This window comes from Sinohyriopsis cumingii, chromosome 4 (genome assembly GCF_028554795.1).
Source record: "Sinohyriopsis cumingii isolate HCF-2022 chromosome 4, ASM2855479v2, whole genome shotgun sequence".
NCBI classification, from domain to species: domain Eukaryota; kingdom Metazoa; phylum Mollusca; class Bivalvia; order Unionida; family Unionidae; genus Sinohyriopsis; species Sinohyriopsis cumingii.
This window is the reverse complement of record NC_142964.1, coordinates 63364949-63653306: the sequence shown is the minus strand read 5'-3', so window position 1 is coordinate 63653306 and position 288358 is coordinate 63364949. Positions and strand designations below refer to the sequence as shown.

Genomic DNA, 288358 nt, shown 5'->3' with positions numbered 1-288358 from the left:
TTCTTCTCTCTCTCTCTCTAACCATGGGCAAAGACATTTCTTAACTTATGAGTAATCCCTTCTCATAGCAAGAGACGAGAAGAAGGTTATGATACAAATCTATATCATAAAAATGCTACTAAAATTAGTATCAGTAGTAAAGATAGACGGCATTGTAATTCCAGCAATTTGTCATGTCTGTGAAGAATCATTTTGGGTCTGATATAGATAATTACAACAAAAGAGATCAAGGTCAATTAACAGGAAAATACAGAAGTTGTGCACATCTACAGTTTAATTTAAATTAAGAATAGCCAAAGTATATTCCCCCATTTATTTATATTTTCGGTAAGAAAGAATCCTGATCAACAAAACAAAAATATGAAACAAATGTATATTTCTTTTACGAAAGATTTTTTCAGTCGATAGACTCAAGAAAAACTAGAAAGAGAATTAATATAGTGAACAATAAAGTTTTGGATAGAGGTTTATGGGTCAGTCATTGGTTCAACTTCCTATAACTCTAAAATAAGAAAAATTTACAGAACCAGTGAAACATTACATGGAAATAGAAACAAGGACTTTAGTGAAAATATATTTATCCATACGAATATATACTGATTCATTTTAAAGGGTTCATGAAACCGAACTAACAGAAATCGAAAAAAATATACGGAAAATTAGCTAAATCAGGAATTAGCGAAGCTGATTTCCCCCTGTATAAATGATACGAAACATTTCTAAATTCATTTCTCTTGGAGATCTCTGCCACTACATAAAGAAAAATAATTTCATGCTTTGTCATATTTATGAGCATTTGCTACACCGAAACAATTTTTTCAGTACCCAGACAATCCCACAATGCTAGTTTGAAAATATGTAAAGTGCAATTAGAATTGCTAACCGATTATGATATTGCTCTCTTTAATTTACCCGGATTTTACATGCTTACTGTTATTTTGGTGCCAAGAACCATTATCAACATTTTGACTCACGGAAAAAGGCACAAATGAATAAAGCTAGGCAAAATTACACAGGTAAAGCAGCAAAAGAAGGCGTATTAACTCAAGTGGCTAAGATTAAAACTTTAAAATGGTTTCAGTGTTCTATAAATACCTTCTTACCTTTATTTTATCTTATACGGATCCTACCACGTCCCCTTCAAGCTCAAACAAAAATTAATTCCTCTCACAGGTCTCTGAAATAAGCATCATATGTCACATTTATGATTTGAGCGTAAAGGAGGATTTGTTCTGTTCTCTTTAGATTTACATTAACTTTTTCAAACATAAATTTGACCAGGTAATTTTTGGTCCACGGTGAGGTCGAATTTCTTTTGCCTTGGGGTTACAGCCTGGTATCGTGCATATAACGTCTCTCTGTTTCTGGCTGTCACGCACGCACACACACACACACACACACACACACACACACTGAGTTTGTTCTCGACTGGGATAAGCACGACTGCTAGATGGATTTATTCGTAGCAGCTGACGCCTAAAATGCAAGCTTTTGTGTCACAGGAACATATCTATAACCAAAATGTGTACTATTTGATGAGGAATTTGTATGAAATACATTGTTAATCATGAAACCATACAGTAGCAATAGAAGCAGCACTCGGATGAATGATGCAAGTACTGACTAATCAGTTATGCCCTTGTTGGTTCTTTACAGTCATGTTTAATGTCTGCGTACATACAGGTTCTTTAAAATATTTGGAAAGGTGCAGATAATATATTTATTAAAGTCTGGTACTCAGATATATTCTCGACTTTATTCAAAAGTGCAAAAATGACGGAAAAAAGACAACGTGAATATTAAGATACTATAATCCCATTGAAAGTAGTTTATTTCATTTTTAGCTTAAAGCCATCGATATATTGTGAAAAGTGATTATCTTACTCATGTTTTAAAACTATGATCGCTTCCGCTTTGGATATAAAGATTTTCGCAAGGTATAACATGGGTAGCCTAAGAAATTTAGCAAACTGAAAATTTGATGTGAAGATCAAACTTACATGCTCACTACATACTCTAATTTTTTAACCAATAAACATTAGAAATAGACTTCTACAGTATGGGCTTCTTACATGATCAGAACTTTTACGTATCACATAAACGAATTGTGCATTTAGTGTTACAAGTGATTTCTGCCGAAGAAAAATAATAAATACAAAATTAAATTTGTAAAAAGTACATAATCGGTTCACATGACATCTAATTTATTTATGCAAAGAGTTTGTTTGCTTTTATATGTGGAATGGGAAACAGATCATTAACATGTGATAACGCATGCTTTCACTGTCCCTGAATTACATGTTCGGAAAAGCACATAAATATGTTTATATTATTGTGATACCATTAATTCGTTTTGGCCTTGCTTATAACACAGAGAAAAGGTAGCCTCTTCTTTCCACATCATAAATCCTGCCAAATATAAGTTTTGCTTTCATAAAGTCAGTATAGAAAGATAACATGGAAGGTTAGAGAAAAAACACTTTTATGCTTTCCCCTGTGAGCGACATATTTGAAATTACTCGCATCGTGGATATATCTTAATTGGGTCAGGCTTATTGTAAAGTGTAAGAATAATATTCCAGGCGGTATGCTATGCAGGGACCAGTATAGGAGTCCAACCAAATAGGTAGTGGTACTGTCCAAATGAAATATAAATGAATTAGTCACTATGATGTGTCGCATTTGTCACAAGACTCAGATCAGAAGAATGGATAGAATAGAACCATTGAAATGAGATAAAGAAATGAGGAAACGATGGTATCTAAAGTAGTGTTTCGGTCATAGCAAAGTGTATGGACAAAATGTGAGAGAAGGGTAATAGAAGAATGATGCTTGACATTCCGTAATCCACAGAGATCAATCTATAAAAATAGTCTTTGACTTACTTTCAGTTCAGAATATTCACGGAAAATGGCAACTTACCGATTCACGTTGATACCAAGCATGTGGTGCGAATTGGTCCTTGCAGCACTTGATGTGAAATCAGCACCAAATGACTTAAAAGTTAAAGACGGTGTATATTGAGATCCTCAGTATATTAGTTAAGACGGCATAGAGCGCATTAACCAGGGCAAGCAAGCAGGCAACCTAAAGTAATATGTGTCTAAATGATTTTGCCAAGTGAAACTAAGCCACGTAGCCAAATATGAACGAAGAAGTTAGGTACGGGTCGTCTTGAAGGGTCCATAATTGGATGTGCCAGGCCGATCTTGATGGGTATCAAAGTTCCCAGAAGAAATGAACATAAAGACAACATAGAGGAGACATGCGAACGAAAGCAGAGAACTACGCAGATCTCATGGCAGCGAATGAAGATCATGGATAGAAAACGCGTCTCACTTAGGTATGCTGACATAGTTTTGTTGACGCGCTTCTAGAACACATTTCATTAAAAGATCGGAGTTTCAGGAAGACAATGAGACATGAATGTTCCAAGGGTTTTTGATAGGCAGAGAGAGACAGATCAGGTTCTGCCAGAACATGATGGCAGAAAAGAGGTTGTCTACAGAATACGTCACCAGACAGACTAGAGCTGGCGCGCCGTACTCACGACCATAATCTTAAGATCGGACCAGCCTGGCTAAGCTACCGTGGTGTGTCCATTGGCAAGGCACTTTACTCCAACAATGTGTCACTTAATAACCTACTTGTGTTACTGTGCCGTAAAGCGTCAAACCAACCAAAACCAGACTTGAGTGTTACAAGGGGCTAGTCCCCAAACAAGGAATGATACACGGATTAACTAACCGATCGTGTTTAGAAGGTTTTCATGTAATGTCTTCGCAGAACTTGCAGGCATCTAACTTAAGTTTATATAAGTATAATTATTATAAATAACTTTCCAAAGCACGAATATCATTTCACTCTTCGTTATACACATGGAAAGAAATCTATTTCTCCAGAGACCTTCAACTCTAAAAGTTGAAAGGTTGTGTGTTTTATTTCTGAAAGTTTCATTTACTTGTTCTAGACAATCAAATTACAGTAAGCGATCACCACTTTGTAGTAATATGAATTATCCCCCAATTAGACGAAGCAATAACGAATATTGTCTTCCGAGGCAAGACCAGATGTAACCTGTGGCAACGCTAGAAAACAGTCGGGTATTCACGACCCAGTCTATCGAATCTGCTACTTACTCTTTTCTTTACACGTAGTTAAATATTTTTAAAGATGAGACGATCTCGATGATGAATATTGGGCATAATTCGAGGAAGATACTTTCACTCATTCACTTGAAAATAAGTATTTGTGAAGTCATAATAAATGTAGTCCAACGACTCTTACATATTTTTTTCACAGAAAACATAAACGTTATAATCTAAAGTATTTGAGGAGCACAACATTAGAGGCAAAACAACCCATAAATAATAATTCATCTTTCTTTTTCGTTCAGTTCTGAATACTGAATTTGACAGCTATGCACTGTGATCTATTCTAAACAATGTGAACAAATAATGTGTCATCACCTAGCAAACCTCACTAAATACTAGTCAGTGCTAATACAGCATTCTTTGCATGTACAGTACATGCCTGTTCAGAAACTCAAACTCAAATGAATTTCAAACGATAGTAATACACAATATTAACCCCAAACCCACCAATAAAACCCAAGGATACTCTCAAATTAATCATATGGTGCTATGGCGCTTTATTTTACAAAACTAAAAAGGAAAATAAATAATTTGAAAAATATGTCCCATATGCTACGGCATAATCAAGTAAAACCAAAATACCTGAATGTTTTCCATTACGTCCGCGCGATATAGGCTTTCAATCCCTGATTTATAACAAAACCGTGTGCCACGGCACATTCAAATAAAACTTAAAAATAAGATGGGATGTTTTCCATCACGTCCGCGTGATGGAAGATTTCAATCCAATCTAAACAACAAAAGAGTATCCTAAATCCTAATATGCCAAGGCATATATATAATTATACAGACTCATAACATATACTCATAAACAATTAAACTACATTAGACATTTATTATTCTTGGGATTTTAATAAGAAAAGGAATGAAACTCTAGAATCTGATCTAGACAGGTTGTCCGAAAATATTACATACACAACAATACGAAACATTATACAAACAAACAAACAAACAAACAGACATATGACTCTAGCAAAGTCACTTTAAATAAACTAATAAGCAAGGGAGAGGGAAGGAAATTAGCCCAAGGCCGTAAATAGCCTCTGGGGTAATAGTACAACCCTAAATCCGAAATTCATGGTGGAAATCAAGTCCACTGTCAGCCCGGACAAAGGGAAGAAAGTACACCATACTAACTTCATGGGATAATAAAACTCAAATATTTGATGGATAAAACATAGAAAAACCCTGCTAAACTCTTGTATACTGCATTATTGTTTCTAAGCACAATAACACTTACATACCTAAATGGAGACAGGAGAAACCCACACAAACATACATGTTTTGAAAAACAGGGTGTCATTTCTAAGTTCTAACCAGCTATATCTGCTGGGATGTCAACAAATACAATACATGCCACCTTCCTATGTCGTCAAGAGATTTCAGCATTCAATAACATGTAATGGTGTTTCTAGACACATCCATTTTCGTAACTTAATCAAACCTTGATACATTTCATAACGTAATTAGATAACAAGGAATAATGACCCAACTCTCCCAACAAGCAGCCTCTACAGATCGCTTGTTCTCTCTAAGGACGTATTTGCCAAAACTTATTTGAGTTATTTTCATTGCGATTAACATATGTATATCCTCATATTTCTGTTGCATCTAAAATGTTGGTTAGACTATATGATCAAACAGAAACAACGACTTTCTACCATCCACAGCCTGAAAGTTTGCAGCCCCTCTTCCAAAAATCTTTAATGAACACTGGAATACCAGCAAACTTGAAAGCTGTCCTATTATGTTACATTTTTAGGAATATGTGAGTACCTTAAAAGAGTATGTGGCTTCTGTGAGGGACTAAATCACATTTCTTAAAGAAATTTAGCTTGTTTTAGAGATTTAAAAGGCAAATTAGTAGTGCGGGGGCTAAAATTACCACGATGGAGTGACTTTCCATCTTTAATATGCAAATTATATGACTCTTAACACGCGTAAAGGACAGTTGATTGTGTTTGTATAATCTATTGTATATTATCCGAGTCTGATAAGAAGTTGTATTTGCAATGGGAAATATATAAAACTAAGCAAAACCTTAAATAAATAAAACTGGTTTAAGTGTATTTAGCTGATAAAAGCTATATAATATTTAATATATAAGCTATATAATATTTAATGGGGTTAACCAAATACATGGTCAGACAAATTGAATCTAACAAAAACGTAAATTAAACGAATTACGAAAGTAAAAGACCAATGCCTTAGTGTAGAAATAAACTTGCCACGTACACATTTAAAATAACAAGGTGGATTCCTTTCTGTGTTAACTCTACTCTCGGGAACGGCAAATTATATTCTACCAGGTCCTTTGCAAAATCTTGTTGGAAAATGATTAGCATTGCCAGGAACAAGAGGAAAAGGTTTTTTTCCTTTATCGAGAACATCCTTCACGAAAAGTGATGAAACCTCATAGTAATAATCAAACTTAAAAAAATACAGAAAAGAAAAACATCAAAATCTTTAGAGGTTCTTGTAGTAAGATATGCTTCCAAATAAAATAAGACGAAATGAAAATAGTATCGTTAATTTAGAAGACTTTTTTCAACTGTATTGGGACATATTGGGTGGCAATTCATAATGATCTCAAAAACACAGAAATTTAATGGTTAGATTCATTGCCGCTACCTCCATCCGATATTATTACAGAACATAAGAATGGACAAGTTATGTACAACTCTTCTCAAGAACAATATATGGATAGTATCTCGTGCGGTTATGATTGTGTGTATTACATTATATTCAAACACTTAGATGAAAATGAAATAAATATCATGTTATATTGTAAACCAGGTCACTTCACCCTGCTAAGTGCAATATCACATAATCATTAAATTACATGAAATTACATTGTCTAAAGAGCAAAAACAAACTGATACAAAAGATGAGGTTATTAGAACAATAAAAGACTTATGAAAGATATATTTTTGCACATGCAAAATGGCAGGGTATGGACCAGAATTCAATACATGGATACCCTTGAAAGATATCTAAAAATTTAACCAAATGAAGAAAATTTAGATTTATTATACCTTATGTTATGTATATTAATATATATATATATATATATATATATATATATATATATATATATATATATATATATATATATATATATATATATATATATATATATATATATATATATATATATATACACATAATGTGTACACATATTAATATTATTTTTTTACTTTAGCCACATTAAAATATTAGCCATGGCAAAGTAAAATTCCTGATATTATTAAAAAAGCAACAGAATAAATAAAAAGCAATGATGCGCTTCATGTTGCCGGTAAAGTAAAAGATATTGAATTTTTCGTTAGTGCTTGTAAAGTTAATTCAAAATTTAGATACTCATCAAATTTAAAAATTCTTTTAAATAGTATAGTCTTATAACAAGTTTAAAAGACGGTATTAGCTTGAATTGTACCAAAGTAAGCAGAATCATATGAATATACAATATTATTTGTTTTTGCTATTCAGACCGATAGATTAAAGCTTTTAAAAGATACGCTAGTTGCTATGGTAAACAAATACTTAGTTATGTTAATAGTATACTTGATAGTGGTTCTGATATTGTGGACGATAATGAATTTGAATAACACATTTTTATAAACGTTTTAAAAATACAAGACTTGACAGAAAAAAATGTATATGAAAAAGAAAAGTGTCAAACATTAAATCTATTAAAACTAAAAAGACTGAATTACTGTCATTAAATCACAGCAACGGAAACGCTTGCAAAATTCGAAACAATTTCTAATGACAGAACAATTAACTAGGAAACTTGCAAGTTAATTACGTAATTCTTGCATCATAAATAAATATCGAAAAACAGAAGGGAGCCACTAAGAAACCAACTAGTGTTTAAAATTTAATTTAATAAATAGAATGGTGATTACATTTAGACTCATATGTCTAGCCTAATTAGTATTATTTTGGATGATTGCCAGAATGATATTGCATTGTTTCCAGTGATCACGCACCATCGATAACGGTCTTGGGAGAAGGAAACAGAAACAACGCTGTCAGATGAATATGTTAAAGGAGTATACTGATAGAGATAGCATTGTTACTCATTCAGTCAATTTAGCTGTACCTGTCCCACACATTAAGGAATTTTAATTATTGCATGCAATCGGACTGACGTGACTTTGTTGTAACCAATCTTCGGAGCTCAGAAATATTAAACCAAAAATGTTCACATGTATCCACAAGAAAAGAGTGAACTTAAACGGCTATTATGTGAATATGAGTACTTGTTTCCAGATGTTCCAATACGAACAAATAAAATGTAACATGATGTTGAAATTGTGGACGCTACATCTGTGAAACACCATCCCTACAGGATGAATATTCTGAAGCCGGAATCTTTGAAAAATGAATTCATGTTTTGAAAGAAAATGTCCCTATTGAACAATATTAAAGTTCACCATATATTAGTGTGCCTAAACCAGATAATATTTACTGTATGTGTACTGACTATAGAAAATTGAACAGTCTCACCAAAACAGATACATTTCTAGCACCAAGAATCGATGTCTGCGTTGACAAAATTGGAAATGCAAAATATGTCACAAGGTTTGACCTTTTGAAAGGATTCTGGCAAATTCGACTCACAGAAGGAGGAAAGGAAATTTCTGTATTTATAACTCCAGATGGACGTTATCAATATAAAGTGTTGTCATTTGGTATGAAAGGTTCGCCTTCAACTTTCCAGCGTTTAATGATCATGATAGGATCTGGTCTAGATAACTATGATGCGTACATCAATGATGTCATTATCTACAACGACACCCAGAAAGATCACTTGGAAACCATTCGGAAATTCTTTGATCGAATTAGTTATGCAAATTTGACAATTAATTAAAGTAAAAGTGAGTTTTTTCTTGGTTGTTTTACATTTTCAGGACATAGTGTGAGACACAGTTAAGTTAAACCTATACAAGTTAAGGTCAATGATATCTCTGAATTCCTAGTGCCAATCGCTAAAAAGCAACAGATGCGATATTTGGGTATGGTTGGATATTAGCGAAAATTGTACTACTATCTTTTCATAATTGCTGAACCATTGACGAATTTGCTTAGTAAGAAAGCCAAGTTTCATTGGTCTGAAAATGTCAAGAGACTTTTGATAAATTAAAGGCAATACTTTCAACTCCAGATTTCAAGAATTTAAAATGTCCGTTGATGCAAGCGATGCTGGGGCTAGTGCAGTATTAATTCAATAATACAAAAATAGCGTGGATCATCCAGTGTGCTATATTTCTAAAAATTAAACAAGCACTAGAGAAAATATTCCGCAATCGAGATGGAATATTTGGCCTTAATTTTAAAAGCTACATATTGCTTTATTTTGTATATATCTTGTATCACTCGTAAGACATATTCTTATTTAATTTTATTCATATTTTTATTTGCTTAATGTTTGTAAAAAGAAACTTTATTGTATAAATCCTTCTTTTTTCTTTACGAGAGATGGTATTATGCATATTTAAACTTTGTCCATAATTAATGTTAAGAATTTGGATATACCTGGCTAATGTGATGTTTTTTAATATGTTTATTTAGGTCTGGGTTCAAAACGTTGGATTTTCCCTTAGAAATGCATGGTCTACATGATCTTTGCAATATTATTTACTAAAATTTCAGTAGAAGACCTGACATGGTTTGCAACTTAGAATGTTCTTGAAATAAACATTGGACTTTCATCCTGGGCCTCTTATTGTGTCATAGGTTATTATATTAATTATTTATTCCTATCTTAATATTTGTAGTGGTATCAGTAGTTTAGTTGTGTCCAATCATAATTTGAGTAGGTTTATTTCGAGTATTCATTTCAAGTACAAAGTGATCACTGACTTAAGGACTAAACCCCCATTTTGGAATTCTTGCAAATTAATTCAAGGACATTTTGGATTATATCGTTGTGATACATCTAGACTGTTAGGACAGCATCACAGTTAAGACTATTGACACAGCAACGCATTCGGTACACCACTGGAATATATTCGGAACACTTTTTTATTTTGGTCTCGTGATATGACTTTTAGGACTATTTGGGATTTAATTGACAATATATTGAGTTCCTTTTAAACTTTCCTTTTTTATTCTTGGAAAATAAATTATTCGTTGAATTTTACTAAGCTTCTTGGTTACTTAGTTTGAGACCATATAGTCGTAACATTTATGCACGTGATAAATTAGTTTGGGATAAATTTGTCTAAAAATCTAGAAGATTATCACGATTTATATTTGAAAACTGAGGTATCCATTGTTGCTGATATTTTCCAATAGTTCAGAGACCATAACCTTGATCCGTGTTATTATAAAAGTAGTGCATCTTCATCGCCTGATTAATTATTGACATATAATACTCGATCAAATATTGAACTACTTGCTAACAAGCATTTTTTTGTGTTGAAAAATCATTCATAGGGTGCATATCAATGGTTGGAGGAAAAATATATGCAAAAGAAGATAATAAATATATGCAACATTATGATAAAACAAAAACAGCTTCATATATATTAGACCTTGATACAACTGCAGTATATTCCTGGTCAATTACACAGTCTCTTCCATATAAAACATCAAAAATGAAATAAATAGATAAATAAATAAATAAACGAAATATTAAATAATGCTGATGATACTTTTCAAACATTGATCTAAAATGTCAACAAACAGAATTACAATATGCACATAGTGACTATCTATTAGCATTGTAAAATTATCACTGAATATATAGGATTAACAGCAAAAATGTACTCAATTCCACTTTTAAGCAACACTACTGCTCTGCTGCTACTACTACTACTGCTACTAGTACGACTACTTCTAAGAGCGAAATGTGTAACTTATAGTGCTGAAAAATCAAATTTAACACATGAGTTGTATAAAAATGTTTTATTTGATTTTAAAAATAGTCAAATCCATTAAATAAGACACAGAAATATAAGTTGGGTGTTTATGAAGTAAATACAACTAGTTTAAGGTTCTATTAATAATAAATCAATGCTGTTTGTCGAATTAGACAAAATCAAAACTTGAGAGAAACACGTACCTGTATATCTAAAACATATCGCGTATATTTTGTTGTTTGTTAAGTTTTATTTGGGTTTGTTGTTGTTGTTGTTGTTGATGATGATGTTGTTTTTTCTCTCACTTCTTTAAGGGCATGTTTTAGTCAATCACTCGTATCATTCCCTGAATGAAGACATGAGATCTCTTCTGTGCAGTGTTTTCCGTTTGAGCGGCAAGCGCGCACGCGTTACAGATAATGGAACGTCGCCTCTTAGTCAATTATCGTATCGATGAGGAATATAAATGTTCTATCCGGGAGACGTATTCCCATATTGTCGATCAACAATTCATAGCTTATTGCTACCGTTTATAACACATGTGTCACCTATTCATTTTGTAATAGGATAAACAAAAGCTGCGCACGCAATGTATGTGCAAATATGTGCTGCAAGATAAATGAACTGCTATTAAGGCCAACTTCTGCATTTATACCTATCATCATTACCGACATTAACCTTGCACACTATACTATATGATACACATATAGAATACTATCAATTCACTTTTACCTATGGTCCGCCAAGTCTTATGTGTTTCATTTTTGCTAAGATAAAAAGAAAGACGAATTTAAATGCACAAAGTTAGATTTATTTTCCATTAGTGCCATTTCTTCCAAAGACATAATCACCAATACTGTAGTAACATGAAAACTGAAATATAACGTTTTGCAATACATGAAGTCACATTGATGTGGGTTGTTTTTACCGCTAGCACCAGCTGTCTGTTGAGGCATGTTGTCAGAATGATGCATAATTTCCACAAGAAAAATGATATGTGATATGAGTGCGCGATCGGTGTTTATAACAGAACACCAAAATCTATCTAAGGTTAAGAATGTTCCACAATAAAAAGGAACACATTTTGTAAACTTGTGATGAAAAGCATACAACCTTTGGAAACACAAGCTTCAACCCTGCCTTTCAGTTGCTTTCGAACTATGGACCACAAACTCGTGAAGCCTATGTAAGAACATGCTGGTAGCTGGTCATCCTCAGATTCTCTGATAAGGATATGATAAAAGAGGTTATCAAATGTCATTTCAAGATACATTTTGAATCATCGGTCTTCGTCTCGTATGCTTACGAAGATATATACATTTGTAGCACCACTACGATACACACCTCCGTAGCACTACCAAGGTACATATCTTGGTAGCATTACAACGATACATATCTTTGTAGCACCACCACAATACATATATTTCTAGCACCACCATGATACATATCTTTTATAGCACCATCACGATACATATCTATGTAGCAGCGCCACAATACACATGTTGTAGCACCACTTTGATACATAATCTTCTATAGCACTACCAACATATTTTTTATAGCACCAGTAAGGGACATATCTTTGAAGTACCATCACAATACATATATATGCAGCACCAACATGAATACATATATTTTGTAGCACAACCACGATACGTATCTTTGCAGCACCACCACAACAGATGCACATGTTTGTAGCACCATCACGATAATATTTGCTTTGCACCATTAATATACATCTCTTTGTAGTACCACCACAATACAAATATTTGTAGCACCATTATGATACATACCTTGGTAGCACCACCACGGTATATATCTTTGTAGCACCACGAAGGTGCATATCTTATTAGCACCACCACCGTATATATCTTTGTGGCACCACGAAGGTACATATCTTTGTAGCACCACCACAATACATACATATTTTTGTAGCACCATCACGATATTTTCTTTGCACCATTACGATATATCTCTTTGTAGCATCACCACAATACAAATATTTGTAGCACCATCATGATACATATCTTGGTAGCACCATCACCGTATATATTTGTAGCACCACGAAGGTACATATCTTTATAGCACCATCACGATACCTATCTTCTTTTCACGATTACAATACATAACTTTGTTGCTCCACCAGAATACATATATTTGTAGCATCACCTTGAATACACATCTGATTGAAAAACGGTACAAAACTGATACTGAATGATAGAGAAATTTTAGTTACTGTTAAAGTCTCTGCAGAAGAACCATGATTCGAACGAATAGAATCTCAAGATTAATAAATAAGACAGTTGTGGTCAGTTTCTAAAGTATTCCTCTCTCATTTTGGAGGTTTTATAATAGCTTTTTTAAGTTCTTTATCTATGATGATGAAATGTAACTGAACGTAAATTTCGTAGAAATCCTTATATATTTATATCATCGCAAATATTCCTTTAAAATATTTTAGTATAATTTTGGAGTGGATCCATTCTACTGAAGCAAATTTCTGTACTTTGACTGCTTCTGAAAACGCTGGTGCTTATTTAATATCGATTATATGAGGATTTTCTCAAATTTTGGGGACTGTTTCAATATTTTTTTAGAATATCTACACCACTATGTCGAGGATTATTATTAAAGCAATATGGCATAGGGTCGCAGTTTACGGTTAATTTAAGGAACTTTAAATAACATAAAGTGTGTTGTTGTCCTTAAATTCTTCGACGTGGCATATCGTACCATCATCAGCTGTATCTATCAGGGAAACACATAAACTTGTGTTTTCAGACAAGTTCCACTCAAACATCATCACATTCCAAGGATCTATGACCAATATGGGGATAATTACGTATTTAAATTCTTGGCGATGATACTGTTAGATTTCCTAAGGGAAATCCTATGTCATTTTCGGCATGGAATTGTAATTGCGGTCTGTATTTGTGCTAATAGGTTTTAAAATATTAATAGAGATGGTTATGATGCACACTGAGAAAGAGTGAAGATAGCCATGAACTTCACATAAATTGAACTCTAGCGATGTTTATGTGATCTTGGGAGATGGGTGCAAGACTAATAATTATTATCTTTGCGAGACAGTTATAAATAGAGTTATGATCCGACTCGATTCATCAATATCCTCAACCCCTGCACACTCTCCAACACACATTCTGAGTATTTGTATTCCATCGTACTTGTTTTACGTTTCATTAACTACTGGCCATATTCAACAAGATCATTCAGCCTAATAAAGTACAACATTCAATATCGTGTATGTAAATCTGTTTCTGAGGGTGAGTGTTCACTCAAGCTGAGGAGTTTGGTGAACACGGGTACTAAACGTTATAGTTTCGGCTCATCGTTGATTTCTATAATAAAATGCGACCAACCAAATGCATGAGGTTAGGAGATATAATTGTAAAGCGTTGGAGAAAGACACTCAATGAAACGTTTTGTGACTGTCCTGGAGAATTCAGTGCCAGTAACGAGAAGGTAATGGATTCTCTCCGAAAAGGGATTTTTGTTTCACATCCTAGTAAAGATCTAGCCATTTTTCTCCGAGGTGGAAAATGAGATTAGTTCGCAAAGAGCCATACAAAAATTTTTTTTTTAACCTCATATGAATGGCAGTCGTTAAGAAAAAAAAACTCCGCTAGAAGGAAAATGTGTTCAATAAGCCAGCAGAACAATGGTGTTGCGTTGTTGTCATGAATACGTCTGATTGCATTTCCAGACGAGAAGTTTTACAAGAAACTTAGTCATAACTCAAGACCAGAATACTCTGAAACTGTGTGCCAGACAATGAAAGACATGCACTCCTAACAACACATTGGTGACAAAATACTGACGTGATATCTGGCAGGTGATAAATTTTATGTACCCTATAAACTACATTAAAAAAGGAAACATAGAGAGGTCGATTATTTCCAGAAACAACCATTCCACTGAAAGTAAATTCTGATTTCCTTGATTTTTAACTTCGGCCTTTCTTGAAAATACTGATTTCATACATCGAAGGTATTACTGACTACCTCAACAAAACATTGGAAAATCAACTTCCTAGACAATAATCGTCTCCTCACAATGGATGCATGTTCTTATATACCAACATCCCACACGAGGAAGGTATCACAGCCTGCAAGAATGCATTGTGTGGTCTACCTGATCTTCACCCTACTACGGACTGTTTAGTTAACAATTTTGTATTCAACAACAAAAACTTCTTCTAAAATGTAATGGAACTTACATGGCACCTTCAAATGCCAATATTTTCACTGGAAGACTGGAGCAAACACTGCTCAATGAGATACCCCATAGACCTCTAAGTTGGTCCAGATTCATTGGCGACATAGAATAAAAATGGCTCGAAGCGGGCGACAATATCATTTGTTTTTTTTAATTCCTCAGTGACGTTCTACGATTAAATTTAAGTCAGAGTAAAACATGTCCAAGGTCTTCTTGGATACTCAATGTACCCTTCATGAGGGGAACGTAGAAAGTGACATGTACTTCAGTCCTACTGACTCTTACCAGCATCTTCACCCGACAAGCTGAAAGCCATAGCAGGTAATCAAAATAAAGTCTTCCTTACAGCCTGTGCTTTCAGAAAACTCAGCTGCTCAAAGCTGGCTACCTTTGAATAGAGACTTTGAGAGCTCAAAGTGCACTTTCGAACAAGGAGATAAAGAAGGGAATACATTGATGATACTATTAACAAAACAATCAGCAAAATTAACAAGCACATCCTCTTCTTCAAGGTCAAATAAACAAGCACATCCTCTTCTTCAAGGTTACTTTCTACCCCAATGTCACAAACTTCAAACAGCTCATTCAAAAGTATTGGCATCATATCTGTCCTTCCAAATGTACGAAGGGCATATTTCAAAACGTTCCTGATTAAGTACCAGAGACCAGAGACCCTACAAACCTGAAATACCATCTGGTACATGCCTTGGTAACTTCAAATAATACAACAGATTCAGGCACATATGGCTACAAACAAAACAAAAATGAAGAAAAAAAGCGCTGCCTAATCTGCAAAATGTGCTCGAGATCTAATCGTTCCGACGTTCGACGACAAGAATTACCTTTCCTATCAATCAGAAGTCTGGATGTTGAACCCAAAATCTAATATATCTCCTGACATGAAAAAAAAAATCTCAGTATTCTAGCGGTGCATTGTATTTCAGAAAACTAATGAATACCTACACAAGCCACAGTCGCAACAAAATCAAGGCGAAACTTTCCAACCACTACAACTCAACTGGACATTCGGTATAATCCCTTATTATGCTACCAACAGAATCTAACCCGGGGTGGACTGATATAGACTGCACAAGCGAGGAACGATACCTTAAACTGCATCTGAAAACTCACGATGCACTTGGCTGAAATAAGTAAATTTAATCTTCCCAATGCAGTCTTTAAAAATTTCCAGTCAGGCATCAGTTTTATCAACCGTACTCAATTCTTTACATGAATTATTATAGTTGTTGTTGTTGTTGTTGTTGTTGTTGTTGTTATTATTATTATCTCTTGTTCGACAATTCTTTACATGAGTTTATTATTATTATTATTATTATTATTATTATTATATCTCTTGTTCGGTAACCTGTTTCAACATTCATTCTCGAGACAGTTTCCTTAACTGCCACTTGCGTGCATAACGTCACCAGGATATAACATTTTTAGCAGATATAATGCTATCTCGTCTAAAATGGAGTTAAGTTTCGCTTCGCATTGTTTTCGTCATTAGTCCCTACCTTGGTAGTAGGGCAAACCAGTCTAGTTCTCTGTTCGATAAATACGATCACCCAATCTTTATTTTTTAAAAGCTATAATAATCTGATAGCAATACAGAAACAAAAAAAGACATATAGGTTACAAATTTTAAGACCGTTACAAATATTATATTTTCCCATCTATTATTTAACTCTTGGGTAGATTCCACTCTGTCATTCAGTCCTATAATGTACTAGGTTTTCTCTTTGCATTTTTTGGGGTTTAATGTTTGTTTTGCGAATGAAAGCTGTTTCTTCACGTGATGAAGAACTTGATTAATTCAAAACGCACAATTTATATACAGTATGACTAGACTGTTCTTTGTGGTTCATTGCTTACCACCAAAATCCATCCACAGCTCCAAGTGTGTGTGTGTGTGTGTGTGTGTGTGTGTGTTGGATTTTTGACGTAGCTTTAACAATTTTTCAGTCATATCGCTACGATGTCTGCAGTGTGGCAGTTTCTAGTGATGTCTAGCACTGGGGCATCATACCGCAGACATGTAGCATGATGTCCCACCCAGTCACGTTATCCTGACAGCAGGCTGACCAGTCCTAACAATAACCTCCTAATGCTGAGCGCCAAGCGAGGCAACTGTTAGTACCATTTTTGTAAGTCTTTGGTATGACTCGGTCGGGGATAAAACCCTTGACCTCCCGCTTCCGAGGCGGCCAAGTTTGTCTTAGTTTTTGTGTTTTGATGAATGTTTTAGTTTCTGATTGTGCTTGTTATGATTTTAATACAGACGGCACGTATCACGGTAAGATGCTCCCTCCACCCCCATTCGCATTTTCCTATTTTGTTTCCACACAATAACTTGAGTTACCCACCATTTACCATTACCAAACCTGGTGAGGAACAAAGGTGTTTTAGTCTATCCGGCATGGAAATACAAATTTACATTTTTATTTCTTCAACAAACAAATTATTCATTATAGCTTACCGTTTTGAGCAATACAGAATAAACGTTGCATTAGGTAGATTTTCGGTGACAAGAAATGTGTTTTCCAATCAAATTTAATATGTGAATGACTCACATTTAATTCTTAATGTCATAATGTTTGTTGATACCAATTTATATTTATGTACTATTGGTACATATTGGTATATGGAAATAATCATGTAAAATGGAGTTCAGTCGTGCAAAATGATATCTTCGGCTCCTGGATTCAACCCAAAAGGACCGTACTTTACAATGGACAGGAAGAAAATCCTTAAAATCATAGATAGGCTTTAAAAAACAAATCAAATCAGTGTGGTGTGAAAAATTCTTCGCCGTCATTTTAAATTCTTTACATGAGAAATGAAGGACTGAACGTCAGACGTCTATCAAATATGAACCATACAAACTTTCCAAAGCGTTTACATGTATATATCACCCTTCTCTTTATTAAGTACGATCTAAAAGAATTATTTGTGTGTGTGTGTGTGTGTGTGTGTGTGTGTGTGTTTTGAGCATGTTCTGTCATCATGTTTCTCGTTTTGTCCCGGAATATCTTCTTCATGTTCCAGACTTGACATACGCCGCATTAGTACGTGCATAACTAATCTAAACTTACAACGGTGTCGATCTGGAATTGTACTGAAATTAAAATTAGTCTGCGCTGTTCGTTCTGTAAATTCAAACTAATAACTTAAATATTGCAGCGGAAGATTGCACTGCCTGGTATGTTTTATAAACATATAAATATGGTAAGAAGGAAGGAGAAGAGATCTCAGCAAGAATATATTGGTTTTTAATTGGTAGTAAGGAGAGAAAGGTCGGTGGATTTATCCAATCAACAACACAATGAAAGCACAGTACACTAACTTGGGTAATCGAGTTATCGTTGTAAATTAGATCACGCACGCTGATGATCAATCCCCACTGAGCCGATTTTCTTATCCTTAACTACTGCGTGGTTTACAGAAAAGCGAAACATTTAAATGAAATTACCAATTTCCGATTTGTTCAGCCTCCTCAAATGTAATTATAATGTCTCATACCATTCATACCAACAGTGATACCAACTTCCTAGTCACACACTAAACTTACATACTACGAGTTTGGTATGTCAGTCAAAGACCGCTCCGGTGGCCTAGTGGTTAGAGCGTCCGCTTCGGATGCGGGAGGTCGCAGGTTCGAACCGAGTCATACCATAGACGTATTAAAATGATACTAACAGCTGCCTCGTTTGGCGCCCATCATTAAGAGGTAGTGTTTGGACTGGTCAGCCTGGTGTCAGGATAATATGACTGGGTGGGACATGATGCTTCAAATCTGCGACTTGATGCCCCAGTGCTAGACATCACTATAAACTTTCACTGCGGACATCGTTGCGATATGACTGAAAATTTGTTTAAGGCTACGTTAAAAATCCAAATCAAACACACATACACACTATGTCATCTAAATATATGGATATAGCATACAAGCCAAGACTATGACTTCAAAGCGTGCCTCCAGAAAATGCACGTATTTTCTTGCACGGTAGTAGTTTCCTGGTCAATGTGTGTGTGTGATTTGGATTTTTAACGTAGCTTTAAAAATATTTCAGTCATATAGCTACGATGTATACAGTGTGACAGTTTATAGTGATGTCTAGCACTGGGGCATCATGCCGCATACCCAGTCACATTATCCTGACACCAGGCCGACCCGTCTTAACACTAACCTCTTAATGCTGAGCGCCAAACGAGGCAGCTGTTAGTACCATTTTTGTAAGTCTTTGGTATGACTCGGCCGGGGATAGAACCCACGAGCTCCCGCTTCCGAGGCGGACGCTCTAACCACTAGGCCACCGGAGCGGTGTTTCTTGATCAAAACAGTTCAGACAACTAATGCAAGATTTCTAACAGGTATATTTGCAATTGATTGCAATGTCTAATCTGGTCCATTTGTATCCGTGTTGTGTTCGCAGATTATCAATCACCATGAATACCAATTAACTGATTGATATTTACGAACCCATTGTGATTCTATTATTTGCTTTTGGTGAAAGTCTGCTCCACGTCGAGCTATTATTATTATTATTATTATTATTATTATTATTATTACTTTAAGATGGTTACAAAAAGAGATTTGAGTCCGTTTTGATTGCTCGACAAGTATATGCCAAATACATGGGCTTCGGATAGTTCCAGTTGAATAGTTGTGACATTATCAGTCAAAACTAACTGACAAAATGCAAGCTTAGCGTGCTTTTCCTGTGGTACTAAAACGCCGTTAAGTTTATTTATTTGGCTAATCATCCATTTTGAGTTGTCGTCTGCACGCGACGAGACACGCAGACAATATTCTCTTTTGACAAGCTAACTAGACGAATTTGTCACCTTAAGGCCCTATTGTCAAGCTAACTAGACGAATTTGTCACCTTAAGGCCCTATTGTCAAGCTAACTAGACGAATTTGTCACCTTAAGGCCCTATTGTCAAGCTAACTAGACGAATTTGTCACCTTAAGGCCCTATTGTCAAGCTAACTAGACGAATTTGTCACCTTAAGACCCTATTGTCAGAATAGTCTTCTATTCATAAGTCTGTCTTCGCTTGTTCCGTTGATAACAGTTATTTTGAACATTCAAACTAGATTTGACACGAAAACATGCGTCGCACGTGCATTGCATAACCCTACAGTCCTTGTCTGTCTGGACATGAATCAAATTAAGACGAATAATTTTGAAAGATCTTTCTTTCATAAACATCTTGGTGTATATGCAAAGGTACACACCTACCTGGGGTATGTGCTGTACATATTTACGTATCTGTTTATACCTTTGTTAGATTTTAGCAATTATATTTTTAAGGGGAGTCAGTATTTGAAAGATATTTCTCAAACCTAGTAATTAGCCAATTACTGTGAGCAGACGTCGTGATGAAATAAAGTATTCACGAGATTTTATGGTAGCACAGATTAGTTTCGTGAAAAGAATCATCCCTATTTTCCTAAAATGAGGAATTCTCGCGATATTTTCACGTAAAAGTGTTATGTAATTTGAGATAGAAATACCTTTTTGTATTTGGTGTTTGAGTAATGTTTGTTTTGTGTCGAATAAAATACAGATCTTCCGCTTAGAAAAGTGCATTGATAAATCATACGAACGTAAATCAAGAAGAACAACGCAAGTGTGAAATTTGAGTCTCGTGAATATTTGGTTGTTAGTTGATTAAGAATAAAATAATTTGTGTTGCGATCATGTTTAAGAATGATTATTGTCTTTAAGTTCTTGAAAATGGGAAAGATTTACTTTCAGCCGTGTTGTTTGATTCGCTCGGTAGTGTGACGTTGAAAGGCTTCTGGAGTATTACAATTTCTACTCATGTCATTACCTATATACATACAGGAGTAGCAATAACAAGATTTTCAAGATGGCCACTGTGTGGTGACATATTGGATGTCAGATTAACACTATTTTCATTTAAGAACAACTGGACATCAAACGTCTTCTAGTGACAACCCCACGTCAAAATGATTTTCTGTTGCGATGGAGTTGTGATAAGATTTATAAGATGGCTGCCATAGCTGCTACCACACTGTATATTAGATTGACACCGTTTTAAATAAGGACCAAACTATACATCTGCGAACGTCTTGTAGTGATAATCCCAAAAGGACATGACCGCGCATTCAGGAGGTGTACCAATAACAAGATTTTCAAGATGGCTGCCATAATGGATGTCACAATGGCACTTAGTTTATTGAAAACCAACTAGACATGACAAGTCTTTCAGTGAAAATCTCAACCGTAGTAATAATGAGAGCTTAAAGATGGCTGCCATGGTGGCCATATTGGATGTCTGATCATCACCATTTTATAGATCACTGACATCTCACCCCTACCCACATGGGTTCTAGTCTCTGGCTTGGCTAAATTTGTTTGGTGAGAAAGTTTCCCGGTGTCTTCCTGTGGGTCTTTCCAGGGATTTCCCTTCACCCAATATACTAGGTGTAGCGATAAAAGGATTTTCAAGATGGCTGCTGTGTGTGTCACATCGGACATCATATCAGCACCATTTTTTATCCAAGACCTAATAGACATCCATAAGAATTTTGGTGTAAACTCCATGTTAATATGAACATCCATTCAGGAGTTATTGTGATAACAAGACGACTGTCAGTCAGTGAAATATTCAGCTGAAATGCAAGTGTTTAAATTTTCTTGCATAATTATGTGGTCACTTTTGTGTCTAATTTGCAGAAAAGAGGCTTCTGAAGCTCAATTTCTATCTGCATCCAGACGAAATCTCTCAGATTAAGTATCTGGTCAAAGAATTTGCAGTTAAGACTTACAAGTTCATCTGCAAATAAAGAAGCCATAGTCCAGTTCAGATTTTACTTAAGTCACTTATAACTGGAATAAGACCTTCTGGTCAGTTCCATAATTTGTGTTGCCTTGACTTGTATTTAATCCAGGGCTTTGTCATTTGATTACTGCCATCTCACCTCTGTCGAGTTTTGGGCCTGGTCAATGTGAGAAAGCTCCCAGTAGCTTCTCAAGGGTTGGTTGTTGTTGTTCTAGGGTTTAACGCCATTTTTCAGCACAGGATAGGCTATACATGGCGGCCAATATAACTGGTGGAGGAAGAACCGTTGAAAACCCAGGGAAGAACCACCGACCCACGAGAAGCTACTGACAGGCTTTCCCACGTAGCCACGCTAGCCGATCCTTGGACTAGACCCCACGCAGACAGAGGTGAGATAGCAGTGATCCGGAATGGTGAGCGCTTTAGACCACTCAGGGCCCTATCAAGGGTTGGTGGTTCTTACTGGGATTTACCGGGTTCTTCCTCCACCAATTATACTAGCCGCCATACATAGCCTATCTTGTGCTGAGAAACGGTGTTAAAAACCAAAACAACCAGCCAATAAGCCTTTGCCACTTTGGTTATGTAATATGCAGAAGGAAAGTTAATTCTTGGGAAAAACTAAGCCCTAAAACTTTGGTCTCAATGACAACAGGAATAACATAAATGTCAAGATTGACTTTTGGATTATCATGAATTCTGTGTAATTGGCAGTGGTAGGTACATACAACAGTTTCAGTCTCATCAACATCTGTGGTACATGATTCAAGAAATGTGTCAGTCACAAGAAGAATCTGTCTTTGTTCCCCATTTTTTGTATTGAAAATGAATGCATCAATCAAGTTTTATAAATTTACAGGACAAGGTTTATTTAAGAAGAATGTAGGTTACCGGGTAATTAAGAAAAATAAATAAAAAAAATCTTAAGCTGATGTCTGTCAGGTAGTGACCACAAATATGATGTCTTAGATAAGAGTCACACACTTCATCTCGTGTTTACTTTGCAAAGCAAGCTGACAAAACTCTCCTGTGCTTGGTATAACAGTGCATGGGACCTTTATGGCAAATAAAGAATCAAATAACATAACAGTTCTATATAAAAATTTATTAAGTTTACTGGCACAAAATGGTTCATGCATCTATGTGACAGTGGACATGAAATACTGCTCTCAATCAATGAAATGATTCCATACTAACTGATGTTAGTTTGACAAAAGTTTGATTAATGTGAAAATGAAAGCCAAATCGATAATATATAATTCAGGAAGAAGCTATCAAAATCATGTAGCGACAGGTACAAAAATATAAATTTTGTCCAAGCAGCTGAATAAATGTACAGAATACTCCATTTAATAAGAACAAAGATTAGATAAATTTCTACTTACAATGTACAAATTTACAAATCACCACCAGTGATCCACTTGATACAGATGTGGTTAACATAAACATTCAATTAATGTGACCACAATATTTATCCACATGGTCCCAATTATAATGATTCTTGATACCTTTAACAAGAACCACAATTATGAGAACAACTTCCTTACAAAATAAAATTGTACACATACACAACACTGGAGCAGTATTTATGACTATAAGACTCCAGTCCAAATTTAAGTTATCAATATTATTAACTGTAAACTTACTTTACGTTATTTCATGTTTTGTTAAAAGAAAATAAAAAGAGATGCAAATGAATGTATAGTAAATTATTAATCATGGTTCACAACTGTCATTTTATTCATTACAGAAAGTGAACAATTTTGGGTGCCAATTAAAGTCTACGATGCTATGTCGGAACTGAGATTAGGCATGGTATCCATGTCAAGCACAAATCCAACATAAAACCAAAAATAAAAATACTGTTGATATAAGTCCTAACTACCTAAAAATTAAAGACTATGAAGAATACTTTACACTCAATAATAATAATAATAATAATAATAATAATAATATTAATAATAATGATAATAATAATAACAATAATAATAATAATAATAATAATAGTAATAATAACAATAATAATAATAACAATTATTTATTTATCGAGGGTGACTTGATACTAAATAACCTTATCTAATTCTTGTCCACATGCTCAGTTTGTCTTGCTACAAAACTCGGAAAACACAAAATACTATCCTCATGAGTTTTATTAATCAGAGTAGGCTGCATACAGACTGGCACAACATGGAAAAATGATTTTTATTTGCAAATAATTCATGAGGAATGCATAAAAGTGCTAATGATGTTTTTAAAAAAACTGGACATAAAGCACTGCATTATTATGCAAGATCTACCACATCTATTTCACCAACGAAATACCACATATACTCTTTTTATAATTTTCATTCAATTTCAAAGAACATAAACCCCGATGTGCCATTTCTAGATCAGGGTCTATATTGTTTTTCAATCTGGACCTGACTTTTAAGTGAGCATACATGATATTATTCGTATAGAAGAAACTGAAAACAAAAATCTCTCAGTCCCACCTTCAGTTCTGTCCAATTAAATAGACAAATAAAATTTGATGGCTTATAAACTTAATTATGAGTTGGATCCAAATACAAACTGCATCAAACCAGATCTGCCATTGCATAACATGCTGGCATATCTAGGTCTGTGTAGTTTGTTAGAATAAATATGTAGAACAAACAACAGAGACCCTGATCTGCAGGCATATTATGTAACAGCAGATCAGGGTCTATGTTGCTTGCAGTCTGACCCAACTTATATGCAAGTATATACAATATTTTCATCACTAGGGACCTGTATACCATCTTTACTCGCTCATGAATACAACTGCAAAAAATGCAAAGAACAGACCCAGATCTGTCTTTGCATAATGTACTGGTAGATCTGGGTCTGTGCAGTTTGATAGGAGTAATCAGTAGAACAAACAACACAGACCCTGATCTGCAGGCGTATTATGCTATGGCAGAACAGGATGTTTGTTGTTTGTAGTTTGATTTGACTTATAAGTGAATACACACAGTCCTTGAGGCAGCACAAATATGCCAGCAGATCAAACCCTGAGCTGTGAATTAAAAATGTCAAAAATATTTCAGAGCATCACATTAAATTTTTGGATACGTTACAGTTTTCTTTACCCCCAAAGTGCTGTAAAACCATATTTATAATATCAAAATGCCCTGAAAATGTAAAACTTTATGGAATTTTTTTAAAAGTATATTGTTGCAAAATATGTTTAATCTGGACACAAACCTTTACAGTGTCTATTACACTATATCAACTATTATTTTAATTTACAACACTGTTGGTGAATTTTAGGTGCATACAAAACTTACTTGTCCTGAATTTGTTTTTTTATTCATGCAGGAATTACCACTCTATGTATCTCATACCGGCAAAACACATTTCTACTCACCTTCATAATACCTTTTTTAACAAATGCACAACAAACCCACTTATGATAAAGAAAATGGAATCATTCATAAATTCAATTTAAGAAAAAAAAAATATAACTTTAGCTCTTTATATAATATATAACCTCATATGAAAATAGTAACTTTTATAAAAATAATTCTTAACTTACAATTCAGCACAATTTTGTTTAGATCCAACATGAAAATATCTACTTTTGATATAACCTATAGGATCCCCTTGTCAATGGTACATGACTGCACATAAATGCTTTTCCTATGGAATATGGAGACACAGAACATTTAGACAAAATATAATGCAGTTGTGATACTTGCAAGTTATTGTGAAATAAAGAAAGGATAGTATATTACTCAAAAATTCTTATTATATAAAAAAACCCTGAATTTCATTTAAATTAACAAATTAACAATCAAGTCAAAATATCTCATGCTGCTGTAATAATGGACAGTTGCAGCTGGTCAGATATCAAAGCTATATTCTCAAAAGGCACAACCAGCTTGCATCATGACAACCGGGTCATTGATTACAAAACTGTATATCGCAAATAGTACAATATATATTGACCAACGTTGACTAGTACTAGGTAACAGGTCCCGTACATGCTTGCTTTCAAGATGAGTCCAACTACAAACTGTAATGACCCAGATCTGCGTTTGTATAATCTGCTGGCAGATGGGTTTATGTAGTTTGTGATGAGTATTCAAATATAGGCCCTGATCTGCTGGCATATTATGCCATGGCAGATCAGGATCTTTATTTGCAGTTTGACTCCACTAATAAACGAGTACGTAGGTAGGTAATACCTGTACTATTTCATTTATTCATCATTTACACTTTCAACCTAAAAGACGTGCCATATGAACCAGTGTATGTGTCATATCCAACTGCACATTGCACAGATCCAGATCTGCAGTCCTGTGATACACTAATCTATCTGTCTCTATATTAGATGTAATCAACAGAACAAACAACACAGGCACTCATCTGCCAGCACACTATGTGATGGACATCATGGTCTATGCCAGGGGTCTCAAACACGTGGCCTGCAGGCCGCATGTGGCCCGCAAGGGCATATTGTGTGGCCCGCGACGCATTTTGGGATTTTCAAAAAATTGACCATTCATTTATTTCTTTTTCTCTTGACGCCTTTTGAACTTTAACGTTAGCGTCATTTTAACCATAAGAAACTCTGACTTACTTATTTATTCGTAATCTTTCTATTAATTGTCGCCCTTAATGCGGACTTCCGGTTCCAGTTTTTTAGTAAAGTGATCGAGTTGATGCTGAATTATAAAGTTGATTTTGCTGCATTTTTATAAACATAAAAGCCCGTATAAATGTCTTCTGTTCTGAAAAAAAAGAAAACTCGCAGACGAAAAGAGTTTTTCAAGTCAAATGGGAGGATTTATATTTTGTCACTGAGGTCAGCAATAAAATTCAATGTCTCGTTTGTCAACAAACGATAGCTGTTCCAAAGGAGTATAACAAGCGTCGGCACTATGAAACAGTGCACCGTGAGAAATATGATGCTTACGCAGGCAAAATTAGAGAGGATAAAGTTATGCAACTTAAATCAGCATTATGCAAACAAAGAAGTTTCTTTACCAATGTTAGTCAGTGCAACGAAGATTCAGTAAGAGCAAGTTTCGCTATAAGACTGTAGAGTAGGGATCTCAAACACGCGGCCCGCCAGGCCATATCCTGTGGCCTGCAAAACGATTGGCGTCACAGGTGTCATGAGAGATAACAAAGGTGGTGCGGCCCTTGGGCCATCACCTCATGCGGCCCTCAGGGTGGTTTGAGTTTGAGACCCCTGGTCTATGCTGTTTACAGCTGGACTCAAAAGTTAACATATGCAGCAAAAATAGTAATCTCTGTCCAAAATACACATTTGCATGCTTTTTGTCAAATTTGTTTTAAAATTTCCTAACAGAAGTTGTTAGTGACAAAATTTGTTAATTATACCACCATCAACTTCAAAATAAGAATCCCACAGAATACTGTGTCTTGCCAGCTCTGCCATGGCATAATCCAAAACCCTTGCATTGTCATTATAGAAGAAACTTAGATCATTGTGACCTTAATGGTAGGTCACTGAGGTGATTAATGTTTCTAATATAGTAGATACACCAGTCCAATTTCATGACTGTAAACAGTGTTTAAAGAAATGAATGAAATGCAAACAACTAATTTAAAATATAATGCTTTTTTACCACTGTTTAGAGCAATTGTGCCTGACTGCTGGATGGTGACTACATTGATTAAGCACTGGGTAGTTTTGATTTAAAACCTATTGTAAACTTAGTGAAAGTCTTCATAAGTGAACTTACTCGCGAGTTGCAGTAGTGGGCCATTGATGGTGTATAAAAATTAGGTCTACTTTTGGCGAGTACCCTCCAGGAATTATACATCTGACAAGTTTCATCACTGTACATACAATTTTTCACCCTTACTCTAGTTGAATTTTAAAGACATATTTGGGCATGTACATTTTACAAATTCTAATTTGCAAGTTTGCAAATTTTGTTTTCTTTTATCATCATTTTCATATCTGTTTAATACAATGGTAGTTAATATGACAGAGACAGTAAATAACAGATTACCCAGTCTATTAATAAACACCAGATGCTTTCAGTGGGTGAATAGATGAAGTGGCTATTGCTAACACTACAGTTCCAAGTGTATCATGACAGATCATGACATATCACGACATGTTAACCTTGGATGGCATACAATCATACCTGGTCTATTTGCTGTTAAATTTAGAGGAAACACTTGTGTGGTAATTGCCTGTAAAATGCTGGCTCGTGAACTTCAAAAGTATAGAGCACAAATCTGACCAACACTTTTAAAAAAATTACTAAAAAATATCCAAGAATAAGTTTTTAAAAACACAACAGGGGCAATAATTCTTAAGCTGATCCAAATTTAATGTGAATTTTGTGGCCTATCAAGGGATAGTAAATGGATTATAATGACTAGCCAGAGGATTTTTTGGTTATGAAATGTTCTTGCACTCAGTGTTATCACAGCTGGTGTAATCTAATAGAAAATAATATTTTCTATCATTCTATCCCATGTGATGTAGGTAAAGGGCATGGGTTATGGACTTCGTTTTGGTTGAAAAACTGTCAAAATATTAATTTCATAAGTGATTTTTTTGGTAGAAAAAGACGAGTCAATTTTGAGAAAGTTGACCATAGTCATCCTGAATAAATGTTGTAACTGATGAGCTATTAACGAAATTATCACTGGAAAATGTGATAAAACATATTTAGACAAAGTTTTGTACAGAATGAATGTTATTGCTTGTTTTCCAATTATAAATATATATATATATATTTGGTTAGTGGAGTGAATACACCCAAGACAGGGGCCCTCAGTAGCCTAGTGGTCTAAAGTGCTCACCGTTATGGATCACTGCCATCTTAGAGCTTCTAAAGATCAGGCGCTATACAAAGTCCTCATTATTATTATTATTATCTCACTTCTGTCTGCATGGGTTCGAGTGTCGGGTTTTGCCAATGTGGGTATGTAAGAAAGCTTGCCAGCAGCTTCTTATGGGTCAGTGATTCTTTCCAGGGTTTTCCTGGGTTCTTCCTCCATTAATTCTGGCTGCCATGCATAGCTTATCTCGTGCTGAAAAATGGCATTAAACCCTATAACAACAACAACAACACCCCAAGATAACCTAGCATGTAATTTTAAAGAGAAACAGAATCCTCTTGAGATTAAATATCACACAGAAAAATCTGGAATGGAAGGGCAAGTCACACTCTCCCTTTCCCATTTATGGATCGGCTCCTTATTCTTAAAAGTCCACAACCTGCGTGCAAAATCAAATTGAAAGTATGACCATTTAGATTACACCATGTTTCCTTTGATTTCATAAAATTATGAATATTCTTTAATGGAATAAATCTTAAGTTTTAAATCTTTTTATTTAAAAGTTTAATAACAAATGTACAAATCAAAATTCTGCAAATTTTTTATAAGTGTATATGCTAATTTTGAAATGAATGAAGGTTATATTGGATCACAATACAAATGTTTGTAAAATTTGGCTATTTAAGCTTATTGACCACAACATGTACTAAATGAATGATGAAGCAAATAAAGAGAGAAGCAAAAACAAAAGCTCATACAAGCAGATCAATATTCATGCCAATCACTCAATTAGGGCAGTACGATTGTCAGCAAGTTTTATATTTTAGCTTTTGATTTTCTTTTTACGCTCATTTCTGGATAACCCATATGTACTTTTTCATATGTACCTATTTTCACATATGGACTTATTATTTGGATTCTACAGAGCATACAATTAATTATTTCCCTCCCCCTCTCAGCATTAAAAAAACCCAAAACAAACAAAACAAAAATCAAGAATAATCAGAGCTGATTGTTTCACATCCAATGTGAAAATAAATCATCTGCAAAGAAAAAGCTGAGAAAACTAATACAAAGGCATACAGTCATGTATGTTACAAAAAAGTGAAATTTGTACAACCGATTTTTAAATTGTGAATTTACAGAAATCTTTTGCAGAATTCACATTAACAATTAGGGCATTTATTTTAAACTACAAGGAAATGATAACAACAGTAACTTCAGTTTCTAAAAAATCAAAATAATGGAAGATACAAACACATGCGTGGTATACTGGTGATGGCTGGAATAAAAGGCAATACTATCAATTTCATGCAGAAATCAATCTGTTTTTACCTTTTACGGTCTTTGATGATATTTCATTACAAAAAAGGAAAAATTATGAGACTGAATACAATTAAATTTATCACATATTTTGCTAAAGTGCAATGAACACTTCAAAACAATATTCAAGTACAGAAAATATGAAGGATTTTCTAAAATAAATTCTGATTCTAGCTGTTATTTTGGTCAAATCTGCTAATAAATTTTACATCCAGTTATAAATTTTCAGTTTTATCATAGATTCAAATAAAACTGCTGTATTGAACAGATACCACCATGTATCTCAATAAGCATACACACCCTTTTTGTGGTCACAACTTATGAACAAATTCCCTTACAAAACACGTTTCTTGATCCAAGTTTGCTTTGTAGGACAGAATTGGCCATTAAAACCTATCAGAACATTATAATTTTCTTGGAACTTACCACTAAACATGTCTTATGTTTTTTTATGAGACTGACCAAACTGGGAGAGACCATACACTCACAAATTCGATAATTCCAATGGGCAATGGGAGATAACTCTTCTAGCACGTGGTGGGACACTGTTATGATATATGTGTGCACTTATTGTGATAAGCTTAAAACTCCAGAAATTTACCAAAATAATAATTTATTAAGTGCACAACATAGGTATTTGTTCAATATAGCAATTAAAATCTAAAGCAGTGGTTCCCAACATGTGTGCCGTGGACCATGACTGACTAAATATTATGTCCCACATGTATGCTACTATTTTTCAAATATGTGGATTTGTTATTGTGATGAAAACAATACAAATTCATTTCTAATGGTTACTGAGTTCATAGTAGTTTTTGGTCATTATGTATTCTGTCAATTAATGGAGCCTAAGAGTACAACTATTAGCAATTCAGAGTCCGCAAAATCTTTTTAAGTTAAGAATTGTTCCTTATACTCGAAAAGGGTAGGGAACCACTGATTAAAAGGATGTTCAACCACTGCTTTTATCTTCAATCACGTTATCTGAGAGTTTAGCAGCATGTGATACTAGCAGCACACTTGAAATTTACTGTCAGAGGTCCTTATTCAAATACTCATTTAATCAGCTGTAAGTTTTTGTTGCATTCCAGCTGCACTGTAAACATTATCTCCCACCTTGCTAAATAAGGACTGCAATCAAACAGACAGATAATACAATATGATACAATGAGCTGTCTTCCTTTTTCTTTAAAATTTTTTTTGTTGCTGGTAGGGTCTTGCCCTAAAACATTGATTTTATACTGTAGTTGACTGAAGCTTGTGCAATTTTCCTAAAACAGCTTCAAATGTTGGGCGCTCATCAGGTTTCATTTTCCAAGTATCCATCATAATGGCATAGATTTCTTTAGGACATGCCTCTGGAGCTTCCATTCGATAGCCTCTCTCCACATGCACTCTCACATCTTTTAAGGGCTGAAACATGATGAGAAAACACTCAATATCTCATAACATAAAGAAATAAATAGATCGAGGACATGAGGAAAGATCTGGAACACAAACATGCAGCCCGACAGTTCAATTTCTTTCCCTAGTGTTGCTGTAAACTTTTCGATTCTCCAAACCAATGTTATTCTTAAACAGTCAATCATCTTATCAAACCTAATTTTATAAAAGATCCCAAAACTAAATTGTCCAAAAAAACACTCAAAAAACTAAGTTTGCTTATACTGTTACATTGAAAATATTGCATAAAGAGTATTCCTTCATTATAATTCATATTATCCCTCATTATAATGAGCTTGATGGGAACTAAGGAATAAACCATGTTATAGTGAGATCACCTTACATACATATACTTTTACTATTACATAATAAAACGGCATCCATGACCATACCTGTATTATTACAGGAAATGTGTTATAATGAAGACTGCTGTAGCGCAGGAGCATTGTATATACATGTAGTTAGATGTTAATTAACTATATACAGTATATGTTAATTAACTATATACAGTATATCATTAGATGTTAATTAACTATATACTGGGGGGCCCCGAGTGGCCGAGTGGTCTAAAGCGCTCTCCGTTACGGATCACTGCCATCTCACCTCTGTCTGCGTGGGTTCGAGTCTTGGATTCGGCTAATGTGGGTATGTGAGAAAGCTTGCCAGTAGCTTCTCGAGGGTCAGTGGTTCTTTCCGGGATTTCCCCGGTTCTTCCTCCACCATTAATACTGGCCGCCATGTATAGCCTATCGAGTGCTGAAAAATGGCGTTAAACCCTACAACAACAACAACAACAATTATATACTGTATATAGTTAGATGTTAATTAGCTATATACTGTATACAGTTAGATGTTAATTAACCTGTTGAAGGTAACCAATACCACACATATTTCACCTGCTTAGTACACTAGGATGAATACAGCATGGAAGAATATATGTGGTCATAAACATAAATACCTAACTCATATCAGAAGAGTCACCTTCTTCGGTTACAGATGCATCCCATTATCAACATTCAAGACTGCAACATAAACAGTACCCAACAAAATGTACTTCAAACTCAAAATTTCAACAAGAATATCTGAAGCATGAAATATAGGTTACAGAAACCTGTTTTACTTATCAAGATGCATCCAGACACCAATTGTCATTATTCATAGTATGCATATATACCAACGGATATCATCAATTTCACAGTACTAGCATGAACAGTACATCAGAAATAAATATCAACACAAAATTAACACAAAAAAATTTGGCATAAAATATGGGTCATAATGACCTACTATCAAGAAGTATTCATTAATATGCATTCCCTCCCTAATTTTTATGATTTAGAAATATAATGTGAAATGTAAATCACAGTGACAGTTTTTGTCACTAAGACTGATGATACAATCTTAACCAGACATTGGAATCCAATCATTTTGTTTAATGATTCATGCATAAGCTGTAAAACAATGTTTAACCAAAGTCAGTGAAGCATCAAATATAGGTGACAGTGAGATTCAGGCATACTCATCAAGATGCATCTGTAATAAAGTTTATTGGTTCCAGGTGTAACAATATGACACAGAAGGTAAATAAAACCTATGTAGTGATGAGCTAAACACAAGAAATATAACATAAACCAGTATATTGTGAAATGTATGTCATACTGACCTTTTTGTTTGAAAGGGAATGGTACCAGCAATGTTAACTATAATCATCTAGTTTGAGGATGAACCAAAGTTAGTAAAGCATGAAATATGAATTACAATGACTACTTTTTTAAATGAGAGTGTAGTGCTCATCCAGATACATGCCCTCACCAAGTTTCACGATTCTAGGTGTAGCATTATGTATACACGATGCCCAAAACCAATTTATTTATGAACCAATCATAAAATCATAAGTCAGTAAAATATGAAATGCAGGTGACAGTGACCTTGTTGTTGTACGGGTATGGTACTGAGATGCATAAAATCATTTAGCCTGATGATTCTAGCATGAAGATAGTTTGAGAAATAAACTTAAAACACAAAATGTAACAAAAGTCACTTAAGTGTAAAATATGGGTCACAATGACCAACTTTTGTTATAAAGGTGTAGTAATTGTCAAGATGAACTCTCTCATCAAGAAAATTTCACGAATCTATTTATAATGGAATCTATGTATAGTGCACACAAAAAAAAAACTATCTGGTTGTGAACAAAATGCAAACACTTAACCAAAGCCTGTCAAATGTGAATATGTCACAATGACTTTCCTTCATTTTAAGAGTGTGGTATGAATAAAGATGCATATAAGAATCTAGTTTTGATCATACTAGCATGAACTGAGCCTGAAAAATGAAGTTAAAGCACACATTTTGCAAAGTCACTAAGTGTGGAATGTGGATGACAGAGGCCTACATTTTGGCAAGCTTGTAGTACTCAAGATGATTCCATTCATCAATTTTCATGATTCCATGTGTAACAGTATTTACACAGTGTGCAAAAGCTGAACAAACTTAATCAAGAATGCATAACTAATGTACATAGTCAGCCCCCTCCCTGGGGTGCAGATGCTATGAAACCCACTCCAAACTACTGCCAAGAATCTCAAAAGAAACAATGACTGAGATGAAGTGAGTTGCACATATCTATATTTTTACATGTGTTGATGCCAATGCCAATGTTAGGGCTAGCACAACAGCTTTCACTTACTTTGCAGAAGTGAGCTAAAAATGTAATTCCTAAAGAACATTTATATTAATTATGCAGATTAAAGATATGCACTTTTCAATTTACACTAATCAAGTTTTCAGGCTTCAGAAATGAATATCCATGTGTTTTATAAGTCCAGATTTCATAATGGCTCATCAAAAAGAAATGGGGTACCTGGCTTTTTTAATACTTTTGTCCATGTGCATTCCTAGTTTTTCATAGGTGGGTGAAAGTCCTATATGGCTGATATTCACTCAGCAGCAAAATCAGGTACATGTATTTTAAAACTGATAATTCATGGTGGAAATTCACCCCTCCATTTTCACAAAAGTTTCTTGAAGGAATGGACACTGATGGATAAAATGAATATTCAGGAATTCAAGATAAAATTTAAACTGCTGGGTGTTGAAGCCATTTCTGATTTTCTTAATAAATTTCAACATATCAAAATTGGTTGTTGTTGTTCTTGTTGTTGTTGTTGTAGGGTTTAACACCATTTTTCAGCACACAATAGGCTGTACATGGCGGCCAGTATTAATGGTGGAGGAAGAACCCGGGAAAACCCCGAAAAGAACCACTGACCCACGAGAAGCTACTAGCAAGCTTTCTCACATACCCATATTAGCTGAATCTGAGACTCAAACCCACACAGACAGAGGTGAGATGGCAGTGATCCCTAACAGAGAGCGCTTTAGACCACTTGGCCACTCGGGACCCCACCAAAATTGGTAAGAATAACATTCTCAGGATACCTGTAAGTGCAGGACAAATTTCTCTGTCATGACCATTGACCTTGACCGTTACATCATAGATGGAAAATTATTGGACACGTCTCAGACAATGTCTGGATATATCCACATGCTAAATATGGCTAAATTTACAATTAAATATTATTTTAAAGAAAAATAAAATGTATTTAATTGGCATCATTAAAAGGTATTCATCGGATATATCTACAAACTGATTTAATAAAAATCCACTCATACCTGTTTGTGTTATCATGCTCATGAGCAAGTACAGCTAAAACCTTGAGTCTAGATCACTGACCTTAAAATCAGTGCTGATTCTCAGATTGTTCAATAGGATCCAACTAAATACCAAGTCAGGTAAAAATTCACTTACATATGTACAAGTTTCCAAGTTCATTGGCTCAATAAATTAAAAATTTTCAAGCAATATCATTTGACTTGACACCAAGGTCAACTAAGTCTGGTTCTCAAAATCCTTCACAAAACTGCAGATATGTTGGTAGTCAGATGTGCACCATTGTCAATCAATACCAATTACATACTTCAAAAAGTGTTTAATAAAAACAATTTATACCAATTACTGCAGATATGTTGGTAGTCAGATGTGCACCATTTAATAAAAACAATTTATACCAAATACTGCAGATATGTTGGTAGTCAGATGTGCACCATTGTCAATTTATACCAATTACATACTTCAAAAAGTGTCTAATAAAAACCAAGAGGTCAGATGTGCACCATTGTCAATCAATACCAATTACATACTTCAAAAAGTGTTTAATAAAAACCAAGAGGTCAGATGTGCACCATTGTCAATCAATACCAATTACATACTTCAAAAAGTGTTTAATAAAAACCAAGAGGTCAGATGTGCACTACTGTCAATCTATCTATACCAATTATATACTTCAAAAAGTGTTTAATAAAAACCAAGAGGTCAGATGTGCATCATTGTCAATCAATACAAATTATATACTTCAAAAAGTGTTTAATAAAAACCAAGAAGTCAGATGTGCACTACTGTCAATCTATCTATACCAATTATATACTTCAAAAAGTGTTTAATAAAAACCAAGAGGACAGATGTGCATCATTGTCAATCAATACAAATTATATACTTCAAAAAGTGTTTAATAAAACCAAGAGGTTAGATGTGCACCATTGTCAATCAATACCAATTACATAATTCAAAAAGTGTTTAATAAAAACCAAGAGGTCAGATGAACACCAATTTCATTCAAAATAGCTATACACTGCAAAAGGCCAACTAGACATTATAACAAACCTGGCGGTGAAAATCCCATGTTGATATGGCTTTCAGGAGAACAAATATCAATATATTTCAAGATGGCTACCATGTGGCCATTTTACAGTGGATGTTATAATGGTACCTTTTTTGTCTAAGACCACTTAGATATCAGACAAAGTCTTGTAATGAAACCAATGTCAAGATGATCATTTGTTGAGAAGGAGTAATGATAAGAATTTCAAGATGACCTATTGGATGTCCGTGGACATGACTGATAGGAACCATTTTTAGGACCAACTAGATATCATAAGCAGTCTTTTGTGAAACCTGAATGTCATTATATGACCATCCATTCAGGAGAATTGGTGACTACAAGATGAGATGGTCACTGTGATGGCCAAACTGGACATCTGAGGGAATATCCATTTTAATCTGGGCCGATCAGAGATCATAAGGAGTTTTTCAGTGAAAACCCTATGTCAAAATGTCAAGATGGATGCAATGGCAGCTATATTTGATGTACATGTAGTGTGTTACTATGAACAGCATATAGGTTGAGGCAAATAATGTGGTAATTATATATAAAGATTGTTTACTGGTGATCTATATGTTGGGTTCAAAGTGTGACAATGTTTTATTGCTATATATTTGAGGGTTACGATCACTAGTCCTTTTAGACAAATTAAATTATATGCCATCCCAAGTTTAAGTCTCTTTTGTAGGCACTAGCAGTACATTATATGCCACCCCAAGTTTAAGTCCCTTTCGTAGGCACCAGCAGTACATTATATGCCACCCCAAGTTTAAGTCTCTTTTGTAGGCACCAGCAGTACATTATGTGCCACCCCAAGTTTAAGTCTCTTTTGTAGGCACCAGCAGTACATTATATGCCACCCCAAGTTTAAGTCCCTTTTGTAGGCACCAGCAGTACATTATATGCCACCCCAAGTTTAAGTCCCTTTTGTAGGCACCAGCAGTACATTATATGCCACCCCAAGTTTAAGTCCCTTTTGTAGGCGCCAGAAGTACATTATATGCCACCCCAAGTTTAAGTCCCTTTTGTAGGCACCAGCAGTACATTATATGCCACCCCAAGTTTAAGTCCCTTTTGTAGGCACCAGCAGTACATTATATGCCACCCCAAGTTTAAGTCCCTTTTGTAGGCACCAGCAGTACATTATATGCCACCCCAAGTTTAAGTCCCTTTTGTAGGCACCAGCAGTACATTATATGCCACCCCAAGTTTAAGTCCCTTTTGTAGGCACTAGCAGTACATTATATGCCACCCCAAGTTTAAGTCCCTTTTGTAGGCACCAGCAGTACATTATATGCCACCCCAAGTTTAAGTCCCTTTTGTAGGCACCAGCAGTACATTATATGCCACCCCAAGTTTAAGTCCCTTTTGTACGCACCAGAAGTACATTATATGCCACCCCAAGTTTAAGTCCCTTTTGTAGGCACCAGCAGTACATTATATGCCACCCCAAGTTTAAGTCCCTTTTGTAGGCACTAGCAGTACATTATGTGCCACCCAAGTTTAAGTCCCTTTTGTAGGCACCAGCAGTACATTATATGCCACCCCAAATTTAAGTCCCTTTTGTAGGCACCAGCAGTACATTATATGCCACCCCAAGTTTAAGTCCCTTTTGTAGGCACTAGCAGTACATTATATGCCACCCCAAGTTTAAGTCCCTTTTGTAGGCTCCAGCAGTACATTATATGCCACCCCAAGTTTAAGTCCCTTTTGTAGGCACCAGCAGTACATTATATGCCACCCCAAGTTTAAGTCCCTTTTGTAGGCGCCAGAAGTACATTATATGCCACCCCAAGTTTAAGTCCCTTTTGTAGGCACCAGCAGTACATTATATGCCACCCCAAGTTTAAGTCCCTTTTGTAGGCACTAGCAGTACATTATGTGCCACCCAAGTTTAAGTCCCTTTTGTAGGCACCAGCAGTACATTATATGCCACCCCAAGTTTAAGTCTCTTTTGTAGGCACCAGCAGTACATTATATGCCACCCCAAGTTTAAGTCCCTTTTGTAGGCACTAGCAGTACATTATATGCCACCCAAGTTTAAGTCCCTTTTGTAGGCACCAGCAGTACATTATATGCCACCCCAAGTTTAAGTCCCTTTTGTAGGCACCAGCAGTACATTATATGCCACCCCAAGTTTAAGTCCCTTTTGTAGGCACCAGCAGTACATTATATGCCACCCCAAGTTTAAGTCCCTTTTGTAGGCACTAGCAGTACATTATATGCCACCCAAGTTTAAGTCCCTTTTGTAGGCACCAGCAGTACATTATGTGCCACCCCAAGTTTAAGTCCCTTTTGTAGGCACCAGCAGTACATTATATGCCACCCCAAGTTTAAGTCCCTTTTGTAGGCACCAGCAGTACATTATATGACACCCCAAGTTTAAGTCCCTTTTGTAGGCACCAGCAGTACATTATATGACACCCCAAGTTTAAGTCCCTTTTGTAGGTACTAGCAGGGTATGGCTGACTCTGGAGATTAAAGATCTATGGGTCTCAATGACCTTCACCTCTGTATAAGATACACAGACTTGAACCAAACCCACTGTGCAAAAAACATTATTTTCTTCGCAGACTTACCATGACTTTGACCTCTGACCTTTAGACCTCTGAATCCATAGCTTTTGATACCACCCTAAGTGCATGTCATCCACAAAATTCTGTCAAAGAACTTACTCCTGAATAAAAAGTATTCTGCAAAACTCATTTTTCTTGACTTTGACCTTTTCATGCCAAAATCAATAGGACTCTTCAATAACTTAAGTGTAAGCCTCCACAAACTTTGTTTGAGATACACGGTCTAAACCAAACTTATTATCCCAGAAACATCTTTCTTCATTATGTCACATTTACCATGACTGTTGACCCCAAATTCAATAGACTTCTTTCTTTACCCGATATGCAGTCATAAACAAACTCAACTGGTGGTACACAGCTATGTACTGGAATATTTGTGCAGAAATAACTTTTCTTCTTTCAATAAATGACCCTGACCATTCACTGTTTGCCCCTGATGATGCCATGTGAAAGTCATCGTTCATGTTTGGTCCAGGTCTGTGATGTAGCACTAATGTGAATATCTGGGAGCCAATGTTTTCCTTCCAGCCACAGTGACCTTGACATTTGAGTCATCCACAAACTCTGGTGGAGGTAGATAGCTGAGAACGTATATTTGTGCACAGAAAAAAAAATGTCTTCTTTCAGTCAGTGATCTTGACCATTCACCTTTTGCCCCTGAAATCAATAGGCTTCTTTCTTACCACAAGTGCAAGCAATACTTTGTTGTTGTTGTTGTTGTTGTGGGGTTTAACGCCACTTTTCAGCACACGATAGGCTATGCATGGCGGCCAGTATTAATGGTGGAGGAAGAACCCGGGAAAAACCCCGGGAAGAACTACCGACCCACGAGAAGTTACTGGCAAGCTTTCTCACATACCCACATTGGCCTAATCCTGGACTCCAACCCACGCAGATAGAGGTGAGATGGCAGTGATCCGTAACGGAGAGCGCTTTAGACCACTCGGCCACTCGGGGCCCCCGTAAGCAATACTTTAAGTCTGGCCTAAGTATGTGATTTATTACTAAGGTTACTGTGTGGAAATTTCTTTTCCCTTTCAGTCAGTGACCTTGACCTTTGATATTCTGAGCCCAAAACTGATAGGCTTCTTCCTTAACCCAACTGCAGGCCAGCCACAGTGTTTGCTTACTGTAGATGGTGGAGAACTTGACTTGTGCAGAAACCAGATTGGTAACGGATGGATGGAGGGATGGACTACATCATAACATAATATGTTCTGCCTTACTGCAGGCATATAAACACTAACCACATGGTACTGCATGTACAGCTGATAAAGAAAAAGTTTCATTCAATATATTTCTTTAGTAAATTTTTGAATTATCTGATATTATAAAATGTTCCCATTTTCACAAATTGTGCCAGATTCCTTAGTGAAATACTTTACAAGTATAGAAGACTTTCTATACTCAAGTCATGTTGGAATCTTGATATTTTGTGCATATTCATAGCGTCTCAAACTCACATGGACTGAGGTGATAAGTGCACATGTGATCTGTAAAGGCAAGTGTCTTAGCCCACTTGACCACCTGCCCCCCCACCAAAGTGACCTGTTTCTGACAAAGGAAGCATTATACTGATCAACAGATCATCCATGTATCATAAAAACATGCATACCAAACTGTATTTGTCTACTTAAAGTGGTTTTTGCATAATTGTGCTAAAAATATTTCCATTTAAAAAAGGAAAAAGTCAACAAATGTGTGTGTGTGTGATTTGGATTTTTAACATAGCTTTAACAATTTTTCAGTCATATCACTACGATGTCTGCAGTGTTGCAGTTTATAGTGATGTCTAGCAATGAGGCATCATACCGCAGACATGTAGCATGATGTCCCACCCAGTCACATTATCCTGACACCAGGCTGACCAGTCCTAACACTAACCTCTTAGAGCTGAGCGCCAAGCGAGGAAGCTGTTAATACCATTTTTGTAAGTCTTTGGTATGACTCGGCTGGGGATCGAAACCCATGACCTCCCGCATCCGAGGTGGATGCTCTAACCGCCAGGCCACCGGAGTGGTTTGACAAATGTAATAAAATGTGTAAAAGATTAATACAGTGTGGAAATTACCTGAAAATAATTGGGTCAGAAACACATAATACAAATATGCCAACCAAATTTCTTTTGTCATTCTGGATTTACCTAATCATGCTAAAAAAGTTTTTACCCCAAAAGACTAAACCCAATTTAAAAAAAAAAAAAACAAATGAAATATTTCCATAATGGCCTGAAAATATGATAAGGTCATCCACGTCTGTATGCAAATGTAAGCAAGCTTCATTCATCCATGTCAAGTGGTTTATGTGTACTTTTGCTAACAAGAGTTCATAGATGGGAGAATGGACAGGATCAAATCATGCTACCTCTGCTGCAAGCATTGGAAATATAAAAATTAAAAAGAAAATATTTTACTATGGAAACATACAAATTAAATACAAAACATGTTAATAAGTAAACATGCAAATTAAACACAAAACATGTTACTATGGAAACATACAGATTAAATATAAAACATATTACACTTACAATCCTTGGATAAGGTACTCTCCCAAATGAATAGATTTCCCATAGTAATATGCCAAAGCTCCACATGTCAGACTTGCTTGTAAATATCTGGAAATAAAACAAAAAAAGTGTGCATGCCTCTTACTAAAATGTTTGTATCTATGGATACATGATTGTAAGGCACATATAAACACAAAATATAAAATTAAGTTCTGGGCATGTGCAGTTAAAGTGCACGTCAACAAATTCATTCTGGATAATCAGTAATTCTAATGATTCATCCCAGGGTAATTACAACTGTAGACTGTTTTATTGTTCTATTTAATATTCATATGAGAATACAGAACCATGTATGATTACAGTTCGGTCTATAACACAGGTTCTATGGTTCCCAAATACCGTGTTATAGCGGGGTCACACTGTATATAGGTACAGTAACTTGATATAAAAAAGACATGATAAATCTATATCCCGATACTGGCAACTCAACATTATAGCAATCAATATCAACTATCTGTAGTGATAACCTGGCTTTTTGGAAAAGGTGACAGCCTGAACAATTTGCTCCCCTCACCCCAAATAAAATATTTGGTATCTGAACATTTTTTCATAGTGAAAATGCTTTGTTTTCCACCATTCTGCCACCTATCCAAGGTCTGAATAAAAACCAATGATTATATATATGTATTCGGAACAACCAGACGTCAGTAAAATATCACTATAGCAAACTGTCTTTGATTTGTTTATTCATTAAACTGTTAGATAAATACCTTAATGAAGCAAAATTTAAAAATCACAAAAGTCTAGTTTACAGATTATTTCTTTGTTGGAAAATCTCTCACCAACTAAACACCCTAACCCTAAACACCGTTTCTTTTTCAGGCAATCAGTAGAGGTATCACAAATTAAGCTTGATAGAGCTAAGCTGCCTGAAAGGCTATACCGCTTACAGTTAGCTGGTTAAATGAGGGTAGAGAAGGGCAACTTAGTCCTTTACTCAACAAAGTGCAGTAAATTTCAAAGATTGGGTTCACAGTAAAGATATCTGTTTGACATTCTAAAGGTTTTTTTAAAACTAGTAGGCTTATATATACCAAGATGATACAATAATAAGTATCAGTCATCATTTTACTGCTTCAGAGAGCACAACTCATCATTTCATAGCATAATAACCATGAAAACTTGCCCAGCAATTGCTGACAAGAAATTTGCCATACATTATCATGCAGCAACATGTTGATGGATTTTTTACAAACTGGAAGCCATGTGCTTCAGATATACACCCCATGTTCGGCTCCTCTGCAATGAGTTTCTTACACCCACGCTTGAAAGTGATCACTTCAAACGGCTAAAACTGAAGTTTTCATCATGATATAACAACGTTCTAGTCAAAGCAGTGCATTGTTTATGGATTATTCATGACCATTAAATTTTTTCATGCATTCAATGTGTTCTTACAAATGTTAGTGACATGTCACATCTACATTATGATCAAGTGGACACTTCTGATTGCTCATTTGAGTCAGCCAAGAGAGAACAGTGACACAGTCACACATCTTCATTATGATCAACTGGACACTTCTGATTGCTCATTTGAGTCAACCAAGAGAGAACACTGACACAGTCATCATCAGCGCCAATGAAGTAACAAGTGGGGGATTCTCAATTATGTTGTGTAAAACAATTATTGAAGACTGTCAGCAGCCAAATTACTGACAAAACTAGTTCCAATGAATGCACAGTACCTGAATGTGAATTGTTCAAATATAAATTTTTCAGGTACTTCCAGTGTCGAGCATGGGGTGAAAGCTGGGATTTTTGCACCCAAATTCATCAAAACAATGCTGCAGTGCAGACTGAGTGTTGACATTCTTGATGACCTTATGAGAATAAATCTTTGCTGGTGTTGATGTAAAAGACTTTGACCAAATGCAAGCATTCAAGCAGTGGAAGAGAAATCAAAAAAGACATCTGTATCAACAAAAGAAAGAACATTGTCATCAAATGGATTAATTTTAAGAAAGTGGATCGACCATAATGCAGACGTGACAATGTTATGAACAGTGACAGGAATACTATGTGAAGACATCTAGCTATTTAAAAATAATCCATTAAAAATTCATAGGAATAAACTTATGGTTTGCTGCTATCATCTAATGAGACCTATGATGGGGCTGAAACATTTTTAATGAATATATATATTAAAAACAGCTGATTCTGTTTGTACGTGTATGTGAAGTCCATCAAAATGTCTGGAATATTTAAGGATCCCTGATTATATATATATATATATATATATATATATATATATATATATATATATATATATATAGTCCCCCTCTTGAACAGGGTCAGCATAGGCTAAAAAGAGATTTTGTGCAATAACACTCACAGAGAGAAATTAACCATGACTTTGAACAAAACAAGGGTACCAGACAAAGACCAAAAAATCACGTGACAACAAATTTATCACTTGCTTTCTGAAGAAGGCATTTCATCCACTTGACAAAAGTTTCGTCTGCATAATTAAATTGCACACAGTTAGCAACATCTGAATAAATCATTACCAAACATTAACATGTCATCACATAAACAGAGACATATTATTTTAGAAGAAGTTGGTTATTCTACTCAATGACATCGGGTGAGGTGGGGAGGGGGGACCTGCCGAACAATTTTATGCAGAAAAGACTTGAATAAAACAATTTTATGTTGAATAGACTCGAAATAAACAATGTCATAACCAATAAGGAGGATATTCATCAGCAGTGGGAAAATGGAGCAAATGGAAAATGAACTCTGTATGTACCAAGATTTAAATGATGTTTTTGAATGGTTTTGCAATGTACATGACAACAATACCCGCCTGCTTATCACGCTTATGCCAGGAATAAGAACTATTAATGAAATAAGTCTATTATAATAACAGGAAGAACCTTTTAATAATTAATGTTACTTTTAAACGAAGATATTAAATGCTTTGAAGTATGAAGCTTTCTTACTATGTGCATTACATATACTTCTCACAAAAAATTTAGTCCCCCTTGGGAAAGGCCACCCGTCTAATAAGGCCACTTTCTTGGTGCAGAAGGGGTGGCTGTACAAGAGAGGGACCACTGTATATCACATTGTTATGAGTCTGTGCTCTTAAAATAAGTAACAGAAAAGAGGAAGTCAACAAGCTTTATAAAATTTAACAAATAATTTATTTCCCTAGACTACAAATAGCAACAGGGGACGCCGCTAGAGGGCACTGGCGATCAAGATTAATGTTTTCTCAAAATGTCAACCTCATTACACCCGGTACTTTCTCCGCTTAAATATGTAAAAAGCCGACATTATTACATCCGAATGTATTCATGGTTGAAAGGTCAAGTGTCTATATTTAGCGTATATGACACTGGGCCATTTCTACAGCTTATTCAGCGGAAAAAAATGAAAACCGAATTTTTCAAAATGCTGAAAAACTAAATGAACGGACATATACGCTCACCTATGCCTACTTTTTAAATACTTTGGAGTTCTTTTTACGAGAATAATGGTAAAATGTGTGCGAATATTTGCGGAAAACCCACGAATTACATCTTTTTCAAAGGTCACCCATGCCAGCAAGAACAGTACGACATAATTTGGGTTCAAAAACACACGAAAACTTGACTGTATGAAAAGGCAAAAGTTTATACCAAGGAATCCAATTATACACACGTACTGTCATTCATTATACCAAACATATTACAAAATATTTGTACAACTTTTGTTGTGTAATATATTTTCGAGGTTAGAGACTCGATGGGAGTATCACTCACCGACTCAGTGATACTAGACGTATTGATAATATGTATGTGATTGTGATCACTGAGATATTATCAATGTCAGGTCATCTGTTCTATGTACAATTCTTATCTAGAGACACTGGCATTAAAATTAAAATGTTCATGTTTAGTAGGGATGGAAAAGAGGTAAAAGTTAATTATTTTTCAGAATTTTGAAGAATGAAAAGAAATTCATTTAAAATTGTCATGCCACATTTTGTGAATATCAATATGAATATTGTCATCATAAGCCAAGGAACAGAGAATCAATCTGTAGTATTTCTCCATTTAAACAAATACATAATGATAAATGTTTCCTGAGAACCAACTCAGTGCCAGTTTCTTCTCTATCTCTGATACCACAATTGTCTCTACTTTATGAACTATGTAATATTTATCAAAACAATGGTCAGAATTATTATGAAAATATCACAAATTTAGGACATCCAAAATTTAAAGTTGCACCATCTTAAGTTGACACTAAAGAAATCCTGACTTACTGTAATGAAAACTTAGTGGAAAAAGTGGAAAACCTTTTGTCATTGATTTTATTTTATAGATATGAAAACTGACCAAATATATCTTATGATTTACTAAATTGTGATTTCAGATAAATGTATATATGTACAAGAACACTGTAATGAATATGCACTGTCTATTGGTTTTAAGAGTAACATACAATTTCAACTTTGTATGACTCATGATTATGCTTTTTGTTGTTGTTGTTGTGGTGGTGTTTAACGTCATTTTTAAGCACACGATAGGCTATACATGGCAGCCAGTATTAATGGTGGAGGAAGAATCCGGGAAAACTTTGGAAAGAACCACCAACCTACGAGAAGCTACTGGCAAGCTTTCTCATATACCAACATTGGCTGAATCCAAGACTCGAACCCACGTAGACAGAGGTGAGATGGCAGTGATCCGTAACGCAGAGCGCTTTAGACCACTCTGCCACTCTGGGCCCCCATGATTATGCTATTTCATGCAAAAATGTTAGGGGGCGTGTGATAAAAAGGCACAAAATGTCTTCAGAAGTACCTGGAACATAGAAAAAGTAAATTTATTCTTAAAGCTGAATGTTCACAACACATTTATATATAACCACATGTAAAAAATATGAAGTAACATGAGGTCAAGAATTTTCAAAAAGTGACCAAAGACCAATATTAAAAATGGTGGATGGTACATGTGTTTGAATGCTTCCTGTGAATTTATTTGAAAAGATATCATAAAGATGGGCTCATTTTTTAAATCTGCACACTCTAATTAAGCAGAAAATATTCCATTTTAAAAGCAACATATAATTTCAACTTGTGTATGATTCAAAAATATAGTATTTCATGCAAAAAAGTTTGTGGGGGGGTGATAAAAGGCACTGTGGGGCTTCTGAATTACCTGGAACATATAAAAAGTCAATTTATTCTTAAAGCTGAATGTTCACAAAACATTTCTATATAAAATATATGTAAGAAATATGCAAATTTCAGCTTGAAATAACATGAGGTCAAGAATTTTCAAAAATTGCCAAAAACCAATATTAAAAATGGTGGATGGTACATGTGTTTGAATGCTTCCTGTGAATTTATTTGAAAAGATATCATAAAGATGTGTTCATTTTTGAAATCTGCACACTCAAATCATGCAGAAAACATTCCATTTTTATATATTCTATAATTATGAAAAAATCATCCCCTTTTGCAACTACAAAGTAAAAACAATAAGAAAAAAGAACTTACAGTATTGTGAATGAAATTCAAATTGTAATTTAAGAATTCAAACACAAGTCATATGAATGAAAAGTTCTAAGTGAATCACAGTTCAAATCCCAATGAAAATCCAAAACGGAAGGCAATGACGTATGCAATAGTCAGCATTGTACTGATGTGTTAACAGTCTCTTGTTGAATCGCAGAAAATATTATTCCAGTTTTTGAATTCCATATAAATTTCAGTAAACGTCTTTGTCCAAGAATTATCAGAGCACATTAGTATTTCCAGGGAAAACAATCACTTGAAATTCAATAATCTGAAGAAAATAACAATTCAGCCCCAAAATGGACATAACATAAAACAACTTGATGTCTCAAGTGTTAAAGCATGATTGATAAAATTCTTATCATAACATCAGTTGTAAGACTAACTAAAAAACAAAACAGATTCCTGGATGGGGGTCAAGAGTTCATCCTTCTGAAAAAATAGAAGTTTGTTTATCAATTGACACATGCTTTATATCACGTAGTCCAGGTATGACCCTGACTCAACTTACTGATTCTTAGTCTGAGACAGATAAAAAATAAAAATTAAAAAAAGTTTACCAAAACTGTCCCTGCTTTTTAAGATTAGCAACTAATTACAATGTTTCAATTCTGGACAATGTCAAATCCAGTAAACAATGTTACATGACAATAGTATGTAATGGAATTAAAAAAATTTGTTGTTGTTGTTGTTGTTGGGTTTAATGCCATTTTTCAGCACAGGATAGGCTATACATGGCGGCCAGTATAAACGGTGGAGGAAGAACCGGGGAAAACCCCAGAAAGAACCACTTACCCGTAAGAAGCTACTGGCAAGCTTTCTCACATACCCACATTGGCGAATCTGAGACTCAAACCCAAGCAGACAGAGGTAAGATGGCAGTGATCTGTAACTGTGAGCGCTTTAGACCACTCGGGGCCCCTAAAAAATTTTAAATCTAGCAAACAAACAATTAAATATACAATGAAGGCTGCAAAGACCCAGATGACATTTGCTTTTTATTTTGGGGTCAATGTATGTTTTTGAATACTAATACATATTTGCCAAAATATTTTCATCCCTTCTAATTTTTCTCTTTTACAATATACAAATTTCATTTATGCACTAATGTTTTTGGATACAAATGTATTTCTCCAATGATAGATGAATAGACTAATATCACTTTTGAAAAGGAAAGGAATGTCGTGCATCTCATGGGAAATTGACCCAACAAGTCAAGAGTCAAATTTGTGAAAATAAGAAGTTAAACGCCTACATTGTGTAGATTACATAAACCTATACCCAGTTATTTATTAGTCAAATATCTTAGTTTAGTGGGGAAATGTTATAATTTTAATTGGGGATAAGTCATTTAATCTAGCACAAAACAGACACTAATTTCATGTTTTTAATTGTTATGAATTTACAAGCATTAGAATGTAATTAATTGTGTGATATATCTTGTATACCATTTGGTGCTGGACTACATAAACTGGGATAATTTCCTAAGTTTTAAAGACAGTAATTTACAGACACTTCTTTATTGTTTTAACTATGCAAAAAGATATATAACCCATCAGGATCCATCCTACTTTGTCTACTGTCTTTCAATTTTTAATCAATGACAAGCTGAGGACATCTCAGCAACATTTGTGCGGATTTTTATAAATGGTAGGTGATGGTAGGAAAATAATGGCAGATTTTCCCTTAACATGTTAAGTCACACATGCTGCCAATATCGGAGGTGGAACTCTTCTCTTTGCGATAGAATATTGATGGTATTTACTGACCTTTTCTTTTAGAGCTTCAGGAGCTGTCCACTTGATGGGTATCTTGTCACTTTCCTGGCTGTAGTCTTCATGCCTCGCTAAACCAAAATCTGACACCTGTTAGAAAAAAACAACAACAGAGGTTTAAATGTCTTCACCATAATCATTATCCAGAAATTATATCTGTTGTACTTCCTGTGATCACAAGACTGAATTTGTGTAAGCAGGGCAAGCAAATGAAGCTGTTAATTTCAACCTTTGATTTTATCGACAGGGTTGGCTGGCTTGATTGTTTAAAGTTGGTCTGGGTGGATTATATTATGTGAGAGCAGAAGTGATTCTGAACAGATTAAAGATGTTAACTGATTATGGATGGTTTACCAAAGAGCTCGTATCAGCATAAAACAATAAATATTAAATTCTTTCTGCAAGGTTTGTTCCGCTTTGTTGCTTAAAGTTGTTCAGATGGATTAGCATTTATACTACGTATGCGCAAAAGTAACTGGACAAGATCATCTTCCAATGCCAAAACAAAAAAATCTAAATCAACCAAAATACTGCACAAAATCTGATGACAGATGGAAACAGGAATTTCAGTTGCAATCAAATTCAAACAGACATGAATATGAATTCATGTAATGCTGATTTTAAAATATGTTATGGTGGCAAGAATGATATTACACATCATGCAGAAATCTCATCTTATGAAAGCATATTAATCACAATAAATATGGAATTACTGAAATCCATGTTTGAAGAATCTGCATCAAAAAATATGCTGAGACAATATTTGCCCACTTTGCAGCCGAACCTAATCTCCCATTTCCAGAAGCAGATCACTTTTCAGATCTAGTCAAAATAATGTTCCTAGACTCAGAAATTGCACACAAGTTCTCATGCAAATGGGCAAAATCTACTTTTATAGTGACTACTTTATTGTTCATAAGAAGTCATAATCTTAATTGTATAATAATAATAATAATAAATTATTAAACTCAGTGTTGTGAGTGATCAACCTGCAGAATGCAACCAGTGACAATGAATTTTAGGCAAAATATGGATTCTACACCACGAATGAATACATCATAAAAATGACCTTGATTTAATCCTTTGTAAACATGAATGTATACCAGACTAATATACATGTTACTAACTGCCACTGAAATCTGAAATGCCTGGGATGAATAAGGTTTTTGTTAATAATCCTAGCAAATGATACTGGTTTTGTGCATTTGATGGTCATTATTCAAGAGTGGTGATATTGATGATAATGACAACAAAGGTGTCTGCAAATTCGGCATTAAGTTACAAAAGGGTGTGATGATATAATGTATGAATTTGTGCTTCATGTGAAGAATCTTACTGACATTAAAACAACATTAGACCCAGACAGTACCAATCTTGAGCAGTTCTGGCAGGCATTCAGCAATATGAATCTACCCACAGGCAGGAAACAATTTAAACTTCTTGTTGGGCTTAGTAGAGTTGTACAAAGATTGTCCAATTCAACTGCAGACTCTGAAAGGACATTTTCCATTCTCAGGAAAATTCAGGCTGACTCCACTGGAAAACTTGATCCCATAACAGAACAAGATCTCCTAAGTATTAAGCTCAACAATGATGAGGTCTGTCAGCAATATTATCCAGGCAATGATCTCCTAAGAAATGCTACAAATGCTTGCTGTACATATAAGGCGGTTACGAATGGCAACAAGTTACCGTGAAAGGACCAATTTGCTGAGATGATATGCATATTTTAATTATATAAAAAATTGTATATTTGTTTCTTAGTTGTAACTTTTGTCCATCTGCATCCTAAAACTGAGGTCGATGAAAATCCTCCCCATTTTGCAGTTGTTGTTGTTGTTATAGGATTTAACGCCATTTTATCAGCACAAGATAGGCTATACATGGTGGCCAGTATAAATGGTGGAGGAAGAACCCAGGAAAACCCTGGGAATAACCAATGACCCACAAGAAGCTACTGGCAAGCTTTTTCATGTACCCACACTGGCCGAACCCGAGACTCGAACCCATGCAGACAGAGGTGAAATGGCAGTGATCCGTAATGGTGAATGCTTTAGACCACTAAGTCCCCACCCCCATTTTGAGGTTAAAACTCTAGACAAAATTTTGGAAATCCCCTGATCTCTCCTGACCTGACCTGTCTTTCTGTTACATATACATTAGGTACATGTTCATATGCTAACAAACATGCCTGCAAAGTATTATTTCTCTACATGAAATGGGTTTTGCATAATCATGCTAACAAGGTTTTCATTTACAAAAATCATGTCCCCAAAAAGAGCCCCCAAAGCTGATAAAATATGATTAATCAGATATGCATGCAAACATTTTCATTGTATTTTATATGTGTACATCAGGTGGTTTTTCCACAAGAATGCTAACAAGGATTTCACCCAAAAGTTTTAAAATTTGTTCAAAAAGAAAAAGGGCAAAACTGCCCTTGCTGCTAATAGTGGGCTCATAAAAATTGTAGATAGGCATGTAGTACACTGATCTGAATCTCAGCTAGAAATGTGTTGACTGATGTTTAGTCCAAAATCTCAACTAGAAATGTGTTTACTGATGTTTAGTCCAAAATCTCAACTAGAAATGTGTTCACTGATGTTTAGTCCAAAATCTCAACTAGAAATGTGTTGACTGATGTATAGCCCAAAATCTCAACTAGAAATGTGTTGACTGATGTATAGTCCAAAATCTCAACTAGAAATGTGTTGACTGATGTATAGCCCAAAATCTCAACTAGAAATGTGTGACTGATGTATAGTCCAAAATCTCAACTAGAAATGTGTTCACTGATGTAAAGTCCAAAACTCTCAACTAGAGATGTGTTGACTGATGTATAGTCCAAAATCTCAACTAGAAATGTGTGACTGATGTATAGTCCAAAATCTCAACTAGAAATGTGTTCACTGATGTATAGTCCAAAAATCTCAACTAGAGATGTGTTCACTGATGCATAGTCCAAAATCTCAACTAGAAATGTGTTGACTGATGTATAGTCCACAATCTCAACTAGAAATGTGTTGACTGATGTATAGTCCAAAATCTCAACTAGAAATGTGTTGACTGATGTATAGTCCAAAATCTCAGCTAGAAATGTGTGACTGATGTATAGTCCAAAATCTCAACTAGAAATGTGTTGACTGATGTATAGCCCAAAATCTCAACTAGAAATGTGTTGACTGATGTATAGTCCAAAATCTCAACTAGAAATGTGTTGACTGATGTATAGCCCAAAATCTCAACTAGAAATGTGTGACTGATGTATAGTCCAAAATCTCAACTAGAAATGTGTTCACTGATGTAAAGTCCAAAACTCTCAACTAGAGATGTGTTGACTGATGTATAGTCCAAAATCTCAACTAGAAATGTGTGACTGATGTATAGTCCAAAATCTCAACTAGAAATGTGTTCACTGATGTATAGTCCAAAAATCTCAACTAGAGATGTGTTCACTGATGCATAGTCCAAAATCTCAACTAGAAATGTGTTGACTGATGTATAGTCCAAAATCTCAACTAGAAATGTGTTGACTGATGTATAGTCCAAAATCTCAACTAGAAATGTGTTGACTGATGTATAGTCCAAAATCTCAGCTAGAAATGTGTGACTGATGTATAGTCCAAAATCTCAACTAGAAATGTGTTGACTGATGTATAGTCCAAAATCTCAACTAGAAATGTGTTGACTGATGTATAGCCCAAAATCTCAACTAGAAATGTGTGACTGATGTATAGTCCAAAATCTCAACTAGAAATGTGTTCACTCATGTATAGTCCAAAAATCTCAACTAGAGATGTGTTGACTGATGTATAGTCCAAAATCTCAACTAGAAATGTGTGACTGATGTATAGTCCAAAATCTCAACTAGAGATGTGTTCACTGATGTATAGTCCAAAATCTCAACTAGAAATGTGTTGATTGATGTATAGTGCAAAATCTCAACGAGAAATGTGTTGACTGATGATTAGTCCAAATTCTCAACTAGAAATGTGTTGACTGATGTACAGTCCAAAATCTCAACTAGAAATGTGCTGACTGATGTATAGTCCAAAAGCTCAACTAGAAATGTGTACACTCATGTAAAGCCCATAATCTCAACTAGAAATGTTTTCACTGATGTAAAACCCACGATCTCAACAAGAAATGTGTATAACAATGTAATGCCCCTGATCTCAATTAGAAATTAATATACTGATGTAAATCCCCTGATCTCAACTGGAAATGTGTACACTGATGTAAAGTCCCTGATCTCAACTAGAAATGTGCACAATGATGTACAGCTCCTGATCTCAACAATAAATGTGTACACTGAAGAAATGCCCCTGATCTAAACAAGAAATGTGTACAATATGTAAAGCCCTGATCTGAACTAGAAATGTGTATAATGATGTAAAGCCACTAATCTCAATTAGAAATGTATATTATGATGTAAAGCCATTAATCTCACTTAGGAATGTGTATTATGTTGTAAAGTCCTAATCTCAATTACAAATGTGTATAATGATGTAAAGCCCCTGATCTCAACTAGAAATGTGTATACTGACGTAAAGCCCCTGATCTGAACTAGAAATGTGTATTATGATGTAAAGCCCCGATCTGAACTAGAAATGTGGATAATGCTGTAAAGCCACTAATCTCAATTAGAAATGTGTATAATGATGTAAAGCCACTAATCTCAATTAGAAAAGTGTATAATGATGTAAAGCCCCTGATCTCAATTAGAAATGTGTATAATGATGTAAAGCCACTAATCTCAATTAGAAATGTGTATAATGATGTAAAGCCTCTGATCTCAACTAGAAATGTGTATAATGATGTAAAGCCCCTGATCTCAACTAGAAATGTGGTTAATGATGTAAAGCCCCTGATCTCAACTAGAAATGTGTATAATGATGTAAAGCCCCTGATCTGAACTAGAAATGTGTATAATGATATAAAGCCCCCAATCTCAACTAGAAATGTGCATAATGATGTAAAGCCCCTAATCTCAATTAGAAATGTGTATAATGATGTAAAGCCACTAACCTCAATTAGAAATGTGTATAATGATGTAAAGCCACTAATCTCAATTAGAAATGTATATAATGATGTAAAGCCCCTGATCTCAATTAGAAATGTGTATAATGATGTAAAGCCCCTGATCTGAACTAGAAATGTGTATAATGATGTAAAGCCCCTGATCTCAACTAGAAATGTGGATAATGATGTAAAGCCACTAATCTCAATTAGAAATGTATATAATGATGTAAAGCCCCTGATCTCAGTTAGAAATGTGTATAATGATGTAAAGCCACTGATCTGAACTATAAATGTGTATAATGATGTAAAGCCGATAATCTCAACTAGAAATGTGGATAATGATGTAAAGCCACTAATCACAATTAGAAATGTGTATTATGATGTAAAGCCCCTGATCTCAATTAGAAATGTGTATAATGATGTAAAGCCACTGATCTGAACTAGAAATGTGTATAATGATGTAAAGCCCCTGATCTCAACTAGAAATGTGGATAATGATGTAAAGCCACTAATCTCAATTAGAAATGTATATAATGATGTAAAACCCCTGATCTCAGTTAGAAATGTGTATAATGATGTAAAGCCACTGATCTGAACTAGAAATGTGTATAATGATGTAAAGCCCCTGATCTCAACTAGAAATGTGGATAATGATGTAAAGCCACTAATCTCAATTAGAAATGTGTATTATGATGTAAAGCCCCTGATCTCAATTAGAAATGTGTATAATGATGTAAAGCCCCTGATCTCAATTAGAAATGTGTATAATGATGTAAAGCCCCTGATCTCAATTAGAAATGTGTATGATGATGTAAAACCCCTGATCTGAACTAGAAATGTGTATAATGATGTAAAGCCCCCAATCTCAACTAGAAATGTGCATAATGATGTAAAGCCCCTAATCTCAATGAGAAATGTGTATAATGATGTAAAGCCCCTAATCTCAATGAGAAATGTTTACAATGACGTAAAGCCCCTAATCTCAACAACAGATGTGTAAACTGAGGCAATTAAGCACCATGAAACATTTTGACATCATGAGGACACTTCCTACAAAGGAGGTTCTCCCAGGAATGAAAAGTAGCAATTATGGCCTTCATTTGCAGGTGTATCTCCCCTCCAGCTCACAAAGCTGCTGGTCATATTGAAGCAAGGCAAAAGGTTGGCACCTCAATTACGCATAAAGGCTGATTCAAGATGTGTCTTAACTTGGTCAAAATCAGTACATGCTGAGTTTTTGGAAAACAAAGCCACCTTGGAGATAGACTCAAGAATCCAACAATTCATACAATTTGTTTGTCAGGAAGGCAAACTAAACTAGAAACTCAAAACAAACAAAAAAAGGTGTGGGCAAATTGAACTGCCTGCTTCACCACATACTCTATATCGCCTCAAAACAGCAGTAAAGAACCAAACTGTAGGACCTCTGAGTGTTTGGGCTTGAGTGAAAATGAGTGAAAAAAGTATTGCCGTCTTCTCAAATCTATGTTTCTTAAGGTGGTCATGGCATCTGCCACAGTGTGGTGAGCTGCCCTGTTAACAACTTGCACAATAATGTATGTAGATTCCCAAGCATTAACATAGTCTACTTTCTCTTCAAATCGAAAAAGTCAAGCAAATATGAGGTAGCTATTACATTTCTCAACAATTCCAATGTTGCCTGGAACACTCAAAGGTCAGTTTTATAGAAAAGTGAGCAAACATGTTCACTGCTGTTATATCTTTGTATAGACTTGGTATATTTACATGTCATGTGCCTGAGTGTATTCTATACCAGTGTGTGGGTGTGTGTGATTTGGATTTTTAACGAAGCTTTTAACAATTTTTCAGTCATATCACTACGATGTCTGCAGTGTGGCAGTTTATAGTGATGTCTAGCACTGGGGCATCATGCCACAGACATGTGGCATGATGTCCCACCCAGTCACATTATCCTGACACCTGGCCGACCAGTCCTAACACTAACCTCTTAATGCTGAGCGCCAAGCAAGGCAGCTGTTAGTACCTTTTTTGTAAGTCTTTGGTATGACTTGGCCGGGGATCGAACATACGACCTCCCGCATCCGAGGCGGATGCTCTAACCACTAGGCCACCAGAGCGGTTACCAGTGTGTGGAACAAGTTGCTGGAAACTGGCTTTTGGAGAAGAAAGATTTGGAGTTATCAGGGTCTCAAATCTTGTCAGAGAGATGACCAGTAATGTCTTTGATCTTTGGAGATTGTGGAAGCAGATGGAAGGCAAAGTGGTAGTTCTTATCATCCATGTCCACAGAGACCATGACCCAGTGCACCTGGTTCAATGATGCTGGTGGCAACCACTTGGTCATTTACAAAATTCGTAAGGTCTCCTTGACTGCATCTTTAGAGCTATCTTTTGCACTGTAGGATCAAGGTTTATAACATAAGTTAACTTATTCCTGCATACAATTTATAGGGTTTCCTCATCCAGGAAGCATTTCAAATCTTCAACCCCATATGGGCATAGGGATATAAAATTGGCCAGATGTGCTTTCCTGTACTTCATAAGAGGTGACTAATGGAGGTAAGAGTCACAGTGGCTCAGTGGTTACCATCACTGACTCACAAATGAGTGGTATGGGGTAGAATCCTACCATCAGATTAGCCTGGGTCAGTTACCATAGTGTGTTCTTGGACAAGGTACTTTACTCCAATTGCCCTGGCAAATTCTGGCAAGGCTGGTAGAAAAGCCCATGTGCCAAGACTTAGGCCTTGCTTTGGTATGCAAGAGGATTTATGCCCAATGGGCTGCTAAAAAGCGTGATCAATATCTTCAGTCACCTCCAAGTCAGTAGGTGGGGTGACAGGCAAGAAAGAAAAATGTCTGAAGCCAACATCTCCCAACTGGTCTCTTGGATCAATCTCATCTGAAAGTTGTGCAGCCAATGAGAAAATGGCAAAATGACTGAATCAATAATATCCATCTATTCTTCCTGCTGTCCAGCAGTTACAGTTGCATACAGCAATTTCTGAGCAATCTTGTGAAGGGAGTGGCTACAATAGCACTATACTGGTAACTGACTGTGCTGGGATGAAGGCTCAGGAATTAGACATCTATAGACTTCAACCTTGAGTGCTTTCCCCTGCCAATCATTTGATTTTATGGAACAGAGGAACAAGTTCTGACCAGTATGTGTAGCCACTCTGGGAATATTTGTACTTACCCTGGGTATATTTGTACTAACCCTGGGTATATTTGTACTAACCATGGGTATATTTGTACTTACCCTAGGTATATTTGTACTTACCCTGGGTATATTTGTACTTACCCTGCATATATTTGTACTTATTCTGGGTATATTTGTACTAACCCTGGGTATATTTGTACTTACACTGGGTATATTTGTACTTACCCTGGGTATAGTTGTACTTACCCTGGGTATATTTGTACTTACGCTGGGTATATTTGTACTTACCCTGGGTATAGCTGTACTTACCCTGGGTTTAGCTGAAGTACATTTAGTACACATGAAATAATCTCATGAGTATCCTCTGAGATCTTGAACTTGACACATGATGCATCTAATCACCAATGTGTACCTATATCACTGGTGCAAAACAACTAAATCAAATAATGAACCACAAAATGATGCAAATTGTACTCTAATTAATGCACTCAAGATGTAATATATGCTATATAACAACACTGTTATGGCATACAAACATCAAAAATTTAAACACAGCATGGTGAGAGAATAAGTATAGAATATTGAAAGAATGTGCAAAATATTGTGATGAAAATGAAGAAAAAAAACAACATTACCAATGCATTAAGCACAGATAAAAGAAGCAAAACAATACCAAACATTGCAGACAGATGGCTGAAAATTCCAAAAGATTTTGGGAGGTAGACCAGTACGATGTGTCCTGTACCAAGTTAAAGTTTAAACTGAAAAACATCTGCTATACAATTGAAAGAGTTACTTCCATATAAACTATTTTTAGCAATGAGAAATAAGCATTCTTCACCTTGCTGGAGTTCTGGATTTAGGAAATTTCAGAAGTTCCTGTCATAAATGTAACATTAGGAATGAACATCTACTACCTCCTAACATAAATTAGATTGGTAAATGTATTTGATTTCTGCATTATTATATTCATAACATCTCAGATATCCTTCACTACATTTCTACACTATATTCATGACATCTCAGATATCCTTCACAACATTTTTTGCACTACATTCAAGACCATTCAGATATCACCTCATTTCTACACTACATTCATGACAGTTCAGATATCTATCACCACATTTCTGCACTACATTCATGACATCTCAGGTATACTTTGCCACATTTCTACACTATATTCATGACATCTCAGATATCCTTCACCTCATTTCTACACTATATTCATGACATCTCAGATATCCTTCACAACATTTTCTGCACTACATTTAAGACCATTCAGATATCCTTCACCTCATTTCTACACTACATTCATGACAGTTCAGATATTTATCACCACATTTCTGCACTATATTCATGACATCTCAGATATCCTTCACCTCATTTCTACACTATATTCATGACATCTCAGATATCCTTCACAACATTTTTTGCACTACATTCAAGACCATTCAGATATCCTTCACCTCATTTCTACACTACATTCATGACATCTCAGATATCCTTCACCTCATTTCTACACTATATTCATGACATCTCAGATATCCTTCACAACATTTTTTGCACTACATTCAAGACCATTCAGATATCACCTCATTTCTACACTACATTCATGACAGTTCAGATATCTATCACCACATTTCTGCACTACATTCATGACATCTCAGATATCCTTCACCTCATTTCTACACTATATTCATGACATCTCAGATATCCTTCACAACATTTTCTGCACTACATTTAAGACCATTCAGATATCCTTCACCTCATTTCTACACTACATTCATGACAGTTCAGATATTTATCACCACATTTCTGCACTATATTCATGACATCTCAGATATCCTTCACCTCATTTCTACACTATATTCATGACATCTCAGATATCCTTCACAACATTTTTTGCACTACATTCAAAACCATTCAGATATCCTTCACCTCATTTCTACACTACATTCATGACATCTCAGATATCCTTCACCTCATTTCTACACTATATTCATGACATCTCAGATATCCTTCACAACATTTTTTGCACTACATTCAAGACCATTCAGATATCCTTCACCTCATTTCTACACTACATTCATGACAGTTCAGATATCCATCACCACATTTCTACACTACATTCATGACATCTCAGGTATACTTTGCCACATTTCTGCACTATATTCATGACATCTCAGGTATACTTTGCCACATTTCTGCACTATATTCATGACATCTCAGATATCCTTCACAACATTTCTTCACTTTATTCATGACATCTCAGATATCCTTTATGTCATTTCTGTATTATATTCATGATTTATCCTTCACTTTATTTCTGCATTATTTTCATCACATCTCAGATATTCTTCATGTCATTTATGTATTATTATATTCATGATATCTCTGATATCCTTTACCTAATTACTGCATTATTAAGTGGGATGATTAAGGTTACACAACACTGATACCGTAAAAGACATCATGCTGATATCATAGAGCCTACTCGTAAAAATAGGAAGTGTTGATAATACAGCCTACACATTTCTAGCTACACTACAGATATGATAGGCAAGGAAACTTTTGAGTATGAAGCCAGCACCCAGGCAAGCCATTTATCAGAGAAAGCCAGTAAATATAAAACACTTACTCAACAAATGAAAAAATACTTTGTGGACTTTAGAAATTACAAAACATTCACATAGAAGCAAGCACACTCCTGAAAATTGTAGGATGATTCACAGGAATACATATACTTAACATATTGACATATGCTACTAAATAACTTAAACACAACATGTGTTTTTTTTAAAAAGTTTTTTAATTTTTAATCCGAACATTTTTTAAAAAGTTGGATATGGCTCAAATATGTTTCACAACATGCCATTTGGCCACTGCTTTATTATATGTGACAGGTTTCAAACATGTGCTTTAAAGATCAAAAAATAATTATATTTGTAATACTCACCATTAATTTGTGACAGAAACAACTGTTTTGTAAAAAAAAAAAAAAAGATAACGTTTTGATCTGTTTTGTCACAAATAATAAAAATAGTGTTGATATCTTCAAAGTCTTATTTTGCTTCCAATGGAATTTCTGCATATTCCTTACTGATGGAAACTACTGACGTACCATTACAGTTAAAAAAGTACTGTGGTATGTACCACTAGAAAGAGACAATGCAGTAAACCGGTACACTAGCAATACAGTACACCCCTAGTATTCAATATAAAGCTTGCATGACATTTTAAAGATATTAGGGGCCCCTAGTGGCCGAGTGGTCTAAAGCACTATCCATCACGGATCACTGCCATCTCACCTCTATCTGCGTAGGTTCGAGTCTTGGTCTCGGCCAATGTGGATAAGTGAGAAAGCTTGCCGGTAGTTTCTCGTGGGTTGGTGGTTCTTTCCGGGGTTTTCCCAGGTTCTTCCTCCACCATTAATACTGGCCACCATGTATAGCCTATCTTGTGCTGAAAAATGGCGTTAAACCCTACAACAATAACAATAACAAAAAATAAAGATATTAAATAATGCAATACATAAAAATATACCCCTAACATAATATACATGACATCTTCCCTATTAAAGACATTATTTTATCAAGTTTAATGTTTAAAATATATGTGTATTAAATGAGTCATTAAAAGTGAAATTCTTACTTTCCAAAAACAATAACAAAAATTACACTATATCAATAGGAACATGGATTTATGTGTAGATAAATGACACAACACATGAGTATCATTCCAACCAATTAATTATTTGCAGGGAATACAGAAAAGACAATTACTAATAAATGGATTACAATTAAAAACAAATGAATAGTAAAACATAATAAATGTGACATAAAACAAAAGCAAATTAGTAAGACTGTTATGTCGATAAAAACACCAGATATTTCATAGTGGCTAACAGAGATCATTCTAGGGGGTTATCACATGTTTGGTGTTTAAATGAACCAACTATGCACTTTTGTCATGTGATGAACACCATCTTGCATTTGTTTTAAATGCATATGATATTTAAGAAACTCTAAGAGAATTTTCAGTGTTTAACTGGTTGCTTGCCAAGGACTGAAAGATTGAAAACTTGTTCAAATCATTTCATTAATTTGGAAGAAATATCCATCCATGACAGGATTCTTAGATAGTGATTTCAAAGGTGTAGGAAATGCAATCATACTGTTTGTCAAAAGCAAAGTGTTATTTTCAATACAATCTGTTATGCACATAACACATTTTTATAATAGGGGTAAAATGTTACAGTTTTAAGAAATTATTGTATATATAAATGGGCACTAACTTGGATACAAATCTTGATAATGCAACAAGTATATGATGTTATCATATGAGAAGAATGGCTTGAACCTGGTGATTTATGAAAGAGTAAGTAAACTTATGAACTTCAGTGGACACAAGACTGACAATTTTGTAATGTATAACTCACCTTGGCTGTTCCCTGGTCATTTACAAGAACATTCCTAGCTGCTAGGTCTCTGTGAACTACATTTTTTCCCTCTAAGTAGGCCATGCCAGAGCACGTATCGCTGAAAATTTAAAACAAAATGGTGGTTTCATTTCCTTTCATGAGTCTTAATTTATCATTATTTTGTATTTTAAAAAATTCTTAAATTTGTTTATTTGCTTCTTAAAGTTTGCATATCTGTTGCTATTTCATTTCAAGAACTAACATCTACAGGTACCCAAAATAAAGAATATAAAAGAACAAAACTATGGCAACAACAAACAGCATTCACTCAACTGATCACACTATGTTTTCATCCAAGTGCTTCATTTTCAGTAATACTAGTTTCTAAACACTTCACACTTTATGCTCTGTTCCATATTTTTCTATCCTTACTTATCTCACAATATATCGATTTAAGGCTGTTAGTGGAAATTACAGCTACCAGATACTGTAAAACTATACAAAATGATTTGTAATTCTTTAATCTTAAAAGGTTAACATAAAAAATAAACACAGGTAGAAGCTAATATTTGATTACCGGAATGCAGTAATAAAAATGATTTATTAAACAGTCTCAATGATCTCTAGAAATCTTTTAATAAGAAAATGGGACAGTTCAACAAAAATTAGTGAAATTACTGTAATCTAATGCATCAGTAGTACTCTCAAGCTACCATATTTACCTGATTATAGACCCATCCTTAATGATAAGCCCACCCCACTGTTTACAAGAACTTCTCTCCATTATGTTAATCTGTCTATCATTGCATAAATAGATACAAAAGTAGAAGAAAATATAATGACAACATAACAGCAAAGGGATGCTACTCCATTTGATAACTACCAGTATTTGCATCTTGAAATCAACAAAATTTTTATCAAATTTTACTTTTAGATTGTGAAAAGATGTAACTAGAATTTGGAAAATAAAAACTGCTACAATTTATTCAATGTAAACATTTTGCATTTCCACATATAAACTGTAGGAAATTTTAGCTAAATTCAAGGAGTTTTTCAAACAATTTGTGGACTTTCCAAGGAAAAATCAAACACTGTACCATGTAGACACAGATCTACAATTACATAATGAATTATAAAATCATGGTCTTCACTTTGTTTTGACTATGATTACAGTGTGTGTGTGTGTGTGTGTGTGTGTGTGTGTGTGTGTGTGTGTGTAGGGTTTAACTACACAGAGCCAATTAAAAGTTAAGATTTAAAAAATATAATGGGTTACAACAACAAAATCTTCCGACAAACTCTTCCCAAAAAACATAAACAAATATTACTATAAGTAAGGTAAAGATGTTAAAATTCTGTAAAACGTGTAATAAATAAAATACAATAAGATAATAAAAAAAACATAAAATCCCATCCCCACAAAATGTCCATCATTCACTCAGCACTACTGCTGCTAAGTAATGCACTTCCATCATCTGGCAATCTGCTGATTTTGAATATTATGACTATGCTGACCAGCTCAGTGGACACCTGAATATTTGTTAAAAGTCTAACAAAACTGTTCCATACACATGTCCCCATTATATTTGTTGTGATGACTTATTCAGATCATACTAATATATGTTTTGGTTGTAATTTTAACTAGGTAAAATTCTTGGTAACAAGAGTCCTTTGATGGCACTGATGCTCTAGAGACCAAAAAGAATCTGCAAGAATTCATTGTAAGACCATTTAAGCTTCTTTTTAACTGCTGAGTGTTGAAACCACTTTTGATATTCTTGAGTGGTATGGTTTTCAAATTAGCCCATGTGGCAGCCATACTGGATTAAAAACTAGTACCATTTTCATTTAGGACCAACTAGATATCATCAATTATCTTCTTGTGAAGGTCCATGTCGATGTGACTTTCCATTTAGGAGTAGTAGCAATAACAACATGACTGGATACACAGGATTCGATGAATTAGATTATAGTTTGGTAGTAGAATGAAGAAACAATTGCATTCATCTCAGATAAAACTTCGGTCCATTTGCCTCAACACAGAGATTTCTTTGAAAAAGTTCTTAATGCTTCTATATCTCTGATTTCAGTGTATTATCATGTCGGACATATTCATAAGTGTTTGAAGTATGGGGCTTCTGAGAGGTTTCCATGGCACAGTATCAGGGCTTCCTTCAGTTGCCATACTTTCTTAACTTCCAAATTGAAGATCTTGAAAGAATTGTCACATCTGTTTGAAAGTCTAGCAGATTAATTCATTCTGTTAGTCTTGTAGATTCATTCATTTTGTAAGTCTTGTAAGTTCATTCATTCATTTTGTAAGTCTTGTAAGTTCATTCATTCATTTGGAAGAAGGTAGATTCATTCATTTGGAAGTCTAGTAGATTCATTCATTTTGTAAGTCTAGTTGATTCATTCATTTGGAAGTCTAGTAGATTCATTCATTTGGAAGTCTAGTAGATTCATTCATTTTGTAAGTCTAGTTGATTCATTCATTTGGAAGTCTAGTAGATTCATTCATTTGGAAGTCTAGTAGATTCATTCATTTTGTACATCTAGTAGATTCATTTATTTGGAAGTCTTGTAGATTCATTCATTTATTTGGAAGTCTAGTGGATTCATTCATTTGGAAGTCTAGTAGATTCATTCATCTGGAACTCTAGTAGATTCATTCATTTGGAAGTCAAATAGATTCATTCAATTTCTCTTTGTTCAGACTTGTGCAGACATTATCAGTGGAGCCAGTGGTTAGATGCTCTTTTTGTGAGCCAGATCAAGCCAGTTTTTCACTAGTAGTGTTAGGTTTCTTATTTGTCACACTGTTGTACTGACTGCTGCAGGCAGCAGTTCCTTTTCTCCAAATCCAACCAGTTTTCCATCAGTAGTCACACTTTCACATTGATAAATTGCTTCATCTGTTTTATTCTCAGTTTGTGTGGCTGCTCTCACAGATTTGGGAAACATCAAGACTAAATTTGGTCTTGTACTGTGACCAAGTAATGTCTTTCTAGGTTATATAGAAAGATTCTTCTCCATTCCAGCTGTGTTCATCTTGGATTTGCAGGCAGTGATGAGTGGAGCTGTGACTTCAACAAACATCCAGGCCTCAGTGAAGCTCAAAAACTTTCTCATGTTTTACCAGTTGCATTTCCTTTTTCAATTCAAAGTAGTCTGTGGCATAAGCTCTGTCAATTCACTCATAAGATTAATTTAATTGTATGGATCTAACAATTCACTCACCAGACTAATCTAACTGCATGAAACTAACTGCATGGTGATCCATAATTACCCAAAAACTCACATCTGGCGCAAATTGGATTTATCTTGCAGTCATCTTTGTTTTGACCACAAATCTAGCAGTGAAAGCACTATATTGGATTATTATGCAATGGTCTAATGGAATCTGGCAGTGAAGGCACTATATTGGATTATTATGACATGGTCTACTGGAACCTGGCAGTGAAGGCACTATATTGGATTATTATGAAATGGTCTAATGGAATCTGGCAGTGAAGGCACTATATTGGATTATTATGAAATGGTCTAATGGAATCTGGCAGTGAAGGCACTATATTGGATTATTATGAAATGGTCTAATGAAATCTGGCAGTGAAGGCACTATATTGGATTATTATGAAATGGTCTAATGGAATCTGGCAGTGAAGGCACTATATTGGATTATTATGAAATGGTCTAATGAAATCTAACAGTGAAGGCACTATATTGGATTATTATGAAATGGTCTAATGGAATCTGGCAGTGAAGGCACTATATTGGATTATTATGAAATGGTCTAATGGAATCTGGCAGTGAAGGCACTATATTGGATTATTATGAAATGGTCTAATGGAATCTGGCAGTGAAGGCACTACATTGGATTATTATGAAATGGTCTAATGGAATCTGGCAGTGAAGGCACTATATTGGATTATCATGAAATGGTCTAATGGAATGATTAAGAACCTAACTTTGACTGATGCAGACAAAATGGTACAGTTGAACATCAATATGTAAGTGTCGCTGGGAGAAAAAAAAATTGCCATTTCATCAAATACTGTTTCATTTCACCTGATACATATTCTTAGATCAACGATTTTTCAGTATCTTTGACTCACAGCAGCCAAAACAATCCACAGATTACACAACATCTCCACATCAATATAAAGGTCCATGTGCAAATAACTTCATGGGTACCTAAACAATCCTTACTCAACTGACACTTGCCACTGCCCTTAAAAGCATCATCATTTGCAATGTTTCCAAGCATAACAGCATAAATTTCCTTAATCACAATGGTGGCCTAATCAACCTGGCCACATTCTGACCACCTGTCAACCTAAAACATAACATAACAAACTGACTAATTAGACTGGCCACATTCTGACCACCTATCAACCTGAAACATGTCATGACTAGATGACTAATCAGACTGGCCACACTCTGACCACCTGTCAACCTGAAACATGGCATGACTAGCTGACTAATCAGACTGGCCACATTCTGACCACCTGTCAACCTGAAACACGTCATGACTAGATGACTAATCAGACTGGCCACATTCTGACCACCTGTCAACCTGAAATATGGCATGACTAGCTGACTAATCTGACTGGCCACACTGACCACCTGTCAACCTGAAACATGTCATGACTAGATGACTAATCAGACTGGCCACATTCTGACCACCTGTCAACCTAAAACACGTCATGACTAGATGACTAATCAGACTGGCCACACTCTGACCACCTGTCAACCTGAAACACGTCATGACTAGATGACTAATCAGACTGGCCACATTCTGACCTGTCAACCTGAAATATGGCATGACTAGCTGACTCTGACTGGCCACACTGACCACCTGTCAACCTGAAACATGTCATGACTAGATGACTAATCAGACTGGCCACATTCTGACCACCTGTCAACCTGAAATATGGCACGACTAGCTGACTAATCAGACTGGCCACACTCTGACCACCTGTCAACCTGAAACACGTCATGACTAGATGACTAATCAGACTGGCCACATTCTGACCACCTGTCAACCTGAAATATGGCATGACTAGCTGACTAATCTGACTGGCCACACTGACCACCTGTCAACCTGAAACATGTCATGACTAGATGACTAATCAGACTGACCACATTCTGACCACCTGTTACATGCTCGGTGATTACTGAAAAGAAGCAGAGGAAATCTGAACATACAGTTTATGTTACATCTGTCACAGGGGCCCCGAGTGGCCGAGTGGTCTAAAGCGCTCTCCGTTACGGATCACTGTCATCTCACCTCTGCCTGCGTGGGATCGAGTCCAGGATTCGGCCAATGTGGGTATGTGAGAAAGCTTGCCAGTAGCTTCTCGTGGGTCGGTGGTTCTTCTCGGGGTTTTCCTGGGTTCTTCCTCCACCATTAATACTGGCCACCATGCATAGCCTATTGTGTGCTGAAAAATGGCGTTAAACCCAACAACAACAACAACAACATCTGTTACATAACCTTTTCCCAACTAATGACCTTGACCCTTGAGCTCAGGACTTGACTACTGCATGGCAAGGTGCAAACCTGGGTGAAGTTTCATCAAAATAACTTTATAAAGCAATAGCCTGGAAAAAGTCAGCAGTCCACCCATTTTGTAACCACATTTTTTTGCCCCTGAGACAGCAAGTATGACTGAATATACTGAACACTGTCAAATCAAGATAGAATGAGGTTTCATAAAAAAATATCTGTATTAGTCCAAAAGTTAAAACCATACAAAAATAATCACTGATTTATAGATTTCCTAGCTATGCCCGTAACCTTGAGGATAGGAGAATGACTATGGTGTGTGACACATTGTCCAGTCAAGATATATTACTGGTTAAAGTTTCATTACAATATCTTCAGTGGCTCAAACGCTATACAACAAATAAGGAAAAAAGTCAAAATTAAATTTGTCTTTACTATAACCTTGACACTAAAGAAGGGGGCATGGCTAGGATATGTAACACACCATCTTGTCATGGTTTTTACCTGGGCAAAATTTCAGTAAAATATCTTCAGCCATTCAATATGTTTACAGCTGACAAGGATGCATACAGATCACAGACATTATCTCTTGCTGTGACCTTGCTCCTGTTGAAGGAGGTGAGGATATAGACTGTTACATGCCATCTAGTCATGATAATTAATTAGACAAAGTTTTGTTCAAATATCTTCAATCATTCAAAGATTTACAGCAGATAAGTCACACAATTACATTTTCACTGTGACCATGACCTTGAGCAGCGGTAAAATGTGACACATCATCTAGTCCTAATTACAAGAAAATCTCTCGATAATTACAAACTTGTAAGCTATAAAAGCAAATATTAACAACACCACCACACTATGCCCTACTTAAGATGGATGTATAAAGGAACTAAAAATTAAGGAGCTTTATTACACGATTTTATGAAAGTGTCATTATTACAGTGAGGTATTTGTCAATTCCTTCAGTTCTTTTGGACAAACATCACTTGAAATTCATAAGTGAGGATGGACTCAACACAAAATATTCAAATAAGTAAATATTTACAGCAGAGATAGCCATCAGACAACTTACGTGGCATAATTGATTTGATCTGTTTTAGTTACATGATTTCTTCCTCTAGATCTAAGGTAGTCAACAAGATTGCCTTTGCCCATGTATTCTGTCACCAGGTGTATTGTGTCTCCCAGTACCACACCAATTAAAGAGACAAGGTTGGGATGTCGCAAGGACCTAAACAAGGATAAAATATTAGTTAAATCTTTCTCATTTCAGTATATACATAGCAAAATGATTTTTGTAAAGAAAGAAAATAACACTGTCAACAATAAATTAAACTAGAGGAATTGTGAGCAATTTGTTCACGCAAGCATGCCCACATCTTTGCATAACTCTTATGAAATTAATGCAACTGGACAAAATGCATGTCTTCTGATGATAACCATCATATATACTAAATTTCATGGCAACCTACTGACAACTTCAGGACTTGATGCAAGATTTCTGTCACATATTGCAAGTATAAAAAGAGCATTAACTCTTACAGAAAATAGGACAGCAAGATTTCTCAATATGATTTCTTAAGATGATGACGAGAAGTTTCAATGAGAAATATCTGACTTACACTGCACATTGCTGTAGGATACATGGGCAATAATTATATAATGAATTGCTTTATTCAAGAAACGTGTTGCTAACATATTCTATTGATTCCCACTAACATTCATTCAATGCACTCCATTGTAATTTATTAATAAAGCAAATAATGTTGAAACAACAGTTTACTGGTCATAATTTAATTGGCTCTTGAGAAAACCATCTTTCAATTCTTTCAGCCAAACAGCAATCTTCCCTTTTATAAGTATCCTTCATTCTTCACCATTGCTGCTGTGTGTGTGTGTGTGTGTGATTTGGATTTTTAACATAGCTTTAATAATTTTTCAGTCATATCACTACAATGTCTGCAGTGTGGCAGCTTATAGTGATGTCTGGCAATGGGGCGTCATGCTGCCGACATGCAGCATGATGTCCAACGAGTCACATTACTTGTCTAGAAATGGCTGTCTGACTAAAATGGATTAATGAGTACAAAAGTTGGTGGAAATTGTGGACATGCTTCAAATTTTTTATTCAGATGTAAAATATGTGACCTGGACCAACATAACATTGTCTGACCTGTCGAAAAATCACAGAATTTTTCATTCTTCAGTTTTCACAGGTCTAACTTGTAAAGATGTGTAATGCTTCCTTGAAAGAAACATTTCTCCAAATTAAATGGTACCTAGATTACTGAAAAGTGTCACTATCAATGCCAATACCATTAAGAAATTGAGGGCTAGGCGTGAAACTGCAACGTGTTGAGTTATGAACCTTGGCTCTTATCATATCTTTATCCAAGGGACCATGTCTTTGCACCGAACATATTTTCAGAACTGTGAGCCATATTACTGTCCAGCTGTAGTTGGGGTAACTGGTTATTTTCACACAAATGTAAGGAGAAGTGTACGTGTTGAGTAAAGTGAGGATACGGATGAGTAACTGCTGTTGTGACTCATTCATCCAAGAGTTTCTCCAAGCCTGGTTGATTTTTACAGTTTGCTTGTAATATCAACCGTGATCACAACCTTTTGGCAGATCATTTATTTCTCTTTTCTAGTGACAACATTATTATATTTTTAAGTCTTTGATGATAAAGTTTAGCTTGCAGTTTCTGAAGTGCTCACAAAGAAGCAAGCTTTGGCATTAAATGTCTTTTCACTCAATATTTCTGTGTATAAAAAGGAATATTTAAGGCATTGATATGAAGACTAGGGGGTCAAAAATTCACACACATGCACACACACACATACACATACACACACTATAAAGTTATAAAGACAAACAAGTCAGCTGTAGAAAATGGTGCATATCCCCTCAAAAAAATGAGCATGGAAATATAAGAGGTCAATACAATGGACTCCATTGATGCAGCTTTCAGCTTGTTCCATATTAAACAAGAAGTACTTAAAACAATTATTACATATTTAATATTCATTTTTATGTATACAAAATCTGTGACATACGCATAAATAGTTGAGTACCTGTACTCACCAGCTGAATCTGTTTTATCCAAAATAGTTATTCAATCAAAAATGTACATAAATAAACATAATTTCTGTAATACAAATATTTGCAATGTCCATTCCAATCTTAATTTCTTCCAAATACATTCAAACAAACTTTTTAAAGAGGTGTTTTTTCCCCGCAACATTTGTATTTGCTGGATGTGTCCAAAGGACCTGAAAATGCACAATTCAGACATTGAGAATTTCAAAAAAGATACCTGCATTCAGACTTGAAAAGCACATGTACTTGATCTCAGCTTTCATAGAAAGTCAAAGGGATGCTCATGTGATGAGAATTCAACAGGTATGTGTACATGAAAACTGTCTCAACCCAGTTTACTAGTAAACCATTTCACTGTGTGGGTTCAGAGCAAGTGCCTTAAAAAATGTAGTCATTCTCTATATGACAGAAGAAAACATAAATAAATAAATAAACCTGGTACTCCTTGACACGTTTGTTTTATAACTATGACTTTGCTTCACTGCAGAGCAAAAAGCAGGGACTAGAATGTTTGATTATATTAGCCAATTTCTTCACACCTATAACTTAAATGATTTTGTTCCAATCAGTGTTAACACTGGAAGGACAGTTTCCTTGGTATACATGAATGATCTGAAGATAGAAAATAAAAAGGATTATGATTATATGGTGTGGGGGTTGTTTTACATGCATGACAGTTTGGTCCATAGTAGGTATTGATGATGGTTGATTAAACAGGTAATGATAATCTATTTTGTTTTCACTTAAAATGGTAGCAGGGTTCCTGCAGACTCAAAAAAAAAACAAAAAACAAATTCCATGACTTTTCCAAGACTTTTCAAGGGCTATTTCACAAAATTCAAGGATAATATTTTTTGCATTGTCAAGTAAAATTAATCATCATGTTCAAAACAAGGTTTTTGAATATTTGCTTGGTGATCTATTGGCAGTAATAAATTTTTTTAAAAATTACATTGTCAAAAATTCCAAGACTTTTCCAAAACTTTTTAAGCTTTTGAGAAATTCCATGACTTTTCAAGGCCCTTGAAATTTATTGTTTTAATTCCAAAACTTTTCCAGGATTCCAGGACATGCCTGTGGCAGGTAAATTAATTGATTTATAAATTTAATTAGGAGGCTTTTTTCGACCACCACCTTGCTTGCATGACTCGTGAACACTAAATCTTGAAGCTAATTTTATTTTTTAAACTCTGGACTTAATCCTGTCTGGGACTTCAAGCTTCTCTTGTCAAGTAGCAGCTTTATTTTTCTATATCCTCTTATCCATTGTAAATACCCACTAATTAACACTCTGACCCCTGTATGTCTGAATGACTATCAGAAGAAGAATTGTTGTGGAGTAACGGGGTTCTTTTTTTATAGGAAATGCAGAATAGTATTTGCTGGTCAACTGTGTAACAATTCAAAACACCACAAAGCCATGTGGTTGCAAGTTTCTCATTTTTTTCTTCTTTTTAAAAATAAATAATTATCCCATAATTTGAACAACCTTTAGTAGTGAGATTATATGTAATTACATACGTCATTAATGAAGCTTCCTCCAGAAACTGCTGTGCTGCTTTGTTCTTGTCCCTAAGTGATTTAATTGCTACAGGAATGTCTTTGTAAACTCCCTTACAGACCACTGCAACATAAAACAGAAAAGAATTAGCCTAATATTCAATACATATGAGGTTCAAGGGATAAACCTAAAACAATCCTATTGCATGTTTATCATTGTACCTTTACACAATTCAAATGCAAGAGTATACATGCATACTAGATTTCATTCAAGACTTTAAATTATTAGGACCTGAGTCTGCAATACTAGGATTATTTGGGATTTAATTTGTAATACCATAAGCTCCTATTTATTACATTTTCACTTTGCATTTGAGGGAAATAAATTATTTGTTGAATTTTACAAAGCACGATATTTTTTACACTTTTTCTTACTTATTTTAGGAGCATAGACACATAACAACATACAGATATATACTCACTTTATTTAATTGTTTTAGTAACAATTTAACAAGAATAAGTCACAAGGCAATTTTGAGTCTGAATGCACACCTTACGGAAGGGAAGCATAAGGTATAAGGGAAAACTGAGGGACTAGAATCAACGTAGGTAGATAGGTAGGTAGGCAGGCAAGCAGGCAGGCAGGTGGGTAGGTAGGTAGGTAGCATTTTACTGCACTTTAGCACTTAAGTGGTTATATGCTCTTACTAAAGGTAAATTAAATTTTATGCATAGAACATAAGTTTAACAAAGTTATGCTAATATCGGCTACTTTGACCTATTACTAAAGAAATGATTTCAACTACTCAAACAGATCAAATAAAAGGAGCTCCATGATTGTTAGTCAAAATAGTTTTTCAGTTTGCTTTTCCTTCTTACTGTGACTGCTTTTCCTTAGTATGTCATGACATCTTGGGCCATTTTTAATTGTTTCCTTATTGGAATAGCTAATTTGGAAAATGAAAAACTCAGCACTGGGTCAAATCTAGTGTGTGTCTGTGCCCTTTGTGCAGTAAAATAAACAATGGCCCCACAAAAAACACCAGCTACATCAGGAGGCACATATAAATTTCAAGTGACAATGCTCTTGATTTTCACTTGAATGCATCACGACTTAACTTTTTTCTGAACAGTACAGTTCCTCAAAGCTAAAGCGTATACAAATCAGACACCATTCAAAATACCATGCAAATGAAGTGTGGCAATATGAGTCAAGCTAGCTGCCTAGTTACCATGCTCTTGTTCAAAGACACTGCATCACTTTCATTCACTTTTATATGCCATATGGACCAATAATATACCAATCTTACCATCTCACATCACTGGCATTTGGATCTCTTCAGGTATTTCTGCATTAGCTTTGAATCTCAGACAACTGAGGTTCTGTTCCAGGGTTCTAGAGCACTGCTGAGTATGGGGAAGGCACAACCCCTTCAGCCAATTCTTGTGATTGCCACTGTCATATTCTGCATATTACTCTAACACATGGAGGTGAGATTGATATATAAAGGCTCTGTAATCCAACATGAAGAGAAGGAAACTGTGCATCAGTGATTATTTCAGACCTAACTTAGTAAGATAATCTAGTAATCTGCCTGAATATGCTACTGATAAAACAGCTGATTTTGAACATATTGATGAGAGTGATCATGAATCGATTTGTGTTTAAACTGCTAAACATCATTCCTAAGCTTATAAGAACCAGATGGGACTGTTTCTACTAACCAAAACAAATTTTCCAGGAACTGAAGTCTGTTTCTTCCTCTTAACTGCTGAGAATTGAAACCATCTCAGTCTGATACTCTTCAGCAATAACAAGATTTTCAAATCAGCTCCTGTGGTGGATGTCCTTGAAGTCAGACTGGCATCATTTTCATTTATGACCAACAAAACACCTTTTAGGACCAATATATTAAGTCTTCTTGTGGAAACATCATGTTGATATGGCATTCTGCATTGGTAACAGTAACAAGATTTTCAGATGATTGCCATGGTGGCCATATAGGACATTAGATTGGCACCATTTCCATTCTGGACTGACTAAACATGACAAGAACTCTTTGCTATAGTGGCCATATTGGACATTAGACTGGCACCATTCCAATTCTGGACTGACTGAACATGACAAGAACACCTTGATGAAAGCACAATATCATTATCGCCAGCCCTCTCTGAAAAACAAGACCAACTAGACACCACAAGAAGTATTTTGTGTCAATAAACACCAAGGCAGTGGCAATAAGAATATTTTTAAGATGTCTAATGTGAGTGCCATTTTGGAATCAGATTGGTACCTTTTCCATTTAGGACTAACTAGACATCATAAAATACCTTTTAGTGAAAATCAGATGTAGTTATTACTATCCATTCAAGAGGAGTAACAATAACAGTATTTCAGGATGGCTCCTGTGGTGGCCATGTTGGTTATCAGATCAGCACTATTTTCATCTAGGACCAAATAGACCTTAAGATGAATGTGTGTGTGGAGTTTCATGCTATTTTTGACTTGGGAACATGCATATGAAAAGTTCAAAAGCATGACCTGATGCAGCAAAGGCAACAGTATGTTCATTTAAAAAGTTTATAATGTACACTTAGATCTTAATATCTGCAGTTCAGTTTCAAACATGCAGTTCCAAACACTAACGAGGTTAATGGCTTCTTGCAAGATCTCTTAACATAATCTTTTTTTTAATTTCGCATGGTGGCAGCAACAATCTCTCCCACGGTAAGCAATACCAAAATCAACTTAAAATGTAACTGTTGCCTTTCCTGCTTGATTATATAGGCATTCTGCATGAAAAACATGGGCAGATTATTGCATCTGAGCTTCTCTTGTAAGGTTAGCCCGAATACCTGACCAACTCCATTATATCTAACATGAAAACCTGGATCCAGAGAAAAGACAGAGAAGCTGACAACTCCATAATTTAAGGGTCATTTCAAATAAAACTCAAATCATTAGGGTTGGCAGGTCTGATATCTAAGTAGTGCAAAATTATTTCAGTTTCAATAATAAAAAATCTGATCCTGGATAATCATGCAAAAGGTCTTTAAATCCTGGAAACTTAGCAGCATCCTGGAATACTGGCAAAAAGATTTTCCAATCCATTCATGAAATGCATGTTTTTCACTTCATTTTGATTTATTGTTCATCTTTATGCATTTTGCATTTGCATTTTCTGCTTTCTTCCTATTGCTTTCGTCACTTGTGCTCAATCTGCATTTTGTCCACATTTGTTTTCGATTCCATTTTCATTTCACTGGTAACAATAGCCATTTCTGGGTATATAACAAGATTTTTATCAAAAGTCCACAAATGTTAAACAAGGTACAGAAGTACTGTAAAAGCCAGAAAATTTAATAAGTTCATCTACATATGAAGATAAATACACCTTTAAAATTTAATTTCTCTACCAAATGTGTCTTTTGCTTTATCTTGTGCATGAGGTTTATGTTAAAAATGTCTTAGTCCAAACAGTTTTAAAAAATGTGTAAAAAATGAAAACCTATTAATGGCCTGAAAATCTAATGAGATCATCAGTATGTGCCTACAAATATGGTAGCCAAATTTATTTGTCATTCAGTGCTTTGTGCAATCTTGTTAACAAGCTTCTTGGTATGGATGGACAAATGTGTAGACCGACATAACCAAATCATTATGCCCCTGCTGCAAGCAGTGTGAGCATATTTTTACCTCCAAATTCTCCCTCTCCAATCAGCTCCCCCATAAGCAAATCTTTAAGTTGGATTTCCCAACCACAGCTTTTGAACTGCATGTTGGCATCTTGAAATTCTTTTTTCTTGTTTTGAAGAGGCTTCAACAGTCTGGTACACAAACCGTCAGCATCATTCTGGTAATGCTGTAAATGAAATTAAGAAATGTTACAAATGATTGTTGTACCTATTAATACTTATTTTATTTTTTATTGTCAGAGTTGTACATTTTAAATTAAATTTTAAATTAAAGAGAAATCAATGCTCTGCTGGTAAAGAAAATGTGCTCCAGATACAATAGCTGAAAAAGTGAATAAAATCAGATATACTTGTATCTCATCTATTTTGATCATGTATAGCAAGACATCTTTAGAACCAGTCTATTATCATTAATATCCTCATAATCACTGTTGCATATACTGTTTATCACACTGACAAACCTGCCCTTACAGTCATCTTTATTGAGCGTTCACCTTATCTCAACAGCCATTCCCATTTCAACCCATGACCTTTCCTCTACAAACATCAGATATTAAATTGTCACAATGTCAGCAGTCAATGGCTAGGTGTTTCCTAACACAACAGTGGTTTCTTACACTTTAAAGCGGTCACTCAACTGTGTTGACCATACAAATGAAGTGTTTATTTTCCCAAGAAAGGCACTGGTCACATGAATTGATGTGCAAACATGCTTTATCTGGCTTATACTAACCCTACACCAATTACTGTCAGTGTAACATTTAAATCTCTCCATTGTTATTTTTAAAAGTTTAATAAAGCTACAATAATGCTTTGATTTTTTTTGCTGGGGGAAATACTCAAGGTAAATTCTTTTTTATAGCACCCTCCCCATTCTGAGGGAAGAGGGTGCGTGCTGATGACCATAGTGTATGTGTGTGTGTGTGTGTGTATATATATATATATATATATATATATATATATATATATATATATATATATATATATATATACACACACACATCATAAAAGCTTTTTCACTTTTGTTTTCGTTGGTTGTAAAAGAATTTTGAACACATTACTGGTTTTATTATACAAAGCGACTGGATCTGATGGTAAGTGCCTTACACAGAATAGCTGACCAGTGCTCACTGATTATTTTAAAGAAAAACAAAAAGTCAAACAAGCTAAACAGAATTAAAACTGTAGCAATACTTTTGCTGATTTCTTTGCCTTTTTTTAACTTCAATGATTACAATCCACTTTGCCTACAGAAATGAGTAGTGTTTGAAAAGATGAATAATTTTTTACATTATGAACAATCTGTATGAAAATCTTACCATGAGGTTGATACCCTAATGAAAATGTTACCATGAGGATACCCTAATAAAAATCTTACCATGAGGTTGATACCCTAATAAAAATCTTACCATGAGGTTGATACCCTAATGAAAATGTTACCATGAGGATACGCTAATAAAAATCTTACCATGAGGTTGATACCCTAATGAAAATTTTACCATGAGGTTGATACCCTAATGAAAACACAGCTGAAGAAGAATAATAGTATGAAAATGTCAGCATAAAGCTGTCTATACACTGATTTCAATGAGAATGTTTACAAGGTTTCCACCTAAAGTGTTTAAATGCCACTACAATGAATGCAGTATCACATATGGCAGAAATAGTTGCATTCCTGCTTTTGGATATTTATGTGAAGGCATGATTAATGAATGCAGAAACTGTACTAAAACTGTAGACTAAAAACGTTGCTCAATGTAGTATTCACATAATGGCGACTATGTTTCAATCCCAATGACATCAAAAGTCTTTGAACAAAGGTGACAAATCAGTCGTTTGGTTGACACATTCAAGATCTGATTTAGGTGGGGTTTTTTTATAGGTCACCTAGGTCTGTTACTTCTGAGACAACCGATTCCAGCAGCAATAAACAAACAGCTCAGAGATTATTTGGTTTTTTTTTTTAAATGAAGATGTGAAGTGGGGATTGGGGGTCCTCCCTCAGTGGGCTCTCACCTCAGGGAATCAAGGGGGCCATGGGCATTTTAGACTCTGAAAGCATACAAAACTGCCCCTGGTGGTCTTTATTATAATGTTTTGCAAAGTTTTTACTTCATTCCATTTAAACTATTTATCTGAAAGAATAACAAACTTACCCGATTTTAAACAAAACCTGAAGAATTTCACAATGTTCACTGTCACATCTACTTGTTCACCAATACTACTAGTGGTGAAGTCATTGCATGTTCATGTCAGTGTTCACACAATAATTCAGTCACAATAATGTTAATTTTTGCAGCAAATATTAACTCACACTTTTCATTTTGTCATAATAAAACAATTATACAAATACAATATATTCATCCTAGTGAGCCATCAATGGCACAAGCGCACATTCCTGACAGTGAAAAAAAAAAAAAAACTAGTGACAACACTTACTCCACTTCTATAAACACAAGGTAAATAATATTGCAAAAACAGCTCCCCTCCCTAAATGAGTCTGTGATGTTTTTTCTATCCCAATGGCACATTTAGCCAGTGATAACATCTGATATCAATAGCATCATAAAGGAGACAATCCAACCTTACTCACCTTAGATGATTTAATTACTTTTACTGTTCATTTAATAGCCACTTTTGATTAAAGTTTCTATGTTGCGTCATATCTGGTCAACTTGGATTGATATTGGATGCCTATACTGCTGTTGTGTCATGCAGTGAAATATGCTACTTTCAATTTTGATTCGTGATTATTGTTTGTAATGCCCTGGGTAAATGATAACAACCAATCAGAAATTCATGTTGCTTATATCACTGCAAGACACGCCAAAGTACTGGCATCCAAACTAAATATAAGTCAACACAAAGCAACAAAGAAACCTATTTGAAGACGGGAAGTCTCCTTTACACTGAAATATGTTATCAGTGACTGAATGTGTCAATGGGATTTTTAAAAATTAAAACAAAATCAGCACTTGGGGAAGATTTCAAACCATGCAAGCTAGCAGTCACCTTGTCTAATCTGTATAAAGGGTGTGGGTGTTGAAAATATATAATTTTCCTGTTTTACTGATTGAAACAAGTTCCTGTAGCTGCAGCAGAAGTTTTGCATCTGAAGGAAGTACAGTGTGATGAATATGGCTGTTAGTATCTCCACTCCTACGCCCAGCCATGTTCTAGGTAAGATTTTCCTTACACAAGGAAACTGCACTATTCCTTGTTTTTAAGATAACACCATAATGCCTTCAAAATTTAAGTGAAGATATAAAGTTGGTAATAAGGCATGTTTTTAAAGTATTCATGCAATCAATGCAAAACAATGAGTGTGGTCACCAATCTAAGACCAGCAGGCTATCAAACAGAGCAACATGAAATGGCAAAAAAAGTTAAAAAAGAATAACTGATGAAAAATAGGAGTCTGTTTGTAAGTTTTTGTTATCTTGTTAAGGATAAGAATGGCATAAGAACATATGAAGTCTAGGTCTGTCTGTAATCTGCATATGGGAAATGCAACCAACATGGCAACATATCTAACAACGCCTTACTAATGACAATCCTTCGAAAGATATGTGCACTAATAATGTATCATATCATAGTTTCTTTACTGCAATATTTATTGATACAAACTTCTGTATTGTTTCACCTCTACTCTGTGTGTGTGTGTAATGAACATGAAAAATAAACACAGAAAAAGCTTAATGATATCTACAACACTCTTTTTGAAACTTAGGATGGATAAATTTATAAAGTGTATTGATATAATAATAATAATAATAATAATAATACATAATTTGGTCCATTCCCATTCGTGGATGCTTAAGACCAGTTTGACTGCTGTTTCAATATCTATCAGTTATAAAATGAATGCATATGTCCAATCAAATATGAAGTTACATGACAGGTCATAAGACTGGCATGTCAAAAAAATGTGTTTGAATGTGTTTGTATTCCGTAAAAGTATCAATAATTTTTTATGTAAACACAATAACTTTTAATGGAATCATACAGATGCAAAATGGATAATGCAAGTTATATGACTGGGAAAGACAAAAACTAGATGGAACAAAAATACAAAATGTTGAAAGTTGACATTTCAAAACAATTTTACTATATTACCATGAATCAGCCAGTGCAGCATCAAACAATAAATTCTTCAGCAAAAATTTATTTCCATGGAAAACGATTTTTATCATCTTAAAAAATGTCAAATGTGTCATAAAATACAAGATAGTGGATATTCGCATCAACACAAAATCTAGCACTTTTGTTTCAAAAAAGTTAATTTTAATTTTAAGCATGTTATATTTTAGCAATTACTGGTCTTGACAGGCTACACTATTTAAGGTGGTCAATTCTGATTTATTTTTTGTGATCTAATTCCTGCTGTATGATACTGTGTAGCCAAGCCACTACTAAAAATTCCTGCTGTATGATACTGTGTAGTCAAGCCACTACTAAAAATTCCTGCTGTATGAAAGTGTGTAGACAAGCCACTACTGAAAATTCCTGCTGTATGATACTGTGTAGACAAGCCACTACTAACAATTCCTGCCGTATGAGTGTGTAGACAAGCCACTACTAAAAATTCCTGCTGTATGATACTGTGTAGACAAGCCACTACTAACAATTCCTGCCGTATGATAGTGTGTAGACAAGCCACTACTGAAAATTCCTGCTGTATGATACTGCATAGACAAGCCACTACTAAAAATTCCTGCTGTATGATACTGTGTAGACAAGCCACTACTAAAATTCCTGCTGTATGATAGTGTGTAGACAAGCCACTACTGAAAATTCCTGCTGTATGATAGTGTGTAGACAAGCCACTACTAACAATTCCTGCTGTATGGTACTGTGTAGACAGAGTACTGTCTCTTTTTTAACAAAACAAATTTTCTGAATAGTGTAAGCCGACATAGTAATACCAAATTGTATATTTTTTCAAATGGAATTTTACCTCCACAAGTTTAATAAGGTTATCAAAATACCCCTCCTCATCAATGGTGAACTGATTATTCCTATAAATGATTCGGTAATGTTCAACTTTGTTTTCATGGCAGACACCAAGCGTGTAGTCTCCAGGGAAATTTACACTCTCTCTGATAAGGAAAAGGCCATCCTGTCTTGGACGAAGCAATTCTTCTGATTTCTGTCGCTCAATTTTTCCATGGAACCACCTAGAAAAAAAAAGAAAAGCAACATGCAAACTTAAAACAAGCTTTGATAATACTTCCAACAGGCAATAGATGTCTAAGAAACTTTACTGGCAAATGTTTTGATTTTTGCATTTGAAAGCATATGTCTCTCATTTTAATAAACTGAATATGTATAGGCAATGTGTGAAACTGTGCTCTTTCCAATTTTGTCTCACACAATATTAATTACCCAGGCAATAGGCACTTAAGAAGCATTTCTTGCACGTTTCAATTTTTAAAGTTGAAGGTACTGCCTTACACATGGCTTTTGATAGGTACTTTACAAGCTTCAAACCCACCTGTACTAAGTTTTTGTTTCAAAGGTGTCTATAAAACTGGAGTAAAAAAACTTAAACAAATTTTGTTTACATTGTTTTGTCTTGGTTGTACTGTACTGAAACCAGTTACCAAGAATGTTCACATGACAGAATGACACAATACAGTTTACAAGTACACATGGTGCAATGGACTGATATAATACAGATATATTACAGGCCCTGAGGCAGTTGCTCAAGCAAAGGGTTTGTGTTAAGTCCTGGAGACAAGATTTCATACCTATTTTGTCTTATGAATATAAAGTAGGCAACCAATTGGGAAAACATAATGATCAGTTGGCGACACCTCAACTGAATATCTAATAAAGAAACAATGTGTAAACTAGACATCACCTCAGTTTACACCTTTATTGATGGTTTGACAAAGACACAACTGGTAAGCAAGACCTAGTTCATTAAGGTGTTTATTTGGCTTGTTCAGTAAAAAGTGATTCAAGGCTCCCATATATATATATATATATATATATATATATATATATATATATATATATATATATATATATGAAAGGAACTAGATCCCTAGGGTCAGGATATACTCACATAAATTCATGTTTTCATTCCAAACAATTACATGTTTAATAAATGGGTGGGGAAACACTCCAGGGTTTATGTTGGTAAGACCAATGTATTCATCTTTTCATTTCCTGCAACCAAATATATCACTGTAGGGCAGTGAGCTCATTAGTTTAAAAGTCATTTTCCTGGGACTAAATCCATAACATTTTGGACCCTGTTGTACTCAAGTTGGCTACTCAAAAGTATTTACAAGGGAAAATATTATAAATATAAATGTATTGGGGGGGGGTATAAATATATTAGAATATCACTTTATTTATTTATAATTTGCCATTATAAATATCAGAGAGCACTTGTAAATAAAAAGAATATTCTGGTATAATGAATGCAGCAGAAATCTGAGTTAAAATGGAATGAGTATCACTGTATTCAGCAATGTAAATACTAATTATGTTTAAATTTTGTGGCCTGATGCAAGCTCTCTCTCTCTCTCTCTCTCCAATGGTTTTGTAAAAGAACAAAGTTTCAATTAGGAATATACAAGAATTAGGAATATACAAGAATAATATCATATACCTACCTGAAGAAAAAGTTAATCTGACTTATTAGAATGAAATTAAAAAAATTAGAAATAACATGTGCACATAAATATTATGCAAATTTTTTAATCTATTAAACCAAGATATTCAAATGATTTTCAGTATTAAACAATAATAATAATTTTTTAGTCCCAATATATATGGTAAATATGGAAAACTAAACAGTATAATATTTTATGCATACTCATATCGTATCCTCTTTTTAGTGGCTGTTATTCTTTTTCTCCTGGGACAACAGTTAGAAAAACACAACTTTTTACTACAAATAATGACTTTCTCTTATGTCCTGCTTATCAACTGAAGTCAACTTGCAAATAATAAGCATAATGTATATAATATAAAACTTAAGAAATCTTGATTAACTTAAGAAATATTGAGTTTTAGACATCTTTCCACAAGATACTTCCATCAAACTATAGTTCATAATCTTACAAAAATTATTTCACTTTCATTGCTCAATCACCTGGCACAGTATTAAATTACATTACCTTCCTGTTTTTTTTTTAATGAAAACTGTCACTAATCTTACTTAATGTGTCCTAAAATTAATTACCAAAGTTTCTAAATGTGTACATGGTTTACAATAACTGAAATGATGCAATGATGTCAGCTCTACAATGACTAAGAAAAACTATGCAATGACTTACAAAGCTTGAAACACTGTTTCTTAACATTAAAATGTTGTACTAAGGTTGTGCTAATAAACTGTCAGTAAATCAACCTTATGTGTAATGTGCATTAGTACTGTCAGTAAGTCAACCTGATGTGTAATGCTGTGTAATGTGTATCAGTATTGTTAGTAAATCAACCTGATGTGTAATGTTGTGTAATGTGTATCAGTATTGTCAGTAAATCAACCTGATGTGTAATGCTGTGTAATGTGTATCAGTATTGTCAGTATATCAACCTGATGTGTAATGTTCTGTAATGTGTATCAGTACTGTCAGTAAATCAACCTGATGTGTGATGTTGTGTAATGTGTATCAGTATTGTCAGTAAATCAACCTGATGTGTAATGTTCTGTAATGTGTATCAGTATTGTCAGTATATCAACCTGATGTGTAATGTTCTGTAATGTTTATCAGTATTGTCAGTATATCAACCTGACGTGTAATGTTCTGTAATGTGTATCAGTATTGTCAGTATATCAACCTGATGTGTAATGTTCTGTAATGTGTGTCAGTATTGTCAGTATATCAACCTGATGTGTAATGTTCTGTAATGTGTATCAGTATTGTCAGTAAATCAACCTGATATACAATGTTGTGTAATGTGTATCAGTATTGTCAGTAAATCAACTTGATGTGTAATGTTGTGTAATGTGTATCAGTATTGTAAGTAAATCAACCTGATGTGTAATATTGTGTAATGTGTATCAGCATTGTCAGTAAATCAACCTGATATACAATGTTTTGTAATGTGTATCAGTTTTGTCAGTAAATCAACCTGATGTGTGATGTTGTGTAATGTGTATCAGTACTGTCAGTAAATCAACCTTATGTGTAATGTGCATTAGTACTGTCAGTAAGTCAACCTGATGTGTAATGCTGTGTAATGTGTATCAGTATTGTTAGTAAATCAACCTGATGTGTAATGTTGTGTAATGTGTATCAGTATTGTCAGTAAATCAACCTGATATACAATGTTTTGTAATGTGTATCAGTATTGTCAGTATATCAACCTGATGTGTAATGTTCTGCAATGTGTATCAGTACTGTCAGTAAATCAACCTGATGTGTGATGTTGTGTAATGTGAATCAGTATTGTCAGTAAATCAACCTGATGTGTAATGTTCTGTAATGTGCATCAGTATTGTCAGTATATCAACCTGATGTGTAATGTTCTGTAATGTTTATCAGTATTGTCAGTATATCAACCTGACGTGTAATGTTCTGTAATGTGTATCAGTATTGTCAGTATATCAACCTGATGTGTAATGTTCTGTAATGTGTATCAGTATTGTCAGTATATCAACCTGTGTAATGTTCTGTAATGTGTATCAGTATTGTCAGTAAATCAACCTGATATACAATGTTGTGTAATGTGTATCAGTATTGTCAGTAAATCAACCTGATGTGTAATGTTGTGTAATGTGTATTAGTATTGTCAGTAAATCAACCTGATGTGTGATGTTGTGTAATGTGTATCAGTATTGTCAGTAAATCAACTTGATGTGTAATGTTGTGTAATGTGTATCAGTATTGTAAGTAAATCAACCTGATGTGTGATGTTGTGTAATGTGTATCAGTATTGTCAGTAAATCAACCTGATATACAATGTTTTGTAATGTGTATCAGTTTTGTCAGTAAATCAACCTGATGTGTGATGTTGTGTAATGTGTATCAGTACTGTCAGTAAATCAACCTGATATACAATGTTGTGTAATGTGTATCAGTATTGTCAGTATATCAACCTGACGTGTAATGTTGTGTAATGTGTATCAGTACTGTCACTAAATCAACCTGATATACAATGTTGTGTAATGTGTATCAGTATTGTCAGTAAATCAACCTGATATACAATGTTTTGTAATGTGTATCAGTATTGTCAGTAAATCAACCTGATATACAATGTTGTATAATGTGTATCAGTATTGTCAGTAAATCAACCTGATGTGTAATGTTCTGTAATGTGTATCAGTATTGTCAGTAAATCAACCTGTTGTGTAATGTTGTGTAATGTGTATCAGTATTGTCAGTAAATCAACCTGATGTGTAATGCTGTGTAATGTGTATCAGTATTGTCAGTAAATCAACCTGATATACAATGTTGTGTAATGTGTATTAGTATTGTCAGTAAATCAACCTGATGTGTAATGTTGTGTAATGTGTATCAGTATTGTCAGTATATCAACCTGATGTGTAATGCTGTGTAATGTGTATCAGTATTGTCAGTAAATCAACCTGATATACAATGTTGTGTAATGTGTATCAGTATTGTCAGTAAATCAACCTGATGTGTAATGTTGTGTAATGTGTATCAGTATTGTCAGTATATCAACCTGGTGTAATGTTGTGTAATGTGTATCAGTATTGTCAGTAAATCAACCTGATGTGTGATGTTGTGTAATGTGTATCAGTATTGTCAGTATATCAACCTGATGTGTAATGTTGTGTAATGTGTATCAGTATTGTCAGTAAATCAACCTGATATACAATGTTGTGTAATGTGTATCAGTATTGTCAGTAAATCAACCTGATGTGTAATGTTGTGTAATGTGTATTAGTATTGTCAGTAAATCAACCTGAAGTGTGATGTTGTGTAATGTGTATCAGTATTGTCAGTAAATCAACCTGATGTGTAATGTTCTGTAATGTGTATCAGTATTGTCAGTAAATCAACTTGATGTGTAATGTTGTGTAATGTGTATCAGTATTCTCAGTATATCAACCTGATGTGTAATGTTGTGTAATGTGTATCAGTATTGTCAGTAAATCAACCTGATGTGTGATGTTGTGTAATGTGTATCAGTATTGTCAGTAAATCAACCTGATGTGTGATGTTGTGTAATGTGTATCAGTATTGTCAGTAAATCAACCTGATGTGTGATGTTGTGTAATGTGTATCAGTATTGTCAGTAAATCAACTTGATGTGTAATGTTGTGTAATGTGTATCAGTATTGTCAGTAAATCAACCTGATGTGTGATGTTGTGTAATGTGTATCAGTATTGTCAGTAAATCAACCTGATGTGTAATGTTGTGTAATGTGTGCTACAACCAATTCTGGTCAACTTCTGCTTTTCCTAGGGATGCTACATTTGATGTGAAAATTATACATAATTCAAGAAAAGAATTCACAGAAAAATCCTACTTAACAGTCCTCATTAACAGATATAATTTAACTGTGAATAGTTCCTGCATTGCTTACAGGAAAATCTAAGTTTGTTTACATGATTAATGATTTTTAAACATTCATATTCAGTAAAACTAAACTCTGCCATTTACATGTGTAATTGTTACAACCTAAATCAAAATCTGGGTCAAAATTGAAATTACTGACCACAAATGTCAGAAACCTTACAGTTAAGTAAAAAATTGTTCAAACAAAAAATTAAGGGTGTCCAAAAACGTTGGGCAAAGACAAACATCTCCTATTTGAAATTTCTCTATATGTTAATTACTAACACATATATAATTTAGAATAAACCCCTATATGTTAATTACTAACACATATATAATTTAGAATAAACTTGCTTTTATTCATTTCATACTCAAGCCCATACATATGCCCCATTTGCTGCAAATTAAAATTAGTACCTGACAGAGTGAACTCAACCTTATCAACATCAAAAGCTTCATGCTAACTCTTTCTACTATCATCTTTCTACCTTTGCATATCATTAGATGAACAGTTGTTTATATCATACATAATAAATGTATTTGAAATGCCCTGTCACTAGTTCACTGAAGCCTGTCATACTATCCAAATCAAAGTCTATCAAAGGATCTTAAGATTGTTGCTAACATGGGTTGACTGTGAAGTCTTTTGGGCCTGATACAGGCCAGGGGAAAATGCTGTTGGGCCTGATGACCTATAAAGGCCAGGACAAAATGCTGTTGGGCCTGATGACCTATACAGGCCAGGGGAAAATGCTGTTGGGCCTGATGACCTATACAGGCCAGGACAAAATGCTGTTGGGCAAGATGACCTATGCAGACCAGTGTAAAATGCTGTTGACATTATGAATCTTGTACACTTACGGCATGGATTCCAAAGAAACCTCTTTTTTCTTCTGTACATTGGTTGCTGCATTCATATCTTCTCTTCTGTGAATATTTCAACCTGTATACTATTTGCTATTCCTGAAATGGAAATCATATTATTACTTAGTAAAACAGAGTAATCTAAATCTTTTAAATGGTGAAATGCTGCAGTGTTGCCTCTTTCTCTAAACCTCTTGCCTGAAGAGACCAGCAACTTTAAAAAGACTCTAGTACTCCAAAACATTTACTTGATTTGATTTTTGTAATATTCTGAGCTGGCCACAAGGACCAGAGATTTCAATTTATTTTTATTAGATCAGAAAATTAATGATGTCAGACTGGCATGTAGGCACTACATTTGGTTGTTTTAATGAAGACAGCCGTGGCCTACTTGTAAAGTCTTTGAAGTCATAGTCTAGTTACATTTTATTTTACACTCACTGTACAAGTATATGCAGTGCTCAAAGAAAATTAGTGTCCAATAAGTCGCTTTAAAACAGATGCCCTGACTCAAATTTCATCTACCCCATAGGGCTATATTTTTTAGCTATTATTTGACATAGCATTAAAATTGTTATGCTTTAAAAGAAAAAAGAATACACAGGGGACCCGATGTAGTTTAGTTTTCTGAGTGCTGCGTAAATCTTCACATGCTGCTCAATTGAAGTTGAATGCAAATTATCGTGACTCCTTATTTCAATCTGTAAAGACAATGACTGCAAGTTTAATAATTAGTTGATTTCACAGTGCACCGAGTGGATGCATCCTAATTATAGAAAACACTCACTCTGTATATCAACAGACTCAACAGTTACTAACTCTGTGAACAAATGAGTTAAAACTACAATGCAATTATGTTTCTTTAAGGTGAAAAACACTGTTTTGTTTTTTAAGCTGCTAATGCTTAAACTTAAATTGATTGTTAAGCAACTGGACATGTACTGTTTGATATATTTAATTGTGATGCATTACCACATAAGTGTGAGCAAGTGATAGCTCATTATTCAAGAAGCTCAAGTAAATAATCATAGGTAACCAAATAAATATGGAGAAGAAAAATGGTACTGCTCCCCATACAAAGGCTACATTCTACACATGTTCAGTTATTTTTAGTAGGTAAATGAATGCCAATTTCCATTAGAAGTATCCCTAATGGCAGATGATGATTGATTGATACAGAAATTCCCATACAAACTGGGCATTTCTGATAGTCATTGTGGGTCATTTTTGCAAGGTAACATGGGTATGAGCGGTATTAGGTTCTCCTTTGCAAAAATGTTCATTGCTAATTATCCAGTAAAAAGTATAACAATTTACCAGTTTTATCTGCAATGCATTTGTGGAGTATATTTTCAGAAAACTGAAGGGTAAACCTATCCAACCATGTTGAAATGAACTTTAGAAAGTGCAGGGCTCTCAACACACATTCCAGTGTATTTGATACTGAATTAACTGACCATCTGAAAATAGGTGTCAGTTATGTGTAAAATTCAAATAACAATATGTAATTTTTTCCAAGTTATAGCAATAAACTTACAAAACTTATTAGGATAAGTTATCTGATAATGGAACTGTTACATGCCAATCACCGCTCTGACGGCCTAGTGGTTAGAGCGTCCGCCTCGGATGCAGGAGGTCGTGGGTTCGATCTCCGGCCAAGTCATACCAACGACTTACAAAAATGGTACTAACAGCTGCCTCGCTTGGCGCTCAGCATTAAGAAGTTAGTGTTAGGACTGGTCGGGCTGGTGTCAGGATAATGTGACTGGGTGGGACATCATGCTACATGTCTGTGGCATGATGCCCCAGTGCTAGACATCACTATAAACTGCCACACTGCAGACATCGTAGCGATAATGCTGAAAAATTGTTAAAGCTACATTAAAAATCCTAATCACACACACACACATGCCAATCAATCTGATAATGAAACTGTTACATGCCAATCAATTTGATAATGGAACTGTTACATGCCAATCAATCTGATAATGGAACTGTCACATGCCAATCAATTTGATAATGGAACTGTTACATGCCAATCAATCTGATCAACAGTTGTCTTAACACTGATAATCTGACAAATTTAATTCTGTGGGAAAAATGAAATTTAATTCCATGGGACAAAGTGAATAATTTCAGTCTGATGTAAAAATTCATCATTCATGCACATATCAGGTTCCATAAATCTTCCTCAAAAATACTTTTGCACAGATGGGAAGAACTAATTTTTTTACTGTAATTGCCTTTGCAATGGTCAGCATGTCCCACTTTAAACAGGGGAGATCATCTGCTGTGGCTCTTCTCAAGAACAATTCGCATTTCACTTCATCCTCAGGATGCCATATCTCCAACTGGAAAGAAAAGCAATTCACATGTACAGATACCGCTTAATTTCACCACGTGCATGCTTTCATCACTGCCTGAAAATAGCTGTGGTCCGAGGTCTGGGACCTGCAGTTTCCCCTGGTAGACCCAAGAGGTAAATTTTCAGAGGTCTATCAGACTTTCCACTTTTCCAAAAAATGGAAATTAAAAGTATTCCTCTTAAGTCCCTGAATTGTTTCTTAAGCAAAATGTAAATATGGATCAATATATATACAAAACTAAGCACAAGCAATATTACTTGAAGCCTGGGGGCCCCGAGTGGCCAAGTGGTCTAAAGCACTCTCCGTTACAGATCACTGCCATCTCACCTCTGTCTGCGCCGGTTCGAGTCTCGGGTTCAGCCAGTGTGGGTATGTGAGAAAGCTTGCAGGTAGCTTCTCATGGGTCAGTGGTTCTTTCCAGGGTTTTCCCAGGTTCTTCCTCCACCATTAATACTGGCTGCCATGTATAGTCTATCGTGTGCTGAAAAATGGCATTAAACCCAACAACAACAACAAGTTGAAGCCTGCAAACAATTTTGCTGTGAACATGATAGACTAGAACAACATGAATAGAAAAGTGTGTGAACCAGTGCTATTTTACTTTTAAATTCAAGAACACATTTTTGCTGTATTCATATGATGGGGATATAGAAAAAATGTTGTGTTGAACTTGTTTAATGTTCCTTGATTTTGCCTACAGGTCCAGCCACTACAACATGGTACAATAAACTTAAAGGTTCACCCTATTCAGATACATGCAGAAAAAGCAAAGAACATTTGGCATGTGCAAGATAACAACTGGTACAATCTAGTGATAAAGAATGTAATTTTGGTCTGGCTTATGTTCCAGTTATCAAAGCTAAACTGAACAAAGAGCAGCAAGTTCATATGTCATACCTTTTCAATAATACCCATTGTGTTGCAAAAGCAGGAAAACCATTTCCTGATTCTGAACATTTTCTGAACATTTTTGTATTGTGCAGAAAAAGAATGAGTCAATTTAGTAAAAAACTTATGTCAATTCTGACTTCACTGCAGACTCCTATAAGGATCCAATTAAACTAAAAATTCAGGATTTTAAGTGACGGATCAAGACACACTGCCACTGTGGAACAATAAATTGTATATGTACATTATATGTCATGATCTTAGAAAATACTCCTTACAAGGTAAGTTGGGACTTTGGGACTGAGATCAGTATAAACAACATTATTTAAAAATAATACTAATTTACTCATTTTTTAAAGCTGATACATATAGCTATGCTTTGTACTGAATCTGATTCTCCTCAAAACAGCTCAAGCATCTTGGGCGTCTATATGCATGACCGGGCTCACTCAGAGGGTGACAGGTCCTAGACCTGCACCCATCAATGCAATTTTCAAGCCCTCTTTCACAGTCAAACAAAGAGAAGTACAGAAACAAATATGCATGTACCTGCACAGCAAGCACACAGTGAAACACTACTGTAAATTGTGTGACCTTGACCCAAAGGTCACAAGGCTGAGTGAGCATGACACAGGATGACTTGCCTTAGCTTCATAATGAGTGATGCCACGAGAATATATCAGGGGGTTCAATGAACATATGGAAATTAATAACTTTATCCTGTTAATCAAATTTTGCATTTGATGATGCCACCAGAAAAATGACTGTAACTTCACACATTCAAACTATTAATGTGTACCCGACATTTTCCTTACCATCCACATCACTGCTGGTTTTGGAAGTTGTCTTCTAAGGTGTAGACATTAAACAAATGTATTTGAACATGAGGAAAACCCACAGACTTCTATTTTTTTCATGTTTTGTTTCCAAATAACTGTCAAAAACAAATGAAAACAACAGATACATTCATTATTGTGCTTTTCTACAATTTCTGTTTTAAATTAAAACATAAATATGACTTGAATTTACCCACACAAATTTCACCCTCCATTGTGATTATTTATTTCCTTATGTATGACTGAAGTCGGTTTCTTTTCAGCTAAAAGATATTAAATCTCTACCCACATGTGAAACATGATTTCAAAGTTTAATAATGGAAAAGCAGGTTTGTAAAGGAAATTAGGAGTGCATGGAATGGAAGAATATGTTTTATTATTGTATAACCACTTACAGAAGCAGTAATGTGATTTACAAAAAGTCACTACAGATTGATCAACAGAATAGTTTGTAAACTTTCCACAACTCCACTGTATCCTCTCTCTTTCAAAACATCCTACATAAAGGGTTCACTTGAAGTACACCAGGGTAAAGACAGGTCAGACACGGAACTTCAGTCACACTTACCCATAGGCAATATAACAGGCAATGATGAAACCCATCTGACATGATTTGTAATGCACTGAATATGTTGGATGGGCTTTTTGGATCAAAGTAGAATGCATTTTGTTGGAGCTGTGGAAGGTTGGTCATGATAATGCTGCTTCCAGCCTGTTCCAAATCTAAAGCCATGAGGTTGTATTTATTGCTTGATTAAAGTCATATTTCAAGGTATTCCATGACTTTTAATAATATTTGTTTGTCATTTTATTGCATATATATATATATATATATATATATATATATATATATATATATATATATATATATAAGATGGATGCTGGTGTTTAGCATTTAGAACTACTGATTCAACCTGATGGTATGAATGTCAACTGGTGTAAATTCAGTTACTCATTTAGTGTGGGTGTAGCATCAATTATAAAATGCTTTTCCATGACTTTTAATAATATTTGTTTGTCATTTTATTGCATATATATATATATATATATAAGATGGATGCTGGTGTTTAGCATTTAGAACTACTGATTCAACCTGACGGTATGAATGTCAACTGGTGTAAATTCAGTTACTCATTTAGTGTGGGTGTGGCATCAATTATAAAATGCTTTTACATAATGTGTGCAGTGTATAAGCACAAACAAATATGTGTGTTTCCGGTTGGCCCACCATCCCTGTTTTTCGTTTCCAACACTAGCACCACCAACAGCCCGGTAAAAAGATTTTTCAAAACAAAAACGAAATCCTGAAATTACTTTGTAGATCTAATTGTGCTGGTTGAGCCCAGTACTTGAAGTGTTTAGTATATATATATATATATATATATATATATATATATATATATATATATATATATATAAAATGTTAAAAAAATCCCAAAATTGATATTTGCATTTAACTGAGCTGGTTTTGTCCAGTACTAATATAACAATATAGCGTTTATTTGTAATATAGGCCACTAGCCCATGATACCTATCCATACATTGTGCAGTACAAAAAGATGTTATAGTGCATAACAAAAGAACATCGTACCTATTGGAAGTGTTATACATGAAAGAAATCATTACTGCATTTTTTTAACTGGATGAGATACAAGTATATACTTCACAGTAATCAAACAAACTTGAAGTGTTTAGTAATTAAATATTCTAATCTTTTAAAAGATGGTAGTAGTAGAAAAAAATTCTGAAGATCCTGGTATTTACAAAATTTGTAACTGGAAAACTGAACTTGCCCTTCAGAAAAGTTGAGCTAGCCCTTTGCATCATATCCCAACATAATGTAAAACAATCAGAAAATATGGCAAATTTTAAGGAAATCATGTTATATTTATTCACTTTATATTTATTGAATCTTATGTTTTCTTTCTATCTGTTGGCACCTTACAACCATATGCCAATATTTAACGTTATCTATAAGTATATAAATAATACACATAGATACAGTATGTATATAAGAAAGACTTAAACTGCAGTTAAAGCAAAAGCAGACATGTACATGTACATAGATAAAGGGTTAGATAGAGAAGATTTTGGAAATAGCTATATTTTTAAGTTAGAGTGAAAATCAAAGCAAGAATGTTTATAATGATTTAATTATACTCAAAACTACAGGATCTGTGATCAAATTGTTTTATCCATTTACTTAACATTTATCATATAGTCACCTTCAAAATGGCAACATGCATTAAAATATCTGAGAATCCAACTTCTGAGAATGATATAAGAATACATACCTTTGTTGATCTAATTGTTTTCCAAGCAGTATTTATCAGGATTCCAGTTTTTATTACATACACAATAAGTCATAAAGCTGCCTGTGGTTGCTAAATTTTCCTAACATAATCATGCTTTGAATGAAATCCTCCTGTTAGTTCATCAATTAGAGACAAGTGCTTTTTATTTCCAAACAAGCACATGTCAAAGAAATCTCATGAGTTGAACTTTAAGCAATTAACACCTAATCACCATAAATTCTGCGACATGCATCAAAACAATCTTTGAAAAGCTGATTGTTTAGAGTCAGGAATCTCACAAATTGCCTGAAACTAACTTAGTATCTAAAAGTCTGCAAACCTCTGATACATTACATACAAATATATCAACTGCAATCTAACGAATAAGTAATAATATAAATATGTCTTCTTTTTTTTGTCCAAACTTGTTTTAAATAGTAAATATTCTTATTATCATGTCTGTGTGACAAAATGCAAAACTTACCTTGACATTAACTACAAGATGGAATGAGATACAATAAAAGAAACTGTAGCTAGATATGCAGAAGACTGCTATATATAACTGCTCAATAAAAGTATTGATACATATACTGTGGTGAGGCTGCTAAATAAAAGTGTTGATACATATATTACGGTGAGACTGCATGGTATAAAACTTGCAGAACATAAAGCATTAGGAACTGAACACAACCCCCTTAAATAAATTAGTTCGCACAGTTACAATATTTTACTCAGATCATCGACATTCATAAAATTACTTGTATCTTGTATCCCTCTCTCAACTGTGTGGACTTGTGTGCCAGCTATTGCCTTACAAATTTTAGCTTGCCCAAATCAAGTTTGAGCTTAAATCCGTAAAGATTATATTCTGTAATTTTTAAACCTTTGAAACATTTTAAAAATGTTTCACAAAAGGGAATCCAAAGAAAAGATAAGCCATCGTCACTAGCCAAGGTTCTGATAAGTTAACCCTATCTACACCTTGGTGGGTTGATCAGATATTTCGGTGCTTTGTCCTAACAACATTTATTGGATTTCAGTTGCTTCCCTTAGTATGCAATGCCAACCAACCAAAAGCGCGTAACAGTGGTGCCTTGCAAGTTGGCTGAAAATGGTGTAAGCAACTGACTTCAAAAGCATATTTTGTAAGTTTAACATAGAAAGTATGACCATGTACCAGACAGAAGCCATTACAGGTATATCTGAGGGAAAGGAAGATCTATTTGTACAAGCATGGACCAGCAATGGAAAACTGCTTGTTTCTGAGTCCATTCCAACTGTATGCTCAACTTCTCTCGATTAGGTAGGAACAGTGTTCAAATTTGAACAACTTGATTTTGGTTGGATGTGTTGGATTCACAGACCTGAAGCAATGAAATAGCTCATTGAACCGCCAAGGTGTAGATAGGGTTAACATACTGAAGCCTTGGCTAGTGAAGAATGAGATAAGCTGGTGACCAAAAGTCAATAGCAGAAGGGATCATAATATACTTTAACACCCTGTTCATCGCAATTCTTGGCAACTGTAGACAATCTTTGTAGAATGTGACTATAGCTTTCAGTGAGTCTGACGGTGTTGATTTTTCCGAAAACAGTGTCAAATGAAGATTAAAGATTTTTAGGATTCTGGAGATACAGTGTAAGGAAGCAAACTATGATTTCTCAGCAGAATAGTGAATTACATATTGTATGGTTTAAATAGAGACATAACTGGACTACTAAAAGTTAGGATGTCTGTGTTTGAATGATTTTTCAGTCATATCACTATGACATCTGCAGTGTGGCAGTCATCTCTAGCACTGGGGCATCATGTCGCAGACATGTAGCATCATGTACAATTTTTATGTCTCTGGTATGATTCAGCCAGGGTTAAAAACCATGACCTCCTACATCAAAGGCGGACACTCTAACTACTTAGGCCACCAAAGTGGTTGAAAGTTAAGAGTAATTGCATTACCTGCAACGGTGTTGGAAATTTTACCCCAGATGATTGTGTCAAGTGTATACAAATTCTTGAATGAAAACTTAAGATTCTGTAACAAGTTTATAAAAACAGAATGTACATTTTAGGAGGATAAAATATTGTCTGCTCCATATAGATAGATCTCAAATTACTTCATCACTTTATATGGTCTTTGGAAGATAATGTCACAAAACAAACATACATAAACAGAATGAAAATCAGGCTTTGCGTTAGTATCTATATAATTGTAATTTCTAAGTTGATTTTGCCCAGTGTACCTTGTTCAAAATGGTCAATATTGACGGTCGCATATAGGTTTACTGTCATGATGCCCATCCTCCAGTTAAAATGGACATAATATCGTCTACTAGTGACCTTATCTATGCAAGATGGGTAAAAACTGGAAAGTTAATCCTTGCACTGGCCACTATTAAAGACTGTGGACATTAATAATATTAAGAATATGTAGGAAACAACTAAATCCAAGTTTGAAAAATGACATTCTTAAGATGTGACACTCTTTCAATCAGTCTTAACCAGAGGACTGTCTAGTCTGTATCTAATCCATTACAAGAACCACGATATCGATTGTTATCAAATATTATATGTGTATTATTTAAAGTATTGTTATCAGGTGAGTTTTAAGAAATAACATTGACGTTAGTTTACCTACTATGATGTCAACATATGTGGTTACTTACTTCTGACCCTTTACTGTTCTCCAGTCGACGGTTTTCGATTTTAAATCCTTTAGGAAAATAAAAATAATAATAACTTTGAGATCCGTGTATTTTGTATCCTCGTAAAAACTTAATGATCTATCAGACCAGTTCCATAATCTCACAAAAATTTGCACTTCCGCGTTACCTGCTAAAACACTGTTCCGTTCAATAATACTAAGACGAGGAAGCAATTTAATCATTTAACTCGAGATGCGTTTACTTCGTCAGGTTGATATAGATATTGGGCGACAACTGGAATAAGTGATTTCTGGAGAAATTGCGCGCAACAAATTGGAATTCCAAATTGTTGCGCTCTATCTGGAGAAATTGCTTGGTCTGTTTTTTTTTGGTTTTTTTTTTTGGTTTTTTTTCAACGGGATTTAATGGTGTGTGCGTGCGTGCGCGTGTTCCTGTATATATATTCACTAAAATCAAAAATTAAATCAAATATTCAAAACTAGTCCACTTATAAACTGTCGGGAATGATTTATTGCTATACATTTTAAACTATTTCAAAAAAAATGTCAACACACGTTGGTAATTTTAATATTAGGTGAAAATGACACTTTTGCTGCTGAGGATAATGGGGGAGTATCATAAGTAGCGACGGGGACTCTGTGTGTATGTCACGGTATCTAACGCCGAGAAATTAGAGTTGGTTGAGACTAACAACGCCACTGTTGTGGACAAAATGTTTGTCAGTGAGTTCTCATATGAAGCTGGTATTTCCAACTGACACAAAACAGTATAGAGAAGGAGAGACCAAGTGCTCTGCCGCTGAAACAGTGTATTGTAAGTTTAAAAAATCCACAAGATTATAGGCATGGTTAGAAATGCCTCCATGTACGGAGAAAACTTTACCTCCTGTTTAATTAAACACTTTAATTTATTATAATTGATTACTTTAATGAAAACAGATGGTTTGTACCTCGAACCTTAATAGTTACAACACAGTTATAGACGAATATTTAAGAGACAGTGATTACGAATACAGCACTTGATATTGCCACAAAGTGCTGAATTCTGGGCGCAACGACTTTAAACAAAAAGGTTTAGGAAATCGGAGATGAAGATAATAAATAAAATTAAAAAAACACTTTTGATTCATGCACACGTTCCCAGTTGCAGTACTGATGACACAGAGAAGAGACATTCCACGATATAAATCGTCTAAAAGCCAGAACCACCCAAAAATCTTCTCCGCTTCAGAGTTTAAAAACTTTGGTCAACGGATTTTTTTTATTTTTTTATTTTTGAAGGAGCAAGTTTATGTGCATCTTTGCTAGCCAAGGTTTCGTTGTGATAACCCTATCTACATCTTGTCGTATCGAGCAGATATTTATGTGCTTCGGGTCTGTGAATTTCAATGAATGCAGCGGCAAGCCACCTCATCCAATCAAAATTACGTTGTTCAAATTTGAATACTGTTCCCACACAACTTGAATGGACTGATAAATAAGCAAGTTTCAAGTGCCGGTCCGTGTTTGCACAAATACCTTTCACACAAATACACATGTAATGGCTTCCCTCTGGTACACTGTCATACTTTCAATGTTAAACTTCCAACGTATCCTTTTCAGGTCAATTCACCCTGCCATTTTCGGCCTATGTACAATGCACCACGCTGTTGGTTAGTTGGTATTATTGTACATACTAATGGAAGCAACTCATGAAATCCATTAGATTTGTCGCTAGGACAAAGCACCAATATATCTGCTCGATCCGCAAAGGTGTAGATAGGATTACCACATCGAAACCTTGGCTAGGGAAGATGGTTTAAGTGTAGGAGCTCTCGATTTTTCTTTTAATATTACTGTGGAATCGAAATTTGTTTAGTAAATTGTAAAATAAACTGGCAAACATTTGCAACATAAAGGTTGACGTATCACAGAGTATGACGAAAAGATAGAAGAATTACATCTTGATAAACTATTGTTGTTGAGACTTTTTCTTTGCTGGGACACATGCTGGGAATTGTAGGTTTGTTACATTTTAAATTCTTGCTTCTGTTTAAATAGAAAATAAAGAGAAGAAAACGAACAATATTGTGTAGAATTTTCTTTTTAAAAATATCAAATGATTCTTGAAAATTTAGTCCGCATTTGTTAGAAAGAGACTGAATCTTCGTTTTGTTTAAATATATGTTTAAATTGTTACCTTTTTAGTTTAATGCATCAATAATTTCTTGTAACGAAAATATTGAAATAGACAGTTTGAAAGTATTGTAAATTAATGAGTTTTCTTAATAAAATTTAATGCTTTTAGATACTGTTATTCCGTACAATTTGCTATGAAAATTGCTTGAAAGTATAGTGTGTGTATTCCGTAAGTATGGTTTATGAGGAAAGGGCCACTTACTGGTCCAAGGTCTATGATGTATTAGAGCTGTAACGAAGAGGAAAAATCCACTTAGCTATGACTGCAGTTTAAATCAATTCAAATATCCCATTAAACATTTTTAAACATTCAAAGCAAAAGACTAAATCACCAGATCAACAATGCAGACAGACTGAGCACATAATTGAGCAGTATATATCTAGGCCTAGTCCAGGTTACGTACGTCACATGAGGGATTTTTCCGTGGATGTACAATATTTTTTATAAAACGCCAAATGCATATTTCATATTTTTAAATTATACAGTACAAAATTTTTAATAAGCGTGTGACTGAAAAAATGTATGCAATTAATACAAAACCACATAAGTGTTTTGTTCCGATCGGGGAAAGAACTCGTTTGATACTGCGTAGGAACATTTGATGGCCTCGACATATTCATACGCCACGTCAGACTCATTCTTTCTGCCAACTGGAACAACAAACATACGTAGTTTTGTCTATATAATTATGCTTTTTTAATTGCATGCTTGACACGTGCCACGTATACCAACGCAGTAGCCAAATGAAATGTTGTGAAACATATTCGAGCCAAATGCAACTTTCGCAAAAATTTCCGATTAAAAATACATCAACATAAAAAAACGCCATGTTTTAGTTTTCTCTAGCGTATGTGAATGTGTTAAGTATCTGTATTCCTTTGTAAGGTGGCTAATCATCCTGCGATTTTCAGGAGCGCACGTATTTCCTGTCTGAACTTAACGTAAATATCTAAAGTCCTCTAAATATTTTCTCGTTTTTGAGTAATTGTGTTTCATGTTTGCTGTATTGTCACTACCTAACCAATAGTGTAGCTAGTAAATTGTTGGCTTCAGTATCAACACTTTCTATTTTTATCAACATGCTCTCGATTGTGAGTACGATGTCTTTAACAGCTATGGTGTAAGCTTAATCATACCACTTTAGTTACAGATTTTAGATTGCAACTTCCACAACAGTTACACTTATCAAATCCATGTCCTTAAGGTGCTTTACAGATTTTAGATTGCAACTTACACAACAGTTGGACATAGTACACAATTAATTTTACTATATGTTCTCTACATTTGTTTCTCAGTACTGACCTTTCCACTGTGTGACAATCAATGCAAATCATATGTTAATCTAAAATACCTTCAAAGATGACTTCACGGTGAAGTTCTTGTCAAAGGTTGACCTGCTCTTTTTTTAGATTATTGACTGTCAACATAACAGCATGTAACCAGAACACGAATTTCACTTCCGGATCATCACCAAGGCCTTATTACTCACTGTGCACTGTCGCCAAAATACATACAGACAACAACACCCTGAGCTCATATTATCAAGAATAAACAGTTACCTTTAAATCCCTACCAAAAATGCATAAATAAAACTCTTCTATCACCACCAAAATGAGAGAGGAAAAAATGTTCTAAAAATAGACTAGAACTACATTCGTGGGTACTGAACTGGAAGTATTAATTGTGATGTAATTCCTGACAGGCTACATGTTTTACGCCAATTTTAGTCAAACTTTTATATTTGCATGCTATACCTATTTCAACTTTATACATGAAGTCTTTTTGAATTTCCTTGCAAGGAAAACATGTGACACCTGTCAGAAAGTATGTAGTGCTGGTGTTCCACAGGGTGCAAGTTCTGGTCCAAGTGCTCCTGAGAAACCAAAACTAAATTTGCTATATCTTCCTTAATTATAGGAATTTTTCAATGCAGTAAAAACCTAATTGTGATACAAGATAAGCCCTGTCTGAAAATATGTTTGAAAATTACAAATGTTGATAAATTCAGTTTTAATGGCAAATTAAATTAACATTTAAATTTTAAAAACTAAATTTTATTGAAAACTTAAATTTTCATACAAGTTTTAAAACACAGTTTGACAAATTTTAGACAGAAAAGTTGACTAATGAATGATATTTAAAACAAATGGTAGTTTGGGTCTGTATAACTGATAACATTTTCCCCAGGGGTAGTGAAGCATCATAGCTCATAGTGATTTTGGCAGCAAACCGCAATATGCCTGTCCAGATGCATATAGGTGTACACACTAAAGAAACACTGACAGGTGCTATGTTCCACATTTATTGTGTCAGGTACTTAGGCAGTTGTTTCCATAACTAATAGCACATTCAGATTTAAAGTTCTAATGGGACCACTACCATGTTTTATAGCAAAAATGCATTCCATTTCAATGTCGATAACAACAAAAGGTGGCAATGGGACAGGAAAATAGTTTCTAGGGAGGTTCTACCTTACTGAAAAATGGTGCTGATCTCTCTCATGAAAACCTAAGCCATGTCTTTGAGGTGCCATATATCAGTGTGGTGATATGAACTAATCTTGGTCACTTATGGCAGTACACTGCACATGCCCTTATGAAACCATGCTATTACCACCAGACTACTCAGGAGAGCTTCCAAGCTAATCCAACTCTAACACTTTGTTCCAGATACCAGGCTAGACCTGAAAAGATCCAATATGTTTCACTTAATTCTAGAAAACAGTAAGATCTATGTAAATGAAGTTAAACTGTGTTAGATATGGTGATTTCAAATTAACATTAAGGTTGCAAGCATGGGGGAAAATATTAAACTTGACAGAGTGACACTCAGAAATGTGAAGCAATGGCCATGTATTAAAGTGTTAAATTCATCCTAAAAGTATATGAGGTTTCTAGAAGCACATTTAGCCATTTACAAGTTAAAAAACTAATCAGGTAGACTATGTATCATAAAGTTTAAGGCAATGTTGGGGCGGTGAGGTTTGATCATTGGTGTAAACATTATTACATACCAGTATACAGGAAAGTCAGGTGACAATGTACTAAATTAGAATGTGTTACTATAAGCATTCTTATTCATGAGGGAAATACAAATTTTGGATATTGCAAGTGAATACAGCCAAATGTGGTCATACAAATCAACTATAAGTACCAATAAATCCTATATCATCAGCTAAATGTGAAATTCTCATCCCCAAAACTTGTAAACAAGGATGGAAATTTGCATATGTGGGACATATACAATGTACTTGTTAAGATCAAATGTGCAAACATAATTCAAATTATCTATTTGAACATTTATATGGTATTTTGAAGAGTGTTGGTTACCAATTATTAAGCTCATTGATTGAATGGAATCAGATATCAGCTGATGTTTCAATACCGCACTCTGTCAAAGTACTAAATTGAAATATGTTACCATACATAGGCATATTCATGATGAAAATAACATTTTGGGATCTTTTCAGTGCACATAGCCATAAATGTGCTTTACAGGTTCACTATAGGTACAATGTCAGCCTATATGATGTACTGAATGTGAACTTTTGATCCCAAACATTCTAAAATGGATGGATATTTGTACATGTGGGATATGTAACCATGTACAAAGTTAAATTCAAATAATTTGTTTGAATGCTTCTTATGTAATCTTTAGAGTGTCAGTTAACAAATAGTATTAGTAATTAATAATGCATAAAGCAAGATGGATCATTAGAATTCCCATAACATCATATAGGCCACAATGCCGCACTACACCAATCAATATCTTAACCTAACTGAACAATAAAATGGAATGCATTTTGTATTCAACTTACATCATTTTGCTTTTTTCTTACATCCAAGGGTAAATATACCTGGGGGAAGCATATTTTATCCCTTTGACCTGTATTTCATTCTCAGACAGTTTAAAATGATTTAGTAGAGAACTTGAGTAGGTTCTAGTATAAAGTTTTCATCGCTGTCCTCTCACTAAATACCTTATAACTATGTTTATAAACAATTACTGAAGGCTATACAAGCAGAAGTTTGTTACTCAGGAAGTGACCCCATCATAAACACATAAATTAACTGATTGGACCCCTAATAAATAGTCTGAATGGCCAATACAAATTATAATTTTGTCTTCATGTATTTTTAATGAAGGTCTCATTTTGACTATAAAGATATTTTCTCTGACAAAATGTGACAAAAATCCAACATTGGAGCTTTTATATGGTGTAGGAATATATACATGCTGATAACATTTAATATGATTCCCAAAAATATTATATATGTGCATTTTAGGGGTTTTTTAATTATTTTTTTTAATTTTTTTAAAATTTTATTAAAATTTTTAAAATAAAAATTAATTTTTTACTTTTAATTTCATTCTTATATTTTAAAAGTCAATATACATGACATATTAAAATTTCATGTGTCTATCTTTAATAATAAAGATTTTATACCAATTTAAACTTTGCTCCAATACTGCCCTTACAGGACATAGTACACAATTAATTTTACTATATGTTCTCTACATTTGTTTCTCAGTACTGACCTTTCCACTGTGTGACAATCAATGCAAATCATATGTTAATCTAAAATACCTTCAAAGATGACTTCACGGTGAAGTTCTTGTCAAAGGTTGACCTGCTCTTTTTTTAGATTATTGACTGTCAACATAACAGCATGTAACCAGAACACGAATTTCACTTCCGGATCATCACCAAGGCCTTATTACTCACTGTGCACTGTCGCCAAAATACATACAGACAACAACACCCTGAGCTCATATTATCAAGAATAAACAGTTACCTTTAAATCCCTACCAAAAATGCATAAATAAAACTCTTCTATCACCACCAAAATGAGAGAGGAAAAAATGTTCTAAAAATAGACTAGAACTACATTCGTGGGTACTGAACTGGAAGTATTAATTGTGATGTAATTCCAGTTACACTTATCAAATCCATGTCCTTAAGGTGCTGGCCGTTTAATATTCGGAGTCGGCGTAGGACCGCGATTTTCTTTAAAGCTGAAATATTTTATTTCCTTATTTTAAGATAATATATTTTTCCCAATAATATCATGGATATAATATGGCGTTAGTTTGCTATAGATCAGAGCAAAAATATATGTTCAACTATTGACAGACAGAAATGAAACAAAAAAGTGTCAGGCCCCTGCCCCAGTATATTGAATAGTTGGTCCCTAATAATTACGGTATACCGTGGAACGTACGAATTTATTTTCGTATATGTACAACTTTATACATAACAAACGAAGAGAAAATATACATACTGTACTAGAAACTAATTTTTTTGTTTGTTTGCAACTGCCCTGAATGATGACTCACTCCAGCCTCAAGGTGGGAGATGCCTCTATAATATACTTACAGGTGTATCAGTACCTTGAGGCGGACGAAGAAATAACAAGCTGATTTAAATTATTTTATAAAACTTGAGAAAGTGATTCATGTACTTAATTCAATATACATCAATACACATTTTATAAAATTTGAGAAAGTGATTCATGTACTTAATTCAATATACATCAATACACATTTTATAAAACTTGAGAAAGTGATTAATGTATTTAATTCAATATACATCAATATACATTTTATAAAACTTGAGAAAGTGATTCATGTACTTAATTCAATATACATCAATACACATTTTATAAAACTTGAGAAAGTGATTAATGTATTTAATTCAATATACATCAATATACATTATATAAAACTTGAGAAAGTGATTCATGTACTTAATTCAATATACATCAATACACAGACCCTCTCAATAGTAACACGTGCTACTTAAATAGCGTCAACTAATAACGTTATCAGAACATCGCCCAATATAAGAATATACAGGCTAGTTGAACAATCTTATCAGAATATCCCTAAATACAACACTCCCTCGCTTATAACATGCTAATTGTTTGTCACCTAAGAACAGCATTATAAAGATTTAACTTCACAACTTATCTTAAAAGTTCCATGAAACTGTGATGATAGTGACAAACAACAAATAATACATACCTTGAGATTTAATTTTCACAGCTTCACTATGGGATTGCTAAAGAAACATGACAGGTTATCTGGTTTCTCATCAAGAATACAAATACACTGCTCATATAAGAGTTGTTGATTTATTATTTATTTTACTGTTAACCTATTTGTCTCTGTAAAATGATTTAAAAGATATCCCAGTCAACTTCCTCCATTAAAACTCGCTCATGGAACAGATGCAAAACTAGGCACTCAGTGGTTTGATATCGCTTCGCACGGTCACTCAATTTCTCAAGAAAGAGCGCAATACTTTGGATTACACGTTGTGGCGTTATTCCAAGTTGTCGCCTAACATAGATTTAAGAAAGAACAAAGTTTATCTGGTGAATTTTCATCCAACCAATGACCTATTGCAGAAAAATGAGAATAATTTTATACTGAAGATACAAATAAAAACAAACTAATGATTTTTATAGAAAGCATGCATGTGAGATTTTGACTGCGGCAATCGGGTTAATTCCTTATACAACTCGCGGCTTTTATTTTGAACGAACACCTCCTTTTACATTCATTTTTGACAGCAAAGAGCTATTTTGAATATTTACCTGTGACAAGGCAGCTAAAAGAATCAGTATGTGCCTTATGCATGAATAAAGTTCACTAGAACTATAATAAATTAGCATATTTTTCATCACCCCAAAACCATTTCGAATTTTAAATATTTACCTCTGTAGCAGACATACGTAAATACGTAAGCCAAGTTGACTGTTCATTTGCAGCCCGAGTTACGCATTTGATCTCCCGTGCTAGTGTGCTAGTTTAACTGTGACAGGCAGTCACCAAACAAGCCAGCCCGTGTTCCTGCCAAACCGTATCATGTGACCCGCAAAATGATTGGCGTCACAAGGTATCATGAGAAAATAACGAAGGTGGTGCGGTCTTTGGATCATCGAAAACGCACTCATGGGTCCCTCGGGGTGTTTTGAATTTGAGACCCTTCACTAGACCAACAAGTAGATCTCCGCTTTTTTTTTCTGACATTTCTACCAGAAAAAAAAGGGGATAACTTCTTGTTGGTCTAGGAGCAGTAACGGCCTTAGCAAACGCGGGGCGCGATTTGGATTATTTTGTCGGAGTCCCTTGGATTTACGCACGGGGCCACCTGTGAGCACGGAAATGGAAGTAAACTTTTAAACAAGTTTTCTATGATACTGAACATAAAATTTTATTCCATCGCTTTAAAATTGCATTCTTTTGTATTTTTTTTTAAATTACTAACGCGCGGGGCCCGATTGGGCCAAGTGGGGTCAACTGGTCTAAGGCCAGCCGTGTCTAGGAGTGGCCTATACATTTAGGACCTTGACATCGTTAGTGCATGATTTATGCATGCATTACGTTTGATTGGAATATTGCCCCCCCCCCCCCCCGGGCAGGGGTTGTTTGATGTGTTGCTACAACACTGGTATGGAAGCTGTATATCGTGTGTGTGTGTGTGTGTGTGACCATTCTGATATATATTTATCCTGCATCTCGCCGGAGATGATCTTCTTTGGTAGTTGCTCTTATGACATTCTAGTGACATGGCCTGCCCATCTCAGCTGTGATTTCATTAGCAGAGTGTGGACGCATGGAATGTCTGCCATTGTGAGAACCTCAGTGCCTGTGACCCTGTCCAGACATCTTATCCTCATCATTTGCCACAAGCAGACCACGTGAAAATGTTCAATTTCTTGGCTTGGCATATGTACACCATCAAGGTTTAGCAAGCATACAATAAGGCTGGCGACACAATGACTCTGTTGACTTTGAGTTTTGTTTGAAGACGGATGCCTCTACACTCCCATACGTTTGGACATATTCTGCCAAAAGGTCACACTTGCTTTAGTGGCAATGCGTTGCCGAGATTGGTAAACCTGTCCAGTGCCACATGGGTTTGGCCATTTATTGTGCTGGTAGGCTCTGTGTAAGGCTTTCCTGATACAGGTCGGTGCATCAGCTGTGTCTTTCTGATACTGATTGTGATATCTAACTAGGCGCAGGCTGAAGAGAAACGGTCAATACTGCACTCAGATTCAAATTTGGATTACAGGAAACAGTCGTCAGCAAATAGGAGATCAACATACAGTCACTCTCTTTTCTGCAGTCTCATCAGATTGTCAAACTTTCTGTGAGTCCAGAATCTGATGCCGACCTCAGTTATCACAGTCACAGAAGGCACCAGTAAGTATGGCGGGGAAAGTCATACTGAAGAGGGTCGGGACCAACACAAAGCCTCGCTTTGCTATATATGTGACTGAGAATGGTTTAGATGACTCGCTGTCATCCACAACACGAACGGACTTGCCAAGATGGAATTGCCGAACCATCACGACGAGTTTCTTTTGGCAACCAAAGTTTAACATGATCGTCCAAAGGCCGCGACGGCTGATTGTGTCAATATGCTTTTTTGAGGTAGATGGTTGTCGGGCACAGCTTGGAGTGACTGGCATTTCTCACGGAGTTGACGATCTGTAAACACCGTACTTGTAGTCCTGCCCCACCACTCATTTCCTGAAGCCACAATGACTCTCTGGCAGAAGCGCATGATGATGTGATGTAAAAGATGATTCAGCAGAATTGTGGCATGGAATTTGTCGGCTACTGACAACCAAGGTGCAGATAGGGTTATCACGTTAGAACCTTGGCTAGCGAAGATGGGGATATTCTTCTCTCCGGTCTATGCTGATGTACTGTCCATTAGTAAGCATACGTTCCAGCCACAGATGGTGAGTTGTATCACCTTTGTCTTCTTGTTAGATTTTCGACAGCTAATGTAGGATCCGCATCAACTGCATTATCCTGACTAGGGTTAAGGTAAAGCAGGCAATGGTTATGGCGCCTTCTCTATCCCCCTTCTCGTGCCATGGGGATAAAATCCTAAAAGACCTGCTCTGACGAGTTTCACTGCTGCTTCGCTTAGGTGAAAAGCTTCCCATTTCCCCGAGCCATCTGACTTGAAAATATCTGGTGGGTGAATGGGAATAATGTCATGAATTGCGCGTGAGTTGGATTAAAGTGTGAGAAAGTTGCGCAGAATTGCCCTCACTCTCTCATCCAGGCCTGCCTGAATCCAGTGGCATGTCAGTCTGGAGACCATTCCGCAGGTAGAGGACTGCTACCAGTTCCCACTGCACTTGGGCTGATTCTCTACACTGTGTAAACATCTCTTGACATCTACCTTCATTCTGCTTGACTGCCTGATTCACCAGAAAGGACTTTTCAGTGGAGCCAGATGTAGCTGTCCATTCTTGTTACTTATAGTAGCAGGTGATGCCTAACCTGATCTATTTGTTTTGTGACTTACTTGGATTTATTGTACGTATTTGTACTATTTGTATTATATGTTGCTCGTATTTAAAATAATAATAATAATAATAATAATAATAATAATAATAACTTTTATTATTATTATTATTATTATTATTATTATTAATTGCAAATTTCATTTGGATGTCATCAGCAACAAAGCATTACTTTCCGCACCATATTCAATATCAGATCATCCAGAAACAGCAGTGACTGATCTTTGTGCAGTTTTTCTTGCTTTTGTTTCTGCCTTATGCAGTTTGGGTGCCCTTTAAAGGGTAATAAACGTGACCGCAAACAGCAACGGTGCGAATGAGTCCCTTATCAAGATATCTTGCTTTTAATCTTGATATTCTTAGTATATTGCCTTGAAACACGAGTTGCATTTCAAAACCACCATGCTGCTTGTGGTGACTTGTTATGTTTCTGGCAATGCCAATCAGCTGAAGATACTCTACGATCCAGAGGTCAATTATTATTTTCATAAGCTTTTTTGTAGTTGATGAAAGTCAGGCAAATACTATTTTTCCGCCACTTGTAATTCCAAAGAACCTTTTATCTATTAAGCAGCTGATCCTTGGTCCAGCTTGGTTGTTCTCTAGTTCTTTTGCTTATCCAGTATTCCTTTTCCTACTAAATGGCTTTATAGTCATATCTGCAATGATTCTAATGTGTAATGTTCATGTCATTTCTGAGCAGGTTGTTTTCATATAGTTTCTAACTGATGGACCTTTTTCTTTACTTTTCAACACTGAGACAGTGCAACCTTTTGCTATCTATGTTGGAAAACTGAATATGTGTATATAGTCATGCCGTTCAGCTGCAAAGCTTTCTTCGATGCTTGTGAATCTCCTTACGTAGAGTCTCTGATTCTCGTCTAGGCTGGGGTTTTCCTTGAGCTCATTTCTAACCTTTTCCAAACACTTTGCATCACCGTTTTGTTCGGTTAGTGTTGTTTCCTGTTTATTCGACAAGGTGTTACATTCATGTGTATCTTCACCACTGAGCCATTTGTTCTCGCCTTATATTGCTTTTTGTGCTGTTTACCGTTATCTTTTGTATCTGTACCTTGTGATTTTCATTAATATTTGTATTTTATTATTTCTTACATTTCAACTAGTTTCTTCGCTATCTTACATAGAACATCTTTTTGGATATAATACTGTACAGTGAGCTTGATTTTTGTTTCTTCTCTTATCGATTTCGAACCTGATTCTATCAATTCTTTACCCATCTTGTTTCCATTGCAACATGTGCTTTCGTGGAACTGCTTTTATCTTATATTTTGATGCATGGTTTATAACCTAATGTCTGGCATATTGTTACTTCGCATGCATACATCAAGTTGTTCGTTTTTGTTTCTTTCTTTCTTCTTCTATGTTGTAAGTATTATCTGATTATAGTACTTAAAATAACATACTTCTGCCATGCCTCCCTGGTGTTTTAACTCTCTTACGGAGTCTCTTTGGTTTAATTGGTTGATAGTTCTGCGACTATTTTCTTCTTTATTTATGTCATCCACAACTCAGTGCATTTGTATTGATATTAGATTGTGTCCCAGTTATTATTACCAGGTTCCTTTTCTTCGTCATTTGCACTGTGGCAAATCAATTTGTCAAGTTAGTCGTTTTGTTTTGATGCAACATTTTTTGTAATCTGTGGTATCTGAGCTTCTTAAAGCCAATTATTCCTGGATATACATTACACCATGTCAGACATCTGTATTCCGATACTAATGATATGTCTATTTCCAATTACGGTGGTGCATTATTTCCTAATTACGGTATTGTATTCTTTTCCAATTACGGTGGTGAATTTTTTCAATTACAGTGGTGCATTCTTTTCCAATTGTGGTGGTGCATTCTTTTCCACTTACGGTGATGTAGACGCTTTCTTTTGGCTTATTTCTAAATTAGCACCTTGTCAATATTTATTTTCCTTTACTCTCCTGCTTTTGCTGCATGTTAGAAGCTGTGGCGTGACGACTGATAAGCGCCTGCTCAACTACCACGTGAATTTGTCAAACCAGAGATTTCCATTACTCGGAGATATGGTGGGTAGGTCGGTCGTGATGGAATAAATCTACTGTACGCCTTTAAGCTGCTAGACTGCTGTTTGATGCATTACTGTTTGCAAAACTTAGCATGAGTATATACTGATAAGTAAAATTTTATTCCCAAAGTGCTTAGGTTAATATCCTATGCATTTGAGTGCGGATTATTTTGTGACTCTGTCACAAACCCCCTCCTTAGATCCTAAGGTAATACACGATTCTAACAGTGCATGGAGAGTGAAATATATCTACATTGTCTTCGACGTAAGGGTACTAGCAGAAATCGAACCTCACAATAAATGTCGTATGTTACTTAAAACCATTATATCACACCGGCACAAGATGTTCTATTGGCAAAGACCGGAACATGCTTTAAGCAAAAGATGTCATATGTGTCATGGTATCAGAAACAAGGAAAGGGAAAAGACTCCGTGAAACAAGGCATCATGGTCCATGGCCTTATAATCATAGATATTGAAATGAGACAGGATAGGACCGGTCTGATGGCCTAAGTGGTAAGAGCGTCCGCTTCGGATGCGAGAGGTCACGTGTTTGCACCCTGGCCGATTCATACCAAAGATTTATACAAATGACACTAGCAGATGCTTTGCTTGGCACACAGCATTAGGAGGTTAGTTTGGACTAGTGAAAACGTTTCAGCGTTGCCGAAATCGACGATTCACTGGTCCTGCAAGACTTACGCTTTACTCTCAAAAGTTCAGCATACTTCGGGATGAGACGAAAATGTTTACCAGTGCTTTCAACACGACCAAGAAAGAAACTGGAGAGAAGGGTTATGACTATCCTCTTTATATGAAAGCACGTAAAAAGGAAAGGATCTCTTAGCAAACCTGGACTGCTATTGAAGAAAGAAAAAGATTAAGAAACGGCTTTAGAGACACAATCAGCTATATTGAAAGACGGTATATCGAAGAGTTCTCTGACATGGACAGAAACATGATAAACAGCTCAAGAAGTGGTAAGTGGCATTTCACTGAACAGTTCATTGCGGAAGTAGAACAAATGAAAGAGGGATAAGACATACATACTTGCACAAAATTACAAAAATAAATACCTATAATGCAGCTGAACACATCCTCTACGGTGAAAATGAGAAAAAACGCATGGCAGAACACTTTCAAAAGGTACTGTACATATCAGACCAACCTGTTCCAGTCATGATTCCGGCGCTGAAGAGGTCCATAACATCACGGTGTTACGAAACACCCAAATCCATCCAAAGCCACTCAAAGCCACCCAAAGCCACCGGAAATGCAGCATTTGATTTTTCATTATAATACTAATATCTGCAATAAGTTCTAGGAACTTGTTTCTGTCCCAGTTAACGGTAACCTTTAACTTTTGATTGATGGACTCGTTGTTGTTGTGTGTCCCTGGTGCATTGACTAATCTGTCGCGTAATGGATGGTAAACGAAATTGCTGATTTTTTTCCAACACAAACCTCTGCCAATATTCTTTGAATACTTCAAATTGTTGGAAATAAGATTCCGATATCTGACATCTAGAAACAAATTCCATGTCATCTATGGAATATAATCCATCATTTTTTCCAAAAATGATTCTGAGCATTCTATTACGGGCCTGTACACATACCCCATTTTCTTGAAGATGTCGTTATATATTGACATGAATGTGTTTTGTACATTACAAAAAATTTGCATGCGGAAATTTGGCTTTCAGGATGTTCCACACAAAGACCAGTCCAGACACACAAACTATATAGCAGACACAACATTATAGCATATACATAGCAAACATGTACAGTAGGCAGATCGTTGGGCACGATCACTAGAAATAGGGATTATCTTATGTAATTATCCGCAGACAAATATGTCAATGGGTGATAGTACAAAACATATAAACAAGTTATTAATTTTATAGAAGAAAGCTATCAAGTATTGGGAGAGGAGGAAATAAGGGGTCTGTATATACAGAAGCCTCAGAGAACGGTGAACCCAAGAAAGTAGCAAATTCAGAGAAACCACCGCAACAAAAACGATCATATAAATACATTTTGTTTCAAACTTCTTTTTGATCATTTACGTGAAAAAAACCCAAATAAATATCAGAGGGTGGGAACACGAACACACAAAAGTCTTTTAATGTTTCGAACAAAGAACCATGGGGGGGGGGGGGCACTAAGGATGAAGATTATGGACATATACATGTATGTCGTCTCGGACTCTATCGATAATTTCCGAGCTAACGGTAATTGGAGATGTTCGTTACATTATGTACAAAGAATTTCTAATTGCTTTAGTAATTTAACGTATTTCATTTTGACCCAGAACTTAAATTTTGCAATGAATTTAAGCATTTCTTTATTAGTAAACGCATCACGTACTTGTTTCTGGGTAGTATTTGAGAGTATTTGGGCAGTATTTGGGTAGTATTTGGGCCATATTTGGGTGTATTTGGGTAAATCGTGCCACCCATCTGCAGCATCCATATCACACACTGCATTAGTATCAAAACAGGCTGCATTTCTGCATTTTTCCTGTGTAATTGTCAGGCTGATGAAAGACATAACTGTAGACAGCGAAAGAGGAACAAGGTGGACCTCACATCATCCCTTGAAGACCTTCTTCCAAGTCGACATATGCAGGAAAATAAACAACAGATAGACTAAGTTGGGCAAACAAAGCAAAGACTGAAAGTAAACAGAAAGAAAACCAAATTAATAGGAAAAACCATTCCATAATAATGAACCATTTGAAAATGTTGGGGAATTCATATACTAGTGAAATAAAATAGATACAGACACTAACAGAGAAAGAGAGAGAGAGAGAGAGAGAGAGAGAGAGAGAGCACCAACAACAGGCAACTCGGACTCAAGTTCTCAAGTTCAGGTTGAGGCTTTAGCAAATCAATATTCTTGGAGTCCTGTTGCATGGCTTGGAATGCTGGAAGTTAACATCACTGATGGCGAAAAAGCTTTAAACCTTCCAAAATATGTGCTCGAGAATGATTATCATCTTCTGACCTATTTAGATACAAAATGAAGATCTTCATAAAAAGACCGAATCAATTGCAAGGAAAAGAAGATGGTGATGACTGGGAGATATGATGAATGTTTGTCACTAGATGCAAATCCCAGGACAGCCCTCAACTAAACCACCCACTGGAGATGAAAGCTGGGTTATCCCAAAGAGACACAGAGGAGAACTGTGGACAAGAGATGAAGGAGCATGGTCTGAATTAGAAAACCATCACCCACAGGGCTGCATGCCGTCAGCATTGAAGTCTTATGTGCCACCTTGAGGTATGACGAGGAATGTGCGTGTGTGATTTAGATTTTTAATGTAGCTTTAACAATTTTTCAGTCATATCGCTACGATGTCTGCAATGTGACAGTTTATAGTGATGTCTAGCGCTGGGGCGTCATACCGCAGACATGTAGCATGATGTCCCACCCAGTCACATTATCCTGACACCAGGCCGACCAGTCCTAACACTAACCTCTTAATACTGAGTGCCAAGCGAGCCAGCTGTTAAGTGCCATTTTTGTAAGTCTTTGGTATGACTCGGCCGGGGTTCGAACCCACGACCTCTATGACATGGAATGAGTGTGAGTGACATAATCATGGATTCATACACAAATTTGTGGGAAGAGACAATGACATGTAAAACAAAGTAAAATTAAATATGGCCTAATGACAATAATTGTAGGAAAGATACCGGGACATGCTAAAGAGGATAGAATGGCCTATTGTCTCACTGACAACATTGTGCAAAAAAGACTAGGACACATTAAATGAGATGATTTACACTCTCATAAACCCACGTGTTTAAGGCATGTTTTATGTTGTGTAATGAACTATGTTTTCGTTGCTTATGTTCAGAAAGAGACAAAGGTGTTGTAAACATGAAAACATATATTATAATTAACTGTTTTGTAGGTAAAATCTAGGACATGAAAACTGGGTTAGAATGGTGGTTGGTGTAATGATTTAAGGTGCAGGAGATCTTGATCATGTATAACGATCCATGCCCTTATCACCCTTATATGTATTATAAAAATATTCGGATATATACACATTGGTTGAGTGACCTATGCTTGATAACCAGGAAACATAAATATGAAATAGAATAGCCGATTTTGTAGTGGTCTTAACTTTATTCTATGATGCAACCAGGAAATGTAAAACAATGTAAAAATGACCCATGGTCTGGTATTTGGTCACCATGTGCGTTTATGTGAACTGGGGTAAGAAACACGATGATACCATGATAGAAAATGTAGGACGTTTGGGGGATTTTGCAGTTTACATACAAAAGTAGTAAGGTGGGATACATTAGCGACAATGGGAATTAGCATTACAGAGACCCCTGGGTCAGATTAGCGACAATGGAAATTTAACATGGCGAAAAATCGTGGGTCAGATTAGCGACAATGGGAATTTAACATGGGGAATAGATCGTGGGACTGTCTAGGGACAATGGGAAATTTAACATGGGGAATAGATCGTGGGACTGTCTAGGGACAATGGGAAATTTAACATTACGGAAACCCCTGGGGGATATAGCCTCAAGGGAATTTAACATATGGAAATTGAACATGGTGGATCTATATAGCGTCAAGGGGAATTGAACATGGTGGGACTATCTAGGGACAATGATGGTAGAGGGTCAAACACAACAGAGACAGAAACATACATACACTAGTACACGCGTGGGATTTATATATAAAGCATTACGAAGACCTGAAATCTTGCTGGGGTGTTCAAAAATTTGCATAATTGTAATGATGCTATAAATAGCTATAATCAAGGAAATGCTCAACGACAAAATGGATGTGACTAAAAGTAACGTTAAAATGACGAAATTGTCCCAGAATTTAAAGGAAAATAAACATATCCCCGAAAATTAAGTTACAATGGTTTAGACTAAAATGGATAAAATTAGTAACTACTTACAATACCAACTTCTGTGACGATCGTGGATAAATACCTATGTATCTATAATCAGCTGAAATTCCTATGAAATCCCACTATCTATTTATAGCTCCAACTTGTGGGTTTTTCCTTTGGAAAATCCCACTATCTTTTTATAGCCTCAGCTTGAGTGACGTTCCTGTTTATGAATTCTAGTATATATGTATAGCTACAAAATGTGGAAATCCCCAAGTCGATATTTATAGTCCCAAAATTTCCAGCGTCAGTGACGTCACTGTACTGAACACTAGGGGATAAATGGCAACAGTGTTGCAAGTGACTGACCTGAATACGCGCTACTGTAGGTAGGTAGGTAGAGTGTATCTGATAGGGATAAAGTGAGTTTTATAGGGACAAACAGAGACCAATACACACACACACACACACACACACACACACAGAGGGAAGAGGAAAAAACAAACCCCAAATATACTATCAACACAGAGGAGAGATAATACAAACCCCAAATAAACTATCCACACAAACGTACGCGAACGCATACAAACCCCAAATATACTATCCACACAAGGTCGCTAACGCATACAAACCCCAAATATACTATCCACACTCGGGAGGAAGAAAAAAAACAACCAAATATACCATCTACACAACGTACGCTAACACACACACACACACACACACACACGCACACCACAGAGGGAAGAAGAAAACCATTATACACTATCCACACGGAGTGAAGAAATAACCCTTTATATATATACTATCAACAGAGAGTGAAGAAAATAACCCATTATATTCCATCAACACAGAGTGAAGAAGAAAAAGTTTTTTGAAAGCACCTAAGCCCTCACCTGCAATGACCAACTCTGCCAAACACCTACACTCCACCCCCACCCCCACTCCCAACACTACAAAACCCATTTAACCCGTTATTTTATGACATCAGTGTGTGCTTTAGGAAACATCAAGACACAAAATGATGGATGAATAGACTGACTATTGTTTGCGTGAAGGAAAACATCCTTCCATTTCAATTCTAACTAAAACATGATCCAGAGGGATAGAGAGAAGTGAAAGAGCACAATTTCATAAAGTGTGAGTAAAAACAAAACACGCCATCCTTATTATACAATGTCAAGACCAAGAGACACTTACGTTTTCTTTCTGGTCTATTCTCTTTTAGAAGGTAGTATGAAATTTCACATCAGGGCCAACGCATCCGCTCACATTGTCAATTTTTCCATTTCCATGTCTTTACTGGCACAAGTTCTTCATCATCTTCAATTTCTTCTTCTTCTTCTTCTGAATCCCTCTTCTCTGTTTCGTCTTGTTTCTGTTTCTTCTCTTTTCTCGTAGGGCACTCTGAATTCCAGTGTCCTTTCTCCTGACAACGATATTAGGTATCTTGACTTTTGTCTCTCTTTCTTAGACGAAGCAGGTATTTTGGAGACAAATACCCATTTACCTTTGCAGATATAGCAAACTTCATTAGCACACACTTTCGTATGACTCTCATCAAATCAACGACCAAAAGAGTAAGTTTTGTTGCCACTTTCGCCTGTGAATTATGCTTTCGTATGACTTTTAGCAAATATTTGACCAGCAGGTCGATCTCTGCTGACTCTTCCATCTTCTTGATCGTTTGAGAGTGGAATGAATACTCTGACGCTAAGACACTCTCCTTATATACAGGGACCTGCTGCGTATGAAACCTAGTCAAATCTAATTTTGCAATAAGATGAAACGATTTCATTGAGGAAGTAAAAGGCAATGATGTACCGTATCGCCTCACACAGAACCTGAAGTGTTAGCTCAGATCCGTGTCAGCGATTTCGAAGACGACATAACTGAGCTTTCATCAATGCTCTCCATTCATGCCACAAAACCACGAGTCCTGATTCACGCCAAAAGAAATTTCGTTCGGTCCATAAAAAAGAGTGTTACATCTGAGAAACGCAAAAACGAACTTCCAGGAAACTGAGAACGACGGCTTACACCTACAACGTGAAATGTATGAGTTCAAGTAGTGCGTAAAACTTAGTCAAATTAAATTTTTATAGTCTAGACGAAACGATCTCTTTTCGAAGAAGAAAGCAGTCACCAAGCGACAATGGCGATCCGTGTCACACAACACTTTTCAAAATGTATATGATCAGAGGTTTGTTCTAGCGATCTGCACGGTTAAATTAAATGTTGATGTATTTTGTAATAAGACGGACACAATTTCCATGGGATCGCCCATGGAACCATTGTTCGTGCATTAGTTTAATTTTTTAAAATATTTTTTTTATATAAATCGCCTATAGGATAGACCCAGTAAAGCATGGCCATTCTCGTCTCTGTGTGAATAGCTACTCAAGTCAATTCGAAGTGAACGCGGTAAGAAAATAAGTATAGCCAATGAAATGGCTTACAACGGGTGATGCATTGTTTTGTTCTAGGACTGTGTGGCATAATAATCCCTATGTTCTTGCGTTGTTACCATTACAGTGCAGACAGACTGAAATGTGAACTTACAAGCCCTCTTTGTGTGTGTTGTACCATTTCTTCTTACCACATCAAAATACTGAGCGTCACAGTATTGGTTCGCGTTTTCAAGCTGACCATTTTTTTTATATCTCACTTAAACATTTTAACATAAACACTCACACTCACATCGGTAAAGTCAGAACAGATGTGTTACAGTATTGAGGGGCATGTTATCTTTTTTTTTTCAAACTAATAAATTTGGGGTTTGTATGAAGTAAAGAACCGAAAGTACAGTGAAACTCAAGGATGATGACCCAATCTGTCTGTCTATTGATGCGTGTATTTACTTAAGAAGAAATATGACCTCTAAAACATAAAGAGATACGGCAAGCATAATTAGAATGAACATAACGATGTTTTCCTTCACGCCCGTGTAATTTAGAGCTTCAATCCTCTTTGAAGACAAACTTGGTCTCCTTTTATAGGGCTTGAAATAATAAAAAACCTGAAAAAATCTTAAGCACTTTGCTATAGATAATTTCATCAACAGACTAAACAACATAAATACCGTTACAACACTAGAAAGCCTTAAATCTTCTATCAAAAAGAAATGCATAAAAAATTAAAGATTAACGATAACTAACCAATGAAACCGAATTTAACAAAGGCAGTGACATGTGAAGAAATGGCTCTCACTTTGGAAAGGTAGGCGAACGTACTCTGTCATGCACCATCAACTTGAAAAAAAATTATAAACAGAGAGAAACCTGAATTCAAAATTCAGTTGTTTTTTCTTCAAAATTGTTTCGTTTCTTTTTTCTTTTTTTTTTTGGAACAAATCTAAGCACTAATATAGAGTGGAAAAGGGAAAATGCACATACAAGCTTTGATATTTCTGAAAAAAATGAGGAGATATTCCTAACGTTCATAATCACCTATATATGCTTGGACTTGTCTGTGACTTATCCACAAAACAAGATGTACATATTTCTGGTCAAGCTGCAAGTGTGTGCGTGTTTTTGAAAATGGTAAAAATGGGATATACAATTTTCTCGTGACACTTATAAAGTGAAGAGTCTGTGCAAGTGTCAAAAGCCAAAGTCATATAAGTTTTGTATTTTGTACGGCTTGTAAAGATTTCCACTTTAGAAAATGTGAAGTATCACAAGTTATTATCACAAACAGAAGTGGAACATAGGGGTTTGCAAGAAAGAAAATAACCCAGACAGTTGGTGTCATCAAGAGTGCTAGAGACGGTAAACGAACTTGATTGCTTGCTTACTTGAATTAAAGTGATTTTCGCTCTAATGGAGCATATATCACTGGTTTAATAACGCACAGCGTGATTTTTAATTACTCCTGGGGAAGGAAAGAGAGCCTCATCCCCAGGCTTTTATGTACTCACAGACTACTTTTAAATTTAGCCACTCAGGTGTAGGACTAACTAGTCCTTAACAACCTGACTGAAAGGCTTTAAACATGAGTGGGAATAGTCTCACCACACACTCATTTTTCTGTCCGAGCGTGGTAAAGGAGGAAAAAAGGTGCTCAAAAAGACAGCCATGGGTGTTAAGTACTCAACAGAACGCTAGCCCGTACTTATTTCAAATCAAGTCCCGTTTTTGCTAATAGACAGTAAAAAGTACCAATAATGTGTTAACCACTTGTGCAATTAGTTCAAATCTAACGAGTCTGTTAAATTTCCTACTTCCTAACATATGTATCTAATATTAGTACTTAGTGTAGTGTACATAAAAATAGCCATACTGATCTTATTTTAATTATTATGTCTAAGAGACATATACCAGTTTGGTCACTGTTAGGTTTAAAAAGTTAAGTTTGTTGCGGTGTTCCAATGGGTCAAGTTTGTTTCGAGAATAGTTTAGTCAAGGAGGGATACCAAGCCAAATATGGTTCCCTAGTTAATAAAAAGCAATCTTTTGGAGCCCTAAAAAAGGTTGTTTTTTCTATTAGAAAGTAACACGTCTCTCTTTTGCTTTCACGTTCGTTCCTGCACTCCTAGTCTCATGATTCTTGATATCAGGAAATGCGTAGCCATGATGGGCGGCAATGTAAGCAGCGGCTTCTACCAGTTGACTGAGGGGGTATCCAGCGTAGGTTTGTTTGTAGAATTGGGGAAGAACTCTGACCCCTAATCCCCATTGAGAAGGTCTTGGTTTAAAGGTGTCTAGAGATTTGTAGGCAACGTATTGTATGACTCTAATAAACTACCCTGCTTTGTTGACGTCATACAATGCTTGATCTAGTCCCATTTCGGTGTACTTCTCAACGAGTGTCAGCGTCCCCCTCCTCCTCCTCAACCGCCTCAATTTCCTCTTCTGGTTCTGATACTAATTCTTTAGTTGAGGTAGATAGTTTCAAGTCCGCTGCTATGGTGTCTGTCGCTGTTATTGTTGTTGTGGTTGTTCTTTCAGCTGAGACTGCCTGCAGTATCGGAGTGAGAAAAGAACGTTGTTGTTGTTGTAGTGTTTAACGCCATTTTTCAGCACGCGATAGGCTATACATGGCGGCCGATATTAATGGTGGAGGAAGAACCCGGGAAAAACCCGGTCATATTTCTTCTTAAGTAAATACACGCATCAATAGACAGACAGATTGGGTCATCATCCTTGAGTTTCACTGTACTTTCGGTTCTTTACTTCATACAAACCCCAAATTTATTAGTTTGAAAAAAAAAAGATAACATGCCCCTCAATACTGTAACACATCTGTTCTGACTTTACCGATGTGAGTGTGAGTGTTTATGTTAAAATGTTTAAGTGAGATATAAAAAAAATGGTCAGCTTGAAAACGCGAACCAATACTGTGACGCTCAGTATTTTGATGTGGTAAGAAGAAATGGTACAACACACATAAAGAGGGCTTGTAAGTTCACATTTCAGTCTGTCTGCACTGTAATGGTAACAACGCAAGAACATAGGGATTATTATGCCACACAGTCCTAGAACAAAACAATGCATCACCCGTTGTAAGCCATTTCATTGGCTATACTTATTTTCTTACCGCGTTCACTTCGAATTGACTTGAGTAGCTATTCACACAGAGACGAGAATGGCCATGCTTTACTGGGTCTATCCTATAGGCGATTTATATAAAAAAAATATTTTAAAAAATTAAACTAATGCACGAACAATGGTTCCATGGGCGATCCCATGGAAATTGTGTCCGTCTTATTACAAAATACATCAACATTTAATTTAACCGTGCAGATCGCTAGAACAAACCTCTGATCATATACATTTTGAAAAGTGTTGTGTGACACGGATCGCCATTGTCGCTTGGTGACTGCTTTCTTCTTCGAAAAGAGATCGTTTCGTCTAGACTATAAAAATTTAATTTGACTAAGTTTTACGCACTACTTGAACTCATACATTTCACGTTGTAGGTGTAAGCCGTCGTTCTCAGTTTCCTGGAAGTTCGTTTTTGCGTTTCTCAGATGTAACACTCTTTTTTATGGACCGAACGAAATTTCTTTTGGCGTGAATCAGGACTCGTGGTTTTGTGGCATGAATGGAGAGCATTGATGAAAGCTCAGTTATGTCGTCTTCGAAATCGCTGACACGGATCTGAGCTAACACTTCAGGTTCTGTGTGAGGCGATACGGTACATCATTGCCTTTTACTTCCTCAATGAAATCGTTTCATCTTATTGCAAAATTAGATTTGACTAGGTTTCATACGCAGCAGGTCCCTGTATATAAGGAGAGTGTCTTAGCGTCAGAGTATTCATTCCACTCTCAAACGATCAAGAAGATGGAAGAGTCAGCAGAGATCGACCTGCTGGTCAAATATTTGCTAAAAGTCATACGAAAGCATAATTCACAGGCGAAAGTGGCAACAAAACTTACTCTTTTGGTCGTTGATTTGATGAGAGTCATACGAAAGTGTGTGCTAATGAAGTTTGCTATATCTGCAAAGGTAAATGGGTATTTGTCTCCAAAATACCTGCTTCGTCTAAGAAAGAGAGACAAAAGTCAAGATACCTAATATCGTTGTCAGGAGAAAGGACACTGGAATTCAGAGTGCCCTACGAGAAAAGAGAAGAAACAGAAACAAGACGAAACAGAGAAGAGGGATTCAGAAGAAGAAGAAGAAGAAATTGAAGATGATGAAGAACTTGTGCCAGTAAAGACATGGAAATGGAAAAATTGACAATGTGAGCGGATGCGTTGGCCCTGATGTGAAATTTCATACTACCTTCTAAAAGAGAATAGACCAGAAAGAAAACGTAAGTGTCTCTTGGTCTTGACATTGTATAATAAGGATGGCGTGTTTTGTTTTTACTCACACTTTATGAAATTGTGCTCTTTCACTTCTCTCTATCCCTCTGGATCATGTTTTAGTTAGAATTGAAATGGAAGGATGTTTTCCTTCACGCAAACAATAGTCAGTCTATTCATCCATCATTTTGTGTCTTGATGTTTCCTAAAGCATACACTGATGTCATAAAATAACGGGTTAAATGGGTTTTGTAGTGTTGGGAGTGGGGGTGGGGTGGAGTGTAGGTGTTTGGCAGAGTTGGTCATTGCAGGTGAGGGCTTAGGTGCTTTCAAAAAACTTTTTCTTCTTCACTCTGTGTTGATGGAATATAATGGGTTATTTTCTTCACTCTCTGTTGATAGTATATATATAAAGGGTTATTTCTTCACTCCGTGTGGATAGTGTATAATGGTTTTCTTCTTCCCTCTGTGGTGTGCTTGTGTGTGTGTGTGTGTGTGTGTGTGTGTGTTAGCGTACGTTGTGTAGATGGTATATTTGGTTGTTTTTTTTTCTTCCTCCCGAGTGTGGATAGTATATTTGGGGTTTGTATGCGTTAGCGACCTTGTGTGGATAGTATATTTGGGGTTTGTATGCGTTCGCGTACGTTTGTGTGGATAGTTTATTTGGGGTTTGTATTATCTCCCCTCTGTGTTGATAGTATATTTGGGGTTTGTTTTTTCCTCTTTCCTCTGTGTGTGTGTGTGTGTGTGTGTGTATTGGTCTCTGTTTGTCCCTATAAAACTCACTTTATCCCTATCAGATACACTCTACCTACCTACCTACAGTAGCGCGTATTCAGGTCAGTCACTTGCAACACTGTTGCCATTTATCCCCTAGTGTTCAGTACAGTGACGTCACTGACGCTGGAAATTTTGGGACTATAAATATCGACTTGGGGATTTCCACATTTTGTAGCTATACATATATACTAGAATTCATAAACAGGAACGTCACTCAAGCTGAGGCTATAAAAAGATAGTGGGATTTTCCAAAGGAAAAACCCACAAGTTGGAGCTATAAATAGATAGTGGGATTTCATAGGAATTTCAGCTGATTATAGATACATAGGTATTTATCCACGATCGTCACAGAAGTTGGTATTGTAAGTAGTTACTAATTTTATCCATTTTAGTCTAAACCATTGTAACTTAATTTTCGGGGATATGTTTATTTTCCTTTAAATTCTGGGACAATTTCGTCATTTTAACGTTACTTTTAGTCACATCCATTTTGTCGTTGAGCATTTCCTTGATTATAGCTATTTATAGCATCATTACAATTATGCAAATTTTTGAACACCCCAGCAAGATTTCAGGTCTTCGTAATGCTTTATATATAAATCCCACGCGTGTACTAGTGTATGTATGTTTCTGTCTCTGTTGTGTTTGACCCTCTACCATCATTGTCCCTAGATAGTCCCACCATGTTCAATTCCCCTTGACGCTATATAGATCCACCATGTTCAATTTCCATATGTTAAATTCCCTTGAGGCTATATCCCCCAGGGGTTTCCGTAATGTTAAATTTCCCATTGTCCCTAGACAGTCCCACGATCTATTCCCCATGTTAAATTTCCCATTGTCCCTAGACAGTCCCACGATCTATTCCCCATGTTAAATTCCCATTGTCGCTAATCTGACCCACGATTTTTCGCCATGTTAAATTTCCATTGTCGCTAATCTGACCCAGGGGTCTCTGTAATGCTAATTCCCATTGTCGCTAATGTATCCCTCCTTACTACTTACAGTCTTGACCCTATATTTTATGGATTTTATATATTTTTGCACCTTTATCTTTTATTTTATATACCTTTTAATGAAATTTACAATTGTTCCATTTTATATTGTAGTACTGTATGTTGATTTCTGTTTCTGAAGGGTGTATATCAGTAAAAAAAATGTCTTCAGTCACTGGTCATAGACTAGAAGTGCTTATGTGAGAGCCTTTTGTATGTCGTCCATTTGTCAGGCAACAGTTACCACACGTTTGTTATCACTACTCCAAAAACTACTGAGAGAACTGCCGTGAAACTTTGCAAACACATTTATCCCATGCTCAGGTTGGTCCAAACAATAGTGACCCTCCGACATCCAATATGGCCACCATAATAAAAGCCGTGTTATCGCTACTATTTCTGAATGGATTGTTGTATCGACATGGAGTTTTCACTAAATACCTGCGGGGGGGGGGGGAGGGGGGAGAACAAATTCTAATGTTTCCACACAAAATGTTAAGTAACAAAGAGTTTTGTTATTTATTGTGGGACTAGTCTTCCCATTTAATTGACTATTCGACAATCCAACACTTTGTTCAATTAGTCCAAGTTATTTATCTTTGTTGCAGTAGGCCAGATGAACTCTTGTATAGAAAGACTTCTGATCTTGGTAGACTAATCTAGGGTACTAAGCACCAATGGGACTTGAGGAATAGATGTTGTCTAGCCTACCATCACTAAACATGTTCAGGCTTTAAGCGCAATACTGATCCTTCCTAAGATGTGATATGAGTTACAAAGGATAGAATGATATACACTGTCAGACTGGAAAACGGTCAATGTGATACGAGTTACAAAGGATGAAATGACACACACTGTCAGACTGGAAAACGGTCAATGTGATACGAGTTACAAAGGATGGAATGACATACACTGTCAGACTGGAAAACGGTCAATGTGATACGAGTTACAAAGGATGGAATGACATACACTGTCAGACTGGAAAACGGTCAATGTGATATGAGTTACAAAGGATGGAATGACACACACTGTCAGACTGGAAAACGGTCAATGTGATATGAGTTACAAAGGATGGAATGACATACACTGTCAGACTGGAAAACGGTCAATGTGATATGAGTTACAAAGGATGGAATGACACACACTGTCAGACTGGAAAACGGTCAATGTGATACGAGTTACAAAGGATGGAATGACATACACTGTCAGACTGGAAAACGGTCAATGTGATACGAGTTACAAAGGATGGAATGACATACACTGTCAGACTGGAAAACGGTCAATGTGATACGAGTTACAAAGGATGGAATGACACACAGTCAGACTGGAAAACGGTCAATGTGATACGAGTTACAAAGGATGGAATGACACACTGTCAGACTGGAAAACGGTCAATGTGATACGAGTTACAAAGGATGGAATGACACACACTGTCAGACTGGAAAACGGTCAAATTGATATGAGTTACAAAGGATGGAATGACACACACTGTCAGACTGGAAAACGGTCAATGTGATATGAGTTACAAAGGATGGAATGACACACACTGTCAGACTGGAAAACGGTCAATGTGATATGAGTTACAAAGGATGGAATGGCATACACTGTCAGACTGGAAAACGGTCAATGTGATACGAGTTACAAAGGATGGAATGACACACACTGTCAGACTGGAAAACGGTCAATGTGATAAGAGTTACAAAGGATGGAATGGCATACACTGTCAGACTGGAAAACGGTCAGATGGACGAACTGGTTGACTGGGACGACACAAATGTTTCAAACATTAAAGCATCAGAAAAAAATACAAAACTAAAATTGCATAATCCATACAAGATTTATTAAGTTACCAGTATAAAATTTGATTCAGGACTCTAACGAAAGTAGACATTTAAGCATGGGAATAATAATTATAATTCAACTAATTTATTAAACTGAAGAGCTATTCAAGTAACATACAATGTGCAATTTGCATTTCTAAATGAAAACAGACAATGAAGTATATGTACTGCCATCTGAGTTGAGTATATACTTTGAAATGCTTCCTTACTAAATGGAGTATTGTGACTTACCAGTGATAAAATTCCACTAGAACAGACCATGCAATTGGAAATTACAATTTAAATTTACAGGCATGGATTTATCCAAGCAATGGAAAATGGAGACAGATATGCATATTTAACAGCATTACAGGTCTTTATTTACTATAAATTTTCATGTGACCTTGAGCTGAAACTCTTTTGTAGTTTGCTAACCATTAAAATGGTTTTTTGAAAAGACTTTTTAAGTAGTAAGAATACTGATTTACCTGATGGTCATAAATAGTGGGAGTCATGTACCTGCTACCTCCAAATTTATCCCATGTGTTTAGCTAAAGTACATAACCTATCTTTCTGATATCAGGGGTTTAAAAATGTATAAAATATTGCTTATTGTTCTGATTTGTTTTTCAACACCTCTTGTGCTGACTCTTTTTACAAAGTTTGGTATTGGCACAAAAATCTGTATGGTTGCCTTTGTTCAGGTATGGGCATCCTGGATAGCCAAGTGGTCCAAGGTGCTTGCCTTTATTGATCACTCATATCTCACCTCTGTCTGTGTGGGTTAAAGTTTCGACTCTGCCAATATGTAAAGAAAACTTGCCAGTAGCTTCCAATGGGATGGTAGTTCTTCCTAGATGCTTCTTGGGTTCTTCCTGCACTGAATATATGGGCCACTATGTATAGCCTATCATGTGCTAAAAATCACGTTAAACCCACAAAATCACAAATCACTGTTCAGATTTACATTTTTAGGGACATGGCAGCAAACAACTGCAATTATTTAAAATAATATGAAATTTTATTATCTCTCTGAAAGGAGATGCTTTTGCACAGTGGTATTTATGCCAGACTAGTAACTAAAAGGTGCAGATTCAAATCCTACCATCAGATCAGCCCAGGTCAGCTAGTGTGGTGTGCCCTTGTTTGAGGCATTTTATTCCAATTGCTTCAGCACTAAGTAACCTGCTGTTCTGCAAAGTACTAAATAAAAACACCCCATCTCCTTAAAACAACTGAACCTTTTACATATAAATCAGAAGATTGTTGATAAACAGTATTTTGAAAGAAAACCCATTCAGAAAACAGAAAGTGGTCTCTTGTGGCACCTCATTTCTCTTTTGAGGTTGTCACATTCTATGCAACAGTTGATAAGAGACTGAAAAGACTGGTCTTAAATGACTGGTGGTCTTCTTTCAAAGCAAACTTTACCAAAATAAAGGACTTGGTCCGTTAGTCATAATAAAGTCATGATCTCACAGTCTAGATCTTTCTTCTATAGTACACTGAGATATATTTAAATTCAATAAGATTATTTTCTGGGGATAAATGACTATGAATTAAATGAAAGCAATCAATTCAATTCCAAAATATTTGATTAATGTAGCCTAGATAATCAAAATTGTATTTCTGTGCTCAATATCCAAACATTCAAGTTTTGTATCACTTTTACCAAAAAGAAATGCAAACGGCATAACACTCCTTAGGATTATATTCATTACAGATTACAAAATGTCTATTACAAATATTATAGCATATATGTTTCAACATTTAACTTTTAAAGACTGTAATTGATATCAAATTTTTAAAGTTCCATTAAAATTTCATTCAGAGTACAATACAACTCATAAATTACATACTACATGCATACACACTTTCAATTTATAGCAGACTAATACACAATGACATCGCTTATAATTAAAGGAAGACTATTACGGATGTTCTTGATATTCAATAGTTAAGGCTGTTCTTGATATTCAATAGTTAAGGCTGTTCTTGATATTCAATAGTTGAGGATGTTCTTGATATTCAATAGTTGAGGATGTTCTTGATATTCAATAGTTAAGGATGTTCTTGATATTCAATAGTTAAGGATGTTCTTGATATTCAATAGTTGAGGATGTTCTTGATATTCAATAGTTAAGGATGTTCTTGATATTCAATAGTTAAGGATGTTCTTGATATTCAATAGTTAAGGAAGTTCTTGATATTTAATAGTTAAGGATGTTCTTGATATTCAATAGTTAAGGATGTTCTTGATATTCAATAGTTAAGGCTGTTCTTGATATTCAATATTAATTTTATGATATAAAAGTCTGTAGCACAGATTGCAATTTTACCCATGTCTTTGCTCACTTAAACAAGAAAATTATGAAGACTTGAATCATGAAATGGGCACATAACTCTATTTGCTTCATGAAAAAGAAAAATATGCTAAAGATAATCAGAATTTGTGATTTGAAGCAATATAGATTTTCATGAAAAAAGCAACATGAGACCATCATGGAAGAAGAAATGCTGTCTCTTCTTTGTTAGTTTTATGCATGAATTGCCAACTACACAGTCCTCTTATCGAAAGAGAAATGGTTAAATATCAATTACTTCCCTTTGATATTAATCCTTGGCCTTTATAATCCAGGAAACAATCACATGGCTATTCAAGATAAAAGAATGTTATGTTTTGGAAAAAAAAGATGCATTTCTTTCTTAATCTTAAGAAATAGACAAAATTGAAAAATTTCACAAAGGGAACAGAGAAGTCAATACTATAATGTACACTAAATGCAACATACCACCTGCTACTATAAAATAAAATGAAGATGAAACATGAGGGACCAAGTTCTCTCAATCATAAAAATATCCTTTAATCAACTGTTTTTATTGCTTGCCTCTGTTTACATGCAAAGCATTTCACAAATATACAGTCTGAATAAACATTAATTGTATTTCTGCAGTAAGACATCAACATGAGAAAATGTATAAACAAAACTATTATTACAAGTGTTATTTGTATTAGTAATAGCAGTAGTTGAAACCTGTTATTTAAATATCTCAGTGAATTTTTAAATTCTTTATCTAAAAAATGTTGAGTTGTATGAAAGTTTTAATTATTATTTTGATTCCACATGCATATGTTCCTCTTATTTTTGTACTACTACTACTACTACTGTACTAATACTACTACTCCTACTAATAATAAGACTGTAGTAATACTAATACTACTACTACTAATAATACTGTACTAATACTACTACTAATAATAATACTGTATTAATACTACTAATATTAATACTGTACTAATACTACTACTACTACTAATAATAATACTGTAGCAATACTAATACTACTACTACTAATAATACTGTACTAATACTACTAATAATAATAATACTGTATGACTACTACAAATAATACTGTACTACTACTACAATAATAATAATAATAGTATTATGGGCAGTTCCATGTAAACATGTATGGGTCTGAGGGAGGCAAGTTTAAAATAGATGTATGCCTGAATTGTCTGGTTACTCATCGAGCTCACATGAAAATGATTCAATTCTCAAAACTGCATCTATGTGTGACTACTCCTGGGTCCCAAGTATGAATTTTTTGGAACAACCCCAATAACAATAAATTGCTTATTTTGTAAATGTTCAACGAAATGCTTATATCGTAAATACTACCAAAATATGTGTACAAAATAATCAAGTAAGCGATTTTTATTCAGCCTGCATAATTGTGTAAAGCGTGTACTTATAAGTCAAACTACAATCAAACAAGGTCCTGATATGTCATAGGATAATGCTCCTGCAGAGCAAGATCTATGTTGTTTGTTCTGCTGATTACTCCTAACAAATTGCACAGACCCAGATCTACAGGAACATTATACAACAGTAGATCTGGGTCTGTGCAATTTGCAGTTGGCCTCTTCTTTTAAGCAAGTAAATACTGTAATAAAATTGAATAAAGTTCCAAACTCCACTTACAGGACATTTTTTTTTACGATTCAGATAATTTCCTTCACCATGGTTTTGTCTACTTTAGATGTAGCTGTTGTTACAGTGGTATCTTGCAAGTTGTATATATATATGTATATATATATATATATTAGACACACACACACTTCTTTCTTACCTACGAGTGTCCATTGTTTATGCCAACGGACCTGACTATGCACATCATGCTCCTCTATGTCCCAAAATTAGCATGGATTTAACATTACAACAACAACTGATGACATATCAGCAAATTGCTAAGGTTTGCATAGATGATGGAAGGTATGGTTTGAAATGTGTAAAGTATGAAGAAATTTAATAATTCTGAGCTAGACTGCAAGGTAATTACTTTCTGATAATGAAAGTGGGGGACAGTTAACAATGGTTTAGATCCCGACTATAGTAAAAGTCACATGGGTCATGTAAGCTCATTTACTGATATAAATTTTAAAACTATTTTTAGTTTTAAAATTTAATCATCATACAGTTATAACAAAGTTAATTGATTCAAGGTTTTGAGTGATCTGCACATTAATGGTCATAACAAAATTTCCTGACAAAACTTATTGATTGCTATGGACTTTTACAATGGAAGTTTGGCATTAGACTGGGTCAAGAAAGTTGATATTGGATTGAACTATTACAAGAGCAAGGGGAATCAAGTATGATTGTGTGACCTAGAAGTCAAGTGTATTTTCATTCATCTCCTGTATGGATGTTCAACTATGAATGGGATAGAGAAGTAACATACAATAAATCTTATTCTTAACTTGGACATATGATATTTCTTCAAATTGATAATTTAGCATGATGAAACTAAAATCTGAAATGACAGCCATGTTTGTACCATCTTTTAGGTATATAAAGGCACATATATGTATGGGAAAAATAGGTATTATGTACCAATTGAAACAAAAGACATGACATACCATATAAAAGATATATACAAAGTTACATAATTGACTTGTGTGTTTTTTCTTTTTCCCTACCAGTGTTTTCCCAGGGTTTGGTTATAAAAGAAAACATTTTCATTTATGTTTGTAGCATAACTTCTTCCCAACCGCAGAAGCGTTCCCTCTTACATCATAGTGCATGACAAAATTCTGTTTAAATGGAATCACCATGCTTGCTTGACTATGCCTAAAAATGTCAAAGTAAATTATCAATGAATTTGCCATTAAGAATTTTTTCAGGGAAATTAAACAATAATCTTCAATGGAATTTTGATGGACAAGGTGCAAAATAAAGTGAATAAACACCATCTAAAGGTATGTGTAATCAAATTCTCCAAAATGACATAGCTGCAAAAAGTGCCCCTGAGCATGTACATGAGCTTTGTGAGTTGTAGTACACAGTTGTGAGTTGTAGTATACAGTGTCTCAATCCCTGTTGTTCCCCATATTGTAACATTTCAAACCTAACATAAAACACTTCTTTTTAATGAATGCTCTTTTTGTGTACTAATACAAGTTCCTTCTAGCACTAAAAGATTTAAAGTCTGCCTTTCTCTTATGTGGTGCTTGTTTCCATCAATCAAGGTCAAATGATACACACACATACCACAACCCTAATTATCCCAACCTCAGTTATACACATTTTGGGGAACCACAGCAGCTCAGTGGTTAAGGCACTGGACTCTTGACCAGAAGGACTGGACTCATGACCAGAAAGACTGGACTCATGACCAGAAAGACTGGACTCTTGACCAGAAGGGCGCAGTTTTGATTTCACCATCAGATCAGCTTCCTCAGGCAAGGTGCTTTACTAGTTTTAAACTTCAAAGTGTTGCTGTGCCATAAAAACCTCCAGCAACAATATTTTCATTTAGCTAAACCAACACCATATACATTATTATGATAAGATTCCTTTGAGAGATAGATGTTTCTGGATAGGATGAAATAACATCATGAGATCTGGGATTAAAATATGTTATTACAATGGTTTATTCTTTTGGTGGCATCACACAAATGAAATGGCACTTTTACTATTCAAAAACAAGTTTGATGTCAAAAAATTTCTCTAAGCCATTTAGTAAAACAATTATATACCCGTTTCAGTGATCTTGAGGCTTTATGATCCAGCAAACTCATCAGACTTAACTCCCCTTTGTGTTGGATAACACAAGGTTTACATGTTCATAAAATTCATATACATCTATTCAAAGATTTTATAAAACAATATATATATATATATATATATATATATATATATATATATATATATATATATATATATATATATATATATACACACACACACACACATATACACACACTTTATTGTTTATTTTTTTATTATTATATGCTCATTTTTTTCCCCCGTTAACTTTACATTGTCAGAATCATGCAGTATTACCTGATATTGAACCCGCGTGACAATACACTTATAGCATTCACGTGCATAAAGGAACTATATTCTATTGTAAACAAATAATGGATGCAGACGCCAGCACTATTTATTTCTACACAAATTATGTACACTCGCGTAAGATGCTCTTTACATTGTGGTTGGTTAAATTTGTTTCTGAATGAACTAAAACAGATGTTTCGTGGACTGCCACATACCAGCTGCTTTGGCACATTCCGCGTTGATACAATGTTTCGGATTTAGGCTAGCAACAGTATATAACAGACGCAAGATAAGGTCCTTACAAATAACATACAAGTGACAAGTCATATACTCTCTTCTTTAGTTGGTGATAAGAATGGCAAAATAAAAATATACTTACAGTTTTACATCCTGAATTTCCTCAAAATGTATTTTCTTAATTCTGCAAATCCAAATTACATGAGCCATGTCATAGGTTCTCAATCTGGATTACACATTTCGAAATTGTACTGTAATTTCGATGATAAGTGCAGTTACATCCTCCTTACTGCACTCAAAATGAAATAAGCATTAAATTCCATCTTTTTGATAGCGTCTTTTTGATAACTGCAATTGAAAGACTTCATATTTTTCCCACATTATGATTTCAAACATTCAATGAAAGAAACAGAAACACATTTGCAGATGTCAACACGCTTCTCCCTAGCTTCTTCAATCTCATGTATTTCATGTGGAATTGTCACATACAGATCCTGTCCATAATCACGAAATTTCCTAGAATCGAGAAAAATACCAAAATCTATTCATTCCAGATCAAATGGAAAAGTTGTTGCAATGCACATTCATTCACAATATGACTCCAAATTTCAATTTTAACAAGACACACCATTTTCTTTCGAAAGTTATGCCGAGCGTGCGACTAAGTTCAAATTTATCTGGGCAGAGTTATGTGTGCAGTAATAATGTTGATTTGTGTAATGATCAATATGCGCTGGTGTATTTAGTTTGGCATGTGGCATACATTTACGTGTTTATTGTAGTGTATTTTGTTTATATAATTAACCCTTAGGTAGAATAAAAAATGAGCATATAATAAAAATGTTACTGCATTTTGTATGGGAAAATATGAACTCGGTTAGTCGGAAGGATATACTGCACTCCCAAGGTCGTGCAGTATTCCATCCAAAAAACTCGTTCATATTTTCCCATACAAATGCAGCAACCTATAATTTATATTATTATTATTTATTATTAAATTTCCAAACCATTCTCATTTTCCTTAACAAGTTCTGATAACTGAGGCTCTGGTGAATTAAGCTCTACACACTAAAGTACTATTAAATTGTAAATTCGAACATCTACTAATCTAATTATTTTTCTGATTGATCAAACATGAAAAAGTGGAAAATCCACAATAGTCAGATGTCAGCAATTCCAATGTCACAACATTTTCATTAATATCTGGTGCTATAGACAATGCACTGTCAGCCTTTTTTTTGGACAAAAATACTGAAAGTCTGTTCAAACAGAGATAACTATATGGTATTTTCAGATTAATATTGGTATCTATAATGTCAAAAATGTATAAAAAAATTATCAGATGCTCAAACATATCACAATTAAAACTAAACTTGTGACAGTATAGCCATTTATATATGTCAACAGTTATAAGTGTACATGACATGTTTAGGTTTTGAAATTTGAGGTTACCCTGCACTCAAATCATATCATTTATGAAATTTTTAGATACCAATAAGGACTTGTTTGTGTCCGTAAAATTATAAATGGTGCTGCAGTAACTTGCTCAATACATTCTTCATGTAATGTATTACTTACTGTATAGATAAATGCATACATTTTTCTACCTTGATGAGACCTTTGTTCTTTAGCCAGCTATTGGGCATCAAAAATGAGAATAACACAAATTTTTAAACTTTTGTGAAATTGTAAAATAATATAAATTCATTCTTTAATAAAGTTTTAGAAGAATAAAAATTAAGACAAATACTGCAGAAAGTCTACTAATTTGTAGATTGTTTCTTTATTTCTGAAAATCTTGAAGAAAACCCATACTGACAAGTATGGTAGTTATTATGAATTCACTGACAATTACTATCCTGAACAACTCAATTAAAATCAAGCAAGACTTGGAAATAGTTATAAACGTTACAGCTGTCTCATAATACCAAAATTGTCACCTCTCCATTTATTGAAGAATGTAATAACATTGTTACAAAAACGGTACATTAACAAAAATTCAATGAGATTGCCAGAAAAGGCAACCAGAAAAGGCAACAAAACTTTAAAAAAATGACAGTGCTGACTATCAACATGGTCTTTGGAATGCAATACTAAGTCTGGTCAAAATTCAATTGTATAAGTAAAATTCACTCTGTTGGTATGCTTAAAGAAGTATATAAAAAAAACCAATTACTTTTGACTTTATGCCTAAGTCAATAATGGTCTGGTTTTCAAACCTACTTCACAAAAGTACAAGTATGTTGGTTGTCAGACCAGCTTCATTTTTATTCAGTACCAATTAAATACTGCAAGAAGTGTTTTAGTGAAATTCCCATGTCAATGCCACCACTCAAGCAAAAGGAGTAGAGATAATAAGACTTTTAGTATGGCAAACAGTGTGCCATGGTGGAAGTCAAATGAACACAAATTTCATTCAGAACCAGCTATATACTGTTACTATAAAAGAAGTCCTACTAGATGTCCACAGAAGAACATTTTAAGTTAGGATCAATTAAACATCATAAGAGATCTTTCAGCAAAAACTTCCTGTCAATACAGTGGTCCCCCTCTTAAAAGGCCACTCATTTTGCAGCGGTAAAGTGGTCTTTCAAGAGGGTAATCATATGTGAGTCACAATGACTAATTACACATAAAGTATGAAAGGCATAACTAAGTTTTAAATATTGAATATTTTCATTTAAAAATCACAGGAATATTATAGAATCAATGTAATATAACTTTTATTAATGCTAAATAAAATAATTATGAATAATCATCAATCACAGTGCAAAACCACCTTGTCCAAAAAATCTGGGTACAAACATCTGGCCATAGTGATCACTGTCTGTTGATTCCATTTTCCTACTACTGTAACAGTAGACTGTATTACCGACAATGTTTAATTTAATCTTTCTGGCATCAAAGTTCACAGTGGTGATCAAAAGACTCTCTCTCTCTCTCTCTCTTTGTTAAGTCTAATTACTTTCCCTTTACCTTTTTAAACTGAGAATGTTGGATGACGTTTAACACTTCTTGCAACAACTTCTCCCTTCATTGTTAATTTTTACTTAAAACTAGATTACAAGTGTCTAAGAAGCTAGTGAGATTGTCATGTGATCATCTGGTTTTTAGTATGGTATTCTTTAAAGGCTAGCATATCATTTTTACTTGCTGGCAACTGGACCAAACTTCATAAATTTCTGTGTTTTTTAAAACTGCTTAGCCTTAATGTCGCAGAGTGGCAACAGGATGTTCTGCCTGAGCTTAAGAATGGTGTGATTCTCAGCGGTTAGCTTTCATCCTCTTCATAATTATCAGTGGTAACAATAATCAGTAATTATCTAATTGACAAAATCTATCGTCTACAGATCATGCAGCAGTAAGAATAATCCGGTTACCTCTTTGTATGGATTAAAGTTACTTTATTGAAAAGTTGGAACAAATTTCAATGTGTTGAATTTAGAAATCAACAAATATTCTTCAGTCTTCTATCCATGTGGCTCTCAGAGGAGTAATTTTGACAGTTTTTGCACTAATATGATGGGTGGTGGTCAAGTTAGAGAATTGGCTGTCCTAGAAGGGTACTTTTGAAAACAAAATAATTTGTGCCATGGGATTCTGGCTGCATAAAGTGGGTGGCTGCTGGTTAGAGGGACTGGTCAAGAGGAACACTGTATGACTATCCTTTTAGGAGAAGTGATAAGAGGAGTTTCAAGGTAGCCACTGGATGTCAGACAGGTACCATTTTTGTCATGCAGGACAAAATAGACATCATAATAAGTCTTTTAGTGAAAATCCAATGATGGCATTACTATCCACACTGGACGATTTTTAAGATGGCACCATGGTTGCAATATTGGATGTCAGATTAGTACCATTTTTATATAGACATATTAAACATCACAAGTCACTGAAAACCTTATGTTGATATGCCCATCCAGTCAGGTGCAGCAATATCAAGATTTTCAAGATGGTCACTGTGTTGACCTTATTGTAAATCAAATTGGCACTATTTTTATGTAGGACCAACTATATGTTTTCAAAAATCTTTTAGTAAAAGAATAACCAATGACAATACTACATTCCATTCAAGTTCAAGATTTTCGTTTTTCTTAAACTTAGTTCTGGACACTATTGCCATACTGGCCGTCTTAATGGCAATATTTTAATTTAGGAGGCATTATACCCTGGGATGAATGTATGTGTATAGTTTTCACGCCAGTCCCCCAAGTAGCTTAGGTGGATAATTCCTAATAAATTTTGTCTAACAGATGAATAATGGATTTACAACAGCTGGATGATGGACACAGAACAGACAATCACATAAGCACCTCTGGACTATGACCAGTAAAAGTAAATAGGACATTTAATGTATTTGCAAAAATTAGGTCAATGTGACCTAGACTTAATCTTATAAAGACAATATAAACATTTTTTAAATACTATATCTGAAAACCTGAGCTCTATGGAAGAGCTTATGAACATAAATAATCAAGGCTAAAGCATTTACATGGCATCATCTCGCATTTGCTTTCCCATGATTCTGTGTCATTTTGGAACTGGTCCTCTTTGGACATCAAAACTGCCCTCTCTTCTCCAATCCTGATCATATTCCACTACATGAAATCACCAACTGAATGTGTATGCATCATACGTACATCCATTAAAACATGCAAACAAGCAAGAATGTACAAGAAGATTTATTAATTTTGAAATATACAGGAGAAATAACCAAAACTTTGATCACTGCTATTAGTATGGAACATGTTTATTGCTATTTAGAATCAATATAAATGAACAGTTCAACAATATGTGATACTAGCCCAGACTTGAAGCTAATTCTCCCACAAGTCCTCATTCAAAAATTTTCTCTATTCAACTTTTTGTATATACAAAGTTTCTACTGCATTCTAGCTGCAAGAAAAATATAAAAAAAGCCTAAACAAAGCATAAAAACCAAATAATACCATCATCCCTGCTTGGTCAATAGGAACTTTATGTGATAAGTATTACTATGATAGAGTTCATAGTCAGATAATACAGTGAACATCCTCAACAGAGTTGTCTTCCTTGATTACCACATAGGGTCCTGCCCTAAAACACTCCATGTGTTATACTGTTATGGACTGAAGATTGTGCAATTTTTCTAGAACAGATGAAAATGTAGGGCGCTCTTCAGTGTTCAACTTCCATGCATCTGTCATAATAGCATATATTTCCCTAGGACACCCCTCTGGTGCCTCCATTCGATAACCTCTCTCTACATGCACTACCACATCTGACAGGGGCTGAAAAATTAAGAAAGGTCAGTGTACATGTATATCTCACAACATTGTATAACAAAGATCAGTACCAAAGTTATGACAATAGCAAAATACCAGAAATGTACAAAAGATATACTTACAGTGAATTCAATTTTTAATGGATCCCCTATATGATCAATTCAAATATAACATTTGTTTCACTCCTGAGGCAACATTAAGGGTTGCTCTGACTATGAAATGTTCATGATGGGCCATTCTTTGTCCTAAGTTTGCACTGTTTTATTTAGACACTTGTCACCTCCAATCAGCGTGCTAGTTTTTTTTTCCCCCAAGGATATTGTTGTAGCTTTAAAAAATACTAAAAATGCAGAAATCTTTGCATGAATTACCTTTGAACATTTCAAAAATTAAGGAAAATCACAAATACAGTTAAACCTGTATAGATAAAATATTGTTACGGTGATCACCAGTCATTTACGACCAGATGATTAATGCATGGGTCAGTTTTGCTCTATAAAGTGCACCCCTTCTGATGAACTGATAAATTCTGGCTGGGTAACTGAAATGGCCACAGAGGAGAGAGAGAAATGAAATATTTTGAGATAGTGCAGGAAAAATCTGACCCTGTATAGATATGAGAGGTTGCTGTTAAAGACATGTGAACGATTTGGATAGCTGAACTTAATTTTATCAAACCTGCTAATTTAATGCTCTTTGTGACATGCTAACAGTCAAGATTTCTGGTAATTCAATATATAATGTATCATGTAAACTCACAAATCCAACTGCAAATAACAGACCCTGATCTGCCATCGGATAATGCACTGATAAATCAGGGTCTATATTGTTTGCTCTGCTGATTACTCCTAACAAACTGCATAGACCCAGACCCACTGACACATGCACTGGCAGATCTTTGTGCAGCTGGATTTGACTAATAAGCCAGTAAATATGGTACCATGAGAAACTTGGACATACTGTGATGCAATCTTTTGCCCTAAAAAGAAGGATTACAAACAATTTCGTTTTTATTTTTATTTTTATTTTTTTTAAATTAGGAGCAATTTTGCTATGTTTCCATATTTGCTGACATATATTGGTAAGTATACTATCACAAATGTTTAGACTATTAAACTTAACATCATACTAACTATTGACATGTGTCAACAAATATGAAAACATGGTACAATTAACCCCTGAATGTGACATCCTCCATCAAGGGACCATATGTCATGAATGGCTATTAGTTTTCGTATAAAAATTTGGTGGTCCTTCAAAACAAGTTTTATCCTATGAAACAACACAATCATGGAATTACTTTTATTTATGTCCAAGGCAAATATGTTTTGAGTGAATAAATAAAGAAATAAATAAATAAATAAATAAATAAATAAATAAATAAATAATTAAATAAATTAATAAATAAATAAATAAATGTAATAGCTCAATTATCCAAACTCAGAGATACTTAAAAATGATGTTGATAAACAGGAGTTGAGTCAATGTATATTAGAAATATTTGGAAGAAGGCTTTGTGTAAACCCAAACCGATAAATACAAATAATGAACTGAAAATGGAAGCCATAGAAATAAAACAACTTTTTTTTCTTATGCTACTTACTCCACCCCCATCCCTACCCGTTTAGCTGCAACTGATGTAAATGAAGTTCCGGGTTACTTAGGAAAATATGATCTTTGACTCCATCTGTCCCTAGGGACTCAATGCAGGATTTGAAACCTTTCTTGTCATCTACTCAACCTCCCAAAACACCATTACCTATTATGATCAATCTCCTCCAGACAGTGTATATGGAGTTCAGATTACAAGGAGAACAGTGTCAGATGGATGGTTGGATAGACAGAAGCACTTATGGACAGACAGAGAAACATGACCTATGACAATATATCCATAAAAATTCATAATATATCCATAAAAGGGCAGATTAAGTACACAGTTGCAAAAATGTTTTGTTTAGGGTACCTCCCAATCAAACAAATTAATGCCCTTTTAGAACTGTAATGGAGCAATTCAGAAGTTGAATGAAGATTGAATTTCATACATCAGAATTCATTTGCTGGTATACCTATTTTTAACTAGGGTAATTAAAAAAGGCAAGGCATATGGTAACCAAGTGATGAGAAGGCTTGTTTATAAGTGAAAAACAAGCAAAGAAGAAAAGAAAAGCATTTCAGTGACACTTTAGGTTTTATTTGATCAATTGTACCTGGTTAGCATTACTTGATATTTCTCTAGTTTTCAGATTAGTTGAAATAAACATAATACTTAAGTAAATTAGGTGAGCAATTTGAAAATGTCAAGCCCACAAAATGACATAATACAAAAAAAATTTAAATAGTCTTGCTGACATCGCATTGATACTTGTTCTGCACATTTAATGACCATGTTATACACATTAACTTACATGATAATGGTACCTGTCATGTACAATAGCTGACATGAAAATCATATTAGTTATGCACGTAATATCTGGGTAATGCATTAAATCAAATCTGCCTAAAGCAGCCTCTTCTAGAAAGTGTGCATGATTTGGATTTTTAACACAGCTTTAACAATTTTTCAGTCATATCACTAACATGTCTGCAGTGTGGCAGTCTATAGTGATGTCTAGCACTGGGGCATCATGCCGCAGACATGTAGCATGATGCCCACCCAGTCACATTATCCTGACACCAGGCCGACCCGTCCTAACACTAAACTTTTAATGTTAAGCGCCATGCGAGGCAGCTGTCAGTACCATTTTTAAAAGTCTTTGGCATGACTCAGCCGGGGATTGAACCCACAACCTCCCACATCCGAGGCAGATGCTCTAACCACTAGGCCACCAGAGCGGTCTTCTAGAAAGTGAGAAAACTGACTCCTGAAGACAGAATAGTTGCTCAATAGAATTTTATTTATACAATAATCTGGCATAAGAAACTGTGTGATTTGGATGTTTAAGACGTGTGATTGCTTAAACAAGTAAACTTAAAGGTAGTAGTGACTGGTCTGCATGTAGAGATGTTTTCATGTCAAATGAATTTTCAAACATTTTCTGATATTTTGCAAATCTTAAGAGATTCACCATTTTCATGACTACATTAAAAAAAAATCACAATGAAAGCATATTTACGTGGATTAGAGTATTTTTTAAAAATTTTCTAAACTTTCCGTGCTTCACCGGACATCAACATCTGAATTCTGGACAAGAAGACTATTTTGAAAGTTGTTCAGTCCAATCAAACAAGTCCTTCCAAATGATAGTTACCACATGAACTTCCTTACAAGTTGAATGCAAACAGCACACAACGAGCCTGATCGTTGTAAATGTGCCAGAAGATCTTGGTCTAAGTAGTCTGTTAGGAAAAATCAGCAGAACAAACACTGATCTGCTCACACATAATATATGATGGTAGATCAGGGTCTATGTTGCCTGCAGCTGGACTTGACTTGTAAGAAAATTTAAATGGTACTATAAAGATGCTAGTCATGTCTATGGCATTGTGGGTACAGCATGAAGTATTTTACTGTAAATATCATTTAAAATTAAATATTTCTATGACCTGCATGTTGACAAGAAAAATGCAATAATAGGACAAATGCCTGACTTCAGCATAAAAGGTCTAATACGATTTCTAATATCAACAATGACTTTGGGGATACAGAATAAGGTATCTTAAGTGCAGGTGAACTAATAAAATGTATATTAGAATGCATACAACATCTACTTACAATTCTTGGATAAGGTACTCTCCCAAATGAATAAATTTCCCATAGTAATATGCCAAAGCTCCACATGTCAGACTTGCTTGTAAATTTCTGCAGAAGAAACAAAATATTGTTTACAAAACAAAAACGGAGTTAAATTTATGTACCAACATTTCATTTTGTTGAAATACAAATATCAAACTAAATGATGGTCTTGTTTAAATGCATTTTTAAAGCACAATGAATGTCTCATGTACCTATAAAACCTATTAAGAGTATACAATACAGTATGGATCAAAAATAGTGTAAATCTGCTAGCATGATGTAGTAAACGTTCCTGCTGGACTATCAGCTTTCAAAATTTCAGTAGTCTGGTGGCTAGTTAAGTTTCAGTTGTGACCAGCCTGCATTTGTTTGTTTGCTGTTGTTGTTGTGGGGTTAAACGCCATTTTACAGCACAAGATAGGCTATACATGACGGCCAGTATTAATGGTGGAGGAAGAACCCGGGAAAACCCAAGAAATAACTATCGACCCAGGAGAAGCTACTGGAAAGCTTTCTCATATGCCCACATAGGCCGAACCCGAGACTCGAACCCAGCATTTGTTTATGCTAGTGCAGATAATTTTAAAAAATGTGACTGGGTGACGTCAGGTTCTCTTGGAGCTATTTGCATCAATCCTCCAAATTCAATTGCCCCCTAGTGGGTTAGAAGTGGATTCAACTTTGTGTATTTTAGATTAAGGCTCTATTGATAGGCATCTCTCATTGTTTTGTAGGATGGACTAGTGAAGATTCAGCAGACTAGTGAATTTCTCAATCTACTAGTTCTTCTGGCTACAAAGAACCTATCATAAATTCAAGGCCTGAACAGTGCACTTTTTGTCAATGGGAACCTTATAAACTGTTCATCATTATTAACCTGCCCCTCCTTACTCTGTGTGTTTGTGTGTGTGTGCATGCACATGTGTATGTGTCTGTCATGACATTCTATACTGAGATGACAAAGCGCACTGAAAATGCAAGGTGATAGCAATCCTCCTTAAATTTCAAGCACATGTGATCTAAGATTTATTTGGAAAGTATGTTCCAACAGAACCACTTCCAAGCTATGATGCCCTTCCTTATAAATGCCTCTGGATACAACATAGTCATGTCATGGGCTCCATTACATTTTTTAAAAATAAACATATTTCTTCTTTCCAATATTTATTAATGTAAAGATCAACAAAACCATATTTTGTTTCTCAGTTTGGCAGCTTCAAAACTTGTTTCTACAAAATGCATTTTTCTATAATTAGCCACTATTGTATTTAACCAGTGTCTGCTGTTGTATTCCCTTCTAGGTAAAGGACACTTAAAAACTGCTGTTGAAACAATGGTGCCAAATTGGCACACTGGCTAAAAGGGCTGTGTTCCTTAACATGCAAATTAAATCAGTATTTCTGAGCATGCATTAGTTAATACTCCATGTGATATGAAGCTCCCCATGTGGTAAATAAATAAAAAAGCCGGTCAAAACTTCTTTTAAATGTCAAGTGATCAAAACCTGAATTTTTTGTTTAGTTATCCGACTGTAATTGACAGTCATCTGCTCATCTGTATCATGTACCCCCAAAATAAAGTTCATCAGCCATTCAGGGTCCAAATCCATTATGCACATTCTACGTGAAGATTGGCAGGATATTTACAGCTGCATGTAGATTACCAGTGCATGTGCACCTATACTGATTGCCAGCACATGTGACTAATACACAACAAATGCCACCAGTAATGTTGGTCTGCCACTGCTATTAATTATGAGAGAGGTCAGTTCTATCACAATAGCGTATTGATTGGAAGCCAAACAAATGCAGGTAGTGAAAGTGAAGTCAAAATTCTCTTTTGATTATATAAAAAATACCAATCTGCTGCTATTGTCTTGGTATAATATAAACATGAGTCCCTCAATGCTCTACTGGCCAAAAACTATTTCTCAGAATTCAAGTAAGACTATTTCTTCCTTTAACTGTCAAGTGTTAAAACCAGCTCTCTACAGCAATAATAAGATTTTCAAATTAGCTGCTGTGGTACACATATTGGCTGCCAGCTTGGCATCATTTTCATTTAGGACAAAGCAGACATCATCAGAAGTCTTCTAGTAAAACCCCCATGTTGATATGACCATCCAATCAGAAGGAGTAGTAACAAGATTTCCAAAACAGTCACAAACAAACAATGCAAATTAAATTTATGTAACACTATGACTCTGTATGTTTTCTAGAGTTTCTTCCTGCTGATGTAATATCATTGGGATGTCACAACAGAACTTGAAATATTAAAGGTATTTCAACAAAATATATCCAACAATCAATTTATACATTTCAAATCAACAGAATGGAGGCAGCCATCTTCTTTACAGTTAGGCTGTTGTCACTAATGCTGTTCATACATCCTGTGGGATTTTCATGCACCTTGTCCAACATTCTGTACACTAAGTGAGAACTGCCAATACCATATCCTACACACTGTGATTAAGATTTTTAACACAGCTTTCACAATTTTAGTCATACTGCTACAGTGTCTGCAGTATGGCAGTTTACAGTGATGTCTAGTACTGAGGCATCATGCCAAAGATATTTAGCATCATGTCCCACCCAGTCATATTATCCTGACACCAGGATGACCAGTGCTAACACTAACCTCTTAATGCTGAGTGTCAAGAGAAGCAGCTGATAGTACTATTTTTTATAAATCTTTGGTATGATTCAGCTGGGGTTCAAACCTGCAATCTCCTGCAGCTCAGGCAGATGCTCTAACCACTTAGGTCATCGAAGCAGCCTCCTATGCACTGGCTACTGACTATCCAAATACCCCGAAATATTTTAAGGGGTAATAATACACAGGTACTGGCAAAGTCTTAACCGAAAGTCCGACCATCCTGTGTTTATCTAATGGATCTTTTCTTTAAATATCTTTTTCTGTAAAAGTATGTTTTACTAACCTTGTCTTTGAGAGCTTCAGGCGCTGTCCACTTGATAGGAAACTTTTCCCCTTCCACACTGTAGTCTTCATGCTTTGCCAAACCAAAATCTGACACCTGGATAAGAATGCTTCTACTAAATGCTATGTACCATATTTACTCACTTATAAGACAAGTCCATCACATAATGCACCAGCAGATCTGGGTCTGTGCAGTTTATTAGGAGTAACCAGTAGAACCAACAACACAGACCCTGATATGCAGGTGCATTATGTTACAGCAAATCAGGATCTGTGTTGTTTGCAAGTTTACTGGAATTATAAGTGAGTACATATGGTATATAAATTTATTAGTGAAAATACAACCTCTTCAAAGAATTATGTCATTTTAACTTTGCTTAATCTCTAAACCGAAAAAAACAAAGGGAGTCAAAGTACTATGACTCCATCTGATGGTCATGTTGTGTAGTGATCTTGTCTACATTTAGATTCCTGGACACTTATATGTTCCATTAACAGCAAAACAAGGGTATACTCAGTTACCCTGGAACTCATTCTGGAGCCTGAAAAACACTTTAAGTCAAAATCAGTTTTTCACTAAACTGACCATTAATTTGTACTGGTTAGGGTTCTTGCTATCTGACCATGCCATTATCAACTGGATTAGATACAAACTAAGAGGATGTGAGGCAAATCCTAATTACTTCTTACCTAAAACAAGGAGTGCATGTGGGCCTGACATTGCTCACATAAATTAATGGGTGACCATTTTACTAAGCAAGTTTATGTATAATTGTCAGAACACACCCGATGTAAACTATTTCACAAACTTTATACCATGTTGACCAGAACTATTTTACTACATCCTGATAATCATTCTAAGATAAAGGCATAATTAACACACAGTTTCTTGGCATAATTACCATAGTCTCTATCTCACAATCAAAGTCATCCAAGATGATGCAAATCCATTCACGATAGTTTAAATAATTTAGATGACAAATAGTCTCTAGATCTTTAGAGATAACAAGATGAGCCAATCAGATGCAAGATATCTCTTTAATATGCACATAACCTGTTTATGACAATGACAATATTAGCTATAGAATCCTTAAGAGTAGAAACGAGTTTAGCCAATTAGATGTGTAATTACCTTATTAATATTCATAAATCCTTCCTTTTAATCAAAATTCATATGACATTCTGATAATATAGTAAGTCTGATCAAAAATACTGTTGATCAGTGTTGATTAACTCTGCCAATATGCAAGGTCACATCATTTATTTTTGTAAATTTCACTATTTATCATATTCAACCAAAATCTTGATCATACAGGCCTATTTACCAGGTTGGATCAAAATCCTATCAAACATACAGTCCAGAGAAAGAAACAACAACAGCCAATTAAATGCATTTATTCATATATATATTAGACAGACAGACAGACTGACAGACAGAAACAGAGATGTCACTCATAATAACGTCATGCAGCAAGTTCATGACGTTAGTCTATTTACCAAATGTAATTGAAACTGGGTCAGAAATACATTTTCCCAAGTGGTATGATGCTCAGCCAATCAATTACAAGAACACCCATTAATATGTGCAGATCTTGCTCATAATAAAACACATTATATATCTTGATGATATAAGCCTTTATAGCAAGATTAATTCAAAAATATGATCAAAACTAGTCACTAAAGTGTTGACAAGCTCAATAAATTTGATGCAAAATCACCTCATTTTAATATATGAATGAATCTTACAACTGTAATCACCCAAGATCTTGATGATGTAACCCTCTTGACAAAGTTTGATAAAAATGGTCACAAGAGTGTTTAAAAGAACTGCCGAACACATGCAATATCACCTCTTGCATAGACTCAGTGTATTATCAAACTCACATGAGATCGGATAATATAGGCTTATGTGTAGATTTTGACCAAGAACTAAAATATGGCTTTTAGAGTGGTAACATGAAAGATAACCTCATTATTATGCAATCATCTTACTCATGATCAAACTCATCCATAATCTTGAATATAATGGACCATATTTGTTAAGTTTGATCAAGAGTGGATTAGAAATACGGTTTTCAGAGTGGTAATAATTGCACTCAATCATGTTGCAACTTCACTTCACAACAGGTGGATATATCGCTCAATATTTAAACTGTCCAAAAATGCATCAGAAGAATGACTTCAGTGTGGAAACTCGCTCAGCCAATTACATGCATTATCATCCTATCAATATGTGTGCGTTTTGATGATCATTAAACTATTTTAAGATCTTGATGAATGTCTGAGTGGCACTATTTTCATTTAGGACCAACTGGACTATGGGATGAATGTGTGTGTAAATGTTCATGGTAGTCCTCCAAATAGTCCACAAGGAGTTGCAGCAAGCTCTTCTGGTCTATGACCTGCAATGCTAAAAACAGTTATTCCATGGGACCGATGCTCTCAAGTACCTCCAAATGACATGTGTTGAAACCCTATCTAATCTTCTGAAACAATAACAAGATATTCAAATCTGCCATTGTAAGACTGGCATTTAGGACCAACTAGACATGATCTTAAGTCTTTTTGTGAAACCCCATGTGAATATGACCATACATTTAACAGGATTAGTGATAACAAGATTTTTTAAGATGGCAATCTAGGTGTTGATGTCAGATTAGCATCATTTTCAATTAGACCCAACTACACAACCTGATGTCAACATGACTTACCATTCAGGAGATGTGATAAGATTTCAAGATAGCTACCATGGCAGCCACACTGGATGTCAGAACAGCACCATTTTCATCTAAGACCAACTTCACAAGAAGTCCTTTTGTTGAAAAGTGATGGTAGCAAAGGAATATCAAAATAAGTTAACTTGTGTTACATTTCTTTAACAAAATGAATATAATGGATCACATTTGGCCAAATGTAATTAACCATTTCATTAAAGAAAATTAAACCTCAGTTTGCCAACTTCAGCATTCCTTGGCTACTACTCATCTGCAACCAGATGATGAAATGGTGGCCACAGTTTGCAAAACTTGACCACACAAATGTGCAAAAAGCATCTAAGTATAGTACAGTTAAACTTGTATCTGTGCATCAGTGTCAATATGGGCTGCCAACTATGTCAGATATTCTTGAAAATTTGACCTCTAGTTCAATGTCAACCTCCTCACCATCAGGGATGACACATAACATTGCAGGACTAATCTAGGTCTAAAACTGTGGTTCTTAACCTTTTTGGGATGTGACCCAGAAAAAGTTTGTGAAGTCAGCCGTGCCACCCATCAAATGCTAAAAAACCACTTGGGTAGGAATTTTCAAATTATTAAGGCTGATCTCAATGACCCACTCAAAACAGCTAGGCAACCAAATTTTGGGACACGACTCATGGATTAAGAACCACTGCTTTAAAAGACAATGGTTGCACCAAATTTGATTCAGATACATTGAACGCTTCTTGGAGTTATGCTGATTGCAAGCAACATTCCAAGTTTCCATGTTAAGACAAGAATATGCTTGCTAATAAAGGTGATTCTGTTCACAAACAGAATGTGTAAAATGATATGTATACCAAATTTTATTAGAATTTGTTGAATGGTTCCCATGCTACGTCTTTAACAAGCAACATATGAAGTTAATCATCAAGGCTAATAACCATATCCAAAATGAAGTTGAGAAGACAACCCATGAAAGGTATGTCTCAGTCTATAAGGCATGAAAGGTACATCTTGGTCTATTAGACAATGTTCATTCAAAATTGCATCAGAATATCTTGAATTTTGGTTTAGTTTTACCAGTTACTGGCAAAATCAAATGAAAAGATATTAATTTAATTGTCAAGGGTAAAAAATCTAAAGCAAACAAGCGGCCCAAGTGGATCTGATATTGCTAACTTGGGTAGTTACCACTTGTCACATTCTGATCAGAAATGATGTCTATAGAATTTTCACAAGCAAGTGTTGATGGAAAGGGATGATGGATGACAAACAATGTACAAAGGAAGGCAGACAAAATACCATACCATAAGCACACATGGCCTTTGGACTTTGACCTTAAAACAAATTTAATGAGACAACACCCAAAAAGGCCATATCTAGGTCTATGAGACACTGTTTATACAAAATTGCATCAGAATATACGGAATGATTTTTGAGAAGTGCTAATTACAAGCAATATTCCATGTGAATATATGAATTCAGGGTTCCTGCCACAAAATTTAGGAAAAAATTTAACACCTTTTCCAGACCAAAAAATATAAATATCCAAACCTAATAATGTGACAAGTTTATTGACCTGCATAGCCGACATGATACTTTATTCTTAAGTTTGGAAGGCCATATCCAGGCTTTGAAGTCATCAGCTTGCTCCCACAAGGGTTATAAACACAATGTCCAGGCATTCTTTAAATATCAGGTCCATACAGGCACACAAAAAGATTAGTCCAAGAATGTTGAATGTCAAATCAAATAAAATCCAATGAAATTAAAATAAAAACTCACTAGTACAACACAAAACTAAATTAAATAATCCATGAAACAGGGTTAATACAGATCAGGAGAGCTGAAATTCAATGACTTTTCAATAACCAGTTTTAAGTTTTCAATGACTACTCAAGGTATAAAGTGCTTCAGCTACTAATTTAAATACAAGAAACAAATACAGAACCAATACAGAAATAAATAAATGTAATACGAAAGGGAAATTATATTTAAAAAGAAAGTCATTGTAACCCAGATGTTAGCCATTGCCCTTTGGCTTCTATGCTTTCTTCTCTAGCTGCAACTCCATTGCTTTCACTTCAGAGATGCTGCCAGGATTTTATCTAATGGGGGGTACCCACTTGTTATGAAAATAAGGGAGACATGAGTAGAACAAAAAGGAGGGAGAGGCCATAGTTCACTATATACATAACACTACAATATTCATCTCTCTTTCTTCCAGCTACACTGTTAGAATCCTAATTAAATCAAAATCTTTAAAAGATGTTACATCTAGTTGTATACACAATAATCTGTTGATTTTTCTGAGCTTAATCTGTTCCTCACCAGCGTAAGAATGTTGTTCTATGCTGAGACGCCCCTGCTGATGGGGCATATACATTGCTAGTTTAGCCAGCTGGAACAAGTTTGGAAACTGTTCTATATGTTTATTATGTACATTTTTTCACTGCTCATGGGTCATGTCTTTTCTATAGTTCAGCTCCAAAATAAGATTTGTCACTAACATAAGCTCTGCTTACGTTTCACTTTCTTAAATCACTTGTTCTAGTAATGGTATTTTGATCTAATAAATATATTTACTTCATAATTGTATTTTTAGATTATTTATTAAACTGATCTGAACCCTTATAAGGCTATATGAAGCTATGCTCACGGTATTATGAATGATGTATTTTTAAGGAGAAATGTTAACTTTTTGGGATTTACCCTCATTATAACATATTTATGTCATTTTCTTTTTCCACTAATAAACCTTAAGATATGCCAAAAGCTGATTAAAAACTGAAATGACAATTTTACTGAATTTGGGAATTTGCAAACAAGCTTTTTTATAGTATACTAAATTAAATAAATTTGTGATATCCCTACACTTCTTCAAGTTAATTCAGAAGACAGTGAAAGCATATATCCCCGTCTTATTCCAATCTAGGATAATCTGGTGATAAATTGTCCCCGACTGTACATTAGAATTCACCTTGCATTGATTTACTCTGAGAAAAAAATATAATCCTTGTGAATCAAAGAATATAAATCCATCAAAGAATATAAATCTATCCATTGTTTAAATTGCACTCCTTCTTCTACTGTAAGCTGAGTAGTAAATAAAATATCCAGGCAATACAATAAAACATGAGTTAATCCATTTTTATAAATTGTTATGTATATTTAATTTAATTGATTGTTAGTTTTTAAAAAAATTATATTCAATTACATGCTACTGTAATGTAACATTGTTTACTGGAATTGACACTGTCCAGAACAGAGTTAAGTTCTGTTTGACCTGACTGACTTTTAATTTTTTTTTATTTCAATGATGACCTTGTTCCAAAATCAAATTGTAGTTCCAATATCATATAGACCAGAAATTCTAAGTCTGGCCCATGAAACTCCTTTGGCTGGTCATTTAGGAATTAATAAGACTTATCACAAGATCTTGAATCACATCTATTGGCCAAAAATTAAAAGTGATGTTTGTAAATACTGCAGATCTTGTCATACTTATCAAATGGTAGGAAAACCCAATCAGAAGATACCTAAGGCTCATCTGCAACCTATTCCTGCATTTGATGAACCATTTAACAGAATAATGATAAATTGTGTTGGTCCCTTACCTAAGACCAAGTCATGTAACCAATACTTGTTGACCATAATGTGTGCATCAACAAGATTCCTAGAGGCAATTCCTTTGAGGAATATTAAAACTAAAACAATAGTTGTCGTTGTTGTTGTATGATTTAACGCCATTTTTCAGCACACGATAGGCTATACATGGCGGCCAGTAATAATGGTGGAGGAAGAACCCGGAAAACCCCCGGAAAGAACCACCGACCCATGAGAAGCTACTGGCAAGCTTTCTCACATACCCAAATTTGCCGAATCCGAGACTCTAACCCACAAAGACAGAGGTGAGATGGCAGTGATCCATAACGGAGAGCGCTTTAGACCACTTGGCCACTCGGGGCCCCTAACACAATAGTAAAAGCTTTGATAAAGTTTTGTTTACTCAATCTGGCCTTCCCAAACCCGTCCAATCTGATCAAGGGTCAAATTTTATGTCTGGAATTTTCTAGCAAGTTATGTACAAATTAGGCATCCAACAATTCAAATTTTGTGCCTATCACCCTGAAAGCCAGGGGCTTTAGAAACATTTCATCAAACTTTGAAAAATATGATTCGGTCATATTGTTTTGATATGGGCAAAGATTGAGATGAAGGCATTCATTTACTATTCTTTGCTGTTAGGGAATCAGTTCAAGAATCTTTAGGATTCAGTACCTTTGAACTAGTGTTTGGAAATAATGTGCATGGACCATTGAATCTGTTACAAGAGAAACTTCTTTCTAATGAAGATACCGAAATCAATCTTCTCGATTATGTTTCCAATATTAAGTGTAAGTTGTCAAAGGCTTGTGAGGTTGCAAGGGTTAATCTGCACTCTACTCAGTCAAAAATGAATCTAAGATATGATAAAAATACAAATAAAACGAGTTCTCATCCTGGTGATAGAGTTCTGGCTCTCTTGCCCATCCTACTAAGTCCTCTTCAGCCCAAGTATTATGGTCCTTACACAGTTAAAAAAAAGTAAATGATTTAAATTATACCATAAATACTCCTAGGAGGTGAAAACAAAAACAACTTTGCCACATAAACATGTTACAGAAGTATGAGAGAGACAGCCAGGTTAATCATTAAGTTAATTTAGTTGTACCTGTCCCAATCAGTGAGGATTTATGCAAAAGAATGCAATCTGACTCTACTGATTTTGGAGTAACAAATCTTTGGAATTCAGAAATTATGAATAACCTGGACCAGAAGCTTTCACATTGCAACAACAAGAAAGGAATGAACTTAAACAGTTATTACTTGAAAATGAGCACTTATTTCCAGATGTTCCTACAAGAACAAACAAAATCTACCATGACATTGAAATTGTAAATTCCGTACCTGTGAAACAATACCCATACAGGACGAACCCTCTCAAACAGGAATATTTGAAAAAAGAAATTCAGTATTTGCTGGAAAATGATTTCATAGAGCCAAGTAAAAGTGACTGGATTTCACCATGCATACTTGTTCCCAAACCAGATAATACTTTTCACATGTGCACTGATTATAGAAAGGTGAACAGTGTGACTAAAACAGATTCATTTCTGTTACCATGAATTGATGACTGCATTGATAAAATTGGAAATGCAAAGTATGTCACCAAATTTTTACCTTCTTAAAGGAAATTTTGGCATTCGAGACTCCAGATGAACTTATCAATATAAACTGAGGCTATTTGGGATGAAATGTTCGCCAATACTTTTCAACATTTAATGAACAGGATTACATCTGGTCTAGATAATTATGATGCTTACCTCATCTACAATGATCACTGGAAAGACAATTCAGAAATTCTCTGACAGACTCACTGATGCAAGTTTGACAATTTATCCAAGAGTGAGTTTTGCCGTTTTTGTGTAACATTTCTAGGACACATCGTGGGACATGGACAAGTTAAACCTATAGATGCTAAGGTCAAGGCTATCTCTGAATTCCCTGTGCCTATCATTAAAAAGCAACTGATGCAATTTTTGGGTATGGCTGGATACTATCGGAAATTTTGTTCCAATTTTCCATAATTGCTGAATCCTTGACAAATTTATTAAGCAAGAAAACCACGTTTCATTGGACTGAAAAATGTCAGGAGGCTTTTGATAAATTAAAGGCATACTTAAGAATCCACCAGTTCTTACAGCTACAAATTTCAGCCAATCATTTGAACTGTTGATGAAAGTGATTCTGGGGTTGGAGCAGTATTGATTCAAGAAGACGAAGACAAAAATGGTGTTGATCATCCAGTGTGCTATTCTTCTAAGAAATTAAATAACCACCACAGAAATTATTCTACAATCGAGAAGGTTGTTGTTGTTGTTGTAGGGTTTAACGCCATTTTTCAGCACACGATAGGCTATACATGGCGGCCAGTATTAATGGTGGAGGAAGAACCCGGGAAAACACGGGAAAGAACCACCAACCCACGAGAAGCTACTGGCAAGCTTTCTCACATACCCAAATTGGCTGAATCTGAGACTTGAACCCCTGCAGACAGAGGTGAGATGGTAGTGATCCGTAATGGAGAGCGTGTTAGACCACTCGGCCACTCGGGGTCCCTCAATCGAGAAGGAATGTTTGGCTTTGATATTGGCATTACAACATTTTGAACTTTACCTAAGTTCAGCTCATTCTTCGATTATTGTATTAAGTGACCACAACCCCCTTACTTTCATCGGCAAGATGAAAAACAAAAATTAGAGGTCATTAAGGTGGAATTTGTTATTGCAGGAATATAATATTGACATCAGCACATCAAAGGAAAAGTATACATGAAATAAAAAAGATTTCTTCTTATATTTTTATATATAAACCACATGTATAATTGACCTATGGTAAAAATAAAGTTTCATTATATAAATCTTTCTTTTTCTTTTAATGGGGGTAAGTTATATTTAATTTAATTGTTTGTCTCTTAATCTTTTTTTATTCCATTACATGCTATTGTAATGTGACATTGTTTACTGGAATTGACATTGTCCAGACTTGAGTTCAGTTCTGTTTGACCTGATTGATCTTTTTTATTTTTTTTTATTTCATTGATGTAAACAACTAATAATATAAATATTGTATGTAGTTGCTGACCTTGTTCCAAAATCAGTGACAGTTTTGGTAAACAACTTTAGTTTTATTTTTTAAAATCTTTCTCAGAATAAGAATCATTGAGTCAAGGTCATACCCGGACTACATGACAAGTATCATGTGGCAAATAGTAACAAACTTCTATTTTCTCCAGAAAAGTGAAGTTTTGACCCTCATCCGGGAATCTGTATTGCATCTTATTATTTGTATAATTAATTTTTTGATAAAAGCTAGTCAGTTGGGCTTAAAAAGTATGACACATTATGTTTTATTATGATATCACAAGTCGGGGCTGAATTTTATTTTTCTTCAAATTATTGAATTCAAAAAGTGCTCTGTTAATTCTTGGACAAAGACATTCACTAGAATTTATACTGAATTCAAACCTGGAATAATATTTCTGTGATTCAACAAGAGACTGTTGACACAGCTACACTTTGTAGGTTATTACAGATATCACTGCCTTCCATCCTGAATTTCATCAGGATTTGAACTAAGATTCACTTAGAACGTTTTATTACTATGACTTTTTGTTAAATTCTCTGATCATTTTTAGATTTTTTGGATTTAATTTGCAATACCACAAAATCTTTTTTCTCATTTTTCACTTTGTATCCTAGAGAAATAAATTATTTGTTAAATTTTACAAAGCCTGTTGTCTTCACTCTTTTCTGTTACTTATTTTAAGGGCATAGACTCGTAACAAAGTCCAGAGATTTTTGCTAACAATTGCTAAATGAATAGCCCAGAAGTTTACAACTCTTATGTTGGTGATCAGATGTATTAAAATTACATATCTAGTGTTTGAAAAGTTATGAATTTGTTATATGGCATGCCGATTTTGGTCAAAAAGTTAACATACGTTTGCAGTGTATGTAATATATTTTCGAGCTTTCAAAATGACATCAGTTCTGCTTCTGATTACAAGCATCCTCTCAGTTCAAAGCTCAATTTCAGTAAAGCTGCATCAGCTAAAATCCTCACTTTAACACCGGTCTAGCTCCAATAATTTGATGAAAGTCATAGCTTTAAAATAAACTGGCATCACTATCATTTAGGTGTATTTGCCGAAATGAATCATCTAATATGAACCATGCTAGGATTCAGCCTTTAGGATTGTCTAGGTAGCACATATTTTAGACATGCATTTGTAAAACTTCCTCGAAGCACGGTTCGAACTACAATAGAATGTGACAATTAAACTTAGTGAAGGGAAAGAGTGTCAAAGACATCATGTGAAAGGGAACAACAAAAATAATTTCCAGACATTTTAGTCATTTAAAATTTTTTCCAGACCTTTTCAAGGCCTGGAATAGCAATTTTCAAATTTAAGACTTTTCCCAAAATTGCAGACCTGCACAAGAACCGTGTGAATTGGCAAGGCCCATAACTCACTCCGAACTGGTTGTTGTTGTTGTTGTTGTAGGGTTTAACGCCATTTTTCAGAACATGATAGGCCATACATGGCGGCCAGTATTAATGGTGGAGGAAGAACCCAGAAAAACCCCAGAAAGAACCACCGACCCACGAGAAGCTACTGGTAAGCTTTCTCACATACCCACATTGGCTGAATCCGAGACTCAAACCCACGCAGACAGAGGTGAGATGGCAGTGATCCATAACGGAGAGCGCTTTAGACCACTCGGCCACTCGGGGCCCCCCTCCAAACTAGTAAGGATGAGACAAAATCCATAAACAGCACATATAGGTCTAAGACAATGCTCATACCAAATTTTATCAGAAAAAGATTAACAGTTCATGAACTGTGCCAGTTACAAGTAACATCCCATGTGAAGAAGTTAATTGTCAACGGTCATAGCTTTATTCAAATTAGTATGAAAAAGACAAAACCCATAATGGCACATCTAAGCCTATGCGTCAATGTTCATATCAAACGGCACCTGAATATGTGAAATGTTTCTTGTGCTGCTTCATATGTTAAGATGTAAAGTTTATCAGTCATTTTGTTTTTAGTAAGGTGCAAATATTATGCCCATCTCATAGACCTCAACCATCCTGCCATACTAAAGTTTATCTGTAATTTGAAGACATTAAGACCATAAAAGGAGGTAACAGTGTCACATCTAACATAAATGACTCAAAACAAATTGCAAACCAAGTGACCAGTGGCATAGTTTACCCAATTAAAGATCATGAGTAACAGTGATTTCAAAGTTATTAAAGAAATTAGACCAGATTTAATTTTTTTTTTTAAATGCCCACAATTCACACACACAGGCTCGACTTTCGAAAGAATCTGTTAAAAACATGAAAGATAAGTTTTTAATATCCTGATTACAGATTACACTGCGAAAAGGTTACTTATTTCAAACAAATGTTTTATGAAACCTGGTTTCTCACTTGTGTCCATGCATGTGACTTGTAAGAACACAAATGTTGACAATTATACCATAGCCTTTGGAAAAGTGACACCCACATCTCACCATGCTAACACAGGTGAGAAAAAAATAGTGTAACAAATAACTGATATGTACATATATGTACATATATAGATGAAAATCGATTTTTACACTAGATGTTTTTAATAATCTGAAGTTTAATGAACTTTGTGATCACAGATTTCATAACTTTTTTATGTTTAACTAACCTTGGCTGTCCCCTGGTCATTTACAAGAACATTCCTTGCTGCTAGATCTCTGTGAACAAGGTTTTTTCCTTCAAGGTATTCCATGGCAGAACATGTGTCTCTGTAAAATCAAAACAAAATTTGTTGTATCTATATCAGACTACTCTACACACAGACATGGATAACAAAGTGATAAGAAAAATGAATTTATCTAATGCTTATAACTGCCAACCTTTATAGTGGTATAAGTGTAATTGAAGTGGCCAGTGCAATCTGAGCAAAAAAAAGTGTAATATGTATACTACGTGTCAAAATTACAATAAATTGTAAGAAAAATGTACAGTTAATTTTTAGCACTAACCTGGATCTACAGCAGGTTCAAGTTCATGTCATAAAATGAGCAAAAGCCATGTTGATTGGTACCAAACACAAAACATACAAATTGTATATTCAATACACACTTCACCTAGTCTACATGTCTAACTTTACACTGAGTAATTATAAAGCCAATTCCACAAATCCTGCAACAAGCATGATGATGTACTTAACATGAGTGCTGTATTATATCAGTCTTATATTCTTGCATTAAAATCATTAAAAGACTAGTGATTTCTCGTTTCTCTGATATGACAGGTTTCAAAGTTTAAAAAGATCCATCTCCTTTTACATTTTTCAGTCCCTTAACAGCTATGTGTCACACTGATAAAGCCTTCTTTGCTTAACATCTAGCACCATCATTTACAGTATGGACTGGTCCTCTAACCAATTCTCTTCATTAATATAATGAATCTTTAAGTGTTTTACATAAATTATGTTTCTCTAAGAATACGTACCCAATCACATTGATGTCTGGGATATAAGCCTACCAAAATCCAGTCCTACAAAACAGACAACAATTTGTCTTTTCTATCTCTCATAGACAAATGGCAATAATTTTTGCCCATTACTTCCCATTCCCGCCACAAGGTATTGCTAGTTTTTAAACTGTGATATACCAATGAGGAAGCTCGCATGGTAGGGACGGTTTTTTAGGAATGTGATCAGCTAAGTATTCTAGAAGAAAATGATTGTTTTGGGGTTTAATGCCATTTCTAAGTGCAAAATAGGCTATATATGGCAGCCAGTATAAATAGTGGAGGATGAACCAAGGAAAATGCCAGGAAGCACCACCAAACCACAGGAAGCTACTGGCAACTTTCTCACATACCCACATCGACCAAGCCCGAGACTCAAACCAAGATGGACAGAGGTGAAATGGCTTTGATTGGTAAAGGCAAGTACTTAAGACCACTTGCCGCCCAGAGAAACATAATTAACTTTAATAAAAAAAATTCTCATTTAAATATGCTTCCCAATCACATGAACTTTAGGAGAATAGGTAATATAGTAGGAGGAAATACTATCTCTATCTTAACTGACATTTTTTCTGCCATGTTGCCTGAATATGTCTGATAACATGAAGATGTAGCCTTTGACAGTAACTGGTGCCAACTTTTTCTTCTCACAGAGCCAGAGAAAAAAGTCAGCAGTTTGCGGGACCAAGTTGCTCCAAGGGACTATCCTACTGACTTGACTCTGGTCCCTGAAAACATGCCCCTTCCTCTCATAAGCATTCAGAGTGGAGGGCCTACTTGCTCTTGGAATTCTCTCCACAATTGAAGGTCTAAATTGTTTCTCTTGCAAGGCTGTCCTGAAAAGAAACCTAAAGAGAAGACAGTCCAGGCTGGACTGAACATCATCTACCGTGGTTATTCAAAGAGATTTAGTTTGGCTATAATATGTTTAGGACTATGGATGTCTATGGACCATCAAAAGCCTGCAGTATCCTGCTAATCTCTTCTGACAGGACGAATCTGCTCAAGGACAAAGAGTATCACCAAAAGGTGGAAGGAACATTTCTCCAACCTACTAAACATGCCCTCCACCGTAGACTCTGCAATGTTAGGCGCAACTGTCCCAAAGCCAACTCTCTCGGACCTTAACTTGCCCCTTACCATGAAAGAAGTCGAGCAAGCCAACAACATGATCAGCTCTGGCAAGGCACCAGGTGCAGATGGAATTCCTGTTGAACACTTCAAAGCAGCTGGCCCTAAGGCACTTCACATTATCCTGATCAGCATTTGGGAGGAGGAGTCCATGCCACAGGAGTTCAAAGACGCATTGATTGTCACCTTATACAAAATAAAGGGAACAAAGCTGACTGTGGCAACTATCGAGGCATATCACTCCTGTTGATTGCAGGCAAGATTATGGCATGTGTCATTCTCAACCGTCTGGTTAGTAATGTCTCAGAAGCCATACTGCCAGAGGCCCAATTTGGATTCAGACCAGATCGGAGCATGATCGACATGATCACAGTGAGACAAATACAGGAAAAGTGCAATGAACAAAACATGAACTTCTGCAGTGCCTTCATAGACCTCACAAAGGCCTTCAATACGGTCAACAAAGATGCACTATGGGTCATCTTAGCATGACTCGGTTGCCCTAGGAAGTTTATTAAGATGATCTGACTTTTCCATGACGACATGATGGGACTTGTTCTCTACAACGGGGATGTCTCTGAGCCACTCAATGTTTCTAACGGCGTGAAGCAGGGTTGCATTCTCGCATCAGTATTATTCAACCTTTTCTTCACATGTGTCCTGAACCATGATACATGTGATCTCCAGAAAGAAGTGTTCATAAAGTACAGACTGGATGGCTCTCTCTTCGACCTTCGTCAACTGAATGCCCAGTCCAAAACAATGGAGAAACTTATTCTTGAAGCACATTTTACAGATGGCTGTGCTCTCATGGCACACAAGGAAGCAGATCTCCAGATCATTGTTACTCACTTCGCGGAAGGCTCAAGACTCATTGGACTTAATATCAGTCTAAGCAAGACAGAGGTATTTCACCAACCTTTCCCAGGCACCATAGCTTGCCCCCTGATTATGTCTATCGAAGACACCCAGCTGAAAACTGTTGATCACTTCAAATCATATCTTCTGATGGATCATTAGTCAAAGAGACAACAGCATGCTTCAGCAGCACCAGTCAATCACTAGCACATCTCTGCTCTCGCGTGTTGAGTCACAGGAATATCAAACTGTCTACCAAGATAAAGGTGTATAAAGCAGTTGTGCTAACAAGCCTCCTATATGGATGTGAGACCTGGACAACATAAAAGAAGCACATTAAGCAGCTTGAGCACTTCCACACGAGAGCCCTGTGCTGAATTATGGGTATCAGATGACAAACCTAGAAATGCTGGATAGAGCAGGCTTAACCAGTACTGAAGCGATGGTCATGAAAGCCCAACTCCTGTGGATGGGTCATGTCATCCGTATGGAGGAGTCTCGAATGCCACGTCAGATTTTGTATGGAGCTCTATTTAGTGGACACAGAAAAATAGGTCACCAGAAGAACAGATTCAAAAACTCCATCAAGGACAGCCTGAGATGCTGCTCAATATCTGTGACAGACCTCAAGTCCTGTGCCAAGGATAGATCTGGCTGGTGTGCATCTGTTCATAATAGGTGCAAAACCATCGAGGATGTCCACAGAATGAAAGCCGCCGATGCCAGGGAATGCAGGAAGGCCTCAATGTCAAGAACCAACCCATGCCTCCAGTGCACACACTGCTCCAGGACATGCACATCTCACATCAGACTCATCAACAACATGAAGACCCATCAGCAAAGAGCAGTACAGGACTGACTTCATCGAGCCCCAATGGTCAACCAACAATATTCCTATGTAGGTCTATCACTAGATTGGAAGAATTATTTGCAACCAACATATAACATAGCTAACTTTTGTCCATGATTGTAGTTTATACTTTAAGATAATAACCATTTGTAAACAACATGTTTACTTGTATTTAAGCTGAGGACCTTATGTTAATTTTTAATACTGACGATCATGTAATTGTTTAAAATACTCAATGTGGGATCCTATATTTTTTCAGACATGATCTCGTCCCCAAAATGAAATTTTTTTACACATTATTTTTTGTACTCTCAGAGAATTATTTTCCATAAGAAAAATACGATAAAGCATTTCGGATGACATAATCCATATATGTCGATTTGGAGTATAAGACAAAGCTAAGATTTTCTGGTTAAAAAAGCATCGTCTTATAGGCCGGCAAATATTGAACACATTTCTGTGATTAAGTTAAATATGGCATGTCAATGATAAATTGCTTTGACAGCCATAAGAAAACTTACGTGGCAAAATTGATTTGATCCTTTTTAGTTATGACATTCCTCCCCCTGGATCTAAGATACTCAACGAGATTTCCTTTGCCCATATACTCTGTCACTAGATACACAGTTTCTCCCAGTACCACTCCAATTAAAGACACAAGGTTAGGATGCCGCAAGGACCTAAGAAAAAATTAAAATAATTCTTAAATCTGTTTCAGACCAGCAAGGGTAGTGAATTGATTGCTGCAAATTGCTTAAACGTAAATGGTTGAAAAGCATTTAAATTTCAGACTTTGGCCACTAAAATGCTTGGCAATGTTTTTATTTATGATCTCCAACAAAATCTCTTCTTATTCTTACTGCCATCATCACCATTGTTATCATCCTTATCCTCATCATAGTTATAATTACTGTCATCAAATCTTTCAACACATTCATAAACAATTTAAGTTCCCCTAACTTGTGGATGGTTTATCATCAAATTTCAAATGTATTCCGTTATTCTGATGGAACTGGAGCAATACTATTTCTACAAGATGTACCTTCATATAGTTCAAAATCATTACTATATGTGAATAATCATCAAAACTCTATGATAGAACATAAATTTGCAGGTGAAAATAATGATGGTACTAATATAAATACAACAAAACTATTCTGACAGACTTTAAAAACACTACAATTTAATGTTTTCTGATGATTCTGTTATTTTAGTAAATCTCGAAATACCCAACTTCCTCTTTGAAAACTAATTACTTTTAAATTTACTAAAAGTTACTTCATATCAATTTATAACTGGACAAACATGTCAATAAAGCATGAGAACATTCCAACCACAGTATATAAATAGTTTTCATGCATCTTTAGCAATTGTTGCATTTTTAAAGTCGGTCTATTTACATACGTCATAAAAGAAGCTTCCTTGAGAAACTGCTGTGCTGCCCTGTTCTTGTCCTTAAGTGATTTAATTGCAACAGGAATGTCTTGGTAAACTCCTTTATATACCTCTGTAAAATAAAACACAATGGCAAACATTAAACATGAGACCCAAGTTTGACGAGGTATTGTTCACTTAGGTACATGGTTCCCCCACTTTTCTAAATATAAATTTCCACGTCTTTTCCAGGTTTTTTCCAAGATGAAATTAATTTTTTCAAGGTTAACATATGACCATTAGTGAATTGACTTAAAGAACATTTTAGATTATAAAACATACATTTTCCAAATCTGAAGATGTTTCTCTTTCAAGACTCTCCAAAACATATATGTCAGAAAAGATGATCATGTACAAAATAACAAAATGAGTCACACAAAACAAATCTGACTATATTCCTATAAATTGGCATTTAAGCCATTTCAATGTACAGAATACAAATCCTAACTTGACTTTGCTGGCCTGCATTATGTTGCTACGTGGAAACAACATAATGAGCATAAATTATTTTGTTGCCTTTCAAACCTTTAATTCCAAAGAATTCTAGCGCAAAATGTGTGCAGGTTGTACAAAGTAAACATTTCCTATCACAGTATGAAAAACCCCAATAAATGCAAAGTTTTCTAATCTTATCTTGTTACGAAAAAAGTTTAACCCTGAAATTATGCTTGCCAACATAATCTCAAACAAGATTTTTCAACCAACCTAACTCCTTAAGATGATTTGGTTAAAAAAATTGCATCATTTAAAGACATTTACAAAAGGGTTGATTTAAATTTTGACAAAAGACCTTCAAAATAATATACTGTTGCATAAACATGGACAAAATTTTCTATAAATCAACTTGTCTTCTTGTAGTTCAATAAACCAGTCCCCAAACCTGTATTGATACATGGGCTCTTACAGTTTCTTAATATATAATAAAGGGATGACAATTTCCCATTTCTTCTGGGGTCCATTTAAGATCTGAAACCAATGCTTCAAGCTATATGTCACTTTGTAATAGTTTCACACCAAAGTTCAGCTCAGAGATTCCATATTTTTCTAATCCAGGTTTCCGCCGAATATTCCAACCCCATTTTTCACATTTGGACATTCTGGATGGAGTTTGGGTTCAGAGCAATTACACATCACAAATTTGGAATCTGCCGCCACCGTAAGATAGCTTACCAGCGGGCCTAGCAATTTAAACTAGGTTATATCGACTTATACCTGCATGAAATCGGTAGGAAAATTGTTTATTTTCTCAAAAATGGCAAGTATTATAATCGTTGTGTCTTTAATCCACTGAAAGACTAGACAAAATTCAGCATGGATGAAACCTGACCCGATACTCGCCATTTGCGTTAATAGTCACATTACTTCACAAATCTCAACCAACGACATCGGGAAGTCCAACAGTCATGTGATATCAACAGCAAACTTCTTTTTAATGCTGTTGTACAAAATTTCAATTATATTAAATGAAAGTCTAATACCTTTTGTAAAAACCAGAAAGAACATAATTCTCAACATATTTATTTTCAGAACAACTACAAGAAACTTGGCCAGTCTGATTCATCAAGCAGAGTAGTCTGGTTCCCTGCTTCCTATGCTCCCTACGTGAGAGAGCACATGTCAACGTGGTAGTCACGTGATACAACAAAACTATGAATTTGGTCTCGAAATAAATAGAGAATTTTGTGCTCATTCATTTTTGTATTTTTATTACAACCAGTATATGACTCTCATTTAATATTTTTTTTGACGATAATTGAAAATGACGGTTGTGAGATTCTGTGTGTTCATGCGACATGCTATCGAAATCACTAGTACCAGCTCAAATTTCATCAACACATTAGTTTCTTCATCTTTCAGCAGATTAAAGACATAACGATTTTAATACTCTTGCAATTTCTGAGAAAATAAATAATTTTCATATTGATTTCATGCAGGTATAACTCGATTTAACAACGTTTAAGTTTGCTAGCCCACCCGCTAAGCGGCTATGCTTTAATGCCACCATGCTGGCTTCTTGTGATGCTAGACTAGTTTTCATACCTTCCATAAAAAAAATACGGATATCGAGCAGTCTGTGAAACAAAATTATACTAGATGAATCTAATCCACTGAGTGTTTGGATTGTCTCAACAAATGTATTTATAGCAAGCACCCAAATGATCCATACTGCAACCTCCTAATATTCTGGTGAGAACTCTATAAATGAAATTCACGATCAGTTCAGTTACGACTCAATTACGTAATTGTTTCGGCGTCACGTTGTGAAGGAAATTTCCTGGGTGTTTTCCAACTTTCGTCAATATTTGCAAAATTCAAGGACTTATAAAAAAATTATCATTTTTCCCGGCTTTTTCCCCGATAGCATGGGAACCCTGTAGGTAGTTGACATATGTCAGCCTGTGAATGCAAATTCACAAACGTACTGCAACTGTCGAAAAGAAAAAGAAGCTTGGGGCACTTAGCTGCTGCACTAATAATTAATGTTGTTGTCATTTATCTTCTTTCCTATTAAACAATATATACTGGATCACTTTCTCTGCATAAAATAGATACTGGATCACTTTCTCTGCATAAAATAGACAATTCATATACACAACCAGCATTGTCTCCTGGTTCTATCCTGGCCCCCTGCAAGCAGACTAGACCTTGAATTTATAACTTTGAAGCTGCTCATAGCTCCACCCAAGTTAATACACTTATTCTAACATTAAAATGGTAATTAATCTATCGTTATGTCTAGTTCTTGAATAGTTCTGATTACTGCAGTTTTAGGCACAACTGCTGTAATGTACTGGGCAACAATAATAATTTTAGACAATCAGTTTGTCAAAACTGGCTGCAGGGGGACAACCATGGATTTTCAAATTTGTTCTATCCCTAAAGCAAACTTATTCTAATGAATATTACAAATTTAGCTATTTTCATCCCTTAATCTCAAAAACCTTGTTAATTACAGAGCAGGAATTGAAGTGTGATTGACAGATGGGAACACAGATACCATGTCCGCTACTATTCACTAAAGGTAAGGATTTAATCTGTGTGTTTGCTTGCATTAGGTGCTAATGCTCTGTAGTGTACATGTACAAAAACAAACCCTATAGAAAAAGAGCACTTTTCTTAAATGAAACTGAAACTAAGCTGTTTTATTTTTAAAAGCATTTTTCCGTTTTAACAAAGCAGACTAAATATATTTTTTAAAATAAAGAATATATAAGAAGTTCCGCAAAATAGAATAAAAATATGGGAATCCCTGACTTTAAAGGAATTTATATGGATTTGAACCATCTAAGTTTGACAGCAGGATCTGATGATGTTACTGGTGGTTTGACTATTCCAAATACTTTTTCAATGACTATTTGCAAAAACATTTAAGCAGATAAACTAGTAAATAGTTACCCAACTGATATTGCTCTACTTCAAAATTATTATAATGCCAAGACACATTTGGTTCCCACACTTCATCAAGGGATTTATCGCTGTTAATTTCAACAACGTTATTTTTATTATTATTATAACTGGAACTGCTCTGGTGGCCAAGTGGTTAGAGCATCTGCCTCGGATATGGGAGTTCATGGGTTCAAAAGTGGGCTGAGTCATACCAAAGACTGATATAAAAGAAATGGTATTAGCAGTGGCCTCGCTAGGAGCTCAGCATTAAGAGGTTAGCATCAGGACTGGTCAGCCTGGTGTCAGGATAATGTGACTGGGTGGGATATCATGCTACATGTCTGCAGCATGATGCTCCAGCACTAGACATCACTATAAACTGCCACACCACTGCAGATCTGACTGAAATTTTTTTAAAGCTACATTAAAAATCCAAACACACATTATTATAACTGCACATTAAACTGCAAGCAGTGTAAAATAGGATTTGAACCAATATTCGCAAAACAATCTGCACAAGAAATTCAAACTCAATTTTAAAATCCCCAAATCAGATATGATATTTACAGTGCATATACATTATGGAACTTTTGTAGTCTTTCGAAGGGACCCAAAGCTTGCTTTTAAGTCAAGTTTAACTGCAAAATGAATATACCCATATCCGCCATCACATAATGCACCAGCATATTTGGGTCTATGCAGTTTGCTAGGAATAACCCGTTTAATAAACAACACAGACCCTGAACTGCTAGAACATTATGTGACATTAGATCAAAGACTATGATGTTTGCAATTGGATTCCACTTAAAAGCAAGTACATACTGTATGACAGCAATTGAAAACCTTACCTCCAAACTCTCCCTTTCCTATTCGTTCACCTATTTGTAAATCATTTGGTTTTATCTCCCAGCCACTGCTTTTAAACTCATGCATATTGACTACAGCAAAAGCTGTTCCCTTCTTCTGAAGAGGCTGTATAAGTCTGGTACACAAACCATCGGCATCCTTGCTGTAATGCTGAAAAATTCCATATGAGAAAATATATCAAGCCATAAATGTAAAAATGTAAATTTTCACTCATTTATAAAATATAAATGTCACTAAGTTCCCACATATCCAACTGTGTCCATAAAACATATGCCATTATATTGTATAAAAGTGACAACATTATTGCTATCTTTTTCATTTTGATGGTGTAAAGCGAGAAAATTCCATACAAAACTAATATTTTTGTTGTTTACAATGTCATAAAAATCTTATGAATCAAAGATCTACAATCAGTCAAGAAGTAAAACACATGTCACATAAAAAGTCTAACCATTGTTTATTAAATATTATTTATCACACATATTTTAACCTACAAAATATACTTGATTGCAACTGCAAACTGCAGACCCTCATCTGTGTCACATGATGCGCTGGTAGATCTTGCTCTATGCAGTTTGTTAGGCGTAATTAGTAGAAGAAACAACTCATACCCTATTATGCCCTTGAATCATGTGGCTGCAGATCAGGGTCTATGGTACTTGCAGATGGACAAATCTTATAAGTGAATATAATGATAGGCAATTTCACAGATACTGAAGAAGAATGTCACTCCATCCCCCCCCCCCCATCCTCTAGAAAGCACTGATATACTGGGAAAACACCAGATGAGACCCCAAAACAAACAAATTAATAAAGACAATACATATGTATCCCAAACAAATTTTTTCAAGCATATCATCACTCACTGATCATGCATCATCCAGTTTACATTGGCAAGCAGGAAGTTATAAATTCATCAGCACAACAAAATATTTCCATGGAAAAATAATGATCACGTTATGATTTGCAATCTGTCAAACAATCTCAAATTTGCTATTAAATACTGTTTTGCTAATTAACAGGTTCTCTTCTGAGCAAATGTTTTTTTTCTATTTGAGAAAGCCCATACTTTTAACATGGCACATGTAGGTGAAGTATTTTGACAGAGAGATCTGTCACACAGATTCTTAAATTATTTTAAAAGTTTTATTTTTTCAATTATAAGAAAAAGAATATTTTTATCTAAGAATTAAACAATCATCACATCAAAATAAAGACACTGTAATTACAGAAGATGATTGCATACTATGAAGTATTTTATGTATATTTGTCCCACACTACAAAGCACCGTGGAATAACACAGTGTATAATATGGAATGGATCCCATTATCCTGGTTGATTTTTATTTTCATATACTCTGCCTCAGTGTAAAGAGACCTCACCTACAAAACTGTGAACTTATATGGCTGCTCTAAACACTGCTGTACAGAAAACAGAGTTTTTCTCTACTAGAAATGAACTTTGTTTCTGCATTTAAAAATTTAATCAAAAGCAAAATGTGTTTTCATAAGTAATACTCTTGTTTTGTACCTTTCTTTTCATTTCTTTGTTTGTATTCATATGTGTAAACCATGCACCCAATTGTGTAGGACCAGATCACTCACTAAATACACTTTACTCCTCCACATGTTCCTTGTACGTAGTAGAGAAATATGCCTACTTAAACTGATTTCAAGCTAATGAATAATGGGTATTTAAGCAATATAAAATAATGACCAATTTTATTCCTGTTTCTCTATTTCATTGTTTTTCCCCATTTATTCCAATAAATTAAATCAGTTCCATAGGTGGAGTCCCTTAAAGTGACTGATGCTCTATGAGCAAACAGAATTTCCCTGAATTTAAGATAATGACCATTTCTTCTTTTTAACCTCAATAATCCAGGGTAGTAGCAACAATATAATTTTTAAGACAGATGTTGTGACAGCCATACTCGATGTATGATTGGTACCATTCTCGTTTTGGACCAACTATGTATCAATGGAAGTCTACTGGAGAAGACCCAATGCTGATATAACCATTCATTTGGGAGTAGATATAACAATTTTTTCAACTAGACACTGTAAAAAGACTTCTGATGAAAACCTGATGTCAACATAACTTTCCATTTAAGATATTATAAGGAGTCTACTGGTGGAAATCCCATGCTGATATGACCTTCTATTATGAAGGAGTAACAATAACAAGATTTTCCAGATAGCTGCTATGATGGTCATATTGGATTTCCGACATGCACCATTTCCATTTGGCACAAACTAGGCATCATAAGAAGTCTTTTAGTGAAAGCACAATCTTGATATGATCCAGCCATCAAGAAGATGTAACAAGAGTAAGGTTTACCAGATGGCTATTTTGGGGCCATTTTGAGGTCAGTTTGGCATGAGTTCAATTTATAATCAACTAGACATTATAAGAGATTTTCAGTGAAAACCCTATATTAACATGATCATTCATATAGGTGAATTAGTGATAACATGATTTTCAAGATGGCCACTGTGGTATAATAATTACAGATTTTCAAGATGGTTGCCATGGTAGCCATATTGGATGTAGTAAGATACAATTTGCATTTAGGACCAATTTTTAGACATCATAAAAACTCTTTTATTGAAAATCCCATATTGGTATCACCATCCATTCAGGAGGAATAGAAATAACAAGATTTTCAAGATGGGTGCTGTAGCAACCATATTAGGAATCAGTTCAGCACCCTTTTCATTTAGAATCAACTGAACCAACATTACTTCATCACAAGTATTTCTGAAAATGTCCAATGTTGATATGAATATTTATTCAGGAGGAGTAGCAACAATAAGATTTTAAAGGTGGCTGCTGTGGCAGGCGAATTGGAGAATCCCAGTGCCACCACTTTCATACAGGACCAAATAGACCATGGGATAAATGTGTGTAAAGTTTCAAGGCAATCCCCCAAATAGCTTAGGAGGCGTAGGAGGACAATAAGCTTGTGTGACCATCCTATAAGCTCTTCTGGACCATGACCAGTTTAATATAAAATGCAGTATGCATAAAATTTACATAATGTCAATCAGTAACTGCAATATTTTTGTTTTAGTCAATGTGCTGAATTAATTAAATCTGCAAAACTTAAATGATGCTCAATGTAATTTTATGGTACAAACATGAATAATCTACAAAATATCATTGTCTTGTTCCCTCTAAATAACATAAATAATCTACAAAATATCATTGTCTTGTTCCCTTTAAATAACATGAATAATCTTCAAAATATCATTGTCTTGTTCCCTCTAAATAACATGAATAATCTACAAAATATTATTGTCTTGTTCCCTCTAAATAACAAAATATGACCATTTATACTGAAACATCAGACTGCTGATGATACATGTACGATGCTAAAAATAGAAAAGATCATTAAATTTTTTTAGTACCTCCACAAGTAGTGTTAGGTTGTCAAAAAAGCTCTCTTCATCAATGGTCAGTTTATTATTGCTATAAAGGATTCGGTAATGTTCAACTTTGTTTGCAAAGCAGACACTTAGACTGTAATCTCCAGGAAAATGAGCGCTCTCTCTGACAAGATAAAGGCCATCTTGTCGTGGCTGAAGCAACTCTTCGGCCTTCTGTCTGTCAATTTTTCCATGGAACCATCTACAATATTAGAGCAAGCAACATGCAAACCTAGAATGAAATAACTAGTAGAATGATTAAATAATTTTGTGTTTTATGAAATCATTTAATCACTAAAGAAATAGAAAAGAGGAGTACAAATCAAATACCTCCACAAGTTTAGTTAGGTTGTCAAAATACCCCTCCTCATCAATGGTCAGTTTATTATTTCTATAAATGATTCGGTAATGTTCAACTCTGTTTCCAAGGCAAACACTAAGTGTGTAATCTCCAGGGAAATTGACACTCTCTCTGACAAGAAAAAGGCCATCATGCCTAGGCTGAAGTAATTCTTCTGCAGTCTGGCGCTCAATTTTTCCATGGAACCATCTACAAGAACAGAACAAGCAACATGCAAACTTAAAACAACAAATAATACCATGTGTTGCTAAAATGCTTTGAGAATACTACCAGCAGGTAACAGGTGTCCAAGAAGCTTTTCGGGCACATCTCTGGTATTTATACCTGAAAGCATTTGTCTCTTAATTTTAGTGAACTGACCCCCATCACCACCACCCAAAAAGCTAAATGTATGTAAAGGCAATGTGCAAAAATATGCCCTTTCAAAACAAAAACATTTGCCCTTACTTGAAACTGTCAGGTGAACAAACCTAAAATTCCAACTCTGCTCGAAGAATAAATCAAAGGCATGCAGGGTTAGGTAGGAAGCTTTGTTGGGTGAGGGCTTCTGATAATGAACTTTTACAAGTACTAAAAAAATTAGAAACTCAAAATGGTTTTCGTCAAGAACATTTACAAAAATAAAATTTTAAGGCCATGACTATTTCTAGAATGTATGCAAAGGATGTGAAATTTCAATTCAAACACAATAAAACAACATTTAAAAACAAAAATATACAAAATTCCTATGTCTGAATTTCAGCACACTCACATGCAACACACAGTGTGAAATATATTGTAAAATCTAGCCTAATTAGAGAAATAAATATTGTGAAGCCTTGTTAATACAAACTTCAATCATCTTAATGTGTAGTTTTCTGTATGACAATTACTAAGAAATTTATTGCATCATTATTCAGCTGATTTTGTTAATCTGGAATCATTGTTAATTGAAACAAAGTGTGTCCAAATTTACATGGTTTCAATGTTATTGCAATTAATTAATTAATCAATAAATCAATTAATGTATTAGGTTCTTTCTTTAAATTTCAACATACTGATTCTTAATATTTGCCTTAACAACACACACAATGCAAAACCATGGGGTAGGGGAACATGGTGTGTACACATCTTGTATTTTTGCTGTTAAAGCATCAAGCTCCAAATTCATGTTTTGTGTGTTCTATACCCACCCTGGCATGCATGAGTTGGCTGTCTTAGTTTGTTCTTCAGAAAGACAATTATGATTTCCTTGGCCAAAATAAAAGAGCTGAAAGTGATGTCTAAAAACAACAAACTAGCCCACATTCCTTGGGTCTTGGGAGAGAGAGCCAGGCTATAGGCTGACACACTATGTAAGTACTACACAAAGCCCTGATGACTTCCTCTGGTCCTATGGAATCGTACCAGTAACTATCAATAATTTCCCTGGAATTGTGAGCATAAATTCTGAGTAGTAATTTCATTTCCTTATAATCAGGGTCATATGAATTGTGATCATTGATAAACTTATTATCTGTTTGGATTGTATCCACTTTAACAGTTGTATATGTGAAAACCAATCTTTTTTTCTCTTATCCACTCAACAATAAATTATTCCAAAATAACTTTAGCATTGAGAAAGGCAGCAAACATAAGCAGGAAGTTAATAAAACATGATACTATTCACCACAGCTTTAATTTCCTCTTGACTGCTATCATGTTCAAAAAGACTGTACAGTGGGTCCAAAAATATCCCTATGATTTAAATACGACAATCTTTTTTTTATCTTTTATATTCTATTCCATCTAAATTACAAATTCTATCAATGGACACGGGTATCTGTACTAAACATGGTCATATAATCACAAAAATGATCCATAACAGTCTTCAGAATTAAAACTATTTCTAGTCAGAGCAAGGTAGTTTCATTCAAATGCTCCAATGTTCATATAGCCGGAGAAGACAACCGTACCTCTTAATCTGTATGATAAAATATTGGAGTTTTAGTTTGTCAATTTTATATTTTGATATTTGAAGCCACACTTGTCTATAACTTTTACACCTGTATTTCTTACTATTTATCATGTGACCATTCCATACCTTTTAAACAAATATTCAATATGGAAACTTGCATAAATTTCCACCATTATCATTCATTCAACTCAGCATCACAAATTACATCGGCATTTGTAGCTCAATGAATTGTCATGTGAGCATTTCTAAATGCAGATAAAATTATCAAATTCATTTTGCACATAATGATTTTAACATCATTTGCATACAGAGCGATACCACTCATTCGATACATGCTGAAAAAGAGTGGTCTGTGTACTTGTAAAATGCTATGTTGGTCATGGAATTATGGAAGAATCAATATTTGAAGCAGTATTAAGTTGTTATGGAAACGGACACTGAGAAACAAACACTGTCTGCATCATCTGGTTTTCATTAAACTATTTAATACGTCTATTAAATGTCTGTTTAGAAAATAATATGTCTTATGAATATATGTATGTTTACCTGTGGCACGCAATGGTTCACATAACTGCAGAGTCCTGTATCAGAAATGGACTCTTCCATAATTCCAGTACCAACAATGAAGATTACAAGTACAATGACCACTCTTTTTCTGCATGTATCAAATGAGTGGTGTTGATGTGCACATCAATATAAATACTGCTGAAAACAATGGATGCACATTCAGTAAATTTTAGGTATATTTGAAATGCTCACATGAAAATTCAATGAGCTACAGATGTGGATATCATCTGCAATGCTTAGTTCAATAACAGCTACCAAATGAAACATATGTGCATTTTCATATGAACAAATAAAATATTAAATATTCCCAGACATCTATCTATACAAAGACTATTACAGCATAAACATATTTCTACCATTAACAAGAATATAACAGAAAAATATGCATGCTATAATAATCATGTTAAACTAAATCAGCACTGAATCAATCACAACCAACATGCTTATAACACACTGCAACTCCTAAACAATGTTTCACTACTCTAATGCTTGCAGAGGAAGATTGCCATGCTTAGGGTAGTACTACAATGGTCAGCTGGCAGTCATGTGACTCCTACCTCTACCAAATGGAAAAGATTATGAAATGAACAATCTCCACCATCTATTTCTAACATGTAGTTGGAAGTCAAAATGCGATAATGGTCCACTCTCCCCTCACAGCAAACAGATAAGGTGTAATCTCCTTGAAAGTGTACGCTATCACGGATCAAAAACACCCCGTCTTTGTGGCCTGCTAACAAGGCTTCTGCCTGATCTCTAGTAATTTGCCCATGATACCATCTATAAAAAGATATTAACCCTGTTCTATAAATTTTATATTTCACAGTACATGCATCAGAGCTATGACGAAAGAAACAACCTTGGCTAATAACACGATAAATTAAAAGCACCAGCATCCTTTGACAAGCAAATGTAGCCATGAATCAAACTGATCTGATTGAGCTGTCCTATTTTACTCTCAAACAGAACTCTGACATCTCTTAACAGTGAACTTTTAATCTCATTTTTAATAAATTCAAAATACACTTAACAGCTATCACATAAGACACTGAGAGGGATGATACTCTTCTGACAAAAATTAATATGTAGGAATCCACAAAATTTCATTTTTTCCCACTTTTATTTCTAAATGGCTGAGTACTGGAATCATCCCCCAATATTCTAGTGAAACCCCAAAATATCAAATTTAATAACAAAGATATTTTCTTATATGCTGGAGTTAAAAAGTTCCCAAGGTTCATCAATCAAACTTTCCCTGGTTGTTAAGGACTCATGCTGAATGATTATTACTATCTCTGATTGACTGAATTCTTGAGGATTGTTGTTGTTATGGGTTTAATGCCATTTTTTCAGCATATGAAACACAAGATGCCAGTATATCTGGTGGAGGAAGAACCTGCAAAAACACAGGGAAGAACCAAGAACCCACAGGATGCTACTGGTAAGCTTTGTCACATAACCATGTTGGTCGAGCATCTACTCAAAACCAATGTGGACAGCAGTGAGATGTCAGTGACCTGTAAAGGTGAGTGTCTTAGACCACTTGGCCACCCAGGGCTCCATTTTGAAGGAGTAGCCTGCATGTGTGATTTGGTTTCTTAATGTAGCTTTCACAATTTTTGTCATATCATTATGATGTATGCAGTGTGGCAGTTTATAGTGATGTCTAGCTCTGGGGTGTCATGATGCAGACGTGTAGCATCATGTCCCACCCAGTCACATTATCCTGACACCAGGACACCCAGTCCTAACACTAACCTCCTAATGCTGAGCACCAAGCGAGGCAGCTACTAGTACCAATTTTGTTGTTGTTGTTGTTGTTGTTTTAGGGTTTAACGCCATTTTTCAGCACACGATAGGCTATACATGGCGGCCAGTATTAATGGTGGAGGAAGAACCCGGGAAAACCCCGGAAAGAACCACCGACCCACGAGAAGTTACTGGCAAGCTTTCTCACATACCCACATAGGCTGAATCCAAGACTCGAACCCACGCAGACAGGTGAAATGGCAGTGATCTGTAACGGAGAGCGCTTTAGACCACTCGGCCACTCGGGGCCCCACCAATTTTGTAAACAACTGCTAATGGATGGACCAACATACAGATAATAGATGCAGGCCTATCTCATAAACTCTTCTGGTCTTCTACAAGTTCAGTTAATAAACTGATGTTGTTGTTGTTCTAGGGTTTAACGCCATTTTTCAGCACAAGATAGGCTATACATGGCGGCCAGTATTAATGGTGGAGGAAGAACCCTGGAAAACCCAGGGAAGAACCACCTACCAACGAGAAGCTACTGGCAGGCTTTCCCACGTACCCACGCTAGCCGAGCCTTGGACTCGAACCCACGCAGACAGAGGTGAGATGGCAGTGATCTGTTACGGTGAGTGCTTTAGACCACTCGGCCACTCAGGGCCCCGTTAATAAACTGATGAATCATATAAAGAAATTACCACAAAATCTAACATAAAGCTTTGCAATAGAACAAGAATGTTGCTGTAAAGGTCCTTTATACACAGCCACACATTACCATAATTTTGGCCAGCTATGTCCATACTGATTTTTGTCATTGCATATATGTACTTTACTCCCTGCATCTGGAGTTGTGGCTTATGTACTGGATGCATAATTGACACTATTTTCATTTAGGACCAACTAGGTATCATAAAGAAGTCTATTGGTGAAAACCCATTTTCATATGACCATCCATTTGGATAACAATATTTTCAAGATGGCCTTCATAGTGGACTTATTGAGGGTCAATGTGCATAATTTTCATGAAGAACCAACCAGAGACTATAAAAACTCTTCTGAGGAAAACCCAATGTCAAAATGACTTTCTATATAGAGTTGCACTATTTTTCATCAAGGACCAGCTGACATCATATGAAGTCTTCTGGTGAAACCCCTATTGAATATATGACTTTTTTTTCATCAGGAGTGGTGATAAGATTTTCAAGATGGCTGATTGTTGTTGTTGTTGTTGTAGGGTTTAAAGCCATTTTTCAGCACACAATAGGCTATACATGGTGGCCAGTATTAATGGTAGAGGAAGAACCCGGGAAAAATCCGGAAAATACCACCAACCCATGAGAAGCTACTGGGAAGCTTTCTCACATACCCACATTAGCCAAATCCGAGACTCGAACCCACACAGACAGAGGTGAGATGGCAGTGATCTGCAACGGAGAGTGGTTTAGACCACTCAGCCATTTGTGGCCCCCAAGATGGCTGATGCTGTACCTGAATGGAACATCAGGTTGGCACCATTTTCATTTATAAACTGGGCTACATATAATAAGAATTCTTTTTGTGTAAACCTCATGCTGATATGACCATCCATTCAGCAGGAGTAGCAATAATAAGATTTTTAAGAATGGCTGCTGTGACAGTTGTGCTGGATTTCTGAATGGCACTATTCGTTTAGGACCAAATATACCATGGGATAAATGTGTATGTAAAATTTCAAGGCAATCTTTGAAGATGTTTAGAAGGAGTGGCAACAGCAAACTTGTGCCTCTGGACAGACAGACAACAGATGAAATACAACCCAAAAGCTCTTCATGTCTGTGACAAGTGGAGTTAATAAAAAAGATAAATTTGCCATTTATGAAACTTTCATTTTGAACTGTGCTTCAAAAGCCTGAAAGTCAAAAGGAATATTTATGTAAACTTTGTATGTGATTATGTACAATTTACTCTTCATTAAATACTCAACCATGACTATTTAATCTTTGTAATTCCAATTTTGCTCTTTTATATTGTCAAATCAGCATATTCCATCAACAACACATTTTATTCTAGGTGATACATCCAGTCCATTCATTTCCTTCTTCACAATGCACCAGAATAAGAAGGCTCAGCTTCATTAGTCAATAGTGGTCTATCCACATTGTTTGTCATCAATGTAGAAATAAGTATCAATCTTTGGCTAACAAAAATTACCTAACCTGCATGAAATCACCACATGAGCTGATGCGGGTCACCATAATATTTTATTGTGCAAATATAATTTAAGTGTTTAACATTCACTAGAGCTCAATTTACGAATGCTTTTAGATTATGTAAGGAGGAAGAATTAAAATGTAGAGAAGACATGCATGCAAATAAATTTTAAAATTTAAACCAACTTGAATTCTGGAAGCAAGTTAAACAAAATGCTATGACAGCTTCCAATAGGCTTGCAATTTGCACTGATGGGACCCTTGACCAGAATAACATATCCAATATGTGGAAAAATCATTTTGAGGCCTTAATCAATAGTGTTAGAAACTATCTGAATAAGAAGTATGTTCTTTCAGCATTCAAGGCCCCTTCTAGTAATAATGAACTAATTACATTATCTGAGTTCCAACATGCCATAGCTGAACAAAAAAGCGGGTAAATTTCCTGGATCAGAACTTTTATATGTGGAACATTTTAAATTTCAAAAAAGTAGACTTCATGTCCTTTCGATGATTTTATTTTATCATTGTTTGTACATAACTTTGTTCCAGGTCATTTCACAAATGATGTTACAATTATCCCACTTCTGAAAAGTAAAATTGGTAACCTGATGGACAAAACTAATTATAGACCTATCGCTCTTTTGACAATTTTATTTAAAAAGTAATTAAAAGTGTTATACTAAAGTCACAATCTCTGTTAATTAGTTTGGTTTTAAAAAGCAACATTCAACAGACCTATGCCTCTATGCATTTAAGGAAACTGTCAACTTTTATGTAAAACACAACCACCCTGTTTGAATGTTTTTTAGACGCTAGTAGGACAATGAAATGGTCCATCACTGGATGCTCTTTAAAAAAGTTACTTGATATTCAAATACACATCTACACAGTTAATATTTTAGTTAATTGTTATGGCGAACAATTGTTCTATGTGCATCGGGGAAGTGTAGTATCCTGCTCCTCCCATGTAACCAATGGGGTGAAGCAGAGGGGGTGTTCTTTCACCTTTGTTATTTAACATATATATATATATATATATATATATATATATATATATATATATATATATATATATATATATGAGTTAAATCGTAAACTGGGTCATTGTCACATGGAGCTACACTTGACACCAAATGTGTAATTTCTTAACAATTTCAGTTTTGCTGACTGATGATATCTCACTGAAAATGTCCTTCTATCAGAGGAAATTATTAAAGATATGTGAACAGTGCACATTTAAGAATGATATCATCTATAATGTACAAAAATCAGCATGCATGGTCTTTCATTCAACTTCTTTCAAATTACCATCTTCTCTCTTCTGCACATCTTAATTGTCATGTTTTTACATATGTCAACAGTTATATGTATTTGAGTCATATTTTAAAATCCAAATGGTCAGGTGATGAAGACAAGATGAGACATTACAGATTTCTGTTTACTCTAATAAACATCTTTCTACATAAATTTAGAAATTGTTCTTAAATATCAAACTCAGATTATTCAAATCTTATTGCTGCACAATGTATTGTATTCCTCTGTGGGCAAACTTTAGTGAATGTATGAAAAGAAACCAAGTTATTGTTTATAATAATAGTCTTCCTTTACTGTTAAGCCTTCCATGAAGGAACAGTGCCTCTAACATGTTTGCAAACTATAACGCATTCAATACTGAAGAAGTAACAAGAAATCTATGATATTTCTTATATTTTTAAAATACTTTTATGTTTATATTTTAGTTTTGGTGTATGGATATGCAGTCTGAAATAAAGAATTCTTATCTCATCTTGTCACCTTTCTTCTTGACACATTCTGCTCTTTCCCCCAATCCATCCATCCAAAATATCATGTCCATTATCAGCAAGATCTATTGCATCACATGACTTAAATATCAACTGAATGAAACGCAATGTTGAAGCAAGCATGCAACAATTTAACTTTTGAACTCCACCTCCCCACTCCCACCCCTCCAACCCCATGACAAATATCACTCTCATAGTTGGTTACCAAATAAGCAAGATAACTACCAAGCCTAATGAATCTGCACCGAGCTGGTCTTTTGTTTTTTAGAAGGATTTACAGATGGATGGATGAACTGATGGAGAGTGTCACAAAATATCTGCAATGTAAATTCTAGGACCTAAACTTTATGTTGGTGGAGGAATTCACCCTTACATGTGAAATAAATGGGAGATTTTCTAAATGATGGTGGAATTTATAAAACAAAGGTAGAATAACCAATATTATCCGCAATTTTCATGCATTTTTTTATTTCATTTTTGGTGCCTTGCTTTAGAAATTAGTGTGAATCTGACAATCACATCTCCAAGCATTGGCCCTGCAACCAATGCTAAACATGGTGACAATAATATAATCCCCCAGTTTTTATGTCATAGACTTACGGCATAGCTTGCAAGGAGACCTCTTTTCTTTTCTGCACATATGTTGCTGGAATCATCCCTTCTTTTCCATGAATATTTCTAGCCCTATACCAATTTATGTCCTGCAAAGGAAGATAAAATACCTGATATATATTTTTCAGGAGTAAAAGTCAACAGCTATCGCAGCATTTTAACTAAGTCAATATTTGTTCAAATATTGCCAAATGATAAAGAGTCCTCAGAACACCATCAGTATTGTCCCTAGCCTATTTTAGGAAGGTACTTCAACCTGCCTTTCCTAAGTGGAACCTGCCTACCCGAGGGTACACACCAGCCTACTTGAGGGCTATTCTGTTCTATATCTCCAGAGGTTTATGTCTGTTGGATGGTAACATTCAACATGTTAATTTGGGACTTCAATTTGGCATCCATAACCAACATTTTTCACTTGCATTGGGACCATCCTAGTCTACAACAAAAGGGAAAACATGCTTCTTCCTCTGGCCTGAACAGGGAAAAGTGAAATATCATTATGGAGACCAGATACATTTGATCAAAACACCAAAGTGATAGAGTTTGTAGTTTTTAATAATAATAATAATAATAATAATAGTAATAAAATTATATTAGTAGTTGTTGTTGTTTTGTTGTTTTTGTAACTACTGATGTACTACTACTGGCATGTAAATTTACTTGTATACATAGTTTTCTTTCATTTATGTAAATTGTATGACCTAAAAAGATAAGCACATCAGTTGTCATGTCTAAATACATGTACTTGACTCCTCCATAACATTTACATAAATCATCCAATCCAATTTGAAATTATCTTATACTTAAAATAATTTAATAAAAAAATAACAAAGCTAAAAAATAATACTGGAGACAATGGGATTTCAATTGCCACTTTTTTGCATGACATACAAACATGTTACCCACTATACAAAATTAATAATTTCATCCGATGCATAGTATAGCCCTTCTTCTTGACTTTTCTGTCTGTCAAGTTTGCAATAAAGTTTTGATAAAAATTTTAATGAATATTAAAGCTGTCAAACATCTTAATTTTTATTGGTAGTGCTGGAATTAAACAAAAGAGGATAGATAAGTACTGTATATACCTGCTTTCTAGAGGAGTCCAACTTAAAAATGCACAAACCTAGATCTGCTGTCACATAATGTGCCAGCAGATCTGGGTCTGTGCAGTTTGTTAGGAGTAATCAATAGAACAAGAAAGATAGACTCTGATCTGTAGGCACTGTGTGCTATGGCAGATCAGGATCTTTGCTGTTTGCAGTTTGACTCCAATTATAGTCAAGTATATATACAGTATGTAAAAATACAATTTGTCATTAGATATCATTTTATACTCGTCTTCTTTCACATTAGGCAACTTCATCCATGATCTCAATCCATCCTAAGTACAGCAGAAAGTCACACCTGGTGCATTTTTATTTAACTCTTCTGCAATGCAAATAATCCATCATGGAGGAGAAGTTGATCTCATTTATGCTGATTTACAAAAAAAAGACAAATGTGCATATTGTGTTTGCAGTTTATGAACATGTTTCTCATTTCAAGTGGACTTTGTAAATCAATTCTTTTCTTCACTACTGTATGTTTAATTCTGCGGAGAAGAAATGATCAGTAATTGAATACTTCATTAAAGCTTGATCAAGGCCTTTGACTGGAGTTTACAGGGAAAATCTTTGTATCCATTTATAAACTCTAATTATATTATTACTCATGGCCAGTGACAAGCACCACATGGCTGGAGCTTTCTTAGAATCACTAGCATATTCAAGGTGCAAAAACAACACTATGGTTTCTTCAATTCAATGACAAGTGAGTAAATTATCACAATGAGTACTGTAAATGGCACATTATACACCTTCCTTTCTTTCAAATAGTCTCCAATGTAGGCACTTTACATAAAATTTATTTTGCGGAAACCATTACTGTTTTATCAGACTGAACATGACCATGACCAGTGACCTTTTCTTCCCAAAATCTATAACCATTTTTTATTACCCCAAATGCAAGCCATCCTCAAAGTACAATTACTCAGCTCTTCGAACCAACGCCCTCCCCACAAAAAATAGGCCTCTTCCATGCGTTCATTACAAGCACCACAAAAGCTATGGTCAAGGTACATTCCTAGAAGTAAAGTTATCATGCAAACAAACATGTCCTCATTCGGTCAGTGACCTTCGCCTTTGACCTTTATGACCCAAAGTGGATAGACTTCTTCCATACCCATTGTGCAAGACATCAACAAAGTTTGGTCCAAAGATGTTTTGTAAATAATGTTATCATGCAGAAACCATTTTTGTTCTTTCCAGTCCCTGTGATATTGACATTTGAACTGAAGAGGGAGGACAACACGAGCTACTGTGTGGAAACCAAACTGGTAATAGAGCGCTGGATGGGCAGAAGGACAACATAACAATATGCTCTGCCTTGAGGCTGGCATATAAAAACTTTGAGACAACAAGCAGCAATACAAAGTGACAACTAAAACTTCTCTCTTAACACATTAACCCCTAGCGACGACTTTACAGGGCAGGAGGTAGTAGCCTACTGCCGAGCTCTGTAGCATCATGGTCATGCATGATACACTAAAATGGGTGGTATTATAGAAAGGCAGACAGATGTAGCTCTACAATGATACCAAATAATCTGGAATATCTAGTTGCACTACAAAATACAGATAGAAAAACCTCATTTTTTGGACCCGATTTTTTTTAAACCCAAAATTTGCCCGTGGTCGGAATCTGATTTTGTGACTTTTTGGTCTCAGATCTAAGGCAAACCAGTATGAACTGCAAACAGACAGATGAGCCTTTGCAAAAAGTAGGATAAGATGGGCATTTGGAATAAAGAGTGGTCTCCATACAAAAATAATGGCTCCATTTTATTTAATAAAATAAAAAATAAAAAATTACCCTTCCGCTCATGTGCGAGTCAAATAGCCAATGAAAAACAACTAGGCAGTATGTTATTGAAAGATGACCGGGGATTTGGTGTTTTCGAGTTTATTCAGAAATAGCTTTCAAAATGTGTTTCCTACTCGATTTTCAGGCAAAAATTACAAAAAGCTCCAGGGGTTAATGTTTTAACTGTAAGTGAAGCTAGATTCAATATTATTTCCCCTTAGTCACCCCCTAGGATGGTTTCTGCTTGCATTGCAAATATTAAATGCATCAGCAGTGGGGTGCATAGAAATGCCCCCACATTATGAGGATGCCCTCAAAGGAGACTTCATCATGCTTTAAATGCCCTGACAGGGTAAATTCACTTATTTCCTTGGGTATCAATCATAGTTTTGCAAACAAGTCGCAGTTCACTGGAACTTATATTCAGGATTTGGGAAGGCAGGGCTTAGAAAAATATTTCTTAAGCACTCATCCCTGGGATGAGTGAGCTGCACAAGTTTTTCATCCCTGTCCTCATTGTACTCAACACAATGAACTTCTCCACTACACTACTTACACTGTACTAAGGAACCATAGGCATATGATGCAAGCCTGATACTAAACTGGGTCAAAGCCATCAAAATATTATGTTCTAATACATGGCTCCTTAGAAAAAAACATAGAATAAAAGAGATAAAGTTTATAACTTGAAAAATGGCAGTTGCACAAACATCACTTGAATAATTAGTGGTATTTACATGTACAGTGAAATGTTTAAGTAATCTAGGTGTCATAATTTGCCTTTACAGTGAGCTAGCACGCATCTTTATGAGTTACCTATGGGAAAAGTAAAGACAAAGTGAATGTACACATTTTTTTATTTCATCAGATTAGCCAAATGCTTGCCCTAGACCACCTGTATTTTCAAGGCAGTGCAGATTTATTATTACATTGTCATGCCAAAGTAAAGAACCCAGCAGATATTTCTAAATGCATGCAATTATGTTTCATGAGAAAATTAATTTGTATTTAAAAGAATTCCAACCATCTCATTTTCACCAACTTTTGTGTTAATGATCCTTATTGGTCAAACCTCCATTCTACTGAGCAACATATATGAGCCATAAAAAAGGAAGTTTGGCCAAACAAAACTGGAATACATTTTGGTCACTAACCCCATTAGATTTTGACCAAACAGCCATTGACATTCTCTACTTTATAAACAGATTAACAGCATGCATTTTGTGAAAGTTGGTGGGAACTGGCTGAGACACTTGAGTGCTCATTTCAAAAGTAAGTTGGAAATGTTTTTCTTGTGAAAAGTAATTACATACAAAAATGTCATCTGCTGTTTGGCATTACAAATTTAAAGTAAAGCTTCAGTCTTGAAAATACTAATGACCTGGACTAACTGTAATATTACCTGAACAGACGAAAACATTGACATTTTCTGTCTCTTAATGTCTCAGAGTTCTGACTCCTAAAGATGTGTGCCAGTTTGCTAAAATGAAAACTTTCTCCAAATCAAAATGATGCCTAAGTTACTAAATAGTATCACCTGACATACAAACACTATTAAGAAATCAAGGGCTAGGTGTGAAACTGCAGCATAATATGTTACCCATGTTAGCAAGAAGCTTATATTGGTTACCTGTGTGAAAAAAAGTCATTTTCTTTGCAATATGGTCTAGACTGACTAGGCAGATTAGACACATGTTATCTCACAGTAACAAGAGTCCCTTGAAGGGACTTATGCTCTACTGGGCAAAAAGAATTTACAAGAATTCAAGATGATTTCTTCCTTTAACTGCTGAGTGCTGAAACCATCATTGATATTCTACAGTGATAACAAGATTGTCAAATATGAATTTGTGGTGGACATATTTAATGCTGAATTGTCACCATTTTCACTTAGGACAAAGCAGACATCGTTAGAGGTTTATTGGTGAAAACCCCGTGCCATTATGACCATGCATTCAAAGGGATGAGTGGTAACAAGATTTTCAGGTGCAAACAAATTATCATAAGAAGCATATTGGTGAAAACCCCATCTTGATATAGCCATCCATTCGTGAGTAAAAATAGCAATATTTTCAAGGTAGCTAACATGGTGGCCATATTGAGGGTTAGTAATTTTAATTAAGAGCAAGTTGTTGTTATTGCGGGGTTTAGCGCCATTTTTCAGCACTATACATGGGGGCCAGTATTAATGGTGGAAAGAACCCCGGAAAACCCTGGAAAGAACCACCAACCCATGAGAAGCTACTGGCAAGCTTTCTCACATACCCAAATTGGCCGAATCTGAGACTCGAACCCATGCAGACAGAGGTGAGATGGCAGTGATCCGTAATGTAAAGCGCTTTAGACCTCTCGGCCACTAATTAAGAGCAAGTAAAACACCAATAAAACTCTTTGGATAAAACCATGTCAAAAATGACTTGCCCTTGAAGATTAGCAGAAACAAGATTTTCTAGATGGCCAAAAACTGAATAATCTGATCAGCAGTATTTTAATTTAAGAAAAACACAACATACAAAGTCTTTCAGTGAAAATCCCATGACATAATCATCCGTTCAAGAGGAGTAGCAAAAACAAGATTTCCAAGATGGTGACTGTGTGGTGGCCATAGTGTTCATTTAAGACCAAATGAACATCATAAGAAGTCATGTGGTGAAAAAGTTAGTCAATATAACTTATTGTTCAGGAGGAGCTGAAATAAGATTTTTCAAGATGGCTGCCATGATGCCCATACGGGACTGCAAATTGGCACTATCTATTTAGATCAGTATATATTATTAATGTTTTAGTGAAAACTCCATGTTGATATGACCATTCATGTAGGAGGAACAGCGAAAACAAGATTTCTAAGAAGGCCACTGTTGGGGCTATATTAGGGAAACTGGATAAATTCACATACTTCTGAGCAGAATGTTGGCATACTTTACACTCTTTCTTGTACTGTGGCTGTAATTTCTTTACATATTGTACTTGTGGAATTTGTACATGACATAAGCAGATGGCTAACCAAACTGGCCTGAATTAGTTAAAAGTACACTATTTTTAGCAAAAATGAATTTTGACAGAGTAAACAATATCATCTTCTCAAAGTGCAGTGAATGAATTACAAAATATATAAAAAGTAAAAAAAGTTGGCTCATTTTACCTCTGAAATCCAGAAGTGAAAATGATCAAGAAGAGCTAGCAGTTTTTTTAATAGATTTTCAAGATGACTGTCATGGAGGTCTTACTGGGCATCTGATGGTACCATTTTTCATTTAGAACTAAGCAGACTTCATAAGAAGTCCTTTAGTGAAAATCATATGTTGATATTAACACCGTTTTAAAAGGAATAGCAATAGCAAGATTTTCAAGATGGCTGCCATGTGGCCATATTGGACCACAGTTTTGCACCATTGTCATTTATGACCAACTACACGTCAAATGAAGTCTCTGAGTGAAAACCCATATTGATATAATCATCCATTCAGGAGGAGTAGTGATGAGATTTTCACTATGGCCACTGTGGCAGCCATACTGGATTTGTGAACAACACCATTTTCATCTAGAAACTAGATTATGGGATGAATATGTTAAGTTTCATAGCAATCCTCCAAGTAGTTTAGGAGGAGAGCAATATAAAAAAATTGTACTAATTGACAGATGGACAACATACTATTCTATAAGCTCTAGATCTATATATGTTGTTGTTGTTGTTGTTGTTGTAGGGTTTAACGCCATTTTTCAGCACACAATAGGCTATACATGGCAGCAAGTATTAATGGTGGAGGAAGAACCCAGGAAAACCCCGGAAAGAACCACCGACCCATGAGAAGCTACTGGCAAGTTTTCACACATACCCACAATGGCCGAATCTGAGACTCGAACCCATGCAGACAGAGGTGAGATGGTAGTGATCCATAATGGACAGCGCTTTAGACCACTTGGAGCTCACCTATAAACATAGCCACTGTTTTGTATCTGCCGATGCATTTGAGACAGTGTCATATGAATTGTATTGAAATCATATACCATGCAATCCTCCTTCATCTAACAGTGAAGTGTTCAAAATTAACCTTCAAATCTTGTTATATTTTAGGGCCAAAAACTACTGAACCACTTGGTAAAATCATTCTTGCAGTCTGAAAATTTACGTCTTCAGGTCATGAGCTAACAGCATGTAAGCAAAATAGTACTTTTCACAATGCATAAAACAAATATGAAAACTTCTGCACAAATTTTAAGTGCTGAAATTACCTTTGTTTGCTTCACAATGGTCAACACATCCCCTTTGGCGAAGGGAAGATCATCACTTGCGGTCCCTCTGAAGTTGTAAATACATAACACCTCCTCTCCAGGCTGCCAGATCTCTGGCTGCAATGAAAATCAAATACTTATCCAGATCTATATGAATTCATTTTTGTGAGAAGAAGTCACCACATACTACAGGTAAATACAGTTAATAGTTATCCTGGTCCTGTACTCATGAAACATATGGAACAAAAAAAAAAAAAAAAAAAAAACTACTTCAGACTCAAGACCTAACAGAAACATGTCTACAAGACACAGATGGCCAAACCAATATGGAGCAATCAAAGAAAGCTTAGGGCAATGTGTAAAGGCAGGGTGATAAGTAAAACATCGGCCACAACAGTATACATCTGCCTAAAAATGTTAAAAATCAAATTTGAACTGAGTATTATTGAAATAAAGTTTCATTCCCGGACATTTTTAAACAGTAATGGAAATGAAATCTGTCAAGGACATGTGAAAAAATCTTTTGTAATGGATAGAGAATTGAGTAAACATTATCTCACATCCATAGAATATGGCAGGGGGATTTAAAAAAATATAAAACATATAACTAAAGGTAGAATTATACGTATAAATAGAAAACCCATTAACAGTAGTTAGAATAACAATATAAAAATTAACCAAATTAAGATAACCAATAAGCTATTAACAGAAAAGCATTACATATAAACAATGTACAGTAAAGATTGTTTATTACATTCTTGGATAAAATGTATCCACTGTTCAAATGTTTAAGTTTATTTTCCCTGGCCATGTTCCTAATGTTATAACATTCATTTGTTAGAACATTTAATTAACTTTATTATCTGATTTGTTGTCCATCTGAGAAAATTAGCAAAATTGTAACACTTTTATTTCCTGATATGCAAAACGCCAGGTAAAAAAATGGTGGTCATTTAAATAACATGGCATGATAATTACACATCATTTAAATAACATGGCATGATAATTACACATCATTTAAATAACATGGCATGATAATTACACATCATTCATAATCTGTAATCTGAAATCAGGAATTATTGGAACAGTGCAATTTAAGTATGATCAGAAATGCTTTTGTTTTATATTTTTCTGACCAAATGATTTAGAAATATTCTTTAGCTATTGTTCTAGACCCATTATGTTCAATGAGTACAACTCAGTGATACACCTGATTTTCTTTTTATGCATTTGCAGATTACTGAAAAACATGTCAACAAAAAAAAACTGAGATAATTATAAAAAAACAAGATCACTTTACTGACAACTTCTTTCCACCCAAATAAATGAAGGACTAATTTATGACTTATCAAGTTATTGGACATGTAAGTGTTAGTGTGTGATTTTGATTTCTAACATAGCTTTAAAAAAGTTAGCTATATTGCTACGATGTCTGCAGTGTGGGAGCTTATAGACTGATGTCTAGCACTGGGGCATCATGCCACAGACATGTGGCATCATGTCCCACCCAGTCACATTATCCTGACACCAGGCTGAACAGTCCTAACACTAAACTCTTAATGCTGAACACCAAGCAAGAAAGCTGTTAGTACCATTTTTCCAAGTCGCTGGATATGACAAGGCTGGGTTTCAAACCCACAACCTCCCGAATCAGAGGTGGACTCTCTAACCACTAAGGCCACTGAAGCAGTCAAAAAATTAAGTAATGATTCACCAGCAGGTATATGTGCTTGTATGTTGAAACTTTCAGCAGACGGTAAAACTTAAAATGTTTGAAGTTTTTCATGCTATCATGTATATTGCTATGTATATCTATATCTTTTTTAAATCCTGGTACATGATTTCATATAATTTCTGTAATTTTTTTATTCATGGCTGTAAATTGTAGTGATTACCTATAGCTGGATTTTGTAGATAAATAGGGTCTATTTCTAACATGTTAAAGAACATAAAATTGCACAGGATCTATAAATAGATGCTTTATGTATGTGGTGTTGACATTTACTAATAATACAATTATTAGTAAAGATGTTTACAAGTTTCTGTCTTCTTTTCTATTGGACAGATCAGGCAGGTGGTATCTCAAAATTCCACTTGGAAGAGTTAGGTCACATGATTAGGTCTTTTGAAATATTAAATTTAGTAGTACGATCCATCACATGTGGTATATTGCAGCATATAGTCATAACAGACACTTTGAAGGTGTATATAAGGGGAGATCTGAGTAATCTGATTTCATTCCAATTTTGGGGTCATTCTTATTTGTTGTTTTGTTGTAATATCAAGTCTGCAGATGTATTTTATGCTTCATTTTGATGTTATTTGAGAAGAAAAACATTTGTTTGGACTGTCCAGTGGCATGGAAAGTGGCTCAATTGGACTATGATATTATTACGAAACTATTGTGCATTATTCAAAGAAGTTCTGGTCAAGGCCATTTTGATGACATCACGATTTTTGGTGGACCAGTACATTTCCAGTTCTGACGTTTATACAGAACTTTTCATTCTTTTGTACTTAACTCTTTCAGGATTATTTTTGGATTCACTTCATAATATTGAAAGTTTCTTTCCCATTTTCATTTATAACACTGATAATTAAATTGTTAAGTTTTACAAGACTAGTTTTGTTTCCTCCTGTTACTTACAGTAGTTTATGACCATAGTCATAACAATATACATATAAAAATATATGTAGCTTGAAATTTGTATTACCTTAAATACAAGTTCAAATAAATTTTTCTGGCAGTAATCATACCAGCATAAATTGTTTACTACATTTATATCCAATGTCATTAACAGGTGCATGCACTTAAATTTTCAAACATAAACAACAAAGTTGTATATAACATTTTCTCAGTTATAACATTAAAAACTTCCAGTTCCCTGTAAAACATTATAAACAATCTTTACTGTATACATGTATTAGAGTTTAACAGAAAACCTGCACAACAATGTCAAAAAAATAAGCAAATAAATAAATAAATAAATAAATAACTAAATAACATGTCAAACATTTACCTCAATCGCATATTATTTTAAGAAAGCAAGTCACTTCATGACATACCATAAAATGACTTCAAGTACCAGTAAGTGTGGCTTTCAGGACAACACCTTGCTCTGAAACTAAAATTTGTCACAACTCAATCAGATTGGGTACCTTGCAAATATTTTGCTACACTGGCTCGATTACAAATTAAAATGAAACATAGGGTCTGTGTAGTTAGTAAACTTACAAAAATGTCAGATCTGGATGTTGATACCTGTCATGTTCTGTGTCCTTGTATTCATGTTGTGCATGTGCAGGTTTAATTCAACTGCAATGATCTATTTCCTTCTGTTTTAAAAAGTTTATATCTTTCAATATATCTCAACAAAAGTACTTTAAAAATCTGGATGTAAGATAGAGATACAATATTATAACACATACAGTCACTTATAAGACAAGTCTAACTGCAAACTGCACAGACCTAGATCTGTCACCACATACTGTGCAGGCAGATCTGGGTCAGTGCAGTTTGTTTGGAGTAATAAGTAGAGCAAACAACATAGACCTTGATCTGCAAACACATTAAGCTAAGGCAAATCAGGATCTATACTGCTCATTGTAGGACTAGACTTATAAGTGACTACAGACAGAAAGATATTTCATATAAAAAACAAATTAGAGATTCATATTACAACGATGCACATAGTGACAAAATAAGTCTGGTCACCCCCCCCCCATTTAATTCACTTTGATGTTCTTAAAATCTTTAGTTTTTTCTCCATGTACAAAATATTTCTGAATATAAAAAGTCTGAGTAACATCTAGGTTAAGGTCTTTTCTACAGTTCACAAAACTGCAAATATGAGAGTAAACAATACAATGCCGTATTTTGAAATTTAAGTTCAAATTTTGTGACTACCTAACCTGCATCCTATTGTGTTCAGCAATTACAAAAGTGTGATATTCTCCTGAAGGGATAGGCTCATTTAATGGTGGAGGGAGGGAACTCCATCTACCTAGGGTATTTGAAGAAAATTTTGTTCTTAAACTAATATAATGGATTGTATTAGTGTTCTTTTTTCCTAACTACTCTGATAACTCAAACAAACATGCTGTCCCATTCACATGTACATAGTAATTAACTGTTGAGGATAAATCTATCACAATATACAGTATAGGAAGTTTCCCACTGAATAAACAGGAAAAAATCTTTCTGTGCAGGCTATTATGTATATAGCATGGAAAGATCTCTGTGATAATTAACTAAACACAAATACTAAATATAGGTTGGTAAAACATAAAAAGTGGGTTAGTGAGACCTTTTGTTATCAGGGCATAATACTGACAGAAATGCATCTAATTATGAAATTTCAAGTTACTAACAGCCCAGTACCCAATTAATAAACTTGAAATGCAAAATTTCAAGACTCGATGAAGAACACAAAATGGGCCATAATAACCTGCTTCTATAATGAAGATGAAATACTCTTCACCAAGTTTAATGGTTTAGATAGGATAGTATGCTGTATGTATATAGCTTGCAAAAACAAATACCATTCATATGTGCTAATGAGCTAAAACAACCACTTAACTAAAGCCAATAACATCTGAAATTAGGTCACAGTGACCTTTTTGTATGGGCGTGGTACTAGCAGAATGCATACAATCATCTAGTTTGATGATTCCAGCATGAATAGTGCTTGACAAATAATCTTCAACTTAAGTCAGAAAAGTATCAAATGTACAAGTAGGTCACAGTGATCTGCTCAAGTGAAGAGGTGTAGTACTCATCAAGATTCATCACACACTACATTTCAGTATTCTACCAACTACAAACTGCTGCCCACCACCAAGGGAGAAAGCATGGTTGTGATGCATTAAGACTGTACATAATAATTTATATACTAATATATCATGCCAGTGGTAGTTCAATAGTTCTCCAGTACTTCAAAACCCATGATAACAACTACGCAAGCATTTAAATCAGAGTGTAATCAATTACATAGTCCACCTCTACACCTCTCCATTAACAAGTAGAGCTGCTTATCACACAAAAATTCATACCATGGTATTTAGCAGTATTTCAAAACATACCATGGCACATACCATGGTATACCACAATTTTATTAGAAACCAACACTTTATTGCTCTGGGGCAGGACCCTGACATGTGTTTTTTAAAAATCCATTTGTCAATGGCGGAAAAAGTATATTGCTCATATTTATGACAAAATAGCACATTATACCCATTGTGTTACTGGAAAGATTATCTTGAGAGAAAAGAAATTCAAAAGAATATTGCAGACACCCCCTTTCCTGAAAATTATATGGTCAGTAAATGAATCTGCTATGTGAATGTTGTGTGCATGTTGCTATATGTACCGGTATATCAATGTTGCATAAGTTGTAATCTAAAAACTGTAACATAACTGGGATAAAAGCTGGGACTTAAGTGGGATAAAAACTGTAACATAAGTGGGATACAAACTGTAACATAAGTGGGATAAAAACTGGGACTTAAGTGAGATGATTATACTTACACTAAACCTAACACCCTGTGAAAGACATGCTGACATTAGAGAACTTGTTGATAAAAACAGGAAGTGTACACAATGAAGCCTCCAATTTAAAATAGGTAGGGAAACTTCAAGTGGAATGCCAACACCCAGGCAAGATAATTTTCAGATACGGCCAATAAGTATAAAACACACTTACTAAACAAGCAAAAAAATATTTAATAGACTTGAGAATGATGTCAAGTTCAAACAGAAAACAACTGCTCTTCTGAAAATCTTTGGATGATTTGCAGTCTTAAAAACAAATACATGTATTTAACACATTACTATATGCTAGTAAATATGAAGTGATGCCTCACATGCAGTCCACTGGTCAAATTCTTATACTCCTTCACATGTACAATGTACAATAAACCTACTGTGCCTAACATATCATAAAATGTAATGTTTACCATTCAATTAACATATTTATTCCTGATTCCAAATGTACTACTCAAATTTGGCATTCTGAGTAGGGTCCAAGGAATACAGGTCTAGGATGGATGATACCAGTTACCATAAACAAATACTAAGGCCCACTTTAGTAAAGAGAAACATGTAAAGTCACACAGATCTTTGGTTTTAGCAGTATTACAGATGCAAGGAATTGTCAAGTTTCAGGACTGGATAACACAAACTACACCCACTAATTGAACCTTTAAAACAAAATGTCAACAAAGTCAATGAGGCAAGGAATATAGGTTACAGAGACGTCTTTTGGCAAAAACGGAAGCAGAACTTATCAAAATGCATCCACTCAACAAGTTTGCAGAGATGGCTAATGATAGTTACAGCCAGATTTTTGTACCCTGACTTTACTGACAGGGTGGTTTTGCAGCATGACTGATTCATATTTTAAATAACGTACTGTATGAATCCCCTCTAGAAAGGTCACCTTTCTTATAGGTCACATCCTGCAACAGAAGGGGTAGTCTTATAAGAGGGAGACCACTGTGCCATATTTGACGTAATTCCTGCAATGTGCACTTTGAAAACTATATGAGTAAATTTTGTGAGGTTAAATCTCATCATGTAATACAGCACTGCTCTATTCATTTTCATAAATATTACTTTGCATTTGTTTTTTTTTCCCCAGCTTGATTCAAAATGTTGAACAATTGTGGAATTAAGCTTGCATTCAATGTAAAAAGGTCAAAATTGCATTTAAGGAAATTCAAGTTCTGACAAAAGTAAGGGTTTTCTTATCTAAAAACAGAGCCTGACAACAAGCAATGTAGTTACATGATGCAACAAATGTTAAGCTTAGGTGCAAATGGCAACCAGGCTTTGTGGGAGAGTATGCTGATCCTTTCAGATTAATTTCTGTGATAATAGAAGATTATCTTCTTCTATAGTTCTAATACAAGCAATGTATTCTCCAATTAGTAAAGTGGTTTTCATACGCTGTTTCAGTGCAACAGATAAAGCACACCACATGGGATTGTAGGAGTCACCTCAGTGTATTACCAAGTGAAAGTTTTCATCATAATATCTGTTACAGATATCTTCAATAATTTTATCATTTAATTTATAATATAGTTCTTATTTAAGTACAATACCATTTACATTGCATCTGAAATATAAGTTGTTTTTTTCATGTACTTTTATGTCAAAATTAGTTGTCTTCATACATGTATGTAAAGTCAAAATACTAAATACATTAAAATTTGAAAGGAACTCAGCAATAGACAGTTTTGACTAGTCATTAGATGTGAAATCTGATGGGAATTGTATCAGCAAAGGACCCTAGATAGCAAGGACCCACTAGCTGTGCCTGTAAAGTTTTTTCTGCTAACTTTTTACAAACTGAATTTAATGAAATTGTACAGGTGCTATTGACCTTATCCAAAATAAAGTTCATTGTGTACCTGACCAGTAAATTTTATTTTGTAAACAAATAATACATAGTTATTATTTTTCTCTGAGTGTGGGTTTCATATTAGGATCATTTATCGATGTAGGTAAATATGTTTATTTGGGTCTGGGACTTGCACGTTCTAATTCCATCATGAAGAACCTGTTGTACCTTGTTTTCTATGTTCTTTTAGAAATGAACTTTTGACCCTCATCAAAGTTCAACTTTTGTGTCTTAGCTAGTTATAAAATGTTGTTTACTTGAGAAATCACTCATTCCTGCATTTAACATCTCAGGCAGAATCGGTCTTATTGTTGTATTCAGTATTTCATTACTGAATTACTGAATGAATTATTTATTTCAACTATTATTCACTGGAAATACAAAGTGTTCATCTATAATATTCTTGGACTGGAATATTAATTTGGAATTGTTGTGATTTCAGACAAGAACATTTCTGAATTGTATTATTGTGATACATGAAAAGATTGTAAGCACACCATCACAATTAATGATATTGGTATATTACTATGTTTGAGACTACTGGCACATCAGCAAGTTCAGTATTGGAACTTATCTTGGATACCAATGAAGTTCAGTTGGAACTTTATAAATTTGGACTTGTGATAAATCTTTGTTGAATTTTACAAACTTGTTGTTTTCACTCTTTTCTGTTACTTAGTGTAAGACCACAGAGTCATACTACCTGTAAACTAGAGCTATTGGTGAACAAAAGTCCTTGTTAACACATTAACCCCTGGTGACGAGTTTAAGTGGCAGGAGGTGGTAGCCTACTGCTGAGCTCTGTAGCGTCAAGGTCATGTATGATATACTAAAGTGGGTGGTATTACAGAAAGGTAGACAGATGTAGCTCTACAATGATACCAAATAATCTGGAATTTCTAGTTGCACTACAAAATACAAAGGGAAAAACCTTATTTTTTGGACCCAAATTTTTTCTACTCAAAATTCGCCCATGGTTGGAATCCAATTTTGTGTTTGGATTTTAGGTTTTTTGGTCTCAGATCTAAGGCAGACCGGTATGAACTGCAAACAGACAGATGAACCTTTGCAAAAAGTAGGATAAGATGGGCATTTGGAATAAAGAGTGGTCTCCATACGAAAATAATAGGTCCATTATGCAAAAAAAAAAAAAAAAAAAGACGAACTCCAACTTTTACCCTTCTGCTCATGCATGTGCGATCCAAATAGCCAATGAAAAACGACGTTTCTGACACAACTAGGCAGTATGTTATTGGAAGATCACCTGGAAGTTGATGTTTTAGGATGTATTCAGAAATATCTTTCAAAATGTGTTTCTTACTCGAAATTCAGATGAAAACGGCAAAAACCTCCAGGGGTTAATGTGTTAATGAGCTAGAGCAAACCTCCATTTCTCTGACATCAGTCAGCATGTTTGAGGGTGGCCAATTAACCACTGATTGTATCTCACAACAACTATTTTATGTAGTGTTAAAAAATCCTGGAGAAGAGCTCATAGTGACCTGATTTTATAATACAACATGTTTTCATCTTAAGATGTATGCTTAGTGCAGTTTTTAGGCTAAAAGGTGTTACAATTTGATCAGACACGATCTACAAGCAGAGCTCAAAAGCCTGGAAATTACCATGAAGTGAAAAGGTTTTAATTCAAAGATGCATATTTAGTGTAATTTTTATAGCAATAAGTAAAGATGTCTTGGAATTTTACACTGTCACCCGTTTCTGTGCAAACAGTAGGCCAAAGTGAGCTACTGTTGGTGCATGCCACATACCCATCATGATACACAAAAAAGGTCAGTTTATTTACAACAGTTCTGACAGGGAAAATAGATCTTTTTTCTTCAAAACAGCAATTTTGGAAATAAAATCATGAAAGTATGTAACAGTGACTACAGCTGTCACATTTACAAATTAAAAAAAAAAAATATTATATAAAATTGAAACCCAAAACAATTATTCAAATGTGATTTATCTGCTTCCATCCAGAACTGCAATTGTTGTAAATTTGTAAAATAAGTATCTGACAGGAATTCAGATGGCTTAATATGACTATTTTTCTCATTACCAAAGCTATTTCTTGGATTTAAGCAAAACAACTGCTATATGTATCAAGGAACTTCAGCAAGATGAAGTGTATAACGGAATATGGACCAATTCACTGCTCTGATGTTCTAATTATTCCAAACGTTACACCGATTTATTGTTATCAGGATTAAAGCAAGAATCAATCATTAACTTCAATATCCTGCCATGTTTAATCTGTACTAATACAGGCATTTCCTTAACATTAGTTGTACGCATAGGCCAGAAGTTACAAAATGTATATTCAATGACAAAAGTTCAACAAAAGTTAAGGCCAACACAACATTACTTCATAGACAGAATGCTGAAACATGTAAATTCTGTCACCTAGAATTTACAAACATATTTGTACAATGTTTTTTAAACTTTCTCTTTCATTATTTATGAAAAATTTGAATATATGGAAGTCGGTTAGCATTAATGCCTATGCACATACAAAAACAGCAGTGCAAAAACTTTCTTCTTCACCAGTATAGTCAACTGGCTCTTGTAACAAGTAACAGCGGTCATCTCATACTGTATGCCCTAGTATATTTGGCCATTACAGACAGAAACATATATGGGAATTGTTCTCCTAGTACTTTGTACAAGGGATTTAAAATTCAGCATAAAAACGTAGAGTACCACCCATCAACTATAATCAGTGGTCAGAGATCATGCATACCTGATGGCTATTCTGGACTGTGTACTTACTTTACCTGAAACAATTGCTTACTTCTAAGAGATACTACCATACATACCTGCTTAAGAAACAAGCCCAACTACAAACTGCACAGACCTAGATCTGCTGTCACATAATGCACTGGCAGATCTGGGTCTGTACAGTTTGTATGGAGCAATCAGTTCAACAAAAAACAAAGACCCTGATCTGCTGGTGCATTATGCTATGGCAGATCTGGAGCTTTGTTGTTTTGCTGTTGGACTAAACTTATAAGTGAGTATACAAGGTATATGATTCAGATGGTTGGTCATGTGCCAGTGCTAGCCCCCAGGGTAGAAAACCTCAAAAGAGTATAAGTTAAGTTTAGCATTCAGTTTGCTGCTGGTATCAACAACTGTAGAACACTTTTTAAGACAGGAGGATTTTTAGCCATGCTTACTTTTGGCCATTTTAAATTTCACTGGGATACGAAGTTACATCATTTTGTCAAGCATTCTGTCACTCAAAAGAAAGGCAGGTTTTGTAAACATTTGCAAGGCTAACACAAAATGATCTTGTTTACACATGTAAATGTGGCAGCCTAAATAGTGACCAAATCTGGGGTTGAAATATGCCCATCCTAAGTTGTACTCTCAGTAAAGTTTGGTTACAATAGGTTATTTTTTCTGTGGCCAAAAGTAGTATACAGTGACCCATCTTGTGCATAATACTATGTTCATCCCCATCTGCACACACGCTGCAAGTTTTATTTATTACGTCTTAATATTTTGGTGTTACACTCCAGATGGAAACAATTTTTAAGCAATTTTAATATATATGTATACTGGAAATTAGATCACAGTGATCTAACTCTGGTATGCAACACATATAAGATGCATGTTTAGTCCAAGTCTGGTGAAAATTGGTCAAATGTAATCATATGGTAGCACAGAAACAATTTTTAACCAATTTCTGGAGCACAACACATGCTCATTCCAATGTTCACCTATACTGCAACTCTTTAACAGCACAGACAAGTAAGAGAGACAGATGGACACACAAAAATGGAAAAAATCCCATACACACCATGCTTATTGACATGACAGTTTAAAAAGGAAATATTCTGAAAAGATGCAACTCTTGAATAATGGTTAAGGGTTGTTAACTTTGATTAAAAATAATCAAGTCAACTACATAAGGGGTTATGAAAAACTTTAAAAAAATAAGTATAAAGGTCCATGTGGGAATGAAATAGCTCAGTAGGTTCACATTCAATAGCAATCTGCTGATTAACCTAGGTTCACATTCAATGCAAAGTCCAATATAATAGCAATCTGCAGATTAAACTAGGTTCACATTCAACTCAGTGTCAAATATAATAGCAATCTGCAGATTAAACTAGGTTCAAGATAATTGTCACTTGTTGCATGAAACTCAGTAGTTTCTAGGCCTCCAAAGATGCAACAACTGATTAAATTAAAAAAAATAAAAATAATTTTAATTATTTTTTGTACAGTTTGATTTCAATTAACCACAGTACACCTCTACCTCGATAACTTACACCAAAATACAAAGACTGCACTATAAGGGCATGAGTTATTAAAAGATTAAGGAGATGCCATACATGCTAGAAATCGAGTAAAACCGAGGGAGAGAGAGTAACAAGACTGTGTAATGGCTGAATACTCATATTATAACTGCTTTGGGAACAAGTGTCAATAAAAGCTTTTTCTAATGAAGTTATTTACTTTTCTGCATAAATTACCTTTATTTTCAAGATCAACAACCTATGAAAGATCACTACAAACATTACTTTAAGGTTTCAACAACCATCACATACCCATGAAAACAATGTGTATTGCTGTATTTGTCATTTATTCACAATTTGTTGTTGTTGTTATAGGGTTTAATGCCATTTTTCAGCACAAGACAGGCTATACGTGGCAGCTAGTATAAATGGTGGAGGAAAAACCTGGGAAAACCCTGGAAAGAACCACCAACCCACAAAAGGCTACCGGCAAGCTTTCTCACGTAACCACACTGGCCGAGCCCAAGACTCAAACCCACACAGACAGAGGTGAGATGGCAGTAATCTGTAATGATGAGCACTTAAGACCACTTAGGACCCTGTTTGTTCAGCGAGTAAAATACTGGTGCCGTGACTTCAATTAAAGGAATAGTGAAACTTTTTCTCATTCTTGAGGATATCTCTGAGTGTCAATTCAGGAACATTAAATTCACTACTGATTCTGGAACTTGCTTCTCTATTATGAACCACATTTGTGAAAAAAATTTTTTTTTTTTTTAAGCAAGTACTCATTTTGCTTGGTTGCTTTGCTATCTTTGATCATATCTGTGAATGTGTCGGCTAATTTACAGTAATTTAAATACAGTACTTATGTAATAATATTTATAGTGTTCAAATGACCAACTGAAATAAATTGATCTAATACACTACCATGACTGCTTGAAGGTAAGATTTGCATGCCTTTAACTTTTTCTTTATTCCTTTAACTGGTTTGATGCAAAAGACATTATTAATGTAATAATACAAAGAAGACCTGCTTGTAACTGAGTGTAACAATTCAACAAATACATCTGCCAATCAGATATAAGAACTCAGCAGTTAATTACGTTGTCATAGAAACACCTATAGAAGTAGCTGTAATGGTAGATTGGCATTTTTCTCAGTTGAATACAAGACAGCATATCAGTTAGATGACTACACTGAAACCGAATTAAAATATACAACTAAAACAACAAATTTCACTTGACAATGCTTCCTTCATTGCTACTCATTTCTTACAATGTTGCTGCCAGTAGACTTTAGTGACATTTTCATTGAACAAAATTTTATAAAATTTTGTTATTTTACAGTGTACTGAGAATTTACTTTTAGCAAAGAAAATGTAACAATTCAAATATAGGACTTATTATAAGTTGCAAATTTCATGATATTGATTCAAATTTCCAGACACAAAGTGCTATTTTTGACAATAAAATAAGCAATATATCAGAGTTTTGTTTACCAATATCACTTGCAGTTTCTTTATATTCAACAAATAAGGGTAAATTTTCTTAGCATTTCTATATATAAAAAAATCATTATCTATGCCTGCCACAGCATTGTAAGCAGGTTCATGAGTTATCTGCATACGAGTTATCATGGGTGTGGGTGTGGTGTATGTGCCAGGAGGTAAAAGCCTGCAGAAGACTACAGCCTTGCTCCTGAAGGTGGCAGCAAAACAATGAGGTGTAACACAATCCTAGATGCTTTAAGAACAGTACCACATACACCTCTCCCTCGATAACTCGCGCACATTGGTGTCCAAAAACAGAGACCACACTATAAGCGAGGGCATGAGTGACCTCCCAAAAAATCCGCAAAGACAAAAGGCAGCAAGAGAACCGCGGAGTGGGGGGGGGGGGAACTGGGCTGTTTAATGACTGAATCCCGTTTTATAACCGCATCGAGAATAATTGTCAATAAAGTGCTTTTTCTGATAAGTTGTTTGTTATTCTGTATAAATCACATTTATTTTCAAAATGTCCAACATCTGAAAGATTGATAACATGTTTCCAACTGGTTTCAACAACCAACACGGTACACAAAAACATTAGTGTATTACGTCACGTCTTTTTGTTTTGGTTGATTAGTCTGGTACCCAGAATGGTGTATAATAGTGTTTGCAAAACAAGGAGTCTACGAAGCAGGGAACCAGACTAACTATTGATACACTACCAAACAAGACTCCTTTTTATAAGTAAAAAAAAAAACGCAACATTTTGTGAGACAATAGTCTAGTTCGAAACTAAATTTTTTAATTGTTCAATTAGTAAAATACTGATACCGTGATTTCATTGCAAGTAACAGTGAAACTTCTTATCATCCTTGAGAATATCTCTATGTGCAAATTCAGGAATTCTCTGAAACTACAAAATGGTCCATATCTGTGAAACAAAGCTCTTTATTTGCTATCTTTAGTTATGATTGAGTAGGTTAATTTAAGGTAGTTTAATTAGATTATGTACCCAACATATGACCGGAGCCGCTGGTTCTTAAGCATGTAAGATTTGTATACCTTTTAACTTATTTGTTTATTCCATCTCCTTTATTTGATTGAAAAGACGTAATTAACGTGACAATAGAAAAGGAGGCACACTTTTTATTTAGTACAACAAATGTTTCCACTAGTTCAATGTCAAAACACGGTCGGCACTTAATTAGGTTCTCGATGAAATGCTTGCAGACATAGCTGTTATGGTAGATTGTCACATTTTACGTTTAATTACAAAAGGATACATTGCATTTATGATGATTACACTTGAAAGGAACTAAAAGATCAATCTCTAACACAAATTTCAATTGATACAACAAATTATTTAATTGGTATTTATTTATCAAAGTACTGCCTCCACTAGGTGTAAGTGACATTTTCATTGATCAAAATTTCCTTGAGTATCATTAATTATGGTGTACTAAGAATGTCGTTTGGAAAGAAAATGTAACAAATTTTATGACTTCTTTTTAAAGTTGATATTTCATAATATTGATTAAAATTTCCAGGTCCTATCTACCGTTTTCGACGATAAAACGATATATAAGTTTTCGCTACCAATTATGATCTTGATTTTCTTAAAGTTCAACAAATAGGAATAATTTTTTTGGTATTTTCTGGTTTTAAAAAATGGGATCCACACATGACCCCATGTTATAAGTGGGTTTGTGAGTTATCAGGGTGCGAGTTATTGAGGAGTGGTGTAGTACATTGCAGGCCTAGCAATGATCTTGACCCTTAAGCTTAAAACTTGCCAGCTAAGTTCATCAAAATATCTTAAGGGGATAAAAAATGACAACCCTGAGATGGAAACAAGCCACTGACTTGCATTATCCCTTGTTTGTAACCACGACCTCAAGGAATCAGGTATGAGTGAATGTGCAAGTCACTGTTAAGTCCAGATATATAACAGGCTAATATCTGTATTGGTTAAAATGTTCTATCTGTACACTGATCACCTTAATCTCAAGAGAAAGGTAATACCTATGGTATGTAACATACTGTACAGTAATGATACATTACTGGTAACAGCTTCATTAAAAAGTTTTCACTAGTTCAAAAGCTATACTCTAGATGATTTATAAGTCACATAATTACGTTTTCCTTCACCTGGCTTTGAACTTAACCCTGAAGCATGGGGGCTTGGATGTGGTACATGACACGTCTAGTCATGATATATATATACACTGGCTGAGTTACCTGCTGTAAAAACAAATGTTAACAAAAGGACTGGCAGATAGATTGATGGACAATGACTTAAACACAAAATACCAGACTTAATACAGGTCTATAAAAATACATAAAAAAAACAGATACAGATTATTATCATAATTTTAACATGACACAAGATTTACGTGTCACCAGAAGAATGTGTATGCAACATAATTTCTAATTATTATGCATCAATATAAATACATTCTTGCCAGTATCTTAAACAGCTTCAGAGCTACAGCATGAATACAAAAGTTAAGTACCCCGACCTCAAGACAAAACAATAAAAGTGATGCAGTATAAGAAACAGTCAGGTCATCATGGATATGAGCATACTTAGTTTCATAGGAGTACCACATACAGAATATAAATGTGTATGTATGTGTTTTTTTCATGACTGAGTAAAATCTGCAATTTGGCTGAAAATGTGAATTTTTACAGAAGTTTGGAGATGTAAGATAGGCTCTTTCATACAACTGGACAAGAGGAAAGTGAGAGCGCAAAGTCTGAAAGTTTCTGGAAGTCATGTAAATTGTACAATTAGACTCTTGTTAGCCCTCAGTCTTCTTCTCACAATGGCAGGACCTGAGCCAAACCCAGGCCCTAGACAATGTGCTGAAACAAAAACACAACACAAAGAACCCTCTCAGACAAGGTTGTCTATCCATACATATAGGTAGAGATCTTGGAGATGGTGTTTTTCAGCATGACAAGGAAGATGCTATGGATTTTTTAACTGGCATACAGTAAGATCTAAAAATCACTCCAATGTAACTATCCTAGCTTGAATGGCAAAGCTGACAATTTATTTAGTCAAATAATGGAAGAACATGCATGTTTGCAGGAAAATTATGAGACTTTGCAATGCAGTTTTAATACCCTTGAAAAATGCTACGACCATTTAGAATCTCAGTTCCAATGGAACAACTTAATATTAAATGGATTTGATGAACTGAATGACCAGGAAACCTGGGAACAATATGAGGAGAAAATCAAAACATACAAGCAGTACATCCCTGAAATGAACATTTTTGAAGTACAGATAGATTGTGCACATTGGATTGGAAGTGGTACCAAGCCAAGATCAATAACTGCCAAAATTGCAAACTTTAAAAATAAACAATATGTGCTCAAAAGAAAAGGCAGAAATAAAAAGGTAGAAAATGGTCAAATTCCCACCCCTTCACTAAAGATTTCACCCAGAATGTGGGACATGATAGGAAGGCATTTGTACATTTCATGATAAAAGCTAATAGTGACAATTAAATGGCATATCTTTCATTCAATAAACTGGTTATAGATGGAAGATAGTTCCTCTGAAATATTATCAACCAGTGAACAAAAACCATTTGAAAACCTGATGAAAATCTTTCAGAAAAAAAAAAAGAAACAAAAAAATATTCTGAAAAATCACATGTTGGTGCACAAGGCAATGTTTACAACCTGCACAATGACAGTGGAACACCCATGGATGAGGATGATACTCAGCCATTAGCTAGAAACAGTAAACCAACTAATAAATAAATAGGAATGTGTTCAAATGCCCTATCACACAACATGTGAAAACAATGATATGCACATGTGTTTGTTACAATAAAGGTTTGTTTAAATATTAATCTGAATCTAACTTTCAGTTGTTTATCACAAGATTTGACATGTGTATATTGTGAAACTTGGGGAAAGTCAAAAAGTTACTTAAATGGTTTGCAGAAGAATATTTTACATTTAGTACAAAACAGAGACATTCAGCAGATATTCAGGAGGTTTGACTATAATTCTGAAGTAAAAATTAGTGGAAAATGTATTTTTTAAAAAAGAGTTTACTTTAACTGGAGGACTGTGTCTGTCTTCACTTTAAAGAAGACCATTCAGATTTAGATTGACCTCTCCGGTGGCCTAGTGGTTAAAGCCTCTGCCCTGCCTGCAGGAGGTTGTGGGTTTGAACCCCGGCTGAGTCACACCAAGGACTTATAAAAATGGTATTAACAGATGCCTCACTAGGCACTCAGCATTAGGATGTTAGTGTTAGGACTGGTCTATCTGGTGTCAGGATAATGTGACTGGGTGTGACAAAATGCTACATGTCTGCAGCATGATGCCCAAGTGCTAGACATCATTTTGAAATGTCACACTGCAGACATCAGTGATATGACTGGAAAATTGTTAAAGCTACGCTAAAAATCTAAATCACACAAACACTCACTCAGATTTAGATAAAGATTTTATACTTTGTTTTGCATATTTATCACAACAGGGGTCTCCAGTATATGATTTGATTGACATTAAAGAGAATGGGGTCAAATTATCTGAAAAAGAGTTCTGTCAGAAACATTAATTTCCTATCCTGATACTTTTTCTTTTTGACTGGGGACCATAACTGCAGAACTGGTAATCTTAATTATTTTTTCAGAAAATGATGTCGCTGATTTTTGTTATGAGAAAATGCCTTCTGTGAATCAGATGAGTTTGATAGGGAAAGAAAATTGAGGGATACTCTTTGTAATGCATTCAGCTGAGTGATACATATACATATCATAAATGGTAGAAGGCACGAAAATCAAAAGGGACATTTCACATGGAAATGATGGAGCTAGCAAAGTAGACTGTAAAATTGCTTCAATTGGCCTCTATAAATATTGTTCAGAATAAACTGGTTCTAGCACTGAATCTGTACACTTTCCTATCATACCTGACTTCAGTCTTCCACCTGCTGATATTAGAAACATGCACATAGTGGAGGAAAGGTATATGAGTCAGAGTCTTGAAAGGTACAGTGTACAGATGAAATGAAAAAATAAGAATAATAAATTTATTAATTCATTCCAACATGAACCTTTTGAATTTCAATATGACCTTAATCATTCTTTTATCCTGTGGATGAAGCTGTACAAAGATGTTGTCTTGTTACAACAGATCATTAAAAGTAAATGTAACCCTCAACTGTGATCTCAACCTTCTAATAAGAATGGTAATAAACCCTTTAGTTCAAGTTTTGCCTGGTAGTGTGACCCCTGGCCCTCCCCAAAAAACTACAAAAATTAGAAGAACTATTGGTTGCCATTGAGTTTAATTTCTACATTCTTTATAACACAGACATAGCTCTTGTTCGTCCATCAGAGTGAGAGCGAATTTTGTCAATCCAAGTAAGGACTTATTCCAAACACTAAGCTAGGCATCACTTTCTTACACTTAGCTACTGTCCCATCCGAACTATCAATTCTAGCAGCTTCAGCACTCTTCTGAATCTCGTCGCAATCTTCATAAGTTTGCCATTTAACCCCAAAATACTTATTCAAATTTACAAATGGCATTTTGTCTAAGTCTCAACATGAACTTGATTCTGAGGTCACGTGCACTGCTTAATCTGCTACATTCGGAAATGAACACAATAACAAAAGCTAAAGTTGTTTATGTGATGTACTCTTATAAATGACCACGTGTACATCTATGGGTCTTTCTGTCTGTGAATTCAACCACTGTAAATATCAGTACAGTTTCTCACCCAGCCGCCAGTCAAAACCTCTGAACATGCCACGCAGCTACTGCATCATGTTCTTTTGATGTACTCATATAATGGCAACATGTACATCAAGGTGTCTTTCAGTCACTGAATTCTGTCATTGTAAATAGCACAGCTAACTGATCAACACATTTTCCCACAAAGCAGGTGGCTGAAGCAGGACTGGCAAGTCTTTGAATTTTGCCACACACCTATTGCATGCATACAGAGGCCCCCCACCTCAGTGATTTTCTGTGTCCCAAATACATGTAATTAAGCGTTTTTGAGACCTCTGCATAAGGCATAACCCAAGACATGTATTGGATGTACATGTGTATTTATCCCCCCCCCCATGTGCATTAAATGTATACATGGTTGTTAGCTGGTGTTTTTACGTTTTCAAGTTATGAGACAGGATTTAGTTCCCAACCCAGAAGCACAACTCACGGTCTGTGCTGGACATATGTCAAATTTTATTTCATTTCCTTCAAATCTCAATCCTCAAAAATAATTATGTTTTCAGAAACTGGTCCAGGATATGTGGCTTTAAACAAATTCACATGCATGACAAGGCCATATTCTTTATAATAATGCTGACACAATGCTGAAACAACTCTTCTTTGAATTAAACAAATTCTTTAAACTGACTACTTCTCTGCTTGTACTGGCCTCTAAAATACTTTACTTTAGCAATTTTTTTGTGAATTTGTCTACTAAAACTTGCCTTGATTTGGTTTCATTATAAGTAATGTTTTCTACAGATCCTATGTAAACCAGTACTCAGTTGTTTCATTTTCTCAGTGCTGCAAAAATCACTACATATTTTGCTATTAAAGCTGAAAACAAGAAAGAGTTTGGACAGGCATTGGTCTTTTCAATATCCATCAGTGAAAATAGATTTATAATTAGTTATCATCATAGTATGTAGATGTATCACAATTATATATAACACTCACTCCCTATAACAAAAGATTCAGCAATTCTTTGAACTAAATGGAATCAAATAGTTATATCACCCTATCAGGTCTGATGGGTAACTCAAGTAGAATATGGGAGGAGCCCAATGTAAGTTTTGAGGGGCCTTGGGCATCCTTCTATCAGCGTTCTTGAGCTCTGGCAAATACTGACCTGTGTTCTTACACCATTGCCGCCTGGATCCATTGGCATTTTTATTTTGATAACCCAAGCTTCAGCAACAATCAGCTCTGAAAAAAATATTCAAGTTTGTTAAATGCTGTTTGTAAATCATTTACACTTAGAATGATTATATATATATATATATATATATATATATATATATATATATATATATATACACACACACACACACACACCAGTTGGTTCAGGCTGTATGTTCAGGCTGTATGTTCTCATAATTGCTAATAAGGACCCCCCCCCACAAAAAAAAATGTGCGTTTCTTATTTCACCAGTTTTAAAATTAGGGTAGGTAGATATGTTTTTTAACATTATATATTTAAAATGATTAGTCTATATAATGTACTAAGTGCTTCCAAGTACTGGGAAAAACTGGCTCAGGTGCACAAATCAATGCAAAGTAAAAGTGGGAATTGGCAGCATGTCGACATAAACAATAAGAAACAATGAATTTGTTTGTGTTGGGACTGAAGACTTCTGTTGACATGTAGTTATTTTTTTTATCTTGATGTCAACAGAAGCATGACAAATTTGGTAGTAATAATGGATTACGGAACCAAGACAATGTATTTTCATTGAAAGGTGGCTTGTCAATATGAGTGGGTAGGACTATATTATGATTTCATTAACATCTTGAGACACATTTTGATTGGTTATTTAAATTTAAATAGATAATTAGGCTAATTTATACTTCCATGAGCAGGACTATGCAGAACATACATAAAGAAAATGGCATGAAACAATTAGACTTTGCATTCCCACTTAAAATAAAAATGAAAATATTAGCAATAAAAAAATATATTTAAAGTCTGGAATATGAAGATATTTTTAGTTAACTGAATTTAATTTACCTGCTACAAAATATAATTAGGCTCTCATGTTATCAAGGCTTTTAGTTATCATTTTTAATTTGGAAAAGTATTTATTTCAGCAAACATTTTCTCAACCCTTTTGAGATGGGTTTTAAGTCCCATTTTCAACATTAAATTTGATTGTAAAGAACTTAATGAATGGAAAGTAATTAAAGGAAAGGTAATTTTCCATTTTAAGTCAAATGACTTCTGGGATTTCTCCTGGCTTAAAGTGTTATAAAATTTTGAAATCCTACAAGTATTGGTTTCTCTCAACTTTAAATTTGGTAAAATTGTGAAATACTGCAAGCACTGGTATATTATGATGCATTTTCCTTAATGAAACAAGCATGTCTGATAAGATCCAATCAAATGTGACTAGTCATTTCATTTCATTAGAGAAAATTAACCAAAACATTCATCTGTTTTGGCATTCTTCTACTACCAGTGCCTTTCAACCAACTAAAATGATGCCAACAGAGTATGAAAAACTCAACCACTTGATTGTGTTCAGATATACTTCAGTAAAGAAAAAAACATTATGGTAAGTATAGTACAATAAGACTTTTCTGACTATAGTATTTGCATTCCTTCCAGTTTGTTTGTGCCCCCTTGCCAATTTTAAAAACAAAAACCATCAAGGATATATAACAAATACACAAAACGTAGTAATTTCATTCATCAATTAATCATTTCTAACCTGACTGTTGCCAGTGGGTCCCTAGCAGTCAACTTCTTTGTGTTTCAAACCAAACAGTAGCTCATGATTTTCTCGATTTAAACAAGCAGACTGACTGTCCTTTTCTGGTTTCAAGAGCAGTCCATTCCAATCAAATTTGTGTCATCAGCATCCATATTTGCAATGTCTAGTTTTAATATTTCCAAATAAAAGTGAAAAATTCAAATGAGGAACTCTTGCATACATTTGTTCAAAAAGATTAACTCCAAAATTTACAGAATTACTTAGATGATCTAAGACAGTTCACTACATCACATCTGTTGCTTGAAAAGTGAGACTTGACCATGCAAATATTAACCACGTTACTAAAAAAGTCTTGTTCAATTCAAAGAGCCTAAAGTTGATAGTGTTTGGTCCCCCAGGTAACAACCAAGTTAGATACATAAATTATAATTTTTATGCATTTTGAAATATCCTTTATTCTTGTTGTTTTAAAAATCGGTTGAGGGTACAAACAAACGGCAGTGTACGAATAATAGTCTGTGAAACAGTGTCAATATAGACTACCAAATAACCTATGATACTCTTGAAAATTTGGCCTTTAGTTCAGCATCGACTGATGCTACACAGCACCACTTGCTCATAACAGGATCAAAGTGTTACATATTTCAGATTATCCAACAGTGTGCCATGAACTCTGGCTCACAGTCTCTAGTCTAGTCCTACAATGTAAGACATAGCACATGTTATTTTTGTTTTAGTGCTATGTCTTAATACCCAAATAACGGGCTTGTATAGCGTGTTCCAATGTCGATTGACATCAGAATGAGTAATCAAAGTTTCAGGAATATCTCACACATTTGGCAGCCCATATCAACACTCTTCCACAAATTTATTTGTAATTAATATACTTCTGTGCTGTTTTTATCCTGGTGGAATCAAAATCTGACACTAGCAAATGGACACATTTTCATGTTCCACTGACATACATTTGAATTTGTTCAGTGCAACGGTAGTCAAGGTATGCTTAAGTATGTTTAGATTATCCAACAGTGTGCCATGAACTCTGGCTCACAGTCTCTAGTCTAGTCCTACAATGTAAGACATAGCACGTTATTTTTGTTTTAGTGCTATGTCTTAATACCCAAATAACGGGCTTGTATAGCGTGTTCCAATGTCGATTGACATCAGAATGAGTAATCAAAGTTTCAGGAATATCTCACACACTTGGCAGCCCATATCAACACTCTTCCACAAATTTATTTGTAATTAATATATTTCTGTGCTGTTTTTATCCTGGTGGAATCAAAATCTGACACTAGCAAATGGACACATTTTCATGTTCCACTGACATACATTTGAATCTGTTCAGTGCAACGGTAGTCAAGGTATGCTTAAGTATGTTTAAGTAGGTTCATGTGGGGGATATGTTTCTTGAACAAAACGGGATGTTGCTTACAGTTCCAATAGGGATAATATATTTTTATTCATTTCAAAAAAAGAATATTTCAACTTATATTTTTATTCATTTCAAAAAAGAATATTTCAACTTAACCCACTTTCAGCATTTCCCACTTTCATCGCTTTCTAGCCAACTGAAATCTAGGCCGACGAAACTTGAAAACAGGTCCATTTTTTCATTTGTGAGAATCTGAATTTATTAGAGAAAAGACATCAGAGTAAGTCAAGTCTGACTAAAACATTATGACTTTACTTTATAGAAAAGCGTCGTTATTTTAGTTGCCAGTTGTGTGAGATATTCCCTAAAATTTGACTTTCGTTACGATGTTAGTCGACATCAAAACACGCTACACAGCACCGTTAGTTAGGCCGTAAGACCCTGACGCCCAAAACAAAAATATCAGCGTCGAGGTCTTACATGACGGCCTATTTCGAGTTTCTATACCCAATAGAATTTTTTTAAAAAAGTAATATGCCTATTACATGCTATACCAATTCAAATTTCTAACATGCTCATAAATGATCGACAAAATAAAAATGAACCGTAACTATCAATATTTCAACCAATACGAGATTAGGCTTAGCAGCAGGGTGGTGGTCATTTTTCAGAATGTTTTGGTTCCAGTAAATGGAGTGCCGTTAATTTAACAACATGCCAGACGTTGCAGATTAATTTCGTTATTTGCTAAGTAGAATTTCATCTAAATATCATGCTCACATTTGACAATGTATGATATTTATTTTTACCTTTTCATGTCTCATTTGATCAGGAAGAGTAATATTCCTTCCATATTGAAAATGCGCCCTCTATAAAATAAAGTAAGGGCAACAACTCTTACTTACCTGTAAATTCGATACAATTCAATCACCAAAATATGCGTCATGATAACATTATCAGCAAATTTTATTTAGAATCGCAAATGCATTTGCATAATAATAATAAAAAAACTCACAAGAAAACGGTAGCTCCTTGGAGTCATTACCAACTATGAACAGAATAACAATTAAATTGCAAGTATATATAATACATACATGCCTACATATATAATTTTATTTTTAATTTATTGTTTAAAAATTCTTTTTTAATATGTATGTAGCTAGGTATTAAAAATCATGTTTCTATACTAAGATTACATACCTTCCCACTCACAACCCCAATTTTTTGTATTTATTTTTATTTATACTGAGAGAGAGAGAGAGAGAGAGAGAGAGAGAGAGAGAGAGATCAATTTACAATGTGAAATTGTACATGCTAAATGGCTGAACAATACAAAATTATGATACTATTTTGCAAGGATACATTTAAATACACAAGAAAAAGGAGTTGGATAGATCATACCATCACGTAGGCAGATCATAAAAAAATATTACTTTAAAAAAAGACAAACGACAGAAAAAAACAACAACAAAAAACCACACAGAAGACAGGTACAACACTAGGAAAAAAAGCTGGACATACCATCATGTCGGCAGCTCATACCAAAATATTACTCATAAAAAAGACCCCAAAAAATGATCAAAACATAATTTCGTGGAGGTATATCTTACAAATACGTCACCTTAAAAAATATTTTAAAAAATAAAAGATAATAACAACAAAATATAAAACAAGAAAAATAACAAAGTAAAATTCAACCTCTAGTGTCGGTCCACTGTACGTGTTATTCCCTTTATTTGTATTAAACCACTGAACATACAGCAAGCATCAATTTTTAGTATGAATCATATTGACATTCAAGCAGAACATGATTATTTGATTCATCATCCGGTCGTGTGATTTGATAGGTATGAAGGAAACGAATCAAGTGTGACATACTGCAGTTTATGTTCGACTTTCATGGTAAGGAATTCCCCACTGGGCAGCCACCTACTCAATGTACAAACAAGACTCGGCTGTGACGTGTATGGCGCTTCCATAAACTAATGCAGATGCCTATTTTTAAATGCGCGACAATAATTTCATTAGTCAGCCGACTAAATGCTTCAATGTACAGGATAAAAATACAGAAGAAAGAAAGAACGAATGAAAAAATGTTGGGTAGTAATAGTTTAAGGCACTGAAGACCACGATTAATCCACGTGTAAGTTAAAGAAGAGACAGAAAATTCTAAGGATAGTAATATGTTTCAGATTGCTGCAATGAAAACTTAGAGGTGTGATTATTTGCTCCAGTTTCATTTCGGAAAATTATCCTTGCCCATGCCATTCGGACCGACACTCACGAATTGTCGGCTTCCTTCCTTTTAATTATACTGTTCTAAAAAACTTCCTTCGTCCTTGATCGTGAAAACTGACACGTACACTTTAATATCGTGGTAGAGTCTTTGGGTTAGTAAAGGATTCCACAGGAAACTTAATATAGCAATGCAAAAGCAGCTATTGTGGAGAGTCGAGGAGCCCTTGGGGACAAAAGTTGGTCCAATGAGAAAGTAGCAGTTGAAATCTCACACGTCGAGAATTCCAAATTCACTTGTTGAATCAAATTGTTGGTGCTGAAAATTCTATTTGATTATTTTGAATTACACGGCTGAAATTTTTATGTTGTATGATGAAATTTACAACTTAACGTGTTGAAACAGATATTTGTGCTGAAAGTTTCATTTAATATGTCGAGATTTTAGATTTTATCTGTTGAATTTGTAGATATCGGGGCTATATCGGACACTTCTCTCTTTGATCGGAACATCGTTCGTCCATTTCTGTCAGCTCGTGAAATAAACCTTGGATGTAATTCTTCGCCATTAAGAACTATATTATAAACTACTTTCGTAGCAGCAGAGGAGGCGAAAAGACCACTTGATGGAAAGTCCATTTTTGAAAACTAAGGCTTCCTACGAAAAATGAAAATGGGTGAAGATATCAATGCTAGAAGGTATATTTTTGAAAACTAAGGCTTCCTACGAAAACGAAAGTCAATAACGTCAAACTGTCGTTTTTTTTACCCGTCTGGACACTTATTTGAGGTCGCGCCTCCTCTGCTGCTATAATTAGATGATTATTTATATATCTATAATGACACCTGGCACAGAATCTTATGCAGCTGTATTAGCTACAGAAAGATTGGAAGCAATCAAAAAGTTTTTGCCTGTCTGTGATTCTCTTAAACAAAAACTTCAAGAACGTCAAGAAGCACAAGTTGAATATGCAGAGGGTACAGAAAAATGATTTAAACCTATTACAAAGGCTACTGAAAGAGTTGCAGAGGCTACTGAAGTTCTTCACCCAACGTTAGAGAAGACTGCTACAGGTACTAGAAAAACAGCAGAAAGAACTAAGAAAACAAAAAAACTTTTAAAACACTTCCAACTGATATAGCTGCTGCTCAGCCTCCTCCTATAGGCGAAGAAATACTTGATGAATTGGCTGATATAAAAGAGTCTATAGGAAAAACAAGAGAGGAAAAACCGGGTGGTGGGGTGGGGTGTTAAATTTATAGTAAAATTTACTGATAAAGGTAATAATGAGATAAAAAGTTTTAAAAAATATAGTTAACTTATCTGCGATTGCTGTGTTAGGTTATGTTCGAAGAAGAATTTTTTAAAAACCTAAACATACTAAAGGTGTTAGTCGTAATACATTGTATAATTGGGTGTATTGTGTACATCAAGGACTTGATCGGATAGATAGTGACGAAATAAACTATATTAATTATGCTAGGGGAATAACTATTTTTTTACAGCGGTTAGAAGATGAAAATCAAAAACTACCAAGGCTACCAAAACCATCAGAACCAGAATCTCCCCAGCAAGAACCTTCATATCAACTTCCTCCACCGTAGCATCAAATAGAACGACAAAAACGACAACTTCCTCCACCGCAGCGACTTTCTCGACCTCCTCCTAATGTTTACAGAAATATATTTAGACAACCTAATCAACATATGTTTGGAGACCGAGAATGTCAAAAATGATTGCTTCTAATTTTAGAGGTGGAATAATTTATTTGAATAGCGAATTTACTGAACAGGTAGAACCTGAAAAATGGATTGCTAGAGTATATTCCGCCCATAAAAATCGAGATTATTTAGATACTACTAGTCGGGATTTTATTGACTTTAAACAAAAAGTAATGGAATATGGAAAACCGGAAGCGGTCTTATTACTTGTCCTAACAGTGTTCTTTCTGACGTGGATAGATTAGAAGTTCTGATTGGAGGAAAACGTGATGGAAATAAGTCGCCGGAAATAATTAATGAAATATCTAATATCTGTCGAAGATTATTTACTGGCGGTATTATGGATCGCACCATTTATCGTTCTCTCATCGATGAAATTGCTGATGATTATCACAGCGACTAAACAACTAATTAATCAGTATGTAATATAAAAAATGATTATACACAATGCACAACGTGGACCTGTAATGGTCAGGGTAGTAAACTCACGATTACCAACTTACAAAGCGATTTACGGAGATGGACTTGGTGATACTTTTATGGGGTTTTTAAGAAGGATGGCTCCGAAAGCAATACCGATTGCAAAACAACTAGGGATGAAGGCTATTGATGCTATTCGTGATACAGGTATTAATGTTATTGGTAATCTTGCCGGTAAAGCGTTTTCGACAGTCAAGGATAGATTAGCTCGATTAGTACGAAGAAAACAACAACCAGTGAAATTACCAAGCACTGAAGTTATGCCCGAAATTGCCAGTAAAATAATAAATCAGGCTGCAAATCAAAAACTGTCAGAGTTTGCTGGTGTACCCCTGTTAGAAAAAGAAAAAAATATAACAGCAAGTTTAACAGCAGGAAGTGGTCTTCGTGTTAGACGATAACAATTATAAAAAAATGTTCAAACGTGTATCCGATCCAACGTTCGATAAAGACGCACCAGTTCTCAAGAATGAATCTATATGTGATTATCAATTTTATTCTTCCGACGCAAGACAACCAAATCAGCGGGGGAGAATCAAATTACAAGTCCAAGATACAAGTATATATTTCTTACCCGCCGAAGTATTTATTGAAGCAGAAGGCAGAATTATGCAAGATGATGGTGCAGCAGTTGCACTCAGCGATTTTCCTGGTTTTGTTAACAATGGCATTATGGCGTTGTTTGACAGCGCCACATATATGAATGATGGAAGAAATATTGAATCAATTCAGAAGGATGTCGACGTTGCTACAACAATACTTGGTCTTGCAAGGTATTCATATGATTATACAAGATCATCCGGCCCATCAGTGATGTTTGCTAAAGATACAACTAATCGTCCTGAACATGCAAACGTAACAATGAATGCAGGTGGAACTGAACAATCTCATATCTTTGGATTTTGTGGAAATGTTAGAAAAGTTATTTTTGGAGCTAAACATACAGTTGTGCTTGTAAGAAAAGCAAATGACAATGATGCAATCTGGCGTCGTGCTGCTGCTCACAATGTATGGTAAGATTAACAAAACTTTCATTATGGATGCCAGTAATGGCTCCATCTATTGCTGAAGAACAACACTTACTTTCTTTTATGGATTCAGGTGGTAAATCCTTGTTATCATGGTTGAAAATGACAACAGATAACGTTCAAAGTAATATTGTTGGGTTATTTACATGGCAAATAGCATCACAACAGGGAGTTTCTCCGCCGAGGCATACATTTATCACTTTAAAATATATTAATCTACTAGATTCACAAGAACGTAGTCACATGATATTTGACACACTTGCGGTTAGTGAAGTTTCTTTACGGATAAATGGACATCAAGAACCATCTGAAGACATATCATTGAATTTTGAACACAATCATGTAGTACATGTGTATCATCGTTTGATGACATTTATGGGACGTGATCAAAATATAGAAACTGGTTTACAAATATCTCAGCGGGATTTTACAACTATGTATCTGATCTGTTACCTTTCATTGGAACATCTTGATTTATCTAGACAATCTGTTTTTGACATTTACTTTCGAGCTCGTGTAACCCCCCTTAGTGGTGCTAATTACAGACCAATTGCAGTTATACTCAGCGACAAAGCAATGTTACGTGAAGGTGCTGGTGAAAGAATGCGAGTTATTGATGCACCAGTTGAAAATATGTAATTAAATCGCTCATCATATTATTAAAATGTCGTATAGTCACGTTAGAGTCACTCTGACTTCCGGTCAGGTGAAACAATTGCAATCAAAACTCGCGACTAAATGCGAAACAAAAATATCACTAAAAAAAGATAAAATTTCGAATGGTGGACCAAACAAATTATCATTAACCAAGACACAACTTAAACATTTTAATAAGGCTTTAGAATTAAAAAAAACGGCAGTTCAACTTCATCTTTCTCCGAGCGCAATTAAAGATATGATTAAAGTAGGTGGAATATTTCCACTTCTTGCAGCTATACCAGCGTTGATAGCCGCTGCAGCCCCAACTGTAGCAAAAGCAGCCGCGTTAGGTGCTGTTGGAACCGCTGCTGGAATGGTATTAAAGAAGCAACAGGAAAAGGATATAAAAAAGGTAAGGGATCTAAGATTACCGGGAACCCCTTATCAATACGGAAAAGGTCTGAGACTTCCAGGAACAATTGGTTAATCCATCCAATGTCTAACTTTGATTTACTCGATGCAGCTAAAAAAAATTAAATATAAAAAAATTCAGAGGTATTTATATGCGTGACCAATTAACAAAACAACCAAGCAATTTTTAAACAGGCATTATTAATCTTGATGATAATTCAGGGCCTGGTACTCATTGGGCCGCATACGCAATTGATCCGCGTTGAATCGTTTATTTCGACTCGTATGGGTTGGCTCCACCAATTGAATTTTCAAAATATATAAACACAATAAAAACTCCAGTCTGGTATTCAACATTACCAACACAAACAATGACAGATCCGTCAGTATGTGGTCGTGAAGTAATTAATGTACTCGATGCTATATCAAAATCAACATTACCACCTTATAAAGTCGTGCATGATTGTACAAGTAACCGAGTCGTTTTTAAAGGATCTTAAAGTATAATGGTTGATATTTACAGAAGATCTTCTTCTATCAAGGACAAGAAAAAAAAGTATCATACTGATCTGTCAAATTATGCGACTAAGGATGAAATCGCTGATATCATGAACCTCTCTGGAGTTGATCGAGATGAGGTCGCTATTTTGTAGGATAAAAACGGTGCAATAATAATAATAATAATAATAATAATGAGGACTTTGTATAGCGCCTAATCTTTAGAAGCTCTAAGCGCTTTACAACATTAGACAACACCTATAAGATAAAAAAAACATATAATGATATGATTACAAAAACAAACACCATGAAATTAGAAAACATTAAAAACATGCTGAGAATATTTAAGGTAGGAAACATTATTAGATCTTTAAGTTTGTTCTTGCAGTCGAAATAAGTGAGTTTTGAGAGCCCTCTTGAATGTGATCACTGTGTCTTTGTGTCTAAGTTCAGTAAGCAATTCATTCCACGTTGCTGGGCCCTGGTATGCAAAAGAACGCTGTCCATATGACTTTGTTTTCATAGTGTGAATAATGAGTATACGATTGTCAGAAGAGGAGCGTAAGTATCTTGCTGGTGTATACACATGGGTGAGGTCGGATAGGTATGTTGGACTAGAGTCCGACAGTGAAACGTAGCACAGAGAACAAATTTTGTGTTTGATTCTGGATCGAATGGATAGCAAGTGTAGGGTACAGAGCAGTGGGGAGGTGTGCTCTGATCGTAGTACTCTTAGTATGATCCGAGCAGCTGTGTTTTGAACATTTTAAAGCTTCTGGAGCAGATATTGAGATGAACCAGACAGAATTGAGTTACAATAGTCCAGTCCTGAAAGTACTAATGAACACACAAGTGTTTTAGTGGCATCAGCTGAAAGATATTTGCAAATTGAGCTGATGCGTCTCAGCTCAAGATATGCAGCCTTGCATATGTTCATGACATGTTGCTGGAATGTGAGAGTACTGTCCAGAGTAACACCTAGGTTTCGTACTGATTGTGTGAATTTAATGTTGGTGTTGCTGATATTTATTGTTTGAGGTAAAGGATGTGAATGAGAAAGTCTTTGTGTTGTGATCAGAATGGCCTCAGTTTTACCATCATTCATCTGCAGCGTTTTACATGTCATCCATGATTTCACGTCAGAAATGTACCTCTCTACACCTTGGATGGTAGCATCAACTTCAGTTGGGTGGCTAGACTTGTATATTTGAGTGTCATCAGCGTACAATTGGCGAGACACTGGATAATGATATATGACACTTGAGAGCGATTGAGTGTACAGAATGAAGAAAACAGGTCCAAGAACAGACCCTGTGGAACACCACAACATAGATAAACTGGGTTGGAGTGTATTCCATTTGCAGATACAATTTGTGTCCTGTTGACCAAGTAGGACTTGAACCACAGTAAGGACGAGTAATATCAATTGGAATAACATAGTTCGTAGAGTTCTTGGTGCTACTACGGATAATATTCCAGTATTTACTAACGACGTTAAAATCATGGACTCAAATATATCAATCGCAACTATTAGAAATGAAATCGCAAAAAGTGTTGCTAATCGTTTGCGAAACACCGGTGATATGATGACCGGTGAACTCAGCATGAACGGAAATAAGTTGTTTTAAGAGATCCAACATCTGATGAAGATGCTGCAACAAAAAATATGTATACGCAGTAGATACTAAATTATCCACGCTACGAGCTGAGTATGATGCTCACGTAAGCGCGTTTACAAGACTTCGTCGAAACTTTCAAAAAACTTAATGAAATCGCAGATGATTTCTTTGGAAGTCCGTTGACTGCTGATGTAAAACTCGTTCATATTAACACAAAACATGGCGATATTTAAACGATTAGAAAAAACTAGAATATGCCTTAAGTGGGATTCCTGAGATCGTTAAAAAATTAATCTAATTAAAATCTCCCACGAGCTGATTATCAATATAGTATACACAGTATCATCAGGATTCTCAACATGGTCACAGCAAGATAACACCATCAAACATACCGCGGAAGTCACTGGCGTGTATAGGCTGTCTGTGTTGAGCGCTGCAAAATTTAGGATATTTACTATGTATCCTTGGCGTAATTCAACCGATAATTTCTCTGGAGTTGTGCCTATTATATTAAATAAAGGAGACGAAGAAATATCTATTCTGGAAGCAGCTGATAAGAAATTAACCGCAACGTCTTACTGGTGGTGTCTGGAATTTGTGGTTGAAACACCTCAATTGGTTCCAAGGTAAAATATAATGAGCCTTCCGATCAACGTTAAAAAATTTAGGTATAATCAAGCACGTGAATGACAAATAAAATTGAAAAATATCGTTGACGAGAATGTAGTTAAAGAAATATCGCACACGTGTAGCTATTGTTGATATAATTATTTATTCGGCGTCTTCTGTTATTACTGGAACCGGCTTCTTAATCTCAACAATAATAATGATGGCACCAGTAGTTGTAACAATTTGTGTTTCAACTACAACAACGATTGCCGGTATTCTCAATATCATTACCAAAAAAATATGTACGTGCACAAATACAAAATTGAATGATTATATAATAAAATTACATACAGCAACGCTAGCGTACTCCAAATTATCCTCGTTATTATCAACGAGCCTTAGCGAAGGGAAAATATCAGATTTTGAGTTCACGAAGATGATCAAAATTTACAATGAAGCAATGACAGTGATTGATTTAGAAAATCAGGATTTAAATAACAACGACATCGCAAAGGGAGGTACTACAACAAATAGTAACGAATACGGCTCCAACAAAAACAACGATGATATCAGTAAACTCAATTAATCCAGAATTTAGTGTTAACTTTCCAACTGCGATTCCAGTGAAAGAAATCGCACTAGCACAATTACGAGTATATTAAAGTTATCCAAATATCAGATCAAAATTATTCGGTGGATTACAGGCGAATAATTCACTTGTATTTGCAAATGAAAATAAAGATGATGGAACCCCCGGCTGGAATGTTGTTTCTATTCCTACAGGTAAATATCAAATCGAACAAATCATTGATGCATTTCAACGAAGAAAAAAAATCAGTAACGGAAAGAGAATCGAAAAAATCTATTTCAGTTCACGAACCAACATTATCGTCTACGATAGATATAAAATCTCCAGATTACGTTGTAGATTTTTATCAATCGTCAATCACATTTGTTTCAGGATGGCCTGAAATTCCACCAGGATATCAAAAGCCACCAGAACCAGCGTTGAGTGAATTTCTAACAAATGAGAAAAAGTTTATACCAATTCCAGAATATCGAGAAGAAGACTCTACATTACACCCTGTCATCAGGATATATATATATATATATATATATATATATATATATATATATATATATATATATATATATATATATATATATATATATATATATATATATATACGTCTTATGGTCAAATCAGTACTAGGATTCTATTATGTTAATGACGAAACATTAAAATCATTGGCTGATAAAATTAGAAATGAACATAAAATTAGGTATTCATCGTTAGTAAATTTATTTAAAGATTATATTCTGGAGTATCCTAATGACAATCTAACAAAAGAAAATCATTGAAACAATGCAACATTTAAATCAAGTTATATCAGACCTTGACTATATTAATAAAAAAAAGTATTGAATTTATAACTACAGGAGCGATTACATTACCACAATATAATAGAAGAGAAACATTTAAAGAAATATTTCTCGATTATTATAGATTAACTGAAGCTGAATTACTAAAATTTATACTTCCCGGACTTGAAACTGACTGATTAAAAAGATCACTTAATAATCTTATCAAAAAAAGTTCCTAAAATCGTCCAGTCATGGAAAAAAATATCGCCACCAACATCTCTTCTTAAACACAATAATAATCCGTATGGTGAAGGTCGTCATATTTCACCAGGAATCGTTAATATAACTTCACCTATTGCAGTCAATCTTGTTTGTGACGTAATTGATGGCAGCTATCAAATAGATCTTGAAAAATCAAATCAGGCTCAGCAGGGATATATTCTTTATACATTTACTCCGCAAGTACCTCTTGGATATTTGATTGTACAAGAACCTATTAATCCTGTTTATTTACGATGTCATAATTCGTTATTATCAAGAATAAATTTCAAATTTACTGACCAGAGCGGACACTTAATTGATTTAAGAAATGTAAATGTGAATTTAAATTTATACGTAAAATCTTCACGATTTTTGCAATTAATTAAATGAAGAAGTAGATTATATAATGTACCAACATGTGCGAGTTTTTATACTCGACAAGGGGGGGTGGTCTTGAAAATGCCATCAGAACAATAATAACACAGTCCAGTAAACACAGAACAATTTAGTGTTAATATAGTCATTGATGAGTTACCGAGTACTTTTTATTGACGCAGGAACAATTAAATCACCTGCGGCGAGAACATATTTATAAGATCACGTGTGATAGAGATCAGATTCTGAATTATGCACACTCCTGTATTAAACTCGATCAGTTCATAAAAATATTGTCTAGTTCTTAATAATTTGGTATATTTTAAAAAATATTTTTGTTTTACATATAACAGAATTATATGTTTACTGACTTTTGCTAATCACTCTCACTAGTGCCGTTGTTTTCGCTTTCAATATCTGATATAATCTTTTTCAATTGTCTCACGCGTGTATTAATAATTGTTTTTGTTTCATATTCGTGAGATAATTTTGATTTAATATTGACAATCGCGATAGAAAGAGGTACGAATTTTTCTACTTCTATATCCTTCACTGTTGATAAAGATTGAAACATAATTTTATATCAATTATATTTTTAATCAATCGATATTCAGATCATAGTGTATATCCACCCTGAAATTTAAGATTTTGTAGTGATTCAAAATCAGATATAATTTTCTCTGGATCAAGTTGAATATTTAAGCCGTCCTTTTTAAATTTTCATAATTTATTTTCATGATTCATTATATATATATATATATATATATATATATATATATATATATATATATATATATATATATATATATATATATATATATATATATATATAATATTTTTAACAAAAAATAAACCATAGCATTAGGTTATCATTCATAGGGTCCTTTTTTGAGACCTTTCTTATGGCCTTCCCACGAGGCTTTCTTTTGGCCGACATTCTTTCCTTGTGAAACTCACATTACTCTACAGTTTATTTTTGGGGGCGCCACAAATTCTTTAATGGACATTCCTCCAGCGAATTTTCTAAACGAAACGAAATTTTAGAATATTCAGAAGGTTGTCTATGCCTTTCAATTTCATGTACACCCCCAATATCAAACCCCGGGGAGAGTGCAAAACTATCGGAATTACTATGTGTGTGTGTGTGTGTGTGTGTCTATATATATATATATATATATATATATATATATATATATATATATATATATATATATATATATATATATATATATATATATATATATATATATATAATTCCGGTAGTTTCCCCAACATGATAGAGACCTCAGAATGATAAAAAATTAAATAAATAGTTTAGTAAATATAAACGGCATAATGTCTTAAAACCCCTACCCGAGAGAGACAGAGTTAACTCTCTTAACAGTAATGGAAAATAGTTTTTTTATTTATATTTCTTAGAGAGAGAGATTTACATATTTTATTTGCTACAAGCTGTACTGAATTTGAGTGAATATCAGAATATTTGGCAGCTGCATTTATTGATTGAAATATTATTTCTTCACCCGTCTCTGTGTTTATAGATTTAACTGATCTTGCAATTATTGAATATTTGCCAGTACCACCACATAAGAATTCAGACTCTGCGTGATAAATCTTAGATTGGACAAAGAATTATCGGTTTTTATAATCGATCACAAGACCGTCTTAGATTCTCCCCCCCCCCCCAGCACGGAACTTTAGATAACAAGTATTATTAATAGTACCGACTGTTTTTTTAGTCGACAGTGTCTGATTACACCATCACGATATGCTTCGTAATTACGTTCTGTTAGGATGTTTAGCAAAGTCTTGACTTGGGAGGTTAGCAAATTGTTTCTGCTCGATTTATATTATAATATAATTTGTTTAAATAATACATTGTCTAAATCATTACTTTGAAAATCTTATTAGAAAATCTTCTATACTTTTTATAACCTTGTCACTGTCATTATTTTTTTTATATCATAATATCTATTTAGTTCTCTGTATTTGTTACCACCACACTGCATACACAATTGCGTGTTTCCTCTAACTCCAACACCGCATTTCAAACACGGTTTTGGTCCTAGACTTCCATTACAAACGCTTTGTAAATGATGTCCGCAGAATTCGTTTACGTAAGCTTTGTTACTAGGAGTCGTGGAACCTATTATTAACCGTCTACATTTGTCCTTTTGAATCATATATATATATATATATATATATATATATATATATATATATATATATATATATATATATATATATATATATATATATATATATATATATATATATATATATATATAATATTTCAATTTAAATGTTTGTCTTAATTATAATATGAACGAATTTGAGAGATTATCTAAAATTAAACCTTCGAAAAATAAATTTAATCTTGTTAGAATATCCCCTGACTTACCGGTGCAAGCTCTGGTTGATCCGAAGAATAAAACTTTGATTAATAAAATTCACTACGCCAAGAAAGAATTTAGCAAAGATGGCGCATCTCATGTCTGGTCAACGTTCAAAATCACCGATGTTGTCGATGCTACGATGAACGATAAACGAGCGGCAACTATCATTAATTATCTCGACAATCGAAAATATCTTTTTAAAGTAAAATTTGTTGTATTAGCAAAAACAGACAATTGGATTATCCGTGACAAATATGATCCTGTCCTTCATAACGAAAAAATTGCCATACTGAGTAAAAATTCCAAATCAGGAATGTTGACTGGTATTGACAAACCGTATTATAAAAGAGCTTATCCTGTGACCGCGGTTATTTATGGAATTTATGCGATAAATGAGAAACACAGCGTTGATAATCTAAACCCGATGAAATTTTCAAGACTGAATTGTGTAGCCGAACGAGTCACGGAACATAAAAATACAGACATAAAAATACAGATATAATTTATGTCATTCAACGATATACACAAATACAAAAAATGATCAGAGATAACTACAATATTTTAGTTGTATTTAATGGAGTTGATACACATACTTTGCGAAATATTCATCAGACTTGCTGTAGTGAGGTAATTGACATGATTAAGTTCAAAAACTTCTTTTCAAAGGCACGAACTACCCAACACGGATTTATAACAATAAATTTACACGACCCCCTATCACGATATCATATAGGCCTTGATAAAATGTTTGGTTGATAATTATAGCAGCAAAGGAGGCGCGACCTCAAATAAGTGTCTAGACGGGTAAAAAAAGGACAGTTTGACGTTATTGACTTTCGTTTTCGTAGGAAGTTTTGAAATTTTCAAAAATAAACATTCCAGCAGTGATATCTTCAGCCTTTTTCATTTTTCGTAGGAAGCCTTAGTTTTCAGAAATGGACCTTCCATCAAGTGGTCTGTTCGCCTCCTCTGCTACTTTCGTTCATGTGGATCAATACGGTGGTGGAAGGAGACATTGTCACAATCAGAGCAAAATCTATATTTGCTTTTGTAGGTTAGCACACTATGTTTCGTATTTTGCATCGGTTATATTTGCCAATAAAAGGAAATTTCCCAGTGTTTTGTCACTGGTTATCCAGTCTATTTAAAAATGACCATGTATATCTTAGGTATTATATTTTTTAAAACGCGTTTAATTTCCTTTATTTTGGTGTATGACTGATAAGTGTAATTGGGCTATAGAGCATACAGCTTGGCCCTATTTCAGATGTGCATCGATTGTTTAAAAAAAAAAAAACCGGCAAACTCAGCTTGATAATTTCACTTTGTGGACTTCAAAGAAAAACATGGAGAGAAAAATGCCGATAATTTTGTTTATATTTTTCATATATTGTGTAATTCACTCATTGCACTTTCATAGCCTGGTATTAATTACTCGGACAAAGTTTGTTTTCCCTATTTTAATAAGTGCTAAGTATAGCTTGCTTTAGACAAATCCGGCTGTTTGCTTTGATCGTGTACAATTTCCAATATATGAAAGAAATCCAAGCCCGTGATAAACGAACGTAGCATAGAAGTATGCCAAACTTCATTCTTAACAATCTCGTCCTTTGCTGTAGTCAGGGCCGTAGAGAGTGATCACGGGCCCTGGGATAAGAAACACCCGGGCCTTCCCTAGTTCATGTTCAAACAAGATTTTTCTTTTATAAAATTAAAAAGTGTTGTTCTGCCTGTACCCCCCTTACGGGTCCGGGCCCCGGGGATATATCCCCGGTTGCCCCCTCCCCTCCTGTCGGCCCTGATAATACTTATACTAATTATAACAACAACTACCGTCTTAGTGATGATGATGATGATTTTGGCACTGGTGACAATAAGGATGATAGAGACGATAAAGAATCCTGGCTAAAAACATCTGAAACAATATTTAATGAGAGAGAGAGAGAGAAAGAGAGAGAATGGATCGATTTTGATGTGTTTGTCTAGTTTGAAATTCAAGCAAAAGTTTGAAATTGTGTGTGATTCTCGTTCTCTTGTAACTGGAAGCTATAAAATTCAAAAAGTTACATATGAAAAACAAAATCAACAATTTTTAGTGATATCCGTAATGCAGATGAAATATGGATTAAAGCATGGAAATACAGCTCAATTTAGATATGAATTACAGCTCAATTTAGATATGAATTACAGCTCAATTTAGATATGAATTACAGCTCAATTTAGATATGAACATTCTTATGATTGATTGAATCGTTTCATAGTTGGTCGCAAAAGAACAAATACATCAGTCCGAGACTATACAAATGCATCAGTCCGAGACTATACAAATGCATCAGTCCGAGACTATACAAATGCATCAGTCTGAGACTATTTGATTTTTTTATATAAAATCTTCATAATTTTGGACCAAGTTTAAATGACTTTTTAAATTTCTTTGGGATCTTTTCACGCTTTTGTTTCTCTCTTCTTTCAAGCAGTGTTCTTTACTCTGCTATCACATCTTCATTTGTTAAAAGGCTGTGGCATTTCACTGCAGATAATCAGTTATCTCTGCAATGCCGTTGCTGTCAGCATTGGCCACTATTTGGATACTACCTTCTAAGATCTACTGAAGTACTACACGTGGATCCTCAGCAGTAACAGTCTCTAATTCTAATGTAAAGCTGGATTTATCGTAGGACAGCAATGAATTCGTATTCATTTCGTCTTTAGATGTCAATGGTAGAGTCTCCATCGCATGACAAATAGAAGCAGAAGCAAAATACCAGCAGTTGTTCTTACTGCTGATCCTGAAGAGGCGCCGGAGTTCCATAAGCATCTGCAGACTTCGCAAACAAAATACTGGTGATGGTTTCACCTGCCATAAATGCTTTCTCGGGGATGGCCATAGAACTGAATGGAAAAAACCCGCAAGCTTTAAAACCATTCCTAACATTTTGTTCTGTGACTCACTTGTTCCATGCTTACTTGATAAGCTACGAAAAGGATCACAATGTAACCAGGTTCATTGGATTTTCCGCCAGGTAAGAAAAACAAACTTTGTTATAGTCGTAGTTAAATGGACCAACTACTGTTCGGTTCAAGAGCTGCAGATAATCAGTGGTATGGGATGGAAAAGGCAGTATATCAGTATTTTCCTCGAGCGCTGTATCTAAGAATGTCAATGACTCGTGGGAGGAATGGTTCTCCGATATCATCAGCAGGGGTCGGTTTTGGCCATAGTGTTTAAGGAAGATTTCTTCAAACTACTTCTTTCCAAACACATCTGTCATCCATCCATTCGACTGAAATTGCTATTGTGATCACTCGGTGTTGCACGTGTGTTTAAACCAAGGAAAGGCACGCTTGTTTTTCCTTTCGCATTAAACTGTAGCGGCATCTTGTTTTTCCTGGTGCATTGCAAGATGCCGTAATTGTGACATGGTTTCTACTGTTGCGTGTTAAACTAATCAAATATTTTGCGCATTTCTCTGCTATCACATTGACTAGATCGTGCTCAGACTGTTTGCTCACCTCTTCACAGTTCCAGTTGTATTCTGGGTGATCGTTCAGTTCCAATCAATCTCGAATGCCGCCCTTGTTATGAAAATATTGGAATACCTTATGGCGATTTATCATCGTAGCCCGCTGAGTGCCCAGCTTTTTATCCGGATGGATAGTTATTGTCTTTTCTTAACACCCTACCACAAGACATTACTAGGGACCCCATTTTAGAATGGGGTTCGTATTTGGGACGTTTGCACAGGATTCCGGTTCGGAGAAGGAGATGTTTCCAAGTTAAGCCTATGCCAGGCTTCAAGACACGTTTAAAACTCTCGATAATCTTGTTTTCCTCCTATTGAAGAACAGCTCGCCCGCGGCCAGGCTAGACTTTGGTCTGGACCTGCCTTTCACATAATCAACCAGAGTGGATTTACGTGTGTCTGATGCCTCCTTAATTGACAATGGCCCATTGAGGACAGAATGTCTAGGTTTTAGTAGAGATTCTTTGTCATAATTCAGGACTTTTCCCCTTGACTTGTGTCTGAGTTTGGCATTTCTGAAACAGAGTTTGTGCATCACATGAATAACTATGAAAGACACATATTTTAAAAATAAAATTACTCATTTTATTTTGTGAATTATTGACAGTGGCAATATGATTTTCGATGATGTCTATTAAAAATTATCTCGAACTTTATCTCATTAAATGATTGCATACTTCACAATGCCATTTACGCTAGCAGCCTGGTGTATGACATGCTTTTCCAAGTTAATTGTAACAAAGACAACGAGAAAAAATACCAGCACATAAAAGACAGTAATATGTATAGAATACATCTGTTTTAAAATTCTCGAAAATTTCATTGATTATATTTTCATTTTGCATTTTTATGTCAAGCTGCTTGCAACACAAACGATGCTTGGCATTTCGCTTTTCCAAATCTGTTGAATATTCTCCATCAATGTGTAGTGGATCGAGGTACTGAATGCGGCTTTTTGCATCAAACTTAAAAGCGTGTGCATCTTTTCGTCATCTGCGAAGAATAATTCTCGTTGCTATAAGCTCTGAGGCTACATGTACACCGACAGATTTGCAAGCATGTTCTTTCTTCCAACAACCCCATTCACGATTGGATTCTGTAATATAACGTTATCCCTAGATATATTAGGGCATAACATAAACAAGCATTAATTGTCGAAATGAGAGGTGATATAGGGCCAGTTTGATTAAAATCAGATCTCCGCTGTTATACGTGAAGATTTGACAGCGACCGCTTAGGGGTCATGTTCTGGTAACCTATGTTATTACCATAATCGATAATTTTATTAACCAATCAGATGAAGTCTAATATCTTCGTGTTTGGAGACAGAGCAATGTGGATGAAGAGCAGGAATGTGCATCGAAAGATTTGATTCACTTTCAGATGTTTGAAAGCTGCATTTCCATTGAGTAATTTAAAGGTCACCAGAACATGGCCCTTAAGCGGTCGTCGTCAGATCTTCACGTAGAACAGCGGAGATCTAATTTTAATCAAATTGGAAGTAGGGTATAGAACTCGATAGAATTAACCTAAGAAAAATAGTATGTCCAAAGTTAACTACCCACGAAAATCAAGACGGAAAAATTTTTTTTTTTTAATTTAGCAAAGATTATAAAGAGCTAAAACATGAAAATGTACAGAGATGCGTATACTCACTTTCACGTTTTATGCAACAAGTGCTATATCAGGAATCAAATCAAACAAATGTTCTGGGTCTCCTACTCTCTGCAAGCTGAAGAGCAAACCTCGCACTTTCAACTTGACTATCAGGAGCTTCCCTTCTGTTGTTTTATTACCAAAATGACTTAGGTTCTCGAGACCTGGCCCTGGTAATACCGTAAAGCGTTACATTTTGGCCCCAGGTAATACCTTAAAGTGTTAAATGATCGTTTCTTGTACAGCTATTACGGACTGTCCAAGTTTATTCGGAGTCATGGGCGCGCTCACATATAGGCAAGGGGGTCACTTACTAGTCAATTGATTGTTAAATAAAAAAAATACATTAAAAACATTTTAAAAATATGTCTGAATATCTTTTCAACACTAACAAAAAATCGAGAAATGAATATATTTCGGTTTTTTTTTTTGTATATTCTGTTGAATAGGAATCATCATGAAATGTCAAACACATAAAAAAATTCCATTGTTTGCTTATTTTTACTGTCTTTCTTCTTTGAATTTATTCACTGGAATGTTTGCGTTTTCTGTTACTGTTTCCTCTGCTTGTCTTGCCTTGAATTTATTTGCGGGAATTGGCTCTCCTGCCGTTTCACGTGCTTAACATGCTTTGGTTTTCTTTGGTTGAATGGGTCCTTCTGCTTCAGAACTATCTTCTCTGTTCTCTTTTTTCTATTTCGCGAGACACTCTGAAGATTAATGTCCTTTCTTTGACAGTGATGACATTTATCTTAACTTTCTTCTCTTTCCATGCTTTTGCCTGTCTTGCAAGTTCCTTTTCTTTGACGTTGTGGACATTCTGTAGCCCCATGTCCTTTCTCTTGACAGATATAATACGTATCTTGATTTTTATATTGAGAGGATTAGTCTGGAGTTTCTACAGAGGTCTTGTTGTAAGTGTATTTTCGAATGCCTGTCTGTAAATCTGAATTTTGAATCAACTACTGTCATGAAAATACCACACCTTTCCAAGGAGAAGATAGAAGCCAAGCAACGACTACGTTCTATGTCATCTAACACTCTCCACGAAGGTTTGGAGAGGGCACGATTGATCCCTATCCATCACCATCCTCCTTCTCAAGACCGAGAGAGTAAAGAGTGGCTAAGAGAGAAAGTCGTTCTGCAGCCCCTGATTATTTTCACATTCGAACTACCCCCCAAAAAAAACGACTTCCCGAAAATGTTGAACGGTCAAATTTCAAGAGATGAAGTTTTAAATCTCTGCAGAGAACGTACCTGGCTTCATTACGGACTTACTCAAGTATATGTTAGAGGAGCTGAAACAACAGTGCCAAGTTTTGATCAAGAACGTTTGTAAACCGTCATTCACTCACGACAGTTTGAAACGCCCTTCTGTGGATTGAATTTAAGTATATCTGCGGAATTAACCTCTTCCAAAATCTTTAATAAAATTTAACACATACAAGAATCGAACGATGAATTTGAAATGAACTATAGAAAAGCCATCCGTCATATGACACACGCTTCACCTCCAAAGGATAGCCGACGACGTAAAGTTTTATCAGTGGATCAATTTCCCAGAACCGAACAAAGCATCGTCGAAACAGAAATCCCTTTGGAACAAGCAGAAATTTCGAAACAGACTATGTGAAATTCCTGAAATGCAAAAACTTCAAGTGGTGTAATGGTGCAAAATTTTGCAGATAATTTCACGGCACGTTCTGTCGTGGTCAGCGTGACATGTAACCATCAATACTGACGTATGGGCTAGAATCGCAATAATTTGGCAGCTTATAATAGTAAACCTCTCTGGTTTGGAGGCATAAGTGAATCTTAATCAGAGTCCATTCGATAACGGTGAGACAGATATATTAACGTAAGGTCACGTAGCGGGAAATGACAAAGCTAAGACAAACCAGAGCCAAAAAATTTCAGTAGAAGTTTCAGAAGGAATCAGAATTTTACCTCAGGGAAATAACAAATGTTTCTCGTTGGATTAACTGTCCAAGGATGATGTGTCGGAATGCTGAGGACACCAACAGAGAGAGATTCAGCTGCATAGTAAGAGCCGTTTCAATAAGCACACGGTTAGTCTCAGCTGGATATAGTATGCTCATTGATGTAAGTCTGTAATAATTTTTTGAATTTATTCGTTTTAAATTCATATTTCAATTTTTCTTTAAGTTGAGAAAATAGTCGTGCTTTCGTGGTTTATATGATTCTTGTATTGTAAGAATGTCATATAATATTTCCTTGGTTTGAATGAGTTCTGATTTAGTGATCTGCATGTAATAAAAATAATGTAGTTAGGAATTCCATGCATTACTCTGATACAATGACCCAAAAAGGCTAGACTAGGAAGAGAGAAAGAAGGAAAAGAAATACGGCAAGGCCGACCTAGCACCAACAGTGATTTGGAAAAGACCGAAAGCACCATGTGATGCGGACGTGCCGGCAATCTGAGTTCGATAATGAAATTTGTATTATCGGTGTAACAAAATGGCTAATTGAATTTAGCATAAATTTTGTAACTCTATTTCTAGGGGCCGCGAGTGGCATAGTGGTCTAAAGTACTCAGTGTTACGGAACAATGCCATTTCACCTCTGTCTGCGTGGGTTCGAATCTCGGGCTCGGCCAAGGTGGGTACGTGAGAAAGCTTGCCAGTAGCTTCTCGTGGGTTGGTGGTTCTATCCGTTTTTTTTTCTTCCGGGTTCTTCCTCTACCACAGATACTGACCGCCATGTATAGTATATCTTGTGCTGAAAAATGGCGTTAAACCCTACCACAACAACAACAACTCTATTTCTAAGATAAACAAATGTCACGTTGAATTTCACTTTGTTTATGTAATTGATTAAATTGTTATATTTTACATACGGGGGCTCGTGCTGTTCTGTTCTGTATCTCTACTCAGATCTTTGTTATTCCATCCATTATTTTCATATTTCATTTTATTATTTACTCGATCCGGGCAGTAACACGGTGTCGATCATCTGCTAGCTAACTATCACCAAAGCACCATAACGAGTGCAAGATCACACATCCTCCACCTCTAGACAACATTTTTGTTTAAAATTTCAGTCGTTACTTTTGGGTCTCAGAGATATTGATCCATGGAACGAAGCTTCTGCCATTGCTAATGTGTGTGGATTAGTGTCCCATTTCACAGATCTTCTTTTGTTCTTTTCAAAAAGAACAGAATAATTCTTTGACGGAGTGAAAAGTTTGTAGGACAAGCTTACAAACGAAGGTGTTGTTTGGAAATTCAAGAATACAAAGTGGTAGAAGTCTGGGAATACGACTATGATCGACATTTCAAAACTGATATAGAATTTCGAGGTATCGTCGAAGACTACGATGTGAGGGATATCGACCCTTTGAATCAAACCCACAGCTTCCATGGAAGGCAAACCAATGCTATACAATTGTTGTACGAAACCGTCAATTATCAAGAAGAACACATTATTGATCAAATATAATTATGTATTTTCGTTGTATATTTGAGTGTGTAAATATGATTGATTTCCCATCAGTCAGCCTTAAATTTTGACAGAACAAATCGACGCCCAATACATTCGCCAGTACGAAAGTTTGATCAAACGTCAAGTTCTTCCACCGACGAACTTGCATCATCCCGTTTTAATTACCATTGTCACGGAAAACTGATGTTTCCTTTGTGCGTTTGCTGAAACGTGTAATCAACACCAACCATGTTCCCAAGGTGACCAAGAACGCACACTGAGGGTGGATGAGTGTCGAATTGTTTTATTCGTTAGTTCTTGGATACATATTGTTAGATAGTTTACGAAGTGTGTCGCTTTCCAACCACAAAACAATATCAACAGGATGACGGCGAGTCCATATTTATTTCAGACTATATCAGCGATTTCTTGAAATTGAAATAAGAAACCATTGGCTATCATTTCTGGTGCTATACTGTAGCAACAAAAGAGCAAATGAAAAACAAAGGTACAGAAAGCATCACGTTGGAACAAGTCGAACGGAACGATAGAAGGCCATCGTTTGCTAAAGTCATGCTCAGTTGTTTGTGAGAAAATCTGGATCAGCGTTCGATATTGCCAAAAATCCGAATACTCTGTGGATCCTGGTCAATACTTTCAGCTCATCGAGAAATAAGGGAAATTCATTAAACATATCGAAATCATGCTTAAAGATTTTACCTTGGCTTATTACGGAGAGGTCATGGAGTTTGTTCCCCCTGACGAGTTGGCAATGTCATTAGTGATGCTTATGTGATAATCAGTCACAGCCACTGTCCATTTAAAATTGTAGTCCTTCTTTTAACCTTTAAAAGATAGCGTCCTTTACTATTACGCCGATAGTTGTATGTACGTTGATTGACCCTTATGATACCACCCGCACATCGTATGCGAACGTTTAGCAGGGTGGATCTAGAAACATGAAGATACTGTTTTGAGTTTTGGTAGTGGTGGACCCAAATAGGCAAGGAGAACGTCATACCAAATGTAAAATGAAAGGGCTAACTTTAACTATCGTACGAGTCAAGTAATGAACCTTGAAAACATTGATAATGTTGAAATATGCGCTACAACAGGCTTGACGCCCGGTTACGGGTGTGTGTGTGTGTGTGGTTTACTCAGGTCTTATCATTCATCTTGCCTTACACGTGTCTAATTTTGTCATCATAGAATTTCTCAAAATGAATCTTGGAATATCTTGGGAATACATTTCAACATGTAATTGGTTATAAATATTTAGTTTAAAAAAAAAATAATAAAAAATTTAAAAAAAATAAAAACAGGATAGAATTATTTTTTTCGCAATCAAAGGAAAAGGTCCAAAAGGATAAAAACGGAGTCAGTCAGGTGCTCGAAAGAATCAGATAGCTTGTTTGATTGGTTGAATGCCAGCGATGATGTCATGTCGAAATTATCCACTGAAAGATGTCTTAAAGTCAGGTCTAGATTCAGTTCTTTTGTGTCAAAACGGTCGACTCCCACAATATTGTTCGTCGTTCTCATCATCAGATCGTGAGTCGACTCTTTGAAGAAAAATAAACACTGTTTCAGATCGCCTATGAAAACTGATAGCGTCTTCTCGATCATAGCACAGTGACGTATGAGTAAATTCTTTCAGTATAATAAAGGAGACAGTTCCAAAACAGAACGATCATTTTGAGTACAGACATCAAAAAGAAGGACGAATCCGACACCAGAACCATGAGATGGACCAACTGACTCCATGTTCAGTGAAATCAAGTGCGATGATGTTCCCTTCAACAAGAGTGATGCTGGTCTCTACGACAATGGTGACGATGTACCCTGCGACATTTGCGATGCAGCACGACCTTGCTACTTCTACAGTCGAAAGCGATGTCGTCCGTGTGCCAATGTATGGTTATAGTCCATACACTCGCAAGGTAATTAAAACTTTGTCGAATTCAACAAGAAACCCTGTATCAATTATGGGGAGAAAAAGAACGAAACAAAGAGTGTAAGCTGCTGCTAGGTGTGTGAATTTTTTTTTAACGGTGGGCCTATACGGTATGTGAAGAAGAGTCACCTTGTGACACTGAGAAAATTTCAGGTATATCAATGATTTAATGTAGTAATTTAAAAACAAAAACAATCGTCCATTGCTAACAAGATTAATGTAATTAAGTCCAACTTAACAAGAACCCCAGTCTCAACCAAGGAGGTAAAATAAAGAAAAAGAGTGTAAGCACAGATGATAGACTGGAATTACAGCTTTGCTCATCCTATCCATTTTTATTGTACGAAACCATACTACCCTTCATTAATTTGTTGTTTTTCGAGCTTTCTAAAAACTAAATCGATTGAGTTGTTCCTGCGTCGAGAAAAGTTCCCCAAACAGTTTCAAAATTCAACTGAGTCAACGACGTAGAATATGTTAAATATTACAGTTCACTGCCTCCTCCAAAAATACGTATTGTCAGCATAACAACTGCACATATTCTGAATGCAGAAATTAGTTTTAACACTTATATACTCACTCAATCACTGGTTATAGTGAATGGGATGAATCAGCTATGAGTCGATGTTTTGGTCATGCAAGCTGACATTTGTAAACTCCACCTCCGCCCTGTTGATATATGTGTGAGTGTGTCTAAATATAAGTAACTGCAGTTAGTACACTGGATATCCGTTTATGTATCACTCTCCCCAAACAATGAATAAGCTGGGGAACAATTATTACAATCTTAAAATAGCTATAAAGAGTAAAGTAAGACCACACTATTGGATGGATGCGAATTTATTAGCACTTGATTAAAACAGTCATTTACATCACTCTGTATGTCTATTTATAGTAAATGTCCAGCAGTTTGAAAACGATCTGCATTACAACACAAAGAACCTGGTCTTTCTTTTTTTAATTGATGAAACAAGTATAAGGTAATAAAATTAGGTAAGCAGGTCTCTTTTGGATCTTATATTTTGCACTGTACAGCAAAGTAGAACACGAGATGCAATCAAGCTATCCGTGTTAGATCAGTAGTTATGAGTTTTTCATTGACGGGATCAGAAAGATGAATCGCTTTCTGGCATGTGGACTATCTCCACCCCCGATTTATTTTATACCACTTCCCACAATCCCCTAGCTGGTGGGAGGGCTGGTGCCCCTTCCCAAGAACCCTCTTCCGGCTTCGGCCCTTCGTGCCTTTTGTGCCATCATCATCGACCTGGGCGCCATTTTTGCCACCCGCCCTGGGCGCTATTTACCCTTAGTATGCCATTGTGTTCTACGCAGGGTACAGTATTGTTACCACATACCCTTAGATGTCCAAGTTAGAATACAGTATTGTTACCACATACCCAGAGATGTCTTAGACACAATACAGTATTATTAGCACATACCCAGAGAAGTCCTAGCCAGAATGCAGTCTTGTGAGCAAATATACAGAGATGTCGTAGTGAGAATAGAGTTTTGTTACCACATACCTAGAGATATCCTTGCCTGAAAACGATATTGTTACTACATGCCTAAAGATGTCCCAGTTAGAGTACATAAATTGTTACCGCATACGTAGAGTTGTCCTAGCAAAAATATCGCATTGTTACTACATAACTAGAGCTGTCCTAGCTACGATGTCGTAGCCTCAACTTGATTTGTTGTGGTTGAGGCTACGAACTGATCCCATATCATGTAATGGAACAAAGAAAAACATCACTAAAGTCAGAAAAACAAAAAATGTAGAAATCAACTACATAAGTATAATCATGTTGTGAAAGAAGTTTGGCTTATTTTGAATTTTACTAAGCCCTTACACGATAAAATAAATTGGCATGGTTACTCTAACCTTATCCTGTCCGACATGACAGATAACGCGAGACTCTCGCCATGACCCCTTTTCTTCGTAAGGCTTGCCAGACCATATTTTGGATATTCTACACTATATTATTATCAATCAATAGTCGCTTCTTGGTGGAATTTCAAAGTTGCCGATAAACCATATTTACTTTTAATGCGCAGATTTTCTGCCCCTAACGGCGCCAAATCTTTTACTACGATTTGTTTACATTTCCAAATAAAGCGTCAATGTCCTTATATGGCACACAAACAAACGAGGTTGAGAACGAAAGTAATCATTATTTGAAATAATATGGCGGATGATCTAAACGAAAATATCGGCTAAAAAAGGTAAACGAGATTTTACAACTATTTCTACAATGATTTTCGATACTTCCGGTATTAAATAAGAGGACTACTCAATTTATTGGATAATATGCAAGGAATATGTTTAAAGTGTTATTATTAGGCTAAAAGAGCGCCGGGTGTGAATCACACCCGGCTTGCTCCATTAACACGTATATGCTCATGTTAGTACCCTGTCCACAAGGTACGAGTAAGGGTACTAATATCAGTACTAGAGCTGTCCCAGTCAGAATGCAGTATTGTTACCAAGGGCGTCCGCAGAAGATTTTCGGGGGGGGGGGGGCAAATATGTAGTGGTCAGCTATTAAGTTTTACGGCTGTAGGTCAAAACATGTTTAGAGGTGAAGTCTTGGGAGGGGAGTGTAAGGGGTAACTGCCCACCCCCTTGCCTCCATATAATGGGCACCCATGATTGTTACTATATACCCAGAGATGTCCTAGCCAGAATATAGTATCTTTTTCACAAGAGACTTATCATTAAGAAAACAAGAAAAATGAAAAGAAAAGAAAAGTTTTAAATATCTTTGCATTATAGCTCAGATTAAAATCCCCACCCATATATGCACATTCATTTAAGAAAAATGAAACATCAGTGTATAAATTAGGAAAAGAAATCGTTGGAGGAAACTACTCGTACTCTAAAATGACTAATACCGAGAAATACATTTACGCTTGTCGAACATACAAGTAGGCCTATGTATGATATTTCATTGTGAAACGGGCGCCGTTGTAGATGTGCGGCTGTTTTATGTTATAGGTGTGCGGCCGTTTTTTGTTGGATTTGACATACATCTCTGATCTATACAATATGTCTAAGCGTTTCTGCAACTTCAAGAAGGAAGGAGAAAGATCGGTCTTCATTTATTCCAAAATTGCTAAGTTTTGATGAAACATGAAACATGATTTAGTTCCGTCATCACGTATGTAGAAGCGACTACAGATTCTTCAAGTTGACAAGTCGACCCAAGGAACATTAGCTTTCAGTGGCTATATAGTAATTTGAAGGATAGGTGTTGCATAGCATTTGTCTTTCCATTTGATATCGTTGTTTGAATAGGACGTATTCTCGTTTTCTCCTCTCAAAAGGTAACATTCTTTGGGGAAAAAACGTGCTAAAAAACGAAGACTCGTCAATCTTTTCCTCAATTTTGACTGACATAAAAGAGTGATGTCTAGCACTGGGACATCATGCCGCAGACATGTAGCATGATGTCCCACCCAGTCACATTATCCTAACACCAGGCCAATCAGTCCAAACACTAACCTCTTAATGCTGAGCGCCAAGCGAGGCATCTGTTAGTACCATTTTTGTAAGTCTTTGGTATCACTCGGCCGGGGTTCGAACCCGCGACCTCCCGCATCCGAGGCGGACGCTCTAACCACTAGGTCACAGCACTTGTAGAAAAGCTTATTCAGTTCATAAGATAAAAAGTCAATTCGACATAAGTATCTATTAAGTATCTATGAAACGCTAAACTGATTCAAAACAGTTTGAAGAGTATATAAAATCATCAGAAAATAAAGAAATTGAAGCAAAAGAGCTGTATTTCATGAACATCTGGAGATTTTTAAACGCCTAAGTACACAATTAATTGGATTTTTAACACAGTTGAAGAAAAGCTGAAGAGAAAATATTTTTAAAAAATCAATGGAAGGTTACAGAGGGATAGCCATTAGATGAAAGGTGGGTTGCTTAGAAATACTGATCAGATTTTGTTCTTTCTTGGATGAATATGTTATTTTACCTTTTGGGGCATTAATTGATTGTTTTATTATTTGTAGTTTTGATCGTTGGTGTAAATAAAGCAACTAGCATCCATGTGCAGAAAGGCAGATCACGATCAGAGATTCTTAACTGTGCCTCAGGTTGAAGGTTCTGCTGTGACACAATTATCTTACATGAAACCAAGGCATCAATTGCAAGTATTACTACCAAATCTGATGATTTATTTTCTTGTGATTAATGTTTACGAGATGCTTCTAAATTGTCATGTGTCATTTGAACGTCGAAGTAGTGAATAATTTTAGCAGATCTGAGAGTAAGGCTATCATCAACGGAGGTGTGTAGATCGGACGTCGAAGTCACAGCGAAGGATTCTGTTGGATCACCATCAGAATCTTCCAACATATTTTGAATTTGAGAGCCAAATTAAGTGCCGTCTTGTGATATCTGACTAGCGTAAGTATCTGTTGAATTGTTGCACTGAATTAAAAGCTGGCCTCCTTAATAGTATCAAGCTAATTACGACTTTTGAATCGAAAAAAGGAGGTGGAATAAAAAAATTAAAAATCTGAAAGTCATGCAAATCTTACATGCTTAATATCTAACGGCTTCGGTCGTATGTCGAGTGAACCCATTTCAGTCGATCAATCGAACAGTGTAATAAATGTTACTGTATATGTAATACAATTAAACTACCTTAAATTAACCAACTCATTCATAAATGTGTTCAAAGATAGCAAGTTAACCAAGTGAAATGAATACTTCCTAAAATAAAGAGCTTTGTTTCACAGATATGGACCATTGTCGTGGAAACGAGTTTCAGAGAATTCCTGACTTCGCACTTAGAGATGTTCTCAAGGATGATAAGTTTCACTATTACTTGCAACGAAATCACGGCATCAATATTTTACTAACCGAACAATACAAAAACTGAATTTCGACGTATATGCATCCAAGGCGCATTTATAAAGAACTGCAACACAGACAAACAGAAGATAAACAGTTTTATTTTACTAGATTTTAAGAATATTTTTGTATACCCTTAATCAAATGCGTCTTATTTCAAAATTTAAAACAAAAACAAATGATTATCTGGTATAAAAAAGGACAAAACATGCATATGCATGCATCAAGGAAATAAAGCCATATGACAACACGATGTATTCAAATGCGTTTTTTATATATAAAAATACTGACACGTGAGCATATACTTTTGAAATATAATTTTCCAGCAGACATAGCAATATAGCATACACACAACATATATAGGTTGACCGTTGGCCAAGGTAAATGGACATCTAGACTATGCAGTGGAAACTATCCATTTACTAATATGTTAATGGATGTTTGTTGATGTTGTTATAGGGTGAAACGCTATTTTCAGCACAAGATAGTGTTTCGAATTGTACATGAATACAAACACAGGTGCTCGACGCGAGCTTGATGTTAAGAAAAAAATAATAATCTAAAGGAAAAAAATCATACAGAGTGACAAAAATACCTTAGATTACCCCGATGAGCCGTTCTGACATAGGACCCTCTCTATCATAATATATAAGAGAGAAGGTACGGAACTTCCAAATACTTCGCTCCACCCATGACCCTCGATTTCCTTCTGCTATTTACGGCTTTAAAGGCACGCGACCATACTATATGGCTTGTTTTACTTCTGAGATATTTTTCTATCCGTCAAGCCATCATTGACTTTTCTGCGCTGTACCAAACTGAAGTTACGGGCTCCGAAACGTACGATTTTCGCGAAGTTTTCCTTTGTGGACACTTTCGTGCTCATCCGAAAACCGGTGACAAGAGCGATATTGACAATGTTTTTAACTCTATGGTGCATCCCTTCTTGAATTACAGAACAACGGTAGATGCAAAAGTAAGTTTTTTTTTACTTACCATTAACTCGATTCAACTTTAGAAATCCTGTTCCATGCAAGTATTATACATTGTCTTCTTCACTGTACAACACATCGTATACATGCATCTCTATTTTCAAAATAGGCGGCACTAACGTCAACGCCGAAATATGATTGGCTCAAAAGGTTATTCTTATTATCATAGGAGCACGAAAGTGTCCACAAAGGAATACTTCGCGAAAATCGCACGTTTCGGAGCCCGTAACTTCAGTTTGGTACAACGCAGAAAAGTCAATTGTGGCTTGATGGATAGAAAAATATCTCATAAGTAAAACAAGCCATATAGTATGGTCGCGTGCCTTTAAAGCCGTAAATAGCAGAAGGAAATCGAGGGTCATGGGTGGAGCGAAGTATTTGGAAGTTCCGTACCTTCTCTCTTATATATTATGATAGAGAGGGTCCTATGTCAGAACGGCTCATCGGGGTAATCTAAGGTATTTTTGTCACTCTGTATGATTTTTTTTTTCCTTTAGATTATTATTTTTTTCTTAACATCAAGCTCGCGTCGAGCACCTGTGAAATCAAATATACTAGTTTCATGTCCAGATGGGTAGTTTGAGATTATGTTCTGATGTTTTGCCAAATAATGTTCTGTATCATTTATATTATGCACAACGTTCGATGTGTTTTACTATGTCCGCCATCTTTGTTTTGGAGACACCTCCAGTGTGTCAGATCATTGGTTTACATTTTTTCAATGCTGTAAATCACACATATAATAGTTTCATGTACATATTGATATTCTGAGGCTATGTTAAGTTCGATGTATTACAAAACAAATTTTCTGTATGACTAATATTATGTACAACGTTCAATGTATTTCACGACGTCCGCCATCTTTGTTTTGGAGGCAATTTATATATTGGAGGCACCTCAGATTTTCACTACGCGGTGTATACAATCATAATTGAATACCAATAAAACGTTGATGTAACTAGTTTTCTACAAAGAATAAATTATGCTCAATAATAGAATAATGCACTTACCGTCTCCTGGAAGGACAACGCATCCCTATAGTGCATCTTCTAATTTTCCCGCACCAAAAACTTGTTTGGAGGCCAATGTTTACTGTTTATACGTACGACACAATTATTTTAGTGTTTGATCATACGTTTGTAATTAACAGTGAATAATATAATTAGCATTCAATATTAGTTTTTGAATCTCAATATCTTAACGATATTTAATATCTATTGAGTCTTAAATAATTGTTAGCAATATGTACTGTTTTGGCGGAGTCTTAGACTGTAGTGCAACCGAAGGTTATGAATACGGGTGTCGTGCACACCAGTTTCCCTTCAGCCTGTATCAGGTTCGCATGCAAATGCAATACATAATCGGCTTCCAAAAGTGATAGGGAATGTTATCATTATCTAAATAGAAATTAACTGGAAATAATCATATTAGCAAATATGCATTCATTTCTGCAACATAAAAATTTCGTAAATTTCGGTACTAAGGAAAATCAAAGCCAAAGATAAAGCGTTGGGTACTCTTACGTAGGGATATAAGGCCTCCATAACGCTATTTCAGTACCTTTGGATGACTTTACATTTTTTTTGTAACAGAAATGGTCACCCGTTTCGCCTGTTAATTCTATTTATTGAATCCGTTCGTTATTGGGATTTTAATGATACCCCTATGAGTATTCTTAATCGTTATAGTAAATTATATCTGATCAATATTATTATTTAATACCAATTGTTGAGACTGTTGGTTATATTTATATGTACATTCTGTTATATTAAGTTCTTTATTGACTAGGAATATGTAAATTTTATTATATTGATTTATTTATTGACATTTTAAAACTAAAGTAAATCCTCTATTCTTCTCATTCAGATTTTATGTTGTTTATATACTTAGATAAATAATTTCCTCACGTTTAAGCAGGTAGTACAAGAAGCCATTATTTCTACAAGGATTTCGTCTGTTATAAGACGACTTGCTATATACTACCAGTACATTATAATATTTTGACCAATTCAAGGTCTCAATTTAAGGATTTCTTAAGTTTCAAAACAGGAAGTCATTTTCTAAATATAAGTGAGCTTGCGCTGGGGAAATTAAACTGGGGTGAGCACGTTACAATAGGCTATACATGGCGGCCAGTATGAATGGTGAAGGAAGAACAAGGGAAAACCCCGGAAAGAACCACCGACCCACGACAAAGCTACCAGCAGGCTTTCTCACATACCCATATTGGCCGAGCCCGAGACTCGAACCCACGTAGAAGTGAAATGGCAGTGATCTGTAACGGTGAGCGCTTTAGGCCACTCGGGGGCCCCATTAATGGTGCATATAATAAATTATCAAGTATTGGAACAGATAATGAAATTTGGGGCCTGAATACTCAGGATCCCTAAAGTATGACACCCAAGAAAAATCAAAAATAAAGAGAAACCCCTGCTGCAAAATTACTATTAAATAAAATTTCTTACAAAATTCTTTTTTATTTTTTATGGAAGAAACAACATATTACAACCGGAGGGTGATCACATGAACAGATACAAGTCTTTAAATGTTTCTGATAAAAGCCATCAGGGGTGGGTGGAACACACTCAATGTCAATAGCTTATCATAGCTAAGGTCAAAGATGTGCCCAAAAATAAAATCGACATAGACAATTGTCTCGCGAAATAACTGTCACTTGTTGTTTTAAGAAAAGAATCTTATTTGGTGGTGTATCAACAGTTAATCTGGATCCTTGCTACACACTATACTATTATATACCACTCATGGAACCAGACCAATCAAGAAAACAAAAAGCAGTGATGTACTACACAAATGTTCTCGCACACATTATGATTCTTTAAACCAGTTGGAATAATGTTAATAGTCTTTCAGATGTTGGACATTTTGAAAATAAATATAATTTGTACAGAAAAAGGGCCAACTTCATTATAAAAAGCGCATTATTGACAATTATTCTGGATGGGATTATAAAATAATGATTCAGTTATAAACAGCTGAGTTTCCAACCCCAACCCCATGTGGTTTTCTGGGTGTCTAGTGGATTTTTATGGAGGTCACTCAGTAACTCACGACTGCGCTTATAGTGTGGTCCAAGTTTCTTGACCCTGATGTGCGCGAATTATCCTGGTAAAGGTGTATGTGGGAAACATGTTCAGTTAGTCTTTCTTTCAATTCACAGCTTATTTTTTCTATAATAAGCAAGTTAACAGAAGGACTTTCCTAAACAGGAACTAGTATTTTCAGCATTTTTCAGCATTTCTTGAATCTTTTCACACGTTTAAATGATTTCAGTTTTATGTAAAATTTGTTCAATCAAATGGTTGATTCTATAAATACTTCTTATGCAAAGTCACCTTGTCTTTTAAAATCTGGCTTTGTTTTCCATACATGCCACCTGTTTTTGTTAAATCTTTGTAGACTGACCTTGTTAAGTTTACCAGTTTGTTAACTTGTACGTAAAACACTTTTGTACATGTATCCACAACAAATACGACTCTGTTTTTACACACATATAAAATACGTAATTAATTTCTTCGTACTCTTTAAAATATCTCACTAACAGGGACATGCAATGTTGCTTATTTTAACATCATCATCACTAAAAATAATCTCTACAAGTCGCATATTTTCTTAACACTGGATTGTACCTTTTTATGCTGTAATTTAAAAAAATAGCACTTTTATTTCTTTGAATGTGTTTCTCACCATAACCAAACGACCACAATTTTATCCTCTACAAACCTGTTATGAAACTGGAGTTATCTTGGGACCGATCTTGTTACTTTTATGTTAAATATTCATTCAAGTGCTGATTGCAATACCATGCAGCTTTGTGAACATATTCAAATTAATATTATGACTGCTCAATAAATTGTTTTCAGGGACTAAATGGTGTAGTGATTGAGCAGTTTAGTTTTGGAAGTAGTAGGATGAGAAAGGCTTGATGTAGTCATTCATATATTCATTTCATATGGATGAAGAAGAAAGATTGAAGTTGTATTAAATGTAACTTTTAAGGCCAAAAATATACAACGTAAACAGCTGTAACTGTTATGACCATGTCTTTGGTGTTCATAAAACTCAGGTGAACCTTGCTTTATCGGCGTGTCATGTAAAGTCTATTTTGAATCCAAGACCTTGATTCAAGTTCAAACCCCATATTGTTCAAATTATTCAGTAAAAAACTGAATTTCAAAGTCACAGAAATGTTACGTTCTGTAACTTTTTTTAATCATAGAATATATTTAGAATCAAAGAAATTTCTGGATCTTTCCACCTTTGTTTCTTTTACTATACTGATTAAGTAAATATACTTCATGTATTTACCTATGCTTGTATTGCGTATAAAGATATCTAACATTGACAGGTTAGGAAGAAATCAGGTGCAAATTAACGTTTTAACTTAACCTACTTTAATTTCTATTAAAAAATAGTTTTGTGTATAAATACAAAGATATGTGCATTTATGCAACATGAACCCCTCTTTTCAACTTAACACCCCATGAATAAATTCAGAATCAACTACTAGAAATCAGCCTTTTTCTGGCATCAAGTATATTACTCGATTTCACGTGATTGAGCATTGAACATAACTCATAAGAAATTTCAGCGTAAAGACTTCAGTTATTGTTGAATGACAAATTCCTTGCAGATTGTTTTTTTCCAGCAAGGACTTATCTGGAATTGGATTTATGCCTTGTTGTTTATCAGATGTGTGACTTTTTGTATGAATTTTTTTAATAGCAGTTATGCTACCTGAATTGTTCACAAGAATTATAACACATCTCAAAGTACATAAATATATATTGTTTGAAAACTTCCTGCAACCATAACCTGATCCACATGCTCTCTTCTTCATTTCTTCACAACAGTTTATTATATGTAAACTGGTTGCTTTTTGGCTAATTATATATGGCATGCTATTATATTTTAAAGGAAATTAAGGAAATTGTTTACATTCTTTTTGCCACTGATATTTTGTATCACAGCTTAACAGGTTAAGAAATAGTTACTAAGACAATATTTTCAGCCTTTGTCCCATACCTTGTGTTCATTTATCCTTCTTTCTAAGTAGTAAAACTCCAATGATGCTTTTGCAAATGTGGAGTATATATTATGGTTGCCATTAGCTGATAGTAAGAACGAGGGTGAGTGTTTTTTTTTTGTAAACTATTTACCTCACTGTATAGGAAATTTTAAATATTCTTTAAATGAGTGTGATGCTCCTACTGTTTCATTCCTAGAATAGTATAATGAATTTCGTTTCAAACAAGTTATTTCCAAATGACTGGTAAATGGTAACAAAGTAGCTCTTTATTTTATATGTGGCATCTAAAGAATACTAATCAATGCATCTGAATCTTTCCCTGTTATAAATACTGAGCTAACTATCTGAGGATGTAAATTATGTTTCAAATCTTTCTTGAGTGCCCACATATTGGGCATGGGGGGGGGGAGACCACACACACCCATTTCACCTCTCAACATGTTTTGGCCTACATCAGCAAAACTTAATAACTTAATAGCTGACCACTACATATTTGCCCACCCCAACCTCATGGAAATAATTATGTGGGTGCCCCTGAAATCTTTTTTGCACTTTTCCACATTTTCTCTGCATTTCTGCATCATAACGAGTTAAGCTGACAGTTGGCAATCTCTAAAAAAATAACTGACATTGATTATATAATAACAGATTGGCAATGGTTGAAACACTGAACTGATTTGTTGATGAACTGGCAGATATTAAAAATAAAATATGATGTGTGCTACTTTGGAAGGCTGAAAATGTTATTTTGGCAAAAGGCTCAATTTAGTCATTAGTGTCTTCCATGCCTGCAGATATTCTGCCTTGTGAAACTTTAGGTGCGCAGCATGTGCAGATCTCTCCCAAAAGTGTACATCCAAGTATTCATCTGGAAGCCTCTTTCTCCACATTGCCAGCATGCTATTTATCATCTCTTTGTCGCACATGGGATCATCCAGCGAATACAGAAGCAAAGTAGGAACCACTGTAGGCTGTTCCCGTACAAATGTGTACAAAGCATCATATTGGTCCCTTGTTGTCTTTCTAGTGATATCATAATAAGCATTGAGAACTTTAAGAATTGCTCTTTTTGTCATTGGGGTACCCGGAAGCACTGCTGTAGCTATTCCTGTCGACATGTGGTCATAGGTTCCCATTACAATACTGTCATAAATCTGACCGATCACCCTCTTGTGAAACCAGCCATACTTTTCTGAGTTTTCATACGATTGTTTCAGACATATTGTATAGTTAAATGCTCCAATTGAAAAGGCATGGACAAAATACTTTTTGCTGCATCTATCATTTAACAAATAATTAAAAATTTCCTCTGATAGCTTTACGCCATATGGAGGCCACAGAAAATGTTTTAGTTGTCCTCTGACAGTCAAAACATCAAGACCTATGTCATGGTATAATTGACAATATTTTTCTATCGCTGCTGGTTTTGCATAGAGCCAGTCAAAGATAAGAACTAATGCATTATCTTTCTTGGAAGCTAGGTCTTCAGGTAACTTTCTAAGCGTCAAATGTTTTGATATTTTTGTTGCTGCTACACTATACAGATTAACAGCACTCTTCCTGAAGCTGGCTCTTTTAATCCCTAACAGCGCTCGGCTGAAGAGAGAACCCGTCAAAAGTTGCATATTCACTGGCTACCTGAAAAAGAGGTATACAGTAGCAATGATGTTTAGGGTAAATTTGAAATTATCTCTGCTGATTTCTCATGAAAGGCAGACATAGTAAGAGAAAACAAGTGTTTACAATTTGTACAAACACCTCAGTGTTCTGTTATGTTGTGACTGGTAAGTCCCATGCAGAATTCTTGATCCCTTGAAAAACATTCTTAAACCCGGACAAGATATAAAAGATATGCGAGAGTTCCTTTTCAACTAAAGATGAGCTGAGAGTAGTTGTTTATGATTATTGTGGAGGCATACAGGAATAAACATTGGCCATAAGTTTACATGGAGATTACCTTTGGTGGACAAGGGTAAATCTATGTTAAATGAGTCCATATGTTTAACACGGGAATGGTATTATAGGGACGAAAATGTTTATGGGGACAAAAGAAAATGTAATGTTAAAATGGTGAAGAGGAAAATGTTTTGACATTATATCAGACATGGGAAAATGCAATGTTAAAATTTTGATCTACTATCCAAAAATGTAATATATACTATCCAAACACAATACATATACAATCCAGCACCTGCTTTTTTTATTACTGTCCAAACACACACCTCTACCACCCAAACAAAAGAGTAGGAAGTGTTGATACATATAGTTTCATACACATATATAGAATATGGGGGGAGTGTAAAGGTAGGAGAATGAAATAGATGCACATAAACATACTACAATACCTTACATACATACAAACACACATACAAGAAAAGGGGTATAAGGGGGTTGTAGTTATCAAAAACAAGGACAAATACAAAACATAAAAACACATAAGACACAACTTTTTGGAAAATAAGACTATTACATCTCTTTTCTAGTGATCTGGGTGGCCACTTTCTCTGCAGCAGTTCCTAAGGAAATAAGGTGGAATATAACAAGGGCTCTATAGAAACAAAAGGCTGGCACATGTACGGTACCAAAAAACAAACAGCTTTAGACTGCACATTTAAAATATTGTGAGGATGAATTCACAAAAAACTTTAGGTACTCATACTCAAATATCACCAAACAAATGCACCTTTTCTTTTCTTCTGTTGGTTCATTTCCATAACAAGTATGTTTTCTGTATGATGAAAACAGATATTACCTACCAATTTTTGCGAGTCAATGTACTTTACTTCACTCTTAACAAGTTTATATTGATATTGTTGTGCCCAGCAGAGGTCAAACATACACGAGTTCATGTTTTATCTCATCTTATTTCCTATGCATCAACTTATAAACATTTAAAACTGTATACTAATTAACATATTTATTCTTAGTTGTTGGTTTTTGTGGGGGGGGTTGTGGCTGATCTGCTGCTTGGTATATTCTTTTCATTTCTTTGTTTAATGTTAGTAAATCACCTTCACATATACGTAAAGTGTAATGCCAGGTATTTATTCATGTATGTTTCTTTGTTAGGAATTGAGAAGTTTTTCACCTGTAAAGAAAACTGCACTGCATTCCCAGTGATCATTCTTGGGATCAGTGCTAAAAAAATGTGACGCCCTTGGCCCTTCTAGTTTTAGAATGGACCCGTCCGGTATTCTATAGTCTGGACATGCCGCCCTCCCCATTTGTTTGTACCCCCCCTCCCAATTTCAATACCGAAAATCCTTCATGTGATAAAAAGTGACAGAACTTAGTCAATTCATTCACTGATTTATAATTTCTAACCTGAATGCACAGGCACTTGATTCCGGGGTAAGCTAATGTGTACACTCACCAATTAACAGTTAATTAGTGAGTGTACACATTAGTTTACCCCAGAATCAAGTGTCTGTGCCTGAATGTGGCCAGAGTGGCCCAAACACTGGCATTCTCTGCACCTTTCATGTTTAACAGACTTTCTCTGCTAACACAGCACCTAGACCAACAAGTATGTCTCCGTTGTTTTTTCTGACAGAAAAAAAGGTGGAGACCTACTTGTTGGTCTAGAAGGAAACGCACTGACGATAATGATGTTAGTGTCCTACTTGGGCATAATCAGGTTTGAAATTTTAAATCAATGAATTTACTAAGTTCTGAGCATCTTTTGTCTCATTTGTGCTTTTCCTATTTTAAATCGGTAAAGGGGTACAACGAAACGGGGCAGTATATTCAGACTATAAGTGAGGTGCCTGGCGGGCTGGTCAAAAACAAATTCTAATTTGCCTGAAGAAGTTTTGATTATGCTGATGAAATGTGTAAATGTGGGTGTGTGATTCAGATTTTTAATGTAGCTTTAACAATTTTTCAGTCATATCGCCACGATGTCTGCAATGTGGCAGTTTATAGTGATGTCTAGCACTGGGGCATCATGCCGCAGACATGTAACATGATATCCCACCCAGTCACATTATTCTGATACCAGGCTGACCAGTCCTAACACTAACCTCTTAATGCTGAGTGCCAAGCGAAGCAGCTGTTAGTACCATTTTTGTAAGTCTTTGGTATGACTTAGCTGGGAATCGAACCCACGACCTCCCGTATCTGAGGCGAATGCTTTAACGAAATGTGTAAATGTATTTTCAAGATGTGAATATATATGCCTTAACATGGCGCAATTTTAATTTGATGACCATTGTCCTACATGAAATCGAGATCGGATTTTAGTCAAATTGAAGCATGATGTCATGCTGAAAAGATGATTTTGTGCTCCCAAACCTGGACACAATCGTGTTATGAGAAAATATAATTTTCAGTAATCTTCAAAAATAAAAGACAAAAACTACCACTTTCAGTATATGACCATGACTTGTAGCATGTATAATCAGTAAACAGTCGTGATTGGAGCTGATGTAAAATTATAAATCGACATAATGAAAGCCAAACATGTCAAGCATTAACCACCATTTCAAATATTACATAACTGGCTCACAATAGCTAGTCATACATGTATGAAGGCTGCATTGGGCAAACCCATTGTGCTAATTTGCATTGGTAGGATCAAGAAGTGGATCAACCCATTATAGATAAATCAAAGAGATGCTAGATGCATACAGAAGAACAAAAGTTATTACATATCATTGCCTTGAATGCGAATGTTTAAGCCATATGCATTATATTTTAACAAGTTTGTGACCAGCAGCAATGTTTCTTTTAAGTCAGATTTTACTGCATATATAGGATGCTGAGCAAGATCATTTCATTTGTCAGAATAGTTCAAGTGTAATTCATTTTATAAGCTGACTTAGAATGCAATTAGCTATCAGCAAAGCCTAACAAAAATAAATCTGAAAACTCCTGGTTGACTGAGTTTTACTTTGTGAAGTAAGCCAGCAAAAAAAAAAAAAATATAAAAAAGGGGGGGGGGCTATTAATTCTTTACACAGACTGCAAACAACCAACACATCAACATATGTCAACTCACTTCTGACCAGGATTCACTCAGAGAATCCAGCAGAGAAGTTTGAACACCAGGACCATCCAGTCCCTAGTGAGTGTAGTGATGAACACTAATGACACTTGCATTACCTTCAAACCCCTTTGAACTCTATTGAATTCATATTCGAATTGTAGCTATTACAACATTGTGTGACAATATTAAAATAGGTGAAATATTGGGCATGTGGAAATTGGAGTCCAGGCTTGAGGAATTTCAGTTTGGGCTTGTGAGTTTATTTAAGTCACCAGCTCTGGGCCTGTGTCTAAAAAAATTGTGGGTTGAAACTAATTATTGATGATTTTATCATTGTGGCTTATTTTTTGTTTTTTGTATTGCTGTTAGGATAAAACATTTGATAAATTTACATCTATAATATTTAAGGCTACTGTGATATTATAACTGGCTAAGAATTTCCATTGTCCCTATAAACTGTCAACCTTTTATCGCTTCACCATTTGAACACTGCATTTTTGCATGTCCATGTAAACACTGTTGTCCTGATAATACCATTTCTATGTTAAAACTCTGGAGCAATTTAACAGGGTTTTCCCTTGTCCCCAAAGGATCATCTCTGTGTAAACCAATGGGCTAATGTTAATTCCCATATGTCCCCCAATCATCACATATGGCTACCATTGAGGTTTTCAATAATCTAGTTAATAAATGCCTTCGATAGCTCTGCTTTTCCCCCCGTGTTATGTGTTTAGGCTCTTACAAAATGTAACAAGAAAAAAGTGAAGGCAACAAGCTTTGTAAAATTTAACAAATAATTTATTTCCCTAGAAAAACAAGGTAAAAATGAGAAAAAGAACTCATGGTTCTACGACTCAAATCCAAAAATAATCCAAGAATAATCCAAGAATTAAAAAATAGAAGTCCCAGTAATAAAGGTCCTAATGAAAGTGAGTTCAAAACCCACTGAAATCCAAAATGGAAGGTGATGACGTATCCTGTGGTCAGCGTCGTACTGATGTGTCAACAGTTCTTTACTGAATCACAGAAAATAATATTCCAGTGTTTGAATTCTGTGTAAATTTCGATAACTGTCCTTGTCCAAGAATTAATTTTGAACACTAGTATTTCCTGGCAAAAAAAAAAACTTGTAATCCAAAATAAATTGAAGAAAACAATAATTAGCCCAAAAACTGGTCAAAACATCAAACACTTTAACTTCTCTCGTGTTAAGGCACTAATGACTATTCTTTCTCAAAACATCAATAATAAATCTAGCTACAACGCAAAACAGATGTCCAGATAAGGGTCAATCCTCTGGAAAAACTTAATTGATACATGTTATTTGTCACATACTCCAAATATGGCCTCAGTTTCACTTCATGAATCTTACTCTGAGAAAGAATATAAAAAGAAATTTTAAAAAATTGTTTCCCACAACTCTTCCTGTTTCTGAATCATGGTCAGGAAGTAGGTCAGCATTACATACAAAATTTTTATTATTAGTTGTTTATTACTGAATTAAATTTCTAGGCAATGTCAAATCCAGTAAATAAAATTGCATTACAATAACATGTAATGGAATTTAAAAAAATTAAAACTAACAAACAATCAAATTAAATCAATATGCTGTTACCGGCATATTAGCCACACCACTTTCCTAAATGGTCTCATTTTCATGCAAGATTTTATCTGCGTCATTGCCCATTTTCTTTTATTTCTCACTGCATAATTGTCTTTTTTTTAGGATTTTGGCAATGCTTTTATATTAGCCACACCACTTTCCTAAATGGTCTCATTTTCATGCAAATTTTTATTTGCGTCATTGCCAATTTTCTTTTATTTCTCACTGCATAATTGTCTTTTTTAGGATTTTGGCAATGCTTTGACTTTACCGGTTCTGTTAATTATCTTCTTTTCAGAGCTCTACATCCAGAATTGAGCTGATGGCATAATGGTACCAAATGACTGACCACCGGGGGCGGGAGGGGGCAGAGCTTAATGTGCAAGGAACATTGTATTTTGAAATAAACAAGGAAACTATAGCTGTGACTAGTACATCATTAAACAGCTGTAGTTTCTGTCGGGCTTTTAAAAAATACTGTCGCTTAGCAACATGTATTGTAAGATTATGTTTATTCATATCTAGATTTTATATTTTGAATGACTTTTTTAAAAGTGATAATAATATACATCACTGAAAATGCAGCATTTGTGTAATTGATAACTCTTACCGATGTATTTCCAGTAGGAGTACCTGGTTTCGTTTTGTCCAATCGACAATCTAACATTGCTCTCTATGATAATGATAGTGTGTGACATGCATACTAAAGCAGAACAAAGTATTTTATTTCAACATATGTTAGCATCGACGTCTATGGAAAAACAGTTGGTATCGTGATACATTAAACGTTACAAATAACGAAGCATACATAGTCCTACGTGTAAGACCACGACGCTGATATTTGTTTTGGGCGTAAACAACATGTGATACGTCTTACATGTAGGACTAGAAGCATACAGTGACCAAGGTCTTCCGGGTGTGAATTGAAACATTGTAATTCTACTCAACACCTCGCAAATTCTAAACGAAAGTATGAAACAAAAACACTAGGGAGCACTAGTCCTACATGTAAGACCTCGATGCTGATATTTATGTTGTTGGCGTCACCACTAAGTGAATCTCTGGCATTCGATATCATGAATTATATAATGCTTACAATAGCACTTTGTATCTCAAATAGCCCACACCATCATGCAAGACAGTCTTCGCCGGTGGCCTTAGCCTGGTACACGGCCCATATGTACCTTCCACCCATATTGTAAGTGGTTAATAGACAATTCGGCTTAAAGACAATTCGGTCCAACTTGGACCGAAAATAAGACCATCCCGCATGAGGTGCAGTACCGGACAAAAGCTGATCAAATGAGAAAGTTGAAATTTTCGATGTCGTATGTCGAGAAATCCAATATCACGTGTCGGATCAAATTGCATGTCCTTAAAGTTCCATTTTCTAGATCGATATTTTAGATTTTATATGTTGAATTAAACAGTGATGGTTTAAAATTCTATTTCCTATGTCGACGTTTTACAGTGTATATTTCGAATTACACAGCGGTGGCTGAATATGTAAGTAACTCTTTGTGATGAAAGTTCCATTTCATATGGCGAGTATCTGTTAAATTTCACAGCAACAAGAAGCAGCCTCCTTGTGTAAAAATTAATGCCGTCAGTTCACGAGAGCGACCTCCAGCAAAGAAATTCATACTAATTCTCGACCTGTGAATAGTAACTTTCAAACTGTAAGTGCATGAAATGTAATGGCGCCTCATAAAATCTAATGTCCAATCACCGCTGTGTATTTCAACAGATACAATCTAAAAACTCAACATGCGAAATGGAATTTTCAGCACAACCAATGTGATTCAGCATGTTCAATTGAAACTCCCGACATACAAATTCAAAATTTCAGCAACCGCCGTACTTCAGAAGATACAATCTAACAACTCGACATTGGACATCGAATTTTCAACCAGCGCTGTGTAGTTCAACAGATGAAATCTAAATACTCAACATATGAAATGAAACTTTCAACATAATCTCTTTGAACCAATACGTAAATTATGAATTCTCGACGTATGACATTGAAATTTCAACCACCGCCGTATAATTCAAACGACATAGTCTAAAACCTCGGCATAGAAAATATAACTTTCAGCAACTACTGTTTCATTCAACATATACAACCTAAAACTGTGGCCTAGAAAATGGAACTTTAAGGACAAACATTTTTGATACAACACGTGAAATTGGAATTCTGAACAAATGACATTAAAATTTCAACGGCCAGCTTTTCTCCGCTACGGTGCCTCATGCATTCGCCCCATCTTGAAAGTCAGTTCGGTCCAACTCGAAAGACAACTGAACAAGGCAACTGTGATAACAGTTTTAACAATTTGTGTTTTCCTCCCAAAAATAAATAAAGTATTTACTCTGAACGGTGAAAAGTATTAAAATAGTACTATCGTATAGCTTAGAGAATTTTAATTCGTACTCTACAGAGATTCGAACCCAGCTCCGCGGTTAAACGGCACCTATCGCCTTGCCTGCACGCACCAGCCCATATTGTATCACGCCAAAGCCCGCGTCACCTATAATGATGCGACCGAGTCGGTGTTATATGCACTCGTGCGTAGCAGACACACTCGCATATCGACCCAATAATTAAATCTCATCTATCTACACAATCATTCCGTATTCCTATGAAAGAAATCAAGGTATAAAGGATTAATTATAAATAATTACAATTATACACCAAGCACTTTCCGTTCTGTTTAAGTGAATGATTGTAATTCTCTCTCTCTCTCTCTCTCTCTCTCTCTCTCAACTAGGACAAAATATTTTTGACAATTTTTAACAGTTGTAAAAAAGAATTTAGTAAAACATGGAACAAATTTAAACAAAATAAACTAGTTTGATATTCTTTTAACAATAATTATTTATACTCCGTATGTACATATATATGAGAGAAAACACACAAATATATATTTTGCGCGTTCTAATTAAGATGTTTTTATACATTTAATTTTTATAGAAAAATTTATTTGCACCCGCTAAACGACATTCTTAGTTCAAGTCTTCTGGTCAAATTATCAATATTGCTTTACGGAATAATACTATTTAATATGTATGCATATTCAAATAGACTTGTACAATCAGTGGCTTAATTACCGTTGTAGCAGGTTCAGCCGTGTTGTGGAGCCCGGGCGTGTTGGAGGCCCGATCCAACCAGGAAACAAAATATAATTTTAAAAAAGTGACAGTATGGGGAGGCTGTACAAATAGTTTGCCGTGGGTCCCGTAGTGAGATAGTTACGCCACTGTGTACAATTTTCATTAGAATACGTATAATTTTTCCAAGATTGGTAATACCGTCCATGAAATATTATAACAAATATATTTAATTTTAGGCTTCACGTTGAAATTCTGTTGCACATGAAACACACTCGACTGTAACGGTGCTACAGATTAAACACACATGGTTTTATAAAATATGAACCATGTATTTGTTAAAAATTAACGATAGGGATACTTCAAAAAGATTTCTTGTGATTACCTTTTAATGGATACTTATTTTTGTTTCCTTTTTACAATCAATGGACGACCTGTAATTGTATTAATTGGCGACAAGAGTAAATCAAAGACCCTTAATAACCATCATATGTGTTTCATTAAGACTTTCATGGAAGTGCTTCAAAGGGGCTATAGGAATTGTTTTTACATGATATTTTCTTAAAATAGGTTTTTTGATTAACGTGTGTCAAGCGTTGGCCTATATATCTATAGAATAGCACGAACTATTTATAATGTTTCTTTTGTGCAAGTCCTACTTTTGTATTAATATAGTGCTTCCTTGGCTAGTCGATTTTTATTTCGCTTAATAATTTGGACTTAAGAGTTATAGAGTTATTGTGTGTGTGTGTGTCTTTCTTGTAAGTTCAGGCAATGAACTATCCGTGTATCCATCGACTGAACCGCAAAGCGCGGAAAAATAACATCAAGTTCTACATGAGACTGACGCTATTTTACAGAGAGGCACAAAAGATACTACCCCAAGTGAAGATGGTATCTGAAGGCAAACTTAAAAGACACCAAAAATATAAATCCATGCCATGCAGGGAAACCGTTTTAGGAGTTGGAATCAGTAAACAGATAATGTCATCAATGTCTGCAGTCCTCTAAACAAAATACAAAACATAGAGAAAAACGTGGAATCATCTATGGACCAAACAACTGAGAAAACAATCAGCTAATACCACAGAAACACACAAGGTCTTTCTACATTACAGAACACGTAGTTCTAACAACCTCTGGATTTAATGGAAGATAAAAATCCCATATAAGCGGGCTTACTTTTTTACAGGTCTGTAGGCTCTGCATGCCAGTTAATTGGTAATTTATACGAATCAGTCTTACTAAAGAAAACATTCTGCATGCATTAAATTGTATAATGTCAAGATAGTTTAGTTTGTTTTAAATTTGTGAACCTTTTCTCATATAAAACTTATTAAATTTTAGATCCTAATTAGATTGAGCATGAAAAGGTGATTTCAAACCAGTGCACACGTTCACAGGTAGGAACAGATTATTGTATATTATTGAAATGCATTCTCACTTTGAAGAACAAAATAAATGCCTGATAGGAAAAGGTGACAACCATTGTTTCATACGTTACATGCATTATAACCCAAAAGACAAAAAGATCACAATTCTATATGGTACTGTTGCTAAAATCTAGAATTTTGAACTATACGGTATAATATACAAAGTATATAAAACCTGTCCAAAAATATTTTGTCCGTTTCAACTAACGCGCGCGTGTGTGTGTATATATATATATATATATATATATATATGTTTGTTAAATATTTGTTAAAATTGTTGTCACTGTTATATTGTAAAGCTGGGCCGAATTGTCTTTTGAGTTGGGCCGAAGTGTATTTCAATTTGGGCAGCCGCCATGTATAGCCTATCGTGTGCTGAAAAATGACGTTAAACCTTACAACAACAACAACAACTTGGGCAGAATGGTCTTATTTTCTGTCCAAGTTAGGCCGAATTGTCTTATGGCCGAATTGTCCGATACCATTGTAATACTATATAGTACTAGTCTAAGACTGTCATTCGGGACACCGGTTTATTAGGCTGGCACCCTAATGTGCTGTAATGCTTCGTGAAGCGTTATGGGAGTCACGGTACCAGACTAACCGGTTTCTGAACTCACAATCTCTTAAACGCTTATAACAATATTTTGATATTTCAATTCCAACTATCTTTGGCAATCTCGAAATGAAAGTTTTTGAAGTTTAAGACTCAGTGGCATTTTCTCAGAGTTTGCAGAAATTCAGGATGATTCGGGTATCTGTTCCTAGTTACAGGAAAGTAGAAGAAGGAAATGATTCTTATACGGTAATATTTTTGTGAACAGAAGAACTCTTCTGCTACGAAATAAATTGGGAGTATACTTCGGTTTGTTTATGTTTTGTCACAGGAGTCTGACGTTGTATCAGTAGAGTACGGCGAAATCTGACAACACGAAATCACCTTATCGGAAATATAAATGAACACAAAAGTGTTCATTTATATTACCGATAAGGTGATTTCATGTTGCCAGAGATTTCGCCATACTTTATTGATAAAACGTCAGATTCCTGTGGTTTTGTTTACATGTTCACCTGTACCTTAGTCTGACTATACCTCCACGTTTGTTTGTACCCCCCTACAAACCGATTTAATCTTTACTGTGATAAAAAGTGTACATAACTTAGTCAATTCATTCATTGTTTTATGATTTCTAACCTAAATCAAATGTGACCAGAATGACCCTAACACGGCATTATCTGCGCCTTTCATGCGTCTATACTAAAGTACAAGTCACACGGGTCATGTAGGCATTCAGCATTGATTATTTCAGTAATGGGTGTAATTTTTTAGAATTTGATTCTACATACCCTCAAGTGGCAAGTATTCACTTCATTTGGATACGTATACATCCATATTCCTTTGGAAGGTCATTATTTAAATGCTCAGATAGGTGCATACAGCAAAATCAGTGTTATAAAGTATGTATACATTTTTAGGACAAAATGAACCTAAGGTGTGATCCTGTACAATCCGGATTGAATGTAACACGCTGTGATGTCACAATGAAAGCTATTCATATTGATTATAAAAAAATACTGTACTACCCTAGACTGACAAGTAGGTCTCCACTTTTTTCCTCTGACAGCGGAGACCAACGTTGTCAGGCCATATTCCATACTGAAGTTTTACACTGTTTTAACCTCCCCATCAGTTCTGACTATCGGACGCTAGCTAGTAATTAATACATTTATTTTGACTGACCTTGGTATGGGGATGGTAACTAAAAACCCTCTTCTTTTAACCTATGGCATTAAATCCTTCAGAGTACTCACTTTTTTGTAATAATCCCTGTCAGAACAAAACACCTATCTATACATCTGTTATTGACCTTATTTTTAAATTGCTGATGCATGTGTGGAAAGCAGCATCACCCCAAGGCAAGAACAGCATCTGGAAACCTTTTAGTGAGGAGTATATCACTAGGAACTGACTAATGCTTGGGATGGAACTGCGGTTAGGTTTGTTGTTGTTGTTGTAGGGTTTAGTGCCATGTTTCAGCACACGATAGGCTATACATGACAGCCAGTATTAAAGGTGGAGGAAGAACCCTGGAAAACCCCCGGAGAGAACCACCAACCCACGAGAAGCTACTGGCAAGCTCTCTCACATACCCACGTTGGCTGAATCCGAGACTCGAACCCACGCAGACAGAGGTGAGATGCAGTGATCCGTAATGGAGAGCACTTTAGACCACTCAGCCACTCCGGGCCCCTAACTGCTGTTAGGTAAAACTAAAGTATGGATACAGCCCAACAACATTGGTCTCCACTGTCAGAAAAAAAGAAGAAAAAAGCGGACACATACTTGCTGTTCTCGTACTACCCTGGATTATGATGATTTCACTTGACATGCTCTTATTTTGACCCAAGTTAAGGTGCAGAGCATTCATTACTCAGGATTGAAAAGACTTTGGTTAAAGAAAATTTGTATGATAGTTTAAAAGAACAGTTTATATTTAATTTAAAATGAGTAAATGCAGCATACATAACCCATGTGACTTGTTGCATACAATATGGGGAAGTTGATTTCCTCAGACATCATTGTGGCATAGTTCATCCTTTTCGGGAACTGCTAATTCCGTAGATTACCATCATGTTTAGAGTTTACAGTTATATCCTTTGCACACATGTACATAGAAATTACACCTCTTGTTAAATCCACTTGAAAGGCAAATTTGTAATTGTCATTCTTTTCCTTTGCTTGATTTGACATTGTAAATATTGGAAGCAGATGACACAGTTATTTCCTTCTACGCACACACACACACATATACATACATGTGTAGTGGTGCTACACCCCTTAGCTGAAAATGAACTTGTCCAGGAACTGGCGAACATGTCGTCATTTGCACTGAAAACTTCTTTTTGGCATGAAACATGCAGACGATAATGGTGTTTGGGTCCCACCAGGGCATAATCAGGTTTGAAATTTTAAGTCAATAAATGAAGTAAGTTTTGTGCATCTTTTATCTCATTTGTGCTTTTTGTCTTTTAAATCGGTAAGAGGGTACAAACAAACAGGGAGGTATAGTCAGACTATATTGATATCTATAAATCTTGCTAAAGGTCATTTTTTAATTTTTAAAATTGTTATATTGGCATAACAGTTTTCAATATTTAGAATTTCCACCAATGTATGATTCCCAAATAGCAAGTACCCTGTTTACATGGTGTATAACAGGTATAGTCTTACAGTGTAAGACATTGACCCCGATAACAATATAAGGGTCAGTGTCTTACATTGTAGAACTAATTGCAGGTATTTAAAGTGTATCTGTCGGTATTTGTATTTAACACAGAGCTTATCTATTTCAGGTAAATAATAAAGTTGAATTAGAACATGCACATATCTTCTTGGAGATTCTTCACTAAAGATAACTAAATTTTAATTCACACAAAGCTTAGAGCCACTTGAGCTAGCCAAGAAACAAGAAATTAGAACACAGACCAACAAGTAAATCTCTGCCTTTTTTCTGACATTACTGGTAACAGTGACCAACTGGGTGAGGTATTATTTCACAATGGATCTTTATGCAGAAATACTTGCAAACTATTGGCACCTCTTAAGTAATTAATAGATATATTTTTATTGACCTTTGTATTTGGATGGTAAGCAAAATCCTTTTGACCCATAGCACTAAATCCTCCAGAACACTTACTTTTTTAGTAGTAATCCCAGTCAGGATAAAACACCTGTTTATCTATCATTTGTTGACCTTTTTAAAATTGTTGATACATGCATAGACCAACAAGTAGATTCTGCTTTTTTTTCCTGACATTACTGGTAGAAGAGACCAACTGTGCCAGGCCATATTTTGTAATGAAGCTTTCATCCTCCAATCAGTTCAGACTATTGGATGCTCGCTAGTAAGTTATCCATTTATTTTGTCTGACCTTTGTATTCAGATAGTTAGTAAAATCCCTCTTGTTTTGACCCATGGCATTAATCCTTCAGAGCACTAACTTCTTTAGTATTAGTCTCTGTCAGAACAGGACACTTGTGTATGCATCATTTACTGACATTTTTTAAATTGCTGATGCATGCATAGAAGGTAGCATCACCCCAAGGCAAGAGTACTGGCGTGACTTAACCACAGTACTGTTGTAAGCATTAGTTCCTAGGGATATAGTCATCACTAGAAAGTTTCCAGACATTACATTTGCCTTGGGGCAATGCTGCTTTCCACTCTATGGAGGATGGGGGGAATAAAACCCATTATACACTGTACATGATGTTTGGTGATCAGATGAATATTTCCTTGATCCAGACTACTGTTATCACTTTCAGGTATTCAAGATCGATGTTTTTCATTCAGGTAGATTCCACAGTATTGAAAGGAGATATTCTGAATTTGAAGACCTTCACAAGCAGGTTTGATTTCTTTCTTTCTGAAATACAATATCGGTTGTTCTACCAGTGACTAATGGTGAATACAGTTTTGAAATGATGGTTTATTTTAATAAAACGAACCTATTTGAAGACTGAAAAATTAGGTTGTTTTGCTGTCTTCTGCCATATTTGCCTTTAAGTCACAGACATCTTATAATTTTTAAATTTGTTTTAAAGTTACATAACTTTTATTCCCAGACACAGTGTTTCCCATTACGCACATTTGTGTGTCAGGGATGCACGCTGGAGAAAATTGACGCACACATTTTGTTGCTGTGCGTTTTTTTGACACAAAGGATTTTCATAATGTGATCAGGATTTATTAATACCCAATGCATTGGACAATGGATGGCATCGTATATACTTCGAGCATATGCATTGAATGGCTACCTGCTTTGTTTGCTCCATGCCTTGTGCTCCTCTATTCGTATAGCAGAGTGCGATGCAGGGAACATACAAAACAATGAACCAGACTAGCATAGGCAATGTTATGATGGAGTAGCTTCCCCTAATCTTCCGAGCTGTCATGCTATTTTCATTGAGTTCAGCAAGCGGTCATCTAGATGTTTAACCTCAATGCTTGTTGCATTAGAAAGTGATCTCCAGATTAAAACGTCGTGCACTAAAATCATTAGCGAAGAAAGTGAAAGAAGTCGAACACAGAAGAGTAACTGTGGATCTAACTTTAATGAAAAATGGAGAAAATAATTCTCTTGACTGGAATACAGCACTTCCACTAAGATTACCAATGTGACTTCTGAGCACGTGATTGCGAAGTCAAGACTGCAAAAGTGAATATAATCCTTTCATGACAGGGTTTTAGAATTTTTAAAAATCTGCCCTCGATTGCCACAAGATATCTGAAGAACACATTATAACCCGAGACATTCTTTCACAACAAAGAAATTAGTAAACTTGCAGAGACAAGTGCGTTATTTGGATTACAAAGTCAGCGGGTCATTGCAGATTTTTGTTTTTTTTTAAACTTTGCTGTAATGAAAGAAAGATCTTAAAGTTCAAGTGTAACTTACTAGAAAGAAGATGAATCATTATCCTCCTTGATATTTGGATAAATGTGTTCTAAGATGAAGTACAATGAAACTGATGATAGTACACATTTTATGAAAGGCAGTAAATTAACTGCCATTTGGTTAAAAATATTTATTTGGCTTTTTGTATTGGCTTGTATGTAATGTGTTGGGCTATAATATTGCTTCATATTGATTATAAGGAGACCGTTAAAAGTAAGACTTTAAAAGAAAAATAAACTAATAAAATTATTCTTTGAATGGACAATGCATTTGTTTGTTAATTGTGCATGTTGGTTTATTTGTATGTTTAGAGAGAGAGACTGTTATGCAAGTTGCAATATCCTATTTCAAGCTGAAAAAGTACAAGTCATATGAAAATTTGTCAGTACATTTTTGCTCCTGCCATTTTTTATTTGACCCCCAGTTCTGACACCAAGGTTTTCTTTTACCCTCAATTTTACACCCCTGGGGGATACACTGCAGACAGTATTGGAATTTTTTAAGACTCAAAAAGTGTCCCCCACTATTAGTACCAAAATTAATTAAGAAATTATGGGGTTTGAATTGCAAACTGATTCTGATCTTCTCTCTCAGACTGGACAAGTCCTGAGTCGGTGATCTACTTGTTCTGGGGATTGATCTCCCCAAGATGGTTCTGGCCATGTCATGGTCTTAAGTATTCCATCCCTGTCCAGACTGACTCTTCCTTTGTGTCTACCTATTGCCAGGAGTGCCCTGCAAATGAAAGTATTCACACCTTTGATAAAGGAGAGAATCTCATGAGTATAAGGCCCTCCACTTTTAAGACCTATGTCTTTTTCACTTTTGAATTGTCCAACACATTATGATATTTTATGCACAGTCTGATGCTTGTACATGTGATATGAGCTTGAAAATTTGTTTGATTTTCTGATAACTCAACTATTTTGTGTTAATCCTAATTGTTGTCACATTGTGCTCAATATACTTATATATTGTACATAAAACAGAAGGCCTAAAGATAGATTGGTTCCTGTAACTACTGATTATCTTTTCTAAAGAAAGTCATCATCATCATCATCATCATTATTATTATTATTATTATTATTATTATCTAATAGTTTTAACTTTAGCATGCAGAGTGAGTGAGTTACATGTGCTTTCAGTAGACCCAAACTATCTTCAGTTCTTATCAGATGGTTCCATGTTCCTGATGACACAACCAGGCTTTGCTGCTACGAATAGGCTGCTCTCATTGTCATACACATCTTCTCTTCAATAGATATGTCAACAGAAGCATCCTTGCAAGATCCTGTCTGCACTCTCAGACATCATCTGAAGTACACAAAGATACTTCGGGAACAAGAAAACAACTTTTCTCCCAGTCACATGCAGGAAAGAAGATATTACTCCTCAAGCTCTAACATTATGGCTGAAGTGGGTCATATGTTCTGTGTACTCTGAAGTTTCAAGAAATCAGATTAGCTCTTGAGCCCATGAAATTAAAACAATCTCTGCAAGCCTCACTTTTGAATGCAGTGTTTTGATATAAGATATAACAGAAGCTGTTGGCTGGCATGAGTTGTCAGCCTTCTCAGACTTGTATCTCCAAGATGTATCCTCGTTTAGACAAGAGTTGAATCTGGTGAACCAGTGGCTGTGGCCAATGTCAGCTTAGCCTTCATTGTGGGGATTACCAGCATTTTTGCTAGTTATTCACCAGGGCTGAGCAAATCCCATAGCCCGACGTCCCGGACTAGTCATTTTTGAAGTCGGACAGGTAAAATTTTCCAAGTCACTAGTCCAGGACAAGTGCTTTTTAAAAAGTCAGACTAGTCCTTATTTTTTGTTTTTTAATCACTATATCTACCTTTATTTGGCCAATCATGCCCTCTGGGCGTACAGAATACTTGATTCTACCCCTCTTCGTGTATACATTTACATCCTGTTACCGCTTGACTGCATATTGGACTAAGTGACCAAATTATCGGAAAATCAAAACACATCAAACAAAAGAAAGCCAGTATGATCAATTAGCAGTGTTGTAAGCAGTTTTGTTGCAATGAGTTTACTCAATCTAGATCATAACGAGCGGTTCACTATGATTTTATCCAGCAAGTCAGTGTAATTAAATTAATGAAAGGTACTTAACTGACATCAGTGTTGGTTTCCTTTATGAACCGATTAAATGACAGTAATGATTCTTTAATTTTTAATTGATTATACAGGTGATTAACTTACACATGCGATATTGTGTTTGAAGCAAAAGAATTACGCTAATTAATGAGCTGTTTCAGTTTGTATTTAAAAGAGAAAATTGATGTTATGATCACTTTAGAAGTAGTTGTCAAGCAAGCTGATAGTTACTCTGTGGATAAAATTAGTTTGCTAAATTATTTTTGCAAGGAAGGTAATAATGGTGATTCGGTGAAGGTAAATTTTTTTGAAAATGGAGGGATAAAACGTAAGACGGATACTGAGTGTGCTGTAGCTATTTCTGAGTGTGAATGAGGATTTAGTTCAATGAACTTAATCAAGACTTCTCTAAAGAATTCCTTAAACCAAAAGAGTTTACAAATGCTAATGAATATTTCTGCAAATGGACCAGAACTTGAGGACTTTAACCCAGACACAGCTATCAACTGCTGGCTTAGTACTGGTGCAGGTGGCAGACATATACATGGACATATTTTCAAATCCATCGCTAAAACATACATACATGAACCTGAAGAAGCCAAATGTATAACAACCAATGTTTTTGAAAAATTAAATTCTTTTAAGAAATAATTATGTTGTATATTATTATTTATATTTCTATGGATTAAGTACATACGTCTCATCAAATCTTGGCAAGTGATTATTATTTTGGGAACAGTGAAAAGTAAAGTGGGACTAGTGAAGAGTAAGGTGGGACTAGTGAAGAGAAAGATGGGACTAGTGAATTTTCTGAAGCCACTTGTCCTGGACTAGTGGTTAAAAAAAAATGTGCTCAGCCCTGTACACAAACACTTTATCCATAGGAAGAGTTCAGTAGCTCTCTTCTTAACTAGGTATGATTCTGACAGGCTATGTGACTGTCATCTAACCGCTGTGCTGAATTCAAGTTAGGAGAGTGGGTTATATTTCATATAGGGAATGCAGCCTTTCTTCTTTATTCAAATGTTAATGTGATCAGGAAACAGAATTGAAAGAGAAAGCAAATTTTTAAAATGTATTCTTTCTCCAAAAATACTTACCTGATCACGCTAACTCCCTCTCACCTTCCCACCATGTTAGCAGACTCATTGATCCATAGCTTAGCTTAAAACTAGAGACACTTGTCAGCATCAGGTGGAGGTAATAGGCATGGGTTATTGCCCATTATATGATATAGACAATGTGTGTGTGTGTGTTGTGTCTGATTTTGATTTTTAGCATAACTTTAACAATATTTAGTCATGTTGCTACAATGTCTGCAGTGTGGCAGTTTACAGTGATGTTTAGCACTGAGGCATCATGCTGCAGACATGTTGCATCATGACCCACCCAGTCACATTATTCTGATACCAGGCCAACCAGTCCTAACACTAACCTCTTAATGCAGAGCACCTAGCGAGGCAGCTGTTAGTACCATTGTTTTAAGTCTCTGGTATGACTTGGCTGGGGTTAAAACCCGTGACCTCCCGCATCCAAGGTGGCTGATATAGACAGAAAATATGTTGTCATTTGATAGGCTAGATTCACAGGTAGCAAGTTTGTTCCTTATATTAATGTGATATGGCAAGTATTTTCTGAGAAACATTTTTTACTTTCAAAATTGGCTATTTCCTAAAGTCTTTAATGGATTTTGTTCATACGTATGTGTAGGATGAATAATCATGAAGCTAAGGCAATTCATTAATGTGTGCTCAACCTTTTGACATTGGACTTAAGGTATCATGCTTCACAGCAGTGCATTAAGTGAGGGCTTAAATGCAGTTCCTAACCTTATTGTTACTTTTCCAGCTGAAGAAAATGATAACAGCTGCCGAATTTCCTCCAAAAAAGGTACTGAAATGGAGCCCAAAGGTGCTAGAACAAAGGAGACAAGGGTTACAGCTATATCTGCAGGTATTGTATGATGAAGAGAACATAATATTGCAGCCTTTCACTAAAATATGCATTTTCTGTTTTGACAGGATGGATTGCAACTTGACTTAGTTAAAATTCCTGTGGAAAGAAACAGCAGTTAGGTAATGAACCAAATAGAACTTGGATGGGTAGAGAAGGATAATTTTATTATGGAGTCTCTATGGATGGAAGCTAAGCATGGCAATCACTTTTGTGTGCAGGTTTCATCAGGACATCTTTCCAAACCCTTGAATAATCACAATGTTAACATATTATTGACATATCTTTTAGCTATATAATTGGCAGGCTGGATAAAAAGAAAATTAAAATTAAAATTTCCACATAATGATGGGCCCTGGGTGGCAGAGGGGTCTAAGACACTTGCCTTTACAGATTACTGATATCTAAATCTGCCTGCATGGGTTCGACTCTCAGCTTGGCCAGTGTGGGTATATAAGAAAGGTTGTCAGTGGCTGAGCATGGTTCATGTTTCTTCTGGGTGTTTTCTTAGGTTCTTCCTCCACCAAATATACCGTCCTCTATTAATAGCCTATCATGTGCTGAAAATGATATTAAATCCACAAAACTGAGCCTAATTGATGAAATGGGATCCATTGGTATATCTGCCTTATGGCTGTGTTATAATGAAGTGCCTTATATTGAGGAAGTGTTGTCCTGTATTTAAATTATTATTTCATGCAATAAAGCCGAAAAGGGGTAATTGGTCAAGCATCAATGTGCTGTTTAGCTGTTTTGTAAGAATAACAAGTGCATATTGTCTGCTGTTTTAAATATGTGTGTGGGAGTGTTGGGAATATCTGCTGTGTCTATGTTTACCTGTTTACAGTGAGTCAGCTGCAAACAGCATGGACCCATAATGTACCTGTAGGTCAGGGTATGCACTGTTTGCTTGAAATAATTATAATAAAAACCATAGACTATGATAAGCTGGCACATTAAGCAATAACCATGGACTGGGTCTACCCCATTTGCAGTTCATGTACTGGCTGGTAGTCTGGAGTATGTAAATAAGGTATGATTTCTGAGGTTTGTCATAATTATTTAAAGTAAACACCACCAAGATGCAAAATCCAAGACCAGTTTCACATTATTGTTTCCATAGACAAAATTCAAACTCACCTCTGTCTGCGGCGGTTCGAGTCTAAGATTCAGCCAATGTGGGCATGTGAGAAAGCTTGCCAGTAGCTTCTCGTGGGTCGGTGGTTCTTTCCGGGCTTTTCCGGGTTCTTCCTCCACCATTAATACTGGCCGCCATGTATAGCCTATCGTGTGCTGAAAAATGGCGTTAAACCCCACAACAACAACAACAACAACAACAAAATTCAAATGATTGTTTATGATGTTAACCCCTATGGTTTTTAGGAGATCAATGTTGTAAACAAAAAAAAGTTAGTGTGCAAAATGTAAACAAGGTTACCAAAAGCACTGGCAGAAATCCTGAAGTTTTGTAACATCAGAAACATTCATGGATGATTTAATTTAGCCCTTTTGCTATGTAATGAACATATATGAAATTGATTCATAGTACAAAAAATAGTATAGTTGCTGGTGTTGAGTTGGATGCACAATCTTATTAAAACCATGATATGCAGTTTGGATGCACAGACAGTTTTATTAAAACAGAGATCTCCAGCATAACTGAGACCTGATGGACATTGATATGAAGTCATATTCTGTCGACATATTGATTCATCAATTCAATTACAGCTTTCACCTTTAGGAAAGTGAAAGGTATCATTCACAACATAAGTGTTTATAATGATAACTCCCCTGAACATGAAGTGCAGTACTTTAGCTGATAGGTTACAAAAAATAAGTGATCCAGGAATCCCAAAGAATCTGAGCCTTCATTGGTATCTGTCATATCTGCTTAGAAATAAATCTTGATTGTAATCTGATTGGGTAAACAGCCAGCATTTAGGAAAATTATGTTAAAAAGAGATGCTGACTTTAGTTTTCGTCTGCTGTGCCTTACATATTTTTCCAAATATTGTCAGTATGCTGATAAAATCTATGATGAAGAACTTTTGATATGAACATTTTATGAAGTGAATAAAGAATCACATAATCAGAAACATCTAAAGCATTTGCATCACTGTCTGTTGGAAATAAAAATACTCATAATTTTATAGCTGTATGCTTTGAATATTGGTGACTTACAAATTTACAGAAATAATGTCAAAGAAAAGTCACATTTAGATCTGGTTTATAGCAAATTAGCAGATAAAGAAAACTGAGACATTTTAGAAAGTACTGCTTTACCACATGGTAACATTCCAAATTAAATTGTTACTAAGTTGATTTGTAACATACTTTGGTTTCTGAATCTGTGAGGTTTTGGAAACTTTTTTACCTGGCTGCAGAAATTGTGAAAGTTAACAATACATAAACTTTCCAATATGTTATAAATTTGAAAGATTATATAACCAATAATTTTTTAAATTTTTTTATAATGAATGCATATTTTGGGTCCCAGTGGTTTGCTAGAGATAGCTTCAACTGTATTATATGGGTTTTATTAACAAATCCTGCACTCACTATGACTTTTCATTTATATTTACAGAAAACTTTAGAGGGAGACATGATTCCTACATCATTCTTCAAGTTTCTTGAAGTCAGTATCTCAAAAAGTGGAAGCTTTGAGTAAGATAATTTTGTCTTAGTCACGCACATTTATTTATCTAAATACAAAATTGAAGACACTCAAAGTCAGACTTCATTCAATATGTTTATGCCTGATTTGCAGTGTTTTGTTTTTAGCTTACCAGACCTCAGAACTTGTCCATGAGCCTGAGATTGAGTGGTGAAAATATTTTGTTTAGTAACAGGGCATGGAGTGAATATAAAATATATCTTTTCATGATTTTATTATAGTAGAACTGAGTAACATCAGTAAATGATAAAATTATCATTGATCCATTTATATATTATATTTATCTTATTTAATTACATAAATAGAGTAACATACCTGCTATATTCACAGTGTTAGGGCCTTGTGGGGTTCAAACATTTTGTTTTATTTCAGAAGGGGGTCAATGTGCATGACTTAAAAAGAAAGTGACCTCCAGTTGAAAATGTTTTTTCTTTTTTATATAACACTTTTATAAATCTACTGAAAATTCTAATTTTCTAAAACAAAGAAAATATGTTTTCTTTAAAGCATTTAATATACTTACAAACCAAAAATAGGTCTTTGCTGCTCTCAGTTCAAGTATATTGTGCGGGTGGGTTATTGAAGGTAATACAGATGCCATTTGTGTTGATTTTGGCACTCATATTGGACTGGACATTCAAACTTCTCCAAAGATCCTATTGATTTTTCTCAGCACAGAAAATGATCTTTCAGCATGTGTACTGCTGTGAGTGAGTGGAAAACATGCTAGGTGAAGTGAAAAAAATAAATGCTCCACCCTGCTGCTGCACTTCAAAAATGTCTGGGAGTTCAGAAATGTAGTTTGCATTTGAAACAAATGAACCATAATTCTACGCTATTCTGACTACCAAAATAATTGTGTTTTGCATTTTATATATGGAGTAAAATCTGCATTCAAAGAAAAAGTGCTACTGATCACAGATTTGCTCGTAATCTTTTAAACTATTGATAGCATAAACATTTTCATTATGGCCAATGATATGTAATAACTATTGTTCTTCAACACACTTCTCTGTGATTGTACCCAACTCAGACAAATTGGGTTCTTCCACGGAGTATATTTTACCAATGCAAACTAACTTAAAGGGCTCTCCTACAGCAGTTCAAAGGACTTGAACATGGCATCGTGCTAGCTATCTTCAACCAGTTAAGTAATCAGAAATTGTGGTTGCTTATCCTTGACTCCTTACCATTTAATTGACTCCATGATAATCAGCTGTATAAACTGCACTGGGGACAGTTCAACATAGGCTAAAGCAGGACTGTTAACTGTTTATACAGACTACATGCTTTCAGCATGTATAGTAGTGGTCACAAAATGTTGGGGTTTTGGTGGGGGAGGGTTCCCTAAGATTGTCGCAAAATTGGTTTTCAAATCGGATTGAGAGGCAAGGATTGCATTTTTTGCATGACATGGCTATAGTATGGAGTAAATAAATAGATATTTTAATCTTATTCAGTAGATACTGTGATTCATTTATTTTCATGGGTCTCAGTTTTCATGGTTTTGTACTTTGAAAAAGAGGATATTTTCATGAGTACTTAAATTCATGGATTTGACTCTCAAAGCTTGCATATTTGTAGGGATTTAATTTCATGGATTAACTTCAGTAAGGACCCAAAATATAGAATACAAAAGAACAAAACTACACCGACAACAAATGTCAGTCATTTCGGTGGTTAAAACAATACTGTCATCTGTATGAGCACAAATCAAGCAGCCCTGCTTCACGACGCTGTTGATTGGGAAGGAGGCTGAGGAGGATCCATCATACAGGACTTTTTCCTTCATATCGGCATGGAAATAGATTATCATGCTGTGGAGTTTTGGGGGGGAAACAAATCTTACTGAGAAGTTCAAAAAGGCCCGTCCTGCTGACCAGGTCAAAGGCTTTGGTGAGGTTGATGAACATCATGTAGAGTGGTTGACCTTGCTCTCTGGTCTTCTCTTGGAGTTGTCGTAGAGAGAAGATCATGTCTGTCTTCGACCTGCCAGCTCTGAAGCCACACTGGGATTCCGGATACACACGGTCCACCAGCAGCTGCAGCCTGCTGAGTATGATGAAGACATACACTTTGACAACAAACCTCAGGCGAGAGATCCCTCTGTAATTATTGCAGTCACTGCGGTCGCCCTTCTTTTTGTAAAGGGTTACAATTGTGGCATCGCACATGTCTTAGGGGACTGTTCCTTCCTCCCAGCAGAGGCAAAGTAGCTCATGCAGTGGCTGAAGCAATGTTGGTTTCCCACGTTTGATAGCTTGGTGCGGGATGCTGTCACTACATGGTGCTTTGTCGTTTGGGAGGGAGTCGATTGCTTTGCTGAGCTCCTCTAAGGTGGGCACTTTGTCAAGCTCCTCCATGGTGTGCAGTTTCTTTATGATGTTAAGGGCCGCATTAGTGATTGATGTTTCTCAGGAGTAGTGCTCCACCCATCTGGCCATCTGTTGCTCATGCTCAGTGATCTTCTCTTCCGTCAGATTTTTCAGGGGGGTGACCCCTTTCACTGTAGGGCCTACAGCCTTCTTGGATTCCTTTGCACAGTTGTGAGTACTCATTTGCACACTGTCTGGTGATGCGTTGGATGTTGCTTCAGGCACTTATGAGAGCAGCAAGCGTCCGTTCATTAGGGCATTTTTTGTAAGCTATGAAGGCTTTTCATTTATCTTCAATTATTGGTTCCATCCTTGATAGATATGTGTTGAACCAGTCCTGGCTGGGCCATTCCTTCTTGCCAAACATGGACATGGCTGTGCTGTAGATGGCACCATTCATGGCATTCCACTTGGCTGTGGTATCGTGCTCTGGTAGGTCATGGAGAGTCTGGTCCATGGCGGATGCATACTCCTCCTCCACCTTGGAGGGGACTGACATCTGCACAGTGTTTATGCAAGGGCGTCCTTTTGGCTTTGAGCAGTGTAGTGTGTGTGGCTGTAGGCGCACCCTGCTGCTCACGAGCGCATAGTCAGAGTTGCAGTCTGCACTGTGGTAGGTTCTGGTGGAGAGGACGCTGTTATGGGCAGAGTGCCTGGTGATGACCAAATTGAGCTGGTGCCAACAATGAGACCTGGGGTGGTTCCATGACACTTTGTGTTGTGGCTTACACTTGAAGAAGGTGTTTGTGATGCACAGATCTTGGTAGTTGCACAGCTCCAGCAGTCTATGACCGTTTTCATTGGTCTTTCCAGTGCAATGACATCCGAGGCAGGTAGGCCATGACTCTTGGTCCGCACCTACTCTGGCATTAAAGTCACTGAGGAGGAATAGTGGTTTGTCTTTGGGGCATCCATTGATGTGTTTATCCAGTTGCCCATAAAACTGATCCTTTGTGTCTTCTGAAGACGTGAGGGTGTTGACAGGACCTGCAGCAGTGGTGAGGCAGATGGACAAGAGACGCTCAGTGTCCCATGTGGGAGGCTCAATCGAGGCCAGGAGGTTGTTTTTGATGGCAAAGCCCACTCCATGCTGGCGGGGATCCTCAGGTTCTCGACCCTTCTAGAAGAAGGTGTAGTTTTCCTCTCTGAGGGAGCAGCTAGAGGCAAGCCTGGTTTCCTGGAGGGCAGCTATGCTGATATTTAGTCTGGTGAGTTATCTATCGATGATAGCCGTCTTCCAGGTGTCGTCCACCTCTCTGAGGTCGTCAGAGATGCCTGTGCACATGGTGTGCATGTTCCAGTTGTAGTTGACACCCAGTTGCATTAGGGGCTCCACTCCAGATTTTCTGTCTGGGTTTAATCCTGTAGCCTTGCCTTCTCCCAAAGATATCCACAAGGCTGCGGAGCCAACATCCAATGTCTGGGACTTGGTGGGTTTGGAATCAGATTTTCTTTCTCCTAGATGAACTGCCTGACAAGGCTAATGAGCTCCATCTGCCTGGGTTTGTATATATATATATATACACACAACTGCATTTAAGGATGTGCTTATAAAAACACCTCTTCCTGTGAAGTACTTAAATGGCCTTTGTCAACAGGTTTTACTATAGTTTGTATGATATATTTTCATAGTGCACACTGTTTCTAATACAGTTAAATAGCAAGTCTGACTGAAATTATAGGGTCATGAAGTTTTGTCCTTTATATAAATAAACCAAGGAACTTGACAAATAATAGGGACCTGTAAAATAGAATTTACATTACCAATGAGAACAAAAGCAAAAAAAGAAATACCCATGATCAGTGGACTAGAAATCTCAGTTTTATTTCGAAATTAATAGGAATAATATACCACCATTATTAAAATATCAAATGCAGTAAGGCGAGAATTGTAAAGATGTCTATATTTCAGGTCCCTCCATCAACTTGATGCACATCCAACAGTCAGTCATCAACCCATGGTTGGATTTAGCAAAGATGCTTTCCTGCAGGAAAACTATAGAAGTAAGAAAAATGGAATGATAAAAGAAAATTGCCATTTGAAGAAAAAAATCCCATCTCGAATATATATATATATATATATATATATATATATATATATATATATATATATATATATATATATATATATATATATATATATTTCTCTTATCAGGATATGTACATTGAAGCATGTATTACTTTTGTAACTGAAACCATGAAAGCATTCATATTTTTCCAATCAATGGTAGGATTTAGGTTAAACATTTTAAAAGTTACTGTAAATCCATTTATTATCCCTTCAGAAACATTCTTCAGTGACATTGATGTTAGGAACATAAGCCCACTACCTATTGAATCCACCCTCCCAAAATATGAAAATTCATCTTTTCTGTCTACTTAAATTTGCAAAGGTCAGTAGCACTTGCCCATCACCACGTGATGCTTGTCTTAAGCTTATGCTTTTTTAAGTGGGCACTTTATAGATATTAGGAACTTCTGAGACAGTTAGAGGTGTAAGGTTAACTTGTTTGCTTTGCAACATGCACACTGGTTGGAATGTTGGCATATCTCTATGTTACTTTCATATACTGTTGCTGAAATTTCATTGGATATTGTACATATCGAAATTGTACATGATCTAAGCACACAGCTGACCAAAATGACTATAATACATTATCTTCAGCAGTTATTAAAATAAGGAAAATTATTTTGCCAGACTAGACAGTACCAGTTACTGAATGCAATGAATGAATTACCAAAAATGTAAAATGTATATTAAAGAAAAAGTTATCAGCTTTTTTAAAATAATTACCTCCTGTGAAAATGCCCAAGCAGACTAGCAGTTTTTTTAATAATTGCACATCATAAAGAAAGTAAAGCAGTATACTCTATAAATCAAAATACGTCCATCAATTAAACACCAAATTAACGGGAATTAAAAGTTCTTCTAGCAATAACTAAGACAGGAAAGGTCATTTTTAAATAGCCAGTCTGACCAGTGAGGAAAACCGGGGAAATTCTTTGTAAGAATCTAAACCTATTAGTGTTAACACATTAACCCCTGGCGACAAGAATACTCGTTGTACTTTTCCTCCCTGATCTCTTGCGTGCCTCTCTAACGTGGCTGAGTTTACATAGCTTGTATCCCTAGCGCCGAGTTTGAGAGGCAGTATTTGTCTAGGCCTGTATCCCGCACGACTAGTTAAATCAGTGCAAACCATTGGTTGATTTGAAGCCATTTCCTAATTATACAGGCAGTTTAACCAATAAAATTGTAGCTTACATAGGTAGAGTGAACATTGCTAAACGGAGGGAAAAAATTTGACTTCTATGGCAGTAGAAATAGTGAAAATATATACATCTGAAAATGATGCAAATTGACGAGAATCAGCCACTGGGAGCAGACTTTTACTTGACAGATTCTGATGGAGAATTTTCTGGATTTTAATCAGACGAGATTGATAGTGACATCGAAAAAAGCTACTGGAAATAACAGCGGTAGTGATGAGAATGAGAATGTTGAAGAAGAAGAAGAAAATGAAAGTAGAGCTGATCGATGATCGTAAATGATAAACACATTGACAAGAGGCTATACAAAAGACCAGCAACGGATTTAGACCCTGATGCAAATGAATTTAATTTCGTGGAGCTTTTTTTCTTTGAATAATCATTAAATGAATGTTTGGGAAATATATGTTGTTAACATGAGTGTTCATAGTTCAAGGTTTGTTAAGCCTTTTATTAGTTTTAAAATTTTCAGTGAGAGTTCTAAGGAAGAAAGGTTAGTAAAGAGCAAGTAAAATATGCCTATTTGTGTACAGTATTCACAGGATGTTCAGTTTACACGAGACGACAAGTGGAATTTCTGTGTACATAAAATATAATTATTTCATGTGTTGATGGTGTTAATAATTCTGTGTGAATTCATAATGGATTTTATGGATTATTCATGGCAAGAGAAGCAAATTGGCAAGTACATCATTTGTTTTCACCATCATGCATTAGTTTTATTTCTGCATGTAGCATGAAATTTATACCATTATGTATGTAAGTTTATTGAGAACTTCCATGCCAAATTTCAGCTTAATTAAATGAATACAAATAAAATAATAACAATTTTATTGCAAGGAGCCCCCTCTATAAAAATCTGCAAGCCAATTGCTGTCAGCTAGTCTCAGGGATACAGGCACTGGAAAGGCTAACACTGCTCTAGGTGATCTCTGCAAGTATGCTGCAGGGGACTGCCTAGCTGTTTGGCTCAGGAGTTAATGTGTTAATGAGATTAGGAGAATATTTTTGGAGAAATATAATTTGGCTTTTTGTAGGTGTCATTTTTGATGGTTTTTTTTGTGGCAAATTACACTCTTGTCGGAATGTAAAATGTAGATTAGGGAAGGGATGCTATTGTTTCTGCCCATTAATTGTTGTTCATTGTGTCCTGAAATCTTTGGTTTGCAGCATCCATGAAATTGGCATGGTCAAACTGATCCTTGTGTGATACATTTTATTCAGTAGAGCCTAACCAACCACCACCCAGCACCACCCCACCCTATCCCCAAAAGCATGAAAATTCATTAAGTGTGCAGCTGTAACCCTCTAAAATCTCAAATGAACCAAACTGGAGACATTTCGTATACACTGCAATGACAAGGGAGAAAAGTGCTGTTTTAGATTCCTACATCACTCACTCTGAAAATCTCCCAGCAAGAGAGTTAGGAGTAAATGGACAGCTTCTCATGCATATGGAAGGCCACTCCATAAAAAATGTGTCGTTGTGAGATACAGTTCATACTTCAGTTTCAAGTTTGGTATTTGGGTCAATTTCTCATGCATTATTGTCCCTCAGCTTTTCAAAGAAAGCAGGAAACGTGACGTCTCTGTTTCCATCTGTCCCACTCTAATTTATGGCTCAATATTTTTACAGTCACTTGTGCTTTAGGAAATGAAACTTAGTATACTTGTACATCATTACTAAAGTATACTTATAAATCATCACATCACAATCCATTTTGGGGATGGCATCTTTAAGGTCAAGGTTATAGTTAAGTATCTTATATTTTCCATCACTTTCCCTTCTACTTGGTAACCTTAAAGCTGCTTTAGATTAAGCAATGAATTGTATACTTGAGCATTGTCACTAGAATCTGTGCCCAGTGCCAAAATAGGGTTCCTGTCTTTATATCTTACTTTCCTTTAATTTCAGTAACTTGAGGGTCATTTGAGTTTAAGAAATGTAACTTTATATACCTATGCATAAGCATTAGACTTTATCAAACACCACATGGGGGTTCTATGTTGAAGACCAAGGTTCAGACCATATCAGACACCACATGGGGTTCTATGTTGAAGGTCAAGATTATAGCTCTATTTTCCCTTCCACTTTATAACATTAAATCCTTATGGGACTGAGCAGTGAAACTTGGTTTAGTTGTATACATTGTCGTTAGATGTATTGTTAAACTGGTTTATTTTGACTTGGTTTTGCATAACAACATAATGTCAGTGTCAGAGTAACCCCTTATTGTTATGTGGCATTTGGTTTGGTTATTGTTATCTAAGAGATTATCGACCACAGTGTAATTGCCTGTATCGAAAAAACGGTAAAATAAAACAGGAAATTAATAGATGGAACAATAGAGATCTGAGAATAGATATAGAATAGAACAAAATGAGCCCGCCAAAAATAAAATATAACAGTTTAATCAGTTATGTAAACACAGTGAAACTGAAATGGACGTTTGAATGATACACTTTCTTATAGAAATAAAATTAAAAAATTTATAAGAAATGCAGTTTGCTGTTCTGCTATACTGATAAAACAAATTTCATCATGAAATCGAGTGAATAACCAAACTCACTTGCTTAGCATGCATGCATAACATGTTTGTTTCTGGTCCTTCCATACTGAATCAGTCACCTATTCCTTTTCCTCTTCTTTCTATCTCTCTGGCTTCTTCGAGTAGTAAACCATAACTTGGTTGTCTGCTCTCTTTTACAACCATGTGGTGCAGCTTTGGAGCTATTTTTCCCCTTTAAAATAAATATGCAATCTAAATATTTGTCACACCTTTTTTACTTCTGGGATTTGACAATAATCCTGTCTTGTTATGTTAGATATCATCTTGTCATAACTCAACAGAAACTCAGGCTAATATGGGTCAGTTCACAGGTGACAGCTGACACACACAACTCTATTGCCATAAAATTAATGTCTTTACCTAGTGGTTAGCTGCATTCCTAAATGGAACCATCACATAACTAGACATCTTAGTAAATAGTACTATGTCCAGCTGTGGGCTATAAATCATTAACTGTACTACATTGGTTGGCAGGATTTCTAAGACCAAATATCATTGACTCTTGGTTAACATAACTCGCATCTTAATTACACAAATAAATTAATGGACTTCACGACTGAACTACATTACTTGCTTACTAGCAATTCATTGGCGTAACATTTCCAGTCATAGTAAAATCAATTACTAGCCCACCCAGTTCATATCATTTATGACCAATAAATTCACATACAAATGAGTAAATTCAAAACAATTCATATCAAGGAAATATTGTATGGACATCCGTAGAATACATGAGTCAGAAAACTCGATGTATGAATTTATATTGAATACATGCAATAAATAATTACAAACTTAAATGAATGAACATATTGTATGTGATTGCAACAAACATTTGCAAGACTAGCTTTTTTTCTATGAGCTGAATTGCTCTGTTCCATGTCCTTCAGCTTTCAGACACCGTACCATGGTAAATTTATAATTAGAAATGCCTGTTATTTCTTGGAGTAAACTTCTTGGCTTCTCACAGAAACTTTGATAATTTCGTGAAGGAAATTACTTAAAATATTGAATTTCATCTGGGAAATACACAAGTCTCATTTAGCTTAGCTAACCAGGATTTACTTTAGCTGGCCTCCAAAAATTTAACATGACCATCAAAGTTAGAATAATTCCCTATATTCTGCCTTTATTAATATATGAAAAATTTCTGGAAAACTCATTTTAAATGGGCAAAAATTATCTCTGTATTGTCTTCACATTGTTGTTTCTCTGCTACTTATCCCTAAGTTAACATTGCCTCTCTCTCTCTCTCTCTCTCTCTCTCTCTCTCTGTATGACCGTTATCCTAGTGGATTCTAATTAAAAAGCAATAATGCCCCCAAACAGTAGCATCACATCCATCGCAGGCTAGCAATTTTTTTATAATCCCAGCCCAAAGATCACAAATCAATTTTTACATATGTTGACTGTGACAAGATTCTTTCTGTGATCATGCAGTAATCTTTCAAAATTGCAGTCAAAATTATGATGGGTCAAGGTCAATGGAGGTAAAACTATTTTATATTTGTATTAAGTATCGTTGGTGATTATTCATATTTCTTTAGCTAAATTTGGCTTTCAAATGAAAATACCAGTAAGAATGTACAAAGCAAACCTTGATATTATCAGAAACTCCATATGATTAACTTTTCTTGTATTTAAAACCATTTATCAAATCATTTTTCAAATTGAGTTTTTAAGACTCTAGACTCAGCAACAGACCTGCCAACCCTTACAGTTTTGCTGTAAGTCTTACAAAGATTACCCTTAAAATATGGACTTATGCATCAAAGCAAAAACTACAGAAAAAATTATCGTTGCCAAAAAAATCCGGATAATTGGTTCATCCGTGTTTGATTTGGATCTGGGTTTCATATTAGAATTAGTGAAATTAGTCAGAGAACCAGGCTAACTTTACAGCAGTACCCCAGCAGGTATTGATATTTTGTTACACCTTATTGAAAACTGGTCAATCTTGCAGAAAAAAATCAACTGCCTTACTGAGACGGACTCGTCAGGGTTGGGAGGTCTGCAGCAGTTATGAATTGAATGAAAGCAAATCTGGTAAACATCATGATATTATCTCTAATCTATTGAAAAGCATAATTCTATTAATCTTAATCAACCTTTCAAAAACTCAGTTTCAAGTGTAAGTGTACTCATATCCGTTTAAAAAGTATTAATGTTTTTTTCTTTTCTAATTTTAGGTATTTTGCCAGATATTATTGTGGAAGGAGTTCAGCAAGGAATATATTCCCACATAGAAGAGCCTATTTATAGATGATTGAAGTTACTGCCAAAGACACCATATATATATATATATATATATATATATATATATATATATATATATATATATATATATATATATATATGTGCCAAACTCATTTTATCATCTTTAATTGATGGAAAATTATTTTAGGTGTCATAATTTTCACATTAATATCCTGGTCACCTTGTTGTTTTGGCTCAACATTCCCATTATTGTGTACAGATTTGCTGTTACTTGGGTCTTTTTAAAGTGTTTTTTTTTTTATTTACTGTAAAACAAAGAATATCAGTAGCACTATTTGTAATTTATATTACAATTTGGACAGATTTGGAATTGGAATCTTCAAAAACTAAAAAAAAATTGAAATAAGAACAAAATACCAAATGTGCAATATATATTTATAATTCATGATTTTATTTTATTTGAACAAAGTTGTAGCATATTTAATTTTAGTTATTATTTGGACATGGAGAGAGATTTTCACAAATAATTTTGAAATTGTATATGTGAAAATCTTTTAAAATGCATTTAAAGGGGTCAAAAAAGACTAGAATGTTAGGGAAAAGTGACTTCTCATCTTGGACAGAACAGGGAGAAGTGGATGCGAAGAAAGAATATGTGTGTTCTCTTGTTTGAACTATTCCCTCTATTTTGCATTATGCATATTTGCATTTAACATTGGAATTATTGTGATCATGTGATCTCTAAAAGAAAATAATAGAAACTACATTGTAACAAATTTAACTGAGCAACCAGATTACATTATTGTAATTGCAAGTTCGTAAAAATGCTTCATCAACTACCTTTTTCTTTTACGTATATATATATATATATATATATATATATATATATATATATATATATATAGATATTCTCAATAATGGCACTTTCAAAGATTTCTAAACGCCTTTGAAACAATCCCAGTACCATGTACATGAGGGCAAATGCATGCATGTCTTCCAGTCATATTGTTCCTTGTTTCTTTGTTGCAGATAAAACATTACCGTAACTATTCATACATACATGGCTTACTAAAATGCATAAAGTTATAGACTTGGCTCCCTTATAGTTGGTATGTGAACTAAACCCTTCTTTCCAACCAAATCAAACAGACACGAGTGCATCTGTTTTTAGAAAGAGGGTTTTTTGTAATGTGTAATCACTCACTTTGCTTCATTACAACGGTCCATTAATAGGATTGCAAATTTATGATTTATTTATTTGTCTATGTACTTGTAGTAATTTTAGGCATTGGTTAAATAGTATCTGCTTCGCTGCTTCTTTCCACATTTTCACAAAGTGAAGTGAAGTTAGAAAACAACTTTAACCTTACAACGCTTCTCCATTCTCATGAATTCCACAACATAGCATTGTTCCATATGTTAATGACCTACATTGTTGCATTTTTTAGTTAAACCTTAAATAACTTAATACCTGGACTTTGCTTTCTATGAATTGTATATTTTTCTGAATATATTTGCCCGATGATTTATGAACACAGACAATCAAATAAACTGGTACTTCTCAGAGAGTGATGTCCACCATTATTTCACTGTTACTGGTTCACTTACAGTTTCATACTAATTTTATGATGAAGTGTACAAGTGGCGGTTAAAATATCTAGATCACTGATTCTGATCTTAAAACAAAAATTGCTATTTACATGCTGAAATCAGGCACAGTGACACAATCTGATAGCTGCTAACTTACTTGGGAAAGGGTTAATGGTCAGTCAGCTATTAAAACACATGCCTGTGTATGTGTCAGCATAATTGATATCAAAACTAGGCATTGGTACTGATGGTTTGAATACATTTTGCTACAACACAACAGTTGAACTAACCAGGCTATGGCGAGGGGGCATCTCAAAAAGTATTATCAGTCGATGTGACTCTTAAAAAGAATTGCATGATGAAGTCATTTTTGCTTTCCTAACAGAAGAAGGAGAAGTTTAAATTTTTTAGGTGACTTAGTCGCCCACTTCACCTGGTAGCATGACCCCTGCATTTAATAAAAATGAAGTTTAATAGCAGTAACACATATTTTTCTATCATTGCTAATATTCCCTCCTCTAATTAGTAACTGGAAGCCAGAATTTTAAAAGAACATGATCCGAGTCTGATTTCTTAGTTACAGCCAACATCCAAAATACCCTTCCTATTTTTTCTTGGACAGATTGTGCGAGTTCACATGTTAGGTTGCTCAAATGAGCTTAAATTTCGTTTGGTCAATTATTGCCCATCTTGGTGCTGATTTAGATATTTTCTCCCCAGTACTTGCATAATTGAGTGTTTTCTTGCATTTATCTTGTAATTGTGAGGGTTTTTTGTGTCTTGCATACTCAGTGATGTGGTGCTTCTGGTAGTTGTTCCTCTTCTTAGTAGTGGTGTTTGATCTTCATTCTCTTCCAAGACTGTCATGAAAGGATCAGTGATCTCAGTCACCCTGGACGACAGCTAGTGGTCCATTGCATGTACATAGTATTCATTGCTGGACCAGTCATCAAGCATACTGGGCACTGGGTACCAAGTACTGGTCTGGAGATGGGGTTGGATTAGTACCCACCCTTCCTCTATGATGCTGTCAAGTCCCTATCAGGATAGGGAGTTTGGCTTCGCTTACTCATCTATGGATGCTGATCCAATCCCCTTCCATTTTAATTGATATGGGAGTTTGTAACCCCCACTACCCGGTAGTGAGTTGTCTTTCCCCTCCATGAAATCATGGATGTCTGTGTCGTGGTTTCAAGGTATGAGTCTACATCCAGCAACAAAAAAAAGGAGACAGTGCAACAGCCTCCTCCAAAACTGTCTAGAAGGGATCAGTGATTTTAGTCACCCTGGATGACAGCTAGTTGTCCATTACATACACACAGTATACAGGATGGCAAAACAAATGCTATTTGATGTTCCTTGTCCCAGGAAGACAATGTCCTTTCTATCCTAGAGGACTCTAATGAATTCCCAAAGGAGTTTTCTGTGGTGGATCTTTCCCATCATGATCCCGTGCCCCTTCCAATCTGTCAGGTAAGTTGTTGGAGGAGGAAGAAACCAGATTATTTGATAAGGCAATGAAAGAAAGAAGTTTACTACCTTCTTTTTCCCAGATGTGCCCAGAACCTTTGGGACCTGAGAACACTAGGATTCTGTGCAGTCCGGAGACACTTTCTGGAGCCCACTGACATCAGATCTGCTGCCCTGCACTCAGTGATTATTCTGGAACTTGGACAGAATTTTTTTCAGGGCACTTAAGCACTTGCTGGAGGCATGGCTAAGATGGCCACACTTGCATTCTCCATGGCAATGGCAGTCTTTGTGGACCTTCTTCATCTCTGAGGACTATAGCAACAGCGTAACGAGTGTTACACTTCTCAATGTGAAAATGCTCCTGGGTGGTCTCATCACTTTCGTAGCTTATCAGGATTTGATAGACCAGCAACAACTATCCCTGGCTACAATTTGGGGCCCATCAAAACAGGACAAGCACTGCTATCTTGATTGGCCTATGGAACCTCCTCCCAGATTTTTCTAGGAGGGCTAACTAGAAAAGCCTCACGAGTATGCCCAGTTCAAAACTCTCTCCCATCCATCTTTTGCTAGATGAGGTGGTCATGGATGCCAGGAAGAAGTCGTCAGGTCCACCCCTCTTTTTCCTTGAGGGAGGTAATAATTGGCTCTGAGGAGCTTAACCCTCTAAGGCAGCTTCTTCGTTCCAATATTCCAATGGGTGCTTGACTTGCTGTCTTTTTAGATTTTAGGTCAGGTAAATTGGACAACTTGAGACTCCGTTTTGAGTTAAGTGAGTTGTCATCTTCATTTCCAGGAACATCCTCCTCTGTCATGGTCTTCATTCTCTTTCACCAGTCCAAACTGGTTCAGCTAAGGGAAGGACACAGTTAATAAGGTTCTACTCTCAGATCTCTTTGATATCCAAAAACAATGGAAAGTTTCAACTCGTAATCTTTTATCATAAAACAAATATATGAGAAGACGGCCTCAATTGCGATACCATAAGGTCCTTCAACTAGGCTGTCTCCATAGATCTCACAGGAAATACCTCCAGTTTTGTCTGGGCTGATAGATATAGTTCAGTTCCAAGCTCTCCTGTCAGCCTTGCCTCTGCCCACAGAACCTTGAGGTGTTCAGGGGTCCCCATCCTTCAATAATTTGACAGCTGGTTGAAGCACAGTGACCACAGAGATTCTTATAACAATATCAATGTTTGTAGATGGTGGACAAGACTTCATTGTCAGCTCATGCTTGTCTTGCTCTCATGGAAACTTTTCACATGGCTGCGGAGTTAGTTCCCCTAGAACTTCAGTAGCAAACTGGAGACCATACAGGAACCCATTATCAGCTCAGATCCCCTTGAAGACTGATTTTTTACCACCACCTAAGGAGTGGGTTGGCTAGATTTGGACTGGTTTCTGACCAGAGTCTTGATTCATGATCAGAAAACCAACTGCTGTCTATAAAACAGATTCGGGATGGCATGCACACCTGGCGACAGAAGGGTTAATCCTTAAGGGACTGTGTTTTCTGGATGTAGCAACCCTTCATATAAACAACATAGAAATGTGGGAATTTTCGCAAGCCCTCAGGGTGTATCAGCATCAAAAAACCTTGTTGCATTATGATCGCATCATACAGCAGCGTACCTCAGGTGTCTAGGAGGTACACATGTTCATTGTCTTTGCGTGAATGTCTTAAACATTTTTCTGTGGGCAATACATGCAAATCATTTTGCTTGTGGCATAATTATTACGCTTTTTTCCCCACTAAATTACACCTTGCGTAAAAATGTATTCGGATTGCACGTTTTCGGTATATTCCGCCCCCCCCCCCATTAATAATTTGTTTTCTCACATTTGTTATCATCCCATTAATCCCACAGACTGTATTCTAGAAAAGACGGGTTCTAAATAACTTCAACATAAGAGCACGCTTGTCCGTAGACTTGCATGCACTTTCCCAACAGTATTATGTTCGATTAATAGCAGTTGACCTACTTCCAAGAAACATGCTGGTTTCTACTTTCAAACTTTAGACCTTGGTTTCAGTTTGTAGCAGCTTTTTGGCTTAGGAGAGAACAGACTGGTTTCCTAATTTTTAAACTTTGCTTGTAGATTCTTTGTTCTAATTATACCTGGTACAGAAAGTCCATGTATTTGGCACTAAAAGTCAAGTAAAATTTATTCTAGTCGATTGACGCATGTGTTCGAGCAAAAATGTTTTTCAAATAATTTCACAGATGGATTAGAAAAAGACGAAAAACCGATTCAAAGATAAAAATACATGAATTACATAATACAGCGTTCAATTCTAGGACAGCTTCACGCCCATTGCAGGCTGTGTGGAAAGGATTTTAATATTGGTCCTGGTGGTAAAAGAAAGAAACCTTGAATTAGCTCGTGTTACTAACTCCAGTACTAAGGTAACCTTTTTTTTTTTTTTTTTAAGGAGAACTAAATTGTAGACATGAATTTTATAAATGCAGACACGTCATTTATCGAGTTTTTAATAGAACACGGACTATCCCAAGCGGTAGAAGACGTTGGTCCTTTATTCAACAGATGTTTCCTGATTCCAGAATTGCAGAAAATGTGCATGTGCAAGAACAAAATCAGCTAATATTGTTTGGTGTTTAGCAGAAGATACTTAAAAGTGCAGAAGCCATGACAATTGGGTCTTTTAGTATTGCAGCAGACAGAAGCATACATGCCAACCATTACGCTTTTGGCGTAATCATTACACTTTTTTTCACTAAATTACGCGTAAACATTTATGGATTACGCTTTTTTGGTATATGCACCTTCCTAAACAAATAAATTATTTATTTTCTCGTGTTTATTAACATCCCATTAATCCCACAGATCGTATTTTAGAAAAGACGGGTTCTACGTAACTACAATATAGATTACCCTTGTCTGTGGACTTGCGTGCACTTTAATAACAGTATTATGTTCTATTTATAGCAACTAACCTATTACCAAGAAACATGCTGGTTCTACTTTCAAACTTTTGACCTCGTATTTTATTTATAGCAGCTGTATTTCTTAGGAAGGAGAGAACAGACTGGTTTTCTAATTTTTAATATTTACTCACAGATTCTTTGTTAAAATTCATATTTAGTACAGAACCAGTCTATAGATATTTGGCGCTAAAAAGTATAATTTATTTTAGTCGATGCGTGTATGAGAGCAAATATATCCCCTTTCAAATAATTTCACAGATGGATTAGAAAAAGGCAAAAAATAAACGAAACAAAAAATACCAGAATCCTCCAAAGATAAAGACACGAGGGCAGCATCACGTGACGTCTATTGCAGGCCGCGTGCAAAGAATTTTACTATTTGGCGCTAAAAGTCTTAAGAGGGATTCTAGTCGATTGTGTGTGTTAGAGCACATATATATTTTTTCCAAGAATTTCACAGATGGATCAGAGAAAGACAACACAAAAACAACAGAATCCTTCAATTTTGAAATCATAAATGGCATAATACAGCGTTCCATTCTAGGGCAGCATCATGCTCATTGCAGTCTGTGCGGAAACGATTTTAATATTGGGCATGGTGGTAAATGTGATGTGGAGAAACACTTGAAAACAAAGAAACACATCGAATTAGCTTGTCTTACGAACTCCAATACATCTGGAAGGAGAATTCCTTTTAAGTATCAAGTTGGGATTCTACTCGACAATATACTTAATGCAGATAGAGTTGATGTGCAATGACACCTTATTTCCCAGCTAAAAGACCCAGTCACTGGAAGATATAAATTTCCTATTCTTTGTCAGGTTACGAAAGGAATATTGGTTCATTACCATTCTAATGCTGACTGTGAGAAATTGTTCAGTATTGTTAACAAAAATAAAACTGAATTCAGATCCAGGCTTAGTAACCAAGTACTTAGTGCTTTACTGGTGTGCGAAACATTCATGGTCTCAGCTGGTACAAAGTGTTTTAAAATGCAACATGATAATCTGTTGCTTTCTAAAGCTAAAAGTGCTACATATGAAAACTTGAGGCAGTAAAGGATGTTAAAAGATGAGAGGGGCAAATAAATCATTGTTCATTGAATTTTTAGCATGTTATATGTGGATTACTCTTTTTGTCCACTTGGATTACACTTTTTTCCTTGTCAGGGTTTGGCGTGTATGCAGAAGTAGTGATCATGATGACAAAAGTTGTACCCAGTCTATGTAAGATACTTTGACAATGAAAATGCCCAAGTCAGTGCTCTTCTTTAATAATGAGAATTAACGGCAGATTCCACTGGAGAAAACATTTTCTATTTGCTTGATGATGCTTTGAATAAACATAAGTTGGCAGAACTGTATCAGGTTTTCATCTGATACTGCATCAGTGATGACTGGAATTAATAAAGGAGTTGCTATCTATATTTTGAAAAATGTCTCCATCAGTGTTCATATCAGGTTCTCCCTGTCATTTGATGCACCTTGCTACAGGAAAGGCTGCTGATAAATTAGAACTCCTGTAGTATCAAGTTGCCATTCTACCTGACAATGTACTTCATATGGACAGAGTTGATGTGCATTGGCACTTTATTTCCCAGTTGAAGACCCAATAACTGGAAGATATAAATTTCCTCTTCTTTCTCAGGTTTTGAAAGTAATATTGGTTCTTTACCATTCTAATGCTCTCTGTAAGAGATTGTTCGGTATTGTTAACGAAAATAAAACTGAATTCAGATCCAGGCTCTGTAACCCAGCAGTTGGTGCTATACTGGTGTGCAAAATATTCATGATCGCAGCTGGTACAAAGTGTTTTGAAATGCAATATGAAAGTCTGTTGCTTTTTAAAGCTCAATGTGCTGCGTATGAAAACTTGAAGCAGTAATTGATGTTAAAAGACCAGAGGGGTAAATAAATCATTTTGCACATACGCGCATTGAATTTTATTATGTTATATGTGGATTACTCTTTTTATGCTCAGATACTGTTTTTTTTTGCCACTTGGATTACACTTTTTCCACGCCAGGTATTGGCATGTATGGTGGACAGTCTCAGAAGAGATAACTCAGATAAGGCCTTATTCAGGGCAATAGGAACATCCAAGCCTGTCAAGACAAGGTCATTTTGTCCTCACGAAATGGTTCCAGTACCTGTCAGTTGCAGAGTCATCAGATATTCAGACCTTCAGAGACTGATAACATTAATGCCTACTAGATGGAACCTTTCATATGCCCTTTGAGCTTTACTGAAACCACCCTATGAACCTTGAGTGAATCTTCGCTCAAGAACTTTACCCTTAATACTGTCTTTCTGCTTTCCTTAGTGTCAGCCAGTGAAAAGAATGGGATTCATTCCTTGTCAGTGGTAAAGGTTTGTTTACAGTTCATGGGGACCATGATCATTTTTTTCTTTCTTTTCCTTTCCAACTCGAGTTTCTGGCAAAGAATCATCTGCCTTTATTAGCTCCAGTTCCTATCGAGTTGCCTTGTCTCAGACATATATGTGCTGGGGATTATCAAGATGGACTCCTTTGCCCATCTGTTGTCTTGTGGTTTTATTTGGCTACCCATAAAGTAGAAGGAAGCTCAGAATCATCTCTTTCTCCCACTCAAGATTTTTTGGGTATATTTCGGTCATCTCCATTCCATATTTATTGTCCTCACTATCTTTGAGATTATCAGGCCTTACAAAGAGGAACTTTCTTTCATGAGAGTTAAGCCCATGGCGTTAGGGCTATTCCTGAATCTTGGACCAACTTGAATCACTCCTCATTTGATGGCTTTATGAGAATGACCTTCAGGCACTCTCATGCTACCTTTTTATCATTTCTCCTTCACTCTTGGTGCATACAGGAGAAAGTAATTGTAGGGTCCTATTGTGACAAGAAGCTATTTACCAGCTCACAGTAGTCTACTCGCCTACAATCAGGGTAGGTACATTTATTTCTTGCACATAATTTGCTTAGGTCATCGGCCTTCTTCCTAGTCCTAAGGTGTTACTGTATTTAAAGTATATTTCTGCATTAAGGGGTGTTGTTAAAACTAGCTATGTAATGCTAGCTACTGTTGGAAAGATCTCATCCAGCTCTGGTGTTTTGTAGTTTGATCCAAGTCAAAACGTGTATTCTATACAATGGCTATGACTAAGGAGTCGGTCTGGTATCATGTCCTTTTCAATTTTGGACCACCAATTTCTCAGGGGGAGGGGAATATTAGCTTGAGCTGGGGAATTAGCATCCTGGAAAAGGATAGCAATGCAATATTAACAGGTAATTATTACATTGTTGAAATTTGTTCCCCTCCCCAAAACTACATTTTTATGATATTAAACGAGCTTACTAAGTTGTTCTGAAGCCTGAAAGTTTTTCCATATTGATGGTGGTTTCTGTTGTTGTGGGTTTTCCCCCCAAATAGCCAGTGTTATGGACTTCTTGTAAGTCATCCCACTAATGAAAGGATGGAGGAATGTTTATATTAGCAGATGGCATATATATGTGGTTAACTGAATTGACAAACAGGACCCTGGCTGGGTCAGAATTTTAGGGAAGTCTCTTCTCCTTCCAGTGGTGATGGGGAGAGGTTTAAACTTGCAGTGAAACTTGTAATCCTACAGTGCAAGAAGTTGTCCCATCGATTTATGTTGTTTGGGTTTAACATCTAACTTCAAAAATAAATGGCATTGTGTCAGATTTTCAGGAATATCTCGCACTCAAGGCAGACCATATCAACACTTTTACACAGATTAAAGTTTAATTAATTGATTCAGAATATATTTAGTCGGATGACTTTTTCCTGATGGAATGAAAATTCTGACACAAGTAAGTGGGAATGCTGGCTGAATCAGACCATGGCTGATTCAGCCAAAGTTACAGGCTTATTAGACCTAAATGCCAGTGGGTAGAGCGTCCGCCTCGGATGCGGGAGGTCGTGGGTTCGATCCCGGTCGAGTCATACCAAAGACTTACAAAAATGGTATTTACAGCTGCCTCGCTTGGTGCTCAGCATTAAGGTGACTGGTCGGCCTTGTGTCAGGATAATGTGACTGGGTGGGACATCATGCTACATGTCTACAACATGATGCCCCAGTGCTAAACATCACTATAAGCTGTCACACTGCAGACAAATTTATTAAAATATATTTCGTATTACAAGGTCCACATCATTATGAGAATATAGACATATGATACTGACGTGTGATATTGCATGAAACTAAATCATAAATTTTACAGGACCTGACTTTAAGGTTTTAGTGTAGAAATTTTATTTAGTACTATTAGTCTATGTATGTACGATACACGGTATAACGATACATTCTACATAAATCTTATAGTATAATACACGGTAAAACGATACATTCTACATAAATCTTATAATACACATTATATTGATACATGCTATATAGATCTTATAGTATAATACATGGTACAACGATACATTCTACATAAATCTTATAGTATAATACACAGTATAACGATACATTCTACGTAAATATTATAGTATAATACACAGTATAATGATACATTCTACCTGGATCTTATAGTACAATACACGGTTTAACAATACATTCTACATGAATCTTATAGTACAATACACGGTATAACGATACATTCTACATGAATCTTATAGTATAATACACAGTATAACGATACATTCTACATGAATCTTATAGTACAATACACAGTATAACGATACATTCTACATGAATCTTATAGTACAATACACAGCATAACGATACATTCTACATGAAACTTATAGTACAATACACAGTATAACGATACATTCTACATGAATCTTGTAGTACAATACACATTATAACGATACATTCTACATGAATGTTATAGTACAATACACGGAATAACGATACATTATACATGAATGTTATAGTACAATACACGGTATAATGATACATTCTACATGAATCTTAAAGTACAATACACATTATAACGATACATTCTACATGAATCTTTTAGTACAATACACGGTTAACGATACATTCTACATGAATTGTATAGCACAATACACGGTATAACAATACATTCTACATCGATCTAATAATGGCATCGGCATATCCAGACGTACCTGAGAAATGATGAGAAATATACTTTATACAACTGTTATAAATGTCACATTCAAATCCCGGATATTCACATGATCAAAATCAACCCATTATTTGGGCCGAATCAGCACTTAATCTGGAATCAGAACACAATTAATTTTACTACTTATACTCTTTATTTGTTTTTCAGTACTGAAATTTCCTTTGTGTCCAAATGATAATAAACCATACCTTATTCTAAAGTTCCTTCAAACATGAACTCGCAATGAAGTTCTTGTCTTAGGTTCACCAGTATTTCTTTGAGAGACTGGACTGCAAGGTGGTGCTCTACAGTTTCATGTTTTGCAGACTGTTAGAATTTTAAAGAAAAAGAATTTCCCCGGCTTTTCTCACTGGTTATACTAGCTATTTAAAAAAAGACCTTGTATATCTAAGGTATAATTCAAAGAATCTTTAATTCCCTTTAGTTTGGTGTATGATTGATGGGTGTGATATGGGTTATAGAGTATACTGCTTGGCCTTACTCCAGATGTGCACCTTTCAAAAAAGTGCTAGCTCCACTTGGTCATTTTCACTTCCTGAACTTCAGAGGTAAGCTGTATAAGAAAGAGCCAATAACTTTTTTAAAATACATTTTATATATTTGGTAATTCATTCATTGCACTTTAAGAAGCTGGTATTGTCTAGTCTGACAAAATTCATTTTCCCTATTTTAATAGCTGCTATGGATAGTGTTCTTTAGACTAATTCAGGATGTTTTTTTAGCACAAGGGAGCAGTCATTTCAGTTAGCAGTGTGCTTAGATCATGTACAGTTAGTTTCACTTTTCCTTATGAAATGTTGATTAATATCAAATAATATAAAATAATGATTAATACCTGAAGTCCTTTTTCTTGAACATTTCTCGACAGTGCTTTCGTGAAATGGAAAGCGCAGCCGTGAATGACCGGGTCATAAAACACGCTTTGTAGTCCTTTTAAGATCCTTGCCTCGAAGTCCGCAACAAAGGAGGTCACAACAGGTTCCGCTGGTAGATGTTGTAGAACAGCCCTGAATACCTATACAGTTTCAGATAATCGTTTTATTATTCACAGCCTTCATTTGATTAATCGTTGCACATATGAATTTGCTTCATTTAATTATTTTATGTTTTATTTGTTGTATATAATTTGTTTATTGCACTGATACCGAAATCATACTGTAATTAAAATATTTACTGTTTCTTATAGCACATACACCTATTATCTATACTGAACTTCTACTTGATGAAATATTAAATTGATTCATTCATCATTCAAAACAAACATACCTTTTTGTAATCTCTTTTGCTTTTGCCAGACATCAAGATGAAACACAGTGGAAACTGCTTCACGTCATCGTTCGACTTAAAGAAGGCTTTGATTG

At 35.3% G+C, this 288358-nt stretch overlaps 4 protein-coding genes across 9 annotated transcripts; 1 reads left to right on the top strand and 3 right to left on the bottom strand.

The window, feature by feature from the left end:
* Positions 1-23163: 23163 nt before the first annotated feature.
* Positions 23164-95836, bottom strand: LOC149801330 (tyrosine-protein kinase CSK-like). 2 transcript variants are annotated; one of them, XM_089955378.1, is made up of 11 exons: positions 95575-95836; positions 88761-88877; positions 86524-86625; positions 80134-80353; positions 75178-75343; positions 71502-71604; positions 67950-68108; positions 61384-61483; positions 48773-48868; positions 41456-41542; positions 23164-31601 (listed from the first exon to the last, which is right to left on the bottom strand). In XM_089955378.1, the coding sequence occupies exons 3-11, from the start codon at positions 86577-86579 to the stop codon at positions 31425-31427; spliced, it is 1164 nt and encodes a 387-aa protein (XP_089811504.1). In that variant the 5' UTR covers positions 86580-86625; positions 88761-88877; positions 95575-95836; the 3' UTR covers positions 23164-31424. The 2 variants fall into 2 exon arrangements, with proteins under 2 accessions (XP_089811504.1, XP_089811505.1); XM_089955379.1 differs by having other exon boundaries at positions 88770-88877.
* Positions 95837-124363: 28527 nt separating this feature from the next.
* Positions 124364-208853, bottom strand: LOC149801329 (tyrosine-protein kinase CSK-like). 4 transcript variants are annotated; one of them, XM_089955374.1, is made up of 13 exons: positions 208701-208719; positions 207812-207871; positions 204046-204122; positions 184027-184143; positions 176879-176979; positions 171087-171309; positions 164219-164387; positions 159954-160056; positions 159071-159229; positions 154878-154977; positions 142882-142977; positions 139923-140009; positions 124364-136216 (listed from the first exon to the last, which is right to left on the bottom strand). In XM_089955374.1, the coding sequence occupies exons 3-13, from the start codon at positions 204082-204084 to the stop codon at positions 136040-136042; spliced, it is 1371 nt and encodes a 456-aa protein (XP_089811500.1). In that variant the 5' UTR covers positions 204085-204122; positions 207812-207871; positions 208701-208719; the 3' UTR covers positions 124364-136039. The 4 variants fall into 4 exon arrangements, with proteins under 4 accessions (XP_089811500.1, XP_089811502.1, XP_089811503.1 ...); XM_089955376.1 differs by lacking the exon at positions 171087-171309 and adding an exon at positions 167996-168215; XM_089955377.1 differs by lacking the exon at positions 171087-171309 and adding an exon at positions 167648-167867.
* A 32431-nt stretch (positions 208854-241284) lies between these two features.
* Positions 241285-249978, bottom strand: LOC149801328 (transmembrane protein 53-A-like). The gene is made up of 2 exons (XM_089955370.1): positions 249814-249978; positions 241285-243765 (listed from the first exon to the last, which is right to left on the bottom strand). Exon 2 carries the CDS (start codon positions 243750-243752, stop codon positions 242871-242873), a length of 882 nt encoding a protein of 293 aa, XP_089811496.1. The 5' UTR covers positions 243753-243765; positions 249814-249978; the 3' UTR covers positions 241285-242870.
* LOC149801327 (sorting nexin-24-like) lies at positions 249028-277457 on the top strand. Of its 2 annotated transcripts, none has more exons than XM_089955373.1 (6): positions 249028-249050; positions 257586-257669; positions 262682-262786; positions 265371-265450; positions 269748-269839; positions 275862-277457. In XM_089955373.1, the coding sequence occupies exons 1-6, from the start codon at positions 249048-249050 to the stop codon at positions 275936-275938; spliced, it is 441 nt and encodes a 146-aa protein (XP_089811499.1). In that variant the 5' UTR covers positions 249028-249047; the 3' UTR covers positions 275939-277457. The 2 variants fall into 2 exon arrangements, with proteins under 2 accessions (XP_089811499.1, XP_089811498.1); XM_089955372.1 differs by lacking the exon at positions 249028-249050 and adding an exon at positions 253830-254063.
* The last annotated feature ends 10901 nt before the right edge of the window (positions 277458-288358 follow it).

Coding starts and splice junctions, on each gene's coding strand:
- LOC149801328 (XM_089955370.1), bottom strand. CDS start 243,752: ATGCAACTTTTGACGGGTTCTCTCTTCAGCCGAGCGCTGTTAGGGATT.
- LOC149801327 (XM_089955372.1), top strand. CDS start 254,004: ATGATTCGGGTATCTGTTCCTAGTTACAGGAAAGTAGAAGAAGGAAAT. Junction 262,787..265,370: donor GGTTACAGCTATATCTGCAG/GTATTGTATGAT, acceptor TTATATTTACAG/AAAACTTTAGAGGGAGACAT. Junction 265,451..269,747: donor TCAAAAAGTGGAAGCTTTGA/GTAAGATAATTT, acceptor TCTATATTTCAG/GTCCCTCCATCAACTTGATG.
- LOC149801329 (XM_089955375.1), bottom strand. CDS start 204,084: ATGCCAATGGATCCAGGCGGCAATGGTGTAAGAACACAG. Junction 176,980..184,026: donor CCATTGTGAAGCAAACAAAG/GTAATTTCAGCA, acceptor CTTCCTTTGCAG/GACATAAATTGGTATAGGGC. Junction 160,057..164,218: donor AGGAAAGGGAGAGTTTGGAG/GTAAGGTTTTCA, acceptor TTTATTTTACAG/AGGTATATAAAGGAGTTTAC.
- LOC149801330 (XM_089955378.1), bottom strand. CDS start 86,579: ATGAATGCAGCAACCAATGTACAGAAGAAAAAAGAGGTTTCTTTGGAA. Junction 61,484..67,949: donor GATCAAATCAATTATGCCAC/GTAAGTTGTCTG, acceptor TTAAATTTTCAG/CGATACGTGCTCTGGCATGG. Junction 41,543..48,772: donor CTGAAGCTCTAAAAGAAAAG/GTCAGTAAATAC, acceptor TTTTATTTCCAG/ATATTTACAAGCAAGTCTGA.